Source organism: Muntiacus reevesi, chromosome 2, assembly GCF_963930625.1.
Source record: "Muntiacus reevesi chromosome 2, mMunRee1.1, whole genome shotgun sequence".
Lineage (NCBI taxonomy): Eukaryota > Metazoa > Chordata > Mammalia > Artiodactyla > Cervidae > Muntiacus > Muntiacus reevesi.
This window is the reverse complement of record NC_089250.1, coordinates 260,450,550-260,730,238: the sequence shown is the minus strand read 5'-3', so window position 1 is coordinate 260,730,238 and position 279,689 is coordinate 260,450,550. Positions and strand designations below refer to the sequence as shown.

General features: G+C 48.2%; 14 protein-coding genes and 3 non-coding genes across 29 annotated transcripts; 13 read left to right on the top strand and 4 right to left on the bottom strand.

Annotated features, from left to right (window-relative positions):
- Window positions 1-61,301: 61,301 nt before the first annotated feature.
- On the top strand, window positions 61,302-64,886 carry LOC136157490 (F-box only protein 27-like). Its single transcript, XM_065919357.1, has 5 exons — window positions 61,302-61,810; window positions 62,050-62,145; window positions 63,376-63,511; window positions 64,170-64,298; window positions 64,878-64,886. Exons 1-5 carry the CDS (start codon window positions 61,302-61,304, stop codon window positions 64,884-64,886), a joined length of 879 nt encoding a protein of 292 aa, XP_065775429.1.
- Window positions 64,887-74,365: 9,479 nt separating this feature from the next.
- LOC136157488 (F-box only protein 27-like) lies at window positions 74,366-78,137 on the top strand. Its single transcript, XM_065919356.1, has 4 exons — window positions 74,366-74,778; window positions 75,061-75,156; window positions 77,139-77,274; window positions 77,937-78,137. The coding sequence occupies exons 1-4, from the start codon at window positions 74,366-74,368 to the stop codon at window positions 78,135-78,137; spliced, it is 846 nt and encodes a 281-aa protein (XP_065775428.1).
- A 28,999-nt stretch (window positions 78,138-107,136) lies between these two features.
- Window positions 107,137-138,159, top strand: LOC136161315 (F-box only protein 17). 3 transcript variants are annotated; one of them, XM_065926059.1, is made up of 7 exons: window positions 107,137-107,276; window positions 126,919-127,011; window positions 128,144-128,512; window positions 131,743-131,854; window positions 133,579-133,674; window positions 134,125-134,260; window positions 136,337-138,159. In XM_065926059.1, the coding sequence occupies exons 3-7, from the start codon at window positions 128,161-128,163 to the stop codon at window positions 136,478-136,480; spliced, it is 840 nt and encodes a 279-aa protein (XP_065782131.1). In that variant the 5' UTR covers window positions 107,137-107,276; window positions 126,919-127,011; window positions 128,144-128,160; the 3' UTR covers window positions 136,481-138,159. The 3 variants fall into 3 exon arrangements, with proteins under 3 accessions (XP_065782131.1, XP_065782129.1, XP_065782130.1); XM_065926057.1 differs by having other exon boundaries at window positions 126,919-127,029; XM_065926058.1 differs by having other exon boundaries at window positions 107,272-107,292; window positions 126,919-127,029.
- On the top strand, window positions 120,812-120,921 carry LOC136162154 (U6 spliceosomal RNA). Its single transcript, XR_010661991.1, has one exon. It is a non-coding gene; the product is annotated as a U6 spliceosomal RNA (small nuclear RNA).
- Window positions 138,160-138,296: 137 nt separating the features above from the next.
- On the bottom strand, window positions 138,297-140,216 carry MRPS12 (mitochondrial ribosomal protein S12). 3 transcript variants are annotated; one of them, XM_065926060.1, is made up of 3 exons: window positions 140,141-140,216; window positions 139,582-139,649; window positions 138,297-138,948 (listed from the first exon to the last, which is right to left on the bottom strand). In XM_065926060.1, exons 2-3 carry the CDS (start codon window positions 139,628-139,630, stop codon window positions 138,578-138,580), a joined length of 420 nt encoding a protein of 139 aa, XP_065782132.1. In that variant the 5' UTR covers window positions 139,631-139,649; window positions 140,141-140,216; the 3' UTR covers window positions 138,297-138,577. The 3 variants fall into 3 exon arrangements, with proteins under 3 accessions (XP_065782132.1, XP_065782133.1, XP_065782134.1); XM_065926061.1 differs by having other exon boundaries at window positions 140,091-140,179; XM_065926062.1 differs by having other exon boundaries at window positions 140,145-140,166.
- A 213-nt stretch (window positions 140,217-140,429) lies between these two features.
- SARS2 (seryl-tRNA synthetase 2, mitochondrial) lies at window positions 140,430-152,849 on the top strand. Of its 3 annotated transcripts, none has more exons than XM_065926055.1 (17): window positions 140,430-140,712; window positions 142,790-142,885; window positions 143,651-143,680; window positions 144,218-144,358; window positions 144,438-144,492; window positions 144,863-144,926; window positions 145,169-145,274; window positions 146,015-146,062; window positions 146,526-146,634; window positions 146,932-146,977; window positions 147,062-147,149; window positions 147,230-147,339; window positions 148,425-148,518; window positions 148,622-148,714; window positions 148,827-148,892; window positions 148,992-149,155; window positions 152,643-152,849. In XM_065926055.1, exons 1-16 carry the CDS (start codon window positions 140,446-140,448, stop codon window positions 149,133-149,135), a joined length of 1,557 nt encoding a protein of 518 aa, XP_065782127.1. In that variant the 5' UTR covers window positions 140,430-140,445; the 3' UTR covers window positions 149,136-149,155; window positions 152,643-152,849. The 3 variants fall into 3 exon arrangements, with proteins under 3 accessions (XP_065782127.1, XP_065782126.1, XP_065782125.1); XM_065926054.1 differs by lacking the exon at window positions 152,643-152,849 and adding an exon at window positions 149,728-150,628; XM_065926053.1 differs by lacking the exon at window positions 152,643-152,849 and having other exon boundaries at window positions 148,992-150,293.
- Window positions 150,821-154,531, top strand: CCER2 (coiled-coil glutamate rich protein 2). Its single transcript, XM_065926056.1, has 5 exons — window positions 150,821-152,202; window positions 152,457-152,497; window positions 152,643-152,730; window positions 153,074-153,582; window positions 154,228-154,531. Exons 1-5 carry the CDS (start codon window positions 152,130-152,132, stop codon window positions 154,315-154,317), a joined length of 801 nt encoding a protein of 266 aa, XP_065782128.1. The 5' UTR covers window positions 150,821-152,129; the 3' UTR covers window positions 154,318-154,531.
- A 120-nt stretch (window positions 154,532-154,651) lies between these two features.
- On the bottom strand, window positions 154,652-162,530 carry NFKBIB (NFKB inhibitor beta). The gene is made up of 6 exons (XM_065926052.1): window positions 162,263-162,530; window positions 157,128-157,233; window positions 156,713-157,046; window positions 155,872-155,960; window positions 155,514-155,783; window positions 154,652-154,796 (listed from the first exon to the last, which is right to left on the bottom strand). Exons 1-6 carry the CDS (start codon window positions 162,439-162,441, stop codon window positions 154,701-154,703), a joined length of 1,074 nt encoding a protein of 357 aa, XP_065782124.1. The 5' UTR covers window positions 162,442-162,530; the 3' UTR covers window positions 154,652-154,700.
- Window positions 162,531-162,792: 262 nt separating this feature from the next.
- Window positions 162,793-182,519, top strand: SIRT2 (sirtuin 2). 2 transcript variants are annotated; one of them, XM_065926050.1, is made up of 16 exons: window positions 162,793-162,893; window positions 163,721-163,767; window positions 166,816-166,864; window positions 167,125-167,238; window positions 170,162-170,203; window positions 170,335-170,441; window positions 170,566-170,622; window positions 171,233-171,301; window positions 177,187-177,316; window positions 179,663-179,722; window positions 180,033-180,088; window positions 180,238-180,314; window positions 180,402-180,453; window positions 181,388-181,458; window positions 181,602-181,668; window positions 181,786-182,519. In XM_065926050.1, exons 1-16 carry the CDS (start codon window positions 162,878-162,880, stop codon window positions 181,942-181,944), a joined length of 1,173 nt encoding a protein of 390 aa, XP_065782122.1. In that variant the 5' UTR covers window positions 162,793-162,877; the 3' UTR covers window positions 181,945-182,519. The 2 variants fall into 2 exon arrangements, with proteins under 2 accessions (XP_065782122.1, XP_065782123.1); XM_065926051.1 differs by lacking the exon at window positions 163,721-163,767 and having other exon boundaries at window positions 162,797-162,893.
- TRNAE-UUC (transfer RNA glutamic acid (anticodon UUC)) lies at window positions 175,525-175,596 on the bottom strand. Its single transcript has one exon. It is a non-coding gene; the product is annotated as a tRNA-Glu (tRNA).
- A 2,739-nt stretch (window positions 182,520-185,258) lies between the features above and the next one.
- Window positions 185,259-193,186, top strand: RINL (Ras and Rab interactor like). 2 transcript variants are annotated; one of them, XM_065920579.1, is made up of 10 exons: window positions 185,259-185,345; window positions 186,958-187,060; window positions 188,430-188,502; window positions 188,589-188,653; window positions 189,144-189,293; window positions 189,379-189,786; window positions 190,189-190,506; window positions 190,739-190,870; window positions 191,042-191,205; window positions 191,288-193,186. In XM_065920579.1, the coding sequence occupies exons 3-10, from the start codon at window positions 188,459-188,461 to the stop codon at window positions 191,348-191,350; spliced, it is 1,344 nt and encodes a 447-aa protein (XP_065776651.1). In that variant the 5' UTR covers window positions 185,259-185,345; window positions 186,958-187,060; window positions 188,430-188,458; the 3' UTR covers window positions 191,351-193,186. The 2 variants fall into 2 exon arrangements, 1 of the variants encoding a protein (XP_065776651.1); XR_010661369.1 differs by having other exon boundaries at window positions 185,281-185,345; window positions 190,189-190,870.
- An 11,383-nt stretch (window positions 193,187-204,569) lies between these two features.
- On the top strand, window positions 204,570-218,478 carry HNRNPL (heterogeneous nuclear ribonucleoprotein L). Of its 3 annotated transcripts, XM_065926048.1 has the most exons (13): window positions 206,850-207,128; window positions 209,083-209,201; window positions 209,603-209,840; window positions 209,976-210,063; window positions 211,103-211,197; window positions 211,281-211,353; window positions 214,706-214,777; window positions 214,889-215,169; window positions 215,990-216,111; window positions 216,376-216,577; window positions 217,274-217,331; window positions 217,433-217,528; window positions 218,103-218,478. In XM_065926048.1, exons 1-13 carry the CDS (start codon window positions 206,865-206,867, stop codon window positions 218,159-218,161), a joined length of 1,767 nt encoding a protein of 588 aa, XP_065782120.1. In that variant the 5' UTR covers window positions 206,850-206,864; the 3' UTR covers window positions 218,162-218,478. The 3 variants fall into 3 exon arrangements, with proteins under 3 accessions (XP_065782121.1, XP_065782119.1, XP_065782120.1); XM_065926049.1 differs by lacking the exon at window positions 206,850-207,128 and adding an exon at window positions 204,570-204,641 and having other exon boundaries at window positions 214,706-215,169; XM_065926047.1 differs by having other exon boundaries at window positions 206,848-207,128; window positions 214,706-215,169.
- Window positions 218,479-220,714: 2,236 nt separating this feature from the next.
- ECH1 (enoyl-CoA hydratase 1) lies at window positions 220,715-229,947 on the top strand. The gene is made up of 10 exons (XM_065926045.1): window positions 220,715-220,856; window positions 221,718-221,919; window positions 222,030-222,118; window positions 227,812-227,936; window positions 228,021-228,069; window positions 228,200-228,264; window positions 228,847-228,917; window positions 229,003-229,074; window positions 229,327-229,477; window positions 229,659-229,947. The coding sequence occupies exons 1-10, from the start codon at window positions 220,805-220,807 to the stop codon at window positions 229,761-229,763; spliced, it is 981 nt and encodes a 326-aa protein (XP_065782117.1). The 5' UTR covers window positions 220,715-220,804; the 3' UTR covers window positions 229,764-229,947.
- Window positions 229,948-230,081: 134 nt separating this feature from the next.
- Window positions 230,082-239,225, top strand: LGALS4 (galectin 4). Its single transcript, XM_065926046.1, has 10 exons — window positions 230,082-231,282; window positions 231,605-231,693; window positions 233,379-233,583; window positions 235,771-235,905; window positions 237,643-237,669; window positions 237,783-237,821; window positions 238,219-238,248; window positions 238,538-238,626; window positions 238,822-238,987; window positions 239,069-239,225. Exons 1-10 carry the CDS (start codon window positions 231,238-231,240, stop codon window positions 239,213-239,215), a joined length of 972 nt encoding a protein of 323 aa, XP_065782118.1. The 5' UTR covers window positions 230,082-231,237; the 3' UTR covers window positions 239,216-239,225.
- Window positions 239,226-246,126: 6,901 nt separating this feature from the next.
- LOC136158761 (galectin-7-like) lies at window positions 246,127-249,392 on the bottom strand. 3 transcript variants are annotated; one of them, XM_065920577.1, is made up of 4 exons: window positions 249,042-249,392; window positions 248,556-248,644; window positions 247,687-247,888; window positions 246,128-247,051 (listed from the first exon to the last, which is right to left on the bottom strand). In XM_065920577.1, the coding sequence occupies exons 1-4, from the start codon at window positions 249,054-249,056 to the stop codon at window positions 246,938-246,940; spliced, it is 420 nt and encodes a 139-aa protein (XP_065776649.1). In that variant the 5' UTR covers window positions 249,057-249,392; the 3' UTR covers window positions 246,128-246,937. The 3 variants fall into 3 exon arrangements, with proteins under 3 accessions (XP_065776648.1, XP_065776650.1, XP_065776649.1); XM_065920576.1 differs by having other exon boundaries at window positions 246,127-247,051; window positions 248,556-249,392; XM_065920578.1 differs by lacking the exons at window positions 248,556-248,644; window positions 249,042-249,392 and adding an exon at window positions 248,174-248,540 and having other exon boundaries at window positions 246,127-247,051.
- A 9,837-nt stretch (window positions 249,393-259,229) lies between these two features.
- LOC136161926 (U1 spliceosomal RNA) lies at window positions 259,230-259,393 on the top strand. Its single transcript, XR_010661813.1, has one exon. It is a non-coding gene; the product is annotated as a U1 spliceosomal RNA (small nuclear RNA).
- Window positions 259,394-267,243: 7,850 nt separating this feature from the next.
- LGALS7 (galectin 7) lies at window positions 267,244-269,455 on the top strand. Its single transcript, XM_065920575.1, has 4 exons — window positions 267,244-267,258; window positions 267,657-267,745; window positions 268,428-268,629; window positions 269,265-269,455. Exons 1-4 carry the CDS (start codon window positions 267,244-267,246, stop codon window positions 269,376-269,378), a joined length of 420 nt encoding a protein of 139 aa, XP_065776647.1. The 3' UTR covers window positions 269,379-269,455.
- Window positions 269,456-279,689: the final 10,234 nt, after the last annotated feature.

Here is a 279,689-nt window from a genome sequence, read left to right as displayed (position 1 = left end):
AGGCACGGTCAAGGTTAAAAGACTCTAGGAATGCAGGGATTCTCGCCTAAAGAGGGTAAGAAAGAGCTGGTTAGAAGAGAAATCCTACACCAATGCTATTAATCCCAAATAGGACCTTTTACAAGACCAGAGAAATTCCTGCTCACAGTTTCCTGCATTCTCTGATTAAGCATCACATTTGCAGGAGTGCCCTGGTAGTCCAGTGGTTAAGACTTCCCCTTGCAATGCAAGGGACTTGAGTTCGATCCCTGGCCGGGGAACTAGGATCCCACATGCCTCAGGGCAACCAAGCCCTTGCACCACAACTAGAAAATCCATGCTCTACAATTAGAAAGCCTGTGTGCTGCAATGAAAGATCCTGCATGCTGCAACTAAGACCAGACACACCCAAATACATAACATAAACATTTTTTTTTTAATGTTAGGGCTCATTAAGAAGAAAAGAAAAGAATTGCATCTGTTGTTGTTTAGTCGCTAAGTTGTGTTGAACTCTTTGTGACCCCATGGACTGCAGCACACCACGCTCCTCTGTCCTTCACTATCTCCTGGAGTTTGTTCAAATTCATGTCCATTGGGTTGGTGTTGCTATCCAACCATCTTATCCTTTGACATCCCCTTCTCCTTTTGCTTTCAATCTTTTCTAGCTTCAGGGCCTTTTCAAATGAATCAGCACTTCACATCAGGTGGTCAAAATATTGGAATTTCAGTTTCAACATCAGTCCTTCCAACGAATATTCTGCGTGGATTTCCTTTAGGATTGACCGGCTGGATTTCCTTGCAGTCCAAGAGATCCTCAAGAGTCTTCTTCAGCACCATAATTCAAACGCATCGGTTCTTCAGTACTGAGTCATTTTCATGATCCAACTCTTTTGTCCATACATCCCTACTGGGAAAACCGTGGCTTTGACTGTTTGGACCTTTGTCGGCAAAGTGATGTCTCTGCTTTTTAATATGCTGTCTAGGTTTGTCATAGCTTTCCTTCCAAGGAGCAAGATTCTTTTAATTTCTTGGCTGCAGTCATCTCCCGCAGTGATTTTGGAGCCCAAGAAAATAAAATCTGTCACCGTTTCCAATTCTTCCCCTTCTATTTGCCAGAAAGTGATGTGACTGGATGCCGTGATCTTTTTTTTTTTATAATGTTAAGTTACAAGTCAGCTTTTTCACTCTCCTCTTTCATCCTGTTTACACTTACATGCAAACTCAGTTGGGTTCTAAGGCTCGGATTAACAGGCTTTCCTCCTGCAAGAAAACACCTGGGACACGAACTTAAAGCAGGAGGAATCCGGGATGGCTCTCCCCTAGGGGGCGCTGTCCTGAGCCTCGCTACCCAATGACACTCCTTACTGGGATACCAAAATACACCCACAACTTTCCCAAGAGGCCCGGGGGTTATTTTGTACAGCCTTGTCTCCTAGGAGCCATTACTCTCTAATCATTAGCTTCCAGGCAGTAGGCTCTTTTGGAACCCAATTATATTTGTTTTTCTTTCTAATCAGAGTACAGCATGGGGTGTAATTCCAGGAATTAATAGAGATTGTCTCTGGAGGAGGAAATTGAAGAATGAAAATAACTTGTCAGAGTCTGGCCTTTTATCCTACTTGAAGTATTTAAACATTTTTCTAAAACCCTATTTTTGGACTCATAATTGGATTACAATCAATTTTCATAATCTCATTACCAAATAAGATTCCCCCAGCTTTTACATTACATTAAAAAATGATGTATTGCTGAGACTTCACTGGTGGTCCAGTGATTAAGAGTCCACCTTCCACTGCAGGGGGTGCAAGTTTAAACTCTGGTCAGGGAATTAAGATCCCTTGTGCGTTGTACTGCACCACAAAAATTAATAAATAAATAAATTTTTAATACAGTATAAAAAAAGTTAATAAATAAATACAGTGTATTGCTATGGACTGTGGTTGCTAAGATTTGCTTCAAATTGCCTGGGGGAGCCAGTGGGTGGGAGTAGAGATGAAAACAAACTGGTCAGGAATTAACTGTTGGGGTTTACTGCTTCTTCCATTCTTCTTCCACTTTGGGACATGTTTGAAAACCTCAATAGCAAAAAATTTTTTGACAGTGTATATATTGAAAAGAAAATTTTGCCATATAATAGTCACCCCATCTCTTAGAATTCAGGGTCTCCCACCCAGATTGCTATGACCCCCTTTCCCCTTCCTTGCTCTATTTCGCATAGCGTTGATCTCTTTCCAACATGAGACGTAATTTACATGTCACATCTACTGCTCATCATGATCCAGTGAATCACAGTACATTTCATGCTTATTCCATAATAAAATGGAATCTTTTCAATAATTGTGAAGGCAATGTTGGGGCATTGGCAGATTCTTTTTCTAATGATTTTCCAAAAGTATCTAATTTGCTTACACTGTCTCCCGTTCACCATGTCTCTTCTCCTAGAAGGTAAGTTCCCTGTCCAGTTTTACCAGCTGATTTGAAAAGCATGTGTAGTTCGCATTTTATTTATTTATTTATTTATTTATTTTGGATGAAGTCTGTACAGAGGTTAAAAGCAAGAATTCTAGAGCCACCCTGGTTAGGTTCAAATACTGGCTCTGTCACCTACTATCTATGTGACCTTGGGCAGGTCACTTAGCCTGTTTTCTTATCTTTGAAGTAGAGACATAGCCACACCTACCCCAGGTTGCTATCCTGACTGGTAGTAAAAGGGTCCATGAACGCTGGCTGGATTATTACTGGTTACAGCACTCATTTAGGAAGTCAAATAGAAATGCATTTGATTTCTACTGGAGCCTGCTTTAACTCTCGTTAGTGGTGCTGGGGACTTCTCTGGTGGTCCAGTAGTTAAGACTGCGCTTCCACTGCAGGGGATGTGGGTTCAGTCCCTGGTCAGGGAACTAAGATCCCACACGCTGCCTGGTGTGGCCAAGGATTGGAAAAAAAGATAATGATGCCAGGCCCTTAAAAGTGATAGGAATTGTTCCATTAGCTAAGGGATATGAGGCCTCCAGCCCAGATGCCTGACTGAATAACAGCAGATGTTCAGCACCAAGGGTCTTACAGCCTGGTGAGGGATGCTCCAAAGGGCCAGTGGTGGGCATGACAGACAGACTCTGGATCCGGGCGTCTCCCGCTCCTCCCTCCACTGTGGCTTCTGCGATTTGGTCCCTTAATGACCCTGCGGGTTTGAACAGAGTGTGAAGGAAGGGAAGTTTGAAAAACAGGGCCTGGAGACAGGGCTGGGAGGGGATGGCAAGCAAACCTGGGAGGCAGAGACGGGGAGAAGGGAGAGGAAGGCAGAAATGGCTAGTCATTGGGAGAATGGAGCCAGGGCGGGATGGAGGGGAGGAGTGGGAGGGGAGGAGGGGTTGGGCGGGGATCTGATATTGGATTTTAAGGGAGGGGCGGGCGAATAAAAAGGGCTGAGATGGCGACGGGAACAAGGGAGGCAAGGTGAAGGCCCACTGGTGAGGAACACTGGCTGAGATGCAGGGTAAGACGCGGGGCGCAGAACCGGGTTGGCGGCGGGCGCTGGGACGTGCCGGGCGGAGAGCAGCTGCGGTGGTCGGCTGGCAAGGACCAGCTGGGAGTCTGGGGACTCGAGGGGGCGGCTGCTGGGGTGTGGGGGCGACAGCCCTTGGGTGCGGGAGGCAGGGGCGTGGCCTGCGGAGGCTCCAAGTCCCTGATGTCTGGACCCTGGCTCTCCAGCAGCCGCAGCCGCGGGGCCTGGCGAGGAGACCACGAGGGCCTCAGCCTCCCGGGGCCTGCCCGCCTGTATTCCCGCTTCCGACCCCGAGCCCGAGGAGGCGCCCAGCATAAGCCAATTGCCCATCGAGATGCTCCTGGAAGTGCTGAGCTACCTGCCCGCAAGCGTGCTGCTCGGGCAATGCCGCCACGTGTGCCGGTACTGGCGCTCCCTGGTGGACACCCGGGCCGTGTGGCTGAGCATCTTGCCCTACAGCCACGCCAAGCTGTGGCCCGTCTTCCGCACCTGCCTGCCCCCAGACGACGACGACGACCCCAGGCCCTGCCTCCTGGGCCGCTTCTGCGAGCGCAGACCTTTAGGACGCAATCTGTACCCGAACCCCCATGGCATAGGTGGGGAGCCCAGGAAAGGATGCCCATGGGATGGCTTGGAGCCTCTCTAGGAGAGGCTCAAGGAAACCCCTGGGACTTGTCCGTGGGCTGGCGGGCAGGCCAGGAACTTGGGCACAAACATTTTTTCATTTAACAGATGCCTTCCTGCCTTGGAGGACAGTCAACTGTAGAAGCTGGAGAGAGGAGGAAAGCTGGGAGGAAGACTGCAGGCTAGCTCCCGAGGAGTCTTTCTGGCCTTTCTACAGGTGGACGTCCCTCTTCCCCAAGGGCTGGGGTGGACAGTGGTGAGTTCTTGCCTGGTTCGCACTAATCCTTCCCCCTTTCTCCCAGGTGGTGTTACAAGAAGCAAGTGTTGGACCTGGAGAAGGAGGGTCTATGGCCGGAACTCCTGGATAGTGGAAAGATTGAGATTTGTGTCTCTGCCTGGTGAGTGTGATGGCAAAAACAGCTTTAAAAACAGGGCTGACCTTGGCATGGGTGACAAGGTGTGTAGGCCTCCCAACAACCCCTTAGATAAAGCAGGAAGGGAAATGCCTTCACCACCATCAGAGCTTTACTACTTAGCTGTATCCACTCCCTGAACCCTCTCCTGACCCCCCAGCAGACCTGGATGGGAAGATGCCAGGTTGGATCCTATGCAAAGGACTTGGTTTAGGAGGAGGCAAGATAGAATTGGCTAAGAGGTCAGATTCTGGAGTCAGACTTCCCACACTCAAACAGTGGCTTCCGGGCTTTGTGGCCTTGGGCAAGTCATGGTGTGCCTACATTTCCCTGTCTTCATAAGGCAGGGTTCTATGTGAGCCACAGAGCCAGTGCTTTGAAGTGTGACGTGTTTCAGCAGCCTTCATGATGCTTGATCCTGTGGGAAAGTGTGTTTTGAAACCTCAAATTGAGGAGTTCAGAGAGGTGAGGTCACTCACTCAGGTGGCACAGCTAAGGCTTGGTGGGACAGGCATTAGGCTCTTAGTTGTCTGACTCCAGAGCTTGTGCTCTGTTTGATGGTCTTGAAACCAGGATGGTCCATGAAGACCTTTCACGGGATACCTCATTCGGGTTATTTTAAGAGAGACAAGTTCCAAATCCTCTACTGTTTTTTGTACCCTCTTCTCAAATTACTCAGCTAGAGATTACATCTATGGTGGGGGCATTGTATGATTATGCTTTCCCAATTTCGTGTCTCTCAGCCCTTCAGTTTCACAGAAAAAGTCATTCACTAAGGTGTATGGTCCCTGGATGTAAAGGCCTCTGGGGAAACAGGCAAAGAGAGATTGAAATTTGAAATTTTGGCCTTAGCACATTCACTTTTGAGTTAAAACACCGTAAACTTCCCCTCTCTGAAAACCCATCTCTTTAGGAAATGTATTTACAATCAAATTCTTTATTTAACTTCATAATTTGTGCAAGTGATAAAGAATCCACCCGCCAATGCAGGACACACAAGAGACTTGGGTTCAATCCCTGGGTTGGAAAGATCCCTTGGAATAGGAAATTGCACCCCACTGCAGCATTCTTGCCTGAGAAATTCCAGGGGCAGAGGAGCCTGGTGGACTACTTTCCATGGAGTCACAATAAGTCAGATACAACTGAGTGACTGAGTACACACACTTAGCTGATTAACAATGTTCTGAGTTTCAGGTGAGCAGCAAAGGGACTCAGCTCTGTGTATACATATATCCATTCTCCCCCAGACTTCCCTCCCTTCCAGGCAGCCACATAACATTGAACAGAGTTCCATGTGCTGTAGTAGGTCCTTGTTGGGGTCCATTTCATTTTATTTATTTTTTTTTTTTTAAATTTTTTTTGGGGGGGTATAATTTTCTTTTTCCAGTGGGTATTGTCATACATTGATATGAATCAGCCATAGAGTTACACGTATTCCCCATCCCGATCCCCCCCTCTCACCTCCCTCTCCACCCGATTCCTCTGGGTCCTCCCAGCCCACCAGGCCCGAGCACTTGATTCATACATCCCACCTGGGCTGGTGATCTGTTTCACCACAGATAATATACATGCTGTTCTTTTGAAACATCCCACCCTCACCTTCTCCCACAGAGTTCAAAAGTCTGTTCTGTACTTCTGTGTCTCTTTTTCTGTTTTGCATATAGGGTTATCGTTACCATCTTTCTAAATTCCATATATATGTGTTAGTATGCTGTAATGTTCTTTATCTTTCTAGCTTACTTCACTCTGTAATGGGCTCCAATTTCATCCATCTCCTTAGCACTGATTCAAATGAATTCTTTTTAACGGCGGAGTAATATTCCATGGTGTATATGTACCACAGCTTCCTTATCCATTCATCTGCTGATGGGCATCTAGGTTGCTTCCATGTCCTGGCTATTATAAACAGTGCTGCAATGAACATTGGGGTGCACGTGTCTCTTTCAGATCTGGATTCTTCAGTGTGTATGCCCAGAAGTGGTATTGCTGGGTCATATGGCAGTTCTATTTCCAGTTTTTTAAGAAATCTCCACACTGTTTTCCATAGTGGCTGTACTAGTTTGCATTCCCACCAACAGTGTAAGAGGGTTCCCTTTTCTCCACACCCTCTCCAGCATTTATTGCTTGTAGACTTTTGGATAGCAGCCATCCTGACTGGCATGTAATGGTACCTCATTGTGGTTTTGATTTGCATTTCTCTGATAATGAGTGATGTTGAGCATCTTTTCATGTGTTTGTTAGCCATCTGTATGTCTTCTTTGGAGTAATGTCTGTTTAGTTCTTTGGCCCACTGTTTGATTGGGTCATTTATTTTTCTGGAATTGAGCTTCAGGAGTTGCTTGTATATTTTTGAGATTAATCCTTTGTCTGTTTCCTCATTTGCTATTATTTTCTCCCAATCTGAGGGCTGTCTTTTCACCTTACTTATAGTTTCCTTTGTTGTGCAAAAGCTTTTAATTTTCATTAGGTCCCATTTGTTTAGTTTTGCTTTTATTTCCAATATTCTGGGAGGTGGGTCATAGAAGATCTTGCTGTGATTTATGTCAGAGAGTGTTTTGCCTATGTTCTCCTCTAGGAGTTTTATAGTTTCTGGTCTTACATTTAGATCTTTAATCCATTTTGAGTTTATTTTTGTGCATGGTGTTAGAAAGTGTTCTAGTTTCATTCTTTTACAAGTGATTGACCAGTTTTCCCAGCACCACTTGTTAAAGAGATTGTCTTTTTTCCATTGTATATCCTTGCCTCCTTTGTCAAAGATAAGGTGTCCATAGGTTCGTGGATTTATCTCTGGGCTTTCTATTCTGTTCCATTGATCTATATTTCTGTCTTTGTGCCAGTATCATATCTTGATGACTGTGGCTTTGTAGTAGAGTCTGAAGTCAGGCAAGTTGATTCCTCCAGTTCCATTCTTCTTTCTTAAGATTACTTTGGCTATTCGAGGTTTTTTGTATTTCCATACAAATTGTGAAATTATTTGTTCTAGTTCTGTGAAAAATACCGTTGGTAGCTTGATAGGGATTGCATTGAATCTATAGATTGCTTTGGGTAGAATAGCCATTTTGACAATATTGATTCTTCCAATCCATGAACATGGTATGTTTCTCCATCTGTTTGTGTCCTCTTTGATTTCTTTCATCAGTGTTTTATAGTTTTCTATGTATAGGTCTTTCATTTCTTTAGGTAGATATACTCCTAAGTATTTTATTCTTTTTGTTGCAATGGTGAATGGTATTGTTTCCTTAATTTCTCTTTCTGTTTTTTCATTGTTAGTATATAGGAATGCAAGGGATTTCTGTGTGTTAATTTTATATCCTGCAACTTTACTATATTCATTGATTAGCTCTAGTAATTTTCTGGAAGAGTCTTTAGGGTTTTCTATGTAGAGGATCATGTCATCTGCAAACAGCGAGAGTTTCACTTCTTTTCCTATCTGGATTCCTTTTACGCCTTTTTCTGCTCTGATTGCTGTGGCCAAAACTTCCAACACTATGTTGAATAGTAGTGGTGAGAGTGGGCATCCTTGTCTTGTTCCTGATTTCAGAGGAAATGCTTTCAATTTTTCACCATTGAGGGTGATGCTTGCTGTGGGTTTGTCATATATAGCTTTTATTATGTTGAGGTATGTTCCTTCTATTCCTGCTTTCTGGAGAGTTTTAATCATAAATGAGTTTTGAATTTTGTCAAAGGCTTTCTCTGCATCTATTGAGATAATCATATGGTTTTTATCTTCCAATTTGTTAATGTGGTGTATTACGTTGATTGATTTGTGGATATTAAAGAATCCTTGCATTCCTGGGATAAAGCCCACTTGGTCATGGTGTATGATTTTTTTAATATGTTGTTGGATTCTGTTTGCTAGAATTTTGTTAAGGATTTTTGCATCTATGTTCATCAGTGATATTGGCCTGTAGTTTTCTTTTTTTGTGGCATCTTTGTCTGGTTTTGGAATTAGGGTGATGGTGGCCTCATAGAATGAGTTTGGAAGTTTACCTTCATCTGCAATTTTCTGGAAGAGTTTGAGTAAGATAGGTGTTAGCTCTTCTCTAAATTTTTGGTAGAATTCAGCTGTGAAGCCATCTGGTCCTGGGCTTTTGTTTGCTGGAAGATTTTTGATTACAGTTTCGATTTCCTTGCTTATGATGGGTCTGTTAAGATCTTCTATTTCTTCCTGGTTCAGTTTTGGAAAGTTATACTTTTCTAAGAATTTGTCCATTTCATCCAAGTTGTCCATTTTATTGGCATAGAGCTGCTGGTAGTAGTCTCTTATGATCCTTTGTATTTCAGTGTTGTCTGTTGTGATCTCTCCATTTTCATTTCTAATTTTGCTAATTTGGTTCTTCTTTCTTTGTTTCTTAATGAGTCTTGCTAATGGTTTGTCAATTTTGTTTATTTTTTCAAAAAACCAGCTTTTAGCTTTGTTGATTTTTGCTATGGTCTCTTTAGTTTCTTTTGCATTTATTTCTGCCCTAATTTTTAAGATTTCTTTCCTTCTGCTAACCCTGGGGTTCTTCATTTCTTCCTTCTCTAATTGCTTTAGGTGTAGAGTTAGGTTATTTATTTGGCTTTTTTCTTGTTTCTTGATGTAAGCCTGTAATGCTATGAACCTTCCCCTTAGCACTGCTTTTACAGTGTCCCATAGGTTTTGGGTTGTTGTGTTTTCATTTTCATTAATTTCTATACACATTTTGATTTCTTTTTTGATTTCTTCTATGATTTGTTGGTTATTCAGAAGCGTGTTATTTAGCCTCCATATGTTTGAATTTTTAACAATTTTTTTCCTGTAATTGAGATCTAATCTTACTGCACTGTGGTCAGAAAAGATGACTGGAATGATTTCAATTTTTTTGAATTTTCCAAGACCAGATTTATGGCCCAGGATGTGATCTATTCTGGAGAAGGTTCCGTGTGCACTTGAGAAAAAGGTGAAGTTGATTGTTTTGGGGTGAAATGTCCTATAGATATCAATTAGGTCTAGCTGGTCCATTGTGTCATTTAAGGTTTGTGTTTCCTTGTTAATTTTCTGTTTAGAAAAAAAAATAAAAAAATAAAAAAAAAATTTTTCTGTTTAGTTGATCTATCCATAGTTATGAGTGGGGTATTAAAGTCTCCCACTATTATTGTGTTACTATTAATTTCCTCTTTCATACTCGTTAGTGTTTGCCGTACATATTGCGGTGCTCCTATGTTGGGTGCATATATATTTATAATTGTTATATCTTCTTCTTGGATTGATCCTTTGATCATTATGTAGTGTCCTTCTTTGTCTCTTTTCACATCCTTTATTTGAAAGTCTATTTTATCTGATATGAGTATTGCGACTCCTGCTTTCTTTTGGTCTCCTTTTGCGTGAAATATTTTTTTCCAGCCCTTCACTTTTAGTCTGTATGTATCTCTTGTTTTGAGGTTGGTCTCTTGTAGACAGCATATATAGGGATCTTGTTTTTGTATCCATTCAGCCAATCTTTGTCTTTTGGTTGGGGCATTCAACCCATTTACATTTAAGGTGATTATTGATAGGTGCGGTCCCGTTGCCATTTACTTTGTTGTTTTGGGTTCACGTTTATACAACCTTTCTGCATTTCCTGTCTAGAGAAGATCCTTTAGCATTTGTTGAAGAACTGGTTTGGTGGTGCTGAGTTCTCTCAGCTTTTGCTTGTCTGTAAAGCTTTTGAATTCTCCTTCATAAGAATGAGATCCTTGCTGGGTACAGTAATCTAGGTTGTAGGTTATTCTCTTTCATTACTTTCAGTATGTCCTGCCATTCCCTTCTGGCCTGGAGGGTTTCTATTGATAGATCAGCTGTTATCCTTATAGGAATCCCTTTGTGTGTTATTTGTTGTTTCTCCCTTGCTGCTTTTAGTATTTGTTCTTTGTGTTTGATCTTTGTTAATTTGATTTTTTTGGCGTGTTTCGCCTTGGATTTATCCTGTTTGGGACTCTCTGGGTTTCTTGGACTTGGGTGGCTATTTCCTTCCCCATTTTAGGGAAGTTTTCAGCTATTATCTCCTCGAGTATTTTCTCATGGCCTTTCTTTTTGTCTTCTTCTTCTGGGACTCCTATGATTCGAATGTTGGGGCGTTTCACATTGTCCCAGAGGTCCCTGAGGTTGTCCTCATTTCTTTTGATCCTTTTTTCTTTTTTCCTCTCTGCTTCATTTATTTCCACCATTTTATCTTCTACCTCACTTATCCTATCTTCTGTCTCCGTTATTCTACTCTTGGTTCCCTCCAGAGTGTTTTTGATCTCATTCATTGCATTATTCATTTTTAATTGACTCTTTTTTATTTCTTCTAGGTCTTTATTAAACATTTCTTGCATCTTTTCAATCTTTGTCTCAAGGCTATTTATCTGTAACTCCATTTTGCTTTCATGATTTTGGATCATTTTTGTTATCATTTTTCTAAATTCTTTTTCAGGTAGATTCCCTATCTCCTCCTCTTTTGTTTGACTTGGTGGGCTTTTTTCATGTTCCTTTACCTGTTGGGTATTTCTTTGCCTTTTCATCTTGTTTAGATTGCTGTGTCTGGAGTGGGCTTTCTGTATTCTGGAGGTCTGTGGTTCCTTTTTATTGTGGAGGTTTTACCCAGTGGGTGGGGTTAGACGATTGGCTTGTCAAGATTTCCTGGTTAGCAAAGCTTGCGTCGGTGTTCTGGTGCGTGGAACTTGATTTCTTCTCTTTGGAGAGCAATGGAGTGCCCAGTAACAAGTTTTGAGATGGGTCTATGTGTTAGGTGTGACCTTAGGCAGTCTGTATGTTGACGTTCAGGGCTATGTTCCTGCGTTGCTGGAGAATTTGCGTGGTTTGTCGTGCTCTAAAACTTATTGGCTCTTGGGTGGTGGTTGGTTTCACTGTAGGTATGGAGGCTTTTGGACAGTCACTTATTACTTAAAGATGTTGGGATCCATTTTAAATATAGCTGTGTGTACATGTCCATCTCAAACTCCCTAACTATCCCTTCCCTCCATCCTTCCCCACCCCCCGCAGCCATCAGTTCGTTCTCAAAGTCTGTGAGTCTATTTCTGTTTTGTAAGCTTGTTTGTATCATTTTCTTTTTAGATTCCACATATAAGGGATGTCATACAATATTTCTCCTCCTCTGTCTGACTTACTTCACTCATGACAAACTCATCCATGACATCAGACATAAAATTGCAAGGATCCAGAGATTGCCTCTCAGTGTCAGACGGCAATGACCATAACTTTGAACAGGGCGAAATTCCTTTCTACACAATATCTTTTCTGGAATCCATATGATTCCAATTTGTAGTAACGTCTGGCAGTCACTAGTAGGTAACAGTTCAGCCAAAAAGAAACAAATTTAGCACTTAGAAAATTTTAAATTTCTACTTATATTCTTTGTGTGCATGTTGTTGGCACAGAGCAGTATGAAAGGTAAGTCAGAAGAACATAAACATATAAGGGTGAAATCTGGAAGAAGTAGCATGTACATTTACACCTAAGAAGTGATATGACACCTCTGTGAAGGAAGTTACTGCTTTGTGTATATACATTTCCTTCTCCAACGCATGAAAGTGAAAAGTGAAACTGAAGTCGCTCAGTTGTGTCCCACTCATAGCGACCCCATGGACTGCAGCCTACCAGGCTCCTCCATCCATGGGATTTTCCAGGGAAGAGTACTGGAGTGGAGTGCCATTGCCTTCTCTGGTATGTATATATATATATCAAATTAATCTTGTTTTTAAATTTTTATTTTTGACACCAAAAATGTACATATTTTATGTGTGCAAGTCAATGAATTATTACAGAGTAAACATATTCACTTAAATCAAGAACAGAATGTTAAAAGAAAAAAACAGAACGTTGCCAGCAAACACCACCCTCGGTATCCCTCATGCCTCATTCCCATCATTTCCAATCCAATGGTAGCACCATCTTGAATCCTGTTACCATAGGTCAGTTTTGTCCATTTTGGTGCTGTGTATATATATATATATATGGAGTTATACCATATATAGTGTGTATCTGGCTTCTTTCAACCACGTGTTTGTAAGTTCACCCATAACTGCATGTAGCTGCAGTCTGCTTTTGTGGCTTCATAATTCATTGTGTGAATACACCATGTGAGCATAGGTGCTCAATCGTCTGAGCTGTGTCTTTGCAACCCCGTGGACTGTGGCCCACCAGGCTCCCCTGGCCATAGGATTTCCCAGGCAAGAATAGTGGGGTGGGTTGCCATTTCCTACTTCGGGGGTTCTCCCCAACCCAGGGTTCTTTACCGCTACAGTCACCTGGGAAGTCCACTAATTAATCCTCTTCTCCAGTGGCTCCTAGAAGGAGAAGTTCCTAAATGGAGGTGCCGGGGTTTGAACCAGGGGCCTTGTGCAAGCCAGACATCTGCTCTACCACCGAGCTACACCCCCACTCAATCTGTCCATTTACCAGTGGCGGGCATTGGGTGTTGCGTCTTTGAATGTTACTTGATATACCATTACTAATTTACTTAGATTCCCTTGGGTTCTTTTATGTGACTAAGGAAATTGTATCTTAAACATCACCATTGTACACATTGGAGATGACATCTTTTGCCACCAGCAAAACACAGAAAGAGAAATAATATGGTTGGAGGTACCTTGAAGAGCATGGCTCTAGGTCTTTACTTCTGAAATGAATGCACATGCAGATCAGCTAGAGAGGGTGTTTAGGGCAGATGGATTCCTTGGGGAAGCAGACGGGCCAAGCTCCCACATGACCCTGATGCTGCTAGTCCTGGGGACCACAGCACCATTTTGGATTTTTAGACACGGGAAGGCCATTCAGGTAGAGGAGGCAGATGCCCAAAGAGGTGGGGTGGCAAGTTCAACCTTCAAGATTTTCCTTCTCCCACAGGTGGGCAGACCAAGAAGCCTTGGTCTGTCTGTATGAGCTAATTGTCCAACTTCTAGATGCCAAGCAGGCCAAGCTACATCATTTCTCTCCTAGTCCAATCCATCAAGGTAGAACCAGTATCCCTTTTAAGGTGAGTCTGACAGGGGCAAAGAGAAAGAATGGTGTATGGCTTATGATGATCTATTGGCTAAAAAATAAATTTCCCCCAAATTTAGTGTCTCAGTATCAGCAGCAGTCATTTTATCTCCTCTCATGGTTTCTATGAGGAGGGCCCTGCTGAGAGTTTCCGGCTCTGGTCTCATGTGGTTCCCTTCAGACATGGGCTGGAGCTGAAAGGCAGGGTGGGCTGTGAGTCTGTACACAGCAGCTGATAGCTGGCCAAGCAGCTCTTGGTTTAGTCTCAGAGCCTGGCCATGGGATCCCCCTGCATGGTCTAATTGGGGCTTCCTCACAGGAGGGCGGCTTCGGGGCAGGCAGCTGCTTCCTGGTGGCTCAGGCTCCACCATGCGGCTTCTGGAGAAACCAGCAGAAGCTGCATCGCCTTTTGTGACCCTGCCGTGAAAGTCACTTGGTGAAAGTCACTCAGCGTCACTCCCGCCACACTCTTGGTTACAGTGAAACCCACCCAGATTCAAGGGGGTGGGAATTAGACCCCACCCCTGGGTGAGGAGTGGCATGATTCTAGAAGGACATGTGGAAGTGGAAACATTATTGCAGCCATCTAGGGAAAATAGCACAGGCCAGAAGGCCCCCAACTCAGCTTTCGAGGGGAAGGCCATGGCAGAGTGGGACTTAACCTCTTTTTCTGCCTACAGACCAACCACGTGTTCTCCAACCTCAAGAAGGGCGTCCGCTTTGTGTCTCTGGAACACTGGATTTGGGACATGGGGTTCCTGCCTGAGGATTATGGGATCATCGTGCCCAAGGCCAGTGTGATCGTACGGGTCTGTCCACTCTAGTGGAGGACTGTCCTTGTTAAACCATCTACCGTGCCTTCCAGACTGTTGGCTGGGCCACCTCAATAATCAAGGGCTTGTAGTTCCTGGCATCCTGGGATCTCCTGGGTCCAATCAGGGGTTCTACCGGGCCCTGTCTTGAAATTCTACGAGAAGAACGCTTTTACATCAGGTCTACTGGCTGCTTCTGCTCTAACATAGCCCCTGTTCTACGGAGTGGAGACACACGGGTGAACACCGGGAAATGGTGAGAGGGCTTCGTTGGTCACTTCCAAGAAGCCCTCTCCTCACCTCTGAACTAGAAGCTCAATCCCTGTGGCTGAGTAATTCCAGCCCCTAAACTGTGATTTCAAACCTGGGACCAAGACTCAAGAGCTGAAAGTAAAACTAGCTCAAAAAATGTGTGGAGGCAGAGGGTTCTGCCTGCCCTGTGAGCAATGAATTGGTCCCCCCGAACCCAACCCTGCTCTGAGTTGTATAGTGTATAAAATTATTTTGTTACTTTGAAATTCTTTTTAAATATGGGGAGAGTAAATCAGGAATATATCTGTTGATCATAGGTAATAAAATTTTGCCAAAGATGAATAGAAATACAGTGTTAACAGCCTGATGACTACTCAGTTCAGAGTAAGAAGTTGTTTCAGTTGAGAGAAAACTGTACAGAAGAAAACAACTGTAGTCTGGCGTGCTGCAGTCCATTGGGTCGCAAAGAGTTGGACATGTGTATATATGCCACATTGAAATAGAATATGTATGCATCCTTATATTTATATTCTTGATTGCCTTTTGGATATATACAGGAGAACTAAAGTGTTGCAGGGTTACTGCAATGGTGATAGGTGCATAGGTGTGATTTTTGTAGTTACTGATTTTGCTTATCTAAATTTCTCATTTTCTACATGCTTATGTGTAGAAATACAATGTTATGCACTAATAAATCTTCTCCAATGCAATTTCCCTTTCCAGAAATAACCACATTTAGAAATCGTCTTTGCTGACAAAGTTGTTGTTGTTGTGTGTGTGTGTGACTCTAATTCTTTTTTTCCCCAAAAAACCTTAAACTTTTTATTTTGTTTTAGGGTGTAGCCAATTAACAATGCTGTGTTCATTTCAGGTGAACACCGAAGGGACTCAGCCATACATATACACATATCCATTCTCCAGATTCTAATTATTTGTATTAGTGATGACACTTAGTGTGTTGAAGAGGACTCTGAGGATCTCAGTGCTTCTCATCTATTTGCATACATGAAATATAGTCCATCATGGCTACACATTTTCCGTGGCCAATCTCACCTCAAGTATTCACTTGGGCCACGGTCATATTAAAAGTGGCACGCCCTTAACCAGGATGCAGTGGAATGGAGCCATAGCTTCTAAAATGCCATTTGGCCAGCTTAAAAGCTTTCATTTCTTAGTAGAGTTCTAACCATTTGTGAAACATGGTTCACCCTGGAATTTCCTTTGGAAAATTTTCACCACAGAAATAGTTGCCAGTTTTTTTTTAATTTTCTGCAGTTCCTGTCTGTCCCTCTTGTATGGTCGTTACCGTGTGTGACAAGGTATCTTTCCATTTAAGTGTGTTTAATTTTGCCCTTATATGTTGCTTACTTCTCTTGGGCTGGGACTTCTTTATCTTCCCAGGGACCAAGTAGCCCAAAGTCACTGCTGTTTTTATGACAATCATAATTAGCTGATGGGTTATTCTATAAAATTGAATTTTTCTACTAGAAGTCATAGGAATCTTATCTTGTATTATTCTTAAATATATGGTTAATATTTTGTATGTATTGTTTAGATTTATTTAAGACAAACTAACAATTTTAAAAACTATATATGTGTGTGTGTGTGTGTAGCTGACTCACTTTGCTCTACAGTAGACATTGATACAACAGGCTCCTCTGTCCATGGGGTATTTTCAGGCAAGAATACTGGAGTGGGTTGCCATTTCCTCCTCCAGGGCATCTTCCTGACCCAGAGTTTGAACCCATGTCTCCTGCATCTCCTACATCATCAGGTGGATTCTTTACCACTGCGCCACCAGGGAAGCCCCAAAATTAACTCTACTTCAATAAAAAAAGACTAATGATAACAATAAGCAATTTGAAATATATAAAATATATAAAGGGCAATAAAAGTAATGTAAAGCATCCATAGATGATCATTCTTAATATTTACATGTATATTCTTATATTTAAAATGGATAGTCAACAAGTTCCATATCGCACATGAAACTCTGCTCATGTGACAGCCTGGATGGAAGGGGAACTGGGGGGAGAATGGATGCAGTATATGTATGGCTGAGTCCCTTTGATGTTCACTTGAAATTATCACATTATTAATCAGCTATACCCCAGTGCAAAATAAAGTTTTTTTTAAAAGGGTTACTTATTTTACTTATTTTGTTATGGATTCCCTGGTGGCTCAGACGGTTAAGAGTCTGCCTGCAATGTGGGAGATCTGGGTTTGATCCCTGGGTCAGAAAGATTCCCTGGGGGGAGAAACAGCAACCCACTCCAATACTCTTGCCTGGAAAATCCCATGGCCAGAGGAGCCTGGCAAGCTACATTCCATGGATTGCAAAGAGTCAAACACAACTGGGCACCTTCCCTTCACTTAGTTTTTTAATAGGGAATTCTAAATACAAACATATGTAGAGAGAAGAGTATTTTTATTATTCTTTTTAAACATATACTTCCTTTTTGGAGGGGCAGGGAAGGGCACAGTATGCAGGATCTTCTCTCCTGACCAGGGATAGAACCCATACCCCCTGCAGTGGAAGCTCACAGTCTTAACCACTTGACAGCTAGGGAAGTTCCTCTCTCTTTTTTAAAGAACCCACAAAACCAATGTCACACTGAAGGAATTATTCATGTCTTTTTCAATATATGGGATCACCTATTACTTATAGTTTCTAAATAGGCAGTTGCCAGTGAGTGATGCTACTGGGTAGGGTACACCAGAGATGCAGGCAGCTCTGCCTGAACCCTTATGAGGAATGTTCACATGGTCTGCGATTTTGGATATTCCGGCTGGACAGTTCAGTGAGAAGCAAGTAGTGGATTTCTCTGGGAGGAGGCAGGCCCTCCACATCCCCCAGGCCCATCTGCCCCTCAGGCTGGATCCCTCCTCCCACCCCTCTGCAGACCTTCCATACCAGAGCTGTTACTCCAGGCCCTCCCTGGCTGCCCTACTCCTTGCCCCGCCCAGGACTCTCTTCTCAAATCTCCCTAGGTATGTTTCCTCTTCAAACAGATCTTGGATCTTTAAATCTTATTTTGTTGTGTTCTACCTAGGAAACTGGCTCCAGCCAAACTTTTCTTAAGGTCTTGGTTATTTTATTTCCAAGTGTAGCCTCAATAGGAGGAACTGCTTCTTCAGAGTGAAAAGATTTTGCAGCTCTTTTCTGCTCTTGACCCATGTCAATGAAATATCAGTCGATTGAAGATAGAACTGAAAAATTTTATTTGAGCCAAATTTGAGGATTATAACCTGGGAAGAGCATCTCAAAGAGTTCTGAGAACAGTCCTGTCCTTTAGTGATCAAGACACAGTTTATATAAGTTTTCTGAGACAGTAGACTGTACATTAAATGGTGTATTATTGACAGTTTACATAATCCAGTTTGAAGTGCCCACTGTTTGTACATGTGACCCTTGACAAGGTCAAGAAGGAATGTTATCCTTTAAGGAGTTGTTTTGTTGATGCTAGGAGAACCGCTGTTTATGGTTGAGCAGGTATTCCTGCTGGTGGGGAGGTTTGGTCAATGCATAATGCTGATGCACAATGCATGGTGCTGGGAGAGGTGAGGGAGGGCAGAGAAGAATTTTTATGTTAAATTTTTCTTGTCTTGCTGTAAATATGAATTTTATTTCACACCCAGTACAGGCTGTTGGGTGGGGAGTTGAGAGGGTTTTACCTGAAATCTTATCTCCAATCCCACATTCCCCAGCCCCACTCCAGGAGACATGGGCATATCAGGATTGAAACACCTTGAGGAAAGAGCTTGAACCCAACACCCAGGGCTGCCCCACTCAACCCTACCTCTAGGGAGTGAGGCTCTCTTCAGATCCCTCCCACCCTCCCGAGAGAGATTTTATTAACTGCTTATATCTTTCCTCCTAGGATCCTTCCGACGCTCTATCCACACGAAAGGCCCATTCCCAGTCAGGTTCCTTCCCTGGAATCAAAACACCTCCCAGCTCTACTCCTGTTAACGGGATAGGTGAACCAGGGCCAGGAAAACCAAGTTTGGGAACTTCTAACGACCTTGGGATATTCGTGCAGCCTGCCTCCCAGTGCTCGGAGATTCAGGAATTTTCTGCTTCTGCAAACCAGACTTGCAGGTTTCCGCCCGCTCCCCCCCACCCCCCACCATACTCCCCACTTCCCAACCACACCTTCATAGATGCATCTGCATGCCCACTCAACACTTCCCTATCCATTCTTGTGGCTTCACTGGATCATAGCCAACTGCAACCTTCCTGCTTTTATGGCAAATAATTTCTCATGCAGCCTTTAACACCTTGAAATGAAATACTTAGGGATTTCCCTGGTGGCAGAGTGGATAAGAATCTGTGTGCCAGTACAGGGGACATGGGTTTGATCCCTATGTGAAGAAGACCCCCTAGAGAGGAAATGGCAAACCCACTCCAGTGTTCTTGCTTGAGAAATTCCATGGACAGAGGAACCTGGCGGGCTACAGTCCATTGGGTCACAAAGAATCGGACATGACTGAGAGATTAACACACACGATGTATCAACCCAGCCTTTACCATCTTGGCATGAAATACTTAGATAATGAAACCTGTGTCCACACAGAATTCTTCTAATGTTAATAAAATGTCCCAAATATAATATATACAGGGTAAAAGTGAAATAACAGGAGAGAAATTCATAATTATTTAAAATTCTTCTTTTTTTCCTTTTTTTTGCCACATGGCTTGCCAGGGACAGTGTTGGACCTCCAAGAAATTCCTGAGAAATTCATAATTAAAAGAACATGTAGGGGGAGGAGAGGGTGGGACAAATTGAGAGAATAGCACTGATATATCCCTATATATATACTACCGTGTGTAAAATGGATAGCTAGTGGGAAGTTGCTGTATAACAAGCAGGAAGATCAGCTCCCTGCTCTATGATGACCTAGAGGGATGGAACTGGGGCCGGGGGGAGGCTCCAAAGGAATCGGATATAAGTGTTAGTCACTCAGTCTCGTCTGACTCTTTGCGACCCCATACATTATAGCCCATCCGGCTCCCCTGTCCATGGGATTCTCCAGGCAAGAATACTGGAGTGGACTTGCTGTTCAGTCTCCCGATTGTGTCCGACTCTTTGCGACCCATATCCATTGAGTCAATGATGCCATCCAACCATCTTGTCCTCTGTCATCCCCTTCTCCCCCTGCCTTCAATCTTTCCCAGCATCAGGGTCTAATAATGAGTCGGCTCTTCACATCAGGTGGCCAAATTATTGGAGCTGGGTAGCCATTCCCTTCCACAGGGCATTTTTCCAACCCAAGGATCTCCTGTATTACAGGTGGATTCTTCACCATCTGAGCCATCAGGGAAGCACCTATGTATGCATAAAGCTGATACATACAGCAAAAACTAACAACATTGTCCAATTAAAAATTAATAAATACAATAAAATAAAATAAATAAATACAATAAAACAAAAAAAGAATATGTATTTCAATATGCAAATGATACTTGGGCTTGCTCCCAGTAAGATTGTATGGTCAGGCCACTCAAGATGGCTGTTCCCTTGCTCTCTGTACACCCTCTGCCCTACCAGTGCCTGCTCTACTGCACCCTATGCACCGGGGCACACGGCTGACCTACCCACCTACTTGCCCCAGGCCCCATCTAGTGATTGTTCTTATCAAAGGGGCAGTGAGGAACTTGCCCTTCTGGTTTCCCTGGTACTACTGAGGCCGCCTGACATCAATTCCCCTGTAACTGGTAATCTTCCCCCAAGTCCGGATCCCCACCCTGGGAGTAAAGACAGCCACCACATCCTGCCCCCGTGTTCTGCCCACCAACCTCTGCACACAGTGGGGTGTCACTCCAGGACCTTGCTTCCGATGTGTAAGCGTCCCCATCCATTAAACTACTTATGTCTCTGTTGCTGACTCAGGGCTCTTTGGTCTTGAGGCTGGGCAAGCACAGACCTTGTAGACCTGTGAGGAGTGGCCCAACAAGATTTAGTTACTCAAAGTGTGGAGGGCAGTCAGCAGCATCCTTTGGGGATTTGTTACAGATGCAGATCTGATTCAGAGCTTAGATTTTAAAACCTTCCCAGGGCATGTGAAAAATCCCCAGGGTGATCAGACTTCTCTGTGGATGCCTAAGGCTCCATAAGACCCAGAGCTGGTGCTGCCTACATGAGGAGATTTTGTGGTTTTCTTAATAGGAGCATAATAAATAGCAAAGTACCAACAAAGTCAAGGACACTCTTCCAACCGACACAGTAATTGCATTCCTGGATTTCTCAGTGTCTATTTTTTTTTAATTATTGTTACTTTTTTTTATTATAGTTGTTTTACAACGGTAAAGAATCTGCCTGCAATGCAGGAGACCTGGGTTCGATCCCTGGGTTGGGAAGATCCCCTGGAGAAGGGAAAGGCTACCCACTCCAATCTTCTGGACTGGAGAATTCCATGGACTATACAATCCATGGGGCTGCAAAGAGTCGGACACGACTGGGTGACTTTCGCTTTCACTTCACTACAACAATAATATAGTTGGCTTAAATATAGTTGGGTTCGTTTCTGCTGTGCACAAAGTGAATCAGCTATACATACACATGTATCCCTTTTTGGGGGATTTTCTTCCCACTTAGGTCACCAAAGAGCACAGAGTGGAGTTCCCTGCGCTATACAATATGCAAGTGATACAAATGCAAATGAGACTTGGGCTTGCTCCCGGTAAGACTGTATGGTCGGGTCACTCAGGATGGCTGTTCTCTTGCTCTCTGTACACACTTTGCCCTACCAGTGCCTGCTCCACCTACACGTTGTTATGCACATGGGCACACGGCTGACCAAAAGATCTGCGTATCTTTTGGCCATCTGTATGTCTTCTTTGGAGAAATGTCTATTTAGTCTCACACCCATTTTTTTATTGCATTTTTTTCTTTTTTAATTAAGCTGCAGGAGCTATTTGTATATTTTGGAGATTAATCCCTTGTCAGTTACTTCATTTGCAAATATTTTATCCCATTTTGAGGGCTGTCTTTTGCTCTTGTTTATGGTTTCCTTTGCTATGCAAAAGCTTTTAAGAATAATTAAGCTCTATTTGTTTATTTCTGTTTTTATTTTCATTACTCTAGGAAAGTGAAGTCACTCACTTGTGTCCAACTCTTTGCGACCCCAAGGACTGTAGCCTGCCAGGGCTCCTCTGTCCTTGGGTTTTTTCAGGCAAGAATACTAGAGTGCTTTGCCATTTCCTTCTTCAGGCAATCTTCCCAACCCAGGGATCAAACCCAGGTCTCCTGCATTATGGGCAGACTCTTCATTGTCTGAGCTACCAGGGAAGCCCCAATTACTCTAGAAGGTGGGTCAAAAAATATCCTGCTGCAATTTATGTCAGAGTGTTCTGTCTATGTTTTCCTCTAAGAGTTTAGGCTTTACACTTATGGCTTTAATCTACGTTGAGTTTATTTTTTGTGTATGGTGTTAAGAAGTATTCTAATTTCATTCTTTTATACGTAGCTGTCCAGTTTTCCCAGTACCACTTATCGGAGAGACAGTCTTTTCTCCATCGTATATATATATTTTTTAGTGTATTTTATTTTTGGCTGCGCTGTCTTCCTTGCTGCCTGAGGCTTTCTAGCCGCAGTGAGCAGGGGCCACTCTCTAGTTGTAGGGTGCAGGCTTCTCATTGCAGTGACTTCTCCTGTTGCAGACCATGAGCTCTAGGCATGTGGGATCAGTTGTGGCCCACAGGCTTAGTTGCCCCATGGCATGTGGGATCTTCCTGGACCAAGGACGGAACCCATGTCCCCTGCATTGGCAATTGCTTCTTAACCACTGGGCCACAAGGGAAGTCCCCATTGTATATTCTTGCCTCCTGTGTCATAGTTTAAGTGATCATAGGAACATGGGTTTGTCTCTGGATTTTCTATCCTATTCCATCCTATTTTTTTGTTTGTCTGCTTTTGTGCCAGTACCATACTGTCTTTTTTTCTCTTTTTTAGCATTTATTTATTTGGCTGTATCAAGCCTTAGTTGTATATGTGGGATCTTTTATTTCAGCACACAGGCTTCTCTCTAGTTGTGACATGTTGGCTCAGTAGTTGTAGCTCAAGGGCTTAGTGGCCTGACCAGGGATTGAACCTGTGTCCCCTGAATTAAAAGGTGGAGTCTCAAACACTGAACCACCAGGGAAGTCCCAGCATACCGTTTTGATTACTATAGCTTTGTACTATAGTCTGACATCAGGGAGCCTGATTCCTCCAGCTCTAATTTACTTTTTCAAGACGGCCATTCAGCATCTGTTAACACACTTTACATTTACATGTAAACTGAACTGGGTTATAGGCTCATATTAACAGGTTTTCTTCCTGGGTGAAAATCCGCAGGACATTGACCAAGAGGAGGAGGAATCCAGGACGGCTCTCCCCTGGGGAGTGCTGCCCTGTGCACGGCTACCCACGGGCACCCCCACTGCTGAGACGCCAGAATGCAACCATGCCTGTGCTCAGTCGGTCAGTCCCGTCTGGTTCTTTGCAATCCCCTGGACTGGAGCCTGCCAGCCTCCTCTGTCCATGGAACTTCAGGCAAGAATACTGGAGTGGGTCACCATTTCCTCCTTCAGGGGATCTTCCCTACCCAGGGATGGAGCCCGTATCTCTTATGTCTCCTGCATCTCAGGCGGATTCTTTACCACTGAGTCACCTGGGAAGCCCAAATGCACCCATAGCTTTCCCAAAATACTCCTGTGGTCTTTGTACACCCTCGACTCCTGAAAGCCATTATGCTCCAATCATTATCTTTTGGGCAGTATGCCCTTGCAATCCAATCATATTTTTTCTTTTTAACTGGAGTAGAGCATGGAGTGTAATTCTAGGAATTAACAGAGATTGTGTCTGAGGAGGAAATTGAAGAATAGAATCTGGCTGGTCAGTTTCTGCCCTGTTATCCTACTTGAAGTTTCAAAACATTTTTTTTAGATTTATCTCTAGCTGTGGCTAGAGAAAAAAATGGCAACCCACTCCAGTATTCTTGTCTGGAAAATCCCATGGATGGAGGAGCCTGTTCAGCTACAGTCCATGGGGTCACAAAGAGTTGGACTCAACTGAGTGACTTCTCTTTCTTTCTTTCTTTTGCTAGTTGTGGTGAACAGGGGGTGCTCTTCTTTGAGGTTCTCAGGCCTCTTGTTGCAGAGCATGGGCTCTAGGCCGCCAGCTTCAGTAGCCCTTGGGCTCTGTAGTTGTGGCATACAGGTTTTGTTGCTCCACAGCACGTGGAATCTTCCTGGACCAGAGATCAAACCCATGTCCCTTGCATTGCAAGGCAGATTCTTAACCACTGGAGCACCAGGGACTTTAAACTTTTTTAAAAAACCACCTTTTGAGCTCATGATTGGGTGATAATCAATTTTCATAAACTCATTATCAAACAGGTTCCCACAGTTTAAACTTTACATTAAAAAGTAACGTATTTCACTGGATAGAAGGGTGTGGTTTCAAAGATTTGCTTCAAATTGTCTGGGGTAGCAAGTGGGTGGGAGTAGGGATGAAACCGGAATGGTCAGGAGTTAACTGTTGGAGCTGCTTGCTCCTTCCACTCTTCCACTTTGGGACGTGATGGAAAACCTCAGTAGGAAAAATTTTATTGACAGTGTACATATTGAAAATAAGTCTGTCCTGTATAATAGTCACCCCATTAAAAGAGTGTGTGTGTGTTAGGGGGTATTTGCATGTGGTTATAAAGCCACAAATGTCTCCCATTTCCCCAGTTCTACAGTAAAATTCTTTCTTCTCCAAAAAAAAAAAAAAAAAATAGTCACCCCATCTCTCAGAATTTAAGGTCTCCACACCCAGACTGCTATGGCTCCCTATTCCCTTCCTTGATCTATTTCCTATAGCATTGATCACCTTCCAACAAATGACATGCCATTCACATGTCACGTCTACTGCTTATCATGGCCCATGGGAATCATAGTTTCATTTCATGCTTATTCCATAATAAAACCATTTTCCTCCAGTTGTGAAGATGATGTTGAGGAGTAGACAGGAGATTGCCCAAAAGCATCTAATTTGCTTATTCTGTCTCCTGTTCACCCTCTCTCTCTCTCTCTCAGAAGGTAAGTTCTATGTGGGCAAAAATCTATGATGGTTTCACTTGCTGATATTTAAAATTACATGTGTAGCTCATATTTTATTTTCATTGCATAGAGTTGGTACAGAGGTTGAAAGCAAGAATCCAAGAGCCACCCAAAAATTAAAGCGTTAGTCATTCAGTCATGTCCAATTCTTTAGGATCCCATGGATTGCAGCCCGCCAGGTTCCTCTGTCCATGGAATTCTCCAGGCAAGAATATGGGAGTGGGTAGCCGTTCCCTTCTCCAGGGGATCTTCCCAACCCAGGGATCAAACCCAAGTCTCCTGCAATGCAGGTAGATTCTTTACTTTCTGAGCCACCCAGGCTAAGTTCAAAACCCAGCTCTGTCACCTACTAGCTGTGTGACCTTGCGCAGGTCACTTGACCTCAGTTTTCACAGCTGTGAAGTGGGGACATAGCCATACCTACCTCAGGGGGTTGCTAACCCGACTGGTAGTAAGAGGCTCCATGAAGTTCGGTTGGATTATTACTGGTTACAGCACTCATTTAGGTGTCAAATAGAAATGCATTTGGTTCCAGCTGGAGCCTGTTTTCTTCTGATAGTGATGCTGGATCCTTAGAGGTGATGGGAACTGTTCCATTAGCTAAGGGATATGAGGCCTCCCGCCCAGATGTCTGACTGAATAACAGCAGATGTTCAGCACCAAGGGTCTTACAGCCTGGTGAGGGATGCTCCAGAGGGCCAGTGGTGGGCATGACAGACAGCCTCTGGATCCGGGCGTCTCCCGCTCCTCCCTCCATTATTGCTTCAGTGATTTGGTCCCATAATTACTCTGCAGGTGTAACTAGAGTTCGAAGGAGGGGAAGTTTGGAGAATAGGCCGGGAGGCAGGGCAAGAGGGCCTGGCAAGTAGGCCTGGGAGGAAGACAGGGAGAAGGGAGGGGCAGGCAGATATGGCTAGTCATTGGGAGAAGGAGGCCAGGGCGGGGGTGGGGTAGGGGGTAGGGGAGTGGAGGGTGGGTGGTCTGCTTGCTGGGTATGAAGAAGGGAGGGGCGGGCGAATAAAAAGGGCTGAGGTGGTAGTGGGAACAGGTGAGGCAAGGTGAAGGCGCACTGGTGAGGAACACTGGCTGAGATGCAGGGTAAGACTCGGGGCACAGAGCCGGGTTGGCGGCGGGTGCTGGGATGCGCGGGGCGGAGAGCGGCTGCGGTGGTCGGCTGGCAAGGACCGGTTGGGAGTTTGGGGACTTGAGGGGGCGGCTGCTGGGGTGTGGAGGTGACAGCTTTTGGGTGCGGGAGGCAGGGGCGTGGCCTGCGGAGGCTCCAGGTCACTGATGTCTTACGCTGGCTCTCCAACAGGAGCAGCCGCGGGGCCTGGAGAGGAGGCCATGGGCGCCTCAACCTCCTGGGGCCTGCCCGCCCGCGTCCCAGCTCCGCACCACGAACCACAGGAGGTGCCGGGCCCGAACCATCTGCCCATCGAGCTGCTCCAGGAGATGCTGAGCTACCTGCCCCCAAGCACGCTGCTCCGGCACTGCCGCCTGGTGTGCCGGCGCTGGCGAGAGGTGGTGGACGGCAGGGACCTGTGGCTGAGCATCCTGCCCTGGAAACACCCCGACCTGTGGCCCGTCATCCTCACCTGCCTGCCCCCTGCTGGCGCCCCCGGGCCCTGCACCCTGGGCCGCTTCTGCGAGCTCAGACCCATAGGACGCAAGCTCACCGCGAACCCCCCGGAGAAAGGTGAGGACTCCAGGAAAGGGATCGATCCTCGTGCGGGTGGGTGGGAGGGAGTTTTTCCGCAGCTAAAACTTGGTGGCTGGGGCAAACATGGAGCCTTTTGGGAGGAGCTGAGGGGCAAGGCCACCCTGGAAACCCCTGGGACTTAACAACGTGGGTTGGAGGGCAGGCAAGAAGCTTGGTCACAAACCTTTTTCATGTAACAGAAGACCTCTGGAACTGTATGATGCTGAGCGGTAGCGATGACTCAGAGGAAGAGGAAGACTTGGGGGTCAGGCTGAAGACTTCTGGGGAGGCGAGCTGCAGTCCTGCCTACAGGTGAATGTCCCTAGTCCCCAGGGTCAGGGCGGTGGTGAGTTATTGCTGGGTCTCATTTATCTTGCTCTTTCATAGGTGTTGGTACAAGGGAGAAATTTTGGATCTGGAGGAGGAGGGCCTGTGGCGGGAACTCCTGGATAGTGGAAAGATTTGGATTTCTGTCTGTCGCCGGTGAGTGTGAGGCTAGAAACAGCCCTTTGTTCAGTGCTGACTTTGGCGCGGATGATGTCATTTAGGCCTCCTAGCAACACCTTGGGGCTTCCCACCACACTCAGTGGTGTGAGGAATCTGCCTGCCAATGCAGAAGATGTGGGTTCAATCCCTGGATGGGAAAGATCCCCTGGAGAAGGGGATGGCAACCCACTCCAGTATTTTTGCCTGGGAAATCCCATAGACAGAGGAGCCTGGTGGGCCGCAGTCTGTGGGATTGCAAAAGAGTGGGACATGACTTAGTAGCTAAACAACCCCTTAGAATAAAGTAGGAAGGGAAATGACTGGGCCACCTTCATAGAGCAAAAGTCCACTCCCTGAACCCTCTGCTAATTCCCCCCTAAAGGGACTTGGATTGTAAGATGCCTGACTGGGTTCAATATAGAGGGCCTGGGCCCAACTAAATCTCATCTGTGAATGAGATGCTCCTGGGTTTAGATGGAGGCAAGATAGAGTTGGCTAAGAGGTCAGATTCTGGAGCCAGACCCTCTCACGTTCAAACCCTGACTTCTTGGTTTTGTGGCCTTGGGCAAGTCACAGTGTGCCTCTTAAAAATTGGGTTATATGTCAGGCACCAAGCCAGTGCTGTGGAGTTTGAGCTTTTTCAGCATCCTTCATGGTCCTTGATCCTGCGGGAATGTGTATTTTGAAATCTCAAATTGGGTAGTTCAGAAAGTAGAGATGACTTCTCCTAGTGGCATAGCTAAAGGCTTGGCCGGATCTGGCATTAGGCTCAAACTTGTTTGCCTCTTAGAGCTTGTGCTCTGTATGATGGTCTTGAAATTGGGATCCATGAAAGAACTTCCAAGGGATACCTGACCTGGATGATTTTTAAGCAAGGTGCATCCCAAATCCTGTACAATTTTATGTTCTCTGTTGTAAAATTACTCAGCTACAGATCACACCTATGGTGGGAGCATCACTGTGTTTATGCTTCTCACTTCCTATCCCATAATGCTCCAGTTTTGTTTTGTTTTGTTTTCCTTAATTCATCTGTGCCAGATCTTAGTTGCAGCTCTCTAGTTGTGGCACTTGCTCCAAGGCATGTGGGATCTTAGTTCCCCAACCAGGGATCCAATCTGAGTCCCTTACATTGAAGGGTAGATTCTTAACCACTGACTCCCAATGCTCCAGTTTTATAAAAAAGGAAAACCCCTGAACTAAGTTCTTTTGGGGCCTTATTATGTGTTTCACCTCAGCCTCCAGGTCATCCTAAGTCATGTTGGTCTTACTGGAGTGGCTCACCCCCAGTTTACACTATGCGAATGTGGACAGCCTCCACCAAATTGCATTGTAGTCTGTCCATTATGACCCAAAGTTCCCAGGTGGACAAACACTTAGCGTTTCATGGTCACAGGAAAAATTTTGAATAGGTATTTATAACGGTGTATGTGGTTGCCACAGAACAGTTTGAAAGGTAAGTCAAAAGAACATATATTAGTACTATGTTAGGATACTTTGTGGGAGAAGGCAATGGCACCCCACTCCAGTCCTCTTGCCTGGAAAATCCCATGGACAGAAGAGCCTGGTAGGCTGCAGTCCATGGGCCGCTAAGAGTCGGACACGACTGAGCGACTTTCACTTTTCACTTTCATGCGTTGGAGAAGGAAATGGCAACCCACTCCATTCTTGTTCTTGCCTGGAGAATCCCAGGGATGACAGAGCCTGGTGGGCTGCCATCTATGGGGTCGCTCAGAGTCAGACACGACTGAAGCGACTTAGCAGCAGCAGCAGGATACTTCCGTGGAAGAAGTAGAATGTACATCTGAAAAGTGAAGTGATGCTAAGTCTCTGTAAAGGAAATTACCTGTTTGTGTATTTATATAGTCCCTTACTCTTTTTTTTTTTTTGAAAATGAAAATGAGATATTTTTATTAACTTAGTAATAACTAATATTAAGCAATGTTTACAATGTACTAAGCACTTAGTGATTTACATGCAATAGTTTATATAATCCTCTCAGTAATTCTGCTATTAATTTTCATTTCTTGAACTGCTAGTAGATTTAAACATTGTCACAGCAATGTCAAGACTGACAAGTATGTATTTTGGGAGTTATCAAGACCGTCTTGGGGAATGCTGTCCTTCAGTGGAAGGATTCCTAGGAGTTGTTGCACACATGCACCCATGCTAAATAAACATTAAGCTCCAGAGTACAGGAGTTCATGTCAATTTAGAGTCAAAACTTTTTATCAATAGTCCCAGGTTTATACTCAATTTATTGACTTTCACCAGTAGATAGAGGCAGGTTACATTTCCAGAGACTCAAATTCATGCTGGAATCTGGTTGCATACAGATCACCTTATCAAATAGGTGACAGGAATAGACGGCAGTACGAATGTTTCCACTACACGGTTTTGGCTCTTTTGTGTTTTGGCCTGTTTGTTTTTGGTGGTCAATTGCCTGTTCATCTCCATTCGCTTTGCTAATGGTGCTATTCCTTTTCTTAGAAACTTTAAATGATTCTTCCAAAGTGTTAGTCGCTCAGTCATGCCCAAATCTTTGCGACCCCATGGACTGCAGCCCACCAGACTCCTCTGTCCGTGAGTTTTCCCAGGCAAGAATGTTGGAGTGGGTTGCCATTTCCTTCTCCAGGTAGTCCCTTACTCTTAAGTGACATGAAAAACAGAATGTTGCCGGCAAACCTACCCTTAGAATCCCTTACGCCCCATTCCCCATCACTTCCAATCTAAAGATAGCACCATCCTGAATTCTACTAACATAGATCAGTTTTGCCATTTTGGTACTTAATATATATGGAGTCATGCAGAATATAGCTTGTATTTGGCCTCTTTCAATGAACATGTTTGTAAATTCATCCATAATTATAGATAGCTGCAGTTTCTTTTTATGACTGTGTAATATTGCATTATATGAATATACCATAATTTGTCCATTTAGCATTGACGGACATTGGATGTTTCTTTGAATGTTGCTGGGTATTCCATCACCAGTTTATTTAGATTTCCCCTGGATCCTTTTAAATGACTAAGAAAAACACATTGGAAATGACATCCTTTTCCACTAGTGAAACAGAATGAGAAGCAATATGGGGAAGAAAAAATAATATAGGAGGGGGTACCCTGAACAGCACAGCTCTTGGTCATAGCATACAGACCAGCCAGGGAGCTCATTTAGTCCAAATGCATTCCTTGGGTGTGCAGAGGTTCCAAGCTCCCATGTAACAAGCACTGGCAGGTAATGATTCTACTTGTTGGGGAGACCACCGTTTTGGATTTCCACACGGGAAGGCCATTGTGGTAAAGCGGGCAGACCCTCAGAGAAATGGGGTGGCAGGTCAGTCTTAAAGATCTTCTCCTCCGGCAGCTGGACAGAACAACAAGGCAGTGACCGGATGTATCAGCTAGTCGTCAAGCTTCTAGATGCCAACTATGCCACCTTGCATTATTTCTTCCATAAACGTTTTCCCGTCCGTCCGCGGACAGGCAGCTTCTCATTTCGGGTGAGTCTCTGACAGGGGTGAGGGGAAAGAATGGTGGGGTCTGTAATGAACTACTGTTGTCTAACAAATTGGCCCAAGTTTACTGGTTTAATATTAACAAGGCTCATCTTATCACCTCCTTTGCTTTCTATGACTAGGTCTCTGCTACGAGTTGATGACTTTGTTCTCTCATGTAGCTCATTTCAGACATTGGTTGGAGCTGAAGGGCAGGGTGGGCTGTGAGTGTGTCTACAGCTGGCCAAGCAGCTCTTGGTTTAATCTCAGAGCTTGGCCATGCGATCTCCCTGCTGGGAGAAGTTTGGGCTTCCTCACAACATGGCGGCTTCGAGGGAACCTGCTGTTTCCTGGTGGTTCAGGGTACTGCACTCTTGGTTACAATGAAACCCTCCCAGATTCAAGGGGGTGGAAATTAGACCCCACCCCTGGATGAGGAGTGGCATGATTCTAGAGGGACTGTGGAAGTGGAGACATTGTTGGCAGCCATCTATGGAAAATACCACAGGCCTGAAGGCCCAACTCAGGTTTTGAGGGGATGGCCATGGCTCAACGGGACTTCTTTTTCTGCCTACAGATCATGCATGCATTCACCAACATCAAGAAGGGCGTCCGCTTTGTGTTGTTTGACCACAACGTCGAGGGCTATGACTCGTGGCCTGAGCAGTGTGGCGTCTCCAGGCCCCAGTCCAGTGTCATCGTACGGATCCGTCCCTAGGCTGTCCCTGTAAGACAACCTGACCGTGCCTTCCAGGAGCTGCGACCGTTGGCCAGACCACCTCCATAATCAAGAGCTTGTAGCTCCTGGCATCCTGGGATCTCTCCTGGGTCCAATCAAGGGACCTACTGGGCCTTGTCTTTAAATTCTATGAGAAACTATGAGAACGTTCTTACATCAGGGTTACTGACTGAATGCAGCCCCTGTTCTACGGAGTGGAGACACACGGGTGAAAACAAGGAAATGGTGAGAGGGCTCCTCACCCTCCCCCCCAATGCCAGGCCCTTTGGTTCGGCCCCCGTGCCCTCTGCCCTCTGTCTTCTGTTTCTGCTGCAGAGGCTTCATTGATCACTTCCAAGAAACCCTCTCCTCATGTCTGAACCAGAAACCCATGCCTCTGGCTGAGTAATTACAGTCTCTAACCTTCCATGATTTCAAGACTGTGACCAGGACTCAAGAGCTGAAAGTTAAACTAGCTCAAAAAATTGTTTAGAGGCAGAGGGTTCTGCCCACCTTGTGCACAATGAATTTGATCCCCAGAGCCCAGCCCTGTTCTGGATTCTATGGTGGATAGAATTATTTTGTTACTTTGAAATTCTTTTTGAATTTGGAGATAATAAATCAGGAATGTATCTTCCAATCATAGTTAATAAATACAATATTTGCCTAAAGCAACTCAGCTTTTTCAATAGAAATACAATGTTACTTGACCACTTTGTTCTTCAGTCACTCAGTTGTGTCTGAATCTTTGCAACCCCATGGGCTGCAGCACGCCAGGTTTTCCTGTCCTTCACCATCTCCCAGAGAATGCTCAAACTCATGTCCATTGAGTTGGTCATGCCACCCAACCATCTTGTCCTCTGTCATCCCCTTCTCCTCCTGCCTTCAATCTTTTCCAGCATCAGGGTCTTTTCCAATGAGTCAGCTCTTCCCATCAGGTGGTCAAAGTATTGGAGCTTCAGCTTCAGCATCAGTCCTTCCAATTCAGGGTTGGGTTTCCTTTAGGATTGACTGGTTTGATCTCCTCGCAGTCCAAGTGACTCTCAAAAGATTCTCCAGCACCACAGGTTGAAAGCATCAGATGTTCAGTGCTCAGCCTTTTTTATGGCCCAACTCTCACATCCATACATGATTAGTGGAAAAACTATAGCTTTGACTAGACAGACTTTTGTCGGCAAAGTAATGTGTCTGCTTTTTAATACGCAGTCTAGGTTTGTCATAGCTCTCCTTCCAAGCTTTTAATTTAATCTTTTAATTTCATATCTGCAGTGATTTTTGCAGTGCGAGAAACGTTTGTCACTGCTTCCATTGTTTCCCCATCTATTGGCCATGAAATGATGGGACCGAATGCCATGATCTTAGTTTTTTGAAGGTTGAGTTAAAGTCAGCTTTTTCACTGACTTGGTTCAGAGTAAACAGTTGTTTCCTTTGAGGGAAAGCTGTACAGAGGAAAATACCAATAGAAGGTGTATTCTCCAGTCAAGAGAAAGGAAGAGTTAGAAAGGAAATCATGAGGTCAAAGATTATCAACCAAGGTTAAAAGTCTTAGGCAGGTGTGGATGTGGGCCCAGTGTCACAGTGACACCACATTTGTGACTTTCTGGTCACAAGCATGAGAGAACCTTGCAATGGCAGGGTCCGGCTGTCCCCACCCCAGTCCAGAGGTCATGGCTGCCCCCTCCCGGCTGCAGGACCCCTAAGGAGTTCCAGGTCTCCAGATGGAAAGCAGATGAAGCTGCTGCTGCCTTTGATGTGTCCACCCTGAAGTGTTCCCCCACCTGCAGTAGAAGATGGGACACGTGTGTGTGTGTGTGTGTGTGTGTGTGTGTGTGTGTGTATACATATGTACATATATATAAACACATACATTCATATGGGCTTCCCTGATGGCTCAGATGGTAAAGAATCCTCCTACAATGCCAATGCGGGAGGCCTGGGTTGGATCCCTGGGTTGGGAAGATCCCCTGGAGGAGGGAATGGCAACCCACTCAAGTATTCATGCCTGGAGAATTCCATGGACAGAGGAACCTGGCAGGCTACAGTCCATGGGGCTGCAAAAAGTCAAACACAACTGAACAACTTTCACTTTCACATATGTATACACACATATATTGTACATTATGAATATATGTAAGTGTTGGTATATATATATATATAAAATTAAAATGGAATATGTCCTACATTGGTATTCTGGATATGTATCTCCAGATGATAATATACACATACATATGCTTCCCTGGTGGCTCAGTGGTAAAGTCTGCCTGCCAGTGCAGGAGATGTGGTTTCGATCCCCGGGTCAGAAAATCCCTGGAGAAGGAAATGGCAGCCCACCCCTGTATTCTTGCCTGGGAAATACCATGCACAGAAGTGCCTGGCATGAAGTTGCAAAGAGTCAGACACAACTGAGCAACTGAGCACACACACACTCCTTCAGGACTCCAAGTCCCAAGAAAAAGAGCTGGAGTAAAATTCAGAACATCTTGTAAGCAGTGAGGTCCGGATGTCAGAACTTGCCGAAGCACCAAGGAATGCCAAGAAGCTAGGGGGGCTCAAAGTGTCAGGGGAATCTCCAGAAGTTCTCTGCTGGATGTCTCTGAGATCCTGCTGACTCTGCCAAGAAAAATGTCAGTGGAAATTCCTCACCTCTCAGGAAGAGGAAAGGGGAATTTTATTGAAGTCAAACAAGATTACAGCCTGGGAAGCGGATTCTCAGAAACCTCTGAGAACTGCACCACCTGTTAGAAGGTGTAGGTATAGTCATGTATCGATACATTTTCTAAACAAAGGATCGTACCACAAAATGACATATAATATTTTATGTAATGTTCACCAAAGATGCATAGTCCAGGTAAGAATGTACAAAGCAAGCAGCAACGTACAAAACAAGCAGGACCCTAAGTGAGCTGGGAAAGAACACGGCTCTTCAGAAAGTCACACTGCTAACATCAGAAGAAAGAGAAAGGAAATGATCTTTACAATAGAGTGAACGCTGCTGTTTTTTAGGAGTTCTGGTGTAATGAAGTTGTACGCTGCACATTAGACAGATACATAGGGAGAATTTTGTGTTTAATTTTCTCTTGTCCTGCCTAAAATGTACATTTTACTTCACCACTCCACAATCCCACTAACACTGATTTATTCTGTTATTGGTTTTTTGTTCTTGTTGTTTTTCTTTGTTACTGGTTTATTCTTGGGATTTTATTTTTTGCTTAGCCAGTTCTGATAGATGTGGGATGGTGTTCATTTGCATTTCCCTGTTGATTAAGGAGCTAGAGCACCTTTTCATGTGTCTATTGCAATTTGTGGTCAATTTTATTTTAATCATTTTATATATTTATTTCCTCTCTTGCAAATGGGAGGAGGCCTCCATGGAGGAGGTCACCCCTATATAATAGGTTAAGGCCATGACCTGGTTCCATGGTGAATCTTCTAACCAGTTGTAACCAGAAGTGTTCATTGAAGAAAGAAGTGAGACCTAAACTGTTTGCCATGGGGAAATTGACTTCTTGTCTTTTGGATGCGGTTTCTTCATCTGCTCGTGTTGGAGGGTCTCCTGCAGAAGTCTTGGTCAGCAGTGGCTCGCCGTGGGGATGGGGGTGCAGGTAGCAGCAGTTGAGGGAGGTGCCCCTTGGCCTGGGCGTGGTCAACCTTTTGTAACACTTATTTTATTGAAGTAGAATTGAGTTACAATACTGTTTCAATTTCTGCTGTACAGCAAAGTGATGGATTCTGTTTTACATATATATTGTACATTCATTTTCATAATCTTTCCCCTTATGGCTCATCACAGGATATTCAGTACAGTTCCCTGTGCGATACAGTAGGTTTTTATTGTTTATCCATTCTAGATACAATACTTTGTATCTCCTAATCCCAAAGCTGCAATCCATCCCTCCCCCCACACTGCCTCCTTGGCAACCACAAATCTGCTCTCAATGTCTTTGAGTCTGTTTCTACTTCATAGATAAGTTCTTTTGTCTCATGTTTTAGATTCCAAATAGAAGTGATATCATATAGTATTTTATCTTTTTCTTTCTGACTCACTTCACTTAGTATGATAATCTCTAGGTCCATCCTTGTTGCTTCAAATAGCATATCATTTTTTGTAGCTGAGTAGTATTCCCTTGTATTTATTTATGTACCATATCTTTATCCTTTCATCTGCCAATGGACATTTAGGTTGGTTCCATGTCTTGGCTATTGTAGACAGTGCTGCAGTGAACATTGTGGTGCATGTATGTTTTGGATTATATGTCCAGAAATGGTATTGCAGGATCATATGGCAACTCTATTTTTAGTTTTTGAGGAAACTCCATAGTGTTTTCCATATTGGCTGCACCAATTCATATTGGTGCAATTTAATTCCCACCAACAGTGAGGGAGGGTTCCCTTTTCTTCACATGGTCGGTCTTTTTTGGATCTATACTCCCATCCATCCTCCCACGGGACTTAATGCCTCCCAAACATCATACTGTTTCCTCCAGAAACATTTCAGTATAAATCTCTAAAAGATAAGATCTCTCTCCTTTAAAGAAGAACTGCAATATTGGCACTTCCCTGGCAGTGCGTTGAGGAAGACTCCATGCTTCCAATACAGGGGGCCGGGGTTCGAGCGCTGGTCATGGAACTAGATCTAACATGCCACAACTAAGACCCAGTGCAGCGAAATAAATTTTAAAAAAAATTTTTTTTAAAAGAAGAAACTGCAATACTCTAGCACACTTAAGGAATTATTAACGTCTTTCGGGGAATTCCGTGGTGGTCCGGTGGTTAGGACCCAGTGCTTTCACTGCCATGGGTCTGGGTTCAACCCCTGGTTGGGGAACTGAGATCCAAGTTGTGTGGCATGTCCAAAAACAAACAAACCAAAAAAAAACACCAAAATACAAGAAACCACTTTTGGGGACTTCCTGGAGGTCCAACGGTTAAGAATCTGCGTTTCCACTGCAAGGAGCATGGATTTGATCTCTGGCCTCTGGTAAGGGAACTGAGATCCCACATGCCTTGAGGCATGGCCCCCCCCCCAAAAAAAATGTCTTTTGAAATATATGAGATTACCTATTACTTATGTTTTCTAAATGGGCAGTTGCCTGCGAGCAGTAATGCTACCGGGTAGAGGCAGGCAGCTCTGGCTGAACCTTTATTAGGAATGTTCCCATGGTCTGTGATTAGGGAGGTTCTGGCTGGACAGTTCCAAGGACGTTAGACAGGATGGATTCTTCTGGAAGAAGGCAGCCCCTCCTCATGCCCCCGGCTCATCTCCCCCTAAGGCTGGAGCAATCCTCCTCCTCCCCCTCTGCCCCTTTGCAGACCTTCCATATCAGGGCTCTCCTTTCAGTCACCTGGCCTGTCCCACTCCTTGCCCCGCCCAGGATTCTCTTTTCAAATCCCCCTTCAAACAAGGATTTTCAAAAAATCCCCCATCTCCAATGTTTTGATTATTATTCTGTTGTAGAGATTAGAAAATTAGCTCTGGGCAGAATTTTTCCTAATGTTTTGATTATTTCATTTCCAGGCTGGCTTCAGTAGAAGGAATTACTTCTTTAGGGCAAAGATGATTTGTGAAATTTGTGGCTGTTTTCTACTGTTGACCCCTAGAGGCTGGGTTAGGTGGGAAGCTGAGAGGATTTTATCTAAAATCCTGTCTCCTCAACCATATCTAACCCCTCACTCCAGGTGATAAGAGCATATCAGGGCTGAATAGCCTTAGGGAAGGAGCTGGCTTATCCACACCCAGGGCTGCCCCACTTAATCTTACACTTAGGGAGCTGTGCTCTTTACTAATCCCTCCCACCCATCTGAGAGAGGAGATTTTGTTAACTATTTGCTCTTCAGCAGTTCAGTGGTGTTTAGCGACCCCATGGACTGCATGCCAGGCTTCCTCGTCCTTCACCATCTCCCGGAGCCTGCTCAAACTCATGTCCACTGAGTCGGTGCTGCCATCCAACCATCTCATCCTCTGTCATCCTCTGTAGTTAGCTGTTAGGTAGGTGCAAATGTAATGGCAGTTTCTGACCATTAATTTTCAGTCATTATAACTAAGCTCAAACACATCTTTATTAATCAAAATAGGAACCATTACAGTTTTGCCAACGAGAAATAAATTTGCTTATTCCTGTAGCTTAAAACTCCGTGCCTCAGGATTCGAGGAACTCTTGGAAAGCATCCTCTGCCTCCTGCTGGTTGTGGAAACATTTTCCCTACAAAAGGTCGTTGAGATGCTTGAAGAAGTGATAGTTGGTTGGCAAGAGTTCAGGTGAATGTGGAGAATGAGGCAAAACTTTATAGCCCAATTCTTTCAGCTTCTGAAACGTTGGTTGTGCGACATGTGGTTGGGCATTGTCATGGAGAACAATTGGATCCCTCCTGTTGACCAATGGCAACCCAATCCAGTATTCTTGCCTAGAGAATTCCATGGGCAGAGGGGAACTCTCCAAGGGGTCCCAAAGAGTCGGACATGACTGAGTGACAAACAGACATGTTGACCAATGCTGACTGCAGGCGTTGCAGTTTTGGGTGCATCTCATCGATTTGCTAAACATGCTTCTCAGATGTAGCGGTTGGGATTCAGAAAGCCGTAGTGGATGGCTCAGGCAGCAGACCACCAAACAGTGACCATGACCATGAACCTGGCTAGGTTCAGATCCCAGCTCTCTCACCTACTAGCTGTGTGACCTTGGGCAGGTCCCTCGGTCTCAGTGTTCTCAGCTGTGAAATGGGGATACAGTCATACCTGCTTCAGAGATTGCTAATCTGACCAGTAGTAAAAGTTTCCATGAAGTTTGGCTGGGTTATGGCTGGTTGCAGCACTCATTTAGGGAGTCAAACAGAAATGCATTTGGCTCCTTCTGGAACCTGTTTTCTCCTGTGCAAGGATCTCCAAGTTAGTGATGATGCTGGATCCTTAAATGTGACGGGAATTCTTCCTGGAACTAAAGAATATAAGACCTCCTGCCTGGATACCTGACTAACAGCAGGTGTTCATCACCAAGGTCCTTACTCAGAGCCTGGTTAGGGACTCTCCAAGGGACCAGTGGTGGGGACGAAGAGAGACAGACTCTGGATCTTGGTGACCCTACCCACTTCCTCCTCTGCGGATTCTGTTTGATGATTAATTCACAATCTGAATACAGCCGGAAGGAGAGGGTGTCTGTCTGGAGAATACCTGAGGCGTGGATGGGAGGAACTGGCTTGTCAGTTGGGGTCGAAGCAGCAGGGGGGAGGGGGCGGGACAGTGAGAAGGGAGAGGCAGGCAAGACCACAGAGTCACAAAGAGCAAATGAGGGCTGGTGGGTGGTTCTGGGTTTTAAGAAGGGAGGGCAGGGGTATGAAAAAGGCGAGGAGGCAATCAGGGCAAGTGATGGTCTGCTGGGGAGGAGCATCATGCCGAGATGCAGGGTAGGACTCAGCCGGGGCTCTGCGCGGCCTGGAGGGGGCTGGCTGCCTGGGGCTGTGGTGCAAGTAGGGGAGAGTGGAGGGGATGGGAGTCTGGCAGGATGACTTGCGAGTCTGGGGACTTGAGGATAGGGCTGGGAGGCGGCTGACGGGGTTAGAGGGGGTGTAACAGTCTTGGGGTGTGGCTGGCAGGGGCGGAACTGGTGGCGGCTGGAGGTCATGGATACTCTGACGTCTTGGCACTGGGTCTCCAGCAGCAGCAGCCTGGCCCGGTGAGGACGACATGTGGGCCTCCGGGGGCCTGCCTGCCAGTGTCGCCACTCCGGACCCAGAACCCGAGGAGGTGCTGGGCCTGAACCAACTACCAAACGAGCTGCTCCGGGAGATGCTGAGCTACCTGCCCCCAAGCACGCTGCTCGGGCACTGCCGCCCGGTGTGCCGGCGCTGGCAGACCTGGTGGACGGCAGGGACCTGTGGCAGAGCATCCTGCCCTGGAAACACCCCAACCTGTGGCCCATCATCCACACCCGCCTGCCCCCTGCTGACGACCCCGGGCCCTGCATCCTGGGCCGCTTCTGCGAGCGCAGACCCATAGGACGCAACCTTCTCCGGAACCCTCATGGCCTAGGTGGGGAGCCCAGGAAAGGGGTCCTCGTGGAAGTGGGAGGGTGGATGTGGCAGCCTTGTATTTGGTGGGGGCGCGGCAGGGGACCATAGGGGAGCCCCATGGGACTTTAACTGAACTCACAGGTGGACGACACACCTGGGCACAATTTACTTAACAAGTGGCTTCGGGCAGCCCACTCCAGTATTCTTGCCTGGAAACTCCCATGGACGGCAGAGCCTGGTAGGCTACCTTCCACGGGGTCGCAAAGAGTCGGACACGACTGAGCGACTTCACTTTCACTTTCCAAAAAACACAGCTTAGTGATGCACTGCATGATGGAAGGAACCTATAGAGGCATTGCTGAAGTCTTTTCTCTGTTCTGCCACAGTCCTGGTAACAAGTAAATGTCCCTCCCTATTCCCCAAGGACTAGGGCGGTGGCGAGAACTTGCCTGTTCTTGACTTTTCGCCTTCTTTCTTAGATGGTTTCTAAAGAAGGAAGTGTTGGACCTAGAGGAAGAGGGCCTGTGGCCAGAACTCCTGGATAGTGGAAAGACTGAAATTTCTGTCTTTGCCCAGTGAGCATGATTATAAAAACAGCCTTTAGCTAAGTGCTGACCTTGACATGGGTGATGTCATTTAGGCCTTCTAACAATCCCTTGGTTTTCCGAGGTGGCTCCGTGGTAAAGAATCTGCCTGCAATGCAGGAGACCTGGGTTGGATCCCTGAGTCAGGAAGATCCCCTGGAGAAGGAAAAGTAAAGTGTCAGTTGCTCAGTTGTGTCCGACTCTGTGTGACACCAGGGACTGTAGCCCACCAAGACTGTAGCCTGTCCATGCAGTTCTCCAGGCAAGAATGTGGGAGTGGGTTGCCATGCCTTTCTCCATGGGATCTTCCTGCCCCAGGGAACGAACCTGGGTCTCCTGCCTTGCCATCAGATTCTTTACCATCTGAGCCACCTGGGAAGCCCATGTGGAGAAGGAAATGACACCCCAATCCGGTATTCTTCCCTGGGAAATCCCGTGGACAGAAGACCCTGGGGGGCTACAGACCATAGGGTTGCAAAAGAATTGGACACAACTTCAGTGACTAAACAACAACCTCTTAAGATGAAGGAATGCTAATGACTTTACCACTCTCATAGCCTTAGTACTTAGCAGAGTTCACTCTCTGAACCCTCCCTTAACCCCAAAAGGAAACTGGATTGGAAAATGCCTGACTGGATTCAACACAGATTCAACACATTCACTTAAGTCAAGAACAGAATGTTAAAAAAAAAAGAACAGAAAGTTGCCAGCAAATATCACCCTCAGCACCCCTCAAGCCCCATTCCCAACACCTCCAACCCAAAGATAGCACCATCCTGAATTCTGTTACCATAGATCAGTTTTATCCATTGTGATACTATATATATACATATATATTAATAAATATATTAATACATTAATGTATATATGGTGTCATACATAGTGTGGATCTGTCTTCTTTCAATAACATATTTGTAAATTCATCCATAATTGTCTATAACTACAATTAGTTTACATTCATGACTGTACAATATCTCATTGAATATACCATAATGTATCAATTTACCACTGATGGACATTAGACATTGTTTTCTTTGAATGTTGCTGGGTATCTCTTCATCTGTTTATTTAGATTCTCCTGGATGCTTTTAAAACACTAAGAAAATTATACCTTAAATCATTGCCACTGTTTAGTTCAGTTCAGTCACTCAGTCGTGTCCGACTCTTTGCGACCCCATGCACCGCAGCACGCCAGGCCTCCCTGTCCATCACTAACTCCCAGAGTTTACCCAAACTCATGTCCATTGAGTCGGTGATGCCATCCAACCAGCTCAGCCTCTGTTATCCCCTTCTCCTCCCACCTTCAATCTTTCCAAGCATCAGGGCCTTTTCAAATGAGTCAGCTCCTCGAATCAGGTGGCCAAAGTATTGGAGTTTCAGCTTCAACATCAGTCCTTCCAATGAACACCCAGGACTGATCTCCTTTAGAATGGACTGGTTGGATCTCCTTGCAGTCCAAGGGACTCTCAAGTGTCTTCTCCAACACCACAGTTCCAAAGCATCAATTCTTCAGCACTCAGCTTTCTTTATAGTTCAACTCTCACATCCATACATGACTATTGGAAAAACCACAGCCTTGACTAGATGGACCTCTGTTGACAAAGTAATGTCTCTGCTTTGTAATATGCTGTCTAGATTGGCCATAACTTTCCTTCCAAGGAGTAAGAGTCTTTTAATTTCATGGCTGCAGTCACCATCTGCAGTGATTTTGGAGCCCAGAAAAATTAAGTCAGCCACTGTTTTCACTATTTCCCCATCTATTTGCCATGAAGTGATGGGACCAGATGCCATGATCTTAGTTTTCTGAATGTTGATCTTTAAGCCAACTTTTTCACTCTCCTCTTTCACTTTCATCAAGAGACTATTTAGTTCTTCATTTTCTGCCATAAGGGTGGTGTCATCTGCATATCTGAGGTTATTGATATTTCTCCTGGCAATCTTGATTCCAGCTTGTGCTTCCTCCAGCCCAGCGTTTCTCATGAGGTACTCTGCATATAAGTTAAATAAGCAGAGTGATAATATACCTCGTTGACGAACTCCTTTTCCTATTTGGAACCAGTCTGTTGTTCCATGTCCAGTTCTAACTATTGCTTCCTGACCTGCATATAGGTTTCTCAAGAGGCAGATAAGGTGGTCTGGTATTCCCATCTCTTTCAGAATTTTCCACAGTTTATTGTGATCCACACAGTCAAAGGCTTTGGCATAGTCAATAAAGCAGAAATAGATGTTTTTCTGGAACTCTCTTGCTTTTTCGATGATCCAGTGGATGTTGGCAATTTGATCTCTGATTCCTCTGCCTTTTCTAAAACCAGCTTGAACATCTGGAAGTTCATGGTTCACGTGTTGCTGAAGCCTGGTTTAGAGAATTTTGAGCATTACTTTACTAGCATGTGAGATGAGTGCAATTGTGCAGAAGCTTGAGCATTCTTTGGCATTGCCTATCTTTTGGATTGGAATGAAAACTGACCTTTTCCAGTCCTGTGGCCACTGCTGAGTTTTCCAAATTTGCTGGCATATAAGTGAATGGACAAGTGTGTGAATTGTTGGAGAGAAGAATAGCTGAATAAATAAGTGAGTAAAGAGATGGCTGACTGGTTGGGTGAATAAAAAGAAAGATGGCTTGAGGGATCTTTAAAGAGTAAACCGAGGCTCAGGCTTCCTTAGTGGCACTAGAGGTAAAGAATCCCCTACCAATGCAGGAGACCCAGGTTCCATCCCTGGGTTGGGAAGAGCCCCTAGAGGAGGCCATGGCAATCCAGGCCAGTGTTAGAGTCGGACACAACTGCAGTGACTCGTATAGCACAGCATATATACTCTTATATGTTATGTAGAACATATGTGCATATATGGACATATCCATATGTGCTAAGCTAAATTAATGTATATTTACATAGCCTTGTGTTTGTATTCTAGATTATCTTCTGGATATGTGTATATAGAATAAGAATATGAACTAAAGGGTTACAGGGTTTACTGCAGTGGTGAACAGTGAATAGAGGTGAGTTTTGTACTTACTGATTTTGCTTATCTGAATTTCTCACTTTCTACATGTGTGTCTAGAAACATAACGTTATAGACAAATATAAAGCATCCCCCAAATGCAATTTCTCTTCCTTTCCAGAAAAATACCTATGCTTCCTTACTTACTTATTGTTTTTTAAATTTGCCTGAGCTGCGCTGCTTGCCTGGATCTTAGTTCCTTGACCAGGTATTGAACCCATGCCCTCAGAAGTGAAAGTGCAGAATCTTAACCACTGAACTGCAACGGCATTCCCCAGATATAACCACATTTAGAAGACATCTTTTTTTTGTTTTTCCTAAGTGAGTTGGTTGCACTGGGTCTTGCTTGTTGCACTCAGGCTTTCTCTAGTTGGAGTGATCTGAGTCTACCCTTCACTGTGGTGTGCGGGCTTCTCACCGAGGTGGCTTCTCTTGTTGGGGACCACAAGATCTAGGTGAGCAGGCTTCAGTAGCTCTGTGTCGTGTGAAATCTTCCCAGACCAGGGATGGAACCCATGCATTGGTAGGCGGATTCTTACCCACTGTACCACCAGGGAAGTCCTAGAAGACATCTTTGCTGACTCAACTTTTTGCTTTGTTATAGAGAATTCTAAACTATAAGCAAATGTAGAGAGAAGAGTATTATAACTTCCATATATCTATTAGCCAGAAACATGTATCAGCTTATGGCCAGTCTTCAATCCACACCACTATCAGTTCTCTCCTCTTATATTTAAAATATATTTTTATTTTGATAGAATCTCAAACTTAAAGAGGTATTGTAGTTATGGCACATAAACATTTTTTCCCTAATGAAACATTTAGTAAATTTCCAACTTGATGTACCACCAACATCACTACAAAATCTTTTTGTGTGTATTTTCTGCAAATACGGACATACTTCTACATAACTACAATACAACCATTGGAATAATGAAACTCGTGTTGAATAAATAACAGAAAGGCATAACATAGCTTTTCTCTCTTCTTGGAAATATGTGTTTGCAAGGTGAGCGCTGGCTGGCAGCTGGAAACTTGAACTTTGGAAGTGTTTCCAATGTTTCCTAACTGATAAGACGGCTCATTATACTTACTGTGCAACCAAGATGGTTTCTGCTTGACCCCTGCTTTCATTTGGGGAGTCCATAATTCTGTTACATCCCAAAAAGAGGGTCTTCCATGTCCAGGTCCCAGTGACACCTCAGGGTGCTGGGCCTCTCATGAGCGATGAGGACATCGCTTATGTGTGACTGCATTTTTGTTGCTGTGGAAAGAGTTCACTCTGCATGACCCCCCCAAGGGAAGGGGGAGGACAGAGAAAAGAGGCACATGGATTCTCCCAGTCTCTGCTTGAGTGTTTTCCCCTGAGGATCCGGCTGTGCATCCTTTCCGCACTCCTGTAGTACATTTCAGGAGTGAGTCTGAGACAGACCTGGGACCCGGGACCCTTCGCTGCAGCGCTGCAGTGTTTGCACCTGGATGTACCTCTCCTGAACGTGCATGCGTGCTAAGTGGCTTCAGTCGTGTCCGACTCTTTACAACCCCATGGACTGTAGCCCGCCAGGCTCCTCTGTCCATGGGATTTCCCAGGCAAGAATACTGGCTTGGGATGCCATTTCTTCCAGGAGATCTTCCTGACCCAGGGATTGAACCTACGTCTCCTACATTGGCAGGTGGATTCTTTACCACTGAGCCACTAAGGAAGCCTGAGCCTCAGTTTACTCTTTTGTAAATGGGAGGAGCCATAGTACCCACAGCTTAAGATCCAGTAAGATGTTAAATGAGTTTTACATCTGATCACTTCATTATTGTTATTACTATTATTATTATTATTGTGTAGGTCAAGCAAAGGACAGTTGTGAGATTGACTTTGGGAGTGGTCCCTCCACTTCAGTCTTTTGGAAGAGCTTGAGAGGGATCAAAGTTCTACTTTGAATGTCTGCTAGAATTTCCCAGTGGTGCTGGATTTTTGTTTGTAGGGAGTTTTTCTTTTTTTTAAGATTTATTTATTTATGCTTGTGGACTCCATAGTTGTGGTGCATGGGCTTGGTTACTCCACAGCCTGTGGGATCTTCCCGGACCAGGGATTGAACCCAAGTCTCCTGCATTGACAGGCAGAATCTTAACCACTGGACTTCCAGGGAAGCCCCTGTAGGGAGCTTTTAAATTACAGAGTCTATTTCACTTCTGGACATAGGTTTGTTTAAAAAAAAAAAAAAAAACTATTTCTTCATGATACAATTTTTTTTTTAAGATTTATTTATGTATTTAATTTTGTCTGCACACAGACTCTCTAGTTGTGTCCTGCGGGCTCAGTAGCTGAGGCACATGGGCTTAGTTGTTCCCAGACATGTGGCGTCTTAGTTCCCAGACCAGGGATCGAACCCACATCCCCTGTATTGCACTGTACCAGCAGGGAAGTCCCCCACATAAGGAATTATTAATGTCTTTTAAAGTACATGAGATCACCCATTACTGATATTTTCTAAATGAGCAGTTGCCAGCATGGAGTAATACGACCCGGTAGGGTACACCAGAGATGCAGGCAACTTTGGCTGAACCCTTATTAGGAATGTTCACATAGTCTGTGATTTTGGATATTCCAGCTAGACAGTTTGATGAGAAGCAAGTAGTGGATTCTTCTGGAAGGAGGGAGCCCCTCCACACCCCGCAGGCCCATCTCCCCTCAGGCTGGAGCCCTCCTCCCCCTTCCCCTCTGCAGACCTTGCATACCAGAGATCTCCCTCCAGACCCTCCTGTCCCACTCCTTGCCCCACCAGCTCTTTCTTTCAAAAACCCCAAGGTGCATGCGTCCTGTCCAGATAGGTTGCTGCTTTGATTTTTTTTTTTTTTTCTTTTTTTTTTTGACTGCACAGTGAGGCTTGTGGGATCTTAGTTCCCCAACCAGGGATCCAGGTCCCCCGCACTGAGAGCTCAGAATCCTAACCCCTGGACCGCCAGGGAATTGCCGGTGCTTTGATCTTTAAAGCCTCTTATTTGATTGTAAAGCCTAGAAAATTGCCTCTAGCCTGAACTTTTCTTAAGACTTTGATTACTTCATTTCCAAGCGTGGCTTCAGTGGAAGGAATTACTTCTTGAGACAGAAAAAGTTATATGGATTTTGTGGCCCTTTTCTCCTCTTAACCACCCCTGCTCCCAATTCTGGGTTGGATGGGGAGCTGAGAAGCCTTTACCAGAAATTCCATCTCCAAACCCACATCCCCCAGACCACTACTCCAGGAGACATGGGCACATCAGGGCTGAACCACCTTGGGGAAAGGGCTTGAACCCAACACCCAGGGCTGCCCCACTCAACCCCACCTCTAGGGAGTGGGGCTCTTTTCGAATCCCTCCCACTCTCCGGAGAGAGGAGATTTTGTTAACCACTTACCCCCTTCCTCCTAGGATCCCTGGAACCCTTCATCCACACAAAGGGCCCATTCCCAGTCCAGTTTCTTCCCTGGGATCAACTCAGCTCCTTCTTCTCAAAACCCCCAAGGTGTCCTCTCCAAATAGGTTGGTGCTTTGATCTTTTTTTTTTTTTGGTTGCACAGTGAAGCTTGTGGGATCTTAGTTCCCCAACTAGAGATCTGGGCCCACCGCACTGAGAGCTCGGAATCCTAACCCCAGTTCACCACTCTATTCCTGTCAACAGGATAGGAGAACCAGGGCCAGGGAAGCCAAGTTGACGGAGGTTTTAACACCTTCATTATATTCATGTAGTACGCCTGCTGGTGCTCCTCCAAGGTTCAGGAATTTTCTACTTCTGCAAACCAGACTGGCAGGTCCCCACCTCCCGCTTCCCAAGCATACCTCCAGACATGCACCTCGGTCCCCACTCAACACTTCCCTGCCCATCCTTGTGGCTTCACTGGGTCAGAGCCCACCACAACCTCCCTGCATTTATGGCAAATAGTTTCTCATGCAGCCTTGACCACCTTGAGATGAAATACTTAGGGACTTCCCTGGTAGCACAGTGGATAAGAATCCCCCTGCCAGTGCAGGGGCCATGGGTTCGATCCCTGGCCTGAGAAGATTCCACGTGCCGGTGAGTAACTAAGCCCGTGGACCACTACGAGCCCACGTGCTGCAATTACTGAAGCCTGCGTGCCTAGAGCCCATGCTCCTCGACAAGAGAAGCCACGGCAATGAGAACCCCAAGCACCGCAGTGAAGAGTAGCCCCAGCTTGCCACAACTGGAGAAAGCCAGAGTACAATAATGAAGACCCAGAGCAATAGAAATAATTAATTATTTTTTTTAAAAAAAGAAATGAAATACCTAGATAATGAAACCTACCTCCAATGAGAATTCTTTAAATGTTAATGAAATGTCCCAAAGTATATATAGTAGAAAGCTGAAATAAAAGGTGAGAAATTCATGAGTAAAAGAATACATATTTCAATATGCAAATGATACATGAACTTGATTCCAGTAAGATTCAGCTACTCAAAGTGCAGTCCACAGAGGACAGCCATCAGCACTCCTTGGGAATTTGTTACAAATGCAGACCTCATTCAGAGTCAGATTTTAAAACCTCCCCAGGGTATGTGAAAAATCCCCAGGGTGTACAGAGTTCTTGTGTGGGTGTGCTCAGTTGCTCAGTCTAGTCCGACTCTTTGCGACCCCATGGACTGTAGCCCACCAGGCTCATCTGTCCATGGGATTCTCCAGGCAAGAATACTGGAGTGGGTTCCATAACCTGCACTTGCCAAGTGGCGCTAGTGGTAAAGAACCTGCCTGCCAATCCAGGAGATGTAAAAGACATGGGTTCGATCCCTGGGTGAGGAAGATCCCCTGGAGGAAGAAATGGCAACCTACTCCAGTGTTCTTGCCTGGAGAATCTGGCAAGAATCCCACGGACAGAGGAGCCTGGAGAGCTACAGTCCACAGGGTCCCAGAGAGTTGGACATGACTGAAGCCACTGAGCCCGCAGGGCAGGCAAGGCTTCATGACACCCACAGCTGGCACTGCCTAGATGAAGAGACTTTGCCCTTTTCTGAATTGGAGCATAATGACTAGTAAAGTGCCAGCAATGCCAAGAACATTCTTCCAATTGACCCAGTAGTTGAACTCCTGGACCTTTCAAGGTTTATTTACACTCTCTACATTTACAGACATGACTAAAGTGACTTAGCATGCATGCATCCCATTTTTCAGCCTGTTAAGCTGAGCCTGGAACCTAATTCCAGGACATTGACTAAAAGGAGGAAGAATCCAGGACAGTTCTCCCTTAAGGGGTACTGTCCTGTATTGTGACCCAAAATGCACCCATAATTTCTCCAAAGGTCCTTGGGGTGCTTTGTACACCCTCCTCTCCTGGGAGCAATTATGCTCAAATCATTACCTTCCAGGCAGCAGTCTCCTGGAATCCAATTAAGTTTTTTCTTTTTAACTGGAGTACATCATGGAGTGTAATTCCAGGAATTAGCAGAGATGGTGTCTGAAGAAGAAACTGAAAAATGGGAACAGAGTTGTCAGTTTCTGCCCTTTTATGCTACTTGAAGCTTTTAGACTGTTTTTTAAACCGCTTTTTGAACTCATGTGTGCATACATGCTAAGTCGCTTCAGTCATGTCCAATGCTTTTCGACCCTTTGGACAGTAGCCCACCAGGCTCCTCTGTCCATGGGATTCTCCAGGCAAGAATACTGGAGTGAGTTGCTGTGCCCTCCTCCGGGGGATCTTCCCGACCCAGGGATCGAACCCACAACTCTCCTACATTGGTAAGTGGTTTCTTTACCACTAGTGCCACCTGGGAAGCCCAAACTCATGATTGGGTCCTAATCGATTTTCATAATCTCATTATCAAACACAGTCCCACAGTTTAAACATTACATCAAAAAAAAAAATGTATTGCTATGGGCAGAAGGGTGTGATTTCTAAGATTTGCTTCAAATTGCCTGGGGGAGCAAGTGGGTGGGAGTAGAGATGAAACGGGATTAGTTAGGAGTAAACTGTTAGAGCCTGTTCCTTCCACTCTTATACTTTGGGAAAAACTTCAGTAGGAAAAACTGCATTGAAAAATGTACACGTTGAAAAGAAATGTGCCCTGTATTACAGTCGGTCCACCTCTTAAAATTCAAGGTCTCCCTGCGCAGACTGCTACGGCCCCCTTTCCTTTTCCTACTCTATTTCCCACGGCATTGATCACCTTCCAACACAGATGTCATTCACGTGTCACGTCTATTGTTCATCATGGCCCATGTGAATCACAGTCTGATTTAACGATTACTCCATAATGAAACAGTTTTTCTACAATTGTGAAGAAGATGTTGGGGAGCTGACAGGAGATTTCCCAAAAGTATCTGATTTGCTTACTCGGTCTGCTCATATCGCTCTCCCTTAGAAGGTAAGTTCCACGTGGGCAAAAATCCATGATGGTTTTACTTGCTGATATTTAAAATTAAATGTGTAGCTTGCATTCCATTTTTCTTGGATAGAGTTGGTACAGAGGTTAAAAGCAAGAATTCTAGAGCCCGCCAGGCTAGGTTCAAATCCCAGCTCTATCACCTACTAGCTATGTGACCTTGGTCAGGTCACTTGGCCTCAGTTTTCAACCTGTGAAGTGGAGACATAGCCCCTATCTTAGTGGGTTGCTCCTGTTGTTCAGTAGCTAACTCGTGTCCAACTCTTGGCGGCTCCATGAACTGCAGCACGACGGGCTTCCCTGTCCTTCACTGTCTCCTGAAATTTGCTCAGACTCATGTCCATTGAGTCAGTGATGCTCTTCTGACTGGTAGTAAAAGGCTCCATGAAGGTTGGCTGGGGTTATTATGGGTTACAGAACTCTTTTAGGGAGTCAAAGAGAGGTGCACTTGGGAGACTTCCCTGGTGGTCCAGCGGCTAGGATTCCACATTCCCGATGCAGGGGGCTCGGGTTTGATCCTTGGTCAGGGAACTAAATCCCACATGCCATGACTAAGGATTCCCCAACAAAGACGGAAGACTTGGAGTGCTGCAACTAAGACCCAGCACTGCTGCTAAGTCACGTCAGTCGTGTCTGACTCTGTGCAACCCCATAGACGGCAGCCCACCAGGCTCCCATCCCTGGGATTCTCTAGGCATGAATACTGGAGTGGGTTGCCATTTCCTTCTCCAGTGCATGAAAGTGAAAAGTAGACCCAGCACAGCCTAATACATAAATAAATGTGAAAAATTAAAAAGAAAAAAAGAGCATTTGTCTCCTGTTACAGCCTGTTTTCTCCTGTGCAATGATCTCTGGAATAGTGATGCTGGATCCTTCAAGGTGATGAGAATTGTTACAGGAGCTGAAGGATATGAGGCCTTCCACCCAGATGGCTGAATGAATAACAGCAAGTGTTCAGCACCAACTGAACTCAGAACCTGGTTAGGGACACTCCAAGAGGTCACTGATGAGGATGGCAGGTGACAAGACTCAATACTTCCACCAACCCCTCCCTCTTCTGAGGTTTTGGCTCAGTTGAGTAGTTACCTCCAAGGTCCCAACACAGCCCAAAATAGAGAGAGTTTCTGGAGATCACTGGAGGTGGAGATGGGCGGGAAGGGCTAGTAAGTCGAGGCAGAGGGAGGAGGGGCAGGCCAGTGAGAAGGGAAGGATGGGCAGAGAATGTGAAGAGAGTGGGGGTGTCACCGGGTGGTGCAGGGTATTAAGAAGAGAGGGGCTAGGGAATAAAAGGGGGGCGCCTGTAGCTAGACGAAAGCTTGCAGAACAATGGCTGAGATGCAAGGTAGGACTCAGGGGGCTGCAGAGTCCCAAGGGGTTGGCTGCGGGGGGCTGTGCTGGCGAGGACGGATGTAGAGTCTGGGGTCTTGAGGACAGGGCTGGAGGTGGCGAGGATGGAGAGACAGCTGACGGGATTTAAGGGCTGACAGTCTCGGGGTATGGCTGGCAGGGTTGGAGCTGGCAGAGGTTTCAGATCCCCGAAACCCTGAAGTATGACCCTGGTTTTCCCACAGTGGTAGCCCAGCCTGGTAAAACGAAAACGGGCAGCTCGGCCTCCAGTGGGGCCTGCCCTCCTGGGTCCCGCCTCCAGATCCCAAACCCGGGGAGGCAGTGGGTGTGGACCAACTGCCCATCGAGCTGCTCCGGGAGATGCTGAGCTACCTGCCCCCAAGCACGCTGCTCCGGCACTGCCGCCCGGTGTGCTGGCGCTGGTGAGACCTGGTGGACCGCTGGTAACTGTGGCGGAGCATCCTGCCCTGGAAACACCCGACCTGTGGCCCGTCATCCGCACCTGCCTGCCCCCTGCTGACGACCCCGGGCCTTGCATCCGGGGCCGCTTCAGCGAGCGCAGACCCCATAGGACGCAACCTCCTCTGGAACCCCAGGGTCGAAGGTGGGGAGCCCAGTAAAAGGGTCCTCAAGGATGCTGATGGGAGGGTCTTGAGAGGTGTAGCCTCATGGGAAGCCTATGGGACTTCTCCGTGGGCTGGAGGGCTGGTCGGGAACTTGGTCACAAATCTCTCTCTTTTTAAACTTTTTTATTTTGTATTGGGGTATAGCCGATTAACAACATTGTGATCGTTTCCGGGGAACAAGGACGGGACTAAGCCATACATATCCGTGTATCCATCCCCACCCCCAAACCCCCTCCCATCCAGGCTGCCGCATATTGAGCAGAGTTCCATACAATCAGTCCTCGTTGGTTATCCATTTTAAATATAGCCGTATATACATGCCCACCCCAAACTCCCTAACTATCCCTCCCCCCCATCACACACCTTTTTTATTTTACACAAGACCTCCAGAAATCCATGGTTCAACAAAGTTGGGACCCCCTGGCAATAGAGGGTCATGCCTAGGGTTCCTTCACAGATGAGCTTCCAAGGTGAAGCTCAGTGAATATCCTTCTTCCCCAAGGGCCAGGACAGTGGTGAGTTCTTGTTATGGGTTCTCATTGATTTATGTTCTGCTTTCTTAGGTGGAGTCATAAAATGAAGCAAGTGTTGGACCTGGAGGAGGACGGTCTGTGGCCGGAACTCCTGGATAGTGGGAAGACTGAGATTTATGTCTCTGACTGGGGAGTGTGACAAAAACAGCTTTAAAAACAAGGCTGACCTTGGCATGGGTGACAAAGCATGTAGGCCTCCCAACAACCCCTTAGATAAAGCAGGAAGGGAAATGCCTTCACCACCATCAGAGCTTTACTACTTAGCCGTGTCCACTCCCTGAACCCTCTCCTAGCCCCCAAAATGGACCTGGACAGGAAGATGCCCGCTTGGATCCTATACAGAGGACTTGGTTTAGGAGGAGGCAATATAGAGTTAGCTAAGAGATCAGATTCTGGAGCCAGACCTCCCACACTCAAACAGTGGCTTCCTGGTTTTGTGGCCTTGGGCAAGTCACAGGGTGTAAGGCAGGGTTCCACGTCCGTCACAGAGCCAGTGCTTTGAACTGTGACCTGTTTCAGCACCCTTCATGATCCTTGATCCTGTGGGTTAATGTTTGTTTTGAAATCTCAAATTGAGTAGTTCAGAAAGGGGAGGTGACTTCCCCTAGTGGCATAGCAGAGCCTGGCATTAGGCTCATGCTTGTCTGACTCCAGAGCTTGTGCTCTGTATGATGGTTTGGAAACCATGATGGTCCATGAGCACCTTCCATGGGATACCTGACTCAGACAATTTTAAGGGAGGTAAATTCCAAACCTCTACACCTCTGTTCCCTGTTTTAAAATAACTCAGCTACAGATCACATGTATGGTGGGAGCATTATATAGTTATTCTTCCCAATTGCTATCTCATAGTCCTCCAATTTTACAGAAAAAGAAAGCCCCTTACTGTGTTATATGGTCCCCAGATGAAAAGACTACTTGAGAGATAGGCAGAGTGACCAGCTGAAATTTTGACCTTACCAAATTTCTTTCTTTTTTTTTTTTTTTAAATGGTACATTCTGTGCACAGCGTGATGATGAAGGTTGGGGATTTCGGAAACTCAGAAGCTTTTTAAAAATTGTTTTTTAATTTATTTATTTGTCTGCACTGAGTCTTAGTTTCCAGCATGCGGGATCTTTGACCTTGCAGCATGTGACCCCTCAGGTATGGCACGTGGGATCTAGTTCCCCGATCAGGGATTGAACCCTAGCCCCCTACATTGGTAGTGCAGGGTCTTAGCCACTGGGCCACCAGGGAAGTCCTGTGCTTATTTTATTTTTTTATTTTTAAATTTTTTTGGCCGTGCTGCACCAAAATATAAACATCTTAGTTCCCTGAGCAGGGACAGAATTTGTGCCCCCTCCAGTGGAATCATGGAGCCCTAACCACTAGACCACCAGGCAAGTCCCCCAAACCTATTTTCAATCAAGTCACCATAAACTGCCCCTTCTGCAAATCCATCTCATTAGAAGATGTATTTACAGTCAACTTCTGTTTTTAATTCTTTATCAAACTATTATAGCATATTTGTAAGGCTTTGAGCAATGGTATACCAGTGGATTATAATAATCAGCAACTCCTCAGTTTCACCAAAAATCACCCAGAAACTCTGAAAACTCCCAATGCCTGGGTCACACTCCATACCAATTAAATAGGAGTGTCTAGGATGAGAGAGCCAGGTGTCAAGATCCTTGAAGTTTAGAGCCAACTACAAGGTTAGAGGTCACAACATCAAGAGCACCTTTCAATTTCCAGGTAGGGGGATTCTCAAAGCCACCCTCAGCCTCAGTAATTGACTAGAAAAACAGACTTGAATGAAAACTCTATAGCATTAGTTTATTAGAGGGAAAAAAATACAGATAAAATCAGCCAAGGGGACGATCACAGGACAGCATCCAGAAGAAGTATCCAACCCCAGACTTCCATTGCCCTCTCCTCCCTGTGGAGTCAGGATGCATCACTGTCCTGGCCTCCGTGGGTGACAGTATGCAGGGAGTGATGCCAACCAGGGAAGCTCACCTGGTTTATAGGGGGTTTATCATGTGTTTAATCTTAACCTCCAGGTCAACTAACACTGCCTGAAGCACCTAAGTCATATTGCTGGTCTTCATGAAGTGACTAGCCCCCATTATAGACTATCCATGTGGACATGACCAGCACTCGACAATCACATTGGCAGGCTGTTATGGTCTAAGGTCCCCAGGCAAACAAGGTTGCCCCTGTCAGACATAACATCCTAAGGACCCAGAGATTACATACCAGAAGCAGGGAGCAAAGACCATACATTGGGACCTGCCTATGGGAGGAGGTGCTTCCCAGGTGGTTCAGTGGTAGAGAATTCACCTGCCAATGTCAGAGACTCGGGTTCGATCCCTGGGTCAGGAAGATCCCCTGGAAAAGGGAATGACAACCCACTCCAGTATTCTTGCCTGAGAAATCCCATGGATAGAAGAGCCTGGCGGGCTACAGTCCATGAGGTTGCAAAAAAAAAAAAGAAAAGAAAAGAAGAGTCAAGACAGGACTTATTAACTAAACAACAACAGTGGGTGGGGGTACCTTGAAGCCCATGAATCCAGTTAATTACCTCCGAAATGAATGTGCATGCAGACCAGCTGGGGGCTTTCTTTTTTTTTTTTTTAATGGGCTCATTGTGGGATCTTAGTTCCCCCTTCAGGGATCAAACCCATTCCTGTTGAATTGGGAGCATGGGGTCTGGACTGCCAGGGAAGTCCCTGGGGAGCTTATTTAATGCAATTCATTGGGATTTGTTGGGTATAGGCAGGGTCCAAGCTGCCAAAGGACCCTGATGGTGCTTGTCATTGGAATCACATTTTGGATTTGCATACATGCAAAGGCCATACACGTGAAGCGGGCAGACATCCAAAAAGGTGAAGCAGCAAGTCCAGCCTTCAAGGTCTCCCTTCTGCCATAGGTGAACCAGCCGACATGACTCTGACAGTTTGTATCATCTCATTGTCCAGCTTCTAAATGCCAGCCAGTCCATCCTGGGTCATTTCTCTTTTATGCCTGTTCCTTTCGGCAGTGGACAGTGTCTCCTGGGGCGTGAGTCTGACAGGGGTGAGGGGAAAGGATGGTGGAGTTTCTGATGAACTAATGTTGCATAACAAATTGCCCGCAAATTTAGTGGCTCAGTATCAACAGCAGTCATTTTATCTCCTCTCATGGTTTCCATGAGGAGGGTTCTGCTGAGAGTTTCCGGCTCTGGTCTCTTGTGTTGTTCCCTTCACACACTGGCTGGAGCTAAAGGGCAGAGTGGGCTGTGAGTGCGTACACAGCAGCTGGTGGCTGGCCAAGCAGCTCTTGGTTTAGTCTCAGAGCCTGGCCGTGGGATCCCCCTGCTTGCTGTAGTTGGTGCTTCCTCACAGCATGGCAGCTTTGGAGCAGGCAGCTGCTTCCTGATGGCTCAGGCTCCACCATGAGCCTTCTGGAGAAACCAGCAGAAACTGCATTGCCTTTGTGACCCCACCATGGAAGTCACTTGGTGAAAGTCACTCAGCATCACTCCCACCACTCTCTTGATTACAATGAAACCCGCCCAGATTGAAGGGGGTGGGAATTAGACTCCATCCCTAGGTGAGGAGTGGCATGATTCTAGAAGGATGTAGAACTGGAGACATTATGGCAGCCATATGGAAATATGGCTGGAAATTATGGAAAATATCACCTGCCAGAAGGCCTGCAACTCAGCTTCTGAAGGCTCAAGGAGAATTACTTCTTCCTTTCTATAGATCAGCCATGTGTTTTCCAACTTCAACGTGTGCCTTGAGTGAAGGGGGACTTCCCCGGTGGTCCAGCGATTGGAACTCCATGATTTCACTCCAGTGTGATCATGCAGGTTCGTCTGCCCTAGTCCAGGGCTGACCCTGAAGACTACCCTACCTGATCGTACCTTCCAGGAGCTGGGACCATTGGCCGGGCCATCTCAGTCATCAGTGACTTGTAGCTCCCTGGCCTCCCAGGATCTCCTGGGTCCATTCGAGGGTTTCTTATGCATGTGCTGCTGAATGTTGACCGTTATGGGCGGAACATCTGATCCAGCAGTGACTGGGGTGGGGGTGGAGGCAGGTGTCTAAGCCCCTGACCCTTCTGCACCAGCTATCCATGAACTTGGCATAGAGCCTAGAGGAATCATTAGCATCACTTCTGAAGACAAGACTGTGCTTAGTCACTCAGTCGTGTCCGACTCTTTGCAACCCCAGGGACTGTAGCCCGCCAGGCTCCTCTGTCCATGGGGATTCTCCAAGCAAGAATACTGGAGTGGGTTGCCATGCCCTCCTCCAGGGGATCTTCCCAACCTGGGGATCAAACCCAGGTCTCCTGCATTGCAAGTGGATTCTTTACCATCTGAGCTGCCAGGGAAGCCAAGACTGCCAGGTTTCAAATTCCAGCTGTGACAAACCAGATACTCCATATCTGCCCCATCCCTCCAGTCCCACTTCCCACTTCCAACCACTATCCTGGGAAGGCACACACTTTGGGTTCCTTTCTCCTTTTTCTACCTATGTTTGTCCCACAATTATCATACGGCATTGTTCTGTTTTTAAGTCATGTGGAAATATTGTACTCACCAACCCACAACTTCACGTTTACCCTGAGGACCTGCTTTTGAATTAGTCCATATTATTACCTAGAAATCTTGCCCTTTTGTGTGTCAGTATTTAACTCTTTTTTTAGTGCCTTTCAATAGCGTTTCATAAATTTTTTATAGAATACTGCATATCTTTTGTTATATTTGTTCTGAGCTACCTTAGGCTTTTGTAAATGGAATTTAAATTTTTTAATTTTATATATGTATCTTTGGTTGTGCTGGATCTTCATTGCCGCGCACGGGTTTTCTCTACTTGTGGCAAGCAGAGACACCTCAGTGATCAGTCTTCTCATTGTGGTGACTTCTCTTGTTGCAGATCACGAGCTCTGGAGGCTTGGGCTTCAGTAGTTGTGGAACTTGGGCTTTGTTGCTCCGAGGCATGTGGGATCTTCCTAGACAACGGATAGAACCTGTGTCCCCTGCATTGGTAGGAGGATTCTTAACCACTGGACCACCAGGGAAGTCCCTAAAATTTGTTTAACAAAATAATTCTTAATTATCAAAACTTCCATCTTTACCTTTTTTACATTCAGTAATATTAAGTATGGGCTTCCCACAGGGTCGCACAGAGTTGGACACAACTGAAGCAACTTAGCATGGGCGAAATATTAAGTATATTCACATTGTGGTGGGGCCAATTTCCAGAACACTTTTCATCTTGTAAAACTGAAACGTTTTACCCATTAATCAACAATTCTCCATTCTTTCCCCCTCACCCCCCAGCAAACACCATTCCACTTGTTCTCTATGAATTTCCCTACTCTAGGAATCTTGTATAAGTGGCATCATACAGTTTTTGTCTTTTTGTGTCTGGCTTATTTCTCTAGAGTAATGTCCACAAAGTTCATATTGTAGAATATATCAGAATTTCTTTTTTAAGGTTGAATAACATTCAGCCTTAAAAGCACCACATTCTGCTTATCCAGGCATCTGTCAAGGGACACGTGGGTTACTTCCACCTATGGCTGTTGTGAATATTTCTATAAACATGGGTGTACAAATATCTCTTCAAGATTCTGCTTTCAATTCTTTTACGTATTTATCCAGAAGTGGAATTTCTGGATCATTTATGGAATTAATTTTTTTTTAACTTTGAGCTTTCACACACACACACAAAAGGAAAGAAAATAGCATAATAAAACCTCATATCCCCGTCACCCAGATTCAACAGCTATCAAGCTCACTTCTTGTTTTATGTTTCAAATTTGTATTGAAATTATAAGGTACGCACAGAGAAGTGTAATCTAAGCCCATCTGTAACCAGCTAATGACTAAGAAATCAGACACAGTCTCTTGTGCCTCCAGAGTTGTGCCACATCTTAGTTGCAGCTTGTGGGATCCTTGCTGGGCCATGCAGGATCTTTCTTTGCACCTCTCAAGCTGTGGTGTGCAGGCTCCAGAGCTTGTGGGCTCTGGAGTTGTGATGCAGGCATAGTTGCTCCACAGCATGTGGGATCTTAGTTCCCTAACCAGGGATCAAATCCAGGTCCCCTGGATTGCAAGGCACATTCTTAACCAGTGGATCACCAGAGAAGTCCCTTATGTTTAATTTTTTCTCTTCCTGTTTCAAATATAAATTTTACGTCATCGTTTCCCCCTTTTGAATATTATTATTTCAATAGGTGATCAAATATCTGGCCTCTGATGCCAGGGTGGTTGCTCACCTGCCCTGAATTCATCATGTTCTTTGATGCCAGTCTTAAGAGCCCAGTTTTTCCTTTCCTTTTAGGGGGTTACGCTAGAGAATATTTCACAAGGACTGATAGTCGATTCTAGGATGTCCAGTAGGACTTATGCCAATTTCACCCTGTATGTGCCTTATGCATGGCCTTTATAGAGAACAGTAGATAAAATCAATAGTTTCAGGTCACTTAGACATCCTTATTTTAGCTGGAGTTTTGAATATATACTGCCATGTGCAAGACTTTATTACTCTATAAATGATATAGAAAAAAATCAACAGAGCCAACAACGATAACAAAGTCAGAAGCAGATATTTAAGCCAACCAGAACTGAACCATTTACCAAAGATTTCATTTAGACTAAAAAGTGCGTCCTTTGAAGGACTTTTTACTTTGTATGTGAGTCATTAGATGGTTCTATTAGAGGACTCATCTGAAGTGAAAATATAACATTGTCTGAATTATCACACAAGTTTCTCCCTGCAAAGTAGTTTTAAAAATCAAGAGCCATTTGGCTTTGCAGCATCAGCTTTTCATCATAGAAACTTCAGAATCATATAAATTAATTGAATGTAGTAAACAAACATGGGGTTATATGCTAATGGGAATACTTTAATAGTTTATAGGAACATCTGAAAAGTCAGTGATGAGAATTTCAAGGGGCTTCTATTAGCCCTTCATTCATCCGATGAATTTGACGACAAAATCCAGTGACTGGTTAAATTGCCCCCAGTAGTTATTGCCCTCACTAGTGATAGTGTTATGAAAGAGTTTAATAACTTTTAATTTTGATTGCAGACATTTGGCAACAGTACGTTTGAACTGGTACAATGTGTCTTTCAGGTGTGGCCCGGACTCTTCAGTCAGCTATCTGCTACTCTTGTCATTTTCTTCTCTTCTGAGCTTGGTGATGCTTGTCTTAGTTTAAATCAAGTGCTAGAAATAGCCATCAGAATCCATTCAGGTGGAGGATGAGAGATGTGAATCCATGAATTAATGCCTCTCGGTTTGTCAGTGCATGGATTAGGTAGTAATATCTGATAATTTTCTTTCTATGGTGGCTGCAAAGAATCATTTTTTAATGTCCTTTCCAATAAGCAAAATTTCTGGACTGCAATCCGTGATCCTTCCCATCTCCTGGGAGCTCTTTGTAAAAGCAGTTCCCAATTTTTTTAAAGTGTCTCAATAATGTAATGTGTTTCCTTTGAGCCATCTTGGGTGAAAATTTTCAAAATACTGTTTTCCCCGTAAAACTACTTTCTCAGATGTCCAATGTTCGTGATGAAGTATCAGCAATTGGGTTTCAGTAGACACTAATGTTTGGTTTGGTTTGGTTTTATTAGAGCTAAACCATATTTGTGTGCTGGGGTCAAAATTCCTCCTTTTTATTGTTGTATCTGTTTCTCTTCATTAGTAGCGATTTCTTGAACCCGTAGGAAAAAAAACCTTTTATTGGGTTAGCAGGGTTAATGGAGGAAAGTGGACATTTTCACAGCTGGAAAGAATAAATATTTAAAGCTGCCTGTTTGGCTGCAGCATCAGCAAGTGATTCCTTTTAGCTTCCATAGTGTCAGATTTGGAATGCCCTGGTGTCTTAATAATTGATAACTGCTTTGGCAGTTGTATAGTAGCTATATAGTAATTAATAACTTGTCAATAAGTTTTCTTTTTTTTTTTTTTTTTTTTTGTAGGTTGCCCCGAAGCTGTTAAAAACTTTATTGTTGGGATATCTCTGGTGACCAAATGACTAGACTCCACATGCCCAATGCAGGCAGCTGGGTTCGATCCCTGGTCAGGGAACTAGATCCCACATACCGGGCAATGAAGATTGAAAATCCCAATTGCCAAAACCTAGATTGGGCACAATCAAATAAATAATTTTTTTAAAGTACTCAATGTTTTTATGGCATTCAAAAGTTGTGTACCACTCCAAAAACATAATGACTGTCAGTATAAATATTTGTTACCTGGTCTTTAACTGACAAGGTAAAAAATTAAGGCAATTAATTTGGCATGTTGTGCTACCTTTGTTTCTGGTAAATAAGAGCTTTCAAATTATGCTCACTGTGGGTGTCATTGCATATCCTGCTCAATAATGTCCCTGCTCATCCTTTATGTAGGACCCATCCATAAAACTAGTTATATCAGTGTTATCAATAGGGGTTTCTTGTGTTAACAGGTCCTTCCTGGGAGCAAGAAGTTAATCCAATCTGTTAACAAAATGCAATCATTTTTTTTTCTTGTTGTGATGCTGGAAGTTGCAAGACTAGAGTAGATCAAGCCAGAATAATGTTGGGAATTCCCTGGCCGCCCAGTGGTTAGGACTGGGTGCTTTCACTGGGGGCCATCCAGGTCTGATCCCTGGTCAGAGAACTAAGATCCTGTAAGCTATACCACTTGGCCAAAAAACCAAAACAAAACAAACCCACAAAAACCAGGGTACTAAAGCAACAATACTTCATAAGAAGTCTGTTGGCTTGCAGAATTGTGTGGCGTGTTTTGAAAACATAGAAGAGACTCGACTGACTGTGAGACATAGTTAAAGGAGACCCCATTACTATGTCTTCAGTAGCCTTCCATAAGAGAGTCATTTCTGAAACAACCATCACACAAAGTCCCTTTGCTACCAAGTCTAATGTAGTTTTGTAGCATAAAAGCAAGTCATCGACAAGCATTTTTGTAAAAGCATTGGAGTAAGACAATAACTGTCTACGAGGGCAAAAGACTTAGGCATGGTTAAAGATCTGATAACAATGCAGTCGTCAAAGAAATCTGGCTATTTCTGAGACATACAAATTTTAAGACATTAATAATAGCTAGAAGCATGACTGCATCATGGAATACTTAAAATTTGGGGAACTTCATATAATTTCTAGAACATTTGTATCAATAAATGTCCGACAACATTGTCCGTGTCACATTTGGCTCCATATTCACCCCCCTAGTCAACCTGATGAAGGGGTTCTGGAGAATATGAGGGGCGGGGCCAGAGGGGCTGGCTAGTAAATTGGTTCAAGGCCGGGGAGGAGGGGGCCAGACAGTGAGAAGCGAGCTGAGGGGTAGAGATTGGATGGTTGGTGGGAAAGTGGGGCAGGGGGCGGGGCCTGGTGGGCGGTGCTAGTCTTAGGGAGGGGCAGGCCTATAAAAGGGCAGACTTGGCGATGGAGGCACAGGACGCAAGGTGACAGGCTAGCCCACCAGGAGCGCTGGCTGAGATGCAGGGTATGACTCTGGGGTCTGCGAGGCCACGGGGGTGGGCTGGGTGGGGGTCGGCTGCGCTGCGCTGTGCTGCCTGTGGAGGAGAGGGTCTGCAGTAGTCGGCTGGCAAAGCATGGGTGGAGAGTTTGGGGACTTGAGGATGGGGCTGGTGGGGATGATGAGGATGGAGAGGCAGTTGACAGGGTTTGGAAATGGCACTCTTGGAGTGCAGCTGGCGGAGGCTGGCCGTCGAAGCTGCAGGTCCCTGATGTTTGGACACTGACTCTCCCGCAGCGGCAACCAAGCCTGGAGAGGAGACCATGTGTACCTCAGCTTCCAGAAACTGGCCAGTCGGTGTTTGTGCTCTGAAGCCCGAGCCCAGGGAGGCGCCGGGCCCGAACCAACTGCCCACCGAGATGCTCCGGGAGGTGCTGAGCTACCTGCCCCCAAGCACGCTGCTCCGGCACTGCCGCCCGGTGTGCCGGCGCTGGCGAGACCTGGTGGACGCCTGGTACCTGTGGCGGAGCATCCTGCCCTGGAAACACCCCGACCTGTGGCCCGTCATCCGCAACTGCCTGCCCCCTGCTGACGACCCCGGGCCCTGCATCCTGGGCCGCTTCTGCGAGCGCAGACCCATAGGACGCAACCTCCTCCGGAACCCTCGAGGCCTAGGTGGGGAGCCCAGGAAAGAGGTCTTACTCCAGGGAGAAGGTGGGAGGGGCCAGACGCATGGGGCGCTTGGACTCCGTGAACTGGGTGGAAATGGATCCCAAGAGAAGAGCGGGAGTTCCCCCAAGGGAAACCCCCGGGAAAACTTATCCCTGGGCGGGTGGGTTGGCAAGGAACTTGGGCACTAAATGTTTTCATTTAACAGGAGGCTTCCAGAAATGGACCGTGCTGAGACGTGAAGATGACTGGGCGGAGAAGGAAAACTTGGAGGTCATGCCGAGGGCCTATATGCAAACCAGCTTCCTGTCTTCCTACAGGTGAACGTCCCTCTTCCCCAAGGGCCAGGGCGGTTGTTGAGTACTTGCGCGGTTCTCATTGACCTTTCCCCCTCTTTCCTAGGAGGTATCGCAAGAAGCAGGTGTTGGACCTGGAGAAGGAGGGTCTGTGGCGCGAACTCCTGGATAGTGGAAACATTGAGATCTGTGTCTCTGACTGGTGAGTGTCATGACAAAAACGGCCCTTCAGCTGAGCACTGATCTTGGCTTGAAATTTTTTAAATTTCTAATTATATTCTTTGTATGTACCTGTGTGGGGTTGGCACAGAACAGTATGAATGGCAAATGAGAAGAACATAAAAATACATGAATATGAAATTAGGACAAAATTCTCTGGGAGAAGTAGAATGGACTTCTACGTCTAAGAAGTTGGGTGATGGGAAGTCTCTGTAAAAAGACATAACTGTATTTACACCAGTTACTACTCTTATTTTTAAATGTTTAATTTCTATCACCAAAAAAGCACATATCTTGGTTGTACAATGCAGTGAATTATTACAAAGTGAACACATTCATTTCAATCAAGAACAGAACATTGCTAGAAAATCCCACCCTCATCATCCCTCATGCTCTGTTCCCCATCACTTTCAACTCATGGGTAGTACCATCCTGAATTCTGTTGCCATAGATCAGTTTTGTTCGTTTGGACATTTACTATATACGGAGTCATACAGCATATAGTATGTATCTTCTTTTAATCAATAACATGTTTGTAAATTCATCCATAATTGTATGGAGCTGCTGTTACTTTACTTTCACTGGTTTAGAATATTCCATTACGGGAATATACCATAATTTATCTATTTACCACTGAAGGACATTGGATGTTCTGTCTTTGAATCTTGTTGGATATCCCATCACTGATTTATGTAGATTTCTTTATGCTGTGGTATTCTCAGTCGCTTCAGTTGTGACCCCATGGACTGTAGCCCACCAGACTCCCCTGTCCATGGGATTCTCCAGACAAGAATACTGGAGTGAATTGCCATGCTCTTCTCCAGTAGATTTCCCTGGATCTTTTTAAATGATTGAAAAGAAAATTGTATCTTAAAAACATCACCATTGTACACATTGGAAGTCACATCTTTTGCCACCAGTGGAACACAGAATGAGAAATAATATGTGAGGAAGTACCTTGAAGAGCATGGTTCTAGTTCATTACTTCTGAAATGAATGTGCATGCAGACTGGCTGGGGAGCTTCTTTAGTGTAGACTGATTCATTGGGGATGCAGAGGTGCCAAGCTCCAACGTGACACTGATGGTAGAAGTCCTGGGGACCACAGAACTATTTTGCACTTGCATGCAAGAGAAGGTCATTCAGATGAGCAGGTAGACCCACAGCGAGATGGGGAGGCAAGTTTAACCTTCAGGTTTTCCCTTCTCCCACAGGCGGAACGACCGACAAGGAATTGACTGTATATATCAGCTAACTGTCCATCTTCTAGATGCCAACCAGGCCATCCTGGACCATTTCTCTCCGCTACCTTTTCCCATCAGGCGTGGTAGAAACAGTGTCTCTTCTCGGGTGAGTCTCTGCAGGGGTGTGGGAAAGGACAGTGGGGCTTATGATGATCTATGGCTGTATAACAAACTGCCCTCAAATACAGTGACTTGATAACAACAGCACTCATTTTATCATGTTTCATGGTTTCTATGAAGAGGGCTCTGCTGGGAGTTTCTGGCTCCAGTCTCTCGGGTAGTTGCCTTCACACACTGGCTGGAGCTAAAGGGCAGGGTGGGCTGTGAGTGTGTACACAGCAGCTGGTGGCTGGCCAGGCAGCTCTTGGTTTAGTTTCAGAGCTTGGCCGTGGGATCTTCCTGTTTGCTCTAGTTGGGGCTTCCTCACAGCATGGCAGCTTTGGAGCAGGCAGCTGCTTCCTGGTGGCTCAGGCTCCACCATGAGCCTTCTGGAGAAACCAGCAGAAGCTGCATTGCCTTTGTGATCCCACCATGGAAGTCACTCTGTGAAAGTCACTCAGCATCACTCCCACCACACTCTTGGTTACAAGCAAACCCACCCAGATTCAAGGTGATGGAAATTAGACTCCACTCCTGGGTGAGGAGCAGAATCATGTGGAAGTAGAGACATTGTTGCAGCCATCTAGGGAAAATACCACCTGCCAGAAGCTCTCAACTCAGCTTTTGAAGCCACGCTGAGAAATAACCTCTGTTTCTGTCTACAGTCGAGCCACGTGTTCTCCAACATCAAGAAGGGCGTCCGCTTTGTGTCTTTTGAACGCCACATCTGGGACTTGGAGTGCAGAAATGAGCAGTATGGAGTCTCTCTGATGAACTCTAGTGTCATCGTGCGGGTCTGTCTACCCTAATCAAGGGCTGTCCTTGAAGACTACCTGACCTTCCTTCCAGGAGCTGGGACCGTTGGCTGAGCCATCTCAGTATTTGTATTGTATTGATTGTATTCCATGTAAAATTACTTTGTAATTTTGAAATTCTTTTCAAATATGGAGAGAATAATTAAGGAACATCTTTCCAGTCATAGGTGATACATATAATACAATTTTGCTAAAAGTGTCTCACCTCTTTTTTAATAGAAATACATTGTTATTGCCTTGGTGACTACTCGGCTCAGAGTAAGGAGTTGTTTCAGTTGAGGAAAAACTGTGCAGAAGAAAACATCAAGAGAAGGTGTTCTCCAGGGGAGAGAATGGAAGAGTCAGAACCCTATGTCCCAAGTCCTAAGGAAATCATGGGATCAAAAGTTATCAATCAAGGTTAAAAGCCTCGGGCAGGCAGTGGATGTGGGCACAATGTCACAGTGACACCACATTTGTGACATTCTGGTCATGAGGGTGAAACAGAACTGTGCAACACCAGGATCCGGCTGTCCCCACCCCAGTCCAGGGGTCATGGCTGTCCTCTCCCTTCTGCAGGATCCCTAAGGAGCTCCAGGTCTCCAGACGGAAAGCAGATGAAGCTGCTGCTGCCTTTGATGTGTCCACCCTAAAGTGTTCCCACACCTGCAGTAGAAGATGGGACACACCCTGAGGGGAGGGTGTTTTGTCAGTTTCATCCAAAGGGGAGTTGACAGGTTGAAACAGACCTAAGAGTTGTGACCACATGTAATGTGGGTCCTGAAGGAACCTGTGTGGTCCTTCCTCCTGACCTAATGAGCTCTATTGCTCTGGCGTGGGTTGTAGTTAGGACAGTTTAGCTCTGGAGGATATTTTGGGGTCAACTGGAGGAATTTGGATATGAGGAATGAGTCAGGCATTTACAGAAAGTTAACGGTGGAGACAACTGCCCTAAAGAAAAAGCAATCACTGGTCCAGTGGTTTAGAGTCTGCCTACCAATGCAGGGGACATGGATTCGATCCCTGGTCCAGGAAGATTCCACATGCAGAGGAGCAACTAAGCCCGTGGGCCACGACTACTGAGCACAGGCTCCAGAACCTGTGCTCCACGAGAGAAGCCCCCGTAATGAGAAGCCCACGAGCCACAACTAGAGAAAACCTGCACATAGCATCAAAGACCCAGTACAGACAAAAACCGATGAATAAGAAAAAGTAAAGGCAGTCATATAATTTAATTTGGACATATATATGCACTTCTATTTTTATTGTACATATATGCATATGTGTAAGTATGTATGGGCTTCCCAAGCGGCATAGTGGGAAAGAACCCACCTGCCGATGCATGAGTTGTAAGACTCGGGTTCAGTCCCTGGGTCTGGAGTATCACCTGCAGGATGGCATGGCAACTTATTCCAGTATTCTCGCCTGGAGAATCCCATGGACAGAGGAGCCATTTGGGCTACAGTCCATTGACTACTCACAGAGTCAGACGCAACTGAAGTGACTTAGCACACATCCATGTATGTAGGTATGTGTGCTATATATACATATATATATATATGTATGTGTGTGTGTATATATATGTATGTGTATATATATATGTATGTGTGTGTGTGTGTGTGTATATATATATATACACCTTTTTAGGCCACAACAACATGAAACTAGAAATCAACTACAGGAAAAATAATTATTCCATGGAAGCTAAACAACATGCTAGTAAAAAAAAAAAAATGGGTCAATGATGAAATCAAAGGGAAAATGAAAAAATATCTTGAGACAAATGACATTGAAAACATAACCATGCAAAATCTATGGGAGGCAGCAAAAGCAGTTCTAAGAGGAGCGTTCATAGTGACACAGGCTTTCCCAAAAAACAACCAACAAGCTCTGACATAAACAACCTAACCCACCACCTAAAGAACTAAGAAAAAAGAAGAATAAAGAAAGCCTAAAGTCAGCAGATGGAAAGAAATAATAAAGCTCAGAGAGGAAATAAATAAAATACACTCTTTCAAAGAATAAAAAAAATAAAATCAAGAGTTAGTTTTTTGAAAGGGTAAACAAAATAGACAAAGCTCTGGCCTGCTCTCCAAGGAGAAAAGAGAGAGGACCCAAATAAATGATATAAGAATTCAACAAGAAGAAATGGGAAAAAAAGGGGGGGGGATTCCCTCATGGTCCAGTGGTTAGAACTCTGTGCTTCCATTTCAGGGGCACCAGTTTGATTCCTGGTCCAGGTACTAAGATCCCACATGCTGGACTTCCCTGGTGATCCAGTGGTTAAGAATCCATTTGCTAATGCAGAGAACATAGATTCAATCCCTGGTCCAGGAAGATCCCACATGCCACAGAGCAACCAAGCCCAAGAACCACAATTACTAAGTGCATGTGCTGCAACTACTAAAGCCTCCTCTCCTAGAGCCCGCGCTCCGCAACAAGACAAGCCGCCACTGTGAGAAGCCCACACATTGCAAAGAGTAGCTCCTGCTCTCCCCAACTAGACAAAGCCGAGGCACAGCAAATAGGACTCAGCACAGCCAAAAAATAAAGTGAATACATTTTAAAAGAAAGAGAAGAAATAGCAACAGATATTACAGAAATTTTTTAAAAATTAAAGGAGTACTATGAACAATTATATGCCAACAGATTAGACAACCTAGAAGAAATAGACAAGTTTCTAGAAACATACAACCCATAAAACAAAACTGCATCAGGAAGAAATAGATTATTTGAATAAACCTATCACTAGAAGTGAAATAGATTTTGCAATATTAAAACTCCCTGCAAACGAAGGTCCAGGACTGATGGCTTCACTGGGGAACGCTACCAAACATAAGGAGAACTTTTACTGATTGCTCTCACACTCTTCCAAAAAACTGAAGGGGAGAGAACACTCCCAAAGTCATTCTATGAGCCACCATCGCCCTGATACCAAAACCAGACAAAACCACTCCAAAAAGGAAAACTACAGACCAGTATCTTTGAATATAGATGCAAAACTTCTCAACAAAATACTAGTAGGCCAAATCCAACAAAGAGCATACACCATTATCAAGCTGGATTCATCCCAGCATCACGATGATTCAACATAAGCAAGTCAATCAATGTGATACACCACATCAACAAAGGACAAAAACCACATGATCATCTCAATAGATGCAGAAAAAGCATTTGATAAAATTCAACATCCACCCACAATAAAAACTCTTGTCATAGTGAGTATAGAGGGATCACATCTCAACATAATTATAGCTATTTATGACAAATCTACAGTCAACATAATGCACAACAGTGAAAAACTGAAAGCCTTCCCACTAACCTGAAACAAGACATAGAGGCCCACTCCCACCACTTCTATACTACATTATATTGGGAGTCCTAGCAACCAGGATGAGACAAGAAAGGAAATAAAAGACATCCAAGTTGGAAGAGAAGAGGTGAAGTTGCCATAAATGCAGATGACGTGGTACTATATAGAGGAAGCATTAAAGACTTTTCACAAAAATACTGGAACTGACAAATGACTTCAGTGAGGTAGCAGAATACAAGATTAACATAAAGAAATCTGTTGCATTTCTTTACCCTGACAATGAAATATCTGAAAGTGGGGGGGGGGGGAAAGCCCTTTTAAAATTTCATCACACACATCCCTTGTGATCCAGTGGTTAAGAATTCACCTTGCAATGCAGGGGACAAGGGTCTGATCCCTGGTCAGGGAACTAAGATCCCATATGCCTCAGAGCAACTAAGCCCACACACCACAAGTACTGAGCCCTTGCACTCTGGAGCCTGACAGCCACAACTAGAAAGCCGCAGCAGAGATTCTGCATGCCACAACTAAGAATCAACACAGCCAAATACATAAATATTTAAACAAACAAAACATTCCTTCAAAAGATAAATACCTTAGAAATAAATTTGCAAAGGAGGTGAAAAACTTATATGCTGAGAACTATAAAATATTGATAAAGAAAATTGAAGGTGATTTAAAGAAATGGAAAGATATCCCATACTTTTAGATGGGAAAAATGAATATTGTTAACAATATTAATGTTGTAATATTTTGATAGCACTATCCAGAGGTAAGGACATGTATTTTTAATGTACACACAGACATTGGGCGTCCCTGGTGGCTCAGATGGTAAAAAATCTGCCTGACAATACAGGAGACCTGGGTTTGATCCCCGGCTTAGGAAGATCCCCTGGAGAAAGGAATGGCAACCTTTCTTGCCTGGAGAATCCCATGGACAGAGGAGCCTGGTGGGCTAAATCCAGGAGGTCGCAAAGAGTCAGATACGACTGAGTGACTAATACTTTCGCTTTTCACACAGTTATTCAGACATCTAGATAGACACAGACAGAGATGTCATTTATACCTTCCCTGCTTATGTTTCAGAAAGCCTCTGTCCCTCCCCCACTTTTTTCTCTCCCTTTCTGTTTTAAGCTCTGCTGATTGAGCTAAGGCTGTAGTCTCAGATGATGTTGGCTGTTTTACCTTTCAAGGACATACCAAGAGTTATAACTTTAAGGTTTCTCCTAGGAAATCGTTTACTCTCTCAGGGTCAGAATTTTGAAAAGCTGTTTGTTATCAAGCTGAATTTCTCTAAATGTCAAAAGAGCTCCCTCCTGGCCATTTAAGAGTTAAGATAAGTGTTCACGAGCACTGGCTCTGTTCCAAATGTACATGAAGCCAGATGGAGTTGGAGGGAGTGACTGCCCATCTGGGAGCTTTCCTCCTACAGGAATGCACGCGCAACAATGACCAGAAGGAGGAATCCAGGACGGCTCTCCCCTAGAAGGCACTGTCCCGGGCCCGGCTTCCGAAAAGCACTCCCATTACTGTGACACCAAAGGCGGAGCCCTAACTTTCTCAAAAGGTCCCTGGGGTGCCTTATACACCTTCCCCTCCTGGAAGCCATTACTCTCAAATCATTATCTTCTAGGTGGAAAGCCCTTTTGGAACTCAATTTTATTTGTTTTTCTTCTTAATCAGCATACTCCATGGGATATGATTCCAAAAATTAACAGTGATTGTTTCTCAGGAGGAAATTGAAGAATGGAGACACAAACTTGCTTGTCAGTATTTTCCCTTTGAGCTTTACTTGAAGACTTTTACCTATTTTTTTACACCACTCTTTAAACCCTTGATTGGATCCAATCAATTTTCATAATCTCATTAGCAAACAGATTACATTACATCAAAAAAAATAATGTATTGCTATGGACAGAAGGGTGTGGTTTCTAAGAGTGAGTTGCTCGGCCATGTCCAACTCTTTGCGACCCCGGGACTGAAGTGGTTTCTAAGATTTGCTTCAAATTGCCCCGGGGGAGCAAGTGAGAAGGTGTATAGATGAAAACAGATTGGCCTGGAGTGAACTGTTGGAGCAGGGTGCTCCTTCCAATCTTCCAATTTGGGACATGTTAGAAAACCTCGACAGTGAAAATCACATTGAAAATGTACACATTGAAAAGAAATTTGTCCTGTATAAGAGTCAATCCATGTCTCAGAATTCAGGGTCTCCCACCCAGACTGCTGACCGCCTCCTTTCCCCTTTCCTGCTCGATTTCCCATAGCACTGATCACCTTCTAACACACAAGGTTGTTTCCATGTTAAGTCTATGTTAATGATGGCCTATGTGAATCACAGTCTGATTTCATGCTTATTTCATTTTTAAAAAATGTTTTATTCTCTTCTACATTTGTGGAGAGGATTAGAGGGGAAGGGTGGCAGGGGAATTTTTTTTTTTTCTTGGCCACAATCCTTGGCATGCAGGGATCTTAGCTCCCTGTTCAGTTCAGTTCAGTTGCTCAGTCGTGTCTGACTCTTTGTGTCCCCATGAATCGCAGCATGCCAGGCCTCCCTGTCCATCACCAGCTCCCGGAATTTACTCAAACTCAAGCCCATCGAGTCAGTGACGCCATCCAGCCATCTCATCCTCGGTCGTCCCCTTCACCTCCTGCCCCCATCCCTCCAAGCATCAGGGTCTTTTCCAATGAGTCAAGTCTTTACATGAGGTGACCAAAGTATTGGAGTTTCAGCTTCAGCATCAGTCCTTCCAATGAACACCCAGGACTGATCTCCTTTAGGATGGACTGGTTGGATCTCCTTGCAGTCCAAGGGACTCTCAAGAGTCTTCTCCAACACCATAGTTCAAAAGCATCAATTTTTCGGCGCTCAGCTTTCTTCACAGTCCAACTCTCACATCCATATATGACCACTGGAAAAACCATAGCCTTGAAGACGGACCTTTGTTGGCAAAGTAATGTCTCTGCTTTTTAATATGCCATCTAGGTTCGTCATAACTTTCCTTCCAATGAGTAAGCATCTTTTAATTTCATGGCTGCAGTCACCATCTGCAGTGATTTTGGAGCCCCAAAAAATAACTGACACTGTTTCCACTGTCTCCCCATCTATTTCCCATGAGGTGATGGGACCAGATGCCATGATCTTAGTTTTCTAACTTTTTCACTCTCCTCTTTCACTTTCATCAAGAGGCTTTTTAGTTCCTCTTCACTTTCTGCCATAAGGGTGGTGTCATCTGCATATCTGAGGTTATTGATTTTTCTCCTGGCAATCTTGATTCCAGCTTATGCTTCTTCCAGCCCAGCGTTTCTCATGATGTACTCTACATATAAGTTATATAAGCAGGGTGACAATACACAGCCTTGACGTACTGCTTTTCCTATTTTGAACCAGTTTGTTGTTCCATGTCCAGTTCTAACTGTTGCTTCCTGACCTGCATACAGGTTTCTCAAGAGGCAGATAAGGTGGTCTGGTATTCCCATCTCTTTCAGAATTTTCCACAGTTTATTGTGATCCACACAGTTGAAGGCTTTGGCGTAGTCAATAAAGCAGAAATAGATGTTTTTCTGGAACTCTCTTGTTTTTTTGATGACCCAGCGGATATTGGCAATTTGATCTCTGGTTCCTCTGCCTTTTCTAAATCCAGCTTGAACATCTGGAAGTTCTCGGTTCACGTATTGCTGAAGCCTGGCTTGGAGAATTTTGAGCATTGCTTTACTAGCGTGTGAAATGGGTGCAATTGATCGGTAGTTTGAGCATTCTTTGGGATTGCCTTTCTTAGGGACTGGAATGAAAACTGAACTTTTCCAGTCCTGTGGCCACTGCTGAGTTTTCCAAATTTGCTGGCATATTGAGTGCAGCACTTTCACAGCATCATGTTTCAGGATTTGAAATAGCTCAACTGGAATTCCATCACATCCACTAGCTTAGTTCCCTGACCAGGGGATCAGTCTCACCTCCGCTATAGCGGAAGCTCAGAGTCTTACCCCCTGGACTGCCAGGGAAATCACAGGGGATTTTACTTTTTACTGATTTCCCAAAAGTATCTAATTTGCTTGTCATGCCTCCTATTCACCATGTCTCTCCCCCTAGAAGGTAAGTTCCATGTGGGCAAGAATCCAAGTCTAGTTTTTTTTTTTTTTTCAAGTCTAGTTTTACTTGCTGATATTGAAAATTATATGTGTAACTCCCCTTTTATTTTTATTGGCTAGAGTCAGTATACAGATTAAAACCAAGGATTCTTGAGCCAGCCTGAGTGAAAGTCGCTCAGTCATGCCTGACTCCTTGTGACTCCATGGACTACACAGTCCGTGGAATTCTCCAGGCTAGAATACTGGAGCCGTTCCCTTCTCCAGGGGATCTTCCCAACCCAGGGATTGAACCCAGGTGTCCTGCATTGCGGGTGGATTCTTTTACCAGCTGAGCCACCATGGAAACCCAAAAATACTGGAGTGGGTAGCCTATCCCTTCTCCAGCAGATCTTCCTGACCCAGGAATCGAACCAAAGTCTCCCGCATTGCGGGCGGATTCTTTACCAGCTGAGCTACCAGGGAAGTCCTCTGAGGCAGCCTGCTGCTGCTAAGTCTGGTTAGGTTCAAATCCCAGCTCTGCCACCTGCAAGCCGTGTGACCTTGGGCAAGTCACTTGACCGGAGTTTTCTGAGCTGTGAAGTGGGGACATAGCCATTTCTACTATTACCCTGATTGGGAATAAAAGACTCCATGAAGGTTGACTGGGGCTTCCCCCGTGTCTCGGTGGTAAAGAATCCACGTGCTAACCAGGAGATACAGGTTCCATTCCTGGGTAGAGAAGATTCCCCTGGAGAAGGGAATGGCGGCTCACTTCAGTAGTTTTGCCTGGGAAATCCCGTGGACAGAGGAACCTGGCAGGCTGTAGTCCACGAGGTCACAGAAGAGTTGGATACAACTTACAACAACAACAGCACTTATTTAGGGAGTCAGATAGAAGTGCATTTGCTTCCTGCTGAAACCTGTTTTCTCCTGTGCAATGAGATCTCTGAGTTAGTGATGCTGGATTCTTGAAGGTGATAAGAATTTTACGCGACCTAATGAATAGGAAGCCTCCGACTCAGATGTCTGACCCAAATAACAGCAATTGCTCAGCACCAAAGGTCTTTTTTTTTCTTTTTAATAGCAAAGACCTAGCAGAAGCAGAAGAGATTAAGAAGAGATGGCAAGAATACACAGAAGAATGATACAAAAAAGCTCTTGATGACCCAGATAACCATGATGATGTGGTCCCTCACCTAGAGCCAGACATCCTGAAGTGTGAAGTAAAGTGGACCTTAGAAAGCATTACTATGAACAAAGCTAGTGGAGGTGATGGAATTCCAGCTGAGCTATTTCAAATCCTAAAAGATGATGCTGTTAAAGTGCTGCACTCATTATGTCAGCAAATTTGGAAAACTCAGCTGTGGCCACGGGACTGGAAAAGGTCAGTTTTCATTCCAATCCCAAAGAAAGGCAATGCCAAAGAATGCTCAAATTACCATACAGTTGCACTCATTTCACATGCCAGCAAGATTATGCTCAAGTCCTTCAAACTAAGCTTCAGCAGTACATGAACCGAGAACTTCCAGATGTACAAACTGGATTTAGAAAAGGCAGAGGAACCAGAGATCAAATTGCCAACATACACTGGATAGAGTTGATATACAGATTAAAGCAAGGATTCAAACTCAGGGAGATAGTGAAGGACAGGGAAGCCTGGCAGCTCATGGGGTCACAAAGAGTTGGACGCAACTGAACGACAACAACAATGTATTTATTTATTTTTGGCGGTGCTGGTTCTTCATTGCTGCGTATGGGCTTTCTCTAGTTTCAGTCTGCCAGCTTCCTCATGGCAGTGGTCTCTCTTGTTAGGGTGTATGGGCTCTAGGGCACACGCAGACCTCAGTAGTTACTACACGTGGGCTCAGGAGTAGTGGCGCTCAGGCTTAGCTGCACTTCTGCACGTGGGATCTTTCTAGACCAGGGATCAAACCGGTGTCCCCTGCATTGGTAGGTGTATTCATAACCACCGGACCACCGGGGAAGCCCAGCACCAAGGGTCTTGCAACCTGGTTAGGGACACTCCAAGGGGTCACTGGTGGGGATGACAATGACAAGACTGAATACTTCAGCCAACTCCTCCCTCCTCCAAGGCTTTTCTTCAGTTGAGTAGCTACCCCGAGGTCCCAATGCAGCCCAATGGAGGGATTTTCTGGAGATCACCCAGGGAGGAAAGGGAGGGGCAGGCTTGTAAGTCGAGGCAGAGGGAGGAGGGACAGGACAGTGAGAAGGGAAGGGCGGGAAAAGAATGTAGAATCAGAAAGGGAGTGGCAGTATGCTGGTGGAGGGTGGTGCTGGGCAGGAAGAAGGGAGGGGCCAGAGCCTAAAAAGGGCAGATGTCGCAATGGGGGCATCAGAAGCCTGGTTGCCTGCAAGGAGCAATGAGTGAGATGCAGGGTAGGGCTCGGCGGCTGCACGGCCCCAGAGGGGACTGGTTGGGGGGCGGCTCTGGGGCACACAGTGGAGGGTGGAGGGGATGGGAGCCTGGCAAGGACAGCCTGGGAGTCTGGGGACTTGAGGACGGGGTTGGGGGTGATGAAGATAGGGAGGCAGCTGATGGGGTTTGGGGGAGTGACAGCCTTGGGGTGTGGCTGGCAGGGGCGGAACTGGTGGAGGCTGGAGGTCATGGATACTCTGACGTCTTGGCACTGGGTCTCCAGCAGTGGCAGCCTGGCCTGGCGAGGACGACATGTGGGCCTCCGGGGGCCTGCCCATCAGTGTCGCCACTCCGGACACGGACCCCGAGGAGGTGCTGGGCCTGAACCGACTGCCCACCGAGATGCTCCAGGAGGTGCTGAGCTACCTGCCCCCAAGCACGCTGCTCGGGAACTGCCGCCTGGTGTGCCGGCGCTGGCGAGACCTGGTGGACGCCTGGTACCTGTGGCGGAGCATCCTGCCCTGGAAACACCCCGACCTGTGGCCCGTCATCCGCACCTGCCTGCCCCCTGCTGACGACCCCGGGCCCTGCATCCTGGGCCGCTTCTGCGAGCGCAGACCCATAGGACGCAACCTCCTCCGGAACCCTCAGAACTCTCGTGGCCTAGGTGGGGAGCCCAGGAAAGGGTCCTTGTGGGAGCTCGTGGGAGGACGCGAAAGGGGCAGGTGCGGGAAAGACGAGAGGCCTGTACCTGGGCAAGTAGGCTGTCTGGGAACTCGGTCACCAAGTTTTTGTTTTTTTTTTTTAATGGAAGGATTCTTGAACCGGATTGTGCTGAGCGCAGGGGCTGCCCGGGGTGCAGAGGAAAACGCGAGGGTGGGCCCGCTGATGGCCTATAGACAGAGATGGTTCCTGTCTACCTACAGGTGATGTCCGTGGTTCCCAAGGGTCAGGGCGGTTGTTGAGTACTTGTTTGGTTCTCACTGACCTTGCTCCCTCTTTCCTAGGTGGTGTCAACAGAAGCAGGTGTTGGACCTGGAGAAGGAGGGACTGTGGCGGGAACTCCTAGATAGTGGAAACATTGAGATCTGTGTCTCCGACTGGTGAGTGTGATGACAAAAACAGCCCTTTAGCTGAGCGTTGGCCTTAGTTTGAGTGACTTCATGTAGGTCTCCTAACAACTTCTTAGATAAGCAGGAAAGGAAATGACTTCATCACCATCAGAGCTTTAATACTCAGCAACATCCTCTCCCTGAACCCTCTCTCAGCCCCCAAAGGGACCTGGATTGGAAGATGCCTGGTTGGATCCTAGCAGAGGACTTGGGTCCAACTAAGTCTTGTCTGTGAATCAGAGGCTCCTTGGTTCAGGAGGGGACAAGATAGAAGAGTTGTCTAAGAGATCAGATTCTGGAACCAGACCTCTCACTCTCAAATCCCAGCTTCCTGGCTTTGTGGCCTTGGGCAAGTCACAGTGTGCCTCCATCTCCCTGTCTTCATAAGACAGGCTTATACATCAGCCGCAAAGCCGGTTGTTTCAGTGGAGAAAAAGCTATACAGAAGAGTGGGGATTTTTTAAATATCTATTTGCTTTACTGCGCTGGGTCTTAATTCCAGCATGAGGGGCTGGCATGTAGGATCCAGTTCCCTGACCAGGGATCAAACCCGCTCCCCGCCCCTGCCTTAAGAACCCAGAGTCTTAGTCAATGGACCACCAGGGAAGCCCCTGAGTCTTTATTTGATTGTATTATCTACTTATTTATAGGGTGTGCTGGGTCCTTGCTGCTATACGAGATTTATCTAGCTGTGGCCAGCAGGGGCTACTCTCTAGTTGCAGCGCACAGGCTGCCCATTGTGGTGGCTTTCTCGTGGTGCAGAGCAGGGGGTCTAGAGCAGAGGCTCTGCAGTGGTGCCCGGGCTTAGCTCCTCTGTGGCATGTGGGCTCTTCCTGGATCAGGGAGCAAGCTCCTGTCTCCTGCATTGGCAGGCTGGTTCCTTACACACAGCCACCAGGGAAGCCCTCACCCAAGTTTTCACTAGGGCTTCATCATGTGTTAACCTCCAGGTCAGTTCACATCCCATGCTTCATCCTAAGTCACATTGTTGATCTTCTGGAGTGGCTAGCCTCCATTATGTGACTATAATGGAGGATGTGGTCAGCCCCAACCATTTCATATTGACAGGCCATTTGTGTGTGTGTGTGTGTGTGTGTGTGTGGACTGACACAGAACAGTATAAAAGATAAGTCTGAAGAACACAAAAATATATTAATACAAAATTAGGACAAAATACTGTGGGAAGAAGTAGAATGGACATCTGTTTTAAGAAGTGCAGTGATATGAAGTCTCGGTGAAAGTTTGTGTGTTTGTGCAGCCCATGACTTAATTCTTTACATCTTAATTTCTCACATCAAAACGTAGCTATTTGGAGGCTGTTTCTTTGAATGTTGCTGGATAGCCCATCACCAATTGATTTAGGAGCCCCTGGATCCTGTTACATGACTGATAAAAAAAACTGTACCTTAAAACATCACCATTGTATATATTGGAAATGACATATTGGCCACCACTGAAATATATTATAGAATGAGAAATAAGACAATGGAAGGAGGTACCCTCAGGCTTCCCAGGTGTTGCCAGTGGTAAAGAACCTGTCTGCCAATGCAGGAGATATGAGACATGGGTTTGATCCCTGGGTCGGGATGATCCCCTGGAGGAGGGCATGGCAACCCACTCCTGTGTTCTTGTGGCGAATCCCATGGGCAGAGGAGCCTGGAGGGCTACAGTCCACAAGGTGACAAAGAATCAGACACAGCTGAGCGACTTAGCACACACATGCACCTTTAAGCCTGGGATTCTAGGTCATTCCTTCTGAAGTGAATGTGCAGACCAGCTGGGGAGTATGTTTAGTGCAGATGGATTCAGTTAGATACGCAATGGGGTCAAGCTCCCCCGTGACACTGACAGTGCTAGTTCCCATGACAACATTGGTGTTTGTACGCATGGCAAAGCCTTTCAGGTGAAGGCAGGCAGACCCCCAAAGAGATGGGGTGGCCAATTCAGGCTTCACAGTCTCCCTTCTGCCATAGGTGGTTCGATGACCAAGACGCTGACTGTTTATATCGGCTAATTGTCCAGCTTTTAGATGCCAACCAGGCCGTCCTGCATCACTTCTCTCCTTTGCCTTTTCCCAACGATCAGTTGGGCGATGGTTTCTTCTTTGAGGTGAGTCTCTGAGAGGGCTGTGGGGAAGGACAGTGGAACCTATGAGACCTATGGCTGTATTAACAAATTGCCCCGGAATTTAGTTGCTTAATATCAATAGCAGTCATCTCATCTCCTCTCATAGTTTCTATGAGGACGATTTTGCTGGGAGTTTCTGGCTCTGGCCTCATGTCATTCCCTGCAGACACAGGCTGGAGCTGAAGGGCAGGCTGGGCTGTGAGTGTGTGCACAGCAGTTGGTGGCTGGCCAAGCAGCTCTTGGTCAGCCTCAGCCTGGCCATGGATCCCCCTGCTTGCTCTAGCTGGGGCTTCCTCACAGGAGGGCGGCTTCGGGGCAGGCAGCTGCTTCCTGGTGGCTCAGGCTCCACCATGCGGCTTCTGGAGAAACCAGCAGAAGCTGCATCGCCTTTGTGACCCCGCCGTGGAAGTCACTTGGTGAAAGTCACTCAGCGTCACTCCCGCCACACTCTCGGTTACAATGAAACCCGCCCAGATTCAAGGGGGTGGGAATTAGACCCCAGCCCTGGGTGAGGAGTGGCATGATTCTAGAAGGACGTGTGGAAGTGGAGACATTGTTGCAGCCACCTGCCAGAAGGCCCCCAGCTCAGCTTTTGAGGGGAGGACCATGGCACAGTGGGACTCAATCTCTTTTTCTGTCTACAGGTCAACCATGTGTTCTCCAGCCTCAAGAAAGGTGTTCGCTTTGTGTCTGTTGAACACTGGGTGCGCGACTCTGAGATCTCGTGTGAGCGGCACGGAGACTCTCCATTGCACCCCAGCGTGACCGTGCGGGTCCGTCAGGCGCACCCGACCATGCCTTTCACTCAGGCTCTGGGACCGTTGACTGAACCATCTCAGTATTAAGGACTTGTAGCTCCTGGCCTCTGGGAACCTCATGAATCCAGTTGAAGTTCCTAATGGGCCCTGTCTTCAGGTTCTGGAAGCTACAGGAAGAACGCTCTTACATCAGAATTACTGGTTGCCGCTGCTCTAAGGCAGGCACTGTTCTAGTAAGTGGAGACGCACAGGTGAAGAAGAGAAATGGTGAGCGGGCTCCTCACCCTCCCCGCACGCCAGGCCCTCTGGTTCAGCCCCTGTGCCCTCTGCCCCAGTTTCCTTCTGGTTCTGCTGCTGCAGAGGCTTCATTGGTCTTGTGCAGAAGGCCCTCTCCTCGTGTCTGAACTAGAAGCTCATCCCTATGGCTAAGAAAATCCCAGCCCCCGTTGGTGGTGAACTTAACCTCAGGGGGTTTGAAGACTGGGACCAGGACTCAGAACAGGAAGTCAAACTGCCTCAAAAACTGTTTGGAGACAGAGGGTTCTGCTCACCCTGTGACTGATGTTGTGGTCCCCTGAGCCCAACCTTACCCTGGATCCTACAGTGAATAAAATTATTTTGTAACATTTTGAAACTCTTTTCAAATATGGAGATAATAAATCAGGAACATATCTGCCAATCATAGGAAATAAATGTAATATAATCTTGCCAAAGTGTCTCAGCAGTTTTTAATAGCAATACAATGTTACAGCCTTGGTGACTACTGGATTCAGAGTTAAGAGCTGTATCAGTTGAGGAAAACCTGTACAGAAGGAAACATCTAGTGAAGGTGTTCTCCAGTGGAGAGAATGGAGGAGTCAGAACCCTATTTCCCAAGTCCTAAGGAAATCATGGGGTTATCATGATTTCAAATATCATCATTTCAAATCAAAGGTTATCAACCAGGGTTAGAAGCCTTAGGCAGGCCGTGGACGTGGGCAGAGTGTTACAGTAACACCACATTTGTGACATTCCGGTCACAAGGGTGAGAGAGAACCTTGCAATGGCAGGATCCGGCTGTCCCCACCCCAGTCCAGGGGTCATGGCTGCCCCCTCCCGGCTGCAGGATCCCTAAGGAGCTCCAGGTCTCTGGATGGAAAGCAGATGAAGCTGCTGCTGCCTTTGATGTGTTCACCCTGACGTCTCCCCCCACCTGCAGTAGAAGATGGGATACACCTGAGGGGAGAGTGTTTTGTCAGTTTCATCCAAAGGGGAGTTGACAGGTTGAAACGGACCCGAGAGTCGTGACCACATGCAGTGTGTGGTCCTGGAGTAGATACTGGTTCAGATTCAACTCTGGAGGATGTTAACCGGAGGACTTTGGGTAGAAGGAATATGAGACAGGCATTTCCAGGAAGGGAAAGATGGAGACCATTGGCAGAAAAACAAACATATCATTTAACTTTCACATATATACACCTATGTGTTGTATTATACCTGTATGCATATTTGTAGGTGTGTATACATATATGCCAAATTTAATATATGTGTATGTGCATGCTAAGTCATTTCAGTCATGTCTGATTCTGTGTGACCCCATGAACTGTAGCCCACCAGGCTCCTCTCTTCATGAGATTCTCCAGGCAAGAATACTGGAGAGGGTTGCCATGCCCTCCTCCAGGGGATCGTCCCAAACCAGACACTGAACTAGCATCTCTTAGGTCTCCTGCATTGGCAGGCGGGTTCCTTACCACTAGTGCCACCTGAGAAGCCTCAGTTAGACTTATACACATGCTTATTTAAATATATATATATTTCCTTGTATTTGTATTATATTTCTATTTGGATTACCTTCTGGATATCCTGAAGAAGGAAATGGCAACCGACTCCAGTACTCTTGCCTGGAAAATTCCATGGACAGAGGAGCCTGACAGGCTACAGTCCAAGGGGTTGAAAAGAGTCAGATACGACTGAGCAACTTCACTTCACTTCACTTCTGGATGTATCTATTCATAATAAGAATATGAACCAAAGCATTACAGTCTTACCATAGTGGTAAACAGTGGATAGAAGTTACTTCTGAACTTACTCATTTTGCATATCTGAATTTCACATTTTCTGTATGCGTGTGTAGGAATACTATGTTACAGACAAATATGAAGCATCCTCCAATGCAATTTCTCTTCACTTTCAGATATAACCACTTTTACAAGACATCTTTGCTGACAGGGTTTTAAACTTTTGTTTGGAGAATTCTGTATACAAGCAAATGTAGAGAGAAGAGTATTGTTACTTCCATGTCGCTTTCTATTACCCAGAAACAGTTTCAACTTAAGGCCAGTCCTCAAGTCCCCTTCTCTTTTTATTTTTAATGTATATTTTAAAATTTTATTTTATTTGTTTTTAATAGGAGGAAAATTGCTTTACAATGTTGTGTTGGTTTCCGCCATAAACAATACAAATCAGCCATAATTATACATATATCTCCTCCCTCATCCCACCCCTCTAGGTCATCACAAAGCAGCAGACTGGGCCCCCTGTGTTAGACAGCAACTTCTCACTGGCCATCTACATTACGCATGGTTGTGTACATGTGTCAGGCTATTTTTTCCATTCGTCCCACTCTTTCCTTCCCCTGCTGTGTGCACAATTCCGTTCTATCTGCATCTCCACTCCTTCTCTGCAAATAGGTTCATTAATACCATTTTTCTAGATACCATTAATATATATGTATATGCATCACTATATAATACTTGCTTTTCTCTTTCTAATGTACTTCACTCCATATAACAGGTTCTAGGTTCATCCACTTCACCAAAACTGCCTCAATTTTGTGTGTGTGTATATATATATATATATATATATATATACACACACACACACACACAGACCATTTTTTAAGTCTTTATTGAATTTGTTATAATATTGTTTTTATTCTGTGTTTTGGGTTTTTGGCCAAGAGGCATATGGGATCTTAGTTCCCTGACCAGGGATCAACCCTGCACCCTCTGTGTTGGAAAGTGAAGTGTTGACCACTGGACCATCAGGGACGTCCAAATTCATTTTTTTTAAATTTTAGCACAATCTCAAAGAGAAGTCGTAGTTACAGAAGAGGATTTTTCCACCCAAAATATTTAGCACGTTTCCAACTGAATGCCCTATCACCACCTTCAAGTGTGTATTTTCTACAACCATTAGACTCACGATGTCACATTTATTAAACAACTGCTCGATGAAATAACAGAAAAGGGTTAACATAGCTTGGCCTCTCTTTCTAAAGGAGTGTGTCTCAGGAGTGAGTCCAGCTGTATGCTGAGACCCCCAAGTCCTTCTGGCAAATATGCAGCCATGGGGGTAGTCTTGGGGACACACAAACACACGCACAGTGGTGGCAGGGGCGGCATTGCTAGAAAGATCCTGGCTACCTAAACTATGGCCTTTCTATCTGTCAGAGGCAGGGGGGCGGGTGGAATGGGGAAACCCCGTGCCTGGAGGCCGTGGAGTTGCTCATGGTTTGAAACAGCTGAGCTGCTCTGTTTGATCTGAGTCCCGGTAAAACCGAGTTCCCCTAACAAGTCTATGATTGACCTCTCTATCCAAAACTTGATTTCTTTTCTTGTCCCATAGCTATTCCCCCCAAGATTGAGGGGTGTCAAAGAAAAGGGGGAATTGAAACAGAGTAGGATCCTCTTGGGTACAAAAGCCTTTCCAAGACCCCCATCTCTTGTTTTTAGGAAACAGGTTTCAGTCTCTTAGACTGTCCCTGAGTTCCAATGAAAGAAATTTAATATATTTCCATCTAGGGAAGACATTATGGTTTATATATGATGCAAGTGAGACTTGAAACCAGCCAAAACCCAGATTGAATCCATGGTCTTTTAACAGATCATACCTGGTCTCAGGAGTTAATGAAGCTCAGGTCCTTGATATCTCATTGCAGAAAGAATTCAGTCAGAAACTAATAGGTAAGAAGTAGATTTATTTAGTGAGAAACACATTCCACAGACAGAACATCGGTCATCTTAGAAGGGGAGAGACCCCAAAATATGGTGTGGTTAGGTTTTATGGGCTGGGTAATTTCACAGACTGATGTGTGGGAGACTTTTTGGGGGAAGTGGTGGAGATTTCCAGGAACTAGACTACCACTCACTTTTTGACCTTTTATGGTTGGCCTCAGAATTGTCGGGGCTTCCCTGGTGGCTCAGAGAGTAAAGAATCCGCTTGCAATGCAGGAGACCCGCGTTCGATCCCTAGGTCAGGAAGATCCCCTGAAGGAGGGCATGGCAACCCACTCCAGTATTGTTGCCTGGAGAATCCCATGGACAGAGGACCCTGGCAGATTACAGACCACGGGGTCGCAAAGACATGACTGAGCAGCTAAGCTCAACAGACACAGAAGAGAATAGCTCTATCGCTTTGCTGGGCAAGGGGGGCCACAGCAGGCTGTGGTCACGTGTCGGTCCACTTCCCAGAATCCCTCTCGCCAGCATCCTTCTTGGCTGAGCGATGCGTGCGCCACCAGGAAAGACTCCGAATTAAAATGATTGGCCAAAACCACCCGGAAACTAATCCCATCACCATAAAACCCGAGACTACGAGCCACGTGGCAGAGCTGTTCTCCTGGGTTCCCTTCCCCTGCGACTCTCCACCCGGGTGCCCTTTCCCAAGAAAATCTCCCGCTTTGTCAGCACGTGTCTCCTCGGACAATTCTTTTCCGAGTGTTAGACAAGAGCCCGCTCCTGAGGCCCTGAAGGGGGATCTCCCCCTTCCTACCACAGTATGGGTTGCCATTTCCTCCTCCAGGGTATCTTCCTAACCCAGGGATCAAACTCGGGTTTCTTGTGTCTCCTGCATTGCAGGCAGATTCTTTACCTGCTGAGCCATCAGGGAAGCCCATCTTTCCCGAGGAAACTCCAGTAAAGGCCATGATCTAAGCCTTTCCCTCTCCCTCCCTCCCTCTCTCCCTCCCTCTCTCCCTCTCTCCCTCTCTCCCTCCCTCTCCCTCTCTCCCTCTCTCTCTCTCTCCTTCTCTCCCTCTCTCCCTCTCTCCCTCTCTCCCTCCCTCTCTCTCCCTGTCTCCCTCTCCCCCTCTCTCCCTCCCTCTCTCCCTCTCTCTCTCTCTCTCTCTCCCTCCCTCTCTCCCTCTCTCTCTCCCTCCCTCTCTCCCTCTCTCTCTCTCTCTCCCTCCCTCTCTCCCTCTCTCACTCCCTCTCTCCCTCCCTCCCTCTCTCTCCCTCCCTCTCTCCCTCTCTCTCTCCCTCCCTCTCTCCCTCCCTCACTCCCTCTCTCCCTCCCTCCCTCCCTCTCTCCCTCTCCCTCTCTCCCTCTCCCTCTCTCTCTCCTTCTCTCTCTCTCTCCCTCCCTCTCTCCCTCTCTCTCTCTCTCCCTCTCCGCCCCCCAACCCGAGCTGTCACACCCCCCCCACTCTCTTCTCTTCAGGTCTTTGGGTCCGCATGCCCTCACGCCCCGAGGATGGATTCTCCTGCTGTTTTCTAAATAAAATAGAGCTGTAACACGGAGCTGTAACACTGAATTGGTTAAGAGCTATAACACAGCCTGTTCAAGACCTGAGAGCTATAACACGGTCTGTCTGAGACCAGAGAGCCGTGACATGCCAAGGGTTTTAATGTCCGTCACTCCAAATCTTTGTTGTGATGAGACAGAACTGAGGAGCATACACGCACCTGACAATAACATAGGCTTGTAATGTACACTAAAGAACCCTTCTAGATCAAGGAAAACAGCAAAAACAAGTGTGTGTGGTGGGGGTGGTGTGGGGGGGAGCAGCAGAGGGGAGGAGGGGGACTTCCTCATGGTCCAGTGGTTAAGAATTCACCTTCCAATGCAGAGGACATGGATTCAATCCCTGGTAGCAAAACTAAGATCCCACATGCCACCCCGTGGGCCACAAAAGCTAGAGACGCCCACACACCACAGTTAAGACCACTGCAGCCAAATCAAAAAGTGTGCGACACTCCCTTGTTTTTGTCACTAACAGGAGGATTGAAATTTAAACTGTTTGAGTATCTCCATAAATTATTTTTGCTATGCGTGTAGGCTGACTCACTTCAGTTGTGCCCGACTCTTTTGAACCCCATGGACTATAGCCCGCCAGGCTCCTTTGCCCATGGGATTCTCCAGGCAACAACACTGGAGTGGGTTGCCATGACCTCTTCCAGGGGATCTTCCTGCCCTGGGATCCAACCCACTTCTCTCATGTCTCCTGCATTGGCAGGTAGGTTCTTTACCACTAGGCCACCTGGGAAGCCCGAAAGTGTCTTCAAATACTGCCAAATGTCTCCTGGGAGGGCAAAGTCACTCCAGTTGAGAACCACTGTCCTGGGTGAACCGCTTAACTTCTAAGAACTTCCTCCTCTACATAATATTGCCAATAACAGTATTTACCCGGTATGTCTTCACTATGTACCATATCTACCCATATAGCAGCATGCACCTGCATGTTAAAGTGTGTGCTAACATGTGTGTTATGCTTGGAATAAGGCCTGGTATAGAGGGACAGCTGTCAGATGATTGTAATTAGTATCGTTATGTTGTTATTATACGTAATTAGAGGCACACCCTTAGTGCTTAGAAGCTACTTTAATGCCTCTCAGCCATCTTGAATTAGTTCCTGTTTTCGAGCCTGTTTCCTTATGTACAAGACTCTGTTCTGTTTTCTTGAGCATTCCCAGGGATTTCCCTCATAGTTCAGTGGATAAAGAATCCATCTGCAATGCAGGAGACCCGGGTTCCATCCCTGGGTCGGAGAGATCCCCTGGAGAAGAGACTGGCCACCCATTCTCTTCAGTATTCTTGCCTGGGGAATCCCAAGGACGGAGGAGCCTGGTGGGCTACAGTTCATGGGGTCACATACAGCCAGACACGACCTACCTCTGTTAGTCAGACGGATTGTTTAAATATTAAAATATTCCACCCAGGTTGGTGAATATCAACCTGCCAAGCCCCCTCCTCTCTTCTGCTCTTCTCAACACTTCCTCACCACCTCCCATAATCAAAGGGACACACAGGGAGATTCTGAGGCCACGCCCCAGTGCTCAACAATGACTGGGGTGCTATTAAAAAAGGCAGATGTCATCTTAGTCCTGCTGTGGCAGCCCTGTTACTTGCCAGCCATCCCCTTTCCTCGCTAGCAGAACCACACTATATATATATATATATATATAATTTTTATTATTTATTTATTTTTGGCTGCACTGGACCTTCGTTGCTGTGCTCTGGCTTTCTCTAGTCACGGCAAGTAGGGTCTACTCTCTAGCCACGGTGCATGGGTTTCTCACTGCAGTGACTTCTTCTGTTGTGGTGTGCAGGTTTCACTAGATGTTGCTTGTTGGCTTACTGGGATTTTTCTGCACATGGGATTTTCCTAGATCAGGGATCGAACCGGTGTCCCCTGCATTGCAAGGCAGATTCTTTTAACCAGTGGACCACCAGGGAAACCCAGAACTGCTATTTTTAAAAATACTTATTTTTATTTCTTTGGCTGTGCTTGGCCTCATTTGTGGCACGTAGGATCTTTGATCATAGTCGCAGTATGCAGGATCTTTAGTTGGGGCATGAGAAGTCTTAGTTGCACCCTGTGGGATCTAGTTCCCCAACCACGGATGGAACCCGAGCCACCTGCATTGGAAGGGCAAGATCTTAGCCCACTGGACCACCAGGAAAGTCCCCACGATATTTTTTTAGATGCAACCATGGGCCAGGCTCAGGAGGCAGACGTATTTCCCTTTGTTGGATGCTGGCTTCTGCAGGCAGGTGGCCATGTGGCCCCGTTCTCTGCAGGGGAGGCCCTCCGTTCCCATTCCTTCCTGCCTCCGTGTGTAGTTATAGCGCCTGCAACTGAGGCCACCACCTTGATGGATAAAAGCCAATGTACTGAGGATGGTGAAGGGGATGGAGAGACAGCTAGGCTCCTTGAGGACATAATTAAATTACTGGACCCACCCTGGGGCTGGTGAGGGCAGGGGGCAGGCACTCACTGGCAGCAAGAAGCAGAGTGGGTCCCAGAAGCTGGATCGGAGGTGCTGTTCTCCACCAGGTGTCATTTCCACGGTGCCTCAGATCCTGGCCATGCTCTGCAGGAGTAGGGGTGGGGAGGTGCCTGCCCGCAGCCACCCAGCAGCCCATTCACCCCTGCTCCATGCTCGCAGACCCTTGCTGCCCTCATTGCCTGTCCGTGCCAGTCTTCCATGCTGGGTCAGCAGACTTGAACTTTTCCCTAGCCCAGCATAGCCATCCCTGGGGGGTCCGCAGGAGTCCCACCTGCCCCTGGTCTCCCCCATTCGTCAGCATCTCCCCCCTCCAGTCACCTGAGCCATTTTTGACTGCCCCGTGGTTAGCCCAGCCTGAGCTCCTCGACTTCTCCAGGGCAGTAATAAGCCCAAAACAAGTTTCAAAGAGGTAGAACCCAGAATAGTGGTTTACAAATTTCTGGCCAAGACTTATTGACAAGTCATAATTAGCACTTTGTTTTTAAATGGAATACAATAAAAAATTGATTTTTCCAGAGTACATGACATATTTGTTGTTTGTTTAGTCACCAAGTCATGTCTGACTTGGCATATAGTAAGGGTAAATAGCTGCAAGAAATTCTGTGTACTGATTGCTATGGAAAATGTATTTCATACTCAGATTGTGGTTACAACATTTGGAAGGATATTGTGCCTTGAGGTCCGCAGCACATGCCTGGAAAGAATTAATATCAGGCCCCTCTAAACCTTTTGCTCAGGCCATCCTCAGGAAAAGTTCCTTTTGTTTAACCAGATGCTCAAATCAGAGACCCTGGCCTCGTTCTGGATTCCTCTCTCTCTTGTCTCTCCACCCAGCCCAAAAGAAAATCCTGTTTCTTCCCTTCAAAATACATGTAGAGTACAGTAAAAACTAATATTTTTTGCAAAGCAATTATATTCCAATGAAATTTTTAATAATAGTAATATATACATTTAATTGCTTATTACCATTTAAATTGATGTTTTCGAACTGTGGTGCTGGAGAAGACTCTTGAGAGTTCTTTGGCCAGCAAGGAGATCAAACCAGTCAACTCTAAAGGAAACCAACCCTGAATATTCCCTGGAAGAACTAATGCTGAAACTGAAGCTCCAATACTTTGGCCACCTGATGTGATGAGCCGACTCATTAGAAAAGATCCTGATGCTGGAAAAGATTGAGGGTAGGAGGAGAAGGGGATGGCAGAGGATCAGATGGTTGGATAGCATCACCAACTCAATGGACATGAGTCTGAGCAAACTCTGAGGGATAGTGAAGGACAGAGAAGCCTGGCTGGCATGCTACAGTCCATTGGGTCATAAAGGGTCAGACACGACTTAGCAACTGAACAACAACCATTTAAACACACTTGAAATGAATAACTTTAAGAAATACATATGCAGAATCAGTCCCACCTCTGCTATCTCCTGACTCTAGTCCTGGGCAGGATTGCCTCTTACCTTGGTTATGATTCATCTAACTCGGAGACAGCAGGATCCAGGAAGGCACTCCGCACGTAGGTGCTGCATGCTGCAGATGCTCATGTCTGGGCTGACTGAACCACCTCCTCACCCCTACTCAGTGAGGGTGGAAGGAGCAGGGCTGGACTGTGAGGTTGTTTGGCCAGCATCCTTCCACTGTCCCTCTCCACCATCACCTCCTGCAAGAGCCTGTTCTCTGATCTTCCTCCCTGTTGGCCCTTTGCATCCCCCTCCAATTTGAGCCCAGAGAATTCCTTGGCAGTCCGGTGGTTAGGACTCAGCACTTTCACTGACCACAGCCCAGACTCAGTCCCTGGTCCCAGAGTTAAGATTCTGCAAGCCACGTGGCATGGCCAGAAAAAAAAGAAAAAAAAAAAAAAAACATAGAAAAAAGAATTTGAGCCCAGCTGCTCCCTCCACACCCAGGCTGGTTAATTCCAGGCCGGTTGCACCCTCCCCACATTCCCATCCTATAGACAGGAGAGTTGATCTATCCCAGGGATAGTCTCCAAATTCCTGATCCCCGATCCCTGGGAGACCTTAAGACATCCTTGTTCATCTCTGCGTCACAACCCTGACTTCAGCCTGGCCAAGAGCAGAGCCAGGCAAAGGGATGCTGAGTGATACCATTAACACACTGGACAGCATTTAGCTCCCTGCAGGGGCTGAGGCCAGGCCTGACAGCAAGACTCAGGAAAGAATGCAGAATAGACAGCTGGGCAGTAGACAGACCAGCTGACGCCAATCCAGCTGTGAGCAACCCCAGGTAGCCTTGCAGACTTCCTCTGACTTCACTGGCTGTGAACTGGTACTCATGTGAGGGAATGGTACACCCTGACCTGGGACACAAGCCGGGAATCAGAACTTGGCAGCCTGTGAAGCCACTTTGTTTTGGTAACTATTTAAAAAGAACCCTGTGGATTTTTTCATAGCCAATAAGTCAGAGCTCTTGTTCTTGTTCCAGCCTCAAATTTCTGGCTACGAATCAATCTCACCACGCTAATAAAATTTTCCTTAAGAATGTTTTTTAATGCCCAGTTGTAAGAAGGTTTACAATTACATAGAGAAAGCCAATGGCACCCACAGAATTAATACTTTCATGTTATGTTTAAGAATCATCTGGGATATTCAGTATTTAATATATTTGAAATGTTTAAGAGAATTTGACATAAAAATGGGACAAACGTGTCCTGTAAATGTCAGTCTTCCTACGTAACGTGTATAATTGAGTAATTCATTATTTTAGACTTGTAATTTTTCACTGAAACGTGAAAGGGAATTTTTCAAAGTGAGTAAATGGTACTAGAATATTTAAAAGATCTTGATATGCTTGTAATTTATTATACGAGTTAAGAACCTGGGGAGGGTGTGCTTTTTAGAAGCTTCTATTGAGTGGTCAAAGAAAATTGAGATGTGTTAAAATGTGTGAAAGCAGAGCACTTAAAAGAAATTTAATTAGCTAAAATTCTAAATAGGATGTGAAGCTATTTTAACTGGACTTGATTGAACATTAATCAAAGACCTCCCTGAAAGTGCCTGTTAAAATGATTGGATTTAAATAAGGACCTACTCTGGAGCACAGGGACCTCTATTCAATACTATGTAAATACCTATGTGGGAAAAGAATCCTAAACAAGAGTGGGTATATGTATATGTATAACTAATTCACTTTGCCGTATACCTGAAACTAATGCAACATTGTAAATCAACTATACTCCCAAAAAAAGTTTAAATAAATAAAAATTAAAATTTACTGCATTTTTAAATAGCATAATATTTGGAAGTAAATTTTGAAGCTAAAAAGGAGTATATTTTTAATTGGTAGTGTTAATGTATTGAAGATTAACATAAAACATGAAGTCATTCATCTTTTCCATCCACAGACATCTTCCCAGTGACACCAGAACACTTCTGGACCCTCTGTCCTCTGTTGGTAAGAAGCCTCCCCACCCCACTAGCTGTTATTGTTGTTTTAGTTGCTCAGTTGTGTCAGACTCCGTGACCCCATAGACTGTAGCCCACCAGGCTCCTCTGTCCGTGGGATTTCTCAGGCAAGAATACTGGGAGTGAGTTGCCATTTCTTTCTACAGGGCCCCTCACTGGTGTAAGTTACTAATTTTCACTTAAGAGAAATGGTGCAAGACACAGCTTTACTTTGTCCCCCTGCCCACCTCCCTTTGGTCCAGAGGAAGCCTCTGAGATGACCTCCAGTGATCACAGGAAGCCTCTGAGATGACCTCCAGTGATCACAGGAAGCCTCTGAGATGACCTCCAGTGAGCCCCAACTCCACGTGTTTATCCTCGGCACTGTCCCCTCCTCTGGGCGTGTGCACTGGATTTAAGTGGCTCACCTTGAACAAACAGAAAATGGCCAAAGTAGTGAGATGTCACTTCTGAGGTCTGAGGCTGTGACTTCTCTCTTGCTTGCCCTCTCTGCCTCTCTCACTTGCTTGCTCGATTTTTTTTAATTAATTAATTTTTATTTGGGGCTTCACTGGGTCTTCCCTGCTGCGCCTGCAGGCTCTCTCTCTTGCAGAGAGCAGAGGCTACTCTCTAGTTGCAGTGTGCAAGTTTCTCGTGGCAGTTTCTCTTGTTGCAGAGCATGGGTTCTAGGTTTCCAGGCCTCAGTAGTTGTGTGAGCTCAGTAATTGCGGCACAGGGGCTTAGTTGTTTCATAGCACGAGTGATCGTCCCAGACTAAGGATCGAATCCGTGTCTTCTGCATTGGCAGGGAGATTTTTAGTCACCAGACCACCAGTAAAGTCTCTCTCACTTGCTCTCTTGCTCAGAGGGAAGCCACACTCTGAGCCACCCTGCAGGGAGGCCCGGATGGCAAGGAATTGATGTCACTGACCGATAACCAGTGAGGACCTGGGACCTGCCAACAAGCATGCCAGAAATCTTGGAAATGTGTCTTCCCCCTGTTGCTTTGAAATGACTCCAACTTTGGCCAACACCTTACTTGTAGTTTTGGAAGAGACTCTGACCCAGAGGGACTGATTCCTGACCTTAGAAAACATAAGATAAAAAGCGTTCATTGTTTCAAATCACTAAGTGTTTAGGGGTCTTCACAGATGGCACTAGTGGTAAAGAACCCGTCTGCCAGTGCAGGAGACAAAAGAGACTCAGCTTCAATTCCTGGGTCGGGGAGATCCCCTGGAGGAGGGCATGGCAACTCACTCCAGTATTCTTGCCTGGAGAATCCCATGGACAAAGGAGCCTGGTGGGCTACTCTCCATAGGGTTGCAAAGAGTCAGACACAACTGAAGTGACTTAGCATGCACGCATAAGTGTTGTAGGGGAGTGATTTGTTATACAGCAGTAACTAACTAATACAATAGTAACAGTACCTCATTGGGCATAAGATCCTGCAGATAGAAAACCTACATTTCCCATCCTCCCATGCAGCCAGGCATGGTCTTGTGTGGTATGCTAGTCGTGATGAGCCATCTGACCACAAAGACAAGACCAGCACCTAGGAGGAACCAAGATCCCTGAATAACTTCATGGGGCAGAGTTGTTTTATCAACCTGGAGAGAAAGAGGAAGAGAAAAATTAACTTCTAACTTGGATCTCTATTTGACAGATAAATCTCAGCTTTTCCCAAACCCCCACCTCAGCTTTTAATCAACATCCTCTCTCTTATTAGCCTCATTTTCATCAATGATAATGAAGATCTTATAGCTTGGCATGCTTTGTATGAGTTTTCAGTGTTTTCCCCAAAACATTATGATTGTTAATAAAAACATATTTTTTTCACATAAGTCATAAGGCAACCCACTACCAGCACATGTGCCATCAATCATGTAAGCGCTGCTCTTCTGTTTCTTTGCCCCAGGGAAGTATTGTTTGTGAAGGCTATATTCATACATTTCTCTTCAAAATCTCTTCTCCTGTACCAGCAATCCCCGGGCAACGCATGGTCTCCTGGTGGCTCAGCTGGCCAGCTTGACAAAAACTCCGGGCTGTCTTTCTTCCTAAGCGTGGATCTTCAAAGGTGATCCCGATTACAGACACTGGATACTTGGCAAACACTGCCTTAGAGAAAATCACATGCACTGATTCCCAGCAAGTCTGACTTGTGCAGGCGTACATGAGCCTGAGGCTTTCAGAGATTCCCCATCGTGCACCTGCCACCCACAGGTAACCCCGCAGTCCTTAGATCTCTGATTCAGCAGAGCTTCTCCTGCTGAGTGGGCCAGCTTCATAAAATAATGGCAGGAGGAGTTTGTGAAGGGGCCAACACATGAAGAACAAGGTACAAAATTCAGTGTACGAAGCCTTAGGAAACCTCTGTCCAGGGAAAGGGGCATCTGGGGTAGCCGTGGTTCTCATGCTCTCGGGGGGCTCAGCCCAGGATGACAGTGGTGGGCTCTGGGGTCAGAGCTCTTCTCATCCCTTCCCTGTGTTCTCTTTGCCTGCATCTTCAGGACAGCAGGGTACCTGCCTCCGAGGGTTGCTGGAAGGATTAGATGAGATAGCATACCTAAAGCTCTTAGCCCAGCACCTGGCACGTAAGAGCTATTACTATAGAACATTATTGTGTAAATATCTATTAGGATGATGACTTCTTGTTTAGTCGCTAAGTCGCATCTGACTTTTTGTGACCCCATGGACTGTAGCCCACCAGGCCTCTCTGTCCAGGGGATTTTCCTAGGCAAGAATACTGGAGAGGGTTGCTATTTCCTTCTCTAGGAGATCTCCCCAACCCAGGGATCAAACCCATGTCTCCTACCTCGGCAGGTGGAGTCCTCACTGCTAAGCCATCAGGGAAGTCCAGATGATGACGACTCTTGAAATAAAAAGAAGCATGGTCGAGGGACTTCCCTGGCAGCCCAGTGGTTGGTACTCTGCACTTCCACTGCAGGGCGCATGGGTTTGATCCCTGGTCGGGGAACTAAGATCCCGCCTGCACTGAGGCACAGTCAAAAAAGAAGAAACTAGAACCACGGGTGGAGCCGAGCCACAGTGTTTTGCATCAAGAGCCTGAATCCAAAGCTAGACCCTGCAGAGAAGATGCGCAAGGATGTGATCTCTTCCACACAGAACTTCCTCATCCACGTGGCCCTGCCGAGAGTCACTCCTTTTATCCTGGAGAAATCAGACAGCCTAAGAAGAGCAGGCATCACCTGTCAATGCATGATGTGAAAAATGTGGTCATAGTATCTATTCCTGTCTGCAAATGAATAGGCCCAGAAAGATGTAAGAGACTCTTTGAATGGACATAAAAATTCTACTTATTAAGAACAAGTTTGGCTCAGGTAACTGACCTCTATAGCTGAGAGAAAAGACTATTTGGAAAGTATGAAAAGATTTTTTGTGATCTGAGTACACTGTCATGGATGTGATATTCAACCTCTGAATGGTGGTGTAATTGTAGATGATGTTCAAGTCCTTTTTGTAGCAAGTATTAATTGTAAGAGAATTATGCCTGTGAAAAAAAATTATTTAATAAAATTAAATAAATAAAAGAACCATGGTTTCTGGTAGGTTGAATTTGGCCCCCAAATGACCTAGGTCCTCACCCCTGGAACATGTAAATACTCCCTTATATTGCAAAAGAGACTTTAGAAGGTTTTAAAATTTTTTTATTCATTTGGCTGCACTGGATCTTAGTTGTGGCAGGTGAACGCTTAATCGCAGCATATGGGACCTAGTTCCCTGACTAGGGATCAAACTTGGGCCCCCGGCAATGGGAGCTTAGAGTCTTAGCCTCTGAAACATCAGGGAAGTCCCTACAGGGTCCTGAGATGGGGAGATTCTCCGAGATTATGCAAGTGAGACTGAGCAATTAAAACTCACAGCAGGTCTGTTAGGACTCTTCTTTTTCTCCCTTTGTCTTCACAAATGCCACGATCTTTTCCACCAGGTCAGGTTGAGGGGTTGGAGATAGGGGTAGGGGAATGGGGGGTGGGGTGGGAACACCTCTCACATGATGATTTTATGACCTACTTCAGGGAAGAAGGGCAAAGAAAGGAGGAGGTCAGAGTGATCTTCCTACTTCTGCCATTTTCAAATTCCCTCAGCTTAAAATAATCAGAATGCCAGTGTGAGGGCTGCATGTCCTGAACCCCATCGTTTGCAACTTGCCTTTTCATTCAGAAGCTTTTCCTCGATCTGAATGTGTTTTCATTGGAACTCTCTGCCCTCCAACTCTGCCCTTTATCACTGAGCAGATGTGCTTCTAGTTTATTAACTGGTGCCTTAACCACCATCAATCACTAAGATGAGACTGGCCAGCTCTGTTTTTGAAATTTCTTTCCTCTCTAACTGTTTTGAATTTTCTGCAGGTCCAGGCTCTGGACTGAGTGCTTTGAAAGGATTATCCCAGGAGCTGCCACCACAAATGTCCACAGGGCCAGGCAGGTAATGTGACAGGTGATGGGCCCAGGCATGCCAGAATGCGGGTGGGGGACGGTGTAGCCTACAGAGCAGCCTCTCTTCCAGTCACTTCCTGCCATCTGAGTGTGCGGACCAGGGCACTTCCAAAAGAAGCTGGAAAATTAGATTTTTATGTGATGTCACCCCTGGAGCTTTCAGTGTTTGCAGCCGATGCTTCATTTTTAAAACACAGCATATGACCAGTAACCGCAGGAAAGTCGGCAAAGGTTGATGAACAGAAAAATCATGGAAAAGAAACACAAGCAATTCTTAAACAGAAGAAAAGAAGATCCACTTCCTCACCAGAAGAGAAATGCAAGGTAAGACTGGGCGAGTTACCATTTGTCATTTCTTAGGAAAAGACTGAAAACGTTTGATAAGACACCAAACTAGAAAACATGTAGCAGCTTGTGTTTCAGATCTTGATGGTTGACGAGGATAAAAGCTGGGGTTCGGGACTTCCCTGGAAGTCCAGTGGTTAAGATTCCCCGCTTCTAATGCAGGGGGAATGGGTTTGATCCCTGGTTGGGGAACTGAGATCCCACATGCCTGCCACGCAGTGTGGCAGAAAAAATAAAATCTGAGGTTGCATAACACTGTATGACTACTAGGATGGCCATAATAATGGTAAAAACGGAGAATAAGTGCTGGCGAGGATGTGGTGAAATTGGAACCCTCATACGTTGCTAGTGGGAATGTAAAATAGTGCAGATGCTGTGGGAAAACTGTCCAGTTGGTTACCAAAAACTGAGACATAGAACTACCATAATCACATGCGCAATTCCTCTCCTAGGTATATACCCATAAAGAATTGGAAGCAGGAACTCAAGCAGAGACCTGTAGGTGAATGTTCATAGCAGCTTTATCTACAGTAGCCAAAGGGCTACAAACCAAACATCTCTGACGAAGGGATAAGCAAAATACAGCAGATCCACACAGAGGAAGACTATTCAGCCATCAAAAGGAATGAGGCTCAGAGGTGTGCTACCATACATGGATGAACCTTGGAAGCATTATGCAAAGTGAAGTAAGCCAGACACAAAAGAAAAAATACCATATGATTCCACTAATATGAAATATCTAGAATTGGCAATTCATAGAAAGTAAATTAGATGTTAGCAGGGGCTGAAGGGAGGAAGGAATAGGAATTGCTGTGTAATGGATACAGAGTTTCTGTTGGAAGTGATGAAATATTTGGGAAATAGAGAATGGTGATGTTTGCAAGATATTAGGAAGGCAACCAGCGCTGCAGCAGCATACACTTAAAAAGGACTAAATTGGCAAATTTCCTGTTATATATTTTTTACCTCAGTTAAAAAAAATAGCTGGAGTTTTATTAAACCATACTGACTTTGGATTTAACTGGGTAGAAACAAATCCTGCTCAAGGACTTCCCTAGTGGTCCAGTGGCTGAGACTCCACATTCCCAGAGGGGTTTGATCCCTGATCAGGAAACTAGATCCTACATACAGCAACTAGGAGTTTGCATGCCAAAACTAAAGATCCCCCATGCTGCAAGAAGATCGAAGATCCCGCATGCCACCACCAACACCCGATGCAGTCAAATAAATATTTTAAAAAGAAACAGGTCCTGCTCAGAACAAAAAGTGCCTGCCTGTATGATATGAGAATGTGCTCAGAACATATGTGAAGGGAGGGGGTAGGGGTCATGCCCACTGGGGTCATAAATAAAGCCTTTCTACATGTTCAGAGCTGATCCCGTGGACAGTTCCTGAGGAACGACCGCATTAGTGGGCTGCCGTGATGGGTGCTCCCCCATCTTATCACTGATCCTGAATCATTGGCTAGCTCCAAACTGACTCCACCTCCACCCAAAAGCTTGGCAACTCTGAACCAGTAATGCTGACTCTTCCCAGTAGGCAAATAAAGTCATACTTCCAACAGGAAAGAAGAATACACGTTGGAACAGCCATCGTAAAGAAATAACAAATTCAAACCCGCGGTGTCAGCACATTGGTGACATGAGTCAGTACAAGTCATCAGTTTCATAATCATTATACTATCACATGATTGCCTCGTCTATCCATTAAAGTACTTACAACATTTACAAGGATCTGATATTAGATTCATGAAGGGTTTAAGTGATAGCATTTGGAAGGACTGTTTAATGGGTTAGGGAAATCTGATATAGAAGAATAACTGCTTAATGATTTTATCCAAGAACAAAGATTAGTTAGTATTCCTATTCACACACAAGCCCCATGGTTGTTGGCAAATCCAGCAGTGTGGAAAAATGGTTGCTTGCATACATTGCTGAGCAATGGGTAATTCTGCAATAACTAAGAAAAATTTATGCACGTACCATTGTATAAAGTATTGTATTTTTTATTGAGATAGAATTCACATAACAAAACAATTTATCATATTAAATTGTGTGACTGTGGTTTCTAGTATGTACACGATACTATTCAACCATCACCCATTATCTGATTTGAGAACCTTAACATCTCTCCTTTCTCTGCAGTTTCCTTGGGGGGGGGGGGGTGTTGCTTCAGTCATGTCCGACTCTTTGCAACCCCATGGACTGTAGCCCACCAGGCTCCTCTTTCCACAGGATTCTCTAGGCAAGAATACTGGAGAGGGTTGCCACTTCCTACTCCAAGGAATCTTCCCAACCCAGGGATCGAACTCACGTCTCTTACGTCTCCTGCATTGGCAGGCAGATTCTTTACCATTAGCACCACCTGGGAAGCCCCCTTTGGCAAACACTAGTCTACTTTGCCTGTTCTGGTCATTCCTAAATAAATGGGATCAGTACGGCATGTGGCTTTCTGTCCTGGGTCCTTTAACTTATAATGATTTCAAGTTTCATCCTGGTGATAACATGTATTTATACTTCATTTCTTTTTCTGGCTCAATAATCCTGCTTCAAGAATTTCTTTGCAGGACTTCCCTGGTGGTCCAGTGGTTAAGGCTCAGCATTCCCAATGCAGGAGGCTCAGGTTCAATCCCTGGTCAGGGAACTAAGATCCTGCATGCTGCACAGAGAGGCCAATAAAAATAATAATAATAATATAATTTCATTGCATCGAAATATCACATTATGCTTATCTATTCATTCATTAATGGTCACTTGGGTTGTTTCTATCTTTTGGCTGTTATGAATAATCCTGCTATGAACACTGTGTACAGGTATTTGTGTGGACATATGTTTTCCTTTCTCCATGGTGTATACCTCAGAGTAGAACTGAGGGTTATATGAGAACTCTGTGTTCAACTTTTTGAGGACCTTTTCCAGACTGGTGGAGTTCAAAGCAGCCACACCATTTTACATTTTCACCAGCAGCAATGTGTGAGGGTTCCAATTTGCCCACACACTCAGCAACACTTACCATTGTTCCTTTTTAAAATTACAAGCAAGGGACTTCCCCGGCAGTCCAGAGGTTAAGACTTGGAGCTTCCACTACAGAGGTTGCCTCAGGTTCCATCCCAGGTGGTGGAACTCAGATCCCATCACATGGCACAGACAAAAAATAAAAATAAATTTTAAAAAATGTTAAGTAAAATCACAACCATGCACATATCTTGTGACTGAGTCACTTTTAGAAACACCAGCCCAGGTGGGATGCATGAGTCAAGTGCTCGGGCCTGGTGCACTGGGAAGACCCAGAGGAATCGGGTGGAGAGGGAGGTGGGAGGGGGGATCGGGATGGGGAATACGTGTAACTCTATGGCTGATTCATATCAATGTATGACAAAACCCACTGAAATGTTGTGAAGTAATTAGCCTCCAACTAATAAATAAATAAATAAATAAATATTTGACAGTTGGAAAAAAAAAAAGAAATACATACTATGAAGACACATTGTATATGGTAGCACTATTAGAAATACTCTTTTTTTTTTTTCCTATCAGTAGAGGACAAGAGAAAAGCATCAGGTACTTTCACACAAAAATAAATAAGTAAATAAGGATGGGAATCCCCCAGTGGTCCAGTACTTAGGACTCTGACTTTCACTGCCAAGGGCGCAGGCCCCACCTTTGACTGGGGAATTAAGCTCCCACAAGCCAAATGACCAATTAAAAAAAAAAATTAAAAAGGAAATTTTCTATGTAATGATATGGGAAGATAAATTTTAAAAATATACTAAATGAGAGGAGGTGGGGAGAACGGATATATTGGGAGTTTGGGACTAGCAGATGCAAACTAATATATAGAATGGATGGACAACAAGGTCCTATTGTGATAGCACAGGGAACTATATTCAAAATCCTGTAATAAACCATATTAGAAAAGAATTGTTAAATGTTAAAATATACATTATATGATAAAAGCAAAGTGTCAAACAGGGAGCATATGGTATGTTATTATTCATTTGATGAGAGAGTGTGTGAGTGTGTGCATATGCAATTGCTTGTCCATGTATAGAAAAATCTCTGCAAGAACATATCTGAATCAAGTAGATAAATGGGATAGCTGAAGGCAATGGTAGAAGAGAGATTAGCACTGGAAACATTTTTATACTTCTAAATTCTTATACCATGTAAACATATTATCCTATTCAAAATAAATTACCCTATAGGATAATTATCCTATTCAATGAAAACACTTTAAAACACTGAAAACTAAACAAAACATATGCAGGCCTGATAGAAAATGGAGGCAATCTAGAGAGGTAGGTTAGGGGGAGGGGAGGGAGGCTCAAGAGGAAGGGGATTTATGTACAATTATGGCTGATTTGCATTATATTACGGCAGAAACCATCACAACATTGTAAAGCAATTTTCTTCCAATTAAAAAATAAATTTTTTAAAAAGTAAAGAAAATGGAGGCAAGACTTCCCTGATGGTCCAGTGGTTAAGACGCCACACTTTCATTACAAAAGGCACAGGTTCAATCCCTGGTTGGGGACCTAAGACTCTGCTGCGTGACACAGTCCAAAAAACAAAAAAAAAGAAAGAAACTGGAATTTGACCCTCACACCACAAGGACAGCACAGTGAGACAACAGAGTGAGCTGCCTTGGGTCACTCAGTAATCACTGTTGTCACCAGGAAATAAGTCTGACCCAAAGCCCACCCTCTTAGCACCTTAGAGGGTATAATACAGTCCCATGTGCACAAAGTAATAGAACAAAAAATGAGATCAGCTGACAATGCACAGGGATGGGGAAGGAGACTGGATTTGTTTCCTTTTGCTGCTGTAACAAATTACCATAAACTCAATGACTTAACACAGCAAAAGTTATCCTTTTATTGTTCTAGAGGTTAGAAGTCCAAAATCAGTTAGGTCAATAGTCACGGGGGCACAGGGCTGTTTGCTTTAGAAGATTCTGGGTGGGAAACTATGTCCTTGCCTTTTTCAGCTTCCAGTTGGCTTGTGGCCCCTTCCTCCACCTTCAAAGCCCATCACTAGAATCTCTGCTTCTGTTATCACATTGCCCTCCCTCTGACTGGCTCCTCCTGTCTCCCTTCTATCAAGAATACTGAGATTGTATTCAGGCTGGCCTCAGCATCCCAAGATCCTTAACTCAATCACGTCCACATAATATTTTTTGCTGTGTTAGGCAACATTCATTTTGCCAACAAAAGTCAGTCTAGTCAAAGCTATGGTTTTTCCAGTGGTCATGTATGGATGTTGACAGTTGGACCATAAAGGAGGCTGAGCGCTGAAAAATTGATGATTTTGAACTATGGTGCTGGAGAAGACTCTTGAGATTTCCTTGGATAGCAAGGAGATCAAGCCAGTAAGTCCTAAAGGAAATCAACCCTGAATATTGATTGGAAGTTTTACTGAAAGGTATGCTTGGGCCAGTACTCTGGCCAACTGATGCAAAGAGCCAACTCATTGGAAAGCTTGAAGGCAAAAGGAGAAAGGGGTGACAGAGGATGAGATGGTTAGAGAGCATTACCGACTCAACAAGCATGAATCTGAGTAAACGCTAGGAGATAGTGAAGGACAGGGAAGCCTGGCAGTTCGTGGGATCACAGAGTTGGACACGACTTAGCAACTGAACAACAGCAATACAATATTCACAGGTTCCAAGAATTAGGATATCTTGTGGGGGGAGGGGCTTTCTTCAGTCTAGTGTAACTGTGTAACTCAGATTGCAACTTGACTCCATGACCTTTTAACCAAGATCACACATCTGGTCTCAGGACTTAATGAAGCTCAGGTTTTTGATGTCTCTTGCAGAAAGATTCCGTGAGAGACATGTGATAGGTAAGAATTTAAAGAGACACACTCTACAAACAGAGTGTGGGTCATCTCAGAAGGGGAGAGCAGCCTTGAAATATGGTGTGGATAGATTTTATGGGCTGGGTAACTTTATAGGCTAATGAGTGGGAGGATCATTCCAATATTTGGGGGAGTTCAGCTCAGTTGCTCAGTCATGTCCAACTCTGTGACCCCCTGGTGCAGCACACCAGGCTTTCCTGCCCATCACCAACTCCCGGAGTGTGCTCAAACTCATGTCCATCGAGTTGGTGATGCCATCCAACCATCTCATCCTCTGTCATCCCCTTCTCCTGCCTTCAGTCTTCCCCAGCATCAGGGTCTTTTCTAATAAGTCAGTTCTTCCCATCGGGTGGCCAAAGTATTAGAGTTTCAGATTCAGCATCAATCCTTCCAATGAATATTCAGGACTGATTTCTTTTAGGACTGACTTGACAGGTCTGATCTCCTTGCAGTCCAAGGGACTCTCAAGAGTCCTTTCCAACACCACAGTTGAAAAGCATCAATTCTTTGGCACTCAGCTTTCTTTATAGTCCAACTCTCACAGTGAACTAAAATGAACTGGAGTGGGCGAATTTAATTCAGACAACCATTATATCTACTACTGTGGGCAAGAATCCTATCGAAGAAAATCTCAAAAACGACAGGATGATCTCTGTTCATTTCCAAGGCAAATCATTCAGTGTCACAGTAATCCAAGTCTATGCCCCAATCAGCAATGCTGGAGAAGCTGAAATTGAACGGTTCTATGAAGACCTACAAGACCTTCTAGAACTAACACGCAAAAAAGATGTCCTTTTCATAATAGGGGACTGGAATACAAAAGTAGGAAGTCAAGAAATTTGGGGGAAGGGGTGGAGACTTCCAGGGATTACGCCACTGCCCACTTTTTGGTCTTGGATGGTCAGCCTTGGAACTGTCAAGGCACTGGTGGGTATGTCACTTAGCATATGCAAATGTGTTACATATGAGTGTATATTGAGGCTCAAGGTCTAGTGGAAATCAACCTGCCCACCATCTTGGACCTATTTGTTTCTAATCAGCTTATGTCGTGTCCTCGGGCTCTGTCATTCTTTTAAAGGTTGCGCCCTGTCCCCTTCCCTCAGGTTTCACTACCACAGATACCACCACTTCTGAGAAATTCCAAATTCCACACATTTCTGGTAAGACAAACAAGCTAGAGGCCTGGGGACATGAATCAGAGTAAAGAGTTCAGGGCATTCAAGACAGGACTGCAGGAAAGAGCGAGCCCGACAGGACCTGGGCTGTAGTGAATGGGCAGGAATGAGAAAATACAGCCAAGGCAGGCTCAGATGATGGTTTTTCCAAGCTTCCTGCACCCCATCCTCCCGCCTTCCCCAGGGCACAAGCCACCCAGCATTCATGGGCAGGAAGACAAGAATTGAGGGGTGGTTCCCTAAAGAGATCCAGCTCTCTGCCAGCCCTGAGGCAGTCACTAAGCTAGGTGGTGGCTTCTGGAAAAAGCCCGTCCTGTTCTGGCACTTGCGGGGGAGGGGAGGGCAGCTGGAAGTAGGACTCCTGGTCTCTTACCACCCACGAGGGAGGCCAGCCCAGCAGCAAGTCCCACACCCAGACACAAAGCCCGCATTCATGCCGTGGCCTGGCAGGAAAACAGTCAACATTTATAACAGAACGCACAGGCCATCACCTATAGACAGCAGCCTTGTGCCTCTGTCGAGAATGGCAAGAAACAAGCTACATCATCAGACAGGAAAAGAAAACCAGCCCCGAGCAAGACAGAACCCAGAGGAAATCACCAATTCGGGCCCCAACCAAGGTGCACAAACTGACTCTGCTTCTTGTCCCTTTAGTCCCTTTTTTAGTTTTTCATGTTGACTTTTTTGAAAAGTTCTGGACAGTTATTTCTTGGCAGGGGCCAGTTATATTATATTCAATACTGATTGCTTTCATATTATTAAATGTAGATTTAGGACTTCCCTGGTGACTCAGCGGTAAAGAATCTGGCTGCTGCTACAGGAGACACGAGTTCGATCACCAGTCCAGAAAGATCCCACAGGCCACAGAGCAACTAAGCCTGTGCGCCGCAACTACTGAGCCTGAGCTCTAGAACCCACGAGCCACGGCTAGTGAAGTCTGTGCGCCCTCGAGCTCGCTGCTCTGCAACAAGAGAAGCCACGGCAGTGAGAAGCCCATGCACCACAGCTAGGAGTAGCCGCCACTCACCGCGACTAGAGATAAACCCACCCAGCAAGGAAGACCCTGCATAGCCATAAATAAATAAATAAAATTATTTTTAAAAATAAACAAGAGATTTAAATTTTTTTAACTAGAATTCTGCTTAGGCAATGTTGTATACTTCCTATAGTATCACATCAAGAGGCCCTTGAGGTCATGCTGTCCCACTACTGAGGATATCATTTGATCATTTGGTTAAGAGTCTGTCTGCCAACACCCACCATCCCTCACTTGATAGGTATATTTTTCCCCCTCTCTAATGAATAAGTCATCTGATGGGTAATAATTCTGGACTATTCTCCAACAGCCTTTTACCAATTGTTTTAACACCCTCTGATAATCCAATTATTTTGGGGGGGGATACCGTGTGTTTTTGCTCCATTTTATCTGTAATAAACCAGCATTATCTGTTGAAATAAATTGTTTAGTGCCTGCAAACCTACATAATCTGAAGTCTGCAAAGCAGCTGCTTAATAACGGTATCAATTTAAAAAAAAAAAGTTAAAAACCATTGCTACAGTCTCTTACCTGCAAACTTTCTTCATAAATCAGGCCCCAAAGTCTTCAAGCAATAAGACCTGACAGAATTGACATCACATATTGATAAATATTCCACTGAGAGTGTACTTCTATCTACGCACGCTTTGAAGTAGAATTACCACCTGATCACGTACGGCTGCCCTGATCCTTCTGGGAAACTGCAGAACACTGTATATGCCTTACATACATTCTGAAAGTGAAAGTCACTCCAGTCGTGTCCGACTCTTTGGGACTCCATGGACTATACAGTCCAAGGACTTCTCCAGGCCAGAATACTGGAGTGGGTAGCCTTTCCCTTCTCCAGGGGATCTTCCCAACCCACTGACTTTAAAAAAAAAAATTTCTGGAATCCATACTATCTAGTCCTAGACCTTTCAGATAAGGGACTGTGTGTGGATCTATACTAAAAACATCATTAATAATACAACACTTTTACAACCTGTGTCAGAAAATGCTTTGAAAGGTGGATGGTACAAATAATGAGAGGTAGCATTTACTGGGCATTGCTGTTGTTCAGTCGCTAAGTCGAGTCCAATTCTTTGCAACCCCATGGACTGCAGCATGCCAGGCTTCCCTGAGTTTGCTCAACCTCATGTCCATTGAGTTGGTGATGCCATCCAACCATCTCATCCTCTGTCATCCCTTTCTCCTCCTACCTTCAATCTTTCCCAGCATCAGGGTCTTTTCCAGTGAGTCGACTCTTCACTTCAGGTGGCCAAATATTGGAGCTTCAGCTTCAGCGTCAGTCCTTCCAATGAATAGTCTTGGTTGATTTCCTTTAGGATTGACTGGTTTGATCTCCTTGCTGTCCAAGGGACTCTCAAGTCTTCTCCAGCACCACAGTTCAAAAGCATCAGTTCTTTGGCACTCAGCCTTCTTTACCATCCAAATCTCACATCTGTACATGACTACTGAAAAAAACCATAGTTTTGACTCTATGGATTTTTGTTGGCAAAGCGATGTCTGCTTTTTAATATGTTCTCTAGATTTGTCATAGCTTTCCTTTCAAGGAGCAAGTGTCTTTTAATTTCATGGCTGTTGCAGGCGCAGATCTCACACTGTCCTCATGGCAGAGCTGTGATGCCTTTCCCAGGCTTCCAGTGGACGGGATCTGGGGAGAGGAGGCTTAAACCCCCTCTTGTGTGACCCCCCAAGAAAATGACTTACACCTCATGCAAAGCCTACCCATCTCTGGGCCTCAGTTTCTCAAGAGAGGAGGCAACTGTAGAGAATTGCATATAAAGCATTTAGCCTAGTTGGTAGAGACTGAGTAAAAGGACAAAGTAGGTAATTAAATACTTCATCCCACTGAGTGTATGTGTGTGCTTAGACGCTCAGTCATGTCTGACTCTTTGTGACCCCATGAACTGTAACCTGTCAGGCTTCTTTGTCCATGTGGATTCTCCAAGCAAGAACATTGGAGTGGATTGCCATGCCCTCCTCCAGGGGATCTTCCCAACCCAGGTCTCCGGCATTGCAGGCAGATTCTTTACTGAGTCACCGGGGGAAACCTTCATCCCACTGGGGGATTGTGAGTAGAGAAAAAAGTATGGAAGACCCCTATAAGTCAATGATCACTTGAGAAAGCAGGTTTGAGACTTCCCTAGTGGTCAGGAGGCCCATCAGACTGCAAGGACTGCACAGGGAACCTTATGCAGGGGTACAGGTTCCATCTCTGATGGGGGAACTAAGATCTCACATGCCAAAACTAAGACCCACTGGGGTCAAATAAATGTTTTAAAAAAAAGAAGAAAGCAGATTTGCTTAAGCACAAAGCCAAGCAGACTTGCTTAGCAACAAAACCATGCCACGGAAGCCTGAGACATGCCCCCAAACAGTAAAAATGATGGTGATATGAGACCCACATCCTGTCCAGTGAGCTCAGTAAGTTAATAATACCTAGGAAATGCTCCTCTGGGCACACCAAAAATAAGAATAAAAGGAAAGGGTGACATTATACTGAAACCTGAGATGATTTACTATTCTTAGCATATGTTACCGCCTCTTTGCTCATTTCCATTGTGCCAGAACAGAGCTGGCTTGACCAGGTAGGGACATGAAAACTCCACCTGACATGAAGCAGGAGCTGCTGCTGGAAGCTTGACATCTACTCAAGAATGAGGGAAAAGGTGGTTTTCTCCCCCTCCCCACTTTTCCTTTGATTATAAAACTGGAGCCCACTAAATTCTCAGGGTGCAGCACTCAAGCCTCCTACACTAATAAACTCTTTCCTTACCTGTCACTCTGCCTCTCATTGAATTCTTTCTGCCCCGAGACAGAAGCACCTACACTGTGCTAAGTATAGAGACGCATTCTATCAGTTCCATAGTGCCGGTGATGACTGAGCCCTGGGATAACTGGGATTGCTGATGATTTCCTAGTAGCTTCCCAGGTGGCGCTAGTGGTAAAGAACCCGCCTGCCAATGCAGCAGACGTGAGAGACACAAGTTCAATTCCTGGGTCAGAAAGATCCTCTGGAGGAGGGCATGGCAACCCACTGCAGTATTCCTGCCTGGAGAATCCTATGGAGAGAGGAGCCTGGTGGGCTACAGTCCATGGTGTTGCAAAGAGTCGGACACGACTGAAGTCACTTAACACGCATGTACGGGAGGCCTGGAATTCAGAAGGCTGCCTCTAGGATGTGTAAGGTCAGTCCTTGAGTGTGTGCACACCATCCAAGGCAATCAGAAAAAGAAAAAAAAAAATCACTGTGGAGGTCAATGGCAGAGGTCAAGAGAGAAATGGGTCTTGGTCCCATCCTTACTGTGAACCTCGGATTAATTCCCTTGCCTGCAATTTAGGGGAGGGGCAGGTTTCTAATGTAGCATCACCCAGGTTGTTGCCCCAGGAGGTTGCGTGGCAGAGATGTTCAACTTAAGAACAAGCCTGGGCTTCTGAGGCACCACCCTGGGGACACAACATAAATTCCAGAGAATTCCTGCAGACAGGAGCTTCAGTTCAAGTGTTTTTCACCAGGCCCAGGGTTGGAGTCACAGCTCAGCCATTTACTAGGAGTAAACAGATGGTGAGAGAGATGTGAATGCTGGAGGCAGCGGCTTGAGGCAGGAGATAGATGGACCCAGTCTGAACAGCCAGTCTTTGTCCCCTGTGGGCAGGTCCTCCAAGATGAGAAGCCAGAGAAGAGCTGGGCCCTGCCCAGATAAGAAATAAAAGACCCCATGTTCCTCATTCTTGAAGTCAAGGAGACATTCTCAGCTACACATGCGCAGAAAGGCTCCTTGGAGGTCAAAAGGCAGGTAAGTGATGTCAACTTACCCTAGGCCTCTTTGATGGAACCCATCTTGGCTAAGAGAAGCGGAGGCACAGATGGGAGTGTTAGTTGCTCAGCCGTGTCTGACTCTTTGTGGTCCCATGGACTGTAGGCCGCCAGGCTCCTCTGTCCATGGAATTCTCCAAGCAAGAATACTGGAGTGGGTTGCCATATCCTTCTCCAGGGGATCTTCCCCACTCAGGGATCGAACCCAGGTCTCCTGAATTGCAGGCAGATTCTTTACCGCCTGAGCCACCAGGCAAGCCCCTGCAGACGGGAGGACCCTGAAATAAACCAAATACAGACTCAGAACCAGGCAAAGCAAGATGATTGGCCAAAGGAAACCGGGAAGAAATGCCCCATCTGGGCCCTCCCGTGGGTCTATCCCTTTTTCTTCCAAAAAAAATACTTTCCGTCTCTATGCGGAAACTCATTTCTACACAGTTGATGTGCCAAGGCCTTGTCACTGGCCACTGCTCCTGGTGGTCTAGTGATCAGGATTCTGCGCTTTCACTGCCACCGCTAGACCTCAGTCTCTAGTCGGAACCTGCTTCAAGCCATTCAAGATCAGCTGGAATGAGAAGGAAAGAGGGGAATTTGGGGAGTGGGGGCAGACGGGACAATTCCCACCGCGGGAGACTTCGGGGTGGGGGGGGGGGAAGCAGAACTCTCCCACTGGAGACGCCTGCGGTGAATGTCCTCCCCCCACCACGCCACCCCGCCTCCACCGACCCACCCCAGTCTTCGATCGCGAGGCGCCTGGGCAGCAGGTAACCACGTGGAGAAAGTATACACTTTCCAAAGGAGCGACGAGCAGGCCCCCAAATCCGGGAGCGCAGGGATTGGGTCTCCTCCCAGCCAGCCTCTCGGCCCCTGAGCCCTCCCCCGCCGCCCGCAGCCTCCCAGACCCCGCCCCTCCCTCGCTCCCGCTCCGCGCAGCCGCCCGCCTGCCCGCCGGACTTCAGTCTCCAGCCCCCGGCTCCAGACTTCAACCGCCGCCACTACCCCCCGACCCTCCCAGAGGACCGACTGCCCAGAGCGCAGGTCCCGGGACTCCCCGGGCGGGGCTGATCCCGAGGAGCACCCCCCGGACTGCCTCTCAGAGCAGAGTGGGGAAGGGGATCGTAGTCCGCCGCCACCTCCGAGCAGGCCGCCAGGTGAGCGCCGGGACAGGTAGGGACCGAGGTCGGGACCGGTGTCCGTCACACTCGCAGCTGGGGCGCCCCGGGGAGGATTTCCATCCCAGGCCCGGCCCGGAGTGGCGTGTCCCTGGAGTCCTGCGCCCCAACACCTCTTCCCCGGCTTCTGCCCCTTTAAGTCCAGAGTTACACGAATGCACATTTGAAAGCCCCAGATCGCAGGGAAAGGGCTTGGCTACAAAACCGGTCCTCTAAAGCCCTCGCCTCTCCGCCAGCCTGCCTGGTCAGAGGAGGCCACTATTAAACACCACCCCCACCCCCACGTACTCGACCAACACGTGTTCACAGCAGCTGGTGAAAGGCCGGACCACTTTTTACCAATTCTGTTTTTTGTGTCCTCTGGTTGGCAGGAAAATCTACGAATCGGAAGATCTTAGAGCACCGTTTCTTGCTTTAGCAACTTGGGCACAGTTTGTTTTTAGCTGCGGCCGCTCTACCCAACTTAAACTTTGTTCTAAGTTAACATTTGCAGTGACCGGTCATATTTGTTAACGTTCCATGTCTTGATCCTTCAACTTTAGATGGCAGCTGTTTACCGCTATTTCGAAAGACTATAGTATTACCAATCTACTTTTAAAATAGACAATAACATTATTTTTTAGTGTCCCAGTAACACAAGTACAAAAGAGAAAGGTTTCCATGCAATATCAATCCTTTAAACAAGCGCAGTCTCCCCTGCAGCCAGTTTTTAAATTTTGTAATCAAATTACTTTTCAGAAATGGCAGAAGTAACTTGTGTGTCCTTTTAAACCATTTTTGCTCTTTATTCCTCTGGTATTTCCTTCCAAATCTTCAAAGCAAATTCTTCCATTGTTATTTGTTAGTTTATCAACTTTTACACAGTGTCTGTAATCTTTTGCTAAAAATAGATAGGGACAGAAGCTTATCATCTCCAGGGTTTCTCTCCTCCCTGTATAATCACAACATTCCCTTTAGCTTCTCTAAAGAAATAATTTTTTGTAAACTTTTGTTTCTTTTTCTTTAAGCATATCTAAATCTATTTGTGTATTCTATATACATATATAGAATCTGTTGACTCTCCTTTTAATACAGTTTTCATATTTATTTAAATGCTAATTTTTCAATCCAATCAAGATATACATACGGTTCACAAATCAAATATAAATGAGACTGCCTTATTTTTTCCCTATGATAAAAGTAATATAATCTGTTTAAGAAAAACGAAAAAGGCCGGGGCAGTGTTTTTTGTTTTTGTTTTGTTTTGGCAATACTAACTCCCAGACCAGGTATCCGAAAACACCCAGCCCTTGGCAGTGAGATTTTGGAGTCCTAACCACTGGACTGCTGGGTAATTCCCAGGGGCAGTCTTTTAGATTAAAAGAGATTACAGAGAAATGAGCACCCCCAGCAGTGTGTGAGTCCCATCTTTGTTTGGAAGACACAATTCCAGAAGACCTTGGAACAATGAGAAAAAATGTTCATAGACTGAATATTAGATAGTAGATTGAATTTCTCTTAGTGGGTTGAGAGATAATAGACCTATAGAGGGTCCTTATTCTTTCTTAGGAGATGCATATTCAGGTATTTAATAGTTCATCAAGAGAGAGAGAGAAAGCAAATATGGCAAAATATGGAACAGAGATATCCATTTTAACTATATTCTCAACTTTTCTGTATGGTGACATTTTTATGGTGAAATCTAGGGAAGATAAAGACAGACGATTTATTGGCAGAAACTAACACAACATTGTAAACCATCTATACTCCAATAAAAATAAATAAATAAAATGCATTGAGACAGAAAAATAAACAAATATAAAAAATAAAGAAAGTAAGATAAAAGTTTAGAAACTCAGAGATAAAAACATGCACAGTGGCACAACCCTGGAGTCCTCCAAACCAATCTGCCCCTTGCTTATTGGGTGACCTCAGGTTGATTGCTTCCCTCCTCCAAGCCTCAGTTTCCCCAGCTGAAAAATAGCACCAGCTCCATGGGGTTGTTGGCGAGACTTCTGTGAGATCTTGGAAAGCACTTTCCACATGCCTGGAGGATTTAGTGTTCAGTTAACAGTAGTTGTTAGTATTTTGTGAAGGGTTTTTCTTAATGACCATGGCCAGCTCACCTGTGAATAATTATGCATAACATCATAACTGCTCTTGGGGCTCAATAATTGTAGGACACAGGCTTAGCTGCCCCTGAAGCATATGGGATCTTAGTTTTCTGACCAGAGATGAACCTGCGTCCCCTGCACCGGAAGGCAGATTCTTAACCACTGAACCACTAGGAAAGTCCATCTTTTGCCTTTTTTTAAATTCACCAGATGGCTCTGATCTTGCCATTGGTGCAGTTTTGTGTCCTGCTGTATTTTGTTCCTTCCTAGGTGCGAATCCCCTTAACCCACATTCCTCCAGTCATGGTTTCAGTGACTGCATGATTCTGACATAAGGAGGTGCAGCCCCAGACTCCAGTCCATAGCTGGCCTTGACTGCTAATCGTTATCACAGCAGTCACAATGGCAGCTAACACTTGTTGAAGACCAGCCTTGATCTTGTTTAATTTCCCCATCACCATGGGAAGTGAGAGTTACTACAAGTCCACAGCGTGTTAGCCACAACTTTTGCTACTCAGTGCATTTGGGAATTCAATATGAGGCAAGTCACGAAGAACCATCCTGTGTATTACATATGATCCTTATTGGGGTAGACTTCCCTGATCGTCCAGTGGTTGGGAATCTGCTTGCTAATGCAAGGGACACAGGTTAGATCCTGGTCTGGGAGGATTCCACATGCGAAGGGGCAACTAAGCCTGTGCATCACAGCTACTGAACCCACACTCCAGAGCCCACAAGCCATACCTACTGGAGCCCCACGCCTAGACAAGGCGAGGCACAGGGCTCTTCCACGACAAGAGAAACTACCACAACAAAAAGTCCGCCCACTGAAACCAGAGTGTGGCCCCTGCTTTCCGCAAACAGAGAAAGCCTGCGTGTAGCAACAAAGACATAGGGCAGCCAAAAGTAAATACATAATTACTTTAAAATGTTTCCCAAAAAAATCCCTAGCAGGACTGGGAAGTAATCAAACACACTGATAATTCTTCAGTGAAATGCATGTTCATATCATAAACAAAACCTTCCATCAGTTCCAGGCAGGTCTGCCATCAAGTGGGTCTGTTGAAAGACTTGGTTTTCAGAGCTTTTGGATTTAGGGATTGTGGAGTGTGGTGATGGTTTAGTCACTCAGTCGTGTCCAACTCTTGCAACCCACCAGGCTCTAACCCACCAGGCTCCTCTGTCCATGGGATTTCCCAGGCAAGAATACAGGAGTGGGTTGCCATTTCCTTCTCCAGGGGATCTTCCCAATCCAGGGATCAAACCCAGGTCTCCTGCATTGCAGGCAGATTCGTTACTGACTGAGCCACCAGGGAAACCTGGAGAGGACATGAGGACCTTCGCATCCCATTTTCCAGAGGAGAAATCTACGCTAAGAGAGGGAAACCCATTTGCCCAAGTTCATGAAAAAGTTTGAGTTTGGGCTAAGGCTAACCCAGGGCTGGCTGAATCTGCAACTGACAAAGTTTCACCTCTCCCCAGTGCCACCTCCTCTGCAGACTGTCATCAGCAGTTCCCAAAACCACTGTCCCTGGCTGGTCCTGTGATGCCCCAGAAATGTCAGTGCTGCCTCCAGGGAGTGAGACGATGCACATAAAGAATTTCCCAGGGTGCCTCACACCAAGAAAGCATCGACAAATGTGAACTGTTAATCTGTACTAAGATGCAATTCAACCGTTCCCTTCTTTGACTTAAATAATCATGGTGTTCATTGATAGCATTAATAATTTTTTTAAATTGTGAAGTATAACACTCATACAGAAAAGTACATGAAATATATACCAAAGTATATAACCAGCACCCAGGCCAAGGAGAACATTGCCAGCCCCCTAGATGTTTCTCTGGTTAGTAGCCTTCTCCTTCCCCACAGAGGGAACCAGCATCCTGACTTTTATAATGCTTGTTTCCCTGCTTCGTTATTTTGTTTTGTGGGTTTTTTTTTTTTTTTTAATATTTAGTATTTGTTTATTTGGCTGCACTGGGTCTTAGTTGTGGTACACAGGATCTTCAATCTTTGTTGTGGCTTGTGGGATCTAGTTCCCCAACCAGGAATTGAACCCAACCCCCCTGGTGGCTCAGATGGTAAAGAATCTGCCTGCTATGCAGGAGATCTGGGTTTGATCTCTGGGTCAGGAAGATCCTACCCATTCCGGTATTCTTGTCTGGAGAATCCCATGGACCGGGAACCTGGCAGGCTATGGTCCATGGGGGTCGCAGAGAGTCGGACACGACTGAGCAACTAACACTTTCCCCTGCATTAGGAGCACGGAGTCTTAGCCACTAGAATGCTGGGGAAGTTTCTGCTTGTTTTTTATATATGTATATACAGGCGGGAGGAGAAGGGGACAACAGAGGATGAGATGGTTGGATGGCATCACTGACGAAATGGACATTAGTTTGGGCAAGCGCCAGTGATGGTGATGGACAGGGAAGCTTGGCGTGCTGCAGTCCATGGGGTTGCAAAGAGTCAGACACAACTGAGCGACTGAACATATATATATATGATTTTATAGATATATATATATATGATCTTAGTGTATATATATATGATTATATATATATGATTTATGTTTATCATAATATGATATGATATAAACATAATCATGTAAACATATGATTATGTTTATCATATATATGATTTATGTTTATATGATTACATTTATCATATGTAAATCATATGATTTACATATGATATGTATGTACATTCATAAATAGCACCTATTAATTTAGCCTGTCTGTAAACTTTCTAAAAATCACTGGTGTAAGTATATAATCTATCATCCAGTTTTCAAACCAGGTAATTTTGGAAGTGATAGGGGTCACTGATAATATTTACCCTAATTACCCTGGGACACTAGGTGTAAATCAGGACTGCCCCAGGCCACCCCACCTGTCTGATTGTCCTGGGACTCACACTCTGGGTGACTTGTGTCTCTGGTAAATTTCACCCCAAATTATGCTTTTGAGGTCCATTTGTGCTGTTGTGTTTACTTATTGTTAACGCTTTATTATTGCCACTTAGTCTCCCATTCTATGACTGCCTTAATTCATTTATACACCCTATGTGGGCACCTGGATCATTTCCAAGTTGGAGCTATGAGGGGCAATGCTGTCGTGAATATTCTAGTATATGTTTCCTGGTTTTAGGGTCAAATTGATGGCTTGTTGGAAAGGCACTTTTCTAATTTCAGTAAAAAAAAAAATCCCCAACTAGTTTCCAAATCGGTTGCACCAATTTTTACTCTCATCAGGTGTGTATGGGAGTTCTCACTGTAAGTAAATTATGGTAACGTTGTATTATTGGTTAGTTGGTTGGTTGTGGGTTTTTTTTTTTTAATAAAAGCATATTCTTTAACACACATGATGTCCATGACGTTTAAACTAGAATATACCAAAATCCAAAGTAACTTTGCCTCTCATCTCACCCACGCTGTGGTTCAGAAGGCAGTTGGATAACTGAGAAGGTGATGACAGTGAAAATGACAGAGAAATAGAGGAATTAAAAGTTGTCTATTACTGTCAGCTATGAAAGATGGTATTTAGCTCAATGCGTATTCACTCCACTAATTTTTAATACTTGTACTTCTTTAAGATCATTTCTTATTTACCTTTGAGACTTTAAATTTTTTGCTTCACTTGTATTTTTTTATTCTGGCAACTTGTGATTCCCGTGATGCTCAGTGAGTGAGAGGAGTGTCTTGGCTTCCGCTCCCCCACCTTTCCTTTCCCATCCTGTCGGTAATGCATTTGCCTTCACACCATCAAGGCTGATTACATCTATAGTCTGTTCCATTACCCTAGTTAGGTCTTACACGCTGTAACTGTAAAGTGTGCAGGGTTTGGGGTTTTTTTTCTTGACAGCTTTATTGAAGTAATTTACATACCATAAAATTCAGCCCTGTCGAGTGTACGGTTCAGTGATCTAGTGAGTTTTCAGAGTCTGGCAGCCAGCCCTACAGTGTTAGAGCATTTCTATCACCTCCAAAATATCCATTGTGCCTATTTGTGGTCACTCCTTGTTCCCATGCCAGTCACAGCAACTCCTCATCTTTCCCTATATTTAGATAGTCTTTTCTGGACATTTCATTTAGACACATCATACAATATGTAGCCTTTCGTATCCAGCACTTTCACTTAGCATGCTGTCTTAGGGTTCATTCTCATTGTATCTTGTACCATTGCTCCATTCCTTTTATTGTTTTGTTTTGTTTTGATTTTTGGCTGCACTGGGTCTTCCTTGCTCTGCGTGGTCTTTCTCTAGTTGCCGTTAAGCAGAGGCTCTAGGGTCCTGGGGCTTCAGTGGTTGCAGCAGGAGGTCTCAGTAGTTGACCCACGGCTTGTGGAATCTTCCCCCACTAGGGATCAAACTAGTGTCCCCTGCAGGCAGGTTCTTTTTTTTTTTTTTTTTGCAGGCAGATTCTTTTTTTTTTTTTTTTTTTTAGAGGCAGATTCTTAAACACTGCACCACCAGGGGAGCCCTCATTTCTTTTAGTGTTAACAGCATTCCATTGTATGGATAGACCACATATTGTTTATCTGTTTATCCATTCACCAGTTGATAGACACCTGGATTGTTTTCAAATATATAATGCTGCTGTGCACTTTGGCAGTCAAGCCAGTCTTTGTGTGACTTACCTTTTCATTTCTCTTGGGTAGATAGCCTAGTAGTAGAATTGCTGTGCTTCAAACTCCCAGTGGTTAAGACTCCAAGCTTCCAATGCAGGGGGCACAAGTTTGATCCCTGGTTGAGGAACTAGGATCCCATATTCCTTGAAGCCAAAATAAATAAATACATATTTTTTTTAAAAAAAAAGAATTGTTGGATTTCATGGTAAATTTATATTTCACTTTTTTTTTTTAAATGTTCAACTTTTATAGAAACTGTTTTCCAAAGAGGCTTTACCATTTTACATTCCCATCAGCAGTGTATATGGGTCCCAGGTTCTCCCTGTCTTCAGCAATCTTTTGGACAGCAGCCATTCTAGAGGGCATGAAGTGGCATCTCACTGTGGTTTTAATTTGCATTTCCTTCACGACTAATGAATTTGAGCATCTTTTCATGTGCTTATTACTATGCTAAGTCGCTTCAGTTATGCTGACTCTTTGCGATCCCCTGGACTGTAGCCAGCCAGGCTCCTCTGTCCACGAGATACTCCAGACAAGAGTACTAGAGTGACTTGCCATGGCCTCCTTCAGGGGATTTTCCCGAGGGATCGAACCCATGTCTCTTGCATTAGCAGGTGGGTTCTTTACGACTAGTGCCAGCTGGGAAGCCCGCATTTGCTTATTAGTCCTTTGTCTTTCTTCTTTGGTGAAATGTCTATTCAAATCTTTTGTCAGTTTTTAAATTGATTTGTCACATTATTGAATTTTAAGTGTTCTGTATATATTCTAGATTCAAGTCTTTTATCAAGCATGTGATATACAAATATTTTCTGCCAATCTGTAGCTTGTCTTTTATTTTCTTAATAATGTCTTTTGAAGTACAAAGGTTTAAAATTTTGATAATGTTTAATTAATCCATTTTTTCTTTTATAAATCATACTTTTGGTATTATATCCAAGAAATCTTTTCTTTTTAATCTTTATTTATTTGGCTGCATCAGGTCTTAGTTGCAACATGTGGGATCTCTAGTTGTGGCCCACAGGCTTAGTTGCTCTGAGGCATGTGCAATCTTAGGGATTGAACTCATGTACTCTGTATTGCAAGGTGGATTCTTAACTTCTGGGCCACCAGGAAAGTCCATGCCACTCCACTTTTGACTGCTGTGTACATCATTTCACATCTCTGGGCCTCAGTTTCCTCATGTGACAATCAATGGGAATAATACAGAAGCCACAAAAGATCATCCCCTATCAGTTCCTGGGTTTGAAGTTCTGTCTCTTCTGGCCTACACTGTGCTATAATATTTTTTTTTCCTTTAAATGCACTGCTAACATTTAAAATTCAGGTGATTTCACATAAAGACATGGATTTCTAGTCTCTTGACAAACTGGAAGATGTGGCCAAACTAGGCCCACCTTCCTACTGGGCAGTAAGTCAGCCAGAATGAGCGCTGGCACAGCCTCCACGCTGGGCTCTTCTCTCCGGACTGACAGAGGCTCCACCACTCCCTGCTGGCTTGCACCCTGTCCACCTCACTTAGAGGCAGAACCCCAGGCGGCGCTAGTGGTAAAGAACCTGCTTGCTAACACAGGAGGCAGAGGAGACGTGGGTTCCATGCTTGGGTCGGGAAGATCCCCTGGAGGAAAGCATGGCAGCCCACACTGTATTCTTGCCTGGAAAATCCCATGGATGGAGGAACCTGGCGGGTTACAGTCCATAAGGTCACAAAGTGTTTTGGACGTGACTTAGCAAGCACGCAGCACAGGACCAGCTGTTGTCATTGTGAGGCCAGCCAGGGGCGGTGGTGTGAGTGGGGACTCAGATCCATGCCTTGCTCCAGTCACCAGCTCATGCTACCCCAGGCTTGCCTTCACCCAGAAGAGGTGCCTTTAAAAAAAAATCTACCTAAAGACTCTTACAGGCCAGTACAGGCCCTGATTATCTATATCTCAGTCTTCCTTCTTGAAGGAGAAGGCATGCCAAATCTTTGTACATGCAAATAATTCTAAAGAGCGAGAAATTTTCAATCTTGTTTTTTGGGGTTTTTTTGTTTGTTTGTTTGGCTATAATTCCCTGTGCTGTACAGTATACCCTTGTTGCTTATATATTTCATTTGTTTTTAATTTTTTATTTATTTGGCTGCATGCATGCATGCTGAGTCGCTTCAGTTGTGTCCAACTCTTGGCAAACCTATGGACTCCAGCCCGCCAGTTTCCTTTATCCGTGGGATTCTCCAAGCAAGAATATTGGAGTGGGTTGCCATGCCCTCTTCCAGGGGATCTTCCCAACCCAGGGATCAAATCTGCCTCTCTACATTGGCAGGTGGGCTCTTTACCACTAACACCACCTGGAAAGCCTTTATTTGCCTTCACTGGGTCCCAGTTGCAGCAGCATATGAACTCTTAGTTGGGGCATATGGGGTCTAGTTCCCTGAGCAGGAATTTAACCCAGGCCCCCTGCATTGGGAGCTCAGGGTCTTAGCCACCGAACCACCAGAGAAGTCTCAATCTTGTTTCTTGATGATATTTCTGTAACCATTTGTGGTAGGTTAGGAACAACACTGGCAGGACTTCCCTCCCTGACAGTCCAATGATTAGGACTGGGCGCTTTCACTGCTGAGGGCTCAGGTTCAACCCCAGGTTGGGGAACTAAGATCCTACAAGTAGCACAGTGTGGCCAAAAATAAAATAAAATAGAGACAACACCGGCACCACCGTTCAAGAGTAAAGTGTTAAAATTGATAAGGGAGAATGTCAGGAAGAGGAAAATCTCTCCAAGGCATGAAATGGAAGCCATTCTGCCTAAAATTGAAAAGATTGACCATATAAGGTTCTAGCAAGTGCAGCTGTCATACACTGTTGATGGGAGTGCACAGTCATGCTGAAAAAAATGATTGGGCGTGTTCTCATAAAGAACATGTGATCCAAGAATTCCAGTCCTACATATTTACTCGTGAGAAATGAAAACATATGTCCAGACAACCACTTGAATGTGAATGTTTGTAGAAGCTTTATTCATAACAGCCTCAAGCTGGAAACAATCCAAATGTCCGTCATGCTGAGTGAGTAAACAGATTGTGGTTTATCTGTTCAATGGAATACTACTCAGTGATAAACAGGCGTGAACTGGCGATTAATACAGCAATGATGTGGCTGAATCACACAATGTTCTGCTGAAGGAAAGAAGACACAGGGGTGCATCCTAGGGTTATCACTCAGGGTCCATTCCAGAGACTGAAACCACACAGTAATTTGAAAGGAGGATGTTTAATATACAGATTTATTCATCATAGCAGGGGATTAGAGTTAGAAGGAGTAGCTCCTGAGAAATAAAGAGTATGGTAAAGAATATAAAATGGCAAATACAGGGAGCAGCCTCTACCCCTAACAGCTAAGATAGAGAGCTTGAGAACGGTGTCACCTCCAGACTGTCCTTGGCAGTCCCAGAAACCCTCATGCTTCGGGGGGTTTGGGGTTTTTTTTAACATCTATTTGTATTTATTTGGCCATGCCAGGTCTTAGCTGTGGCATGCAGGATCTAGTTCCCTGACCAGGGATTGAACCCTGGATCCCTGCATTGGGAGCATGGAGCCTTAAGCCACAGGACCACCAGGGAAGCCCCCAGACCCTGATGCTTTGGGAGACCACTTGGACATTGTTCCCTAAAGGGCAAAGGAGTCCCTCTGGTGCTCCGGCTGTGGAACTTGCTGGAAATCCATCCTCTGGAACTTGCCGGAAGTCGGTCCTTTAAGGATGCTAGGGAAAACAGTTCACAAGGAAGTGTCTCACCAGAGGCACTCAGCCAAGAAACTAGCTGAGGTGGGTACCAGGGCAAGGTGCTGGCTGAGGGGTGCTCCTCACTGCCAGGCACTGGAGAAGCCTACACCCTTGTGACTGCCTTTGGGGAACCGCGTCTGGAAGTTAGAAGCAAAAGTCTTGCCTCCTGCAACACCTCTCTGGCTCCCTCTACTGGAAAACTTTAGCATGGCAGCCGGCGAAGGAAGAAGATATAAATGCCTGAACTCCAGTTTCTCAACTTGGAGCTGTGAGGCAGTAAATTGGTAACGGGCACACCATATGATTCCACTTATATGAAACTCTAGAAAAGAAAACTTCTAGTGACAAAAAGCAAATTAGTGGTTGGGGTGGAGGTGGGAAAGAGTAAACATTCTAGAGTAACAGAAATGTCTCCCCTCTTGTTTATGAGGATGGTTGTACAGTTACATACAGTTGTTAAAACACAGACTGTACACTTGAAATGTATGCATTTTATTGGATGTAAATTAGACATCTGTGAATGTGTTCTTTTTAATTTTTAAAAATTTCTGGGAAATAGGACTCTTGGGCAAATATAAATGGAATATATGCACGCGTGCACACACCGCAGAAAGTGAAAGTCGCTCAGTCATGTCCGACTGTTTGCAACCCCATAGACTATACAGTCCATGGAATTCTCCAGGCCAGAATACTGGAGTGGGTAGCCATTCCCTTCTCCAGGGGATCTTCCCAAACCAGGGATCGAACCCAGGTCTACCCTCATTTCGGGTGGATCCTTTACCAGCTGAGCTACCAGGGAAGAACGGCAGAAACGTGCCCCAAATCCCACCGCTGAGATTCCCTCACTTATCCCAGTACATACACTGTATCTCCATGAAGTGCTGCTGGAGGTAATTCCTGCCTTTGGCTTGGTGGCTTGTTCATGCATTCTCCCTGAGGAGTTCAAGTTCAATATGGGTGCCCTAGGTAGTTGGCAAGAGTTTTGAAAGGGAGATGAGTTGGACATGTGCCCACCCACCTCTCCCATTTCCCTTCTCCCCAAGGGAGATCCACAAAGGGCATCTCACTAGGTTCAGATTACCAAATCTTCATCCAAAGAGTGAAATCCTATTAGTTCTTGTATGACATTGGGTCTTATTTATTCCTTGAGTCCCAGACATGATTAAGGATATTTCTCCTTCACTGCTCACATCCAGCCCTTGAGATAGAATAATTATTCATATGGGCATATGTTTACAGACAAGAAAACTGAGGCTCAGAGGCCAGCAACAAGCCAAAGTGATGGCCTGCCCAAGCAAAGGCAGAACCAGATTTATTTTTTTCAGCTGTGCTGAGTCTTTGTTGCTGGTCTGGCTTTTCTCTAATTGCAACGAGCAGGGACTACTCTCTAGTTGAGACATTCGGGCTTCTCCTTGCAGTGGTTTCTCGTTGCAGAGCATGGGCTTAGTTGTTCCAAGGCATCTGGGATGTTCCCTGCTCAGGGACTGAACCCATGTCTCCTGCCTTGGCAGGTGGCTTCTTTACCTTTGAGCCACCAGGGAAGCCCAGAACCCAGATTTGAACCTGAATTATCTGCCTCCATAGTGGGAGCTCCTGACCACCAGCTGTCCTGCTGGGAGCAGCAGCCTAGAGTCCTGGAAACCCTCAGCCACTCCCTGCCCCCAGCACAGGGTCCTAATAGGCTTTACTGATATTGAGTCTTTGCAGTCGAGTCTTTTCTATCCCCATGATTGTATTCTGAAAAAATTCAGGCATACAGAAATGCTCAAATAATTATACCGTGATTCCTAAGATAGGGAGACAAAGACAAAGACCTATGTATTTTTTTAGAATGATACTGAAACATTACCATTCATAGCAACTGTCTGTCCAGTATTCCAAATTCATAAAACAAAAGTTAGTGACATGACACTTCAAGTACAAAAATGTATAAATACCACAGCAAGTACAGTCATCCATTTATAAATATACAAAGGTTGGGACTTCCCTGGTGGTTCAGCAGTTAAAACCCTGCAATCCTACTACAGGGGACAAAGGTTTGATCCCTAGTGGGGGAACTAAAGATCTTGTATGCTGCATGGCCCAGCCAAAAAAAATTGATAAATAATAAATAAGCAATGGTTGCACCTAAGTTATCCCAATATATTATTAGCTGATTATATTATTATCAAATTATCAATATATTAACAAATCATAAAAGTAATTTCGAAATCGATGGAAGTATACTTGCTAAATTAATAAAGATAAAATTAACAAAGTTAAGGAAGAAAATTAGCCAAGTAAAAATGACGCTATAGGGCTTCCCAGTGGCGTGGTGGTAAAGAATCCGTCTGCCAATGTAGGAGACACAGATTCGATTTCTGATCCAGGAAGATTCCACATGCCTCCAGACAACTAAGCCCGAATGTCACAACTATGGAGCCTGTGCTGTAGAGCCTGGGAGCTGCGACTACTGAAACCCCCGAGCCCTAGAGCACTCTGCAACTAGAGGAAAGCCCGAGCAGCAGTGGAGACCCAGCACAGCCAGAAATAAGAATAATAAATAAAATTATTTTCAGAAACGCTATATAAAATGAAGATAGTTTAATGAATCATGAGCTGTGAAAATGAAATAATACGATTTGACCTTCATCAAGAGTGACTACTCGGAAAAGTGTGCAGCTAGCCGGAGATACCACGTGGAGATGAGGAACTGCTTGGGGAATTCCCAGCCAGAGTCCCCTGGTCCAGCACTCAGCAGAGGCGTGACGAACTTTCAGAAGATGACCGAGTGTCATGCTCTGCCTGAGGACCACGGCACAAGAGCCCCTGAGAACTACATGACTGAGCCCAGTTAGTCCCCAGGACCATCAAAAATAATCATAAAATAATGCTTATTATACCATGGCAATGGTTTTACCACTGAGTCATAGGGGTATTTTTGTGCAAAATTTTCCAGTCACTCTAAAAAGGCCCTACACGATTCAAGGAACCGCCGAGGGAAGAGAGAAGCTACCTCTTAATAGTTTCAGGGGTTCTTGAATTTAAAAATAATCCTTTCGTGGTCACTTTCGGCAGCACATATATACTAAAATTGGAAGGATACAGAGAAGACTAGCATGCCCCCTGGGCAAGGATGACTCATGTATTTGTGAAGCAGCCTGCCTGGTGGCTGATGGTAAAGAATCTGCCTGCAATGCAGGAGACCCAGGTTCCGTCCCTGAATGGGGACTATCACCTAGAGAAGGGAATGGCAACCCAGTCCAATATTCTTGCCTGGAGAATTCCATGGACAGAGGAGCCTGGCGGGCTACACAGTTCATGGGGTAGCAAAAAGTCGGACGTGACGGAGCAACTGACACTTTCACTTTTTAAAATCATCATCATCGTCCTCATCCTATTTTTTGTTTGATAACTTTGCAGAGAGCCTTTTGGACATCTTTTGGTTCCTTTCCATGGACTACCATCTCTGCTTTTATTGTTATTATTGTTTCCAGTAAACCTGTTCTAGAAAGTGTACAAACTATACAGCCTGATGAATTTTCACAAATGAACACACATGTAACCCGACTTTAGATCAAGAAACAGGAAGGAAAAAAACACAACTTTCAAATGAGTACCTCTGCCCAGATGGGACTTTTTTTAAAACTTATTTTATTGAAATATAATTGATTTAAGAAAAAAATGAAAGCAAAAAAAAGAGAGAATATAGTTGATTTTATGATGTTGGGTTAATTTCTGCTGTATAGCAAAGTGGTTCAGTTATACATACATACACCGTCTTTTTCATATTCCTTTCCATTATGGCTTATCCCAGGATATTGAACATAGTTTTCTGTGCTACACATTATAACCTTGGTTTTTTTTTTAATATTTTTAAAAAATTTATGTATTATTTATTTGGCTGCACTGGGTCTTAGTTGCAGCATGTGGGATCTAGTTCCCTGACCAGGAATCAAACTCAGGTCCCCTGCATTGGGAGCACAAAGACAGTCCATGGACCGCCAGGGAAATCCCAGGATCTTGTTTATCCATTCTATTTATAAGAGTTTGCATCTGCTAATCCCAAACTCTCAGTCCCGCCTTCCCTCATTCCCCTCCCCTTTGGCAACCACGGTCTGTTCTCTATGTCTGTTTCTGTTTTATAGATAAGTTCACTTGTGTTATATTTTAGATTCCACATATAAGTGATATTACATGGTAAATGTCTCTTACTTCACTTAGTATAATAATCTCTAGGTCTACCTATGTTGCTGCAAATGACATTATTTCATTCTTTTTTTATGACTGAGTAGTATTCAATTGTATATATGGACCACATCTTTATCCATTCCAAATGGAGCTTTTAATCCTGCCTGGGATTCTCTTGGCCATCATCTGTGAGTAGTACCTGTCCCCTGAAATACAAGTCACTGACCGTCATTACATTTAGCAAGTGCTGCATAAAAGACCACTCAAAATGCAGAGACTTAAAACAATACCCATCCCTTTATTATTCTGATGGCTCTGGGACTGACTGGGCTCAGCTAAGCAATTCTCGGGGGCTCTTGTGCAAGTCCCATCAGGCAGTGATTGGGGCTGGGTCATCTGAGGGCTCATTAATTTCCCTGTCTAGCACCTGGATTGTCGTTGTTGTTGTTCAGTTGCTAAGTCGTGTCCAACTCTTTTTCGACCCCAGTAGCCCACCAGGCTTCTCTGTCCATGGAATTCTCCAGGCAAGAAAACTGGAGTGGGTTGCCATTCCCTCCTCCAGGGGAACTTCCTCACCCAGGGATCGAACCTGGGTCTCTTGCATTGGCAGGTGGATTCTTTACCACTGAGCCACCAGCACCTAGGATGGGAAGACCCAAACAGCTGAGGCTCCCCAAGCATATATATATCTCTTCCTGTGGTCTCTCCACTGTGACGGCTTCAGGACAGCCAGACTCACAGGGTGACTCAGGCGGTGGTGTGCTGGAACTGGTTCACACCAGATCCTGGGAGCGCGTTGTGCACAGCGGTTTCCAACTCCAAAGTTCAGAGACATCATGTTGGTAGCTTGCCATCAGCCATGGACAGTATATTCACACCACAGAAATCAGCAAATGCTACAATCCCTAAATCCAAAAGCTCTGAAAACCATGTCCCCCAACCGGGGATCAAACCTGCCTACCCTGATTGGAAGGCAAAGTCTCAACCACAGGACGCCCAGGGAAGTCCAAGAGCCTGTTGTTAAACATTTGGGAGCATGCCACTGGACTCATGGCTCCCCAGGCATGCACCCCCAGACAACACAACCTCCACAACCCCTTAACGACGTCACTTCTGTGATGCTCTGAAAAGGTGAAGCAGTCCCAAAGACCTGCCCATGTCAAAGGGAGGGATGTGAATGGAGAATGGTCAAGTCCTGAAAAAGAGCACATCAGATTGGATACGTTGTTATAGCCACTTGGGGAAGATGTCTGCTGTGCGTCACAGGTCCCTGGAAACTGAATACCAGTATCATCCCCCAGTCACTGTGACAACCAATATGATTATCCTCCCCGCCAAACACACACAGACACACACACACACATCCAAACACCCTGGCAGCAGGCAGTGACCTGCCATTCTGACCCAGCCAGTAGCTGGCATTCAGCTGGGTTGGACATGGTGGCTACAAGGCACCTGATGGTCCTCAGGAGAGCATCACAGATAAGCATTTTGAATACCCAGGGCTCAGACAGTACATCACTTGAAAGTCCTTGCTCCCCAGTGAAGTCTGGCTGCCCTTGTGGTGTGAGGGGACCACTCTCAGTTCCAGAAATCCCCCACTCACCAGCAATCGGCACATTCCTAAGGAGAACTGACCCAGGGAACTAGGTTCTGGTGAGTTTCATGTCCATGCTGGGCAAGCTGGTAGACCCACTTGTAAACTGCAGCTAATTATTAATGCAACTAATAACCACCTGGGGGCAAAATACACCCTGGTCTCTAAAGCCAGTCTCCACAACTTCGGTTCTCTGTTGTGGGGGCAAAGCGGAGTTAAGTTTTGTGCCATGTCCACAGGCCGCTTGCCTGATACAGGCTTAATTCTTACCAAGACCTTAATCAATTTATTTCAAAATAGTAACAGCTGACATGAATCGAGCACTTACTGGCACTAGATGATATAACAAGCATTAGATCATTGAAGGCTCTTAACCCAGGGCAACCTCCGAGAATCATTTTGGCCATTAAAACACAATGATGGAATTCAGTGCAATGATGCAGCTTAAATGCTCAGCACAGTGGTTTAGGAAGGGCCCAATAAATGTCACCAGATGGAAATATCATAGCTAAATGGTTGCTCGTCATCTTTTTATGGTGTGTAATAATAATAGCAACTAACATAATTTAGTGTCAAATATATTAATATCACTTTTATTTACGAGATACCGGAGGTTATTTCTTGAGTGCTTTACCAATATTAATTCATTTCATTCTCACAACAACCCTATGGAGGAAGTATGGTTAACACCCTCATTTTCAGAAGAAGAAAGTGAGGCACACAAAAAGATGAAGAGATTTGCCCTTGAGCCAAGAGGCTTAGCTGGGACTCAACCCAGGCTGGCTGGACTCAGGAATCAGCATTTCATCACTCAGCTCTTTTGCCAAGGTGTTTTGTTTTGTTTTAAATAAAGGTGTTTCATTTTGTTATGCCTCAGTTTCCTCATCTGTGAAGTGGGTTTCTGATGTGACAGTCTGTTCATTCAGTCACTTAATATCTCTTTATTGAACACTTATTATGTGTCACACACTGGTGTGGACACTGGTGTGCAGTGTGCAAACTCAGCAGCAATTCTGCCCTCGTAGTGATTGTTACAATGTGGCTAGGGGAACAGACAATACAGAAGAGTGACTTGATTAAGTAAATTATATCAATATATGGGCTTCCCTGGTGGCTCAGGTGGTAAAGAATCCACCTATACTTATGTGTGTGGTGTGATAAGAGTGTTAGAAAAGAATAAAGTAAGGAAAGGGGAAGGAGAAGTAGGTGATGGTCTTGAGGCCCTGAAATTGTAAATATGGTGGCCAGAGACAGTCTCGTGGAGAAGTTGAGCCAAGGTTTGAAGGAAGTGTGGAGATGAGCAAAGAAGTACTCTGGATCTAGGTGATGAAAACAGCCTGTGCAAAGACTCTGAGGTATGGAGGCTGGTTTGGCTGGGGCAGAGTGAGTAAGGGGAAATGAGGGCAGGGAGATGACGAGCGCTGATCACGTGGGGCTTGTGGGCCACAGAGAGCCCCTTTCTCTGACCCTGATTAGGTGGAGCCCAGCAGGGCTCTGAGCAGGCAGGGACTGGACCCAAACTCAGGTGTTCACACCTGTCCTGGCTGCTTGCGGGAAACAGGCTGTTGGGGAAAGGAGCAGGGAGACAGCGATGGTCCAGGTGACAGGTGATGAGAGTGGATGAGATCCCCAAGGGAGTGAGTACTGATGGAGAAGAGAAGAGGTTCAAAGACTAATCCCTGACCCTGAGATCAGAGGAAGGAGGAAGAAACAGCCAAGGAGACTGACTGGGAGGCACCAGGCAGCCAGAAGGGGTCCAGAGGGATGTGGTGGCTCAGAGAAGTGAAGAGTGAAGAGAGAGCGACTCCTGCGTCAGGCGCTGTTAAGAGGTCAAGCAAAGTGAAGACTGAGTGAACAGTGACTATTGGTTCAGCACCAAGGGAGGTCACTGGTGGGTGGCCTTGACATTTCAGGGTAGAGAAGGAGGGGCTTCCCTGGTGGCTCAGGGAATCTGCCTGCAATGCTGCAGACCCAGGTTCTTTTTTTTTTTTTTTTTTTTTCAGTGGGTTTTGTCATACATTGATGTGAATCAGCCATAAAGTTACACGAATTCCCCATCCCACACGAATTCCCCATTCCCCATCCCACCTCCCTCTCCACCCGATTCCTCTGGATCTTCCCAGCCCAACAGGCCCGAGCACTTGACTCATGCCTCCCACCTGGGCTGGTGGTCTGTTTCACCACAGATAATATACATGCTGTTCTTTCGAAACATCCCACCCTCCCCTTCTCCCACAGAGTTCAAAAGTCTGTTCTGTACTTCTGCGTCTCTTCTTCTGCCCTGCATATAGGGCCATCGTTACCATCTTTCTAAATTCCGTATATATGTGTTAGTATACTGTAATGGTCTTTATCTTTCTGGCTCACCTCACTCTGTATAATGGGCTCCAGTTTCATCCATCTCATTAGAACTGATTCAAATGAATTCTTTTTAACGGCTGAGTAATATTCCATGGTGTATATGTACCACAGCTTCCTTATCCATTCATCTGCTGATGGGCATCTAGGTTGCTTCCATGTCCTGGCTATTATAAACAGTGCTGCAATGAACATTGGGGTGCACGTGTCTCTTTCAGATCTGGTTTCCTCAGTGTGTATGCCCAGAAGTGGTATTGCTGGCAGACCCAGGTTCAATCCCTGGGTCAGGTAGATCCCCTGGAGAAGGGAATGGCTACCCACTCTAGTATTCTTGCCTGGAGAATTCCATGGACAGAGGAGCCTGGTAGGCTACAGTTCATGAGGTTGCAAAGAGTCGGACACAACTGAGCGATTATCATTTTAAGGAGGGCAAAGCCTGATTAGAGAAGGTATGGGTGAGAACATCAGTAGACCATATGGAGGCAGTGTGACAACTTTTTGGAGAAGTTTTACTATAAACAGGACCAAAGAAATGGGGTCATAGCTGGAAAGGGAGATGGAATCAAGAGTATTTTCATTCGTTTTCATATGAGATGACTCTGTGTGGGCTGATGAGAATGACTCAGTTCAGAGAGGGAAGCTGAAGGTGCAGCAGAGAGAGAGGAGAACTACGAGACAGTGGCCCGGAATGGGCACAGTTATGGGGGAAAAGCAGAGGGCAGGGAGGGTCTATGGGGTAGTGGGGGTCTGTGGACATTCACTTTCTATCGATTTTCCTGCAAAACAGGAGGGAGTTTCATGGTGGTCCAGAGGTTAGGACTCTGTGCTTCCACCCCTTCAGGGGGAACTAACTAAGAACCTGCATGTCGCATCACGAAGCCAAAAATAAATAAGAAGAAGCAAGGAAAGAGTGAAAAGGTGGAAGGAAGTGTGATGTGTTGGAGGTTAGGGGGGGAGGTGTGAAATAGCTATCTATAGAGAGGAAGAGCTAGTGGATAAGAGAAATGTAATCTGATTGCCAGACAGCACTGCAGACACGCTTGAGCGTCAAGTTCACAAGCTTGAAGTGGAGCCGGCCAGTGGAGTTGAGCCTTGTTCTTCAGCTGCTTTAAACCGTGTGAGTACAGGCACAGGTAAGTGGAGGGCTTGGATTCAACCAGGTCACGCGTGGGAGGAAGCCAGAGGAGGCCAGGGTGTATGCAAAGAAATGTTTTCAATGATTAACCGAGGAAGTTAAGCTGGATAAAGAAGAATTGAGAATTGATGGGGTGCGGGGGCAGTGAAAAAGAGGTAGGGATAAAGGATGGGCGATCACAGTGGGTTGGCAGGACTGTGGAGGGTCTAGGGAGCTGGAGGGAGAGAGCTGGAAGGAGAGGAGGTGATGACTGGAGAGTGAGAAGCCTGAGATGGAGGCTCTGAAGAGGCCATTGTTACTGAGACAAGCGTAGGTGCAACCAGAGGAAAGAGGGGCTAGGAGGACAGCTGGTCAGGGAATGAGAGGCCCAGATGGTAGAAGGAAGGATCATCAACCTGGATGTGGAAATCACCCAGAATGTTGATAAGAGCAACCTGAGTGGCAATGAGCCTAGAGCTAAAATCATGGAGAAGTGATGAGTAGTCATCTGGGTCACCAGATGATGCTGACAAGGTGACAAACGATAAACCCTGATGAGCTGGGGCGTGTGGGGAGGACGGAGGGAAATGATCTGAAAACAGCTCCAAGGAGCAAGATGCACCCACTTGGAAGGGTCACAGGACAGGTGGGTTCTGGTTAGAACAAGAAGGTGACAAGAATGTTCAGCGAAAAGATTGAGGAAATGGATTTTGCTGAAGGATAGGTCATGGATTCCAAAGGCCAGAGAGTTGGGACACCTGGGGGATGGAGCGGAAATGGTTTCCCTCTCGGTGGGTTTTTCTCATAGGTCTTCAGTGAGCGTACGGTCATAGGTAAGGTGCTCAGCCTGACCCAAGTGCACCGGCCAGAGCAGGAAGCCGTGGTTAGCAGCCCTCGTGGGGTCATGATCAGGCTTTGGGGTTTGTTGCTCAAGGGGGAAAGATGGGGAGAAACCGGTCGCCGTCTAGAGCCAAGTGGCAGGAACTAGATGCCGAGTTTCTTGGAGCTGGCAGCCTCCCGGTCACCCGTGTACCTGGTGAGGTCACGGTCAAGCCGCGGAGGACTTGCATCCTGGAAGGAGAGCTGGAGGGAGGCCAGGCTGCCCTAACCCGCCGACTCCTCTCTATCTGCAGGACTCTGGCGGCCGGCGATGGGCGCCCGGCCCTCGCGGCGGCGGCGGCCGCCCGCGGAGCCGCCCATAGCCTTGGACGCGCTGCCCCCGGAGCTGCTCGTGCAGGTGCTGAGCCACGTGCCCCCGCGCGCGTTGGTGATGCGCTGCCGCCCGGTGTGCCGCGCCTGGCGCGACGTGGTGGACGGGCCCACCGTCTGGCTGCTACGGCTGGCCCGCGACCGCAGCGCGGAGGGCCGCGCGCTCTATGCGGTGGCCCAGCGCTGCCCGCCCAACAGCGAGGATGAGGAGGAGTTCCCGCTCTGCGCCCTGGCGCGCTACTGCCTGAGAGCGCCCCTAGGCCGCAACCTCATCTTCAACTCCTGCGGAGAGCGTGGGTGCCGGGGGTGGGGCCGGGGGCGGGGCGGGATGGGCGGGCGGGGCCAGGAGCCAGGGGACGTGGTCCTTGAGAAACTGGGTGGGCGAGGCCAGGGGGGAGCTGGGGAAGGGAGGAGTGGGAGGAGCCAGGGACCGTGGGTAGTGGTGTTCAGTCGCTCACTCCTGTCCAACTGTTTGCGGTCCCATGGACCGCAGAACGCCAGGCCTCCCTGTCCTTCATCATCTCCGGAGCTTGCTCAAACTCATGTCCATTGAGTCGGTGATGCCATCCAAACATCTCGTCTTACGACGTCCCCTTCTCCTCCTACCTTCAACCTTTCCCAGCATCAGGGTCTCTTCCAATGAGTCGGCTTTTCGCATCAGGTGGCCAAAGTATTGAAATGTCAGTGGAGAGAGTACAGATTGGTCGGCAAGACAGAGGAGAAGGCACCAAGGGGCGGAGCCGTGGCAGAGGCGACGCTCTGCTGGAATTGTAGACTCAGGTGTTGTTCAGTCACAAAGTCGTGTCCAACTCATTGCGACCCCAGGGACTGCAGCACACCAGGCTTCCCTGTCCTTCACCATCTCCTGGAATTTGCTCAAACCTGAGTCGGTGTCGCTATCCAACCATCTCATCCACTGTCGTCCCCTTCTCCTCCTGCCCTCAAGCTTTCCAAGCATCAGGGTTTTCCCGGTGAGTTGACTCGTCCCATTAGGTGGCCAAAGTATTGCAGCTTCAACATCAGTCCTTCCAGTGAATATTCAGGGTTGATTTCCTTTAGGATTGACTGATTTGATCTTCTTGCAGCCCAAGGGATTCTCAAGAGTCTTCCCCAGCACCACAATTCGAAAACATGAAATCTTCAGCACTCAGCCTTCTTTATGGTCCAACTCTCACATCCATACGTGATTACTGGAAAAACCATAGCTTTGACTATATGACCTTTGTCAGAAAAGTGATGTCTCTGCTTTTTAATACACATAGCTTTTCTTCCAAGGAGCAAGCGTCTTTTAATTTCCTGGCTATAATCACCATCCATGGTGATTTTGGAGCCCAAGAAAACAAAATCTGCCACTGTTTCCACTTTTCCCCATTTATTTGCTAGGAAATGATGGGACTGGATGCCATGATCTTCGTTTTTTTTTAATGTTGAGTTTTAAGCCAGCTTATTCACTCTCCTCTTTCACTCGCATCAAAAGGCTCTTTAGTTCCTCTTCGCTTTTTGCCATTAGAGTGGTATCATCTGCATATCAGAGGTTGTTGATATTTCTCCCAGAAATCTTGATTCCAGCTTGTGATTCATCCAACCCAGCATTTCACATGATGTGCTCTGTATAGAAGTTAAGTAAGCAGGGTGACAATATACAGCCTTGATGTACTCTTTTCCCAGTTTTGAACCAGTCTGTTGTTTCATGTCTGGTTCTAACTGTTGCTTCTTAACCTGCATACACGTTTCTAAGGAGGCAGGTAAAGTGGTCTGGTATTCCCATCTTTTTATAATTTTCACTGTTTGTTGTGATCCACACAGTCAAAGGCTTTAGTGTAGTCAATGAAGCAGAAGTAGATGTTTTTCTGGAATTCCCTTGCTTTTTCTATGATCCACTGGGTGTTGGCAATTTGATCTCTGGTTCCTCTGCCTTTTCTATCCAGCTTGTATATCTGAAAGTTTTTGGTTCACATACTGTTGAGGCCTCACTTGAGGGATTTTGAGCATTACCTTGATAGCTTGTGAGTAGAGTGGATTGTGCAGTACAATTGTGTGGGACGATTGTGCGGTAGTTTGAACATTAACTTTGGCAATGCTCTTCTTTGGGATTGGAATGAAAACTGACCTTTTCCAGTCCTGTGGCCACTGCTGAGTTTTCCAAATTTGCTCACATAATGAGTGCAGCACTTTAACGGCATCATCTTTTAGGATTTGAATTAGCTCAGCTAGAATTCCGTCACCTCCACTAGCTTTGTTCATAGTGATGCTTCCTAAGGGCCATTTGACTTCACACTCCAGATGTCTGGCTCTGAGTGACCACACCATTGTGGTTGTCCCAGTCATTAAGACCCTTTTTTGTATATTTCTTCTGTGTATTCTTGCCACCTCCTCTTAATCACTTTTGCTTCTATTAGGTCTTTATGGTTTCTGTCCCATCCTTGAATGAAATGTGCCCTTGGTATCCAAATTTCTTGAAGAGACCTCTAGTCTTTTCTATTCTATTGTTTTCCTCTATTTCTTTGCATTGGTCACTTAAAAAAGGCTTTCTTACCTCACCTTGCTGTTCTTTGGTACTCTGCATTCAAATAGGTATCTTTCCCTTTCTCCTGTGCGTTTCACTTCTCTTCTCCTCTAAGCTCAGACAACCACTTTGCCTTCTTTCATTTCTTTTTGTTTGGGATGGTTATGGTCACTACTTCCTGTACAATATTACAAACCTCCATCCATAGTTCTCTGTCTACCAGATCTAATCCTTTGAATCTATTCATCACCTCCACTATAATCATAAGGGATTTGATTTAGGTCGTGCCTACATGGTCTAGTGGTTTTCCCTACTTTCTTCAATTTTGCAATAAGGAGCTGATGATCTGAGTTACAGTCAGCTCCAGGTCTTGTTTTTGCTGATTGCCAAAAGCTTCTTCATCTTCCGCTGCAAAGAATATAATCAGTCTGATTTCGGCATTGACCATCTTGTGATGTCCATGTGTAGAGTCTTCTCTTGTGTTGTTGGAAGAGGGTGTTTGCCACTGGACCACTGGGGACGTCCCCTCAGCTCAGTGGGCGGTGGTTAAAGAGGGCAGGGCCGGGGAGGGCTGGGGAGAAACCGATTGGGCGCTGACAGGGGGCGGAGCTTGCATAGAAACATCAGGCGCTGACAGGGGGCGGAGCTTGCATAGAAACATCAGGCCGTTTTGAGAGGCTGTGGGAAGGGGAACTGAGTAAATGGGCGGGGTCAAGGCTGGAGGATCCCAGAGGTAGCATCCCCGGGAGGGGCCAGAATTAAAGCCCAGTGGTTCAAGAGATTTAAGAGAGGCAGGGCAGGGTACTGAGCCGAGGGAGGCTGAGAAGCTGAGTGGATGCACCCAGCTGAGTGAGGCGGTCGGGGCGGGGGGGGGGGGGGGGGGGGGAGGGGTGTGTGGGGGGGGTCCACAAATGCTGCCTGCTGGGAGGGAGGGGCCGGTGGACAGAGCACAGTAGGTAGTGGCCGGGGCAAGCTGGAGCGCGAATCCCTCGTGTTTAACCCTATTATATCCCACAGAGGGCTTCAGAGGCTGGGAGGTGGAGCACGGCGGGAATGGCTGGGCCGTGGAAAAGAACCTCATAATGATGCCGGGCGCTCCTTCCCAGACCTGCTTCGTGACTTCGTTCGAGTGAGTGGCCTTTGATCACTGGGGCGAGGGAGGGGGAACCCTACCCTACGGTCCTCATCCTCACCCTCACCCACTTTCACACTCTCCTTCCCATATGCATGTATTCAGTCATTCGACTAATAATTGTTAGGCTTTTGAATTCCCTCTTTTGTCAGTTACCTGTTCCTATTTTTAATACTTTATTTATTTAGTTGGCTGCATCAGGGCTTAGTTGCGGCATACAAACTCTCAGTTGCAGCATGTGGATCTAGTTCCCTGACCAGGGAACGAACCCAGGTCCCCTGCACTGGGAGCATGGAGCCTTAGCCACTGGACTATCAGGGAAGTCCCTGCCTGTTCCTATTTTTATTAAGGTTGATGTCTTATTCTCGTTGATATACAAGAATTCCTTGTATATTCTAGATGTCAGTTCCTTCTCCATTCTGGATGTTACATAAAATCTCCCACTCTACTATGTGAATTAAGTGTGTCCTTGGCATTCTTTGTTATTTTCATATGATCAAATTCATCTTTTTGCTTTAGAATTTGTTTTTTAAATTTTGTTTAAAAAAATCCTTCCCTCCCCTTAGATCCTAACAGTGTTCTCTTCTACTTTTTTCTAGTAACCTCATAGTTTTATCTTTTACATTTAGATCTTTAATCCACCTTTGAATGTGATGTTCGGTAAGGATCCAGTTTTTTGTTTTTCCCTCTATACACTGAGCCAGTTTTCCCAACACCATGTACTAAAGAATCCTTCCTTTCCCCATGGAATGTCAGCACCATCTCTATCGTTTATGAAGTTCCCATACATAGCTTGCAGAAGGAAATGGCAACCCACTCCCGTATTCTTGCCTGGAGAATCCCAAGGACAGAGGAGCCTAGTGGGCTGCCGTCTGTGGGGTCGCACAGAGTCGGACACGACTGAAGTGACTTAGCAGCAGCAGCAGCATACATAGCTAAATCTGTCCTTGAGCATTCTGTTCTGGTCAGTTTATCAGTTCTCATGATAAATCACTATTTCTGTTATTATGGCACATTGAAATTCAAGAAGGACTGTTTACAAAGGTACAGACAACACAAGAGATACTGCAGGACCCTAGGCTAGGGGGAAGGGACATTATCACCCCTAGGCCTGGCAGGGGTAAGGGAGGAAACAGTTATCGAAACATGATGACAGAGAAAGCTGGGAGGAGAGAGCACTGTGGAGAGGGTCCTTTCTTGGAGAGACACAAAGTCCCACTATGATCCCTTGGGAGGGAGCCAGGAGAATAAATACTCTGATTCCACTCTCTGCTCCCTTCTATCTCCTGCTAAAGCTTCCCATTGACTGACCCAACAGGAAGTAGAGGGGAAGGGAGACCCTTCCATACAGGCAACACAATCTTAGACGGGGGGGTGGGGGGGGGCTCTTGGATCATGAGAAGACCTCAGAACTCTCTCTCAGCTGTCCACTATGGTGTGCCTCTGCTTGCATTCATGTTCTAGTCCCCACAAATATAAGGGGCAAGCCTGCATACGGCCCAGCCTCCTAGCGGCCACAGCAGAGTGAATGATGGAGCGGAATCTGAGAGGCCAACGGGGATGCCCACCGCCCATCATACGTCTTGTCTGGTAGAGCAGCCCTAAGGGGCTGCTTCAGACAGAGTAGTCAGGGGAGGCTTCCAGGAGGAGGTGTTTTCTGGGCTGTGATTTGAATGATGGAACTCTTGGCCCTCCACCGCGCATTATCCCCCTCTTCCTAGATGGTGCTTTAAGAGGCAGCTCGTGGACTTGGTGATGGAAGGGGTGTGGCAGGAGTTGCTCGACAGCGCCCAGATCGAGATCTGTGTGGCCGACTGGTGAGTGAAGAGTGGCAACCTGCCCGCACCCCCACCCCGGTGGAGGCGGCAGTTCTACAGAAGGGGCTCATCTCACACCCTGTCACCCCCACGGGCTGGCACTGCTCCTGAGTCCCCTTCACAGCGAGGCTGAAAGAAGGGAAGCTACGCTCTCAAAGTAGCAGAGCCAGGGAGGGACGGACTTTTGGCGAGCCCAGGCTCTGGCTCCACCCCAGGAATACCCAGGCTCCTCCCCCAGGCTCTGGCTCCACCCCAGGAACACCCAGGCTCCTCCCCCAAATTCTGGCTCCACCCCCAGGAACACCCAGGCTCCTCCTCCAGGCTCTGGCTCCACTTCAGGGGCACCTAGGCTCCTCCCCCTAGGTTCCCAGGCCTGGCATCATCAAAGTTCCTGGAGGTCAGAGATCTAAGTGGGTAGCAGTGACGTGAAGGCTCACCACCACCTGGCAGGTGGGGTGCCCGGGAGAACTGCGGCTGCATCTACCGGCTTCGGGTCCGCCTCCTGGACGTGTATGAAAATGAAGTGGTCAAGTTCTCGGCCTCACCCAACCCGGTCCTTCAGTGGACTGAGAGAGGCTGCCGACAGGTGGGTCCAGACCGCCTTCCACACCACCCTTGACCTGTCCAGAGGCAGACGCACTTTTCACCCTGCTCAAATTCGGTTCTCAGTTCTCAGCACCACTATCTGTATCTATAATAACAACAGCTAACAATTATTGAGCCCTTATTACAGGCCTGTCCAAAAGTTTTACCCATTAATTCTTTAGCACAATGGCCTAGTTATTCAATAGACATTTATTGAGCACCTACTGTGTACTGGGAACTGCTGTAGTTGCTTGGAATGCAGTGGTGAACCAAAATCCTTGCTCCATCACCATTCTACAGTTGGGGAAACTGAGGGGTGGAAGTGACACCCAAACTCACCCTAAAGCATGCAGGGCTTGATTCAAAGCCACAATGACTCCTGAGCCTAAGCTGTCACGGTCATCATACCTCATTTATCAAAGTAACCGTTTAGGTGGTCTTCTGGTTAAATTCCTGATCTCCTCCCTCCAACACCAACCCAACACACAGACTCAGCATCTAGAAAGCTATTAAAAAGTGAATCCAAAAAAAAAAAAAAAGTGAGTCAGACCACGGATTTCACCTGCCTATAACCATCCCACGGATACATCTCAGAACAAAAGCCAATATCCTATTATGCAGTTATGAAAAGGAGTGAAGTACACATTCACACTTCAACATAGGTGAGCCATGGAAACATTGTGCTAAATGAAAGAGGTCAGACACAAAGGCCACATATTGTATATAGCATTTATAGGAAATTTCCAGAATAAGCAAAGCCATAGAGACACATGCAAAGAGCCGACTCACTGGAAAAGGCTGATGCTGGGAAAGACTGAGGGCAGGAGGAGAAAGGGGCGACAAAGGATGAGAGGGTTGGATGGCATCACCAAGTCAATGGACATGAGTTCAGCAAACTCCAGGAGATAGTTAAAGACAGGGAAGCCTGACAAGCTGCAGTCCATGGGGTTGCAGAGTCAGACACGACTTAGTGACTGAACAACATAGAGACAAAAAGCAGGTAGATTAGTGGTTGCCAGAGGACAGAGGGAGGGAAGAATTGGAAATGACAGCTAGTGGATTTGAGGTTTTTTCCTGGGCTGATGAGATGTTCCAGATTTAGATAGTGGTGATGGTTACATAACATTACAAATATGCCAAAAAAAAAAAAAAAATACAGAATTGCAGTCTTAAATGGTACATGTTAGGTGAATTTGATTTCAGCTCAATTTTAAAAATTACAAAAGATAAAAAGCCAGAAGCAAGGGACTTCCCTGTGGTTAAGACTCTGTGCTTCCACTACAGGAGGCATAAGTTCCATCCCAGGTGGGGAACTAAGATCCTAACAAGCCAAGTGGCATGGCCCCAAAAAATTAAAAGCCAGAAGCCAAAGTCCTTCTGGGGCCCATCTCAAATGCCCCACACAATCTGCCCACTGCCTCCTTGACCCCATTTCCTACTTCTCTCACTCTGCTCGAGGCACGCCACCTCAGGGCTTTTGCACCATTCCTCCGTCTGGACCACTCTTCCTCCAGATCCCCACCTCCACCAGGTCTCTGCTCAAATGTCATCTCAGTGCAGCCCTTGCTTACTCATTTTACAACCCCACCCACTTGCAGAATTTCCTCCGCCCTATCCCCCTTCTGTCTTCAGCGTCAGAGTCTAGACTCAGCTTCACCAGATTTTTTTTTTGCAGCAATGGGTCTTCATTGCTGCACGAAGGCTTTTCTCTAGTTGCAGCGAGCGGGGGTTACTCTCCAGTTACAGTGCACAGACCTCTCACAGCAGTGGCTTCTTTTGCTGCAGAGGACAGACTCTAGGGTGTGTGGGTTCAGCAGCAGCAGCACACGGGCTTAGTTGCTCCAGGGCATGTGGGATCTTCCCAGACCTGGGGCCGAACCCGTGTCCCCTGCCTTGGCAGGCAGATTCTTAACCACTGGACTAGAAGGAAGTCCCAGGATGAGCTCTTTGGGCTGCTTTCTTCGTTGCTATATCCCCAGCGCCTGGAGCAGGGTCAGATGATGGTGACGATCTGTCAAGGAGGCAGAGGAAGAGGAGCCCCTGGAGTCTCACTCCCTCCCTCTCCTTCCTCACGCAGGTCTCCCACGTCTTTACCAACTTTGGCAAGGGTATCCGCTACGTGTCTTTTGAGCAGTATGGAAGAGACACGCGTTCCTGGGTGGGGCACTACGGCACCCTTGTGACCCACTCCAGTGTGAGGATCAGGATCCGCCTGTCCTAGCTAACCAGCCTGACCCGGCCTTCCAAGACAGACTGCCGTCTGCCGGACACTAACATCAATCAAGGGAGGCTTCTGCAGCCAGGAGCCAGAGGATGCCTGGGGAAAGCGGCGGGGAGGTCCCGTGTGGCCTGTTCCCGGCACTCTTCCAGTGAACCCCATTTGCTGCTGCTTCAGCCAAGTAACCAGGGATCCAACCAGGCTGGTCACTTGCTTCCCCAGGGCAGTGTCGAAGAGTAACTCAGAGACCTGTACTATCCTTGTAAATTTCTTTCTCACGTGTGTGGTTATCAGTTGATGGTGGTTTAGTCACCAAGTCGTGTCCAACTCTTGTGACCCCATGGACTGTAGCCCACCAGGTTCCTCTGTCCATGGGATTTCCCAGGCAAGAATACTGGAGTGGATTGCCATTTCCTTCTCCAGGGGATCTTCCTGACCCAGGGATCAAACCCACATCTCCTGCATTGCAGGTGGACTCTTTAGTGACTGAGCCATCAGAGAAATCCTATCAGTTGATGTATTAGTTGCTCAGTCGTGTCCGAGTCTTTGTGACCCCATGGACTGTAGCCCACCAGGCTTCTCCGTCCATGGGATTCTCCAGGTAAGAATACTGGAGTGGATCGCCATCCCCTTCTCCAGAGGATCTTCCCAACCCAGGGATCAAACCCACTGAGTCAAAAAAAAAAAAAAAGACCAAACCCTGGTTAAAAACAGAGGAATGCTGCTGACAATCCAGGACAAGGACTCTCGTCAGCATGTTTTGGGGGTAAGGCAATTGCTGGCAGGGAGCAGGGGTTGTCCTCGGGGGGACCAACAGGGGCCTCAAAGGGAACCCATTCTCTTGTTTGGGGGAATCTCTGGGACTCAGGAGTGGGGCCCATGCAAGCTCCTCCAGCACCGCACCCAACAGCATCTCTCCTCTGAGCCATACAGGTGCCATTTCTTTCAGAATTCCTAAGGCCCAGTCTGCACTGACCCCCAAACTGTATCCTCTACCCCCACCTCCTGCCCCTTCGTCGGGGCAGCCCGCCTTCTGCCAAGGCAACAGCCTCCTTTTCTCCACACTTGAGCGCACTTGGAGATGGACTGCGGAAGCAAGGCTCCGCTGGTGTCTCCCACTGTTTCCCTAGCTGAATGCAGCTGACAAGCTAGCTTAATAAAAAATTAGTGCAGAGTGTGAGGTGATGGGGGATTTTATCTGTAATTGATGTGCTTATCTGCCCCCAGCTCTGAAACTAAAAAGTTTTGTGGGATATTTCCAATAGTGAGAACCTCAGGTGTGCTAAATGCCATGCAAGAAGTGGGTGAGCTTCGAGAACACAGATATCTGGGCCACAAGGACTCAGCCAACAGCTGATCAGGTGATTAGGTGAGGTCCGCATCACTCTTGGTGCCATTTTCCAAGGAAGGAAATGGAGCCAGAGTGGGGAACAAATGTACCCGGAGTCACAGAACAAGGAAGAGGCAGAGGCAGGATTTGAATCCAGGTGTGTGTGTCTGAGCAGAGCTGTGCACACCATTCAATCCCACCAACACCCCTTTGTCGCCAACATTACAATTACTGCCACTTTTCAGATGAGGAAGCTTGACAGGAGGGCTTTCATGTCCAGGCTCTTGGCCTGAAGGAAGGGGAACTGAACCTCAGCGCAGCCCACCTGCACATAAAGCATATACACATAAAGCATCTGGTTTAATCTTCACCAAATCCAACAGAGGGGATACTGCCAGCGGAGCTATTTTTTTCTGGTGAAGGAAACTGAGGCCAGAGGGGATGTCCAGGTGCGAAGACCGCAAAGAGGGTGAATACCACGTAAGAAGGTTCAGGTCACAACCTTGAGGGCGGGGGTCTTTATTGCAACACCTCCCCAGTAGATGGCAGTACAGAGTCTCGTCCCAGCAGAAGCAGTTGCTGGTGCCAGCATGGAAGCCAAGGGTGTTGGGAGAGGGGTGCCCAGGACCCCAAGGGTCAGGGGTCCACTAGGCTGGGCTTTGAACGCAGACCAGTTACTTCTAGAGCTGGACTTGCTTCCTGAGGGCGCTGCAGGTGCACCGAAGGAAAGAAAGTTCTGCGTGATCACCCGCCCACCGGGTCCCCCAGAGTTACTTCTTCTTCTGTACGTGGCCACAGTCGTACTTCCCGCGCACGACCTTGAGCTTGACACCCGGCAGGTCCTGCGTGCGGCCACCCTGTACGAGGACCACGTGGTGCTCCTGCAGGCTGTGGCCCTCTCCAGGGATGAAGCAGACGGCCTCCCGGCCGGTGCTGAGCCTCACGCGGCAACACTTGCGGTTGGCTGAGTTGGGCTTCTTGGGCTTGCGGATAAAGGTGCGCAGGACCACGCCCTTCAGCTGTGGCCGGCCCTCCGTCGGGCCTGGTTTCGGAGGCGGAAACTTCGGGGGGCCCCGACGGTGTAGCTGGTTCAGGGTGGCCATGGGACGCGTGGTCCAAGGCCGGGGGACCAGAGCTAGGCCTGGAGAGACAACCAGGAGGGCGGAAGAGGGATTATTATCCCAGCGAACAGATAATAGCATCAGCCACTCGCTCTTTTGTTCGAGGAGCCGTTCCAAGCACTTCACGGGGCTCTATTTGTTTATGGCTGGGGGTACTCATGGCTGAGAGTAATAATACATTTATGGAGCAATCACCTGGTGTCAGGTTCTTTTTTAAGCATTTCGTAAGAGTTAACTCACAGGTTCACACTGTATTCTGTACTGTTCTATGCATCGTATCTACATTAACACACACCGCCCCACAGCAACCCTATGGGGGGGGGGCAGTCTCTGAGCATGTCACTCCTCCTCCTGTCACCCCACTCTCATCGCCATGAGCAGATTCTGTCAACTGAACCTTCACAGCTGATCGGAATCCCTTTCCTCCTCCACAGCATCCACCCTGGTCCTGTCTACCCTTGATTCCCACTGGACTCTCCTGTCCTCCCCCTCCTCCCAGGTCTCCCTGTTACTACTGTCTGCTCCCCACACGCAGCCAACGTTATCCAGTGGACACCTGGGTCAGATCACACTCCTCCCCTGCTCAGAGCCTCCATCTCAGTCAGGTGAAGAGCCAAATTCCCACCCAGGGGCGGCCCAAGCCCCCCACTTACCATAATTTAGGGACGTGCTAAGGCCACGGAGAAGGCCGGACCAAGACATCCCACCGCCTGCAGACTCCCTGTATTAGGGGGTAAGAGAAAGTGGCCTTCGTTGGGGTAGGGTCCAAATTCTCCCCAGCTCTCACTATTTGGTGAAGTGAAAATCACTCAGTGTCCGACTCTTTGTGACCCCATGGACTATACAAGCCATGGAATTCTCCAAGCCAGAATACAAGAGTGGGCAGCCTTTCCCTTCTCCAGGGGATCTTCCCAACCTAAGGATCGAACCTAGATGTTCCACACTGCAGGTGGTTTCTTTACCAGCTGAGCCACAATGGAAGCCCAAATTCTCCCCAACCCTCCCTATTTAGCTTTCCGGTTAAATCTAAACAATTTCCTCTACCGTATAACCGCAACCCCTAACGCTGCTAACAGAAAGTCCCTCCGTAAATTTAGGCTTGCACTGAATAGGCTCTCGGGGAGCCAACTGTCCCTGCTCACATACAGAAGAAAACGGGAACCTGAGGGGAGACTCCGGAGGTTTGGAGAACCCGAGCTCTGTAGACCTTACCGACCCTAGCCCGGTCCGCCGACACGCAGAAACCGCTCTAGCGCGATCTGGGGATTACCCTGGCAGTGATTGGCTGGTTCTGCCTCTCGTGTACACTGAAACAGCGGGAAACAGAGGACCATTGGACAATGATAGTGTCAATCTCGGGCAACTGTTCTTATTGAACTGTGTTTTTTTTGAGGCGTGGAAGGGGTGCCCTTCCAGTGTCTGATTGGCTAGTCTCAAGCAAATCAGCAGCTTTGTAATTGGTCTAAGTGCGTAGTGGGCGGGACGAAGGGTGCGTGACTCCTTGTCCGCCTTCCAAGATGGCTGCGTCCATAGTGCGACGCTTGGCGCCTCTAGTGGCTGGTCGGGGCCTGCGGCTTCGAGGAGGCTGTGTCTGTAACCAGAGCTTCAAGAGAAGTTTCGCTACGGAGAGACGGGACCGGAACCTCCTGTACGAACACGCGCGTGAGGGCTACAGCGCGCTCCCTCAGCTGGATATGGAACCACTGTGCGCATACCCGGAAGATGCCGCGCGCGCGCTGGAGCTCCGCAAGGGGGAGTTGCGGTCGAAGGATCTGCCCGGCATCGTGAGTGCGCTTGCGCGGTCCAACCACCGCGGGGTCGGTCCGCTTTGCCTATTGGCTGTTCGCTTTACGAACGAAATGGGCTTACAAGATACTATCCAGCAGGGGGCGTTCTGATCGCAAGAATTTTCATTCCTTCCCAGTTTAGCCAATGTGTTGTGTCTGGCACCTAAGTACGTGTCAGATACCACGGAGTGCTAAGGCCCTACTGTCCATATAGCCATGATGCTCCTAGCCCATAAAACGTGCTGGGTACCCACTCTGCCCTAGGAACTTACTGTCTTCCCGCGTCCTCTGTGCTCAGACCTCTTGCCAGGCTTATGGTAAAGCCACAAAGGAAAACGGGGAACAGGGATATGAATCAGTGGGTAAGGGGAGACTCTTGCCTTTGGGGAGTGAGAGGAAGAGTTATGCACTTACCCCACAGGTATCAGGCAGTTAAGTGGTGTTGTTTTATGAACGAATGTGTTTTTGAACATATTTAGGGCGTGTGTATGTTCTGTACCTGGTGTTGAGAATAAGGCAGTGAATATTAATATTCATACTACTGGGCTTCCCTGGTGGTTCAGACGGTAAAGAATCTGCCTGTAATGGAGGAGACCCGGGTTCAATCCCTAGGTCGGGAAGATTCCCTGGAGAAGGGCAAGGCTACCCACTCCAGTATTCCTGCCTGGAGAATTCCATGGACAGAAGAGCCTGGCGGGCTACAGTCCATAGCATCGCAAAGAGTTGGACACAACTAAGCGACTAACACACACACATATTCATACTGCTACTACTAATGATAAAGCCAGCACTTACATAATACTACATGCTGGTGAACTAGGACTGGAATTACCATATTTCTAGACCCTGCTGAAGTGCTGAAGGTGATAGGGACCCCAAATCCTCCCAGCCCTCTCTTGGACCACCCCCCACCCCATACATCCAATCTAGTATAAGTGCTTTATACAGATGAGTCTCCTTTAAGTTCCACAGCACCCCTGTGAGATGGGTGCCATTGTTTCCACAATTTTTCCAGAGGGGAAACTAAGGCTCAGAGAAGTTAATTTTAAAAAGAAATACGCATATGGCAGTTCCTAAAAAAATTAGAATTACCATGTAATCCAGAAATCCCACTTCTGAGTATATACCCCCCCCCCCCATAAAAAAAGAAAAGAAAAGCAGGGACTCAAGCAGATACCTGAATGTCCATGTTTATAGCAGCATTATTCACAGTGACCAAAAGGTGGAAGCAACCCAAGTGTCCACTGATCAATGAATGGATAAAGAAAATGTGGTAGGGACTTCCCTGGTAATCCAGTGGTTAAGACTTCATGTTCCAAAGCAGGGGATGCAGGTTCGATCCTTGGCCAGGAAGCTAAGACCCCACAAGCACTGAGGCCAAAAAACCAAAATGTGAAACAGAAGCAATACTGTAACCAATAAAATAAAGACTTTAAAAATGGTCCACATCAAAAAGAATCTTGTAAAAGAAAATATGGTAAATACTTGCAATGGAATAATATTCAGCCTTAAAAAGGAAGGAAATTCTGACACATGCTACAGTGTGAGTGCTCAGTTGGTCAATCATGTCTGCCTCTTTGCAACTCCATGGACTGTAGCCTGCCAGCTTCCTCCGTCCATGAGATTTTCCAGCAAGAACACCAGAGGGGGTTGCCATTTCCTCCTCCAGGGGATCTTCCTCACCCTTGTGTCTCCTCTGTTTCCTGCATTGGCAGGTGGATTCTTTAGCACTGAGCCACCTGGGAAGCCCATACTCCAAATGGATTTACCTTAAAGAGCTTATGCTAGGTGAAGTAAGCCATTCGCAAAAGGGCAAACACTGTGTGATTCCAGTTCTGTGAGGCTTCTGGATTTGTCTCAGTCAAATCCACAGAGACAGAATGTAGAATGGTAGTTGCCAGGGGCAGGGGGAGGGAGGAATGTCTAATGGGCACAGAGTTTCAGTTTGGGAAGGTTCAGTAGTTCCAGAGGTGGGTAGTTGTGATGATAGCACAATATAAACGTATTTAATGCCACTGAAATGTACACTTAAAAAACAGTTAATGTGGTAAGTTCTATGTATATTTTATCCCAGATCTCGACATGGCAGGAGCTGAGGCAGCTGCGGGAACAGATCCAGAGTCTGGAGGAGGAGAAGGGGGCTGTGACTGAGTCAGTGCGGGCCCTGGTGGTGAGTGCAGGGGTTCTGGGCAGGTGCGGGGCTGGCAGCAGGATACCTCTGGCTACAGGTAACAGGAAACCCAATTTCAGGAGTTTGAAGGATATGGACATTCATCGTCTCGCACCACAACTGTCCAGGGCCAGGCATCCCTGGGGCTGCTTCTTAACCACTGGACCACCAGGGAAGTCCCTAGCTCATCATCCTGGGTACACCATGCAACAACCCGACCAGGGAGCTCCTGCTCTCAGCCCATTTCACAGACCAGGACCAGAGCTTGGAGAGGGGAAGAGATTTGCCCAACAGCACAGTCTGGTTGGCACCCAACTTTCAGACCCAGTTCTGCTGCATTCCCTGGTGCTCAGGACCACAGAAGGTTCAGAGTATCAAAGACCGTTGGTGTCAGGTCTCCATATGCATGCTCACAGACTTCACCTTTCCGAGTCTCAGTTTTCTCGTCAACAAAATGGGAATCACATTGATAAGACCCTCATGGTGGGGTTTATGAAGAAAAAGGATCATCTGAGAGTCGTCTGCACATGGCTAGACATGAGGCCGCACTAAACTGAGCTACAGGGTGTGATCGCTATTATGTTATCTTGCCTCCTCCCAGTTTTACTGATAGAGAAACTGAGGTACAGAGTGGAGGAGGGTCCAGCCAGGCGTTGGCAGGGCAAGGAATTCAGATCCCCTAGCCCTGAACTTTCACCTCTCTTTCCCCACCCCCTCATCCCCAGCATCATCACTCTAATCACCTCCTCATCTCTTTTCTACCAGGTAAACCGGGACAACAATCAAGTGCAGCAGGTACTACAGGGAGTTGATATCCTGTCCCTGTTCCGGGGTGGGCAGCACAGATAACCGTTATTGCTCATCAAGTCTCCATTGTATGTAATGGAAAACATAACTCAAGTAGGAATAAGAAAAATAGCAACAGGCACTCTGTTGATTCATAAAACTAAAAATATTGGCTTCAGGTATGGCTGGATCCAGCTCCTGGCTGCTCCATGTTTGGTTCGGCTTTCTCCCCTAGGGGAAAGGAAAACAAGGTCTTGCAAAGAGGACCATTTTCTTGATAGCTCCAGACAAAGCCCTGGGGCTGATTATCATGAGTTTGTCTTGGGTCATGTGCCTGTCTTTAAGCCAATCACTCTGGCCAAGCAATGGAATGTTCTAGTAGGCCAAGCCAGAGTCATGTCCTTGTGGACGTGGTGCTGAGGGGAGGTTCCTGAGAGGAAATTGAGGATGTTGAGCCCAAAGAAGAAGCAACAAAGTCCACCACAGAGGTTATCCTAGCCAGGACCCTACCCTCTCCTGGGCTGACCCCATGTGTCCCGCTCCCAGGACCCCCAATATCAGAGTCTGCGGGCACGTGGCCGGGAGATCCGGAAGCAGCTCACACTCCTCTACCCCAAGGAGGCCCAGCTCGAAGAGCAGTTCTACCTGCGGGCACTAAGGCTGCCCAACCAGACCCACCCAGACGTGGTGAGCACTCACAGGCAGCAGGGGCGGCCAGGGCCCTGCCCAGTGCCACCTTCCCTTTGACACCCACTGTTTCCTGCAGCCTGTCGGGGACGAAAGCCAGGCCCGCGTGCTCCATGTGGTTGGAGACAAGCCAGGTAGGCCACAGCCCAGGCTGGGGGACCCCAGGCTGGGGGCGGGGGCTCCTGGGGTCTGGGACTGTGGCTGGAGCCTGTAGAGCCCTGGGCTTTCTCGCACCGTCGTGTGTGTGTGTGTGTGTGTGTGTGTGTGTGTGTGTGTGTGTGTGTGGGCTTTCTCGCACCGTCGTGTGTGCGCACCGTCGTGTGTGTGTGTGTGTGTGTATGTATCTGGCTCTTTCTCTTCCCCTCTCTCTCCTTTTCTCTCGCTCCCTCTGTCTTAACCTGTCCTCCCTTCCTCTCCCCCCACTGTCTCGCTAATCCTCTTTCTCTCTATCCCCTGTTTCCTGTCTTTTCTCCTCTTACCCCATTGCTTTTCATCCACATACAGCTTTCTCCTTCCAACCCCGGGGCCACCTGGAAATAGCCGAGAAACTCGACATCATCCGACAAAAGTGAGCCGCCCCTCCCAGACCCTGCTGTTCAGCAACCCCCCACCCCGGCAGCTGGCTGCCAGCTCCACTTCATTGGGCTCAGCATGGGATGTGGAACCACTAGGGCCTCGCCCAGCATGAATATTTGATGACCAGCCTCCCGCCTGGCAGCTGGGCCTCTGCCCTGGGGTGCTTGAGTCCCCCTTCTTCCCCCACCAGCCCTGGCTCACAGGCCCCCACCTGTCTGCCCATCTGTCTCCCAGGCGCCTGTCCCACGTGTCTGGCCACCGCTCCTATTACCTGCGTGGGGCTGGGGCCCTCCTGCAGTACGGCCTGGTCAACTTCACACTCAACAAGCTCATCCACCGGGTATGGGCCAGGATGGGAGGGCTGCCTGGAGGGGGTGGCATGGAAGCTGAGCTCCAAAAGCTCAACATGGAGAGGAGGGGGTGACCTCTGCTCCAGTCACTGTTTTCAGAACTTTATGTGTATTATTGGCATAGTTCATTCTTAGGGCAGTGTTAAGAGGAGAGTGCTATTACTGTCCCCTTTAGAGATGGAGAAATTAAGGCCTGGAGAGGGAGGAACTGTCCAGGATCTCTGGCTCATGTGTGGGGCTGGCCCGAGAGCCTGCACCTGGCACCACTGGCCCTCACTGCTTGCCTGCAGTGGACAGTGAGTGCTGGGGAAAGAACAGTGTCTGTTGAAACCGGGGGGGTCGGCAAGGGCTGAGGGCTGGTTGTGCAGCGACCAATGGGACGCTGGTCACAGTGAGGGATTCGGACATATCCTGAGGGCACTGGGAGTCACAGAGGGTGTTCACTTGGGGGGGGGCACAGTCAGATCTATATGTGGAACTATACCTCCACTGCCCTGTATGGTATGCCTGAGTGGGGATGCCAGGAGGCCCCAGTAACAGGGCCCCAGCACCCCAGGGCCAGCCCCGTGCCCCCTGCTCGGGCCTGCCTCAGTGTCCTCTCCAGTGGAATGGACTTCGGGTGACATGGGGGAGCTGTTGGTCCCCTCTGCAGTGTCCTTTCTTCAGGCCCGAGCTTGGGGTCTGGTGGGGTCCTGGCTCTGCTCCTCACCCCTTCCCTCCCCCTTCCCAGGGCTTCACCCCCATGACGGTGCCAGATCTTCTCCGAGGAGTCGTGTTTGTGAGTGAGGACACTCCGTTCCCCATGCCCAGACGTGTGTCAGCCCCTGTTATGGGGGCCCCAGGCAGCAAGACCAGCCTGTCTCCCCCGAAGAAACTGCACTGGGGCTGGGTTGAGGGGGTCACGTCATAACAGGGAACTCAGCATGAATCTGGGGCTTCCCAGGTGGCTGAGTGGTAAAGAATCCGCCTGCAGATGCAGGAGCTGTGGGCTTGATCCCTGGGTCAGGATAATCCCCTGGAGGAGGAAATGGCAATCCACTTCAGTATTCTTGCCTGGAAAGTTCCGTGGACAGAGGAGACTGGTAGCTGCAGTCCATGGGGTCACAAGGAGTCAGACACAACTGAATCACTGAGCTTGCACACGCATGCAGGGTGATCCCCTTCCTTCCAGGGGAGGAGCAGGGGACATGACGACAGAACAGGGGCCACCGAGGTTACCTGTCCTCTGGTCTCCTCCCCAGGAAGGCTGTGGGATGACACCAAATGCCAAACCATCCCAAATTTACAACATCGACCCCTCCCGCTTTGAAGACCTCAACCTGGCCGGGACGGCAGAGGTAGGACTTGCAGGTGAGAGCATACCTGGGGGCCAGAGCAGAGTGAGAGCAGCCCAGGGGTCCTCAGAGCAGGAGGGATCCAAAGGCGACAGCTGGGAGCATCCTGGGGGGTGACGGCTGCACTCCCAGGGTCTGCGTGTACAGTTGTGTAGGTGTTTACTGCACAGTAGAGCGATGAGGATCCAGCCGCGTGTCCTGACATGAGGTTGTGTCTGCCAGAAGGGACACCTTTTCTGATTCCTACAAAAGTTTCCTGTGGATGGATGGATGGTGGCCCTGGCTGACCCCTTCTGTCCCCTTCTCCTCCCAGGCTACTTCATGGACCACTCCGTGGCCTTCAGGGACCTGCCAATCAGGTGATGCCTGTTCCTTTAGGCCTTGTCCTCACTGTGACATCCCCCGTCCTCTCCCTGACCCCGCCTACCCACCCCACTCCCCAGGATGGTTTGTTCCAGTACCTGCTACCGGGCGGAAACAGACACGGGGAAGGAGCCCTGGGGCCTGTATCGAGTACACCACTTCACCAAGGTTGGCATAGCCAGGACTGTGGGGGGGACACCCCGATAGCCTAGTGCCTCCTGACTCCTGTGCCCCTCACCCTGCCCCAGGTGGAGATGTTTGGGGTGACAGGCCCCGGGCTGGAGCAGAGCTCAGAGCTGCTGGAGGAGTACCTGTCCCTTCAGATGGAGATCTTGACAGAGCTGGGCTTGCACTTCCGGTGCGGGCAGGGGCCAGGGGCGGAGGTGGATGGTGGATGGTGGGGTCTGGGGTTGGGGACAGAGGGTGAGGGGTGGGGGAGGAGGGAAAGGCTGGCTGGGGGCTCCCCCATCTCGAAAACCCTCACCACCTCTTCTCCCCCTGCCCCCTTTTGCCCGTGTTAGGATTGTATATAGGATGTGTATCTATCAACCCATAAGAGCCTGTGTACGATTCAGTGTCAAGACCAGGTCCCTTCCCTCCTGTGACTCCCCGTCCCTAGCGTGCTATCTCATCTGCCTAGTCCAAGATGGCTTTTTAAAATACTGTTTTATTTACTTATTATTATTACTGGCTGTGCTGGGTCTTCATTGCTGTGCGGGCTTTCTCCAGTTGCAGCGAGCGGGGGCTACTCTCTAGTTGCCGTGTGCAGGCTTCTCATTGTAGTGACTTCTCTCGTTGAGCGTGGGCTCTAGAGTGCTCAGGCTTCCATAGTTGCGACACGTGGGTTCAGTAGTTGCGGCTCCCGGGCTCCAGAGCGCAGGCTCAGTAGTTGCGGCTCCCGGGCTCCAGCGCGCAGGCTCAGTAGTTGCGGCTCCGAGGCTCCAGAGCGCAGGCTCAGTAGTTGTGGCGCATGTGCATGTGGGATCTTCCCGGATCAGGGATCGAACCCATGTCCCCTGCATTGGCAGGTGGATTCTTAACCACTGAGCCACCAGGGAAGCCCCAAGACGGCCTTTTACCATCTAGTGGGAAGGGGAGGTTGGGGAGAGGGCACACCCCTTCCCTCTAAGGGGTGACCGGACATCGCGAGCCCCACCGCCTCTGCCCCTGTCAGTCACATGTAGTTTTCAGGAGAAGCTGAGAAGTGTGGACTTTTTTCTGGGTGACCTTTGACAGCAATCTGGGGGAAGGAAGAATAGCCATGGTGCACAGACAGCCCGGTGACTTGGCTATTTGTTCCCTTTGCTACCGTCATATCTTTATCACCTCCGTTTCCCTCTTTGGGGGCTTCCTCCTCTTCATCACCTCCCACTGCGCCCCGCACCCCCCCCCCCCCCAATCTCTCACCACTGCTGTTCGCTCTGTCTTTCTCCGGGGCTGCAGAGTCCTGGACATGCCCACGCAGGAGCTGGGCCTGCCGGCCTACCGCAAGTTCGACATCGAGGCCTGGATGCCAGGCCGAGGCCGCTTCGGCGAGGTGAGCCCCCTGCCCAGCGGGGCCCTCAGGATGGGAAAGAGGACCCCCCCCCCCACTGTCCCCCACGGCCCATCGTCTCAGCCCACCCTGCCCCCACGCCCAGGTCACCAGCGCTTCCAACTGCACGGACTTCCAGAGCCGCCGTCTGCACATCATGTTCCAGACTGAGGCCGGGGAGCTGCAGTTTGCACACACGGTGAGCCCACATCCTCGCCCGCCCTGCCCTTCATCCCCACGCCGGAGACCCGCCACCGCAGCCCCTACCCTGGGCCCGCTGGAGCCTGGATCTGAGCATCCCCTCCTCTCAGGTGAACGCCACGGCCTGCGCTGTCCCTCGTCTCCTCATCGCCCTTCTGGAGAGCTATCAGCAGAAGGTGAGGGGCGGGGACGGCGGGAGGATCCCACGGTGGGAGGCGGAGGCCGGAGGCCGGAAGGCCGGCTGGGCAGCCGCCTGAGGCCTGCTCTCTCCCCAGGACGGCTCGGTGCTTGTGCCCCCTGCCCTCCAGCCCTACCTCGGCACCGATCGGATCACCACCCCCACACACGTGCCTCTCCAGTACATCGGCCCCAACCAGCCCCAGAAGCCCAGGCTCCCGGGCCAGCCTGCCTCGAGCTGAGGACTCATCCTCATTGGCCAGTAGGGTTGTCACCACTTCCCGGAGCCCGGGGCCCCTGGGACCTGGTGTCCTGAGTCTGTCCCGACATCCACGTTTTTCATGTCCACTCAGCACCTGGGCCTCTGGACTCCAGGGTCCACCTCTCCTATGCCTCTTCTTCCTGGGGATCACTGAGAGACCCTGTTGTCATTGGGGGTCCCAGCCTGCAGTGTTAAGCAGTGGTTGCTGAAGGGGACTTGGAGGTCTGTGGGAGGGTGGAGGAGAGGGAGAGGAGGCCTCCATGCCTCCTTCCTTCTTCCCACCCTCAGTGGTTAAGAGAAGGTTCCCTAATAAATGGTCAGAACAAAGGCCTGTGTGGGTCTGAGTGAGGGAGGTGGCTGGCCGACTTGCCAGCGATGCTGGCCAGTTGCTCAGAGGTGCTAACCATCCAGGGATCCGTGGCTGCAGAGACCATGCCAGAAGTGTCCAGCACCCCCGGAGCACATAGGGGGTAGCTTGGGGGTCACTGAGGGAACCACGAGGATGCTGAGGCCTCTCCCCTGACCCTGGGATAAGTGGCACCTCACAGCCAACCTTCTGCCTTGGTCCCCAGCCCAAGGCCGGGCGGGAAGCAGCCTGAACTCAGTGAAGCAAGAACCCACTCCTCCCCTTGGAACCCCCATCTCCGTACCTGGAACTGCTCTCGCAGCTCCTCCAACTGCAGCACTTCAGGTCATCCTCGACTATTCTCACATCCACATCCCATCCTTCAGCAAACCCTGGCAGCTCCTCCTTCAAGATATTTCCAGGGGGTCTCTGGTTGCCCAATGCAGAGGACACAAGTTCGATCCCTGGTCCGGGAAGATCCCACATGCCACGGAGCAACTAAGCCTGTACTCCACAGCTACTGAGCCCAAGCTCTGGAGCCCAAGAACTGCAACCAGTGAGCCTGTGTGCCTAGAACCTGTACTCTGCAACCAGAGAAAGCCTGTACGCAGCAACGAAGACCCAGGGCAGCCAAAAATAAATAAATCTTAAAAAAAAAAAATTCCCAGATCCTGCCTTTGCTGTCTCGTCCCCTGTCCTGTCCATCCTTATCTCCCATTTGGAGAATCGGAGCAGCCTCTTGCTTCCTGTCCCCACCACGCAAAGCCAGAGGGACCCTATGGGCAGCTGCGTCAGGTCACGTGCCTCCCTGCTCAGAGCCCTCCTGTGGCTCCATATCCCTGGGGGGGAAAGACAAGTCACCGTGGTCCCCAGGACCCCTAAGAACTGCCCCCACCTTCCCCTTCTGCCAGCCTCTTTCCTGTTGTGCTCTGGCCAGCCCCCAACCTGCCTGCCTGTTCTCTCAGACTCAGTCCCAACTCAGGCCTCTGCACTTGCTCGACTCTTTCCTATCCTAGCTTTTCTTCCCGTAAATCTTGTGCAACTGCCTGCATTTTATCCCTCAGGCCTTAGCCCAAATGTCACCTCCTCAGAGAGGGCTCCCCTGACCAGCCTGGCCAAAGTAAAACCCAGCCTCTAGCTGCCGTGCTCCTGTGATGGCGCCACAGCCGTTTCCTCCTTGCCTTTTTTTTTTTTTTAATATTTTTTAACTGTATTGGGTCTTGGTTGCAGTGTGGAGGCTTCTGCCTAGGTGTGGTAAGCAGGCTCCAGAGCACAAGGGCTCAGGTGCCTCATAGCATGTGGGATCTTAGTTCCCTGATCAGTAATCAAACCCATGTCCCTTGCATTGGAACATTAGAAGGCACTTTTTTTTTTTTTTTTTAATTTGGCAGCCTCTGGTCTTAGTTGCAGCGTTAATCTTACTTCAGCATGCAGGATCTTTCATTGTGGTGCGTGGATTCCCTAATTGTGGCGCAGGTGGGCTTCAGAAGTTGCCTCGAAGGCTTGGTTGGCCCCAGGGCATGTGGGACCTTAATTCTCCGACCAGGGATCGAACCTGTGTCCCCTGCATTGCAAGGCGGATTCTTAACCACTGGACCACTAGGGAAGTCCCTTCTCCTTCCTTGAGTGTTGTCCGTCTTCCCTCTCTCAAAGGTCCACTCCAAGAGGCCAGGGAGGTTTGCCTGTAGCCTCATTCTCTGTTGTAGCCCCAGGGTCTAGAAGAGGGCTGGACGTAACAGTGTGTGTCCAATAAAAATTACTGGGATGAAGGAGCTCAGGCCTCTGTAGTTCTCCATGCCAGGCATCACCCAAGCTAATATGTATGTGCATTACTTTATTTAATCTTTCCCATCAAGCTGTGGAATAGGTTGTCACCAGCCCCATTTCACAAGTAACAGGTCTTGCATCCAAGCAGTTGTCCCAGGGCTGCACTGCTGGTAGTGGAGGAGCTGGGACTCAGGTGAGGTCCAGTTACAAATCCAAGGAAGTAGATTTATGAGACCTGTTTTCCAGAGGAGAATACAGGCCAGGGAAGGCAAGGTGTTGCCTGAGGTCTGTAAGTGGTTGCCTCTGGATTCAGAGCAGGTCCCACCTCCCAGCGGGGCCTTAAATTCATCATGCTATCGTGCTAAGTCACCTCAGTCATGTCCACTTCTTTGCGACCCCGTGGACTGTAGCCTGTCTCTGTCCATGGAATTCTCCAGGCAAGAATACTGAAGTAAGTAGCCATTCCCTTCTCCAGGGGATCTTCTGACCCAGGGATTGAACCCGGGTCTCCTGCATTGCAGGCAGATTCTTTACTGTCTGGGCCACCAGGGAAGTCCCAGTCAGACCCTGTTTATCTAGGAAGAGAAGCCCCCACCCTCCAAGCAGGCATTCAGGGGCCGGAAGCTGGAGAGGAGGGTGCAGGGCAGTGGGCCCCCATGAATAATTGAGAGTCTCAGACAGGTCTCTCTCCGCCCCACAGCTGTTGCCCTGCCTCGGGCGGGGAAGGGGAGGTGGTGACATCACTTTCTTCTCTGTGGGGGCCAGAGTTCCTCCCTCTGCCCCGGGGAGGGCGGGCGCGGATTATAAGGAGCTGCCACCCTGGCCGCACAGCACCAAGGACCTTGGTCTGGAGGCCCCACCATGCAGCGCCGAGGGTCCACCTTGCTGCTCTTGCTGTTGCTGCCGGCTCTGCTGGTGCTGCTGATGAGGGCTGGTGAGTTCCAGAGATCAGAGCAACCTTAGCAGCCAGCCGGGGGAGCAGGGATTCAGGTGACCGGGGATGGGGACAGGGCACCCAGTGGGGCCAGACTAGAGCTTTCCTGGGCTGAGCTTCCAAGCAGAGCCAGCGCACCTGGCAGGTGGGCAGGGGGAGTGGGCTTGTGGGTACCGGGGTGACCTCAGAGCTGGAGTCAGCACCAGGGCCAGCGCCCGGGGTCTGAGGCCGGCACCCACCTCCTTCCCCCACAGCCACCGCGGCTCCCCTGGCACCCAGACCCTCCAAGGAGGAGGTAAGGACTGTGGCCCTTTCACCCCACCTCATCTCCCTGGGACCCCAGCCCCCTCCACCATCTCCGCCTCCCTTCCAATCCTCCTACGCTCTCATTCCCCCCATCTCCCCTGCCCTCAACCTCCCCTCTCACCCTTCACCCCCAGCTGACGCGCTGTCTGGCAGAGGTGGTCACAGAAGTGCTGATGCTGGGCCAGGCCAGGCAAGGCCCCTGCCTGGCTCTCCTCCACAGAGGTAAGGGGGGCTCAGGCCCCATTTCCTCGTAGGAGCCCCCGCCCCACCAGGGGTCTGCCCTGGGCTGCCTGGAGGCAGTGGCATCCTCTTCTCATCCCAGAGCCACTGTCTGGACTGGCACGGCACCATTGTGTCCAGACTGAAGGAACCCGGCCCACAGCCCCACTCTTGGGGCTCCCCGCAAGGGTACAGGATGGGGGCAGAGTGTCTCCCGGTACTGACCCTCCTCTCCCAGGTCTGGGCTGTCAACTGGGGGAGCTTGGGCACCCCCACCACCACCCCAGAACTCCTCTAGGTCTGTCTCCTGATTAGCTGCACAGAGAACATCCCCTCTTCCCATCAGAAATGTGTGAGACAGAGTCCTCTGGCTGTCGGCTCACTGCAGAGAACAGCCTCCTGGTTGGGGATTTTAAAAAGCCAGAGGCTGGGAAGACGCGGTCCAGCCAGGAGGTGAGGGATGAGGAAGAGGAGGAGGCGGCAGAAAGGATGCACAAGTCCGAGGTGCGGGAACAGGCCGTCCGTGAGCAGCTTCACAGCCGGCTCCACCAGGAGGACCACGAAGAGGAGGAAGAGGAAGAAAAGAAGAGGGGGCCCGTGGAGACCTGGGAGGGCCTGTGGAAGCAGCGTCTGGAGGGCGGCAGGGGCCCGCAGAAGCGGGTGGCAGAGCAGGCCAGCGATGAGGAGACGGCCCGGTTCGAGGCAGAGGAGAAGGGAGTGCGGGTGCTGGGCGGGGGCCGCAGCCAGTGGCAGGGGGTGGAGGCGGGTGGAGAGAGACACGAGGACCGCCACCACTTCCGCCAGCCAGAAGCCGAGCCCCGGCGGGAGCAGAAGGAAGAGGCTTCGGACAGGGAGGTGAGTGGCAGCGGCAATGGGGAGCAGGGTAGACCAGATGTCAGTGGACATCCTACCAACTAGCCACAGAAACATCCGCCATGAATGGGCTGTAGGACTGACACAGGGCTAGGTAGCAACGTCTAAGCGGGGCCTCCACCCGACTAGGAGGGCTTCCATACCTACTTCCATGACAGCCACCAAGAAGCCACCCTTAGTGCCCAGAAGCGCCAGAGTTAGCTACCATTGCTAGTCTGTGACCAGTGTGTTGGCCACCATGAAAAGTAGTGGCCGTGCCCAGTTCACTGGGCCACAGGTAGACACCACTGGTGGGTCGAGGAAAGCAGGGCTGTCACCATGATCAATGGCAGTGACAGAAATGGCCGTCACCTCACACATGGGTCATGGCACCCAACTGAGCGCCTCGGCTAGTCCTCTCTCCGCCGCACTGGCTATGGCAGACACCGTGGGCCTCATCGCTGGCCACGGTAGCCAATGTGCCTCTTCCAGGGTCAACCAGCGGGGCCTCCATCGTAGTCCACGGTGACCAGGGAGACCGCTGCTGGCTGCCACCGTGTGAACTGAGCTGGCCCACACTTGTGGACAACCACTGAGGTGGCCTGCCTTCGAAGGTGGGTGCTGAGACCCCGCTTCTGTTGCCGCCAGGGGCACCATGTGGAGCGGCTGGAGCACATGAGCGATGAGCTGAAGGCGGCGACGGAGATGCTGCGAGAGGAGCTCAGGAGGGGCGGCTGACCTCACGTCCTCCTCCTTCCCCACACACCCGATACGGCTTAGTACTGTTGACCCCCAACCTGTCACCCCAGCCTGCTCCCCAAACGGCAGGAGTGGGGAGAAGGGTGTGCCTTGAAACCAGGCCTGAGGGGCCAAGTCTGAGCTGAGTGGAGGGGCTGGGCTCCGCCTGACTCAGGACACAGCCCGGATGCCCTGACCCGCTCCCACCCCCCACCCCGAGTGAATAAAGCACAGAGAAAACCACCAAGGCTGACGGCGTCACACTTGGTTTTAGAGGGACAGGGGCTCAGGAATGACCTGGGGGCCTGGGGAGGCAACCGCTGATCTCGTCACTGGTTGTCCGAACTGGCATTTTATTAAATTGGAAACTATTAACAGTTAAGTCAGATGGGGTCATCAGGGGGCGGTTTTGACGCTGGGGTGGGAGGTAGCTGGTTGGGGCTCCGGCCACTGTGGACTATGATGTCGTCGTATTCATCCTGGGGGCAGAGGGGCCAGGCAGAGGGGCTCAGGCAGCTGCCACCTTGCCCGCTGCCCAAGTTCTCCCACCCACCGTGGGAACCGGGTGCTGCGTCGAAGCCCGAGGTCCCCGCTCCTGAGTCTGAATCCCAGCTCCTAGTTCTCTCACCACCACTTTCAAGGTCACCTGTGTTCTCCCGGCCCTGCGGCCTCTCCAGTCCTTCAGCCGCCACAGGGAGTCTCCCCCTCTGCCCCACTTCCCTCTGCCTTTACCCAAATCAACCCCCCCCAGTCAGCAACAACCCCTGCCCACAGTCATGTCTCGCTGCCTGGGTTCTCCAATGAAGCCCCTTCACTGCTGGCTGAGGTCGTTCCCCACCGCTGCCAGTGTTCAAATCACTGCTGCCCAAGGTCACCTTCCTGCAGCCTGCGTTCTCCTGGTCCTGCTCCCCCCAAAAAACTCCTCCCACGGCCATCCTCTGCTGCCTGTTTACCAACCACTATGGCCGAGGTCTTCTCTCTCTCTCTGCCTGAGTCCTGCCTCTGCCACTGCCTTCACTTCTCCCCCGCCGGTGCCCGCGTTCTCCCCACCACCCCCGTGCAGGTCTCCCCTGATACCGCCTGCACGGCTGCCTGAGCTCTCTAATCAGAGCAGCCCCAACGTCTCTTCTCCCCCTTCCGCCTGTCCGCTTTTACCCTGACCCCCCAGCTGGGCCGCCCGCTCTCTCCTGACTCACGCCCTCATCCCCGCTCTCGCTGTCGCTACTGCTGCTGCTGCTGCTGCTGCTAGGGCCAGGCTTGTCCTCGTCCTCAGGCTCGGGGGCTCCGTGGGCACGGAGGAGGCGGGCGAGGATGGCGTTGGGCCGGAGCGTGGCACTGCCGAGTGGGGTGCGGCCGCCGTACATGCGGACGGCGGGGTCAGCACCGGCCTTCAGGAGAAGCTCCAGTACATCGGCTGCTTGGGCCTCCACGGCCAAGTGCAGGGGGCTCCGGCCGCAGGTGGGCTCCTGAGGGGTGCAGCAAAGAGGTCACTGGGGCCCTGCCCCGCTCGGGGAGACCCCCACCCCACCATACCTTCTCCCTAGGGCGGCTCACGGGTTTGTTGAGGTCAGCTCCTGCCTCCTGGAGCAGTCGGACCATCTCTGCATCTTTGTGGATGACAGCCACGTGGAGTGGGGTGTGGCCTAGGGACAGAGTGACTGCTGTCAGATGATGGAGGGGAGGGGACTGGGCCCCCAATGCCACCATCTTGGGGGAGGATTTTGTGACCTGAGGTTGATGGAGTTTGGGGTCTGACTTCTGCATTCCTGGGTATATCAAAGAGGCCCTGTATCCCAAATCCCTTAAGTCTCAGGTGATCTGGAACTTGCTGGCAGTGCCAATGCCTGGGTTGTGGGGTTGTCTGGGACCTAGGGGTGAAGAGCCCAGGGGCTCTGGACAGGGGACCTGAGTGTCTGGTCTTACTTCACAAAGAACCAGGTCCCCAAATTCCTGGGTCCATGTCCTTGGGGGGTGAGGTGGGCCCTGAACACTGGGTTCTGACCTTCCACCTGTGGTGGCGGTCTGGTCCCAAGTACTGAATAGCTGGGCTTAGAGACGGGGGAGCTAAGACTCCGATGTGAGGGCCCTGGGTAGACAGAATCTATTTTCCCATGAGGTCTGGCTGAGGACGGCTATCCATGAATCCCGATATCAGCCTCTGGGAACCTGAGTCGCCAGAGTTTCAGAGGGCCTGGCCTTTGAGTTCCCTTTTCCCAGGTGGGCTGGGGCCTGTGGTTCTCAATAACCTGGGGCTGAGCAGGCGTCCTTGGTCCTGATGCCTGGGTCCCTTGAGTATTATTATTAACGCTGGGATTACTTCCCAAGGAGCCAAGCTGTGCAGCAGGGGAGCGGAGCCCAGAGCCAGGTGCCCTCCGCGGTGACTGGGGACCCTCACCGTCATAGTTCTCAGCCTCCAGCTGCGGTTTCCAGTCCTCTTCACTCTCATCCTCCTCTTTCTCCACGTCAGGATCAGAGTACAGGGCAACAGGGGTGTGGTCGGTGTCAGGGGTATGGTCAGAGCCCTGAGCGAGGTAGGTTTTGGGGGCTCCCCTGGGGCGCTGGGGGCGAGGCTGGAGCAGCATGCGAGCGCAGGCGTGGGCTCCCACGCGGCAGGCCAGGTGCAGCGCCGTGTGGCCTCCACGCTCCGCCACCAGCAAACTGGCGCCTGCTGCGTACAACTTCTCTACCGCGGACGCCTCCTCCAGGATGGCGGCCAGGTGCAGGGCTGTCTGCAGGAGCAGAAGGCAGGGGTGAGGGGTCATACTGAGAATCCTGGCCCCCAAGCCCTGCGCTGTCCACGGGCGGCTCACCTGGCCCAAGTCATTCTGCAGGTCCAGGTACTCGGTACCCGCCGCAAAGCCCAGGAGGAAGTCCAGGAAGGGCTCGTGCTGGTGAATCACGGCCAGGTGCAGTGCCCTGAGAACGGGGACGGGGTCAGAAGGCAGAGGTCAAGGATTCTCTCTGTGGTTTGCTTGGGGTTTTTTTTTTCTGGTGGGGGGAGGGGTTGTTGGTTTGTTTTCCTTCTTATGAGGACAGGCACTCTTGCATTCATTCCTTCAACAAACATGGAGCACCCACTGTGCGAAGCATGATGACCCACAGCTCTAGAAGCAGCTGTCAGGAATCTGGGAGGGTCAGGTCAGAGTTAATGCAGCAAATTTATTTAATCATTGGTTTTTTTTTTTTTGTCTTGCTTTGGTTTGGTATTTTTTGTTTCTTTGGTGTTTTATTTCATTTTTTGTTTTTGGCCACACTGTGCGGCATATGGGATCTTAGGTCCCGAACCAGGGACGGAATCCTCGCCCCTTGCAGTGGAAGCACGGCGTCTCAACCACTGGACCACCACGGAAGTCTCCCATGTTTACTAAGTAGGACTTCTACTTCCTCCCAAGAAGAAGTAACATGGACCAGATTTCACGCACATCTCCAGTCGACCAAAAAAATGAGACACAGGGACTTCCCTGGTGGTCCAGCGGCTAAGACTCTGCTCCCAATGCAGGGGGCTCGGGTTCAATCGCTGATCAGGGAGCTAGATCCCACACGCTGCAACTAAGACCTGGTGCAGGCAAATAAATAAATATTAAAAAAAAAAAAAACTACAGCACCTAAAATGAAAAATATGCTGGATGGCATTAACAACAGATTACATATTGCAGAAAATAGATTAGCAAACTTCAGGACTTCACAATAGCAACTCTCCAGAATGAAACACAGAGAGATACTTAAAAATGGAAAGAACATCAGTGAGCCATGGGATATATCTGCATATAAGCAGCCCAATATATATGTAACTGAAGTAAGCATGGGGCCTCCCCAGTGGCTCAGCAGTAAAGAACTTGCCTGCCAATGCAGGAGTTGCAGGAGACACAAATTTGATCCCTGGGTCAGAAGATCCCCTGGAGGAGGGCATGGCAACCCACTCCAGTGTTCTTACGGTCCACAGGGTCACAAAGAGGCGGACATGGTGGAAGCGACTGAGCGCACACACACACACACACACACACACACACACACACGGAATCCCATGGACAGAGAAGCCTGGTGGGCTACGGTCCACAGGGTCACAAAGAGGCGGACACGGTGGAAGCGACTGAGCACACACACACACACACACACACACACACACACACACACACGGAATCCCATGGACAGAGAAGCCTGGTGGGCTACGGTCCACAGGGTCACAAAGAGGCGGACACGGTGGAAGCGACTGAGCACACACACACACACACACACACACACAGACACACACACAGACACACACACACAGCCTGGTGGGCTACGGTCCACAGGGTCACAAAGAGGCGGACATGGTGGAAGCGACTGAGCGCGCACGCACGCGCACGCACACACACACACACACACACACCCCAACCAGGGCCCAACATGGAAACTCTGGGCTACGGTCCACAGGGTCACAAAGAGGCGGACACGGTGGAAGTGACTGAGCACACACACACACACCAGGGCCCAACATGGAAACTCTGTTCAAAACCAACAATAGAGATAAATACCTTCAAAGCAGCCAGAGGAAAAGATACCTTAAGTACAGAGGAATAAAAATAAGCATGACAGCAGATTTCACAAAGGAAATAATGCAAGAGAACAGAGCGAAGCCACTTCTTTAAAGTACTCAAAGGCAGGCTGACAACCTAGAATTCTTTAACCCAGCCAAAATATTTTTCAAAGACAGAGGCAAAAATATATGCTTTCAACTACACAAAAGTCGAAGGAACTCATCACCAGCAGACCCACATTACAAGAAACATCCAAGGAAACTTGTGAGCAAAAAGGAAAATGACATCAAACGAAAATATGGATCTATACAAAAGAATAAAGAACACTGAAAACAGTCACTATAGAAGTACATAAGATTTTTTCTTCCTCAATATGTAAATCTCCTATCTTCCGATAGGATTTTAAAAAGAAATGACTGTTTAAGCAAAAATAACAACAACGTCTGGTGAAGTTTAGAATACATGGATAAAGGAAATCTATGACAGCAACACACTAAAGGCCAGGAAGAGACAAATGGAAATACACAATTCTAAGGTTCTCTTATGTTATGAGAAGGAGCATGATAGCACTTGAAGGTGGCACATAATAAAGTTAAAGTGGGGACTTTCCTGGTGGTCCAGTGGTTAAGAATCTGCCACACAATGCAGGGGACACAGGTTCGATCCCTGGTTGGGGAGTGTGTACTAAGCCCATGGGCCACTGTAAGCCCTAAAGCAGCAGTCAGCAAACGTTTTCTGTAAAGGGCCAGATAAATAATTCAGGCTTAGTGGATGCTACGATCTGTCTATTACTATTCAGCTCTGCTGCTAGGATACAAAAGCAGCCATTGGTGATATGTATTGATAAATGAATGGGCGGTGTGGCTGGATTCTAACAGAACTTACTTTATGGAGTCTAAAATTTGGATTTCATGTAATTTTCACTTGCCATGAAATGTTCTTTCGATTTTGTTCCAACCAGTTAAAAATGTAAAAAACCATTCTTAGCTCACAGCCATACAAAAGCTGGCAGCTGGCTGTATTTTGCCTGGAGACCAGTTTCCCAACCTATCTTTCACAGCAACCACTAAAATAAAAAATAATGAATAAAAGGTAACAAGCCGACAAAAGAAATACAGTGGAACAAAATTTGCTCATTCCAAAAGGCAGGGGGAAAAAGTAAACAAAGGAGCAACAAGTAGAAAACTAATAACAAGATGACAGACAGAACCAAATAAATTAAAAACAAACCTTAAAAAAAAAAAGCAAAACCTAACTATATGATGTCTACAAGTAACAGCTTTTCAAATAAATTTAAAACTAGGTTAAGAATAAAAAGATGGAAAAAGATATACCATGCTAACACCTGTCAGTCAAAAGAAAGTAGGAGTTTTTTAAAATAAGAGTAGATTTCAAAGCAAGGACTATTACCCGGGATAGTGAAGATTATTTCACAATGATAAAGAGGTCAGTTCAGGAAGAGGACACAATAAACCTAAACATTTGGACCCCTTATAAAGAGCATCCAATCACATGAAGGAAAACCTGATAAAACAACAAGGAAATCCACAATTATTATTGAAGGTTTCAAGACCCCACTCTCAATAATTGATAGATCAAGTAGACAGAAATTACCAGCAAGGATATAGTAGACTTGAAAAAGAGAAGAACCAAAGAAACCAACACAGGACTTAACTGGTGGTCTAGTGCTAAAGAATCCACCTGCCAAGGAAGGGAACACAGGCTCAATCCTTGATCCGGGAAGATCCCACATGCCTCAGGGAAACGAAGCCAATGCGCAGCAACAACCCAGCCTGTGCCCTAGAGACACCGCTCCACAACAAGAGAAGCCACCACTTGAGAAGCCCTCACACTGCGCCTAGCGGAGACCCCGCTCACCGGAACCAGAGAAAGTCCGTGGGCAGCAAGAAAGACGCAGCACAGCCAAAAAGAACTAAATAAAAGTTCTAGAAAAGAAACCCATACAACCTCTAACTGACATCTGGAGAACTACACTCAACAACAAGATAATGGACATTCTTCTCAACTGCACACACAATAGAATTTAACTAAAAACCAATAAAAGGAAGGTATTTGGAATATCTGGAAACTAAATGACATATTCCTAAATAATCCACCGGCCAAAGAAGAAATCAAAGGAGAAATTAGAAACTATACTGAATTAAGTGGAAATGAAAGCACAGTACATTAGAATTGATGAGATAAGAGCTAAAGCACTACACCGGGAAATTTACATGAAACCTATATTAGAAAAATAGGAAGGCCTCAAATCAATGACCTCAGCTTTCACCTTAAGACACTAGAAAAAGAACAAAAATAAACTCAAAGTAAGCAGAAGAAAGTAAATAACGAAAGTCAAAACAGAGATAAATACAACAGAAAGCAAAAAAAGAGACAGAGAGAAAATAAATGAAACCACAGCTGGTTCTCTGAGAAGATGGGTGTTTCTTGAGTGCCTCCTATGGGTCAGGCACTGTTCTGTCACTGGGGCTACAGCAGTAAACACAACACACAAAAACCCCAGGTACATTCCCTCAATTAGGTCTTTATGACGTTGTTCCTTCTACCTGGAATGCTCTCCCCAGATAATCTACTTGTCTCACTCTTTCCTGCTTTATTTTTCACCAAGGAAATTACTGTCTTCTGACATACCATTTTCTTCTTTTTCTTTTTTTCATTTTTCTGTTTCTTCTCTCTCTTTCTTACTTTGTGTCTATAGGGCTTTCTGTTTCTTTCTTTCCTTCTCGTTTTCTTTCTATTTTGTTCCTCCCACCGTTCCTTTCTTCCCTTCTGTCAGTCTGTCTGCCCTTCCATTTATAGACCCCCACACTAGAATGTAAGCTCCACAAGGCATAAGTTGTTGTGCTTTCTTCACTGCCTTATCACCAGCATCTACAACTGGGCCTGAATGTAGGTGCTAGATAAATACTTGTTTAACAGATGAATCCTTGCTGTCATAGAGTTTACATTTTCTCTTTCAATGTAGGATTTGAAGATCAGTGTTCAGAAAGCGGGATCTTAAGAGTCAAAAGCCAAATGTTAATTTTGGAAATCAAAATTTAAAGCTCCTAAATTAGGAGCTAAGGATCAAAGATCATATTTGGAGGTGAGATGTCAGAAGGAGCCTGTGAGCTACTGTTTTAAGATAGGTCTCAGGACTGGGGTCAGGAAGCTCAAATTGAGTTTTGAATGTGGAATCAATCAATGGATGTGAAACTCTGAGGACCAGAATTTCAGAGAGAATGGGGTTATGATAAAAACTAGCTTGGGAACTGATTTTATCAAGGGTTAGACTTGGGGGTTAGAGGTCAGAGTAAGCATTAGAAGACAGATTTAGGATTAAGAGGTTGGAAAATCAGTATCAGAGACTAACAGGAAATCAGATGTGGGATCCTAAGGCCCGGTGAGGCAGGCTAAGGTTCACTCACGTGTCGCCATCCTCAGTGACGTAGCCGAAAACGAGGGGCGCCCACGACAGCCCCGGGCCCAGCTCCGCGCCTAACCCAGGTCCGCCAGGGGCCGCCGCGTCCGGACCCAGAGAGCCCAGGCCGCTGTCGCACCATTCATCGGCGTCCGCAGCTTTCCCCAAACACGCGACCCCGGCCATAGCCCCCAAAGCCTCAGGGGACCCCAGCGGCTGCCCGCCAGTCGCTGGGCTCTGCCTGGAATTCTGGCGCTTCCGCCCTGCTGGGAATTCCCCAACACGCCCCCCGGACTCATCCAATCAGAGTCGGCTAAATAGTAAGCGCCCCGCCCTCATACTACACCGTGACCAATCAGAGTATTCAGATGGACTGCGACTCTCTACCCTTTCCCACTCATTCCGCGCGCCCTTTACCAACATGGCTGCGGACGCGAGGCGCTCTGGGATTCGTAGTCCGGCCCTCGCGTGACTCCTCTTACCGCAGAGGGGCACGCTCCGGACGTTTTTTATGGCTCCTGGGAGTTGTAGTTCTTTGACCTATCTCGGCCCCCTCCTGTTTCCGGTGCCGTCACGGGATAGAGCAGTCGGTGACAGTCCCGAGGGCCCCCGCCCCGCGCCCATGGCCGATCCGGATCGTGAGTCGGGGGCCCTGGTGGGAGGGTCGGGCCGTGCCGGGGCCTGGCTGAGGGCTGCAGGCCCCGGGGCCCGAGGGCGGGAGTGGTGGGGCAGGAGATGCGGGCTGCATGGAGGGGAATGCGGTTCAGGGAGCCGTTGTGATACATATTGCTAGATTGGTGGGTTTCTGGGTCGCTAGGTTTTAAGGGTCCGTTTGCCACGTCCCCGAAGTTACAAATGATAGCGTGTGTCTCGCACCTTAGTTGCTAAGGACCCTTGTTACTAGAATACCGCTGTCCGGGTTGCTAAGGGTACCTGGTTGTTAGTGGGAACTGTAGGGTGCTCGGGGACCCCTGGTGTCCCCTCCTATCTCTTCCTTCCTCTTCTAAACCTACCATCTCGCCCTTGCGTTCCGCCCCCACCACCTCTTCTTGCAAACCCGCCTTCAGGCCCAGTATCCCTTATCCGCTCTTTCTTTCTACATTTTCTTCTGCTTGAAAACCTAACCCTCCCAGCACACACTCCCGCACTACTGTGTCCTTCCTAACTCTTCCTAAGTCTTCCTTCATGTCCTTATCTGCTTTACTTTCTTTTCACTTTCCTAAACCTCCCTATCCCAGCCTCTTTGTCCTTCACCAACCATCTCTCCTCCCAGCACTCTCCACTCTAATAAGATCTGCTTTTCTTCATTTCCCTCCCTCCATCCACTCCCTTTTTATACCCCCACCCCCGTATAACTAGGTTGGAGGGTCTTGTTGCCCCTCTCTGCACCCCCACTTGGAAGCCCTTCATTCCCCCTTAACCACTCCCTTCACCGTAACCACGTCTGCTCCCCCTCCTCCCCCAGCCTCTGACCCCGAGGAGACCCAGGCAGGGAAGGTGCAGGAGGCTCAGGTGAGATGGGGACAAGGGTGGAGGGAAGGAGAGAGATGGACTTCCCACACCCCACACGGGGGGAGGTGGCAGAGGGAAGTCAGAGACCCAGGGCCCTCAGCTCACTGCCCCAGCCCCTCACCCCGCCTCCCCTTGTGGTTCAGCTCCTGGGGGAATGGTGGATTCTGGGGCCTGTCAGAGAAGGGTGTGCAGCCTAAAGCCTAGGCCTGCCCTTGCCAACTTTCCTTTCTCCTTGCACACCTCTCCCACCGCTTTCCCTTCTGAACCTCGTTCACAATGGGAATGGAAGAGATTTGGTTCCTGAATTCACAGATCTCACAGACGTGTGACTCGACAGTGACTCTACTGGTGATCATGAAAGTAGCGCAGGGCACTTTGGGAGCGCAAAGTAAACAGTGTGAGATCACAGATTCCAGCCAGTCCCTTCCCGGGAAGAATCCACAGGCTGTTCTCGGAGTCAGACTGAGATACAGCACATGGTAATCAGTGTAGAGTAATTTAGGATTTTCTTAGGCAAGGTGAGAAGTGGTGTCCCAGACAGAGGGTATACTAGGGGGCATGAAAGAGTGTCATGTGTTCAGGATTCAGGTGGCTGATTACCTTGATGGTTAGCATTTACTGAGTTTTTAAGCCAACTGGGTACTCTGTTTCGTGTTTGATGGGCATCCTAGCATCCCGGGGGCAGTGGTGGAGGGGAGGGGTGCGGGTCTACTGTGGTCATTTTATAGCCAAGGAATTGGAAACTGAGTTCTTTAACAACTTGTCCTCTGTCCATTGGCTAGAAGAGCAGGGACAGGTTTGCAACCCTCGGCGCCTTGACACATTGCCTCCCAGATGCTTCACTGGAAGCAGGGGTCACAGAGGCTCCACCATCACCTTCAGCTCCCCCCGAGACCACGTTGCTCCCACGTGCTGGGCAGGGCCCTCGCCTCCTTCCACAGAGCTTCACTGTCTGCAGCCTGAAAGCGTGCCAGCCCACCCACAGACACGAGGTCGCGGTTCACATGTAGGGCAGAGCAGAAGCTGTGACGAGAGCACCCCACAGATGCACGGCTGAGCCACACCAAGGGGACAAGAGCTCCCTGTCAGGCCAGGCCTCTCCCTCGCCTGGCTCCCAAAGCCGGCCACTGTCAGAGAAAAAGGTTTCATGTGGAAAAGGGACCCTCAGTCCCAAAGAGAGCGATCCAAGGGTGTAAATTGCAGCATTGTGCGATACAGCCAAACTGGAAACAGCCCAAACGACTGTCAGTTGATGGGTTAAATGAACTATGAACCGTACAATGCAACACTCTGTAGCTGGCGGGTCTGTGATATATTGTTTGGTGGAAAATGCGAGGCGCGGCATTGTACTGTGGGGCGACCCATTTCTGGGGAAATAATGAGTTTTCAGTTCAGTTCAGTCGCTCAGTCGTGTCCAACTCTTTGCGACCCCATGGACTGCAGCACGCCAGGCTTCCCTGTCCATCACCAACTCAGAGAAAAAAATCTGGAGTAATTACCATTGTACTGTTAATAGTGGCTATCTTGAAGGGGAGGATGGGGTGGGAGGGCTGGGCTGTGGGTGAGGGACTCATGAGGCAAGCACCTTCAAGTTATACATTGTCTAATGGTCAGAGTTTTGTACAGCTTATAGATACAATCTTAGATCAAGGAAACCTGGCTTTCCTAGTGGCTCAGACAGTAAAGAATCTGCCTGCAATGCGGGAGACCTGGGTTGGGAAGATCCCCTGGAGAAGGGCATGGCAACCCACTCCAGTATTCTTGCCTGGAGAATCCTATGGACAGAGGAGCCTTGCGGGCTACAGTCCATGGGGTTGCAAAGAGTCGGACACAACTGAGGGACTTAACACATTTTTACCCAGTGGTGACCGTGAAAAATCCCAGACTTGGAGCTGGCTGGCATCATGGTAAACACCATAGATGTTTGTAATCAGATGATTAAACTGGGGAAGCCAGAGAAAGGCCTTTGATGTGGAGGGCAAAGGGTGGACCCAGACAGGTCAACACACAGAGAGCAGGAGAGTAGATCAGAGATGGAGACGGAGACTAGGAACTTGGCGGAGGCCGGGGCAGGGCCCCTGGAGGGACAGACTGGCCAATGTGGAGCCCCGGGGAGGGGACATGCTATGGCAGGAGGGCAGGCGAGGGAGGCAGGAGACATCTGGCAAACACAGGGACAGAAGCCACACCAAGTTAGGGCCCCAGGGGGAGGAGCAGGTTTGGAAGAGATGCTGAGGCCGGTTTGGGACACCGTGAAAGTGAGAGGTCTGGGGTCACACTTAGGGGGAGGCATCCGGGGGCTGCGGAAACCCTGGATCTGGAGACAGAAAGGTGGCATCGTCAGAGGCCAGGCTGAGACCACTGGTGTGACTGGGCGAGCTGGCCCAGGGAAAGCGGACAGAGACGGGAGGGAGGGCCCAGGACAGAGTCCCAGACCCGCAATTTGGGCGCCTGGCGGAGGAGAGGAGTTGATAAAGGAGACGGAAGGGTTGGAAAGGTGGAGTGGGGGGGCTTTAAGCCAAAGGGCTGACGGCCACAGGGTGAGGACCGAGGCGTTTCTACCAGCATCATTGACGTAGCTGAGGCGGGCTGCGGAGCTGCTGGGCAGGGCAGGGGCCTGGAGGGGATATAAGGTGACGACGTGGACAGTGGGAGGTGATGAGAGCAGTAACCAGCACTTCCTGAGCACTCGCCACCACCACCGCCCCTGACCAGGGCTGTGGTGAGCGCCTCACATGGCTCACAGCCCTCCAGGTGGCCTTCCTCTATCCTCCAAGCTCCACTTATTAGAGGAGGAGCTCGGAGACTCAGTAAAAAAATGCAGTCACCCACAGGAGGCCACACTCCTCTCGAGTTGCAGAATTGGGTTTCCAACACAGGCAGCCTGTCCCAGAGCCCACACGTGCCCCCAGCACGGTCCCCTCTGCCCCTCACTCCCTCAGGCCCACCTCCCAGCCACAGCCTTTCCCCAGAACCCTGGTGTCATCCCCTCTTCCCCTCCCTAACCCCACTTCTGGGACCTCATCACCCCACCTCCACCCCTTCCAGGACTCAGATTCAGACACTGAGGCAGGAGCCACTGGCGGAGAAGCAGAGAGTGAGTATCTGCCTTGGGAGCACGGTTCTGGGGGGTTCTGGAGGGCGGTTTAGGGCAGGGATCTGGGTGTTCACCTGCGCTGGGGGTGACATGCAAAGTGTGTAAGAACAGATGAAGTGCTTTGGGATCCCTGGCCGGGCCAGGCATCCAGCCTTTAGTCGTGGGAAGACAGGAGACCCCAGGGCTGGGCAGGGGCACTTAGGGCCTCTGTGTCCCCTTGAACAAACACCCGCCCAACCGCTGTGTCTCTTTTTGGCCAGTGGATTTCCTGCGGAATTTTTTCTCCCAGACTCTGGGCCTGGGCACCCAGAAGGAGCGACTCCTGGACGAACTAACCCTGGAAGGAGTGAGCCGCTACATGCAGAGCGAGCGCTGTGAGTTCCCGCCCCCCTGGGCCCCTTCCTGCATGACTCCACCACCGCCCCCACCCCCCATGGCTGGTGCCAAAAAGGGAGTGTGTTGATCCTGTAACTGATGATCCTGAAGTGTGGCTGGATTCAGCAACTTCTGTGCTGAGCCATTTCTTGGCTCTTCTCTGTATTGGGAACTCCTGGCAGCTGTAAATACAAGTTCTACCAGCTTAGCAGCTCCCACTGAAAAACAGCCTCTTTCTCCCAGTGGTTCAAGCACAAGAGCCAGAGATTGGCTCCAATTAGCCCAGCTTGGGTCACAGTCCTACACCCTGAACCAATCACCGTGTCTCTATTGGTCAGGCTTGTTTATTAGAGTGAAGATGCTAATAATAGTAATTACCTTATAAGATTATGGAATAGACTTTTCTCCCAGGTATCCCCATGGCTTCCTTCCTTCTCTTTGGGACCACATGGACTGTAGCCCACCAGGCTCCTCTGCCCACGGGATTCTCCAGGCAAGAATACTGGAGTGGGTTGCCATGCCCTCCTCCAGGGGATCTTCCTGACCCAGGGATCAGACCCTCTTCTCCTGCATTGCAGGCAGACTCTTTACTGTCTGAGCCACCAGGGAAGCCCCAGGATTATGAAGAGGGATTACATAAATTCATAGATGTGAACGCCTGAAACAGAGCAAGCATTGCCTAAGTGTTCCCCGTGACGATTCTTACAGGAGGCTTGTCCCGGGTGTGGTGTAGAGATTTTTTACCAGGTCACCGGCTAATTTATATTTCTTGCCTCAAGTTGAGGTCACCAGACTCTGAGAAACCGAGCCCTTGGCAGTCCTTGACTAGAACAATCGACCCTTTGAGGGTCCTGAACAGCCTTTTGTTAAGGACGTCTCCTCCAGTTTCCCTGTCCTCCAGCTGCTGCCATCTCTCCTCAGGCAGCCAGGCCGGACGCCCTGAGCCCCCCTCTCCTGGAGCTGCGGCCTTCAGCCATCTCCCGCCTTTGTTGTTGTTGTTTAGTCAAATCATGTCCAACTCTTGCGATGCTACGGACTGTAGCCCGCCAGGCTCCTCTGTCCATAGGATTTCCCAGGCAAGAATATTGGAGTCTGTTGCCCTTTCCTTCTCCAGGGGATCTTCCTGACCCAGGGATCGAACCCGCATCTCCCGCATTGGCAGGCGTATTCTTTACCACGGAGCCACTCAGGAAACCCATTCTTCTGGCTTGGGTGGGCCCCAAAGAGAATACAGGCAGTGGCTACAAAGCATTCGTTCCGTCCATCCTCCTGCACCTGGGTTTTAGAATAATTGATGGTGCCTGTGAGGGGATAATAATAAATGATAACAATGAATCGGGCTCTCACCTTTTGCCAGGCACTGGGTTATGCACTTGACAGGCATCCCCTCATAGGATCTGCACAGGAGACCTGTGAGGAGTCGGCTGGGCAGAGGAGGAAACTGAGACACAGAGAGGTTGTGACCTGGTACGGGGTTACACAGCTGGCAAGAGGCAGAATCAGGGCTCCTGAATCTAGAGTTCACACTCACTCCCTTCTACTGGGTCCGCTGGGTCTGCCAGGCCTGGGCCGATGGCATCCTGACACCCAAGGCCCTCACACTCGTGTGTGTCCATCAGCCGACTGGCGGATGCCAAGGGTGCTGCGTGGCAGGGCTGCCAGCCAGCCACCAAAAAGGCAGTCAGGCTATTTCTGCACAGCCCTGCATGCTTGTGAAATGACTCCACCTCTCCCCGCCCACATCTTCCATCTTTTCCAAAAACTGGTGACATTGGGGGAACAAAGTGCTTATAGGGATATGAATCACAGGTCTGAAGAAGTTGAGTACTAGTGTCTCGAAGAATCATTAGTGTTAGGCATTGATCTCAGCTTCACAGGAGAGAATTCCTTGTCTCAACAGCCCCCACGAGGCCAGTACAGTGATTGTGTCCATTTTACAGAGCAGGAAGCTAAAGCCCAGCGTGGTGATCTGATCTAAGACCCACCCCCGCCCCACTCCCCCACAGCCCTGCTGGTGCACGGGAAAGCCAGGATTGGAAGCGTTTATCCACTCTGCTGCCCACCGTGTGTGAGCTGAGAATGGCCCAGCTTGGACCCTCACTTGAGAATTATTGACTTCTGGTGGCTAACATGCATTTGATTATGGAGGGAAGGAATAGGATGGAGGAATGTGTATCTTAAGCTGGAAATAGATGGCTGTCCAGTATTGTGTCCAGAAGATAAAGAGGTGGCCAGAGATTTTGTTTTTCACAATAACCTGCAGCACTTCCAGGGGAACACATCCTCCCGGCCTTCTCCCTAAGATCTACCTCTCACTAAGATCTCCTGTGTTTGTCTAGATTTAGCTAGGAGGAGAAACTTCTCTCCAAGTGGCCTTTTCATGAATCTTGCTACATGGTGTAATCTTAACCAATGGATTCTTTGACCCCATGCTGGCTCTTCCATCAGTCAACTGTATGACCCCTTCCCCTGTCTAAGCCTCAGTTTCCTCATCTGTAAAATGGGAATGTTAATACCACCCACCTTGAGATGCCTTGGAGAGCCATTCAGGGATCTGAAGTGCTCGCTGCAGGGCCTGGCACAGAGTAAATGGCTTCAGGGACTGTGATAGGTGCAATTACTTAAGAGGTAAGAATGGGAAGGGAACACGTTGCTCTTTTTTAAAAAAACTTTACGTTTTTAATCATTACATTCAGTCCATGATGATATATCTGATTATTAGACAGCAGTGCCACTTAGAAGTTTTTTAAGTTGTAAAAAATCAATTGTAAACATCAGTTCAGTGCTTAATTTATGGCAAAGACAACTCTCTTAAGATAAACAGTTCATATTTTGGAGCAATGTTTGATGTTCAAAACAACAATAAACAAATGTAAGTTGAAAAAGAGAAAAACACATGCTGCCTAAACTCTCCTCCTCCAGGTCGCAGGGTCATCTGTTTGGTGGGAGCTGGAATCTCCACTTGTAAGTGCTCCCCTCCCCCAAAAGCCACTCACTGGTTGGGGTGCCCCTCCGAGGGCCTGGGGAGGAGCTGTGTTGGGGGGTGTGAAAGGAAAGGGGCCAGAGTCCCTTATTGATTACCCCGCCTCCCCCAGCTGCAGGCATCCCTGACTTTCGCTCCCCAAACACGGGCCTCTACGCCAACCTGGAGAAATACCGTCTTCCCTACCCGGAGGCCATCTTTGAAATCAGCTACTTCAAGGTGGGTGTCGCACAGGGAGGAGGATCTGTCGTCACGGGGGGGTGGACGGGGCCTCCTGGCTCCTGCTCACATCTCACCAGGGGCATCTGGGTGCCCACCTGCCCTCTGGCTCTCTCTCCCACAGAAACATCCAGAGCCCTTCTTTGCTCTCGCCAAGGAACTCTATCCTGGGCAGTTCAAGGTGAGCTCTTTCTTGTGGAAGTGGGGACAGGAAAAATTGGGGGCCAGCAGGCATGAGAAGGACCCCTTCAGGGCCCTTTAGACAAATAGCCTACAACTATTAAATACATGGGACCTGGTGGCCTACTCGTTAGGATTCTGGGTTTTCACTGCCGTGGCCCAGGTTCAATCCCTGGTCAGGAAACTGAGATCCTGCAAGCCTTGAAGCATAGTAAAAAACAAAACAGCATGGGCTTTGGGCCCAGACTACCTGAGTCCAGGTCCTGTTCTCTCATTTCCTGCTCTTGTGTCCTTGGACCTCAGTTTTCCCATCTGTAAAATGGAGCCGATAATAGTGAAAAGAAATGCTGTGAGGCTTAAATGAGCTAATGATACATGTAAGAGCCCAGACTCTGGAGCCAGGCTGCTTCTGTGCCAACGCCAACTCCACAGCTTGTGTGACTTTGGTCAGACAGTCACCCTCCCTGAGCCGCAGTTCCCCCACCTGTGAAATGGGGATAATGAAGGTCTTTGCCTCATGGTGTGGAGAGTCCATGAGGAGAAACAGGTCTGGAACAGCTCCTGGCACAGGGCAGTACACAGTCAGCATTGCAGCGCTTGCTTCCCTCCAGCCCACCATCTGCCACTACTTCATCCGCCTGCTGAAGGAGAAAGGACTGCTCCTGCGCTGCTACACACAGGTAGGCAGGACCTCGGGCGTCCTGGGAGGAAGAGGGCGGGCGGGAGGGGTCCAGAGCTCAGGCCGCAGCCTCTCCGTTGGTGACTTGCAGTGAGTCACATCCCCTCTCTCAGCCTTCGTTTCCCTTTCTGTGAAACAGGTCAGGGGTTTCCCTGGCAATCCAGTGGTTACGACTCCATGCTGCTTCCAGTGCAGGGGCACAGGTTTGGTCCCTGTTCAGGGAATGAGGATTCCACATGCCACACAGGATGGGTGGGAAAGAAAAGCAGAGGCCAGAACCACCTCACCCTCTCAGGCCTGTGGTAGCATGGCAGTGACCTCCCTCGGGGCCACCCCGTGCGTACTGAGAAAGGATCCCGTCTCTGAGCAGACTCCTTTGGCACCATGTTTTTTTGGGTTTTCCATCAGATGATCTGAAGTGACTTGGTCTAGCATGACCGCTGAAGTGTAAAAGTGTTAGTTGCTCAGTCGTGTCTGACTCTTTGTGACCCCGTGGACTGTAGCCCACCAGGCTCCTCTGTCCATGGGATTTCTCAGGCAAGAATACTGGAGTGGGTTGCCATTTCCTTCTCCAGGGGATCTTCCCCGTTCGGGGATTGAACCCAGATCTCCCACGATTCAGGCAGATTCTTTACCTTCTGAGCCATCAGGGAAGCCCAACATGATTGCTGCACCCTGACAGTTTTCCAGTTGGTGGCTATAGAATCTTAAGAAAGGGGCACCTTCTTATAATTTGCACAAAGGCCTTGTGTGGGCCATGGGGCCACAGCTCATGTATGTCAGGCACTTAGCTGAGGGCCTCACCCAGAGGTCCTCAGGTAAGGACAGCGCACATTCTTGGCTTCCTAGTTGGTGAGACTTTTGGGGTCTCACACACCCAATAGTGAAAAATATGCCCCTACTTTTGTTTTATAAATATGTGTTGAATTACATGACCTACTAGAGCAGTGATACCATGCCTGCTCTAATTTATATCTCAGAACCCAAAATTATAAAATAGAGAGAGAACCCACAGGTAGAAATAGGTGTTCTATTATTTTCTTCCTGGCCCGGCAATCTGGAGCCTGCAGCCTCAGAATCTGCCACCAGGGGGAGGATGAAGTCTTTTTTTCAGGTCCAGAATTCTCAGAAGGGAGCAGGTACTCCCACCTAGGGCCGGTGGGGGTTGGGGGGGAGCCCCAGGTCAGGGTACACTTGACCTTTTATCCATGGAATGCGTTCAGACATGATACAAACAGCTCACCTGAAGCCAAGCACCTTCTGTGTGTGATTTCATGAAATCTTCACCACGGCCCTGCTGTCAATCCTGTTCATCAACTTCTGCCCCGGTGTTTACTGAGTGCCAACCAGTGCCAGGCCCTGCAAGCAGGGAGGGAGCAGACATCCCTGCCCTCCTGGAGCTGACACTCTAGGGTGGGGAGGGACAGTGGACGAGAAGGATGAGTCGAGTATCTTGTCTGTCTCATGCTGAGACGTCTGTGGAGCACGGCTGAGCAGGAAAGGGGAATCAGAAGTTCTGTTTGTGCGTGGGGAGAAGGGTGCTCTTGTGAACAATAAGTCAGGGAAGGCCTTACGGAAAAAAGGAACATTTAAACAAAGACCTGTAGGAGGGGAGGGAGGGAGCCATGGGATCATCTCAGGGAGAGAAGCAAAGGGAACAGCCAGTGCAAAGGCCCTGAGGTGAGACTGCACTTGGCGTGTTCAAATAGCTGGATCTGAGTGAGCGCGGAGGACAGTAGTAGAAAAGGACAGAGGAGATGAGGTCAGGAGGTGACAGGTGGGCCATGTGGGCGTTTGGGGGCCACCGGGAGGGCTTTGTCCTTTTCCTGGTGGGAGATGGAACCACAGGAGGGCTCTGGGCAGGGCCAAGGCATGATCTGCCCTGGGTGCCCACAGGGTCCCTCTAACTGCATGTGGAGGGCAGACTGTGGGGGGAGCACTGGGGTAGGGGTGGGTACAGAGACCAGGGAAGGGGCGGCAGTGATGGTCCAAGCAGGAGAGGATGGAGGCTGGGCCAGGGAGGGGGCTGTCCAAGGGGAGAAGTGGGTGACTTGTGAACCCGTTTTGAAGGTGGAGCCACCAGGACTTCCTGTTGGATTGAATGTGAAACGGTTCTTGAGAGAAGGAGAGGAGTCAGGGATGGTCAGACATCTCTCAGCCTGAGCACCTGCTGTCTTTTACTGAGATGGTGGGATGTACAGGCGTTGGGGGCAGAGGAAGAGTTTGGCTGAAGGCATGTCGTGCTTAAGATGCCTGTTAGACAGCCACATGGAGCTATAGGCAGACAATCAGCCAGACACTAAGGCGTCTGGACTCGAGCTGGAGAGCAGGAGAGACCAGGAGATCACAGGGGTCCCAGCACGAGAAACGCAAACCCAGGACCACGTGGTTCATCAGAGGGCTGACTCCCCAGCTCCATATGAGGCACCCCCTTCTCCTGCCCCAAACCACGAAAGCACAACAGCTGCAGGGTATTTTTTACATGAAAGCCAACATGAATATGTTCTGGGGTCAGTGTGAAATGTGGTGGCGTTTCCCCTTACTTATGATACTTCACACACAGATTTAAGTCTACATGTATATTCACACTGGCGCATTGCATTAGACACAGGTGGAAACATTTTTCCACCCTCATGTTTCATGAAACCATTCTTTTTTTCAACTCCTGCTCACCCTGTTCTTCAACCTTAGCCACTTTTTGAGTCACTGACCCAGTTTTCTGGAACACACTGTCTTCACGTCTTCCTGAATTGTGACGATGTAGCACTTTTGAAGCGATGCTATTTTTATCTCAAGACACAAGTATCCATTCAAACAGAAGAACAGTTGTTTCCTTCAGTCATGTCACTGTGATCTCTACTCTTTTAAATCTGTATCTGTGACGTTTACATTATACATCAGGTTTATACTCAGCTTTCTTTCCCTTAAGCCCTTACTTGGAAGACTCTTCCTTATACTCACCCACATAGCAGCTTCATGGTTTTTATTAATTAAAAAAAAATTTTTTTTTCCCATTTATAGGGGAGAAGTCTTTTTTTTTTTTTTTTGGCTGTGCTAGGTCTTCGTTTCTGCACAGACTTTACTCTCATTGCAGCAAGCAGGGGCTGCTCTCTAGTTGGAGTGCATAGGCTTCTCACTGCAGTGACTTCTCTTGTGGAGCACAGACTCTAGGGGCTTTGTGTGGGCTTCAGTAGTTGCTCAATTGCCCCTAGTTGTCCCTCAGCATGTGGGATCTTCCTGGACCAGGAATCAAACTCATGTCTACTGCATCAGCACACGAATTTTTTTAACACTGAGCCACCGAAGAAGCCCGCTTCATGCATTTTAAAAGCATGTCAGTCAGAGACATGATGTCTTGAAACCGAAAGTGAGCTAATGTTTGACAATCAAGAAATTGCAGATGAAAACTCAGACTTCAGGCTCCTCTTGCAGATCTGGAAGAGCTGGCTACACCTAGATGGCTTTCTGGGGGTGGTGGAGGGGGGAGCAGTTGACTAGAGCTGAGCAGCCACCTCGTCCCCACACCCTGTTCCCTGCCTGGCACCGAGGCCAGACATCAGCTGCTCTGTGTCTCCATGTGGTCATTGCTGCTTGTCCATTATACTGAGCCTCTTGGGCCGTATTCCCCAGCCCCAGCTTCCCTCCTCGGGGGCCACTACTGTTGCCTGCTTCTTGGGTTTCCTTTGAAAATAGTCCACACTTAGGCAAGCAAACACACAAATCCATATGTTGATTTTTTTCTACATCTTGTACACAGGGCCTTCTAACATCTTGAAGAGATTGCTTCATACCAGTCCATACGGGTCAGCCACATCATTTTTTTTTTTTTTAAGATAGATTTTTTCCCCCCAAGATTTGTTTGTTTTTTGGCTGCGCCGAGTCTTTGTTGCTACGTGCGGGCTTTCTCTAGTTGCCGTGAGCAGGGGCTACTCTTCATTGGTTGTGCTCTCGTTGAAGAGTGCATTGTAGTTGCACTCCTCGCTATGGTGCCAAGGCTTCTCGATGTGGTGGCTTCAGTCGTTGTGGTGCATGGGCCCTAGAGCACAGGCTCAGCAGTTGTGACACATGGGCTTAGTTGCCCCAAGGCATGTGGAATCTGCCCGGCCCAGGGATCGAACTCATGTCCCCTGCATTGTCAGCAGATGCTTAACCACTAGAACACTCAGGAAGTCTGGGCACATTCTTTTTGCTTTTTGGCTGTGCTCATAGCTTGCAAGGTCTTAGTTCCCCAACCAGGGATTGAACCCAGGCCATGGCCATGAAAGGACCAAGTCCTAACCGCTGGACTACCAGGGAACTCCCCAGCCACATTCGTTTTTGTTTATTTGTGGGTGCCCCATCAAAAGTAGCATCAAGGGACTTCCCTGGTGGTCCAGTGGCTGACTCCAAGCTCCCAATGCAGGGAGCCAAGGTTCTCTCCCTGGTCAGGGAACAAAATCCTGCATGCCACAACCAAAGATCCTGCATGCAGCAGCAAAGATCAAAGATCCCTCATGCCACAACCTGGTGCAGCCAAAATTTTTTTTAAGTGGCATCAAAAGGTAACACAGAGGCATGTAGGTAGTCCTTTGACATGCCATTTAGTTATTTGCATGAGTAGTAGTGAGTAGTGTTAGTTGCTCAGTCGTCCAACTCTCTGCGACCCCATGCATGGACTGTAGCCCACCAGGCTCCTCTGTCCATGGGATTCTCCAAGCAAGAATATTGGAGTGGGTTGCCTTTCCTTTCTCCAGGGGAATCTTCCCCACCCAGCCATCGAACCCAGGTCTCCTGCCTTCTTTACCATCCAAGCACCAGGGAAGCCCAGTTATTTGTATACACACTGCTTACTTGCATGTGAGGAAGTCCAGGAACAAAGGCAAAACTAGCATTTCTAGTAGGCTGGGGCAAGGGAAAGCCACAGAAAGTCTGGAAACAGAGACTCTCGTCTGCATGTTTTGGGGATAAACTGAGGGCTGACTGGAAGCAGAGAGGGCAGTTGGAAATGGAATGGTGGTTCACAGTCTCCAGGAAACTTTATTGGGTCAGCTGTGGGCTGCGTGTGCCTGGCCATCTCTGTAACATCCGCTAGGTCCTCCAGAAGCACCTGCCTCGGTGGCATTTCCTTGTGGGCAAACAAAAGCTGCTCCCAAATTGCTGGAGAAAGCACAAATGTGAAAGAGACAAATATCCTTGTGTATTGACTAAGGAAAGTAATCCTGTCTGAAAAGAATACAAGTTAATATATTATCTATAAACACAAATGTGAAAGAGAGAAATATCCTTGTGTGTTGACTAAGGAAAGTAATTCTGTCTGAAAAGAATACAAGTTAATATACTATCTATGCAGCAGATCACAGTAAGAAACCCGACTGTTAAATAGAACTGTAATTAAAACTCAAAAAAACTTCCTGATTCATTGATTTGTGTTAATGTCTGGCCAAGCCTGCCACAGACAGATGTGCAGGTTGGGTACTGCACAAGGATGCCATATCTGAGAGGGCTGTGTTTACAGCAGAGACACTGAAGATTGGTATATTTATTTCACCAAATTTCTAGCTGGTGCCACTAGAGTGTCTGGTTCTAACAGAACAAATGTTCCACAAAAGGGAAGCAAAATGGCCTGATTTTGCAGAAAAACACCAGGGCTGGTTGATGGCAGTGGCCTGGGTTCATAGGCATTTGAGTTTGGGCCCCTGCCTTGAAGTGTCCAAGGCTTACTTTTCAGAGGCACAATCAGCGGGAACCAAATAGTTTTAGACACACGCCTGCCCCTTGCCTCTCGCCTCTTTTCTTCTCACCCGTCCCACTTGCCTCTCTCAGCTGCAGTCCCCGGCTCTGTCTTCTGACTCCTGGGAGGGGAAGGTGGTTGACTCCTGACCGTCTCCCCTCTGTGTCTCCTTCCAGAACATAGACACCCTGGAGCGAGTGGCTGGGCTGGAACCTGAAGACCTGGTGGAGGCCCACGGAACCTTCTACACATCTCACTGTGTCAGCTCAGGCTGCCGGCAGGAGTACTCGCTAAGCTGGATGAAAGGTGAGGGGCTGGAGGTACCCCCGAGGGCAGGCTTCCCGTCCCGTCTGCTCCTCAGCGCCAGGGACAGGGTCTCCATACACAGACACCAGTTCTGTCCTACGCAGCTCTGCAGCTCTTCCTTTCTCTCTCTCTCTCTTTTTTTTTTTCTCATTTATTTATTTATTTGGCTGTGCCAGGTTTCAATTGGGGCATGCAGGATCTTTGATCTTTATTATAGCATGCAGGATCTTTAGTTGGGGCATGTGGGATCTAGTTCCCTGACCAGGGATCGAACCCAGGCCCCCTGCATTGGGAGTGTGGAGTCTCAGCCACTGGACCGCCAGGGAAGTCCCTGCGGCTCTTTTCAGCAGGTAATGGCAGCCCCTAAAGATGTGAGGTGGCAGTGGGAGTTCTCTGCTCCCAACCCCACCTCATAGCCGGGGTATAATGGATGCAGGCTCCAGACACGGTGACGTGTGTTAGCATACCAGCCTCCACGTGGTCATCCAGCCTGTTGCGTGAGGTCATGAAACCCTAGCCCTGTGTCCTTTGGATGCTTTGACCCCTTCTTACATGAGGGCCTCATCCAGGCCAATACAACTACATTCTAAGAAGAGCAGAAGTATCTAAGAGAACTTTCTGTGGTGAGGGGCATATTCTATATATATCTTCACTGTCTAGCATAGCAGCCATCTGCTCCATGGGGCAATTGAGCTCTTATAATGTGGCTAAAATGACCAAGGAACCGAATCTCTTAACTTTCTTCAGCTTGTATTAATTAAAATGTAAAAGCCACACGTGGCTCTAACCACCATATTGGACAGCACTGCCCCGGAGACACAGGATTCAACCAGCCCATTAGCCGGATTCAGGTGAGCGGAGTCCATGACACGTGAGGCGGGGCACAGCCCTGGTATGAAGGCCGGGTGGGGGCTGTCCCTAAGGGAAGAGACTCCAGGGCTTGCTAAAGTCATTGTCCCTGTTCATGTGAGGGCAGAGTGTCCAAAAAGAGAAGAAGAAGAAGAAAAAAAGAAAAACACCCAGTCAATCCACATTTCTAAAATTCCAGTGAGAGTTGATTTCTGATATCCATTGTGCTAATTAAGAAGCCACTTATTTCATCCATGCAAACCCATTTCTGACCTTCTTTATGCTGATTTCACAAAGCCTCTGGTGTCCATGTGGGACAAGGACAGCTGCAGTGCTGATAGTAGGGCTTTTGGAGTGTAGCCCTTCTGACAAAATGCCAGCTGACCGCCCCTGGGGCAAGGGTTCCTGAATGGCCCAAGTGCAAGCAGCTGGGGGTCATGTACAATTAACATTACCCCATTATGCTTGCAGCAGTAACACAAGCATCACCCACAAAATATCATGAGCTGTCAATGCAGAAATACTTTAAAGTAAATGGCAGACCTTAACTCAGTGCTCTGTAAATATTTGTTGAAGGAGCAAGTGAATATTTGAATGAACAAGCTAGGATTCTGTGGGTTGCAAGTGACAGAGGCCTTTACAGCTCTAATTAATAAGCAGTGAGGAGGAGGATTGTCATAGCATGGTGTGTGGTGGGGGAAGGGGGTCTGTCACTGAGCCTGAGTGGGAAGCACCTGGACCTAAGTTTTTGTCTCCATCCCAGGATTATCTGCATAATTCTTCCCTCTCTGCCACTGACCTGGCACCCACCAGGTCTCTCTGACCTGACCCGTGATGGAAGCAGGGCTGCCCCCAAGGACCCACGGGAAGGGCTTCCCCGGTGGCTCAGTGGTAAAGAATCCACCTGCCAGCGCAGGAGACACAGGTTTGATCTCTGATCCGGGAAGATCCCACATGCTGTGGAGCAACTAAGCCCATGTGTAAGCCACAGCTATTGAGCCTGTGCTCCAGAGTCCGGCAGCCTCGACTACTGAAGCCCATGCGCCCTAGAACCCATGCTCCAAAACAAGAAGAGCCACCTCAGTGAGAAGCTCGTGCACCACAACTAGAGAGTAGCCCCCGCTTGCCGAAAACTAGAGAAAAGCCCATGTAGCAATGAAGACCCAGCACAGCCAAAAATAAATAAATAAAATTTAAAAAGAAAAAAAGAAAGACCCATGGGAAGAACTTCACTCCCAAGTCCAGATTCCCCAAGTTGGGGGTTGGTGGAACCCAGTTGCCCCTTTTGGGACGTGTCTGCTTATTTGTTTGTTCTTTCATGTAATAGCTGTAGGCTGGTGCTGGGAGGAGGTCTTTCCTGGGCAGGGCAAAAGCCCCAGGAGGCTCCCCCATGACTGAGATGTGTTTGTATTGACAATGAAGAGGGTGGCATGGGCAGGCTGCAGCCCCACCCAGTGCCTCTTACCTCTTCCTCTTCCTCCCCTTCCCCACGCCCAGAGAAGATCTTCTCCGAGGTGACTCCCAAGTGTGAGAAATGTCAGAGCGTGGTGAAGCCTGGTGAGGCTTGGGGCCTGGGACCAACCGAGGTAGATCCGGGCTAGGACCCTGCACACCCGCTAACCCCTTCCCAAGAAGGCCATGCTCCCTATCCATCCACCCCACCCTGGTCACCCTCTCTTCCTGACTAGGGGAGGGGGTGCCATAGCCCCCTGGCCTATTTCCCACTGCCCCATCCACACTCCCGCCCCAGCCCTGGGGTCGCCTTCTGCTCCTGCCCGTTCTCTCTCCCCCTCCCTATCTCTGTCCCCTGTTTTTTCACCATCTCTTTCTGTCCCCGTGTCTGTCTGTCCATCTGTCTCCCCCTCAGATATCGTGTTCTTCGGCGAGAACCTCCCAGCGCGTTTCTTCTCCTGCATGCAGTCAGTAAGTGTCCTGACCGCCCCATCTCAGCCCACGCAGGAGCAGCCTAAGTCCTGCCCTGCAGCAGGTGGCTTCCCCAAGTAGCTGCGGGTGGGCTTGCAGTGGGGGCTGGGGGCTGGCAGCTGACCTCACTGGCCGCTCCCGCTTCGCAGGACTTCCTGAAGGTGGACCTCCTTATCATCATGGGCACCTCCCTGCAGGTGCAGCCCTTTGCATCCCTCATCGGCAAGTAGGTTGGGGGCTGGGGCTGTGGGGGGCTGCTGGGGGGCCGGGGGAGCCGTGACAGGCCCTCACCACTCAGCTCACCATCCCCCAGGGCGCCCCTGTCCACCCCGCGCCTGCTCATCAACAAGGAGAAGACTGGCCAGGTGAGTCCTCTTCGTCCTACCCCGCCACCCACACACACGAGCTCCACATCACCTCCCCCAGAACCCCCAGGAACCAGGCCACAGGTCTCTGGGGAAGCCCAATACTCTGGGCCCCTCATCTCAGACCTGGGGATCTTGGAATCCTCAGGGATCAGGTTCCAGGCTACCCCGACTCCAGGGTTCCACAGGCCTCTGGGTCAGTCACCCTGTTTTATCTGATTTTTTGTCTGTAGTAGGCCTTCGTTGCTGTACCTGGGCTCTCTCTAGCTGTGGCTAGCAGGGGCTACTCTAACTGCAGTGCATGGCGGGCTTCTCACTGCAGTGGCTTCTCTTGTTGCAGAGCACAGCCTCTAGGGTCCGGGCTCAGTAGTTGGGGTACATGGGCTTAGTCGCCCCGCAGCATGTGGGATCTTCCCAGACCAGGAATGGAACCCATGTCCCCTACATTGGCAGGCGGATTCTTAACCACTGGACCGCCAGGGAAGTCCCATTCACCCTTTTAAGAGGGGATGATAGAACCCCAGCTCAAAGCAACTTAAGCCAAAACAGGAACCTTGAGCTTCCTGTGACTGAAGAGTCTGGGCTCGCTGGCCCCGGGGCCGGCAGCAGTGCCATCAGGAGTCACCGTGCCGTCTCTCAGCTCTCTTTTCAAACTGAGGTGACCTCTGTCCCAGGCAGGGGCTCCCTCCCCGGGACAGCTGTTTCCTCCAGCAGGCGAAAAACATGCTGTGTGGCACACACTGCTCAGCATTTTCTCTGTATTAACCCACCGACAGTATCATCCTAGGAGCGGGTGTGGTGATTACCCCCACTCCACAGAGAAGGAAACTGAGGTTCAGAGAGGCCAGGCCACTTGAGCAAAGTCACAGAGCTGGGATTCAAACCCAGGCCCCCCAGGCTCCAGTCTGTGCTCTTAGCTTCCCCTCCCCCACAGACTGACCCTTTCCTCGGGATGATGATGGCCCTCGGAGGAGGCATGGACTTCGACTCCAAGAAGGCCTACAGGTGAGGCCCGGGCCTGCAGCGGGGTGAGGTGGGGCCTGGGAGGGACAGGGCCCAGGTGGGAGGGAAGGCATGGAGGCAAAGGACAGGCAGAGCCACCGGTGCTGGGACAAGCCTGGGAGCTTTGACTCTTCCCTCGCCCTCAGGGACGTGGCCTGGCTGGGCGACTGCGACCAGGGCTGCCTGGCCCTTGCTGACCTCCTCGGATGGAAGGTGAGGAGCTATCACCCCAGCTCACCCCGAGCCCAGTCCTTGGATCCCCCTCCCACAGGTCCTCCGACCCAAGGATGCATGATGACCTCTGACTTCTGTGAACTTTGCCCCCTGCAGAAGGAGCTGGAGGACCTTGTTCGGAAGGAGCATGCCAGCATAGATGCCCAGTCGGGGTCGGGGGCCCCCAACCCCACTACTTCAGCTTCCCCCAGGAATTCTCCACCACCTCCCACCAAGGACGAGGCCAGGACCACTGAGGGAGAGAAACCCCAGTGACCACTGCATCTCCCAGGCAGGACGCCCAGCCTTGGGACAGCTGGCCCCAACCAGCCCTGGCCCTCCTCTAACTTACTGCTCTTTTCTGGGGAGCTCAGAACATTTCCTCAGTGTATTAACGATTCCCTCCCAAAACTGGTGTCCCAGCACCCCTGACCTCAGCAAATCTCTAACATTCTTGGGGGCAGAGGCTTGGGCAGCCTGTCTCTAACAGCCCACAGCCTCTAACCACCCCTATGGCCGAGGATCAGCCCCCCTAATCTCTAACTGCTCAGGGGGCCAGGGGTACCTCCAAACTGCTAACTGTCCCAGGACAAGAAACCCAGGGCCCACACGCTCTCTACTGCTCCCAAGGGTCCGTGGCCAAGTAGCTGAAACCTAACCTATCCTGGGTGGGGGGTTGTGCCCTCCACACACCCAGTGGGGAGATCCGAGCCTCAAGGCCTCCCAGGCCTCTGCCTCCAACTCTGAAAAGTGGGTGCTAGGCCTCCTCTCTTGGGTCCCACTTCCCATGCAGGGGTGGGCAGATGGTGTTGCTTATTAGAGACGAATTAAAAACAAAAAACAACTACCGATTAGCTGTCTGGCCTCGCTGTTCTTTTCTGGGGCCCAGAGGGAAGCTGCCGGAGGAAGGGGGTTTGATCTCTGGCCGCTAAGGAAACCATCATGAGAAACAGGGTGAAGAGTGCTGAAAGGTGCCGAGAGCGGACTCCTGGGGCCGTGGGAACCTAATGTCATGGCTGTTCCCCCTGGACTCCCAGACACCTGCCAGAGTCCCTTCTTCCAAAGCCGGGTCACCTAAGGCCTGAGCCCCCACAAAGAAGGAGGAGGGTCCATTTCAGATCCCCCCAGCCCCGCCTCTTCCCCTGCCAGCTCAGCTTCCTCTCTCTCTGAGGAACTTTCACTTCCTGCTACTTCAGGCCTCCCCTCGGAGAACAGGTAGGGGTCCCCAGGGGACTGAGCAGCTGGCATCATCACCCCCCTCCGCTAGACTGACCCACAGCCTCCCTGTGGTATCAGGCAGCTGCCCCAATCACACCCTGCCCAGCAGCCCTCATCTCCTGCCTTTCTCATGGGGCCCAGGCAAGCCTCTGCCTCCCTCTCCCCACTCCTCCTGCCTGTTGTCCCCTAGGCAGGGCACCTGCTCTCTGTCCCCCACTTCCTAACACCCTGGACTTCTGGACAGTGGGCTGATGGATTGGTTTAGCTATTGATTATCCATCCCTTATACCCACCCCAAGAAGAAGGGAAGCCCCTGGGAGCAGGGGCCTATTCTGCCCATCACCCTTTCCCCAGGCACCTAATTGTGGTCCTGTATTTCAGTAAATATTTGTTGGATGTATGGGCACATGGATAGATGGATGGAAGGACCTAGAATCCCTGCTCTGGGACTGCTGCAAGGAAAATATTTTAGAATGCCCTCCTTAATTGATAGCCCACCATAGGAAGCTATACCTGGTTAAGAGTTGGGATCCAGTGGCTAGAGGGACAGATGTGTGACAAAGCAAAAAGAATAAATGTCGATAGTAGAATCTAGGTAGTGTGTATATAGATGTTCCCTGTAAAATCATTTCAGTTTTTTTTTAATTTGCTTATTTTGGCTGCACTGGGTCTTGTTTGGGCATGAAGGCTTCTCTTGTTGTGGAGTGTGGTCTACAACTCTGGGGCTCAATATTTGCAGCAGACATGGGCTTACTTGCTCTGCAGCATGATATCTTGGGCTTCCCTGGTGGCCCAGAAGGTAAAGAGTCTACCTGCAATGTGGGAGACCCACATTTGATCCCTGAGTGGGGAAGATCCCCTGGAGAAGGGAATGGCAACTCACTCCAGTATTCTTGCCTGGGAAATTCCATGGACAGAGGAGGCTTTGGCGGGCGACAGTCTATGGGGTCGCAGAGTCCCACACAACTGAGCGACTATCACTTTCACTTTCATGTGGGGTCTTAGTTCCCAGACCAGGGATGAAGGCTGAATCCCCTGCATTTGAAGGCAGATTCTTAACCACTGGACCACCAGGGAAGTTCCTATTTTAATTTTTCTGTTTGAGATCTCTCATGATAAAACCTTGGGAGAAAATATTTGAAGGCCCCTTTGTGATCAGGGAAGGGAGGAAGAAGAGACATCGTATAAGATTTATCACATTTACAGAGTGTCTACAATGGGCAGAGCCCTTTTCCAGGCCCTGAGTTTTGACAATGGTTGTTATTCATCTGGTCCACTTTCATAAGGCTTCACTGGATGTTAAAATATAAAATATTACCCTGTTATTGTTGTTTAGTCACTAAGTCCTGTCCAACTCTTTTGTGATCCTATGGACTGTAGGCTCCTCTGTCCATGGGATTTCCCAGGGAGGAATACTGGAATGGGGGACTTCCCTGGTGGTCCAGTAGCTAAGACTGCATGCTCCCAACACAGGCAGCCCATGTTTGATCCCTGGTCAGGGAGCTAGATCCTACATGCCACAACTGAAGAACCTGCAGGCTGCAGCAAACATTGAAGATCCCACATACCACAAACAAGACCTGGTGCAGCCAAGTAAATATTTTTTTTAATTAAAAAAAAAAAAGAATACTGAAGTGGGTTGCCATTTCATTCTCCAGGGGATCAGCCTGACCCAGGTCCATCAAATCCGCTTCTCCTGCATTTGCAGGCAGATTCTTCACAGCTGAGTACCTGGGCTTCCCTAAAAAAATACCTACCACTTGGTAAATACCTGCCATTTTGAGTCCTCTTCATTTCCCCCTACATCCCCCTCCCTCTCCCCCTACCGACCTCCCTGCTAGGATCTCCAGATCTCCCCACCACCCAGGAACTGAAGAATTAACACCTGGCACAGTGAGGGGTCTCAAGTCCATCCTGGTCAGTCAAGGTCTCTGCCATGTAGGTTGTAAATATTTAGAATATTACCCCTGGGCTGGAACAGCCTTGAGACATACGTTCCTCCCTGCCAGAGGCCAGACCATGGCTCCCTGGCCTCCTGCATCCTGAGGATGACGGCCCAGCCAGAGGACAAGGCCTCAGCAGGCCCCATGGACCAGGAGAGGTGAGGGTTGCTGAGGCTGTCTCCACCTCCCTGGATTCAGAAGCCTCTTCCATCCAAGTCCCACCCACCCCCAGACAGGACCCAGAACCCCGTCTCTGACCCTTTGCACCCGGGCTTCCCCTTCCTGTACCTCTGACCCCATCTCAGTGTCCAACTGCCTTCTCTGTCCCCTGGTCTCCTGGCCCCTACCTGTCCCAGACTAACCCCATCACAGGGGAATGGAGCTGGTGAGACCCCCTTAAGGGTCCTTGGGACCCCAGAGCCACTCCTTCGCCTTCAGAGGACGTGGGGGGTGTGGCAGATCCCAGAGCTGGATGCCCACAGTGCGAAAGCCCTTCTGGACCTGTGGCCATCAGGGGTAAGTACTCTCCCTAGGCACCCTCTCTGACCCTCCCCGTTAGGAGGAGGACCAGTTAGGACCAGTTAGGACCCTGCTGGTTGCCAGTGGCAAGCACAACACAAAACTAGGCAAACCGAAACCCTGCTTATCGACTCGCATGACTGAAAAGACCAGAAACGACCAGTGAAAGTGAAAGTGTTAGTCGCTCAGTCATGTCCGACTCTCTGTGACCCCGTGGACTGTAACCTGCCAAGCTCCTCTGTCTTTGGGATTTTCCAGGCAAGCATACTGGAGTGCGTAGTCATTCTCTTCTCCAAGAGATCTTCCCAGGGATCGAACTCGGGTCTCCTGCATTATAAGGAGATTCTTTACCATCTGAGCCACCAGGCAAGCGCAAAAAGTCCAGAAGTAAAAGTAAATTTAGGGATGTCTGGATCTTAAACATCAGACTATATATATATATATATATATATATACATATATATATATCTTCATCCCATTTCTTGGCTTTTTTTTTTTTTTTTTTTTTAACCACATGCACAGCTTCTGAGATCTTAATTTTCTGACCAAGACTTGAACCAATGCCCCCTGCAATGGAAGTGCAGAGTCCTAACACTGGACCTCCAGGGAATTCCTTGGCTTTGCTTTAAACTTTGGGGAATTCTAAACATTTTGCAATGCAAATAAACACTTGTTGCTCAATACGTTGATAAGTAGGCATTTATTGTTCTAACGTAACCAGAAAGACAGCTGCAGGCTTTAGTTCTGCTCCTCAAATGACATCAGACACATCTCAGCAGTTCTCCTAGATCTCCGTTATGGTCGCCCAGTGGCTGCCCCAGACCCAAACACATTCCAAGCAGGAGGAGGGAAGAAAGAAGGCACCAGTAGCATTTTTTCCTTTTACCAGCAAAAACAAGAGCCTTCACAATTGATTCTGAATATACCGACAAGGCCCAGGTAGCAATAGTTTTTAAAAGTTCACCTCCCTGGCAGTCCAGTGGTTAGGACTCCGAGCTTTCACTGCTGAGGGCTCGGGTTTGATCCCTGGTGGAGGAACTAACATCCTACAAGCTATGCTGTGCAGGCAAAAAGCAAACAAACAAAAAATAAAAGTCCTCCTGGGAGTTATGCAGCCAGAGGTGAGCACCAGTGCCTACACTGATCACTACCTATCGTTATGGCTGGGCCTGTTAATGCCCTGAACAAAGCTAGAGTTCTGCAAGGAATAGGGAATAGATTTGGATAAAGCAATTCTAGATAGCTGGCCCAAACACAGGGTCACATCTCACCAGGTTAGCAACCCCAGTGTAAAAAGAGGCCTCTTTCCAAAGAGCTCCTGTGGGAGATTTCCATTGGCTGGGTTTGGTTCACATGCCCATCTCTGAACCAACCACAGTGGTCAGAGAACACTCAATCCTATTGGTTAGGTCAGGTCATGGACCCACCCTTACGGCTCTTGGGAGAGTTAGTCCCACCTGCAGGACCTAGAGTAGAGAGTGGAATAGAGTTTTCTAAAGGAAATTTGGGGTGTGGGACCCAAAATAAAGGAAATGGATACTAGGCAGGCAATAGTAATAGACTTCTGCAGAATTCCTCTTCAACCATACTTTTGTCTCCCTTCCCCCAGAGTTTCCTGGTCATAGGACATGATCCCAGACAGGTCCTGGTGTTGAAGTCAGGACCTTCACCAGGGGAAGTCAACACCTACCAGATCCAGAAGCTTCCTGGAGGTAAGGAGCCTACCCTCAAGTTTCCAGTCCACAACAAATTTATCACCAAGATCAGTCATTTTTCATTGTAAAATATCTACTGAATCTTCCCAATCCTCTCTTCCTCTATCACCCTAATCCTAACCACCATCACCTCTTGCCAAGACAATTGCAGTGGCCACCTCTCTGGTCTCTGTGCTCCCACCCTTTTCTTCCTGCAGTCCATTGTAGACACGGCAGCCAGAGTGGTATTTTCAAACATCAACTAGATGTTATATATTCCTGCCTCAAACCCTGCAAAGGACACGCAACATCTTGAAAAAAAAAAGAAAGTGAAGTCACTCAGTCGTGTCCAACTCTTTGCGACTCTGTGGACTGTAGCCTACTAGGCTCCTCCATTCATGGGATTCTCCAGGCAAGAATACTGGAGTGAGTTGCCATTTTCTTCTCCAGGAGATCTTCTCAACCCAGAGATCGAACCCAGGTCTCCCGCATTGCAGGCAGACGCTTTACCCCCTGAGCCACCAGGGAAGCCCTGCAACATTTTAGATAAACATTAAACTCCTCATGGGACTTCCCTGGTGGTCCAGTGGTTGAGACTCCATGCTCCCAATGCAGGGGGCCCAGGTTCAATCCCTGGTTGAGGAACTAGATCCTGCATGCTACAACTGTTTTCATGCCAAAATGAAGATCCCACAGGCTGCACCTAAGACCCAGTATGGCCAAATAAATAAATATTTAAAAAATAAACTCCTTATCATGGCCTATAAGATTATGATTAGCATTTGCTCACTACTGCCCGTCATTCTCTCTGCTCTAGAGACTGTTTTTTCTGTTCCTTGAGCATGCTAAATGTGTCCCAACTTCAGGGCCTTTGTATTTGTTTTTCCTGTATGAGTGCCCTTCCTTGAATGGCTAGTTTAGTCTCCATCCTTTCGACCTCTATAGAAATGTAATCTTCTTTGACCACCACAGCTAACAATAGCCCTAGTCACTTTCAATCACTCTGTTTCATTCCTGGCACTCAATACACTATACACTTATCATTATTTGTTTGCTCATTCATTTTCATCTCCCTCCACTAAAAGGTAAGCTACAGGCAGGCAGCGAATGTATCTGCCTTTTGACAAATGTATCTCCAATGCCTGAAAATAAATAGCTATCTTAATAAATATTGCCTAATGAATGAATCATATTTGGTGGCATAAGTGGGATGCTAGCATAAGAACACAGGAAAAGAGGGGAACTGCAAGGGCTAGAAATTTTTCTGTTCTGTAGGTTCTTGGGGGAACTGCAGAATTGGGGAAGAGAGAATCCCAAAAAAAAGAATGCTGCTACCCAAGTTTTCTAACTTATTCCTTCTTGCCCTCTTCCCCCTCCACTACCCCAGGTGTGTGTCTGGAATCCTCTAAGCTCTGCATGTCAGATCTGCCGCATCTCCTGGCCTTCCTATCAGCCAGCAGGTACAGGTCATCCATCAAAGGTGCTAAGGAGGATCCTTCCCTATGACATCCCACCCACACTGTGGCTCCTGCTTATCTTTTCTCAGGGATGTTTTGCCCAGAACATTGCTCTTGCCCCCTCCTACCCTGGGGCCTGGAGACCAAAACACAGGTGAGACATGATTCTCTAAGGGAGAAAGAGTCCACCTATCCACCTCCTCAGTCCAGGAGGATGGTACCTGGGGGACCAAACTACAGGGTTTGAGGGAGGATAAAGGGGACCGCAGGGGCTTCCCTGGTGGCTCAGATGGTAAAGAATCCACCCACAATGCGGGAGACCTGGGTTCGTTCCCTAGGTTGAGAAGATCCCCTGGAGGAGAACATGACAACCCACTCCAGTATTCTTGCCAGGAGAATCCCCATAGACAGAGGAACTAGGCAGGCTATAGTTCATGGGGTTCCAGGGTTGGACACGACTAAGCAACTAAGCCCACAGTACAAGGGGACCTGAAAAAGTTGAGGGGGGTGGTACTCAACTCCTGGGTCTGAGTGAGGCGGTACCAGGAACTGAATCTCAGTTCCTCCAGTAATGAGGCTGAACACTAAGACTCCACGGCTGGCCCCTTGGATACCTGGGACACCTCACTTCTGCTGTCCCCCAGATCCTCTGCAGATTGGCAGCATCCAACTCAACACCTCAAGGAGGGTGCTCTTCCTGGTGAACAAGCTCTACGTGGAGACCCACGGAGGATGGGGGATGGAGCAGACCCCGCCAGAGACAACTCCAGGGACTGCGGAGACACATCGTCCAGGTTAGATAAGCAGGACCCAGGGCCCCTGAGGGATGAAGGAGCTGCTGCTGCTGTTCTGTGGAACTCAACCCTCTCCTCACATCAGCCCCCAGGAACCCAACCCCTCACCGTGTCTCCTGGGTGGAAGGCCCGCTCAGCCCAGAGGAACACCATCTTAGGCCAGCTGTGGCCAGCCTAGTGGAGGAGAAGGAGGAAGAGGAGGAGGGGGATGACAAAGATGAAGAAGAAGGACCTGAGGATGTGCTCACTCAGCACGTCCGGGCTCTAGCCAGGGCCCGGAGCAGCTACGTGGCCAAGCAGTTCCGAGGCTTCCGGGCGCGCCTCACCTCAGATGCTGGGGGCCCCCACAGGCCTGGGGACCCGGCCACAGAGCTGCTTCAGGACGTCCGGCACCTCCTTACTGACCTCCAGGATCACTTAGCAAAGGATCCTGATGTCAGGGCTGTCTTTGCAAGCAAGGGGCCTGGGGCCCCCCAGAAGGAGGAGGATCTAGGTAAGGGGGAGGACTGAGAGGGAACTGAGGAACACTCTCCAAACCCCCACAGGTTCACATTTGCCATCTCCTGGCCCTACATCGGTGTCCACATCCAACTGCGTTCTCTCCATCTCTGGGCATACCTGTTTCCTTTTCTACTAACACTCCCTGACCTACATGTAGCAACACCTACTCTGTCCACCACTGCTCCGTTTCACGCATGTGTGACAACGCATATTCTCTCTCCCAAGCGGTTGTTCACACCCAGGATCCTTCTTCCACAGGCGCTCACACCTACGTGTACACAAGTGGGCGGGCAGAGGCTAGGGAGGGGTGGTGATTGGTGATGGTAGGTCAGTGGAGAGAAAGTGGCATGGGTCAACCTGGCGGCCCTGCCTAACCCCATCTCAACCCCTGCAGGCCCCGCAGTGGAGGCGGCCTTGTACCGCGCGGTGCTGGCGCCGCTGAAGCCCGCCTTGTGGATGCGACTCCGCACGCTCCGCGCCCCAGAGCTGCGGCAACTACGGCGGCGACAGGTAGCCCTGCGGGCGGAGGCGGGGCCTCCGGGAGCCCAGGGGGCGGGGCGTGAGAGGCGAAGCCCCGCCCCCACCCTGCGGAGCCGCATTCATGCGCGCCTGGCTCATCTCCACGCGGCCTGCGCCCCGCGCCGCAAGGTGTCGCTCCTGCTGGCGGTGTGCAGTGACGTCTACAAGGGTCTGGCTCGTGGGGAGAACCAAGGTAAAGTATGGATGTGGAGTGACTTGAGGGTTGCGGGAGCCAGGCAGCAGGCGGCTGTGCACACGTCGAGCGGGAGAAGATGGCAAGCTCTACGCGGACCTGGGGAATCGAGTGAGGGTCGTTTGCATATCCCGCCAAGTGGAAGAGTAGCCAGCACTCGCGGTCTTGGGGATGGGATGGAAGTTGCCAGCACGTCCCCTCCAACCCCAGAGCCTGTCCTCCCCTCCCTCAGAGCCCTTGGGGGCCGACGCCTTCCTGCCAGCGCTGACAGAGGAACTGATCTGGAGTCCAGACATCGGGGAGACGCAGCTGGACGTAGAGTTTCTCATGGAGCTCCTGGACCCGGACGAACTACGGGGAGAAGGTGAGCCCCCAGCTTCAGAATCCCGGGACCCGACAAGGGGCGCCCTAGGCCCCCTGCCTGCAGTGGGAGGGAAGGCGGGCGACCTGCGCTGGGGCGGGGGTGGGGAAGGGTGGGGGCGCGAGCTTCCGGGGAGTTGAGATGGCTGAGCTGACCTCCTCTTCTTGCTCCTAGCCGGGTACTACCTGACCACGTGGTTTGGGGCGCTGTACCACATTGCCCACTACGAACCTGACACGGCCCGCGCGCCCAAGGGGCTCAGCTCTGAGGTCCGGGCCTCCCTGCGCCAGTGGCACCGCAGGCGGACGCTGCACAAACAGAACCCTGCCGGGGACCAGGTGATCACCCCTCCGGACGGCGGGTGGCGGAGAGGGCTGTATCTGTTTCCTTTCTGACCCAGGCTCCTGCTTCTCCCCGCAGGCCAAGCTGCCCTTTGAGGAACCGTGGGCGATAGAGATTATGCAAGAGACCAAAGATGGTTAGAGATCTCAGACCCTTCTGCCCCACACGCAAGATTCAGGAGGCATCCGGGACAGCACCAACTTCTGACCCCTGTTGTTTAGAGGCAGGGGTTTCCAGTAAAAGGAAGCAGGTCTGAGGAAAGACCTCTGAACCTTTACAGTGGCTGTTCCTGTTTCCTGAAATGCCATTCCCCAATATCCACTTTGCTCCTTCATTCCCTTCTTTCAGACCCTTAGGTAGACGTCACCTTCTTAGTAAGGCTCTCTCAGGCACTGCTGTCTAAAACTACAGCTTCTCTGACTGGATTCTCCCTGGGGTAAACAGAATAATGCCCCTCCCAAGATATCCACCTGCTAATACCCATAATCTGTGAATATTTTACCTTAAGTGGTAAAAGGGACTTTGAAAAGTGATAGTGTTAGTCTCTCAGTCTTGTCCAACACTTTGCGACCCCATGGACTGTAGCCCACCAGGCTCCTCTGTCCATTGCATTTCCCAGGCAAGAATACTGGAGTGGATTGCCATTCCCTTCTCCCAGAGATCTTCCTGACCCAGGGATTGAAACTGGGTGTCCTACATTGCAGGTGAATTCTTTACCATCAGAGCCGCCAGAGGAGCCCCAAAGGGACTTTTACCAATGTGATTAAATTAAGGATCTTGCAATAGGGAGATTATCCTGGATTCAGGTGGGCCCATTGTAATCCCCTTATAAGAGGGAGGCAGGGAGATCAGAGTCAGAGGAAGAGACATGATGATGCACACAGACGTTGGAGTGATGTGGCTAGGAGCCAAAGAGTGTAGGCATCCTCTAGAAGCTGAAAAAGACAAGGAATGGATTTTCCCATGGAATCTCAGAGGGGACTCAGCCTTTGACTTTGTTTTTTAAAACTGAAGTATAGTTAATTTAGAATGTTGTGTTAGTTTTAAAAATATTTAAAGAATATATATAGGTGTATATATATATATATATATATATATATATTCTTCAGATTCTTTTCCATTACAGGTTATCATGAGATGCTAAGTACAGTTCTCTGTGCTATGCACTTGGTCCTTGTTTACCTATTTTATATACAGTACTCTTACTCAGTTGCTTCAGTTGTGTCCAACTCTTTGTGACCCCATGGACCATAGCCTGCCAAGCACCAAGCTCCTCTGTCCATGGGATTCTCCAGGCAAGAATACTGGAGTGGGTATTTTTAAAAATATTTATTTTATTTATTTGGCTGTGCCAGGTCTTAGTTGCGGCATGTGGGGATTTTTAGTTGCAGCATGTTAACTCTTAGTTGCAACATGTGGGATCTAGTTCCCTGACCAGGGATCAAACCCAGGGCCCCTGCATTGGGAGTGCAGTGTTAGCCTCTGGACCACCAGGGAAGTCCCAGCATGGTCTTTTTTTGCGTGTTTGTCTGCGTTTAATCTCCTCTTCATATAATGACACCACTCATGTTGCGTCAGAGCCCATCTATATGACTTCACTTTCACTTAATCACCTCTTAAAAGCCCTTTCTCCAAATATAGTCACACTCTGAGTTCCGGGGGTTAGGACTTCAACACAAAAATTTGGGGAGGGGACACAATTCAGCTTTTTGATGCTCTGTGGGTGTACCTTGAGGCCCTAAATAACTTGTCCACCAACAACTTTTTACCCCATACTCTCAGCACCTCTCATTGATCCTTGCTGAATCATTGGATTTATTTGTACTATTCTATTCTGCTTATGGCAGCTTTCCACTTCCTGGAGTGAAATGATGTTTCCTGTATAAATAAATGTGTTTAATCTTTTTAAAAGTGAATCAATTTAAAGAAAATGATTAAGTAGCTAAGTGTATAGGTGACACATGGATACGAGGCAAATATGGGAAAGTGAAGCTGAATGACTGATGTTCGGAGTATCACTGGTTAATTACGGCTCTGGCTTCACTCTGAAGCTCTGGGCTCCCTACTGGATACCTCCTCTTGGACTCCCATTCCCATGATATCCCAAACTGGCCACAGCATCTCCCAGAAACCCACTCCTCCTTCTAGTCCGCATCTCAGGGTGCCCCGTGATCCCCAGGTCCTTAGACCAGAGCCCAGGCCTCACCCTGGACCCTTCTTCTCCTACCTCTTTCCCCCACTTCCTCCCCTTCCACAGCTCCATCCTGGTCCAGCCCCAGCCTCCTCCTGCCTCCTGGCTCCCAGTCCTGGGAATCCTGTCCCATGCCCTCCAAGTGGCACCCAGAGGAAATTTTTAAAAAATAGGTCAAAGGTCTACCTCTCAGACCAAAAATTAGGTTTGCAAGAAACACAATTTTATTTTTTTATTCTTTGATATCTAAGTCAAGCCCGCCTCCCACCATGTTGGGGAGAAATTTTAACCTGAGAGGAAATTGTAATTTGTTTGTTTAATACCATAAGCCACCCACTTCCCCCTGGTTCATCCTAGGGCCTAGTCACAGAGGTCAGCTGGAGACAACCCACCCTCTTGACCTTGAGGCCTCTTCTCATCCTGCAGTTCCACCATTTGCCCAGGTCACATGGCCCAGCTCACTCCAGGTGAAGGCCTGAATACTGCCCAGGGCCCTCGAAGCCCACAAATTCCCCTAGGACCTGCCAGACTCTCATCTCCTCCCACTTGCCCCCTTATTCACCTGGTCCAGCCTCACTCACCTCTTCATTGCTCCCCACACCTGCCAAGTGTCCACCCAGCCCAGGGCCTTTGCTGGACTTTCCTCTGCCTGTGTTGCAAGAGAAGGGGGAGCAAGAGAATGGTCACATCCCAGGTCTTGATGGGGTAGGCTGCCAAGGATTCAGGATGGGCTGCCAAGTTATGATCCATGGCTTTGGGCAGAAAATAATTTAAGAGCAAGCTGTGGTAAAGTGAAAGCAACTTTATTTAGAGAGAAACACATTCCACAAGCAGAATGAGGGTCATCTCAGAAAGTGAGAGCAATCCTGGGAAATACACATTCCATAGACAGAATGTGTGTCATCTCAGGTGAGAGAGGCTCTGGGGTATGGGGGGGGGGGGGGTTTAGTTTTTATAGGCTGGGTAATTTCATATGCTAATGAACAAACAATATTCTAGCTATTTTGGGGAAGGGGCAGGGATTTCCAGGAATTGGGCCACCACTGCCCACTTTTTGGCCTTTTATGGTCAGCCTTGGAACTGTCATGGTGCCTGTTGGTGTGTCATTTCACATATGCTAATGTATTACAATGAGCATATAATAAGGCTCAAAGTTTGTTGTTGTGGTGGTGGTTGTTTAGTCATTCAACTTGTCCAACTCTTGCAGTCCCATGGATGGGACTGCCAGGCTCCTCAGTCCATGGGATTTCTCAGGCAAGAATACTGGAGCTGGTTGCCATTTCCTTCTCCAGGGGATCTTCCCCATCCAGAGATGGAACTCTCATCTCTGCATCATCTTCTCTATGACTTCTCAAAAAGTGCAGCCTCCCTTCCTGTTTTATTTTTAATCTTGTTAGGGAACCATTGACCACCTGCCTTGGCCAGGCATGATGATAACCACTTGCCTGAGTTGTCTCACAGACAGGAGGTCCTGATAAAAAAAAAACAGGGTGCTGTCACGGAAAAGTAACCAGGAGAATTCAGGAGGAGCCAAAAGGAGGGAGGACACACCAGCCCATTGTATGTCTTGTAAAAAAGCTAACTCAGAAGAATTTGGGAGGGGCCAAAAGGAGGAGGGAGGAGATGCTGTGTCCTGCCAACCTCCCAGAATCTTCCTAGCTGGAAGCCATCTTGGTTGAAAGATGCACACACCACCAGGAAGGACCCGGAGTCAGAATGATTGGCCAGAGACAATCTGGAAACTAATCCCATCACCATAAAACCTGGGAGTGCAAGCCATGTGGCAGAGCAGCTCTGCTGGGTTCCCTTAACCTGCTGCTCTCCACCTGGGCACCCCTCCCCAGTAAAGTCTCTTGCTTTGTCAGCAAGGGTGTCTGACAGCAAGGCTCCTCAAACAATTCATTTCTGAGTGTTAGAAAAGAGTCCACACTCAGACCCTGGAAGTGTTGCATGGAGAAGTCAATTCTGATTCCAAGTTGAAACTGTTTCTCTGACTTGCTTTCCATTGGTTTTACTATTATGATCATACATAATGGCCTGCCTCAGAGAATCCTGCCCCTCTGCCTGACTATTAAAGTGCCTTTGTTCAGAACCCTGTTCCCCTGTAGATGGCAGGAAGGAAGAAATTAACATATCTCCCTGAGGTTTGCCATTCTAGGAGATATTTGCAAGACTAATGGCCATGTTACTTTGTTTCCTTTTCTCCTCCTCATCTCTGATTTTAAAAGAAACTGGTATCCAGATCCAGATAAGATGGTTATTTTGGGACACTAGTCTGTCATCTTCTTGGTCAGTCAGCTCTCTAAATAAAGTCGAATTCCTTGCCTCAACACTTTGTCTTCATGGCCTAGGACCAGTAGAAAGAGCTTGGACTTGGTAACAGAAGCAGTCCCTCTTCCTGCAACAATCTGATACTATGTATCAATGATTCTCAGCAGCAATTTGTTAAAAATGCAAGTTCTGGAAATAAATGCTCACAAGTATGGTCAAATGATTTTTGACAAAGATTTCACATCATTTGACTGGGGAAGAACAGTCTTTTCAGTGAATGGAATTGGGAAAACTGGATGGATGCCCACCTAGAAAAGAATTAAGTTGGGGGACTTCTCTTCAGTCCAGTGGTTAATACTTCATGCTTCCAATGCAGGGGAGCTGGGTTCGACCCCTGGTCAGGGAACTAAGATCCCTCATGCTGTGCAGCACAGCCAAGAAAATTTAAAAAAATTTTTTTTGAGAATAAAGTTGGACCCTTTTCTAAACATGTATACAAAAATTAACCTAAAATGGATGAAAGACCTAAATGTAAAAACTATAAATCTATTAGAGGAAAACATAGGGGGAAAGTTTTGTGACATTAGATTTGGCAATGATTTCTTGGATATGACACCAAAAGGACAGGCAACAAATATTAATTGGAATACACCAAAAATTTTAAAGTGTGGGGAATTCCCTGGCATTCCAGTGGTTAAGACTTGTTGCTTTCACTGTTGTGGGCCTGGTTTCAATCCCTTCTAGGGGAACTAAGATCCTGCAAGCCACACAGCATGGCCAGGAAAAAAAAAAGTATGCATGAAAGGAAACAATCAACAGAATGTAAAATCAACCTATGGAATGGGGGAAAGTATCTGCAAATCATAAGGGGTTAATATCCAGAATATATATTTTATATATATACATAATATATATATATGATTTCTAAAACTCAGCAACAAAAACAATAACAACAAAATCCAATCAATCAAATTTTTAAACATGCAAAGGAATTAAATGGAGATTTCTCCAAAAAGATATGCATGTGGCTAAAAGGCACGTGAAAAGATAATGTGCTCAGTCATGTCCAACTCTTTTGAGACCCCCATGGACTATAACCCACTAGGCTCCTCTGTTCATGGGAGTTCCCAGGCAAGAATATTAGAGCAAATTGCCATGTCTTCCTCCAGGAGATCTTCCCAACCCAGAGATCGAACCCACATCTCCTGCATTGCAGGCAGATTCTTTACCGCCAAGCCATCAGGGAAGCCTTGAAAAGATAAGTATCACTTATCATTCAAGAAGTGCAAATCAAAATCACTACAAGCCACCATTTCATGACCCTTAAAGAGGCATGGTACATTTTGCTTATTTATTCTCTGGCTCCCCAGCAACCCAAGGGTAGATAATAGCTAATGCTTAGTGGCTTGCCTGCCTGCTGGAGGAGGTCATCAAGAGAACACACATGACTGCCAGTTGACCTGAGAGCTGGACCCAGGCCATCAGAGGCTCCTCACCCCCTGCCCTGTCCTTGGAATGTACACTGCCCACTGTTCCCACAACAGGAGTTGTTCCAAGGGCACACAAGCTTGGGAAAGCAGGGTGTTGTTGAGATCATCTAGATGGTATACTTGACGGCCTAGCCAAGGCCTCTGTACATAGAGTTTGAAGACTCTTGCAGGTGGGTGAAGAGATCTACTCATCTTGGCTGCCCAAGATAAGCCTCCGATGAACTTTCCCTTGCTATTACACCTGCCATCTACTATCAGGTTTTCTCTGGTGACTCAGACAGTAAAGGATCTGCCTGCAATGCAAGAATCCGGGTTCGATCCCTGAGTCACAAAGAGTCCCCTGGAGAAGTAAATGGCAACCCACTCCAATATTCTTGCCTGGAGAATTTCATGGACAGAGAAGACTGGTAAGCTACGGTCCACGGGGTCACAGAGTCAGATGGGACTGAGCAACTAACATTTTCACTTTTCTATCTGGACATGCCTCTTTCTTGGCATCTTCTGACCCTCTATGTCCAGGGGCCAGTTTGTGAATCAACAATGCCACAACCTTAGGAGGTAAAGATGGTATTATCAGCATCCCCTTTTCACAGTGTAAGACTCATAGATAAGGGGTCTTGTCCAGGCCACATAGTTAGGGAATGGCAGAGCCAGGATTTGGACCAGGTCATCTGTCTCCTTAGTGAGTGTGTGGTCCCACCCTAGAAAACCAAATCACTTGGGCTGAGAGAGGCTCTAAGTCAAACACTAGCTGCCCAAGAGTGGGAATTTTGTGTGTCTTGTTCACTACTGAATCCCCAATGCCTAGAACAGGGTCTGGCAGTAGCCAGTAAATATTGTCTGATCAAGGAATAAATGAATTAAAATAAATACTAAATTTTCAACCCGTTTATTATTGTTATTGTTAAAAGTAATAGAAGTTCAGGGCTTCCCTAGTAGCTCAGTAGTGAAGAATCCACATGCCAATGCAGGAGATATGGGTTCCATCCCTCATTGGGGAAGAGCTACTGAGCCTGTGCTCTGGAACTGAGAGGCTGCAACTACTGAGCCCCCACACCCCAACTGCTGAATCGTGTATGCCCTAGAGCCTGTGCTCTGAAGCAAGAGAAGCCACTGCAATGAGAAGATCACAATTAGAGAGTAGCCCCCTCTCTCCACAACTAGAGAAAAGCCTGAGCAGCAGCAAAGACCTCACATAACCATAAATAAATAAATAATAATTTTTTTTTAAGTAATAGAAGTTGGACACTGTGGTACACTACTTTGGAAAATAACCTGTCTTAAAAAGTTAAATATATACCCACTATATGATCCAGGCAGTCCACTCCTGGGTATATACGCTAAAAAAATGAAAAATATCTATACAAAGACTTGTACATCCAGACTTCCCTGGTGGTCCAGTGGTTAAGACTCCGAGCTTCCAGTGCACTGGGTCCAGGTTTGATCCCTGGTCAGGGAACTAGATCTCACATGCCACAAACAAGACCCAGTACAGTCAAATAAATAAGATTAAAAAAAAAAGACATGCACATTGATGGTCATAGAACCCTTATTTGTAATTGCCAAAAATTACAAATAACCCAAATGTCCACCAGTGGGTGACTCGTAAACAAATTGTGGTGACTGGATAAACTATTGCATGCAATGGAACAGTACTCAGAAATAAACAGAATGAATTATTGCTAAACATGTACGAATCTCAAAAGAATTATATTGAAGGAAAAAAGTCAGACATGAGAGTACATACTATATAATATCATTCTAAAAAATGCAAACTAACCAATAGTGATTGAAAGTAGGTTGGTGCTTGTCTGGGGATGTGTGTGTGTGGAAGGGTGAGGGATGAAGGGTTTATCAAGAAGCAGGAGGAAATTTGGACGTGATGGATATGTTCATTACATTTTCATCACTATCTTTTTTTTTTTTGATGTTTTTCAGAATATACATTTAACTTATTTATTTTTAATTTTTGTTGTTTTCATGGTTAAGCCATCGCTGCTGCTGCTGCTGCTTTTTTTGTTGCTATTTATTTGGCTGCATTGGGTCTTAGCTGTGGCACATGGGAACTTCCATCCTCTTTGTAGCATGTGGGAATCTTTTAGTTGTGGCATGGGGGAATCTTTTACTTGTGGCATGAGGGATTCAGCTCCCTAATCAGGGATGGAAACCAGGCCTCTGCATTGGGAGCATGGGGTCTTAGCTATTGGCCCACAGAGAAGTCACCCTTTTTTTTTTAATTGAAGGATTTACAATATTGTGTTAGCTTCAGGTATACAGCACAGTGTTTCAGTTATACACATATATATTCCTTTTCAGATTCCCTTTAAAAATTATTTTTAATTGATTTATTTTTTATTGAAGTATAGTTGATTTACAATGTCAATGTGTTAGTTTCGGATGTACAGCTAAGTGATTCATATATTATATATATACATATATATGCATGTGCGCATGCTAAATTGCTTCAGTCATGTCTGACTCTTTGCAACAATATGGATTGTAGCCCACGAGGCTCCTCTGTCCATGGGATTCTCCACGCAAAAATACTGGACTGAGTTGCCATTTCCTTCTCCAGGGGATCTTCCTGACCCAGAGTTCGAACTCCTGCATTGGCAGGTGGGTTCTTTACTGCTAGTGTCACCTGGGAAGTCTGTGTGTGTGTGTGTGTGTGTGTGTGTGTGTGTGTGTGTGTGTGTGTGTGTGTGTGTGTGTGTGTGTGTGTACACACATATATATATACTCTTTTTCATATTCTTTTCCCATATAGGTTATCATGAAATATTGAGTATAGTTCCCTGTGCTGTACAAGAGGAGGTCTTTTGTTTCTTTTGGTCATTATCTTGACTGTGGTGGTATTTTCACAGGTTTATATGAAAGTCAAAACTCATCAACTGTATACTTTATAGTTTTAATTTTATTTTTTTTTAATTATTTTTGTCCGCACCATGTGGCATGTGGGATCTTAATTCCTTGACCAGGTATCGAACTTGTACCCCCTGCACTGGACGTTAGGAGTCTCAACTACTGGACTGCCAGGGAAGTCCCCATCAACTGTATACTTTGAATATGTATAGTTTCTTGAAAGTCAGGCATATCTCAATAAAGCTTGAGGAAAATTAAGTCGCAACTGTGTAATGCAACTGAGACTTTTTCCCCTACCAGGCCAGCTTTACCCATTAACCCCTAAAGGCATCTGAGTTTTCAATTTGAGGCCCAATAGACCATGAAGCTATTTCCATTCAAAGCCCTGAAGAGGCTTTAAAAAAAGAAAAGAAAGCTGACCTATTCCTGCTTTGGGGCTTGTCACATTTCTCTCCTGAGACCCTGAGCCCACAGGAGACCAATTTCTTGAATAGGTAAAGAAAAAAAAAAAAGAATATGCATAGGGGGAAAAAAAAAGAAGCTCAGCAGATGGGAACATGGCTAGTTACCCACTTAGAAGTGGGAAGGTGGAGTGGGCGGTGAAGATGCAGGAGAGGGGATGTGGGGGGAGGGTGGCTGTGGTTCTCTCAGGAAGCAAGAAGAAAGACACTGTTCAGAGGAAGATGCTGTTAGAGGGCTTGGTTATTTTATTTTATTTCTTTGGCTGTTCTGGGTCTTAGTTGTAGCATGTGGGATCTTCAGCCTTCCTTGTGGCATGTGGGATCTAGTTCCTGATCAGGATGGAACCCGGACCCCATGCATTGGGAGCATGGAGTCTTAGCCTCTGGACAGCCAGGGAAGACCCGCTGGTAGAGATTTGAGGAGAAGATCTGATATATCCTCTGGGAGAGTCAAGGGACGTGTGTATGTGTGCATGCGTGCGTGCGTGCGTGCATGCTCACGCGCATGCATGCTTAGTTGCTCAGTCATGTCCGACTCTTTGCCACACCGGGGACTGTAGCATGCCAGGCACCTCTGTCCAAGGGGATTCTCTAGGCAAGAATACTGGAGTGGGTTGCCGTGCCCTCCTCCAGGGGGTCTTCCCAACCCAGGAATCGAACCCAGGTCTCCCACATGGCAGGCGAATTCTTTACCATCTGAGGCACCAGGGAAGCCCAAGGGACTGGGGACAGAGAAAAATTTGTTATACACCATTGTGCATCCATTCCAAGTCCATGGGAATGAATTTAAGGTGAGACCGGTTAACATGATTGTGTATTTTTCTCTACCCACATTCATCTGCACAGATGCAGGCATGTGATAGATGGAGGCTTAGATTTAACAAGGATTGTGGTTTTGCGAGATGAGTACAGTGGAGTGTATAGAGAATGTGCATAAGGTCAGGTGCGGTGATTATAGTGGTTGGTCAAGGAATTTAGTCTGTGAAGGTACGAGGGAGCTGAGCGGTCACGGAAACATGGTGGGGCTAATGAATTATTGGAGTTGAGCTTCTGAAAGGAATGAAATAGATGGGCAATAGCTACAGAGTAACACACATGAAATTGAGGTTCTAAAGAGGTTGGGGTTAGTGAGACAAGGTCTAAGTATGGCCATGGGAGGGACACACAATATCATAAATCCACTATACTTCAATTAAAAAAATTATTGGGACTTCCCTGGTGGTCCAGTGGTTAAGAATCGGTGATTCTACTACAGGGGGCATGGGTTTGATCCCTAGTCTGGGAACTCAGATCCCATAAGCCATGCAGCGGTCAAAAACTAAATACATAAATAAAATTTTAAAATAAAAAAGAATTGTTTTTTTTTTTTTTTAAGGCTACAAGCCAGAGGAACCCCCACCTCCCTCTGGATTGGGTTTTGCTGTAAGTGTTCTAGAGTGGTTATGCACACCCCCAACACTGACATGGACACACTCCCAGGAGAGCTGGTCCTGGGAGGCCATGGAACAGGTCTTTGTCAAACGGAGAGAGAGGAGATTCTCCTTAAAAATGCAGTATCTCTTAGTGGATAGAGGACCAAAAATAGCTGGGGATGTTGGCCACCGCTATGAGCCCTGCAGGCATTATTTGTGCCTCAGTGGTAAAGAATCAACCTGCAATGCTGGAGATGCGGGTTCGATCCCTGGGTCAGGAAGATTCCCCTGGAGAAGGAAATAGCAACCCATTCCAGAATTTGTGCCTGGAAAATCCCATGGACAGAGAAGCCTGGCCAGGTACAGTTCATGGGGTTGCAAGAGTTGGACACGACTTAGTGACCAAACCACCACGAGCCCTGCAGTTGGGGTAGTTTTCAGTCATGAATTTTGACCCTTCAGCCCATCCTGTGAGCTCAGCGTTCAAAACACATCCATAACCTGCTCACTTCAATCCCTCCATGGCTCCCATCCTGATCTCTTCCACCTTCTCCAGCCGTTCCCATTGACTCAGCCTCCTCACTGTCTTCCTGCTCCCGTCTCACCTCCCACAGTCAGTTTCCCACACCCACAGCCCACAGCCGCAGGGCTCCCATGAACACCCGACCTGGATCAGGGCCCTCCCCTGCTCATAACCATTCTGAGAACTCAACTCAAAGTCCTCCCCTCCCTGTGGCTCAGGAGGACACTCACAAGCTGCCCTCTCCCTGTTCCCTGATGTCATCACTTACCATTTACCACTTCCTCCCTTTTCTCCTGCCACAAAGTGTCAGTCGCTCAGCAGTGTGATTCTTTGTGACTCCCGGGACTGTAGCCTGGAGCCTCCTCTATCCATGGGATTCTCCAGGTAAGAATGTTGTAGAATACTGGTAACCATTCCCTTCTCCAGGGTATCTTTCTGACCCAGAGATCGAATCTTGATCTCCTGCATCGTGGACAGATTCTTTTACCACCTGAGCCAACAAGGAAGCCCCAATTCCTGGAACACATCAGGCACACTGTCACCTCAGGGCCTTTGCACTGGATGTTCCCTTGGAATGCTCTTCCCCCAGCATCCACATGACCTCCTCTCTCTCCACTTTGCTAAAATGTCATCTTGTAAATAATAATAATAATAAAATAGAGACTTCCCTGGTGTCCACTGGTTAAGGCTTTGTGCGACCAACGCAGGGGGCTCAGGTTCAATCCCTGGTTGGGGAACTAAGTGTGGCATAGCTAAAATTTTTTTAAATACAATAATAAAATAAATATCACCTTCTCAGCGAGGCTTCCCCTGAACACCCTTCTGATCAAACTGCCCTCATGCATGTCTCATCCTCCTTCCCTATTTTACTATCTTCATAGCAGTTATCATCATCTGATACGTTTTACTTGAGAATTGTGCATCTTTTACACTAGATTGTAAACTCCAGGAAGGAGGGAGTTTTTCCCTATCTTGTTCATCATTTTATCCCAGATGCCCCAAATAGTGAGAGCTCAATAAACATCTGTTACATGAATGAATGGTCCTTGGAAGAATTAAAACATACCTACTTCCAGCTCCCAAAGAGCCCAGATGCTAGTGAGGTGACAAAAATTAAATAATTAGATATTTTCACATGGCAGTAAGAGCAAAGATGGGAAACCATGATTATGTATCAGGGCTAACTAGGCAGGGTGCTCAGCAAGTGACATTTGAGCCAAGGCCTGTCAAATGAGGAGCAAAGATTTGGGAGAAAAGTGTTCTCTAGACAGACTAGCCAGTGCAGCATCAGGAATGAGCTTTGGGTATTTGATGAACAGAAGGAAAACCAGTGTTCATGCCATGTGGAGGAAAGGCGAAAGCGTTAGGCATGGATCTAGATGGGCCCACAAAGGTTAGATAATGCCCTGGGGGTGCTAAGGAGGGGAGGACTTGTTTTTTCACAGGCTAGTGAATCTTCAGCTGGTCTTTCCCTTCTCCTGGCCTCAATCTCCGAACTGGAGGTAGATCTGAGGTCCCCTGTTTCGACATTCTCAGCACCTCTCAAGACCACCCAACGATGCAGGTTGGGTGCATTTGCACCCAAACTCAATAGAGGCTCCAGAATGAGAAATCACTTTTCCAACGCCACAGAGCTAGCAAGTTCATCGTCCACATCTGAAAGCTGACAGTCTGACCCCGGGACCCATGCTCTTAATCTCCAGGGTATATTGCAGCCCCACCTCACCCCCACGCCATAACCGTAACAGGCACTGCAGTAGTTACGCGTCTTTGCGGCAAATTCTTCTATATATGCCACTTACAAGCGGTGGGATCCTGGGTTAGTTACTAGCGTCCCCTGAGTTCATTTCCCCGTCTGCATAAAAAGCACCCCAACATTCACCTCACCCAACACAACACTTGGCTGATCAGGAGCAATGAGGCATTGACTTCCAAACAACAGTGCCACTTTCTGTGAGGGATGTGGGGCGGGTGTTGAGAGGTTGGGGTTGTTTGGGGAAAAGGGACGCGGAGTCTTCCCATCCTCTTTTTGCGCTGTTTCCTCCATTCAATTTCAGGGCAACTCTCGGTCTCCGCCCGTAACAACCCCCCCCCCCGTTTTTTTCCCCCCGGCTGGAAAAAGGTCGTGGTCCCTTTAAGGCCCGCCCCTCCCTCCCCCAAAACTTCCCAGTGTCTGCTCTCTTTTCGATCTCGGACGGCCGGCCGGGCTCGCCGCCGAACTGGTAGGGGCTGGGGGCGAGGGGTCTGGGAGGGGTGCGGGGGGATCCGAGGGAGGCGCCGCCCCGGGCCCGCGGCCGCGGTCCGCGTGCAACGGGTGGGGGAGGGGCGGAGGCTGGGAGCTCCGGGGTGCAGATAACGCGGCCGCTCGGTCGCCCGCCGTGGACGCGCTCGAGGGGGCGAGCGGCCTGGAACGTGTCGCGCGGGGGACGGTTCTGCCGCGTCCCGTCGGCGCGCGCCGGCGCGAGGGGCGTCCGGGCCAGGCGCGGGGGCGGGGAGGGGAGGGGCCCCTTCTCTCCCCCTCCCCCCACCGCATTCCTCTGACGTGCGGACCTCGGCGACCCCGCCCTTCAGTCAGACCCGCCTTGCCTTAATTCCGTCTCTCGGATCACGTGTTGGAGGCGCTGCGCAGTCCCTTGTCTCCGGATCTTTCCGGGGTAACTGAGAGCTGACTTAAATCCCGATCAGCCTACCCCAACTTTCACCTCCCCAAACTCACAGAGCTACCAAGCCGATCCCACTCTCTTAGTGCCACTGACCCCATTTCAAACTTAAGTTTCCACGAGGATACCCTATTTCGGGAAGCCCCTTTCTCCCGAGTGGAAAGGTTCCGTATCTTTGGGGGAAGTCTCCCGCATTTCCCACGACTGTCCCCTCCTCCACTCTCCTTCCTTTCTCCCCTTGGCTCCCCACCCCACCCCCCGCCCCCAGCAGACAGCTCCCTAAGGTTAACGAGTTCTTTGGGCGGATCAACCCCTGGGTGTTCTCTGTGGGGGTAGTCCCAGAGGAAATGAGGCCCGTCGGACACTTAGGACACTATAACTGCTCGCCTTTGCCAAGTAGCTAGCTAGCACTGTGCCGGGTGCTGTGCCTGGCGCTTGTGGCGGGCGGGGGTGGGGGGCAGCTTCCCTAAGACCAACACACAGACCACACAAGCACTTTCATGCTACGAAAAAGGGCATTCCCAAAACGGACAACCCAGAATAGTAAGGACTGTCGAGTGAAAACCGTTGGCCTGAGCGATCAGGGGTTATCATGAGGGAAACCGAGGGTCTGGGATGGTAGGGCCAAGAACGCTTTTCAGAGAGAACAGAGCACGAAGAGGAGAAATTTTAGAATTTTAACCCCTAATTCTGGCAGGAAGCATAGTGGATGAAAGTGTTCTAGTTCGAAGAGCCGGCTCGGGCATAGATAGAGAGGTGCGAGAAAGATTCTTCCCTTTCTGCAAACTAAAAGGAGTTATTTGTGGTTGAATTTAGAAGTGAAGTGGTGAAAGGACGCGGGCGAATTGGACAGGGTCATAAGACAGACGGCAGCAGCAAATGGTTTAATACTGAGGGAAAGGGCCAGATTGAGTTTAAAAAAATTTTTCCCTCTGGCATTTTGAAGGTTAGCAATGGAGAGGAATAGGAGATAGGGATCAGTACAGAACTTCACTGGCAATTGCCCTTCTAAGAGTCTACCCTGCCGGTGCTGCTCAAAGGACTCAACACACATTCTTGGTTCTCCAGGCCTTCCCTCCTCTGGAGGGTCGTCCCTCTTCTGGAGGGTCGCCCCACCTCCGGAGGTGCCTGAGCGCGATTCGCGCATGCGTCCTCGGCCCCGAGCCTTTCGTAGACTGCGCCAAAGTGGGTTCCCCTTTTTCACCCAATCAGGGGTCACCAGTGGGCCTAACATTTAGTGAGAGGACTCTTTCCGCTCTCAATTGACTAATCGGGCGTCTAGCAGAAGATCGGCGTCTGCAGTAGCCATTGGAGAGAGGCCAAGGGAGGGGCCGTCTTGTCTCCTTGCGGAGAGGCGCGGGGAGGTAGTAACCGTGACTGGAAGACTGAGGGGGCTTTTGGTTTGATGGATTAGCGAGAAAAGCCAATGAAAGTGGGAAGGAGGCGGGGCTTTTGACAGTGAGGGTGTGCTGCTCCTATCAGGTACTCCAAAGGAGGCAATGCCGTGCCAGAAATCCAACCAATCAAGTTAGAGTTTATTTTAAGGCGGCGGGCCCAGAGAAATGACTGGCAGAAAGCTCTCGCCTATAAGGAGTGTCCTAGACAAACGAGGGCGGGCACTTCTGCAGAAGGGCGTGCGCTTTATCCAGTAGGCGCGCAAGGCGTATAGAGGCTTCCCCTCCCCCCGCGGCGGGACCAGTGGCTCCCCCTATCGGGTGGGGGCGGCGGGTGACGGGCGTGTCCCTCCCCCAATGAGAGGCGGGGGGAGGCGGGTTCTGCGCCGCCATGTCGCGGAGGCTGCTGCCCCGGGCGGAGAAGCGGCGTCGGCGGCTGGAGCAGAGGCAGCAGCCGGACGAGCAGAGGAGGCGGTCCGGAGCGATGGTGAAGATGGCGGCGGCGGGCGGCGGAGGCGGCGGTGGCCGTTACTACGGCGGCGGCAGTGAGGGCGGCCGGGCCCCCAAACGGCTCAAGACTGACAACGCCGGCGACCAGCATGGAGGCGGCGGCGGCGGCGGAGGAGGAGCCGGGGCGGCGGGCGGTGGCGGCGGGGTGAGGCCAGGGTCCTGGACGCCGGAGACGGCCGGGAAGGGAGGGAAATTTTCTCACTTTGAGGGCATTTATCTGTTGAGGGGCTGTGCGCACGCGCCCAGGCCCTCGCTCTATAGAAGGGGTGGGGGAGGGGCAGGCGTTGGGCAAACGGCGGGGTTTGCGCGAGGACAAGCGCTTGCGCGTGCGCGCTCTACAGAGCGAGGTGGTGGTGGGGCGGAGGAAACTGCTCGCGCTGCAGGTGGCGCAGTGCGCAGGCGTCGCGGGTTGGCATGTGGGGGCCGGGCACGCGGCCGGGCCGTTTTTTTTCTTTTATCAATCTTGTCTCTGGCCCTATGCGCAGGCGCACTTCTCCTGTCCGGGCCTCGTGGGCGGTTGTGCGGGGGGGGGGGGGCGGGGGATGGGGGTTGACCGCCTGAGCGGGAACTGGTGGGTGGTGGCCTTTTACGCGCCTGAGTTGGGTATTATCCCTGAACACTGTTTAGTTTTTGTATCGTTATGGTTTGTCTCAATACAGAAATTGATTTATTTGAGAGTATTTACCCAGACCAAAGTATGCCTCATTTTGTGGACATTGAAAACCGGAAGAAAAAAGTTGTGAAAGATCTTTTTTAGATATTTGGAAGTTGAACCATGCTTTGGAGTCATCACAAGTTTGCTTACAGTTTCTGGGGTTAAATGGGTGCGGTAGGTTTGATGAACGAAAATGTTCCCTGAGGGTTGGACACTTTGGAAGGGATTCAGCCTCTTCAGTCTCCTACGTCGAAAAAACAACCAGTTGTTACTCCTGGCTTGATGCCCATTTTTTCTTTCCTGGAAGTTCATGAGATCCTGTCCGGTTCAGCCATTTGCAGGGTTTTCCAGAGTTTAGTGGTGTTCTGTAACTGTGATTTACAGGCATTTAAACCGTGCGAGAAGTTTCATTGCATGCGTATTAAAGGTATCTCAATACTTAACACTCTCCTATGAGATGAAGAATGGTATTACTGTTACACATTTGATCTTGTAGCTAAACTAGGGAGCAGCTGGGATTAGAACTGATGAGGGCTGTGGAACTCCAAATCGCTGAGCCGGTAACCTCAGGCGGGTGTGGTTGGTGCCTGTGGTTTGTGTGGTTCATTCCTGAAATAGAATCCAATTCTGCCCCTGTTACATGGGCTTCTGCCTAGTGGTTCTCAGAAGGGAGGCTGGGCCCAGAGCCCAGGAGAGGTGGAGATGGTTAACTTTCCTCTTGATTCTCAGAGACTTTTGTCTGTGGGTGGAAAAATACTTCCCCTGGGAGGGGAAGTGTCCTGGTTTTTAGTGATACAGGTTGGCGTTTTGTTGTTGTTTGTTTTTTTAAAACTTTCCTCACCCTGTTTTTCCTTAGTTTGGTCTAAGTAGTATTTTTCAATACAGATTTTGGTGGGAGGGTAAAGACTAGAGGCAGTCAAGACTGGCCTGGATGCCACAGCGTCTGAAGCACCTGCTGGACCTGGGGATGAGTGATGGGGATCAGCAGTGTTTGGCTGTGTGGTGATGGCAGCTTCCTCCTATAGAGGGTGGGCAAAGAAGCTGGGGTGAATGGAAAGGGAATGTCCTGGTTCAGGCTGCAGCAGAAGAGTCCCCTTTCCAAGCCACTCTTCGCACATTTCTTTGGTCAGTTGAAGGAGATTGGTTCTGGGAAGAATGTATTAATAAGATGGGGCTTGAGATTTGCTTCATCTTCCATTTTGTCGTCTTCAGAAGTTATAGTGAGAGCCATTAGGCAAGTGGCCATCCACTTAGGCCTACTCTGCTGACCCAGAATCCTTTTGGGATGATTGGTTGAGTTGTTGTTCCTTATTGTCTGCCATGTATGTCCTTCCTGGGTGACACGCAAATGTTTTATCCATCTGAGTCCCCAGCAGTGCAGAAGCCAGTAGGCCACCATCTTGTACAGCAGAAAGTAAAGTCTTGGCTTTGCTTTCTTTCTCAGGAGAACTACGATGACCCGCATAAAACCCCTGCCTCCCCAGTTGTTCACATCAGGGGCCTGATTGACGGCGTGGTGGAAGCTGACCTTGTGGAGGCCTTGCAGGAGTTTGGACCCATCAGGTACTCAGTCAGAGGCCAGGGGTTGGGGTTGGGTATTCAGATGAGTTAATTCCTTGGTGTCCTATGTGTCACCGGGTTTCTGGATGGAAGTAACCTGACTATTTCAATTTCAGTCCAGGTTCTTTTAGCTAGGTCCTGGGGCTCCACTACTCCTGGGGTTAGCCATTGTACTTTGGATAAGTTACAGCAAGTTCTGTGCCAAAGAATGCCAAAGCTGCAGACACCTTTTGCTTGTCATGCCATTTATGGCAAGGGGTGTAAGGTACAGGTCAGGATGCCATGACAGGACACAGCACTCAAGAGGCCAGGGAGCAACCAGCTGACAGAAGGTTGAGGCTGTCCTCTGACTCTCATCGTCTCCATCCCCTTAAGAAGATTGCAACCTGTGTTCTCTCTGCCAGCTATGTGGTGGTGATGCCTAAAAAGAGACAAGCGTTGGTGGAGTTTGAAGATGTGTTGGGGGCTTGCAACGCCGTGAACTACGCAGCCGACAACCAGATCTACATTGCAGGCCACCCAGCTTTTGTCAATTACTCTACCAGCCAGAAAATCTCCCGTCCTGGGGACTCAGATGATTCCCGGAGCGTCAACAGTGTGCTTCTCTTTACCATCCTGAACCCCATCTATTCCATTACCACGGTGCGTGCCAGCAGTTACTTGTTGAGGTTCTCCTTCTATACAGTCTCTCTCCTGCAGTTTCTCCCTGTTCCCTCTCCCGTGAGTCAGACTGATTGCCTGGTGCCTTTTCATCTTGCCCATCTTTGGTTTTTACAGGATGTTCTTTATACTATCTGTAATCCTTGTGGTCCTGTCCAGAGAATTGTGATTTTCCGGAAGAATGGCGTCCAGGCCATGGTGGAATATCCTTTGCTGGGAAATGGGTGCTCCTTGAGATGGGAGCTCTCAGGAGTCCGTGTTTTCAAGCAGCATGTGTCTCCTGAATACCTGCCTTGTGCCAGATGCCTTCATAGAGCCCATGGTCTCCTGGGAGGGTTAGTTAATAAACAACCACATGTAAACAGATGACCCTTGAACAGCACAGGCTTGAACTCTGTGGATCCTCTTAAGGTGAATTTCACTTACTAAGTGCATACTCCAGTAGTAGGTTATCTGTAGTTGGTTAAATATGTTGGTTTTCAACTGCACAGAGATAGAGGTCTCTAAAACATACCCACATTTAAGGGTTAATTGTGTAGTGTGAAAGTGCAGTGCAGAGTTTAAAGTGTGAAGGGAAAGAAGAACATGGTATGAGCTATAAGGGGAAGGGATTTACAGAGGTTCTGGGAAGGTCTGTGAGGAAGTGACATCCTGTTTTCATGTGGAGGTGGGAACTGACACGTGCACCACTGAGGACAGCACCTCTGCAGAGGTCTGCAGGTGGGCAGGCGCTTAGTGTTGGAGAAAGCAGACAACCTGACCACTGAGGAGTAGCTAACAGGGTTCCTTAACGACATCGGAAGTTAGGGTGGCCAGGCCGTGGGGTAAAGCTTGGATCAGGGTGCAGAGGGAGCTCACTGATGGATTTTTCAGGACAGGAACATAATCTCATTGACATTTCAGATGTTCAGGCTTAGTCAAGACATGTAGCATGAGAGGGGAGGTTTGGAGTGAAGAAGAAGGTGATTTGACCTTTGATGGTAACAGAAGGTTGATGCTGATATCTTGAGTTGCCAGTGGCAGGGTGGGGTGGAGTATAAGTCATAGAAGAACTCTAGCCAGTGTCTGGGCATCAGTGCAGCACTCTACCTGTCTCTGTAGGAGTGGCTCTGGGCAGTGAGCTCACCCCAGAGCCCACTTGGAGCTGTCTTTGAGTGCTGCCTTGCCCTCATTCCTCTTTGGCCCAACTTGAGCTCTTTCTGAAAAGCTCTAGGGATGGGACTTTGCCTTAACTTGATTCACATTTGACTCTGTGCAGAGTGCCCAGCGAGCTAAGGCCTCCCTCAATGGGGCTGACATCTACTCAGGCTGTTGCACTCTGAAGATAGAGTATGCAAAGGTAGGTCTGGGGACGGCTGCCCTGGCCCGCTCTCAGGGGAGCCTAGGGCCCGGCTGACCTCAGGCTTTGTTTTGTCCCTGCAGCCTACACGCTTAAACGTGTTCAAGAATGATCAGGATACCTGGGACTACACAAACCCCAATCTCAGTGGACAAGGTAATCCTGATGGCCGCTTTATTCTAAACACACCCGCCCTGCCTTCACTTGACTAGCGCACTTCATAGACCTGGGCTCAGGGTTATGTAATGCCATTGGGCTCCCTGTGGACATGGGAGGGCCTTAAGGATCAGCTCTTGGGAGAATGCACTCCTGTGGAAGAGGGTGAATAAGGGGCCTCTAAGTCCTAGCTGCTGCTTGTGGCCCTTTGATGCAACTGAGGATGCAGGGTCAAGGCAGAGGCCTGGGTGGGGTGGGGAACAGAGCACAGGCCCTGGCAATGGCTTACAAACCAGTAGCAGCTCCCAGACGGGTTCTGCTGCTTGCTGCTTACCTTCTCGGAGCCTGCTTAGGGTCACTGACTCCGTTCTCACTGGGCCAGGAATGGCCCTCTTGCTGTCCACGATTGACAGGGTCTGCTTGTGGGGAAAGAGATGGGGAAGGTGATGAGGGCTCCCAGGCCTTTGCAGCAGAGCCTTTGAGCAAATTGACCTTGTGGAGTTCAGACGCCCAGGATTGGAGAGGGGCAGACATGCCTTGCCTCACTTGTAGAGGGGATGCAACATCTCTGCGGGGGGCCCAAATGGACAACCCTCTTCCTAGAATCTCTCAAGAATGATTTGCCTTGGATAGGAGAGAGAGGTGGAGCATTGCCTTTGAAAAACAGCAGCACCCCCTCAGCCAAACCACCCGTCTGTTTTGTTCTGATTGTTTGGACTAGACCATGGGCTGAGGGAGGTGGCTGGTCGCTGACATCTCACCGGCCCTGGGAAGCCAGAGGCTCCTGTTCCCAGGCAGGCCTGTCCTGCTTGCCCTTGCTGCTGGGAAGCCGTGGGCCGGGTGGGCTAGACTCTTCCCCAGGACCCTCACAATGGGCGCTGTGGGGCAGGCTGCCCCTCCAGAGATCAGAGGCAAATTGGTGACCAAGTGAATGTACCAGAGCGGGCAATGGCATTACATGACTGCTAACAGAAACACGGCAACCAACCATTTCTTCTCCAAGGAACATAAATAGAAGATGTGCAGACCGGCAGGGGCTAGTGGCAGGGGCTGGCTGTGCATTGGTTTTGATGCCTCTCAGCTTTGGCTGCCCCCAGGCCTGGGGTCAAAAAAAAAAACTGATGAGAGCTGATGAGGTGACCTGGAGTGAGGGCGGTGCTTCGCCACCCCCTTGGGAACCAGACTTCAGCGGCTCTGCCTCTGCACATTGCTCACCAACACACAGGGTAGAAACCACTAGCTCTTCCTGGAGAGAACAGAACACGCAGCCTCCACCACGTCCCCAGAAACAGCCGCAGACTTGAGCTCACTACATCAAGAACACCACCACACCGCGCTCCAAGGAACAGCTACAAGCACAGAGACAGAGGCAGACAGAGACAAAGAAAGAGACGCAACATGGCAGCAGACACTGCTTTTTTACTAAACATTAAAAAAAAAAAAAGTCAAATCCAAGCAAACTTGAACCCGAAAATGTACACAGAAGTAGGAAACACAGAGAACAGAGCTCTCCCAGCCAGCCAGCGGCGCTCTTTTCGGAGAACGATTCATAGACTGAAGTAGATTCCATGGGCCTCCAAGACAATAGGATCCTCTCCATTCCTCGCCATGTGGGTTTGGTTTTTTTTGTTTGTTTGTTTTTTAAGTCCTTTGGTTTGGGGAGGGCCTTCTTTTTTTTTCTTTTGTGTTTTGATATTTTTTTTTCTGCAGTCATCGGCTGCCAACATAATCTGCACCAGCTGGAGATCAGAAACCAAAAAAAAAAAACCACAACAACAGCAAAAAAAAAAAAATCAAAAAGCCAAAACAGACCTAAAACCAAACAGCTCAGAGGTACACAGTTACCTGCTGGCGGGTAACCAGGCGTGCTCCCAAGGCCAACAGTGCGGGCATAGTGGGGCCACTGGCACACCTTACAACCAGGAGACACGCACACGGAGCGCTACACAGCCAGAAGCACCGCACTGCAGCACACAATGTGAGGAGGTGACAACACGGAGGGACACTACCCACTGCATACACCTTTATTTTCCACTTTTCTGGTATCTTCTGAGGACAGAACATCTGTGAGCCATTTTTTGACTTAATCGAGACATTGACTTTTAAAACAATTCTTTAAAAAAAAAAAATTGTAGCGGATGTGTACCGTAACTTGTATTTATGACTGTAAAACCATGTGATGCAGGGTCGCAGTGTATGTTTGGTGGGACGCCATCTTTCAGAACTGTGCTAACTCACTGTTGAAGCGTCCAATGGTAAGAGAAAATACAGATTTGTTTTTTGTGACAAATGGACATTGTACTCTGTACTTCTGCTGTAAGTAGCCTTTTTCCATCTTTGTAATGACTGTTGGAAAACAAAACCCAGGCTGGGTGGCAGGAAAGGGCAGTGGCCCCAAGCCCTGGGTTTTTGGAGTCAGCCAGGCCTGGGTTCAAATCCCAGCTCAGCCACTAACTTGCTTTGTGACCTTGGGCCAAAATGTCTTAACTGCTCAGTTAAAAATTAAGTGCTTATTATCCTTATCTGTGAAATGGGGCAAAAATATTAGTACCTACCTCATAGGGTTGTTGTGAGGAATTTAAGAAACAATGATGTCTGTCTGTAAAGTGCTTAGCACCATGTCTGCCATTTCAAGTGCTAAGTTAAGGTAGCGATTATCAACTGTAGCTGGGGGTGGGGCAGGGTGGATCTGCGCCATTGTCTTGAGAATGTTAATGCCTTGTACATGATGCTCATTTGAACTGGTTCTGATGACGCCCTGTTTGTCCTTGCCTACAGTCCCTCTCCTTGGGGTGAACATGATGGGGGAGGGCGCGCGGTGACTGGGACCAGAATTGAGAAAATCGTCTCTAGAGAGTGGACCCTAGTCTAGTGCTCCTAGAACCTTGAGGCTTCAAGGGCCTGATTTTACCTTTCTGCTCTTCCCTGAATTATTTTGTAGCGCTTAACTCCTTTCCCTTCTTTGGGAGTTACTTTAGAAAGCTGTTCCTGGCCCCCAATCAGCTTCCATAGTGGCTGCAAGTTCCCTAGAGGGCCCAAGAGCTGACCTTCCTGTCAGAGCTCTGGGAAGTGAGAGGTCCAGAATCTAGCTTCATCCTTCACTGAGAAAGGAAAGCAACCTGCTTGCAGTGGGCAGGGGTGGGGGAGGGACGGTGGGCTCCAGCCTTGAGACCTGGGCTTCATGCCAACCCTGGATCCGGCCCTGGGAAGGACGCCCCAGTAACCCTATTGAGGAAGGAAAGGCCGGTACCCAGGCCCTCAGGAGCCAAGGGACACAGACTATCCCCTGCAGTCAGGAGGGAGGGAGATGCCCATTTCCGAGTCAGCCTCTAACTGTTTTCTCTGTCTACAGGTGACCCTGGCAGCAACCCTAACAAACGCCAGAGGCAGCCCCCTCTACTGGGAGATCACCCCGCAGAATATGGTGAGGGCAGGGGGTTCCCCTCCGTGGACTCCCGTGGCTCCTGTGCCCCTGCCCGCCGCCCGACACGCAAATTCTCACCCGTCCTCCCTCTCTTTCCTTCCCACCCCCCAGGAGGGCCCCACGGTGGGTACCACAGCCATTACCATGATGAGGGCTACGGGCCCCCCCCACCTCACTACGAAGGGAGAAGGATGGGCCCACCAGTGGGGGGTCACCGCCGGGGCCCAAGTCGCTACGGCCCCCAGTATGGGCACCCCCCACCCCCTCCCCCACCACCCGAGTATGGCCCCCACGCCGACAGCCCTGTGCTCATGGTCTATGGCTTGGATCAATCTAAGATGAACTGTGACCGGGTCTTCAATGTCTTCTGCTTGTATGGCAATGTGGAGAAGGTGAGCTTCTGCTAGGTCCACTGCTTTCCTAATAGACCTGACAGGCCCAAGGGAGGCCCTGATCTTCTGACCCCTCAGTGAGCAAAGAGCGGACAGGAGCCTCTTTAGAAGCAAACAGGTCCAAAGAGGGTAATAAGGCTTTTCTCTAGAATGCTTCAGGTGATAACAGCAACACTGAGCGCTCTGCCTTACCAGGGGTAACAGTTGACTGGGGCTGCCTGGTGACTGCCGGCCTGAGACCAGGTTGTTCCCGCTGTCAAACCCATCTGGGTCCTGAAAGCCTTTTACTTTGCACCCCCTGACCTAGCCTGTTGATGATAATAGCAGCTAGCACGTGTCAGGTGTTCTTGCTGTATCAGGACGCTGTAAAAAGTGCTGTAAGTTGCTTAAATTTGTTATAAGAATCCTTAATGAGACAAGCAGGGGCATGGGGGGGGGCGGGCAAATAACTTGTCCAGTTTCACATGCCTTTATGTGGAAGCAAGGCTCCTAGCTGTCACTACTGTTTTCAGTGTTTGTGTAACAACCACAACTCAGTATTTGTACATACTCTGTGTTGATGGGAGTAGGTGCTTTCTTCCCCCTGTGACCGCTTTTCTATTGTGCTTCATTAAATGACCCATCCGTGGGTTGGGTCCTGCCATTAGGGAAACACTGCCAAGTGAGTCTGCTGCCCAGCCTGTGCTCAGCACTTGCTGTGGGCCAGGCCAGCGTCTCTGTCTCAACAAGTGAGGAGATAAAAGCCTAGAATCAGAGCAGGGTCAGGAGAAGGGTCTCTGGCGCCTGGCCAGTGGTGCTGACTGTGACTGCTCTTCTCAAGGTGAAATTCATGAAAAGCAAGCCGGGGGCTGCCATGGTGGAGATGGCAGATGGCTATGCTGTGGACCGGGCCATCACTCACCTCAACAACAACTTCATGTTTGGGCAGAAGCTGAACGTCTGGTAGGTGCCCAGTCTCCGTGGGCTTGGGCAGTGTGGAGAGGGGCTGAGAAGGGGGAGGTCGGTGGAGCCCACTCTGGACAGGGGTCAGGCGCGCAGAGCCCCTAGTGCTTAGCCGGGTTGGCGCTGGATGTGGTGGACGTGTTGGCCTCTCTTAGCTGTGGAGCAGGGCCCTGCGAGGCACGCAGTGCTGTCAGATGGGAAAGCCACAGTAGAAGGAGGGGGACAGCTTGAGGTCTGACAGGGGGCTCCCCTTCCCTCTGACAGTGTCTCCAAGCAACCAGCCATCATGCCCGGTCAGTCATATGGGCTAGAAGACGGGTCCTGCAGTTACAAAGACTTCAGTGAATCAAGGAACAATCGGTTCTCCACTCCAGAGCAGGCAGCCAAGAACCGCATCCAGCACCCTAGCAATGTGCTGCACTTCTTCAATGCCCCTCTGGAGGTGACTGAAGAGAACTTCTTTGAGGTGGGTGCTGTGGAGTTGGTCCCTCAGCACAGCCATCTGAGGAGGTCGTCCGTTTTCTTTTTTTCTTTTTTAACAAATATCTATTGAGCTGCCACTCTCCTGGGCTCCGGGTTGGGTGCTGGGAACATGGCAGGGACCAAGAAAGGCTCAGAATGGCACGAAACATCCAGCAGCAGTGGAGTTTGCTGTGCTCTTCGCACCTTTGGCAAGCTAGAGTGGCTGCTCATTTGCTATGAAAGATTCCTTCTTGTCTAGATGGTAGGTTGGTGATTGGAGCCCAGTCTTGGCCCCCTCTGGGGCCTGGATGACGTTAGAAGGGAGGGTCCCATTACAGTGCCCTCAGAGGGGACCAGGCAGCTTGAGGGAAGGGTGGGAGTCTGACTGCCGAGTTGGACTTTGGGCCTTATTCTGGCCTGAGGTGTTGCTATTCAGTTCAGCAAACATTTACCCAGTACCTGCAACACACCCAAATTACAGCTGAAGATGGGAATTTAAAAAGCAGTTTTCCAGTTTCTGGCAACATAATAGAGGGATGTACTTCAGCCTCTTTGGGGAGGGGAATCATAGGGACACCTTAAGAGTGTGTGAGAAAAGCTAACTCCTTGTCCAGAAAAATTCAGGTATTTAGTTGTGTGCTTGCATTCCACCATGTGGCACTTCTTGTATTCCTGAGTCTGTTTTCCCTCTCTGTTGCAGATCTGCGATGAGTTGGGAGTGAAGCGGCCATCTTCTGTGAAAGTATTCTCAGGCAAAAGTGAGTGAACTGCCTCGCCTACCTCCACCGTTCCCTGGTAGTACACAGGCAGCTCCCTGGCTCCTGCTCAGGTCAGCCTAAAACCTTCATTTTCCCATCAGGTGAACGCAGCTCCTCTGGACTGCTGGAGTGGGAATCCAAGAGTGATGCCCTGGAGACTCTGGGCTTCCTGAACCATTACCAGATGAAAAACCCAAGTGAGTATCTGTGTGTCCTGCAGTCATCCCCCTTGTGGCCTAGTGGGTTGGCTGGCTTCCGGCCAGAGCCGTCCTTCTTGCCATCAAGACAGGGCTCCAGAGATTTCTCCTTGTCCCTGACACGGGCAGGCGGGACCTGGTCGCCAGGAGAGCAGCCTGCTGTTCCACATGGGAGGGCCAGCCTAGCTGCTTGCTGCCACCCACTCTGCCAGCTTGGGAGTTGCTTAGGCTTGTCCTCCAGGGAGCTGGCATTCTGTGTGCGTCAGAGGCTGGCTCACATAATACCCAGGGAAAAGGGAGCTGTACTAGCTAGCAGGTAAAATTCCCCTACCCAGTTCCTGGGCAGGCCTATCCTCGTGCACCAGCTAAAGAGCTGGGAATGGGATCCTTCTTGCAATTACGGAAGAGAAGGAGGAATGCCTTGTGTATTTGGCTTGTTTTTGAATCTCAAAACTGGCAAGGATGAGTTAGACCCCTGAATTGCAGAAAAAGGTGTGTGCAAAACCAGGGAAACATGGGGGGGTGTGGAGCCTCCGGAAAGGGGGCCCAGTCACATCTCTCTCCTCTCTTACAGATGGGCCATACCCGTACACTCTGAAATTGTGTTTCTCCACCGCTCAGCACGCCTCCTAATTAGGTGCCTAAGAAGAGTCCCATCTGAGCAGGAAAACATTTCTTTCTTTTATGCTGTTTTTTTTTTTTTTTCCTGCAAATGTTCCTGTATTCCTTTTTTTAAATGCTAGTTTAGTAGAGGCTTTAACCATAATGGAATGGCTGGAAGTCTAAAGGGGGAGGGAAAGGGGAACTGATATCTCCCAAGATTAACCTTCACTTTTTAAAAATTACTGTACATGTGATTTTTTTTTTTCCTGTTCATACATTTGTGCTGCCCATGTACTCTTGGCACATTTCAATAAAATTGTTTGGAAAATAAAAGTCACTTTCTGGGATTCTGGGGTGTGTCTGTTTCCCTCCCACTCAGTTTTCTGAAGGCGGGCAGGGTGGCTAGGAACAGCTGCAGCCTCTCCAGAGGGACGAACCCAGCACTGAGGAGCAGTGTGGGCCAGAACTGTGGGTTGGGGGTGATGCTGGGAATTCTAAGTCTTTTGAGGAAAATCTGGGCGACCTGGTGGCATCCCTCGTGGACTGTACCTACCCAAGCCAGCTGAATATAGGTGAAAGAAGAAAGCCTTAATCTTAAAAAGTAAATACCTGCCTTTCTATAAGGTTGGAAAATAAAACCTCAGATAAAAGTGAAAGTCTTCTTCCCATTCCCTTTAAAACAGTTTATGATTTTTTTTTTTTTTGTCTACAAGGGAAGTTTTCCAATTTGTGTGTCTTTTAACAAAATGCATTGTACTGTACAGTGATCTCATATCACATGCAGAGCAACCTCCTTATCTGTACTCCTAATGTATGGATGAGTCATAGTTTGTCCTGAAGGTAATTTCTGATGATTTGGTACTGCAGACAGGACTGTGATGCATATCTTTACACAAACTTCTTAGCCAGCTTCCTTGATACTGATCTAGAAGCAAATTCCTAGCAGTGGAATTGCTGGATTAAAGGGTATGTTCAATTACTACTTGATATTCCCTGATAGTGGTGAGCAGGAACAAAGTCCAGTGCCTTGGGTATGTGTGTCCCCCACTTGTATGTGTTTGTATCCCCACTTTGGGGATTTCCTGTAGAGTTTTTAAACAGTATAGAAGTCAAGTGACATCAGATAAACTGCTTCATCAGGGTTGAAACTTCAGACAGAACCTTTAAACAAGGAGACACGACCATCACTTTGCAGCTGTAACTTACAAAATCTAGGTTTTAGGCTAATTGGGTAAAAAGTAAATACCCACTCTGACTCCCAGCACTCAGCTTTCATCCCATGTTAGCAGTTATGTTTCCTAGGTAGCCTGTGCATAAGTTTACTCAAACTTATGTCCATTGAGTCAGTGATGCCATCCAATCATATCCTGTCAACCCCCTTCTGCCTTCAATCGTTTCACAACCATCTTTTTATACCAACCTAACTAAATGTACTACCTCTTTAAATTTCTCTCAAGTCTTGGTACCTGCTTAGTGGTTCCAGATAACCAAACAGTTCTCTGCCTTCCAAAAGAGCTTTACCATCTGATATGTGAAGAAGACAAAGTAGGACTTGCCTAGCAAGTCAAGGGTGCAGCCAAAAGGAGAAAAAAAGCAAAAGACTCATTTCAATCCCGTGTGTCAGGGACACCTGTTCACCTCCTACAAGAGCATACTTAAGCATTTTAATAGCACTTAAAAAAGAAAAAAACACAGGCTCTAGCGTGCTGACTCAGAAATAGTGGCCAGGGGCTTGATTGCTCCATGGCATGTGGAATCTAACCCGACCACGGATCCAACCTGTCCTTTGCATAGCAGGGCGGATTCTTTACCACTGGACCACCAGGGAAGCCTCAGGGGTTTTTTTTTGTGTTTCTTTTTTTTTTTAATACTCTAGGGTTAACTAGTTTTTTCCAAAGTCATTTTATTTTTGAAAGAAACTTTGACATGTACTTACTGTACATATAAATACCCTCTTTAGCACTCCTGAAGGCCAGAGACCTTAAACTAGTGACTTCTCCGCAGCGGTTTCCTCTGCATACAAATGTAAAATAGTAAGACCCTGAGCAAGTGAGGAGGTAGATGTAACAGTAAGACCCCCACCCCCAACCCGACAGGCCTACTAGGGGTTTAGGGAGATACAGACTTGAAGATGGGCTTCCGTGGTAGCTCAGTCGGTAAAGAATCCTCCGGCAATGCAGGAGAACCGGGTTCTTTAGGTGGTGTGTGGCAATTCAGATTACACAGAGTTTAACGCTGGCCCGTCTGTATTCCCATTCCCTTATGTGGATAATTTCGGTGGAAACTTTTTTCCTTTTTAGTTAATATGATACAAATGCATGATTGCAAACTTGGAGGTCGGCAGTTATTACGCCATTATGCCCGTGGACATTGAGTTGTCTCCAGGTTCTCCTTTATGAAACAGCTGTGGTGAACTTTGTACAGAATATTCAAAAGCAGTGTGAACTATTTTCTTAGGCCAGGTTCCTACTGGGTTAAATGTTTCAGCTGAATCACTCTAACGGCCGGCGAATTTAGAAGACTGTTTCCGGTTGCCCTTGATAAAGATGGCGGGAAGGGGGATCATCTCCGCGGTCAGCCTGCGGCTTCGATGCCCTCACCAAACATGGCGGCCTTTGGTGCCCGCCCCCATAACTTACTCGCGTCGCCTTAAACACCCACCAGGCAGTAGCGATGAAGGCAGCGTTTGCGGCTTTTCGGCAATTCGGCGACTTGCTTACCCGGCGTGAGTTACCTCTTGATCTTTGGGCTTCAGTTGAGCTGTCGTGCTGTCATCGCGACAATCGGACGGGGAGACCTGTCAGGGTCATGCAGTGTTCGAACCCCTTATTAAACTTAAGGGTCTATGTGCCCCTATCCAAAGGGCTTATGTCTTACAGTTGGCTCGCTGACAGCTCAGTGTACTCAGTCGGGGGTGAGTACCACGATCACAGGGCTTTCTGGTGGCGCTAGTGGTAAAGAACCTGCCTGCCAATGCAGGAGATTAAGAGAAACATGTTTGATTTCCAGGTCGGGCAGATCCCCTGAAGAAGGGCAGGATAACCCACTCCAGTATTCTTGCCTGGAGAATCCCATGGACAGAGGAGCCTAACGGGCTATGGCCCAGAGGGTTGCAAAGAGTCAGACACGACTGAAGCAACTTAGCATGCACCACAATCATGGGTCTGAAGTGATCCTCAGGCTGAGGCCACTGATAAGTGCACCTGAATCTCAAAGTCTGGTGGTGGTGGTGCTTTAGTCACTCCGTGGCGTCTGACTCTTGTGACACCATGGACTGTAGGCCTCCAGGCTCCTCTGTCCATGGGATTTCCCAGGCAAGAATACAGGAGTGGGTTGCCATTTTCTTTTCCAAGGGATCTTCCTAATCAGGGCAGTCGAACCCGGTCCTCCTGCATTGCAGGCAGATTCTTTACTGATTGAGCCACCAGGGAAGCCCATCTTAAAGTCTGTATCCCCTAAACCGAGGCCTCTCATAGGCTTGTGTCCCCCAACCTAGTGTCAGCTGAGACGTGTACCCTCTACTCTTGAAGGTGCTGTGCCCCCTATTCGGGGTCATCAAAGGCTCTTCCTACCTCTGTCTCCCCAGGATTGACAGCCTCCACCAACCTGGGTCTCAACCTTCGCCCAGTGAGTGCCTTTGCACAAGAGGAAGCCTCCAAAGCAGCCCCAGAGGAAGCCCCAGGCCACAGCTATGAGTCCCTTCAGGTGACAGCTGCCCAGAAACACATTCTGCATGTGCAACTAAACCGGCCTGAGAAGAGAAACGCCATGAACAAGGCCTTTTGGAGGTCTGGCCTGCACGAGGAGGCAGGGGCTGAGGGACTGGGCAGGGGAGGGCCTGAGGGCAGGGGATTCCCACCCAGACAGAGCCCTCCCTCCTCTCCCCGCCCCCCCACAGAGAGATGGTGGTATGCTTCAACAAGATTGCAGAAGATGCTGACTGTCGTGCGGTGGTGATCTCTGCTGCAGGAAAAATGTTCACTTCAGGTACCAGGTGCTCTCCACACCCACCCCTGCCAGTCTCCCCTGCTCCTGGGAATAGAATAATGCTTCGTAATTAGGGTTTTAAGCAGCTTCTAAATTCTGTTTTATATGCATGCTAAGTCGCTTCAGTTGTCCGACTCTGCGACCCCATGAACTGTAGCCCACCAGCTTCCTCTGTCCATAGCGATTCTCCAGGAAAGAACACTGGAGTGGGTGGCTGTGCCCTTCTCCAGGGGATCTTCCTGACCCAGGGATCGAACCCATGTCTCATATGTCTCCTGCATTGGCAGGCGGGTTCTTTACCACTAGCGCCACCTTTTACTCGGGGAAGTTCTACTTAAATCATTTTCAATTGTAGAAATTAGTCCAACAAAAGACAGGATCACAGGCTCTAAAGTCTGGGTTTTCTCGCTGAATCTATGGCCTTGACCTCTTAACCTCTCAGTCTTTTTTTGTGTGTCAATAAAACGTGTTGTGATAATTACATGCTTTCTGGGAATTCCCTAGCAGTCCAATGGTTAGGATTTGCTGCTCTCACTGCAGGGGCCCAGGTTCAGTCCCTGGCTGGGGAACTAAAATCCTGCCAGCTGCACATGAAGTGGCCAAAACCTTTTTTTAAAAAAAATACATGCTTTTGTGCAATTAATTTTGAACCTACATGAACTGATTTTCTGTTAATGTCTATTGGATCTTTTGCTTGTCCCACAAGTCTATTCTTCAGGTTGGATAATTTCCATTGATCAGGTTCCTTGTTTCATTTGTCATCTCTCCTTCTGTTAAGCCCATCTAGTGATTTTTTAAACAATTTTTCAAGTGTAAAAAAACCAAGAGTTGCAGAGCACAGTAACATGAGATATGCCTGTATTATAGTTTCCAGTTCTCAAATTTCCATTTTTTTTTTATAGTTTTGCATTTTTCTGCTGAAGTTTCATATCGTTTTATTCATCACAATCATATTTTTCTTTGCATCACTGAGCATGGTTCCAATGGCTGTTTTTAAAATCTTGTCTTCTGATCCCAACATCAGGGCCGCCTTGGGGTCAATTTCTGTTTATTACCTTTTCTCTTGAAAAAAATGAGTCTCATTTTTCTGTTTCTTTGTTTTCGGGGTAAGGTTGGGTTGCATGTATCCTGGAAGTTGGACTATGGGAGAAAATGATGTGGAAATTCTAGATCCTATTACGTAATTCCAGAGTGCTGAATTTCCTGTTTTAGCAGCTAAGTTGATGTCAGTTTTTAAATCTCTTTGCTGGGCTGTAGGTCTTGTTCATGGGTCTCTTGTTATAGAGACTTAGGCAGAGCTCATACACAGAATCTGGGGCTCCCTTCTCTGGCTGTCTACTTTCTGGAATTTCCCCCCTCATTTTCCATCAATTGAGGTCCCCCCTGGGCTCTTGTCCTATGGTTCTTCAGGCACAACTTCACCCTGTACTCAGGTTAAATTTAAAAAAAAACAGGTAAGTCACTTGGCTGGTTCCTTCTTCTAGAATCTGCTTGGTGCCTTCAGGTAATTGGACCTTGTTCACCTAGGGCACATAGCTGGCATCTATGGGAGGCTCCATGCCAGAAGTGAAGGGTCACCTACACTGATTTCTGCACAAGGCCCAGCCCAGTGCTGGGAACCCAGTGGTGACTGAGATGGCCCCAGGCCCTGCCCCTAACTCGGTGGGGAAGACTGGACATTAAACAATGTATTTCTAAAAACAAAAAAAAAAACAACAATGTATTTCTTTGTGTTTCCTCTCTTTCCTTCTGTTTCCTCTGGTCTTTCTATTCCTCTGTAACATCTTCGCATGTCTCTTGTTTTCTTTTTCTGTTCTCTTTCACTTCTTTGCTCATCCATTCAGCATTCAGCGACCCCTTCCTGGGTGACACTGACCTTGAAATAGGAAGCAGCCTGTTTTCTGACCCCTCATCCTAATGAAGTGCAGGATGAGGGTTCACCTCTAGCTGTGCCAGGCCTGAGGTCCTCATCTTTCAGCTCTCCATTGACTCTGCCCATTTCGTCCCATTTTCAACCTGAAGGCCAGAAAGAAGACATGCAGTTTAATTAGCAGTTTTAAAGATTGAATGAAACTACTAATTAAAAAAAAAAAAAAAAAACAGTCCAGACTTATTTACATTTGTGGAATGTCTCCAAGCACTTTACACATGTTAATTAATTCTCCCCACAGCCCTGTGAAACAAGCTCAGTCATCATCCCCATTTGATAGATGAGGAAACTGAGACCCACAGAGAGGAAGAAGTGTGCCCAGTCTTCACTGTTGGGATTTTTGACCGTGGGCTACCTGGCTGCAGAATCCTTGCCCTTCACCACTAAGTGACTATGGCCCAGGTGTGTGGCAAGCTGATTCAGAGTACTCCCAGCCCAGTAGCCAGCCAGCTCCCACCCCTGCCACCTCTACACACCATCACCTCTCTGTGAGCTTCTGATCTGAAGACAAGGGAGATGCTATGAGCACCCATGGGCGCAGTGGTAAAGAATCCACCTGCCAGGCAAGAGACAGGTTCGATCCCTGTGTCGGGAAGGTCCCCTGGAGAAGGACATGGCAACCCACTCCAGTGTTCTTGCCTGAGAAATCCCATAAACAGAGGAGCCTGGCAGGCTACAGTCCATGGGGTTGCAGAGTCAGACATAACTTAGCAACTCATCACCCCCCTCATCAGTGCATCGAGGGTTAAACGAGTTAACAGGCACCAAATGTTAATTCATGTGAAACTTTTATTGATGTAGCTGTTATTCTTGATGATGATGAATAACTTAATTGTGATGGTGAATGAGATCTGAAACATTTAGAGGTTCCCAGGGAACAAGATGGAAGACTCTTCAAGAATGAGTTCTGGCTCTGGAGGGGAAAGGCCTTGTACCATGATCTGGGGCCCTTTATTCCAAGGGGTTGCAGACAACCACCCATGTCTGCAGATCCAGGTAGGGCAGATAAGCCAGCAAAGCCAGTGGGAGGAGGTGTTGCAAGTCACCGAGCTGAGCTTGTTCTGGGAGTAAACGTGGCTCCCACTGAGTCATACAAGCTTCTCAGACCTGGTGTGGAAGCCAGCAGATGCCTGCAGACTGATGCAGGCGGTTCTGGCCTTGGCAGAGATGGAGTGTATAATAATAGGAACTATTGTGATGCCATTACATGCCAGGCACTGCTCAAAGTGCCATGAGTTCTGCCTCTTGAATCCTTGCAGCCCCGTGAGCTCTCGGGAGGATTTTAGCCTCAATTTTCAGAGCAGAAACCCAAGACCCAGAGGATGGAGTGACCTGACTGAGGTCACACAGAGGAGTTCTTTTTTTTTCTTTTTTAAAAATAATTTTATTGTATTTATTTATTTTTGGCTGTTCTGGGTCTTCATTGCTGCAAAGGCTTTTCTCTTGTTGTGGCGAGCATGGGCCACTCTCTAGCTGTTGTATGAGGGCCTGTCATCGTGATGGCTTCTCTTGTTGCGGAGCACGGGCTCTAGGGTGCAAGGGCTTCAGTAATTTCGGCTCCTGAGTTCTAGAGTGCAGGTTCAGTAGTTGGGGTGCCTGGGCTTAGTCGCTCCACAGCATGTGGGATCTTCCTGGCCCAGGGATTGAACCTGTGTCACCTGCATTGGCGGACGGATTCTTTACCACTGAGCCACCAGGGAAGCCCTACTTTATTTTTAATTGAAGGATAATTGGGGTTATGTGCTACTCATATTTAACTTGCACAAACTCAGCTCTATCTACCCTGAGTCAACACTCCTCTGTTCTCGCTCATTTAAACAAGCTGTAGAGGCCACAAAGCTATAGAGGGTCAGGGGTGTGGCCGAATGTGGGACTGATTTTTCCAGCTTTGCCAAATTGCGCTGTTCAAACAAGCAAAAGGATGAGAATGATTAACCTCAGGAAGAAGAAAATTCTGCTCAGAACCAGCCTGTAGCTCCGCCTCACTCAGAGTCAAAGCCAAGTCCTCCTTTTGGCCCACAGGGCCTCAGAGTCTGCCTCTGCCACCTCTCTGACCTTGGCTGCTCCTGCCCTCCCCCTTGCTCACTCTGCTCCGCTTCGCTGGCCTCCTCCATGGTCCTCACGCAGACACCAGGGGCATTCCTACCATAGGGCCTCTGCACCGGCTGTCCCTAACGTTTAGAACTCTCTTATCCCAGATGTCTGTACGGTTCCCTCCCTCTGGTCCTTCAGATCTTTACTCCTATGCCACCGTTTCAGTGAGAGGGCCCCTGACCACCCCAGTTAATGTGAGAGGGTCCCTGACCACCCCAGTTAATACTGCAACAGCCCTCACTGCACACGGTGTGTGCATGTGCACACGCGCATGTGCGCACGCACACACACTCACACTCCATTCCATTTCCCTCATTTCATTTTTTTAGTACTTTTCTCCACTGGACAAAATGAATTTTCTTATTTGTTTGTTTCCCCCATAGAAGAGCAGACCCCTGGGGGCAGAGGTTGTTGTCTATGTTGTTCACTTATTGAGCACCTGCTGTGTACTAAGCTTGTGTTAGGCACGGGGATAGAGTGGTAGGGAAAAAGCCAAACTCCTTGCGTGTACGCAAGTGCCCATGCATGTGTGTGTGTGTGTGTGTGTGTAGCAGACAAGCTCCTCTGCTCGTGGATCTCACATCCTAGAGAGGGAGACAGGTACGCAATTTTGTGATAACAAGTGGGCAGTGTGGGAGGCACGGCAGAGAAAGGAGGTGAAGGGCGACAGGCTGCTATTGAGCCACGGTGGGGGGTCCTCCCTGAGGAGGTCGACTTTGCCCTGTGGCTTGAACAGTGTGATGGAGTCAGTCTTGAGACCACTGCTGGGGAAAGGCTGCTCTAGGCAGAGGGAGGAATAGGCATGAAGGCCCCAGGAGGGGAATGTGTCGCATTGTTGCAACAGCTGGTGGAGGCCTGCGTGCCCAGTGGAATAGGTTAGAAACGGTGCTTGTGCAGAAGTCCTGGTGTAAGACTTCGCATTTTATTCTATATGAGAGGGATGGATGGGAAGAAGAGAGGGCCCTGAGATGATCACAAGGGCCCTGCGGCTGCGTGCGGGGAACAGACTGTGGGAGCAGGTCACTGGAGGAAAAGGTCGGACTTGGGATAGTCTTAAGGTTGGAGTGACAAAGATTGCTCCATTTCTCACCTCCCCATCTCAGGAAACATTTCCACCTTTGACAAAATTAGTGTTAGTTGCTCTAGTCATGTCCGACTCTTTGAGACCACATGGACTGTAGCCCAGTCCACAGAGGAGCCAGCCCCTCTGTCCATGGGATTTTCCATCAAGAATACTGAAGTGGGTTGCCATTTCCTTCTCCAGGGGATCTTCCTGACCCAGGGATCGAACCTGGGTCTCCTGCATTGCAGGCAGATTCTTTACCGCCCAGAGCCGGCTGCATTGTTCTGGGTTTGAAACCTCAGTTCCACTGCTCACAAGCCAGGGTGACCTTGGGCAAGCAACTTAAGCTCCCTGTGCCTCAGTTTCTTCCCTGATAAAATGGAGGTAGTAATAGAACCTACCTCAAAGAATCACTGTGAGGCTAAAGTGAGCAGGGTCTCAATACGTGTTAACTTGTATTGCCTTCACACCCCAAATGCGACCCCTCCAGAAGCCCCGTGTGAGTTGCTTTCTCCACTGTGGTGGTTTGCTTGGCCTGTGACCTCTAGTCGGGGCAGTGGGTAGGGCCTGGGAGGCTAGGTGAGCCTCCCCACATCTCCCCACCAGGGATCGACCTCGCGGACATGGCTTCAGACCTCCTTCAGCCCCCAAGTGACGACACGGCTCGCATCAGCTGGTACCTCCATAGCCTCCTCACCAGATACCAAGAGACCTTCAGTGTCATCGAGAAGGTGACTCTGGGAGTCTAGCAGGGCGTCCCCCCCACATGCTGCTCCCGGACCAGCCTTGACCCTGCCCCTTCTGTCCCTTTCCAGTGCCCTAAGCCGGTGATCGCCGCCATCCATGGAGGCTGCATTGGTGGAGGTGAGTCTGAACCCACCCACCCCAGATCTGTTGCTAGTTAGACTTTGCCCCAGGGTGCAAGCCCATGGTCTGGGAGTGGGGGGTGGGTCAGTCCTGTGGTGGTTTAGTGTCTCTGGCCTCTACTTCCCAGGAGTGGATCTCATCACTGCCTGTGACATCCGATACGGTACCCGGGATTCTTTCTTCCAAGTGAAGGCGAGCCATTCTCCCAAGCTTCTGCTCCCTTGGGTCCTACTGAGGGCTGGGTAATGAGTGGCAGAGCCAGGTCAGAGCTGGGATGGAGAAAGCTATGGGGGTGGGAGTGAGCCTAGATGGCTTCATGGAAGAGTTAGAATTGAATCTTGAAAAGTAAAACTTGGCCGTGGAGGACATCACGGGGAGGTCACGCAGTCAGTGTGAGAGGTCAAGAGTGAGTCAAGGTGTAGGGGAGGGGAAGAGGGTGAGGGCTTTGCCCGAGTCAACTCTGGAGGGGGTGGGAGGCAGGATGGAGCTCATGGATGGAGGGGGTTAGGGCAAGGCTTTTCCTGGAGATAGATGCAGCTGACTTCAAAGAGTTGGGAGGACAGAGGCATTGGAAGGTGAGCTATATTCTAGAGCAAAGGAACCTATATGGGCAGAAGTATGTGGATGGGAATGAAAAGGGGTGTTTGGGAGGGGCGTCTCCGAGGTGAGAGTGTGGTGGGACTCTGAGGTAAATGCAGAGCTTCGCTGGCATTGAGGCTGCAGTGGGGACGATACTGGGCAGAAACCAAGCACTGACACTATCGCTTCCCCCAGGAGGTGGACATAGGTTTGGCGGCAGATGTGGGAACCCTGCAGCGACTGCCCAAAGTCATCGGGAATCAGAGGTGGGTGAGAGGAGCCTGGGGAAGGGGACAGCAGAGCATCTCCTAAACCAGCTACCATCCTCTCACATGCCCTGCCCTCTTGCAGCCTCGTCAACGAGCTGGCCTACACTGCCCGCAAGATGATGGCTGACGAGGCCCTGGAGAGTGGACTGGTCAGGTAGGGGCTGAGGCCTGTGCTGGATAAGGATTCAGGGCAGCCAGACTTTGGTGGGGCTCCCTGGATTCCCATGCACCCTAACTCATGGATTTCAAGTGGCCTCCTCTCTGTGGGTGGTCTGGAGTCTACTGCCCTGCTCCGATTGTTCCATTTCACCAGCGCTGTCTACTTCGATTGGCCACTTCTTCATCCATGGGAGGGAGAGGAGAGCTCTTCTCAGATTGCCTGATTTCCAATTCCTTTCATCCTTAGCCGTCTTTTCCCAGACAAGGAGAGCATGCTTGATGCAGCTTTCACCTTGGCAGCTGAGATTTCCAGCAAGAGCCCCGTGGCGGTGCAGGGCACAAAAATCAACCTGATCTACTCCCGCGACCATTCGGTGAGGGAGAGCCTCAACTACATGGTGAGACTCTCCATCCAACCAGTCACACCCATCTCTGATTCCCTGAGTGACCAATCAGGGGACAGCAGCCCTTTACAGGCCTCGTCCTCTGATTGACTGCTGCTCTCTCCCTCCCATTTTTCATTGGTCCAACAAAAATCTTCCTGTATCCTTTCTATTACCGGCTGCCATCTTTACCCAGAAATCCTGGAACATGAGCATGCTACAAACAAAGGACATCATGAAGTCTGTCCAGGCCGCAATAGAGAAGAAGGATCTGAAGACCGTCACCTTCTCCAAGCTCTGAGAGGCCTGTCGTCCCAGGGTCTGGCTTTGCCTGGCCTCCTGCCTGCGTGTTCTCGTTCACAGAAAGGGAGGATTCATAAAGATGGTCCAGCTTGCTGTCTTCTCAAGTCTCCCAGTTTATACCTTTATGACACATTTCTCCCTGCCTTATCTTTGCACCACGAGCAATAAAGCAATGTAAAGAACCCGGTGTCCTTGTTGAAAAGAGAGGCGAGGCAGAAAGAGTAGGTAGCACAATGACCCTGGGGGTCTAAGGACCACGGTTGTGTTGAATGTTGGGAATAGAGATTTGACCAGTGGGAATGGGAGCTGTGCAGGTGATGACCATTCAGAGCGTTGGTCGGCAGGACAGGCCTGGTAGAAAGTCATGTGACTCCCTTTAGGTTGACAAGGCTACAGATGTTCTCCCTGTCTGCTTCATGCTTAAGGGCAGAGTCTACCCTGCCTGGTACCCACTCACCGCAGAACATGGTGTGATCCGGTGCTGGAGTGTGGCCAGGAGTCAACTGCTACCCACTCTTGCCCTCCCAACCTCCTGGGGAATTAGGACTAGGCGCTTTCACTGCGGTAGCTCAGGGTTCAATCCCTGGTGGGGGAGCTAAGATCACACAAGCCTGGTGGCACCACCAAAAAAATTAATTAAAAAAAAAAAACCTCCTGGATTTATGTTTGGAATGAGAGCAAAGTATTATTTTCCCTCTGTCTTTTTAGTTTTTAGCATTAATTTGGTGTCTTGTATATGCCACATCCTATTCTGAATATTTATTAATTTAGTGATTCCTTTCAAAGACCCTATGAGGTTGATACTATTAACATTCTCCTATTTAACAAATGGGCAAATTGAAGTGAAGGCACTGACCCAAGATCAAACAGCCAAGAAATGTCAGAGGAAGGAATTCAACCCAGAGCTTCTGGCCCCGGAAGTCAGTGATCTAAAGCACTACATATACAATACAATGTACATAGTAGAGCCATGCAGTGGGCAAGCAATAAATTTAGGTCTTTTCACAGCTCCTGGGAGTACCAGGAGTACCCAATTAGCTCCTCTCTGCTTTCACTTTTTTCATTGCCCATCTGTTCTGGGCCACTCCTTTTAGCCTTGTCCTGCCCAACCCTCCTGGCCTCACCCTCCTGGCCTCACCCTCCCTCTGCTAATAACAAAGGTCCAGTCAGGTTTTATGGACTCTGATAAGGGCCAAAGTTCACCAGCACTTCCTCTTTGCAAAAGAGGCTAGAGGGGCTCTGAGCTGAGTCGCGTCAGGTGTGGCCCCAATGATCTGGATGCTGGTTGGTCACTAGTGAGGCTGATAAGAGAAGGGAGCCTGGGATGCGCAGAAGAGGGGCCCCACGGACCCTGCCACGCCAACCACACCCTTATCCTCAGGTATAAGAGCCACCCACCACCTGCTAGCTGCCACCATTCACAACTCCTGCAGCTTTTCTCACAGGAGAAGTCACCAGCCCAGCCACTCAAGATGGCCTTTATCCCTGCACCAGGCTACCAGCCCACTTACAATCCGGTGAGATACCCTAACCCCGGGCTTAGCTCTACCCGGACCTCCATGCACCAATTTATCCTCATCCTGAGCCTCAGAGGCACCCATCTGTGACCCTCAGGTCTGATTTACCCAACACTGACCCTGGAGCCTGACTTACTCCCACTCTGACTCTCAGGCTATTTGCTTCCATCTCTAACTCAGCTCTCTTCATCTCACTGATCCCTCCCACTTTGGTTTCCTCTCTCTTGCTTAATGGAGTGGGGCTGGAGGGGCTTCTGAATAAGTGGTAAGGGCTGCAATAGGCAGATGGCCTTTGAGGCCCCTCATCCAACCCTATCTGCAGACGCTGCCCTACCACAACCCCATCCCAGGAGGTCTCAGAGTTGGAATGTCCATTTACATCCAAGGAGTGGCTAGCGAGCACATGAAGAGGTAAGACCCTCCCCTGTGCCAGGCAAGCAAAGGAGGAAGGGGGGAGGGGAGGGTGTGACTCCAAAAGGGGGCTTTCAGCCCAAATGCAGCAGGCCCATTTCCCTTCCTCCACCCTGGCTGAGAAGAGTACTCTATGTCACTGCATCGGATGGCCAAAGACCAGCCCTGGTCTGGAGAGTCCAGGGCATGGTGATCAGATCAGGAGGGGGACCCTGGGGGCTGGGAGGTGTCAGGGAGACTCACCATGACAGGTGGCCCCAAACTTGGGACACTGGATTGGAGTTGCTGGGTATGACAGCATGAATTAAGATCACGGGCTCAGAACGGGTCCACCTGAGTTCACATCCCAGATCTGTCACTTACCAACAGTGTGACTGGGAAAGCTCTGTGTGCTTTACTTTCTCATCTGTAAAATGGGTTTTGAGGATTTAATGTGTAAAACGTGTAAGGTAGTATAGTCAGTGCTACAATAACTTAGCTTTTTAAAAAATGTTATTTTATTCATTTATTTCCTTTTGACTGCGCTGGGTCTTCATTGCTGCACGCAGGCTCTTCTCTAGTTGCAGCGAGTGGGGACTACTCTCTAGTGGCAGTGTGAAGGCTTCTTGTTGTGGTGGCTTAGCTTGATGTGAAGCACAGGCTCTGGAGCTTGGGCTTCAATACTTGTGACGCATGGGCTCAGTAGTTGCTGCTCACGAGCTCAGTTACCCTGGCACATGTGGAATCTTCCCAGACCAGGGGTTGACCCTGTGTCCCCTTCACTGGCAGGCAGAGTCCCAACCACTGGGCTCTCCGAGAAGTCCTTAGATTTTTTTATGGCTTTAAAATAGGATCGTTGTTTCTTTGTTCATTTTTTATACATCCACTGAGCGCCCACTCTGTGCCTAGGCGCTGGGAACAGAGCAGTCAACAGGACAAAGATCCCTGGAGCTGATATCCTAGTAGAGGAGATGGATAAAAAATAAACTTAAATCAAATGTACAATTTGGCAAATGGTGATAAATGCTATGGAGACAAATAAGGAGAGAAGAGAGATGGGAAACAGATGTGGGGGAGAGGATGCGGCATTGTCCCATTAAATAAGATGGCCAGGGAAGGGAACTTTTCAGCGAAGACCTGAAGGAGATGAGGGAGGGAGTCTGGGGTGTATCGGAGGGAAGAGCATTCCAGGCAGAGAGAACAGCCAATGCAAAGGTCCTGAGGCAGGTGTGTGCCTGCCCCCTTGCAGTAATTTGTGGGCTGCTCCTGTGAAGGGAGCTGTGGAAAGTGCTCGGATTTGGGTCTTTCGGACGACAGAGAATGAGATGGTTGGATGGCATCACTGACTCCATGGACATGAGTTTGAGCAAGCTCCAGGAGTTGGTGATGGACAGGGAAGCCTGGCATGCAGCAGTCCATGGAGTCGCAAAGAGTCAAAGACAGGAATGAGCGACTGAACTGAACTGAAGAGTCCCTCTGGCTGCACGTGGGGAATGGGCTTCAGGAACTAGGGAAAGGGATAGGGACTTATAGGGAACTTATAGATTCAAGTTTGCTGGGGCAAACGCAGGAGTCCCAGGGGCGGTCCTATTTGAAACTGGGTGGGGGAAGGGTTTCTCATAAGGACAGGGAGTGAGCGAAGGGGTAGCAGTGGGAAACTGCCCCTTGGAGTGCGGCCAGGGGTAGAGCCCTCCGTGTCCCGCCAGGTTCTTCGTGAACTTCGAGGTGGGGCAGAGCCAAGGGGCAGACGTCGCCTTCCACTTCAATCCCCGCTTTGATGGCTGGGATAAGGTGGTCTTGAACTCGAAGCAGAACGGCTCGTGGGGCAACGAGGAGAGGAAAATGAGCATGCCCTTCCGCAAGGGCGCGGCCTTCGAGCTGGTGTTCATGGTCATGACAGAGCACTTCAAGGTCAGAGCCGTGGGGGGCGGGGCCTCCCGCCCACCTGCCCCTCCCTCCCTCCCTGGGGGCGGGGCCTCCCCTCCCCGCTCCTCCCTCCCTCTCTTTCTTCCTTCCTTCTTGTCTGCCTGCCTGCCTTTCTTCCACTACTCCTTCCACTCTCCGTTTCTTTCTTCTTTTTCCCTCTCTCCCTTGTCCCTTCCTCCTCCCTTTTTCTTTTCTTTTCCTCCTTTCCTGCCTATTAAACAATTCTCTCTTTTTCTTTTAATTTTTTTTCATTAAAATTTTTTTAAATAAAAATTCTCTCATCTCTTTTTCTTATTCCCATTCCTCCATCTCGGAGAACCTTCTGACAAGTTTCGCGTTTATCATCTTGCCCCTCTGTGTTCTTGCGAGATTCAGATTTGTGTTAGTCTCTTCAGTCGTATCCAACTCTTTGCCACCGCATGGACTGCAGCTGGCCAGGCTCCTCTGTCCTTGAAATTCTCCAGGCAAGAATACTGGAGTGGGTTGTCCCCCTCAGGGGATCTTCCTGACCCAGGCGTCAAACCCAGGTTTCCCACATTGCAGGCAGACTCTTCACCTTCTGAGCCACTAGGGAAGCCCAAACACACACAAAAGGAAGCACCAAATTCTGAGAAACACTCCTCTCCTGGGCCAGGGCTGAAAGCTGTCAACTCCAGGTCTGTCTGCTCCCATCTCTACCTGCCACCTCCCCTCCCCTATTATTTAACAGCAAATCCTAGATATCCTATAATTTCATTCATAATATTTTTGTTTTTAAAAACACAGGCAGGCTGCCACTATCAGACCTAAAAAAATGTTCAGTTCTTCCTTAGAGTCATCACACACCCAGTGATCCCGTCATCTCATGAATGCCGTAATGTTTGATGTCGTCTACATTTCATTTGAATCAGCGTCCAAAAAAGGCCCACATATTGTGATTGATTGCTATTATGGGAATTTTTAAAAATATTTATTTAAGTGTGACCCAGGTACAGAAAACTGCGTAGACAGCTGACTGGTTGTTCACAAAGAGAACACACGTGTAACCAGCTCCTAGATGGAGAAACAGAACCCTCCTGGTCCCCGCAGCCACAGGGGTGGCCTTTATCCTGATTCTGTGATCTGATCTGTTTCTGCGACTTTGTTTTTTTAAGTGTGTGTGTACCCATGCTATGTATTCCCTTCTACTTTCCTCCCTGGTTGTGTGTGTGTGTGTGTGATAGAGAGACAGAGGCTCCCCGTGTTGCTCTGTCTCACTTCGTCTGGCCCTTTTGATGGCTGTCTAGTACTCCCTGTGTCTACCTCTTGAGTTCTCTCCATTCCCTGCCTCTGGCTCCCCATAAATGACATGTGGTGGAGCTGGTGAACATCTGTCCCTGCCTGGCCTGGGAGGGGAGTCTCCTCAGGGGGAAACCTACCTGGACCTTATCTGCCCTCTTATAGGCACCAGATTTCTAACCTCATCACCAGAGGTTAACATCACTGCTTGAGTTCAGACACTGACACCAGTTCAAGTCTGAGCTTTGCCATTCCCCAGCGTGTGACTTTGAGCTGGTCTCCCTACCACCTGGAGCCTCTGCTTTACTGAACAGCAGAGACAGTGCCTGGTCCTGCCTCCAGGAGCTGTCAGGCCAGTCACCGTATTGATGTCAGCGGGTCAAGCATTTGGCATGTAGGAGGCTCTCCATCCTGGGGAGCTTAGCTCTATAAATAGAACCTTGATGGCTCAAAGTACTCCGAGATGTGCTAACCGTGCAAGTCTCTGGATGAGATTTTCCACAGTGCCTTTGACATGCCGTCCCAACAATCCCAGAGCGAGATCTCATTTTACAGATGGGAAAAACAAAGGCTCAGAGAAGCTAGTGACTTACCTGAGGTCACACAGCCAAGACACGTTAGGGCTAGACCTCAAACCCAATCATTTGGTGCCAAAACTAGGACTCTGATTCAATTCTTTCCCAATCTCCATCCTCAGTCTGAATTCTCCATGCTTATCTACCCACCAATCTGTGAACTGACTTTTGACCTCAGTTTGACCTTTGACCAGTGGACTTAAGATTCCTGACTCTGAGACTGTGTCAGCTCACCCTCAAGACTTTTGACCCCATGTCAAAAAGCTCCCTATTGCCTGCTTCCTGTTTCTACCTTCCCAAGGTCATGGGTACCTACTCTGACCTTACCCCTGCTCTCCAGGTGGTGGTGAATGGGACTCCTTTCTATGAGTTTAAGCACCGGATCCCACTGCAGATGGTCACCCACCTGCATGTGGATGGCGACTTGACGCTTCAATCAATTAACTTCATTGGAGGCCAGCCCCCCTCACACCAGGTGTGTGGAGTCTCTCCTGTCTGCTTGTTTCCTTCCTTAATCAATGCCCACGTTTACTTATTTCCTGGGCACTTTCTCTGTGCCAGACCCATGGCTGGGTGATTCCATGGACCCAGCGGCAACCAAGACAATCTACTAGGAAGAGGTCTGTGTTACCAGATGGTGGTGGCCAGAGGTGGTCAGTGCCGGGGTGGGGGGTATAAAGGAGGTTTGGAGAGTCTTTATTTCTTTTTCTAAGGTATTTGCACCATTTTCTCCACCATCATTTTGTTTTATTTATTTTTATTTATTGTTTGGCTGTGCCACTTGGCTTACAAGATCCTTGTTCCCTGACCAGAGATTGAACCTTGGCCCTTGGTAGTCAAAGTGCAGAGTCCCAACCTCTGGACCATCAGGGAATTCCCTGCAGGGTCCTAAGGAAGGACTTTCTGGAGGAGAAATAGGTGAGCTGAGTAGGAAAGCACAGACCCAGTGACCATGAAACCCACTCCCAGGTCCACAGTGAACGATCGGCCACCAAAACACAGGCACTAGAACCGCCAGAGCAGCACAGCTTGGAGCAGCTCAGACTCCACACCCCTGGCATGTCCTTCAGCTGAGGGCTCTCCCCTTCTCAACCTGTGAGTCCCCCAGCCCCTCCCAGGGGAAAGTATTCTCTGACAGTCAGCAGCCCCATTCTACAGATGTGGAAACTGAGGCACGGAGCGCTTAAATAACTTGCCCAAGGTCATGGAGCTTATAATCGGCAGAGACACAGATCAAACCACTCGCTCCTCTGCCTCCCCAGTGAGGAATGTCTTCATCCTTAAGGTAACCTCGGGCCTATGGTAACCTCATTTTACTCTTGTGCTCCATCAATGTATTTTATTATTGATTTATTTTGGGCCTCACTGCCAAAAATGAGGGAATTCCCTCATCAGTGTATCTTAAAAATAAAAAACAGTATGGGAATTCGCTGGTGGTCTAGGGATTACGACTCTATTCTTTCACTGCTGAGCACTTGGGTTCAATCCCTGGTCGGAGAACTAAGATCCCACCAAATGCACAATACAGGCAGGAGAAAAAAAAAACAATGAAGTTATTTTTAAAAGGACCTTCACAATAGCTGGCTTAACACAGAAGTCAAGACAGAAAGGATTCGTTAGAAACAGAAAGAAAGGGTAAAGAAAAATTGTCTAGATGGGGGAAAAGGTTTTCCGGGCACAAGGAGCCACAGATGAGAAGGTGAGGGTGAGTGAGAGAGAATCAGAGACAGGGAGAGCCAGAGTCCCACACAGACTGAAAAAAGGCTGAGACAGACAGGGGAGAGAAGGAACTTGGCTGGTAAAAGCACCCCTGGTTGCCCCAGGGTGGTCACATAGAGTGAGGGGCAAATCGTGGTTGGCGATGAAGTGAGCACTGTGTGGGCTTGGGAGGTGTTCTGAGGGTGCTCGCTTTATCGAGGGGCTCCTGGATTGAGGAGGGAGGAGAGGAGTGGATGAGGGTCCTGGGACAGCAGGAAGCCAGGACGGGGCAGGTGCAAGAATAGACTTTATCAGCCTTGTCCTAAAGGGGTGGGGTGAGGTGCACTGAAGATCCCTAAACTTGATGAGTTCCTCGCCATGAGTGAGCCATCTGGGTACACCCAGAGTTCCCTTGGACGGTGGTGGTGGACTGCCCTGGGGCAGGCATCCTTGGCACCTTCCAGGCCCTAGTTTGGGGTCCCCCTCATTGCCTCCTTCTCCTCTGTGCCCACAGATGCCCATGCCTGCTCAGGCGTACTCAGTAAGTACCTGCTGGTGGGTGATGGACTTCCCCTCGAGGTGGGGGTTCAGTGGCTGAGGAGGCACTGGGGCCCCCGGACTCTCGCCATTCATGTCTTCCTTCTCTCCATGTAGAGTCCCGGACAGTACTATCAACAACAAAGTAGACTGCCTGTAAGTGGGACGGTGTGTGGTCATTTGGGTGTTGGGTGGTAAGAGTTGGGGGGTGGTCAGATTGGATCCCCAGTTGTATTAATCCAGCACCTAGAGATATGCCTGCATCTAGTAGTAGTTGTTTAATCGCTCAGTCTTGTCTGACTGTTTGTGACCCCATAGACTGTAGCCCGCCAGGCTCCTCTGTCCATGGAATTCTCCAGGCAAGAATACCAGAGTGGGTTGCCATTTCCTTCTCTGGGTGAACTTCCCAACTCAGGGACTGAACCCACATCTCCTGCATTGGCAGGTGGATTCTTTACCTCTGAGCCATCAGGGACGGCCCCTGTATGCCATAGGTGTGCCCTAATTTTTGTCGAATATTACAGAATAGTATCTCCTCTTCCTCACTTCACAGACCATGGAGGGACCCCCAGCCTTCAACCCGGTAAGGTCTCCGGCGGGAGTTTAGGGTTCTGTGGTGGGCAGTTTGTGGGAAAACAGGAGTGGGAGGTCCTGATCATAGGGAGCCCTGAGAAGTTTGGAAATAGAATAGGCGAGCACATTTGGGACCAGAGGTGGGTGGGTAGAGGGTAGAATTGGTGGTTGGAGTTGGTGGGGGTTGGAGGTTTGGAGCATTTCCCAGGGTAAGTGAACGCTCCTCTCTGAAAATTCATCCCTGCCTCTGGCTTCTGGGGACCTGAGAGATGTTGGGGTGTCATGTTTTCTTTCCACAGCCTGTGCCATTTAATGGGAGACTGCAAGGGGGGCTCATAGCTCGAAGAACCATCATTATCAAGGGCTATATACCCCCCACAGCCAAGAGGTACAGAATCTAGATTGAGGTGCAAAATCTCTGCCCCCTCATCGCTCAGACCTAGGAGTCTGAGCCCTCAACACCCTCCTCCTTTGGAGACCTGGGAGTCCAGGCCCCAGTTCCCTCCTTCCTTGGGGATCAAGGTGCTCCCCCAACCCCCCTCCCATACCCCCATCTCACTCCTGCCTTCCTCTCTGCCTCTAGCTTTGTCATCAACTTCAAGGTGGGATCCTCGGGGGACGTGGCTCTGCACATTAACCCCCGCATGAACGAGGGTGCAGTGGTTCGGAACAGCTTTCTGAATGGCTCCTGGGGATCTGAGGAGAGGAAGGTCCCCTACAACCCGTTTGGTCCTGGACAGTTCTTTGATGTGAGTCTGGGGTCTGTTTCCCTGCTCCCCTCCGAGGCATCTGTCCTGGTCCTGGCCTCATGCCTGCCCTTCTCCCTGCAGCTCTCCATTCGTTGTGGCGCAGATCGCTTCAAGGTGTATGCCAATGGCCAGCACCTCTTCGACTTCTCCCATCGCCTCTCAGCCTTCCAGAGGGTGGACTTGGTGGAGATCCATGGTGATGTCACCTTGTCCTACGTCCAGATCTGATCTATTCCTGGGGCCATAACACTTGGGAACACAGGGGAAGATCCTGTAGGACCCTTTCTAAGCCCCTAATAAAATGTCTGAGGGTGTCTCATGAGTATATGTGACTCCACTCACTACCCTCATTGTCTCTTTCTTTTTGATTCAGTCATGGCCTGTCCATTCAGCCGTCCAGTCATCTGGTCATCCATCTTCTCATCATAATGAATCTAGGCCTTTGAGTGTATCAACCCATTCACTCCTCACAATGCCAGTAGGTAGGAACTATTACTGTCTTCCACGTGTAAATGATGAGGAAACAGGCAAAGAAAAATGAAGTTTACTGCCTGAGGTCACAGAGTCCACAAATGGCAGAACCAGGATGCAAATCAAGGTGGTCTGGCTCCCAAGGCTACGTGCTCAACCACTGTGCAGTCTTGTAGTCGGAATTCCTAATAATGTACTTTTACAGCCTTGAGAAATTTCACAGAAATAGCACCTGGAAAAGCAGCGTATATTAAGAAATTATGTTAATGATTATCTTTCATGTTTTTCTTAAGAATAATCACCTTGTTACAAACCCCAAGGCCAGACCCAGAAGGGAGTATGACTGGGATCATGAAAGAATGGACCTTAGAGCCCTGGGTTGGCACCAGAAATGAACGCTGCCTACGCACTTGCTAATTGTTCCCAAGACGAGCCCAGAAGGGAACGGCCTGGGGTAAACACAAGGAGATCTGGACTATGTCAGTGTAGTCCATGACATTTAGGAGTATATTAACACAGCATGTGTCTTGAGAAAGATAAGATCTGAGAAAGTCTTGTAGTCTGCAATTAGGACTAAAAGCTGGACTCAGAGTGGACTCTGTACCTCAGTCCAGTAAAGGCTGCAGGTCCCCTAACCCATTGCACCAGATTTCTCGTTCTGTCTTCATTCTCGTTGCTTGCTCCTGGACCATTAGGGCAACATAACCTGTTGTCCCATCCAGCCCTATATCCATCTAACCAAAAGTCCATATACCTATTCAACATCCAAATATCTAGCCACTCGCTAATCTATTTATCCATCTGTTCAGTCATCTTTTCATCCAACCCCTCATTCATCCACCCATCCATTCATCTCTCCACCTATCTCTCTCATCATCCAGCAATATTTCTAAACAGTCATGCAAATATATGTTCATCCATACACCTAAATATCCAATCATTCATTCACTCATTAGTCGATCTTCCTCTCCATTTATCCATTCAGCTATCATCCAATCTTTCACCTATCCATCTATTCAAGCATCTATTTACTCATTTATTAGTCCATATGTCTATCCATTCAGCCATCCTTACATCCAAATTTCATTCATCCATTCATCTCTTCACTCCTTCATTTGTCCATGCAGTTCTCTGCCTTACAGCACATCCATCCATCCATCCATCTGTCCATTCACCTCTCCATCCAGTCATCCATTCATTTCTCCATTTTTATCTATCCAGTCATCCATTCATCTCTTCATGATCCATTCCCAACTATTTATGCACCCATTTATCTCATCATAAGTTCATTAACCATCTGTCATTTATTCAGACATCCCTTTACCATCACCTTTGTGTTGATTTAGTAATTCATTTATTTATACTTTCATGCATCCATTTATTCCCTCTTATTCTTTCACACACTCACCTGTTCACATATCCAGTTATTTGTTAGTGCTCACTCAGTTGCTCATTCAGTTTATTGTCTCATTCATTCACCTAGTCTAGTTCTCAAACAGTTGTACATTGCAATCTCCTGGGGAGCTTTTAAAAAATATTGATATCTGATCCCAACTCTGACCATGATTAGATTAAACTATATAAAAATACCATTTTTGTAGGTTTAAAAGTGCTTACATATTAATCATTCCATATGTTCCAACCTAGTATATCAGTAGCAGGTCCCAGGCATCAATATGTTCATTTAGTTCTCCAGATGATTCTATGGATTTGTCAAACTCTGATAAAAGATGTTCTGGGAGCCCTCAGACCCTGAATGGATGCTAGGAGGGGTCAGGAAGGGAGAAGGGATGACCTGGGCAACCTCCAGTCTGAGGCTCCTCCTTCTGGACTCTCTCTTGTCTCACTGAACAGTTACTGCCCAGGAATGGCTATGGAGATAACACATCAGACATGAGCCTAGAAGGGCTTAGGGAGAGGGGCCCCCAAAGAGCTGGGGAGGTCATGTCTGATTTTGTATCACTGCTACAAAACGTCTGAAGAAATAAGGGCTGCAAACTTGCCCAATTTTATGGAAGACATTAGCTTCTAGATCCAAGAAGCTCAATGTACTGCAAGTAGGATATATACAAAGAGATCCATACCTAGACCCAACATAGTCAGACTGCTGGAAGAAGGAAAAACGACAAAGACAATTTTGAAAGCTGCAAGTGAAAAACAGCTCAACACATACAGGGAAACAGCATGTGTTAACAGAAATAACTAACTGTTCACAGAAACAATGGAGGCCAGAATGCAGTTGAATGATTTATTCAGAGTGCTAAAGAAAAGAAAACTGTCAATAATTCTATATTCAACAAAACTACATTTTAAAACTGAAGGCAAGGGACTTCACTGGTGGTGCAGTGGTTAAGAATCCTCCTGCCAATGCAGAGGCTGAGAGTTCGATCCCTGGTTGGGGAACTAAGTTCCCACATGCCCCAGGGCAGCTAAGCCCACGGGTCACACTATAGAGCACTCTAACCCATTTGCCACAACTAGAGAGACGCCAGCAGGCTGCAACTAAGGGTCTTGCAGGCCACAGGAAGATCCCGCATGTCACAGCTAAGACCCAACACAGCCAAAAATAATAAAATAGCTAAATAAATATTTAAAGAACAAAACTGAAGGCAAAAGAAAGACCTTCTCAAGCAGACAAAAATCAAGAATTCATTGTGAGCTGATCTACCCTGTTGGAAATGCTAAAGAAAGTCCTCACTTTGAAAGAAAATGACATCAAATCCACAGGAAGAAAGAAGTGAGGACTCCTAGAAATTATAAATATGAGGATAAACATTTTAAAAAATCAATGTTTTTCTTTTTTGTTTTTTTCCTTTAAAAATGTGGCTGTAAAAGTGGAAATTATAACACTGTGCTGTAGAGTGTATAACATATATGGATGTGATGTAACAACAGTAGCACAAAATAAGGTGGGAAATGGAGATATGTTGGAACAAGGCTGCTATATTTTACTGGAATTCAATATGTGTTAACCTAAAGTTGACTGTGATAATTTACAGTGTAAATATTGTCATCCTTAGAGTGACCATTTAAAAGCCAGCTTTCAAAATATACAGTTTAAAAAAAAACCAACAGAGGAATTTAAATAGTATACTAAAAGTTGTTTAACACCGGAGAAGGTAGTGAAGGAGTCACAGAGAGTGAAAACAGACAACAAAACGGCAGCCATAAAGCTAGCTGTATCAATCATGACATCAAGTGTGAATGAAATAAACTTTTCAATCAAAAGTCAGAGATCATCTGTGGTAGTCAGCTTCCAAAGTGGCCTCCGATGATGCTCACACCCTGTGTGAACACCTCCCAAACTGCACCAGTGTTGCTATGTAGGACTAAGAGAATATGGCAGAAGTAGTGATACCAGCTGGGTTATGAGACACTGCAGCTTCTGTCTTGGCTTGCCCTATTGCTGCCACTCTTTTCCATCACTGCTCTCGGAGGAGTCAGTAACTTCTTGAACAGTACTAGGTAAGTGTTCATGTGACAAGAGACTGAAACTCCTGCCAACAGCCACATGTGTGAGCCCTCTTTGGAGAACTCCTCCAATCCCAGTCAAGCCTTTAGGATAGGGGTTGCAAACTTTTCCTATAATGTTCTTGCTGTGTTATTTAGTTACTAAGTCATGTCCAGCTCTTTGCCACCCCATGGACTGCAGCTGGCCGAGCTCCTCTGGCCATGGGATTTTCCAGGCAAGAACACTGGAGTGGGTTGCCATTTCCCTCTCTAAGAGATCCCAGCCCAGATTCAAACTGAAATCTCCTGCACTGCAGGCAGATTCTTTACTGTTAAGCTGCCAAGCCACATCGTAAACCCATTAGGCGTTGTGAGTGACCTGAAAAATTCCTGAAATCCGCTGGTGAAGCACAAAAGCAGCCAATAGGCAATACATAAATGAAAGAGCATGACTATGTCCCAATAAAACTATTTATGGACACTGAAATGTGTATTTCACATCATTTTCAGTGTTATGAAATATTATTCTTTTTTTCCCCAGCTATTTTAAAGTGCGGAAATTATTCTTAGATTGTGAGTCTTACAAAAACAGGCATTGGGTGGATTTAGCCCACTGCCATAGTTTGCCAAAACTTCTTTCAGATGATAGCAACGTCATTGATAGTTTGACTGTAGCTTCATGAAAACTCAACACCACAACCACCTAGTTAAGCCACTCCTGGACTCCAAACTTCAGAAACTGTAAGACAATAAGTATGAATTATTTTATGATGTTAATGGGATAATTTGTCATGAAGCAATAGATAATAATACTCTGTCAGCCTCAATAAGAAAGTCAGACCCAAGCATATGCAATGTACTTTAGATCTAACTTTCTAGACATAAAAAGGATAAGAAAAATACCATGCAAAGAATAACCATAAGAGAGTGAGAAGGACAAAATTGGTATCAATGCAACAGATGTTAAAAACATTTTGCTAGAGACAAAGAAGAATATTTCATAATGATAAAAGGGTCAATACATCAAAGATACACATGTAGGGAATTCCCTAGTGCTCCAGTGATTAGGGCTTGGCGATTTCACTGCAGTGGGGCATGGATTCTATCCATGGTCGGGGAACTAAGATCCTGAATGCCCAGAGGCATGGCAAAAGACAAACAAACAAAAAACAGAACCAAAAAACCCCAAACACATGTATATTGCTAAGTGACAAAAGCAAGGTGAATAGGTGGAGAATGCTCAATTTTATGCAGGGAGGGGCAGAAAAACTGCACATGCCCGCATTTAGGAGTATAGAAAGGCCATCCTTGGTGCTCCGGTGGCTAAGAAACTGCCTTGTAATGCAGGGGACACTGGTTCCACCCCTGGTCTGGGAAGATTCCAGGTGCCGAGGGACAACCGGGCTGGTGTGCCACAACTACTGAAACCCACGCGCCCCAGAGCCCACCGTCCACAACAAGAGAAGCCGCCGCAACTAGAGTAGCCCGAAGCCCGCAACTAGAGAACAGCCCCACTCACCACAACTAGAGAGCAGCCATGAAGACCCAGCACAGCCAAAAAAGTAAACAAATAATAAAATATTTGTATATATTAAAAAAGTAAATAAATAATAAGATATTTTTTTAAAAAAAGAAGTACACAGTTTTAGAAAGAAACACAAGAACTGAAGACATTGGTAACAGAAGTTTCTTCTTATAAAGGAGGACTTTCATATGCATGCTTTATATATTTATATTTTTCTGTTTTGAAATGACAAACACAGAAAGTTGTAAGCACAGTACAAACATTTTTTCCCTATAGGCATTTTTTGCGTATAGTTAGTTGCCAAATGTTGCGTATAGTTAGTTGGGTATAGTTAGAGCGTTAGCTGCCAATATGCTGCCTGATCGCCTTCAAATACTTTACTGAGTATGTTCACACAAACAAGAACATTCTCTTGCATGTCCACTGTAAGCCCACAGTGAAAATCAGGAAATCTACATGGATGGAAAACTACCATCTATTCTGAAGACCCCAACCGCATTTACCATGGTGCCAATGACTCCTTTTCACTGCAGACTTGGAAATTTGTACCGTAACTGTATGTGTGTACATATGCACTTAGTTGCTCAGTGGTGTCAGACTCATTGCGACCCCATGGGCTGTAGCCCGCCAGGCTCCTCTGTCCCTGGGGATTCTCCAGGCAAGAATACTGGAGTGGATTGCCATTTCCTCCTCCAGGGGATCTTCCTGACCCAGGGATCAATTCCAGGTATTCTGTGTTGCAGGCAGATACTTTACCATCTGAGCCAGCAGATCTCCTGTGTGTGTGTGTGTGTGTGTGTGTGTCTGTGTGTGTGTCTGTGTGTGTGTCTGTGTGTGTGTGTGTATGTGTGTGTACATGTCTCTGGCAGCTCAGATGGTAAAGAATTCGCCTTGGTCTTCCCACCACCCCAGATGTTTCAGGTTCAGTCGGGAACCAGTCCCAGCTTGCTGAGCCTCTGTTCTTAAGCCAAGGCTCAGCAAGTTTTAAACTTCTGCAGAGGACATGGAATTTTCCAGGCAAGAACACTGGAGTGGGTTGCCATTTCCTACGCCAGGGGAATTTCCCAACCCAAGGATCAGAACCCACGTCTCTTACATCTTCCATGGACACCTAAGCTGGGTGCATCCCGCCAGAGGCGCGGCCCCAGACTTTCCCAGGACCCGGCCCAACTCTCCATGCACGGCTGGCACGCTGCACCCTCCCGGCTCCATCCGCAGTTGAAAACCCCGGTAGCTGGTAGCTGCGAATGCCTCGCTGAGAGGGTTTGGGGTGATCGTGTGGTCCTGGCTACCCCCGCCCCCCACCAGAGCCCTTCAGTGGCGGCCCAGAGAACCCCTCAATCCAGATAATCCCAACCTGGAGGTCGCGGGGTGGAAGCAGTGGGGGGAGAGTGGGCGTCTGCAGGTAGCCAGCTCTCCCTTTCCCATAGAATCTCGGGTAAGACCCGGTTGGGGGGAGATGGGGGCGCTCGCGGCCTTCGGGTGTGTGGACCCACTCGACATGGGAGACCCGCCCTTCGCGTCCCGCGTCTCCTCCGCGGGGAGGCTGGCGCGCCAGTGTGCTTCTGCCCCGGGGCACAAAGGGCGGAAGCCTGTCCCGACCCGACTGCCAGAAGTCTGGGAGGCTGGCGAAGACCGATTTGCTTCCGAACCCCTCCCCGCACGAGCCACCTGCAGCCGCCTGGAGGTGGGGGAAGCTGGGGACAGACACGAAGCTGGGGATCGGCGCAGGAGCCTGAGATTCACTCACCTGAGGTCCCCAAGGGACCTGATTGCAGACCAACCGATTGGGGGGTCGGGGGGGGGGGGGACTCTGTTACACCCCCGTAAGGGGGCGCCAAGGGAAGGCTTGTGTATGGGTGTGTGTATGTGCTCAATCGCTCGGTCGTGTCCGAGCTGTCCATGGGATATCCCAGGCAAGAATACTGGAGTGGGTAGCATTTCCCTCCTCCAGGGGATCTTCCCAACCCAGGGGTCGAGTCCAGGTCTCCCGCATTGCAGGCGGATTCTTTACCAGCTGAGCCGCAAGGGAAGCCCAAGGACACTGCAGTGGGTAGCCTATCCCTTCTCCAGTGGATCTTCCAGACCCAGAAATCGAACCGGGGTTTCCTGCATTGGAGGCGGATTCTTTACCGAGTTATCAGGGAAACCCATAAGGGAGGGTCCCTCCAAACTCTATCAGCTCACCCCCATCGCACTCCCACCTGGCTGCTCCGCAAAGTGCAGCAGGAAGGTGAGGCAAGGCCCCACCCCCACCAGTTCGCGACCCTCCCTAGGCTCTAGGGACAGCACCTGCCTTATTCTGGGAGATCTAGGCCCAGAGCCGCCCCCGCCAGGGCATTGCTGTGTGACCTTTAATCAGTGTCTTCCCCTCTCTGAACCTGCTACTCTCGTCTATACGAAGGAGACACTGACACAAGGGAGGCGCACAGACGACCGACTGAAGACTTTATTTGCCATCCAAGACCCCTGCGCCGGGTCTTCGCCCGCGCTCCTGGGAAGGCTCAGAAGATCTTCACCAACTCCAGCTGCAGGTCCCCGCCCACCTCCAACGCGCGCACGTGCCCTGGCGGGATCCGGTACCGGAAGTGGTGGTATTCAGAGTCTGCGATCACCGCCTGCAGGGGCAAGGGGACAGAGCTTACGGTTCCCCAGGCAACTGCTGGGTCATTCCCGCCTCTACCCACGTGGCGTGACCTTGACACTCACGGAACCGCGTCAGGCCCCAGGGTCCCTTTGGGGAAATGGCTACTGTTCACTGTAACCCCTTGTTCTGAGGATTAATGAATTTATTGTTGACACCTGAGTGCTTTTAAGGTTTAGCTGTGGATGTGGTCGCCACATTTCACGGGTTCATTGCCTCCCTCGACATGTGGATTGCAAGTGAAGACTTCCTGGGCGGTAGAGGATCTGCAGCGGCCACACCCTACACTTTCCCTGTCTCCCAATCCATTCATTCTCTTGCCCCAGAGCCGCTACCTCGGTCGCCAGTGGACAGGGAATAGGATCCAGGATGTCTACACCTCCCAGCTGGACACCCACCTTTTGGACACTTGGTTCTCCCTCTCTGGTCCTTGGCACTGCTACGCGCCTGCTCTCTGACTAGTGCGCTCGCGCCGGGAGAGGTGAGGAACTGGGGAGGCCCTGCCCACCTTGGCCACACCTTTGCTCCCAACCTCTGCCAAGGGCCTTCCTGGCCTTGCCAAGGGAGGAGATGTGGGTGTCGCAGCCTGCCGCTGTGGAAGAGACGCACCTTGAAGCCGTCTTCAGTGGCGATGAGGAGCACGTCGAAGGGCTGCCCGCGCTGGAAGGGGATGCCTGAGCCCCGCTCCTCTGCGCCCCAGGTGCCACGCTCCAGGGAGTTGAAGACCACCGTGGACTCGTCGAGGCGGGGGTTGAAATGCAGGGCAGCATCACTGCCCGGTTCCTCACTGCACAGCAGGTTCACGTAGAACCTGGCAGGTGGTGGAAGAGAGGGGCGTCAGATAGAGAATTAACCCTTTGCCAGAGCATATTTAGAGGGACCTGAGAGGCACAACCAGGGAAAATGGGGTGGTGGGCTGGAGGCCATGGGGCCAGATTGCAGGGCATCCGAAAACCAACTGGGGACCTGGACACACATCCACCTAGACCAGGGCCTGGGTCCCACTCATTTCCAGAGTCTGAGAGGACCAAGGAGTCATGGTCCTGAAGACAAGGGTGCTCCCAGTTCCCAGAGGGCTGAGAACAAGACCAGGCACCCCGGCTGTCCCAGGCACCGTAGATTCTCAGAAATCCTGAAGATTCGACCCAGGTAGTCGTAGGATTGATTGCTTAGGCCTCCCATATGCCCAGGGCACCTCTGATTCACAAGTCATATTTCCAGAGTGGCTGTGGACTCAAGTTGGAAGTCATATGATTGCCCTGGAATGCCCAGATTCTTAGAATGATGTAGGGACCCCAGCTACACAGTCATGGGACAGATAAGTGAAGACATCAGATTCCAGAAGGCCACGAATAGCCTGGGGATTCAGATCCTGGTGGGAAAAGCTGGCCTGGGGTTTTGTTCTCTGGGCTGTAAAAGTGGGGTTCACTGAGCCTAGAAACCTCCCACCCGTTAGCGCTGAGGCTTGGGGGTCTCACCTGCTAGCCTTGTCGGGGACTAAACCACGAATTCTCAACACAGTGCCCACTCGGATACCCCCGGGCAGCGAGGTCTTGTGGGGGACGTTCTGCAGCAGCCAGAGTGGATCGGGGAGGCAGAGGAGAGAGACAAGTGGGTCAGCTGTGGGGAGAACATGACCAGGACCCAGAGCAGCAGAATCAGAGAGAAGAAAGGGCTCAGAGACATGGGAAAGAGAGCCAGGGGCAGAGAGGAACACAGAGAACCCACAGGAAGACATTCAGAGGGATAAAAAGATAGAAAGGAAGGAGAAACCAATACGGGAGGGATGAGAGCATGGGGATGGGTTGGATGAACCCAGAAACCACAGCCCAGAACATCCCAGCACCCCGGAACACCCACTTTCTCCTTGAAACAGGAGCCCTCAGCCAAGCCCCAGCCCCTCCCCTCTGCCAGCTCAGCCTTGGGTCCAAACACCCCCAGCCTGCACACCCCTGAGCACTCACGAAGCTCCCGGCCATGGCTGGAACAGCGGGACGGCAGTGGCGGTGGTGGGTATGGCTGCTGGGACCTTAAGTAAAAGCAGGGTGTGCCTGGCCCTGGTGACTCACCCTTTCCACACCCACCACCCACAGCTGGCACAGACCCTGGCCCCGGGGCCATGCTGGCCCAGCGCCCTCTCTCTAGGGCCTCTGATGCCCCTGCCATCCCGAGGATTCCCAGGTGTGCGGTCCGTCCCCTTTGAGCTAATAGTGATAGGAACAGTTAACAATAATCATCATAACAGCACAGCACACAGCGCAGAAGGCTCGTTGAGACACCATCCCTCCAGCCCTGCCTTCCTGCTGCCTGGTGGAGACAGAAGACTCTCCCATCCATTTCATCATGGAAAATCTGAGTCCTGAGAGGTGAAGGTGTGAGCTGAAACTCCGCAGCCTCTCTTCCAGGTTAGGACCTGCTGCCTTGGGCTAAGGATGGGTCTCCCCTGAAATTCCAGTTGATGCTTCTGTAATGTAATAATAACCATGGCAACAAGGATAATGATAGGAAAGGCAGCTACGAGGGACAGGATATTCTGCCCAATGGTCAAAGCTGTATCCTTGGTGCCTAGTGCAGTGCCTGGCACAGAGTGAGTGCTCAGTAAATGTGGAGAAAGAAAGAAGAAAAGATAACGAGAAGGGCCACTGACAAAGCCTCGGGCTTGTCTGCATGTGGGAGCGACCACTGATCTCTGACAGGTCACTGAGCGTAGGGCTACTGATCACCCTTATCTGACAGATAAGGAAACTGAGGCTCAGAAAGGAGAAGCAGTTTGCCCAAGAAACACAGCTGAGCAGAACCATGTAGACTGTGCGTCTGGCTTTCTTCATCTCTGGAAGTTCCTCCCTGGTTTATTCTGTCTCCAGGATGCCCTAGTCCCCCTGTCTCTCTGGCTGTCCTGTGTCTCTGTGTCCCTCTGTCTCTGACTCTCTCTCTCTCTCTGTCTCACATGTTCCTGTCTGTTTCTCTTCTTTGAGCCTCTCTCCTTCCAGAATTGCTTCTTCTCTCCCACCTGGTGTTCAGGACCAGGGACGGGGGCGGGGGAAGAGGACCACCCAGACTCAGATCAAAGGAGATAAAAACGTGGGAACCCCAGATCCATTTCCAGTTCCCACAGCCCCAGGCTCCAGGAGGGGAATGCAGGTATGAAGGGTGGGGTGAGAAAGAGAATTCTGAGAAGGGTTTGAGGCTAGAAGCAGGTGGGTCCCTCCAGGGTAAAGCAATTGGAGAGTAGTCATTCTCTATTGACCGAAACTCCAAGACTAGAATAGCAGGACAATAAAGGGAGGAAGCTGGGCTCTGCTCAGACCAGATACTTCTCCTTCCTGAAGTCAGGAGACCGCCCCAACCATGTGTGCACTGAAAAGGGTCCTTGCAGGCCAATGGGGGAGCAATGTCAAGGGATGCTCTACCCAGACGCCTTTGTGGTAGGATCCATCTTGACCAAGAGATGTGTGCGCACACATCGAAGGATCCTGAGATTATCAAATATGGACTGTGAACCAGGTAAATCAAAATGATTGGCCAAAGGAAAACCAGCAGAAATACCCCACATAAGTGAGTCAAAATGCAATGTGGGCGCCAATCAGGGACTTTCCCTCTGAGTCTGCCCTTGTGTCCTTCCACACAAGTAGTACTCTTCCTCTTAATAAACACTTTACTTGCTTCACTACTTTCCATCTTTGTGGAAATTCTTTTCTGCAAAGTCGAAGGGCCAGGGCCCTTGTCACTGACCACTGATCTCGTGGCTAGGATCTGGTGTGCTCAATTCAGCTTCAGTCTCTGGCTGGAAACCCAAGCCCCGCTCCAAGCCATTGCCGCCCGAGATCAGGTTCTGGAAGGCAGGGAACAGGGGAGGTGGAGAGCTGAGCAGAAACCCCTCCTAGCAGCTTAGCAGCCCACAACTCCATGTCCCTCTCCCCACCCCACCTACCCTCCCAGTTGGTACCCCACCCAGCAGAGGGAGAAGAGGCCTGGGGCAGATCCAAGAACGGAGACTTAGGGTGGAGAAAAGACAGCTCAGAAGCTGGCCCACCACCCTCAGCCTCTCAGGCCTGCCAGCCTCCCTCCAGCCCATCACCGCACAGTTGGTACAGCTGGGGGTGGGGGGGTGGCAAGCGTCTCAGATAGGGAGGGTGGGCAGCTGCATTTAGGTGGGGGCTGCAGGCACCCCCATTTGGCAGAGAGCAAAGTGGGCTTCGAGAGAGCCAGCCTGTCTCCAAGGCCTCATGGCAAGGGTAGGGCCAGTGCCTGGTCTGTGTGCCAAGGACACCCCACATCGTGATTTTAATTAGAGAGAATAGTAGGGTTTGAGGTGGTAACACCAGCATCTATTCAGGTGGAGAGTTTCCTAGAATGGTGCTATTACTCTGGTATGTAATCGTGTCCCCTTTGTAGGCCTCCTTCCACACATTGCTGTGAATCCTGGTAGCTCATGAAGGAGTCTTTTGGGCCCAGAAAAGAGAACTACAGTCTCAAAGGCCTCTTGCTGAATCATCTAACTTCGGAGAAAACAAAGCATAACTTTAGTTCCATCCTGATGCTCCAGGCCAGTTGCATCTATCTGGGACTTATCACCCCCTGTCCGGAAACCTACCACCCCCTACACCCGCCCAGAAGACTTATCACCCCCTGCCCAGCTACAAGTGTCATCTCAACAAAAGAATACTCAAAATATCCCGCCTGATTGATGTTTCCCTTATCGCTTCCAGAAACCTCCCTATAAGTATGAAGCCTCCCCGATCCCTTTCGGTGCTCAGCCTGGTCGTTAGGCCGACTGTCGCCCCTCCTTGCCTGAATAAAGGTAACCTACTTCTGTTGAGGTCGTCTTTCCTTTTCTGCCTCGCCGGAACTATGCCTTACAGCTCATCTTCGTCCTGATTTCTTCATTGTCTCTGGCTGTTTCTTCACATGCTGCCGACCTGTACGTCCAGACTTGTTTTTTGATGTTTGGTCAGATATTTGCATTCAATCTGTTATCAGTTTGATTGCTGGTTCATTTCTCATAACTCAGATATGGGCACCCTGGATGCATTCTTAATCATTTATGTTATCTTCTATCAGTTCTGGAATAATATACTTGGTAGCACTTTTTTTTTTTCCACTTCTAAATAAGCTGGGCTTCCCTTGTGGCACAGATGGTAAAGCGTTTGCCTACAATATGGGTGGGCCGGGTTTGATCCCTGAGTTGGGAAGATCCCCTGGAGAAGGAAATGGCAATCCGCTTCAGTGCTCTTGCCTGGAAAATCCCATGGACAGAGGAGCCTGGTAGGCTACAGTTCTACCAGGGGTGCAAAGAGTCAGACACAACTGAGCAACTTCACTTCATTTCAAATAAGTGGTGAACGTGCTTATTTCCCAAGGCTTGTTTTTGTTTTCCAAGCTGTATGTCACATTCATAAATTATCCAGATTTTAGTAGAATACTTCCCTGAGTCTTGACAATATACAGACCTGGGCAACCACCACCCCAATGAAGGTTTAATCAAGGCAGCTTGACCCCCTCACCTGCCCCGTGATACAGTGTCATTCCTCAGCAGTTAGGAGCCAACGTGTTCATTTGCCATGAAAATAAAAGAAGGATGCCCAGTGGGCGGAGCTGCTGACTTTCCTCTCCTTCAGAAATAACTGGGGCACAAAATAAATATTAATTGCACCCATGGTGGTCTTAGCAATTGACAATCCCAGGCTCTGTCCATGTCAGCTTCTTGATGACTTTAGGTCAGTTTTCATATTCACTGAAGATAATTCAGGGGCTGCTTTGGTTTTGTAAATTAGTTTACCAATGAGGGAAGTGACATGTTTTCAAAATCTGACTTTTTTTTTTTTAAAGCCCTGCCACGCTTGGCTTGCAGGATCTTATTCCACCACCAGAAACTGACCTCGGACCCTCGGCAGTGAAAGGAAATGGCAAGTCTTAAAGAACCAAGTCTTAACCACTGGAACTCCAGGGAATGTAGGGAACGCTCCCAAATCTGACCCTTAAGCAATTAAGTCCATTGGATACCTTTTAGTTTTATTTATAAAGATAGTGAGTTGTACCAATCCAGTCACTTGCAAAGGAGGAAAATTTTTGGTCATGGTTGGAGGGGGAGGGAACTGAGGGGCGCTGCTCCCCTAGGGCTGGATCAACTGGGATATCAAAAGGAACCCGTGAGAAAGGTGCTCAGTAGAGGCTGACCCTCAGGATAGGAGTAAAGGGAGGAACTCCTCCTCCACCTGGGAGGAGGTGTCTGTGCCAGACGAGGGGGTGTCTGGATGAGGGTGGGGGGAGGAAATGCCCTGTGGGTGTCATGGATGGAGGCAGGTACAGATTTGGACCAAAGAAATGCACCATGATGCTGAACTGGAATTGGAGGTGTCCTTTTGAACTAATGATTTCATGAGTTGGGGGTTTTTTTGAAGGGGGTTCTTTCAATTTTTTAAAAAATTTCTGTTAAAATAGAAAACCATGGAAAGTACCTTTTTTTTTTTTTTTTTTTCTGGCTGCTAGGCTTGCAGAATCTTAGTTCCCCAACTAGGAATTGAACCAGCAGCCCCGGCATTGGAAGGTAAAGTCTTAACCAGGGAAGTCCCTTTCAATCATTTTTTAAAAATATATTTATTTTTAACTGAAGGATAAATTTTTTTTTAATTTTTTTTTTATTTTTCAGTGGGTTTTGTCATCCATTGATATGAATCAGCCATAGAATTACACGTATTCCCCATCCCGATCCCCCCTCCCTAACTGAAGGATAATTGCTTTACAGTATTGTGTTGGCCTCTACCAAACATCAACATGAATCAGTCATAGGCTTACCCATGTCCCCTCCCACCTGAACATCCCTCCCACCTCTCTCTGCATCCCACCACTCTAGGTTGTTACGAAGCCTCGGTTTGAGTTCCCTGAGTCATTAACGGTTTTTTAAATGTACAGTTTGGACTTCCCTGGTGGTCTCGAAAATAAGACTCCACACTCCCAATGCCTGGGATGCAGGTTCCATCCCTGGTTGGGGGAACTAAGATCCCACATGCCAGACGTGCAGGGGTGGAAGAATGAAAATTAAAAAAATAAATGTACAGTTCAGCAGCACTAGTGGTAGAGAATCCTCCTGCCAATGCAGGAGATACAAGAGACACAGGTTCCATCCCTGGGTAGGGAAGACCTCCTGGAGTAGGAAGTAGTAAACCACTCCTGTATTCTTGCCTGGAAAATCCCATGGACAGAGGAACCTGGTGGGCTATAGTCCATGAGGCTGCAAAGATTCGGACACGACTGAACACACACACACACACACGTATATTCACTTTGAATATCCCCAGATGAGGACTTGGAGAGCAAAGGAGACAAGAAGAACCTCCCTGGAGGAGGAACCAGAGCCAGCCTTTGGTCTTCATGTCCAGTGGGCTTGATCTATGCCTTGGGCCAGTGTCTGCTGCAAGTATCCATGCTCCCCTGTTTCTGAATAAGAAGCCTCCCCAACCTTAGTGTATTGGGTGTCTGGGCCCAGACTCAGCTGGGCTTGACAAAGAGGAATATGTCCTCCACCAAAATCCTGGACTCTGTGCTGGACACGGAGTTTAAACTTGTCTGCCCTGGACAGGGAGGAGAAAGGCCTGGGTAGGGGAAGAACAGTACATGTGAATCTCATTGTAGCCAAAGGGGTCGACTGTAGCAGAGAGCACCTGTTGACCATCCACTATTTATTATCTTTCGTTTGTTCTTTCTTCCTTACTTCCTCCCTCCCTTCCTTATTTATTTATCTCTATTTTTGGCTTCACTGCACCATCTCCACAGTCAAAACTCCGAGTCTTAATCACTGGACCGCCAGGGAATTCCTATCACTTTCTTAGTCAAAGACTCTTGACTCAATCCAGGATGGCAATGTGGCTGTTGCATTTTGCAGGGTTCCAGTTACTTTGGTTGTGAAGCTAATTACCCCAAAGCTTTGCAGCTTAAGATGACCACTGTGTATGTGTGGGGGGTGGTGCTCACGACTGCTGTAGGTCAAGAGTTTGGATGGGGCACATGGAAATGGCTTGTCTTAGTCCGTGATGTCAGGGCAGCGTCTAGTGCTAGAGGCTGGTATCATCTGGTCCAGCTGCACTTAGCCTCCCTAGGAAGCCTGGGCATCCTCAGAGAAGCCAGACTACCTCCATGGCAGCCCAGGGCTCCAAAAGATAGGGCCCTTTCAGCTAACCTGGTGAAACCTGCCTCTTCATTTCTTTTTAAAGATTTTTAATTTTTTTAAATGTTTACATGATTTGAATGGATATTGATATGATGTGTGCCAATTGCTACTTTATTTACTTATTTATTTTTATCGGAAATTAGTTGCTTTAAAATGTGTTAGTTTCTGCTGTGCAGCATAGTGAATCAGCTCTGTTTACATACATCCCCTCTTTTTCGGATTTCCTTTCCATTTAGGTCACCGCAGAGTGCTGAGTAGGGTTCCCTGTGCTATCCAGTATGTTCTTGTTGGTTATGTTTTATACATAGCATCAGTAGTGTATACATGTCAGTCCCAATCTCTCAAATCTCTCAATTTCTCTCCCAATCTCTCCCTTTGCCCACTTGGTGTCCACACATTTGTCCTCTACATCTGTGTCTCTATTTCTGCTTTGCAAATAGGTTCACCTGTACCGTTTTCCTAGATTCCTCGTATATGTGCTAATGTATGATGTTTGTTTTTCTCTTTCTTACTTCGTTTTGTGTATCACTCCTTAGGTCCATCCGTTATTTACAATAGATTATAAATAAATAATCTATTTATTGCTACTTCTGGATTTTCTGTAGGGGCATTATATATTGACTCCCACTCAGGGGCCACAGGTGACACTGGTTTAGTTCCTGGGTTGAGAAGATCCCCTGGAGGAGGAGATGGCAGCCCACTCCAGTATTCTTGCCTGGGAAATCCCACGAACAGAGAAGCCTGGTGGGCTATAGTCCATGGGCTCGATAAGAGTCGGACACAACTGAAGCGACTGAACAGGCACACACAGAGAGGAGGAGGGTGTAGCCCTCTTTCCTCTCCTCGCCTCCCCCCTACTGCCGTGTTCGTGTCCCTCTTCCCATTTACCAGCAGGCGTACAAAGTCACTGTGGCTGGAGCAGTGTGCAGTGTTCACGTTCATGTGACTCTGTTGGCACCATTCTCCAGCCAGCCCTGCGGTGTACCTGTGAAGGTTCTCCTTTGTGTATAACGTTATGTTCTCCCTGGAATTAATGATCACCTTGTTTTGTATTCGTTTAGCTTTCTCTGTGCGTGTGTGTGTGCTCAGTCGTGTCCGACTCTGCGATCCCATGGACTGTAGCCCACCAGGCTTCTCTGTCCGTGGAGTTTTCCAGGCAAGAATACAGGAGTGGGTTGCCATTTCCTCCTCCAGGGGATCTTCCTGACTGGGGGATCGAACCCATGTCTCCTGCGTCTCCTTCACTGCAGGAGGATTCTTTACTTCTGAGTCACAGGGGAAGCCCTCAATACTTTCAGATGCACCTCATTTTCCACCAGTTTCACTTTCTTGGAGATTTTGCCCGAAACTTTCCTTTACTCCAGTCCTCTGTTTCCTCCTCGGTGGAAAGGTCGATGAAGCCCCCAAGTAGATCTCCTTCTGCCCAACTCTTACTTCTCAGCCTCCTATTTTTAGTCCTGGAGAAGCACCTGGTGCCGTGGATTCCTGGGCTGGGCTGTTTGGCAGTTCTGAATTCAATGAGTTTCTTCTTTACTTTTTCAACTCTGGCCTAGGATTCAATTTCTGGGGTCTAAGTTATCATATATTCAGTACCTAAATTTGTCTTCTCTCTCCTTTTCTTTGTCCCTGAGGGTTTACACCTTTAAAAAATCCTTTAGGGACTTCCATGGTGGTCCAGTGGCTAAGACCCTGTGCTCCCAATGCAGGGGTTCCTGGTTCAACCCTTGGTCAGGGAACTAGATTCTGTGTACCGCAATTAAGACCCAGCTCAGCCAAACTAATTAATTAAAATATTTTTAAAAAATCCTTTAAAACATAATAGTTAAGAGCCAGAAGTCCGAGATCATTTTTTTTGGCTCGGCATCTCCTGAAGACAGTTGCTTTTCTCTTTATGTTGGTAAATCAGGGGTAACAGTGGTCCCTGCTGTATAGATTAGACAAGATTAGAGTGAGAAACTAAAAGGTGAATGTCGATGAAGCGCCTAGAGCTGTGTGACACACACCAGGATATGCCTTTTGCCCTGGAGTGGCTGCTACTAGTGGGTTTCAGGAAGGGAGTCACATTACACACTACTGTTGTTTAGCACATCACTCCCAACCTAGAAGCTTAAAATAACCATTTCCTTTTGCTCAAGGATCCTGTGAGTGAGGAATTCAGCTAGGGTATAGTAGGGCTGGCTTGTTTCTGCTTCTCAATGTCAGGGGCCTTAGCTGGGAGGACTCAGTGGTTGGGGTTGATATGAAAGCCTGGGGCTCGATCATCTGGAGGCTTATGCACTCAAAAGTCCATCTGTAAGTCAATGCTGGCAGTTGACTGGGATCCAACTTCCTTGGTGGCTCAGACAGTAAAGCGTCTGTCCACAATGCGGGAGACCTGGGTTCGATCCCTGGGTTGGGAAGATCCCCTGGAGAAGGAAATGGCAACCCACTCCAGTACTCTTGCCTGGAAAATCCCATGGACAGAGGAGCCTGGTAGACCATGCAGTCCATGGGGTCCCGAAGAGTCGGACACGACTGAACGACTTCACTTTCACTTTCAGCTGCAAGGACCAGTGGACATGAACACTTTCTGGATGGCTTGCTCTTCCTCATAATATGGCTGCTCACTTAGCAGCTCAGAGCTCCAAAAGGACCAGCCCAGGTCACAGGAGGGCAACCTTTCCTGACAGTCTCACTTCTGCTGTACTCATTACAAATGAGTCAGAAGCCCACCCTGACCCAAGCAGAGGTGCTGTAGGATACCCATCCTCCCTCCGTGGGAAAATTGGCAAAGTCATATATCATAGAAAAAAGCCTGTGGGACATGAGATAGTCTTGTGGCCATCTTTGGAAGCCACAGTTCATCACATTTCTCAAACTTTTATACATATATATATGTATATATATATATGTAAAATTTTGTTTATGTATTTTTGGCTGTGTTATTTATCTTTGTTGCTGCCAGGGCTTGCTCTAGTTGCAGAGCGTGGACTTCTCATTGCAGTGGCTTCTCTTGTTGCAGAGCATGGGCTCTAGGGTGTATGGGCTCAGGAGTTTCAGCTCCAAGGCTCTAGAGCACAGGCTCAATAGTTGAGGCCCACGGGCTTAGTTGCTCTGTGGCATGTGCCATCTCCCCAGACCAGGGATAGAACCCATGTCTCCTGCATTGGCAGGTGGATTCTTTACCACTGAGCCACCAGGGAAGTTCTCCTTTTAAAAAAAACAAAAACAAAAACAAAGAAAGAAAGAAAAAGAAAAGATTTATTTATTTGGTCTTAGTTGCTCTGTGGCATGTGGGATCTTAGTTACCCAATCAGGGATCAGACCTGGGTTCTCTGCGTTGGGAGCATGGAGTCTTAGCCACTGGGACACCAGGAAAAGGGAAGTCCCCCTTCCCTAGTTTTCTTGCCTACCAGGGCCACAATGCTTGCAGATATTCAAATGACAGCAGATCATGGTCTGCACATCTCTTGTCTTGCCTGACTGCATGATCAGACATTTGTAATGCATTTTGTTATTGTCAGGACTTCCCTGGTGGCTCAGATGATAAAGAATTTGCCTACAGTGTGGGAGATCCAGGTTCAATCCTGGGTTAGGAAGGAAGATCTCCTGGAGAAGGGAATGGCTACCCCTTCCAGTACTCTTGCCTGAAGAATTCCATGGACAGAGGAGCTGGGCAGGCTACAGTCCATGGGGTCACAAAGAGTCAGAGTGTGACTCTGACACAAAGAGACTGAGTGACTAACCCTTGTTATTATCATTGGGAACATTTTTTTCTCTCAGTTAATTGTGTATATCTGTAAATTGTTTTACTATAGAGATTATCAACATGCAAAAGTCAACAAAACAGAGGAAAATGAATCTCTCACCCTGCACAACTCCTGCCAAAGCATAGCCAATCTTGCCTGACCTGCATGTGAACCCATCTTCTACCTATTAAAGATAACATTCTTTATTTTTATTTCTGATATACTATTAAACTCAACCTCTTAAAGTGCATAGTATTATACTTACCTGGCAGGGGAGATACCATGATCACGAAGGTGGTTTTCCCAGGGCGAGGCTTATCCATTGCACTCCGGATGTGCTGACCCCTGCGATTTCCCCAAATGTGGGAAACTCGACTGCATAATTTGTGGTAGTGGGGGACTGCGTTCGCACTTTCCCCTGAAAAAAAATAAATAAATAAATAAAGTGCATAGTATTGCACAGGGAGCTCTGTAACAACCTAAATGGGAAAAGAATTTGAAAAGGAATAGATACATGTATACTATAACTGAATCACTTTGCTGCATACCTGAAACTAACGCAACATTGTTAATCAACTCTACTCCAATATAAAATAAGAAAATTTAAAAAGCGCACAATTCCGTGGTTTTTGCTGTCTTCACAGGTTGTACAAGCATCACCACTCTCTAATTCCAAATATCCTATCACCCTTCAAAAGACTCTGCACATAATAGCAGTCACTCTTCATTCTCCCGTCCTCCCTGCTTCTGTCTCCATGGATTTGTCTTTTCTGGATATTTCCTGTGGAATCATGCAATATATGGCCTTTTAGGTCTGACTTCTTTCACTTAGCAGTGTTTTCAATGGTCATCCACGTTTCAGCATGGATTTATACTTCATCTATTTCTACTGCTGATAATTTTCCATTATGTAGATATACCATATTTATACCATTATTTATACCATATCTATCATTAGTTGATGGATAATTGGGATGTTTTCACATTTTGATAAAGAATACTTTGTTTCAACTATTATAAGTAATACTGCCATGAGCATTTTTATTTATTATTATTATTTGCCAGGCTGTGCAACTTGTGGGATATTGGTTCCCTGACTTAGAACTGAACCAAGGCTCCGGAAGTGAAAGCACTGAGTCTGAACCACTGGACTGTCAGGGAATTCCAAATATATAAGTTTTTGTGTGGACATATGTTACCATTTTTCCTTGGGTATATACCAAGGAGCGGGGTTGTTGGTCATTGGGTAAGTTCACGTTTAATCTTTGGGGAACTGCTAGAGTGTTTTCTACAGCCGCACTACTTTACATTCCCGCCAGCAGATTAAGAGGGTTCCAGTTTCTCCATGTCATTCTTTTTTTTTTTTAATTCATATTTCTTTTTTTTTATTTGGTCTTAGTTGCAGCATGCGAAATTTCAGTTGCAGCACGTGGGATCTAGTTCCCCGACCAGGGATTGAACCCGGGACCCTTGCGTTGGGAGCATGAAGGCTTAGCTCCTGGACCACCAGGGAAGTCCCCACATCATTCTTTACAAAATATTTATTTATTTATTCAGCTGTGTAAGGTCTTATTTGCAGCATGCAGAATCCAGTTCCCTGACCAAGCATTGAACGGCATTGAACTCGGGCCCCCTGCATTGGGAGCTTGGAGTCTTAGCCACTGGACCACCAGGGAAATCCCTTTCTCCATGTTCTTACCTGTACTTTTTACTATCTATCTTTTTTGTTGGTGCCATCCTAGTGGGCTAAAATGATTCTTTTGTAAGATGTTAACTTTGATGTATTAAGTATGTGTAAAGTTTTAAAGAACTTTGGCATATTAAAATACCTAACTGAATAGCCTTGTGATTCCAACTTAGAGTATATAATGGAGTTATGGTTTATGCTTGTGAATTTTACTTAACAATATGATTGCTAAAACCAGTGCTGGGACATTTAAAAGGACTACAGACTACTTAAGATTCATTATATTTTTTCTTCTTTTTTTAAAATTTGAAGGATAGCTGATTTATAATGTTTTGTATTAGTTTCAGGTCTGCAGCAAAGTGATTCAGTGATAAATATAGGTGTGTATATATATATATGAATATATAGGTCTTACCTGGTGCCTGAGATGGTCATGAATCCACCTGCAATGCAGGAGACCTGAGTTCGATCCCTGGTTCAAGAAGATCCCCTGGAGAAGGGAATGGCTACCCACTCCAGTATTCTTGCCTGGAGAATTCCAGGGACCCAGGAGCCTGGCAGGCTACAGTCCATGCGGTCGCAAAGAATCAGACACGATAGCGACTAACATTTTCACTTCACTTTCATGAATATATGTGTGTGTGTGTGTATACATATATATACACATATATATATATATGAATTCTTTCTCAGGTTATTTTTCATTATAGTTCATTACAAGGTATTGAACATAGTTCCCTGTGCTATACAGTAGGTCTCTGTTGTTCACCTATTTTTAAAAATAATTTTATTTATCTGTTTGGCTGTGCTGAGTCTTCATTGCCGCAAGAGGGTTTTTCTCTAGTTGTGGTGAGCGGGGGCTACTCTGTAGTTGAGATGCTCAGACATTTCACTGCAGTGGCCTCTCTTGTTGCAGAACATGGGCTGTAGGACACATAGGCTTAGTAGTTGCAGCACGCAGGCTCCAGAGCTCGGGCTCAGTAGTTGTGGCAAATGGGCTTAGTTGCCCCCTTGGCATGTGGATTTTTCCCAAACCAGGGATGGAACCTGTGCTCCCTGCATTGGCAGGCAGATTCCTTCCCACTGGGCCATCAAGGAAGCCTTGTTTACCTATTTTATATGTAGTAGAGTGTATCTGTTAACCCCAAACTCCTAATTCACCCCTCTCTCTCCCTTTCCCCTCTGGTAACTATAAATTGGCTTTCTACGTCTGTGAAGACTCCTTATATTTTGATATCACTCAAACATTTGGAAACAATTGCAAACTTACAGATTAGTTGCAAATACAGGACCATGTAAGTCAGTTGCCAACAGACAGCCCCACCACCCTCAAATACGCTAATGAGCGTGTGTGAGGGGTAAACAACCCCTCACCCACCAACACATCCAACACCAAACAACACACCCACCAACATCAGGGATTCACCCTGGAGCCCCTACTGCCACCTGACCTCGGACCCCTGTCCAGTTCTGCCTGTGGGGCCACTGTGGAGCTGGTAGCAGAAGACCCAGTTCAGAACCTGGCATTGATTTGTCTTCTTAGTTTCTGTCCCCTTCAGTCTGGAATATTCCTCAATCTTTGTCTTTCAAGACCTTTACAGGTTAGAAGGTTACAGGTTGATGTTTCCTTGTCCTTAGATTTTTGGGGCAGAAGCGTCCCTGTGTGCACCCATGAAGCTGCTCACAACCTCCAGGTATCCTGTTGCTGGTGGTGCGGACTCTGAACTTGTGATTAGCACTGCCTGCCAGGTCTCTGCACCATCAAGTTACCCTTTGGTCTTTGGTCATTAGTAAACACTTCGTGGGGAAGCACTTAGAACTTATTGCAAACATTCTTCATCCCATTTTTTATCGTTTCTGTCCTTTCCTTATGCACATCTGCTACAGACCGAATATTTGTTCCTCCCCCTAAATCCCCATGTTGAAACCTAATCCCCAGTGCCATGGTATTTGGAAGTGGAGCCTTTAGGAGGAGATAAAGGGCTTCCCTGCTAGCTCAGACAGTAAAAAATCTGCCTGCAAGGCAGAGATCCAGGTTCAATACCTGGATCCTGAAGATCCCCTAGAAGAGGGTATGACAACCCACCCCAGTATTCTTGCCAGGAGAATCCCATGGACAGGGGAGCCTGGCAGGCTGCAGTCCATGGGGTCACAAAGAGTCAGACACGACTGAGCGACTGATACACATAAAGTCATGAGACACAGGCCTTATGAGTGGAGTCTCTTATAAAGGGACGCAGAGGGTCATCCCTGATGGTCCAGTGGTTAAGATTCCACTCTCCCAATGCAGAGGGCCCAGGTTTGATCCCTGGTTAGGGAACTAGATCCCACATGCCACAACTAAAGATCTTGCATGCCATGATGAAGATCAAAGATCCCGTGTGCAGAAACTAAGACCCGGCAAAGCCAAATAAACATAAAAAAAAAAAAAAAAAATCTACCTGCCAATGCATGGGACCCAGGGTCAATCCCTGGTCTGGGAAGATCCCAGATGCCGAGGAGTGACTAAGTTCTCGAGCTGCAGTGACTGAAGCCTGGGCACGTAGAGCCTGTGCGCCACAAAAAAGAAGCTACGGCCACGAGAAGCCCGCACACCACAACTAGAGAGCAGCCCCCGCCCAACGCAAGTAGAGAAAATCCGCATGTAGCAACGAAGACCCACACAGCCAAAAGTAAATAAAGGGACCTAGAGAGTGCCTTGACCCTCTAGTCACGGGGGGCCGGTGAGAACCAGGAATCAGACTCTCAGTAATGATAATGGCACCTTGGTCTTGGACTTCTCAACCACCAGAATCACGAGGGATAAATTTCTGTTGTTTGTAAGCCACCTGGGTGATGGTATTCTTTGTCATAGCAGCCCTAACAGAATAAGACATCAGTATGGGCTCATGGCTTCCTAGTCTAGTCACAGGGTTATCACTCAGGAATCTCATGGTCCCAGATTCAGTCTGTGGGAGTCCTTCAAGTGATTCAAGTGAGTTCATACACCTGCCCCAGATGCCCCATCCTTTTGTAAGCGCTCCCTTCTTCTCTGACACAATCAGTTGTTCTCAGCACACCTTGCATGCTCCCTGTCTGAGCCTTGGAAACAGTCATTTCTATAGTAGTTCCTTCAGTAGAGAAAGATATGGTCCTTAGGAACCAAGATCTGGGTGCCAGTGTGTGAAAAGTGAAAGTGTTCGTTGCTCAGTCATGTCTGACTCTTTGTGACCCCATGGACTGTAGCCTGTCAGGCTCCTCTGTCCATGGGATGCTCCAGCAAGAATACCGGGGTGGGTAGCCACTCCCTTCTCCAGGGAATCTTCCCGGCCCGGCGATCAAACTCAGATCTCCTGCATTGCAGGCAGATTCTTTACCGTTGGAGCCACCACGGAAGCCTGAGGGCAAGTGTGCTCACCGCCATCCGGATGTCTCTGCTCCCAGGCCCTCTGCGGGGACCAGGTGGGAATACAGGAAGACAAGTGTGTGTCTACATATGGGAGGGTAGGCAAATTTCTACCTTTATCTTCCTTTTCTTTTTTTTTTCTCTTAGCAAGGCCTGAGAATTAAACTGACATACCAAATCAACACAGAAGAAATGAATACACATTCAAATGTTTTACATGATCCTGGAGCCCTCATAAGGAAACAAACACAAAGAAGCAGCTACTCCTACAAGTTAAGAACAATGAAAGGAATTGTGGAAAAGTAACTAAACTAATATGTGGAGAGGCTAAAGGAAGATATGAATCTTTTTTTCTTTTTTATGGCTGCAATGACCCTGTATGATCTTAGTTCCCCTGAAGTGAGAGTGCAGAGTCTTAACCACTGGATTGCCAGGGAAGTCCCAGGCAAGAATTATTTTAACAAGGCCTCCCTAGGTCTCACCTTGCTGATAAAGTTGTTCCTTTCTTAGGGTACAAGTAGAGCATCTTTCACTTGGCAGTTTTTATCTCCTGTTTTCAGGAGAAAAGTGGAGATTAGAATGACCTTCCTGTATTTGCTGTTTTTCAAGTGCTGAAAGTTCAAAATAATCCTTATAACCAAAAGGCATATTTTGGGTGATGTATTTGTCACCTTTCAACACACACAGGTATTTACAACTGATTTTAGGAGAGACACACAACCTGCTGGGCATTCTTTTTTTTATTTTCACGGCAAATGAACGTGTTAGCTCAATACTAAGGAATGGCAGTGTGTCCTGGGGCAGGTGGTAGGGGGCAGACTTTTTCAGGAGATAAACCTTGATTGGGGTGGTGGTTGCCCAGGTCTGTATATTGTCAAGACTCATGTTGAAACCTGGGTGATCTGATTTATGAGTATTGCATATAGCTTGAGAAAACAAAAAGAGTATTGGGAAATAACTACATTCACCACTTATTTAGAAGTTAAAAAAATAAAAGATACCAAGTATATTATTTCCAAACTGACAGAAGATAATCAACACAGATGAATAAGAATGCATCCCACATCTGAATTATGAGAAGTGAACCAGCAATCAAACTGATAACAGATTGAATGCCTCATTTGACCAAACATCAAAAACAAGCCTGGACGTGCAGGTCGGCAGCATGTGGAGAAATATCCAGAGACAATGAAGAAATTAGGAAAAGATAAACTACCAGGATACACAGCAATATACAGAATGACATATACAAAAGGTACACGATTACTGATCAGAGTAACGGAACCCATCATTCTGGGAAACTTTCCATCTGAATGGACATCGATGTCATCACCTCAAACCCCACAGTCCTCTCCAGATTTAAAAATACTTTTATTTATTTTATTTTGGGTGTGCTGGGTCTTTGTTGCAGTGTGTAGGCTTCTCTAACTTCAGTGTCACTGCTGCAACATCTGGGATATTAGTTCACTGACCAGGGGTCGAACTCAGGCCCTCTGCATTGGAAGTGCTGAGTCTTAGCCAATGGACCAACCAGGGAAGTCCTTGTCCTCTCTGTTTAAAATCTCCATGAGGTGGGTGTCCTTGGCACACAGATCAGCTCCAGCCCCTGGCCCCGTCCTCCCCATGAGGCCTTGGGGAGAGGCTGGCCCTCTCTAAGCCCACTTTCTCTTCTGCCAAATGCAGGTGACTGTAGCCCCCACCCAAATGCAGTTTCCCACCCTTGCTCTCTGAGACGCTTGCCCGCACCCGCTGTACCAACTGTGTGCAGTGATGGGGCTGGAGGCTGGGAGGCTGAGGGCGGTGGATCAGGTTCTGACTCTGCACGTCTCCACCCAAAGTCTCCATTCCTGACTCAGCCCCAGGCCTTTTCTCCCTCTGCTGGGTAGGGCACCAACAGGGGTGGGCGGGGTGGGGAGATGGAAATGGAGTGGTAGGCTGCCAGGGCTTCTAGGAGGAGTTTCTGCTCAGCTCCCCACTGCCCTGTTCCCTGCCTTCCAGAACCCTCTATCAACATTCTCCTTCTCACACCACCCTTCATACCTGCATGCCCCTTCAGGAGCCTTGGGCTGTGCGGACTTGGCCTGGGCAGAGGGGCCCACATTTTTCTCTTCCTTGGACTGGGTTGGGGGTAGGTCCTAAGACACCCTTCCCCTCCACTGGCCAACTCCCTTCCCTTATCCTGAACACCAGGTGGGAGAGAGGAGGCGATTCTGGGAGGTGGAAGGAGAGAGACTCAAAGAAGAGAAACAGACAGGAACATGTGAGGACAGGAACAGGGGAGGACAGAGACACAGGACAGCCAGAGAGACTAGAGCATCCTGGAGACAGACTAAACCAGGGAGGAACTTCCAGAGATGAAGAAAGCCAGACACATGGTCCACGTGGTTCTGCTCAGCTGTGTTTCTTGGGCAAACTGCTTCTCCTTTCTGAGCCTCAGTTTCCTTATCTGTCAGATAAGGGTGATCAGTGGCCCTATGCTCAGTGGCCTGTCAGAGATCAGTGGTCGCTCCCATGCAGACAAGCCCGAGGCTTTGTCAGTGGCCCTTCTCGTTATCTTTTCTTCTTTCTTTCTCCACATTTACTGAGCACTCACTCTGTGCCAGGCACTGCACTAGGCACCAAGGATACAGCTTTGACCATTGGGCAGAATATCCTGTCCCTCGTAGCTGCCTTTCCTATCATTATCCTTGTTGCCATGGTTATTATTACATTACAGAAGCATCAACTGGAATTTCAGGGGAGACCCATCCTTAGCCCAAGGCAGCAGGTCCTAACCTGGAAGAGAGGCTGCAGTTTCAGCTCACACCTTCACCTCTCAGGACTCAGATTTTCTAAGATGAAATGGATGGGAGAGTCTTCTGTCTCCACCAGGCAGCAGGAAGGCAGGGCTGGAGGGATGGTGTCTCAACGAGCCTTCTGCGCTGTGTGCTGTGCTGTTATGATGATTATTGTTAACTGTTCCTATCACTATTAGCTCAAAGGGGACGGACCGCACACCTGGGAATCTTCGGGATGGCAGGGGCATCAGAGGCCCTAGAGAGAGGGCGCTGGGCCAGCATGGCCCCGGGGCCAGGGTCTGTGCCAGCTGTGGGTGGTGGGTGTGGAAAGGGTGAGTCACCAGGGCCAGGCACACCCTGCTTTTACTTAAGGTCCCAGCAGTCATACCCACCACCGCCACTGCCGTCCCGCTGTTCCAGCCATGGCCGGGAGCTTTGTGAGTGCTCAGGGGTGTGCAGGCTGGGGGGGTTTGGACCCAAGGCTGCGCTGGCAGAGGGGAGGGGCTGGGGCTTGGCTGAGGGCTCCTGTTTCAAGGAGAAAGTGGGTGTTCCGGGGTGCTGGGATGTTCTGGGCTGTGGTTTCTGGGTTCATCCAACCCACCCCCATGCTCTCATCCCTCCCCCATTGGTTTCCCCTTCCTTTCTATCTTTCTATCCCTCTGAATGTCTTCCTGTTGGTTCTCTGTGTTCCTCTCTGCCCCTGGCTGTCTTTCCCGTGTCTCTGGGCCCTTTTCTCCTCTCTGATTCTGCTGCTCTGGGTCCTGGTCATGTTCTCCCCACAGCTGACCCACTTGTCTCTCTCCTCTGCCTCCCTGATCCACTCTGGCTGCTGCAGAACGTCCCCCACAAGACCTCGCTGCCCGAGGGCATCCGAGTGGGCACTGTGTTGAGAATTCGTGGTTTAGTCCCCGACAAGGCTAGCAGGTGAGACCCCCGAGCCTCAGCGCTAATGGGTGGGAGGTTTCCAGACTCAGTGAACCCTACTTTTACAGCCCAGAGAACAAAGCCCCAGGCCAGCTTTTCCCACCAGGATCTTGGAATCCCCAGGCTATTTCTGCCCTTCTGGAATCTGACGTTTTCACTTATCTGTCCCATGACTGTGCGGGTGGGGTCCCTACATCAAAGAATCTGGGGGTTCCAGGGCAATCATATGACTTCCAGTCCAAGTCCACAGCCACTCTGCAAATATAACCTGTGATTCAGAGGTGCCCTGGGCATGTAGGAGGCCTAGGCAATCAATCCTAGGGCTTCCTGGGTAGGGATCTTCAGGATTTCTGAGAATCTACAGTGCCTGGGAATTTTGGGGTCCCTGGTATTGCCCCAGCCCTCTGGGAACTGGGAGCACCCTGGTCTTCAGGACCATAAGTCCTTGGCATCTCCCAGACTCTGCAAATGAGGGGGACCCAGGCCACAGCACAGTGACCATGGTCTAGGTGGATGTGTGTCCAGGTCTCCGGTTGGTTTTCGGGTGCCCTGCAATCTGGGCCCCATGGCCTCCAGTCCACCACCCCTCTTTCCCTGGTGTGTGGCTCTCAGGTTCCTGTAAATATGGATGTGCCCTGGCAAAGGGTAACTCCTCTATCAAATGCTCTTCACCACCTGCCAGGTTCTACGTGAACCTGCTGTGCAGTGAGGAACCGGGCAGTGATGCTGCCCTGCATTTCAACCCCCGCCTCGACGAGTCCACGGTGGTCTTCAACTCCCTGGAGCGTGGCACCTGGGGCGCAGAGGAGCGGGGCTCAGGCATCCCCTTCCAGCGCGGGCAGCCCTTCGACGTGCTCCTCATCGCCACTGAAGACGGCTTCAAGGTGCGTCTCTTCCACAGGGGCGGGCTGCGACACCCACATCTCTTCCCTTGGCAAGGCCAGGAAGGCCCTTGGCAGAGGTTGGGAGCAAAGGCGTGGCCAAGTGGGCAGGGCCTCCCCAGCTCCTCACCTCCCCTGGCGCAAGCGCACTACTGTCAGAGGGCAGGCGTGTGTGGGTAGCCAGGACGAGACCATGAGAGCCAAGTGCTCAAAGGGTGGGTGTCCAGCCGGAAGATATGAACATCCTCTATCTTGTTCCCTGTCCACTGGCATCGGAGGTAGCAGTTCTGGGACAGGGGAATGGACAACTTGGAAGATAGGACCCAGAATAAGTCCCAGTCGGGGGTGGTCACTGAAGACCCTCCACTACCCGCGCTGTTCTTCACTTTCTGTGCTTCCGAGGAAGGCGATGGATCCAGGAATCCTGGCAACTGTATCCACTGCCAAAGCTTAAAAAGCACCCAGGTGTCAACAATGAACTCATTTAATCCTCATGACAAGGGGTTTCAATGAACTTCAATGACTTCTTCCTCAATGCGGGCTTGCGTGCGTGCCCAGGTCACGCCGCGTGGGTACGAGTCGGGAATAACCCCGCAGTTGCCTGGGGAACCTTAAGCCCTGTCTTTCCGACCCTGCAGGCGGTGATCGCAGACTCTGAATACCACCACTTCCGGTACCGGATCCCTCCGGGGCGCGTGCGCGCGTTGGAGGTGGGCGGGGACCTGCAGCTGGAGTTGGTGAAGATCTTCTGAGCCTTCCCAGGAGGGCGGGCGGAGATCCGGCGCAGGGGTCTTGGATGGCAAATAAAGTCTTCAGTCGCTCATCTGTGTGCCTCCCTTGTGTCCCTTCATAAAGAAGAGAGTAGCAGGTTCAGAGAGGGGAAGTGAAAGTTGCTCAGTCGTGTCCGACTCTTTGCGACACCATGCACTCTCTATACAATCCATGGAATTCTCCAGGCCAGAATACTAGTGGGGAGCATTTCCCTTCTTCAGGGGATCTTCCCAACCCAGGGATCGAACCCAGGTATCCCGCATTGCGGGCGATTCTTTACCAGCTGAGCCACAAGGGAAGCCCAAGAATACTGGAGTGGGTAGCCTATCCCTTCTCCAGCGGATCTTTCCGACCCAGGAATCGAACCGGGGTCTCCTGGATTGCAAGGGGATTCTTTAACTGAGCCACCAGGGAAGAGAGGTAAAGACACTGGCTAATGGTCACAGCGTGGCCCAGGTGGGTCCGACCCTGAATCTCCGAGGGCAATTTCTGTTCCTGGAGGCTTGGAGAGGGTGGGGGTGGGGCTTTGACTCACCTTCCTGCTGCACGTTAGGGAGGAGCCAGGTGATAATGCGGTGGAGTTGATCGAGGGAGTTTGGAGGAGCCCAAGCCCTCACCAAAGCGATGGACATGAGTCTGAGTAGGCTCCAGGAGTTGGTGATGGACAGAGAAGCCTGGCGTGCTGAAGTCCACGGGGTCGCAAAGTGTCGGACACGACTGAGCGGCTGAACTGAACCGAAGCCCTCCCTTGGGCTTCCCAGGTGGCTCAGTGGTAAAGAACCCACCTGCCAGTGCAGGAGATGCGGGACACGGGTTCGATCCCTGGGTCTGGAAGATCTGGAGAAGGAAATGGCAACCCACTCCAGTAATCTTGCCTGGGAAATCTCATGGACTGAGGAGGCTGGCGGGCTATAAGGTCCATGGGGTTGCCAAGAGTCTGAGCAGGCGCTACTACTAAGCCCACCCTTGGCGCCCCCTCTGCGGGTACAACAGCCCCCCCCCACCCCTCCAGTTGGTTCGCCTGCAAACTGGTCCCTTGGAGACCCCGGTCTCGCGGAGATGATGTGTGAATCTCGGCCTCTCTGTGCAGTTGTTCCCGCTTCCTGGCTCCCCAGGCTTTCCAGCCCTCCGCTGGGGCGGGTTCAGGCTTGGAAGGGATCCGGGCACTGCCGGCCTACTTCTCTGCCCCCAAGATGGGACAATCTCCGCCAGTTCGCGCCCGGAGGCAGAAGCGCACTGGCGGGGCCTGGAACGGGAAGTGCCGGCTCACGTGTCCCTGCTGCCGTCTAGGGCGCTGTTCTCACACTTCCTCCTCGGCTCGCCTGATGGCCCTGCAACTGCCCCTTCCCCCAGGGATCTTGGAGGGGGAACGGGGGGTGGGGTACACTCAGAAGCCAAGTCAGCCCCGAGTGCCAGGTGGGGATTTTCTGGCCACTGTGGGGAGAGAAGCCCATACCACGGGAGCGCCCCCCGACCCCCGCCAACTCCCGCACCCTCTCTGAGGTGCTCGCAGCGGCGGAGGGTCTCAAGCAGTTGATGGAGAGGTTGGAGGGAGCGTGCCCAGCACACCGAAAACTGGAAAGTCCAGAGCTGCTCCCCTGGCTGGATGTTTCGCAGCCCAGAACCTTGCGAAGCCAGTGACATGCTGCCCCCTCCAGGCCGCTGCCTATATCGCAATCTTGGGTCGGGGAAGATCCCCTGGAGAAGCGAATGGCCACCCACTCCAGTATTCTTACCTGGAGAATCTCGTGGACAGAGGAGCCTGGAGGGCTACAGCCCATACGGTCGCAAAGAGTCGGACACGACTGAAGCGACTTCGCACGCACGCACCTTGAAGAAGGGTGCAAAATCCTGTGGGACCACCAAGCCCGGGCGCCCGTTCGAGCCCTTTCATGACCCAAACTTTTCCTATACTTTGCAAACCAACTGCAGCTACCGACCGCCATGCCCCGCCCTTCTGAGTGTGTTTCTGGGCGACAGTGGAATAAGGGGGCCTCTGCGGAGACCAGTCTGGCATCCACTGGGGCTACAGAGCTCATTGTTAACTCAATTAATTTTTATTTTATGTATATGTTTTCATGTCGTTATTGAACATTTAAAAATGTTTGTAGATAATATACCAATACAGTAAAATTTCAAAAAATAGGGTGAAAAGTAAGGCATTTTATTGGCACAACCACAAAAGTGGTTCGGTTCTGAATCAGTAGATGGTAATGATTCATCTGTGTTAATTTCCTGGCTTCATCTCTGTCTTACCATGTATATAGTGGAGAATGTTCTTATTTGCACAAAATACAGAATAAAGTATTTGGAGGTAAAGAGGCAATATACTGGCAGCTTATTCATAAATCGCTCAGGAAACAAACTGAAGTTTATATTGTCTTTAAAACTTTTTTGGTCATTTCAAGAAATACATATATATATGAAATATATCATATATGTATGAAATGATCTTATATGTAGGATTCCCTAAAATTTTCCCCGTGCATGTGTGCTAAGTCGCTTCAGTCGTGTCCAACTCTTTGTGACCCCAATGGACCATAGCCCACCAGGCTTCTCTGCCCATGGGATTCTCCAGCAAGAATACTGGAGTGGTTTGTCACTCCAGGGTATCTTCCCGACCCAGGGTATCTTCCCGACCCAGGGATCGAGCCTGCACCTCCTGTGTCTCCCACATTGCAGGCAGATTCTTTAAGGCTGAACCACCAGGGGAGCCCAAAGTTCCCCTCACCCTATTGTTAGAAGTTTAATGAATGAATGCAGCAAAGTAGCAGGACACACAGTCAACACACAAAAATCAGCTGCACTTCCCCACACTGAGACTTTTCGTCTTTGTTCTCTTTGCTGGCTTCCGAGGGCTCCATTGCAAGGAGTAGTACAACTTATGCCACTTGAAGCCCCCTGGATGTCTACTGGTGTCAAAGCATCCCTTGCATACAATCTGTATCTTTTCAGTTTCCTTGGACCTACATCAGCCCAAAGCTTTTATCTTTTTTTACAACCTCCATTGTGATTAGAAAATAGATGCATATTTACTGTACAATCTTTAACAAGAATTTTTGAATCACCCACAATTTCACCACTCTGAAATAACCACTTGATATATTAGTGTATTTCTTCTAGGAATTTTTCTGTAATAATTTATCTACATTGTACATTCTGGGGAAGTTGGAATATATATATATTTACATACAAATTTAGCTAATATTTCCTGAGTCCCTACTATGTGTTAGTCACTACGCTAACTGTTCGTTCAGTCCTTAAAATGACACTCGGAAATAGGTACTTTTTTTTTCATTTATAGAAAGACAATAACTTTTTATTTTTTTAATTTTAAAAATTATTTATTTTTCAAAATGAAGTATAGTTTATTTACAGTGTTGTGGTAATCACTGCTGTACAACAAAGTGATTCAGCTTTATAGACAGACAGACAGACAGACAGACATACAGACAGACAGACACACAAACATACACACATGCATACACACATACATACACACACATACATACATACGTACGTACACACATACATATGTACATACATACATATATAGAGATTCCTTTTTAAAATATTCTTTTCCATTTATGGTTTCTCACAGGATATTGAATATAGTTCTCTGTACTACACAGTAAGACCTTGTTATCCTGTATATATCCTGTATTAGCCATCCTATATATAATAGTTTACATCTGCTAATCCCAACCTCCCACACCATCCCTCCCCCAAACCCCTCCCCCTTGGCAACCACCAATCTATTCTCTATGTCTGTGACTCTGTGTTTGCTTCATAGATAGGTTCATTTACGTTGTATTTTAGATTCCACATATAAGTGATATCATTTGGTATTCTTTCTAAGTTAGTTCATTTGGTATGATAATCTCTAGTTGCAATCCAAGTTGCAATCTAGTTGCATTCAAGTTGCTGCAAATGGCGTTATTTCATTCTTTTTTATGACTGAGTAGTATAGTATAGTCTTATTATTCCTATTTTGCAAAGGAAACATCTGATGCACAAGAAAGTAAAGTGACCTGCTCAAGGTCACATATCATGTAGATGGCGGAGCAGGGACCAGAGCCAGGTGAAGGGGTTCCACAGCTTGGGGTCTAAACCACTGGGAAATCATGTTTTTTTTCTTTTTTTTTCTTGTTTAAATTTTTAAAATCAAGTTTATTGAGATGTATTTTTTTTTACAATACATACATATTAATGATTTTTATAGGTCTGATCTTTTCTTTTCTAAACTTTTTATTTTGCATTGGAGTATAGCTGTGAGGTGTATTGCTCATACAATAAAATTCACCCTGTGTGTACAGCGCCATGAGTTTTGAGAAATCCATATGGTTTGGGGGATAGCATCACAGTCAGGGCACAGAATGTTTCCGTCACCTCTTCTCAAGCACCCTTAGCAACTGGTAGCCACTGATCTGTTTACTATCATCATAAACTGATTTTTCTTGCTCTAAACTTGGTATAACAGTGTAGGATGTGTTCTTTTCTGCCTAGCTACTTCTGTTCAGGATGTTTTTGAAGTTCATTCATGTATTTGAATGTAGCAGTCATTCATTCTTTTTGTCTGAATGGTAATCCATTGAATGACCACACTGTGGTTTATCTATTCACCTGTTGATGGATTTTTGAGTTGTTTCCAGTGTTAGTGGATGATGAACTAGAGTGGTATGGACAAATCTTTGTGTGGACATGTTTTTTTTAAGACTTTTTTTAATGTTCACAGATTTTAAAGTCTTTATTCAACCTGTTACAATATTACATCTATGTTTTGGATTTTGTCCACGAGGCATGAGGGATTTTAGGTCCTTGACCAAGGATCCAACTCGCATCCCCTACATTGGAAAGCAAAGTCTTAATCACTGGACCATCAGGGAAGTACCTGTCCATATGTTTTGTTTAAATACCTAGGAGTTGAGTTGCTGGGTCAAATGATGAGTGTATGCTTGACTTCTAAGAAACTGTCAAACTATTTTCCAGTACTTGAACCATGCTACATGACTACCTGCCATGAACGAAAGCTCTGGTACCTCACATCCTCATCAGCGTGTAGTATGGCCAGGTTTGTTGGTTTGTTTAACTGTAGCCATTCAAGTGGATCTGTATTTGTGTCTCACTGTGGTTTTAACTTGCATCTTTGCATTTTCCTGTCACTACTCATGCTGAGCATCCTATGTGCTTGATGGCCATTTGTATATTTGGAGACTTGTTTATTCAAATCTTTTGCCAATTTTAATTGGACTGTTTGCTTTCTTATTATTAATATATGAGTTTTTTTATACTTTCTGGATATAGTCCTTTGCCAAATATATGTATTTTGAATATGTAACATGTTTTCTCCTCTGTGTAAACAGACTAAAAACGAAAACCTAAAGTCTTTTCATCGTTCATGCTTTTCTCAGAGCAGAGGTATTTAATTGATGAGTTCTGCAATATCAGGTTTTTCGGGTTTTTTTCTGTTATGGTGTGTGCCTTTGTGTCCTATTTAAGAAATCTTTGGGAATTCCCTGGTGGTCCAGTGGTGAGGACTCAGCACTCTCACAGCCGAGGCCCAGGTTCAATCCCCGGTCAGGGAGCTAAAATCCCACAAGCCACGCAGCAACAGCCAGGGGAAAAAAGGGGGGGGGGGGTGGCATAGAACTAAGCATAATGAAAAACTGTAAATCTTCCAAATGAAAGAAAAAAATTTTAACTAAAATTAAAAAAAAAAAGAGAGAGAAGAAGAGGAAGAGACCCCAGAGCTCTCTTCTGTCTGGGAAGATACATCAAGAAGGTGGCCATGTGCAAGCCTGGCAGAGAGCCCTCAGCGGAACCTGACCACACTGACACTCTGATCTGGGATGCTCAGGGCCCAGAACTGAGAAATAATCATCTGTTGTGTGAGTCCGTAGTCTGTGGTGTTCGCTATAACTGCCAGAGGTGATGGAGATATCTCTGAAGGTTGGTGTGAGGATTAAATGAGATCGTATTTATGAAGAGCTTAGGATAGTGCCTAGTGTACACAGTCACAGCAAGTGCTCAGCAAATAGTAAGCACTTGTTATCATATTTATAACAAATATCTGCTCTTGGTGGGATGTCTTCATTTTCATGATAACATTACAGGCAAAACCTTTTTATTTTTTTCAATTTGGCTCGAGTGAATCCTTAACTTGGTGAAACAGGACAACATTCTACTTTGCTGGTTAGGTCAAGAAGCAGGAGTAGAAATTGGGTAATTGGCACCGGACCCCTGACTCCCTGTCTGTGTCAGATTCCTTACTCCATAGGGAAATGAGTTAATCGACATTCCGGCTGGTGCACCGCTACAGAAATCATGCCAACTGAATTAGGAAAGTTTTATTTGGTTGCTATTTATTTGGTTGACAAAAAATAAATAAAATAAAAATGGGAAAGAAAGAATTATTGACTCTGCGAATGTAAAAATCTGGTTTTGAGCACACCCAGATGGAGGGGTTCTATACTCCAGGGACTCTTTTTTTTTTTTCTTTCTAATTTTTATTTATTTATTTATTTTCCAGGGACTCTTATTTCTGGCTCTGCTTCTCTCAGCGGCGTCCTCATTCTCAGGCAGGGTCTCCTGACCACATGGCCAAGGTAGAGCTGAGCCACTCGGGGCTTTCATCTCCCCAGCTTACGGGCCTCAGGGAAAGAGAAGCCCTGTCCTCACTTCCAGGCCCTGAAACAAGGAGCGTAGGCGGGTGGGCGTAGGAGGGCGAGGAGCTCTGAATGGCTGGCTTGAGTCACATGCGCTTCCCTGGAGCAGGTGGGAGGGGCCAACCCAACCAGAGCCATGTGGCTTGAGAATAGGGGCAAACATAATGGGGTGACTGATTCCAGAAAGAGGTAAGGAGTGCTGGGTTCACAAACAGCCACTACAGTAACATCAGTCCGTTTTTCTTTGCTTGGCTGGGGAAAGCATACTCGACGCTGAGTTCCAGGAGAGGTTTGGGGAGTGGTAATCACAAGAACTCTTGGGGGTGGAATGGCACCTGCAGCATGGCAGCCAGCGGAGAGCTAAGAAGAGCGGCAACCTGGAGGGGCCTTTCAGGAGGGGCCAGGGAAGGAGCGGGAAGGAGCCCAGGGCATCTAACAGTTAACAAGATGGCAGTCAAGTTTTACTAAAAGCTTTCCCTGAGGACTGACGCTAAAGCTGAAGCTCTAGTACTTTGGCTGGAAAGAGCTGACTCATTGGAAAAGACTCTGATGCTGGAAAAGCTTAAGGGCGGGAGGAAAAGGGGACGACAGAAGATGAGATGGTTGGATGGCATCACCGACTCAATGGATATGAGTTTGAGCAAGCTCCGGGAGATGGTGATGGACAGGAAAGCCTGGTGTGCTGCAGTCCATGGGGTCAAAAAGGGTTAGACACGACTGAGCAACTACAGCAGCAACTGTTAGTGATACTTTGGGGCAAATAAAGGGGAGAGCGCTGAGACCTCGTGGATGAGAACATAGAGAGTAGATGGAGGGACAGTGGAAGTGACCTTGAAAATGGCAGAGATGACCTCCATAGCCAGTGGTGATAGGTGAACATGGTTGGGATTGCAGGATGTAGTCATGACGTCGAAGGTTCATTGGTCACCAACTATATGTCAGGCACTGTTCTGAACATGTCCCACACATCAACTTGTTTGTTTCTCAACATTCAGAGGTTAAGTCTTATTATCACCCCAGGATGAGAAGACTAGTCCTGCTGGGGTAACCTAGAGTGGGCTTCCTATCACCCCGGATCAGGGAAAATATGTCCTCTTAGGGAAGTGGCAAATGGTGAAGGCACAGTCAAAGTACATGTGCCCTTCTAATAGACTTTTAAAAATATTGATTTGGCTACACTGGGTCTTAGTTGCAGCACATGATATCTTTGATCTTTGTCGAGACGCACAGGATCTTTAGTTGAGCATGTGGGATCTAGTTCCCTAACCAGGGATCAAACCCAAGTGCCCTGCACTGGGAGCACAGAGTCTCAGCCACTGGACCACTTAGGAGGGAAACCCCCTCCTAGGCAATTTTGTTGTTGTTCAGTTGCTCAGTTGTGTCTGACTCTTTGCAACCCCATGGATTGCAGCATGCCAGCCTCCCCCCCACCCCCATCTCTCATCATCTCCCGGATTTCACCCAAGTTCATGTCCATTGAATTGGTGGTGCTATCCAACCATCTCATCTGTCATCTCCTTTTCCTCCTGCCTTCAGTCTTTCCCAGCATCAAGGTCTTCTTCAATGAGTTCACATCTGGTGGCCATAGTATTGAAGCTTCGGCCTCAGCATCAGTCCGTCCAATGAGTATTCAGGGTTGATTTCCCTTAGAGTTGACTGGTTTGATCTCCTTGCAGTCCAAGGGACTTTCAAGAGTCTTCTCCAGCACCACAATTTGAAAGCATCAATTCTTCGGTGCTCAACCTTCTTTACGGCCTTGGAGTACTTAATGATCAAGATCAAACTGAGGAAGAGGAGGAAAGAGCTCAGTTTGAGAAAAGGCAGGCCAGGGTTCAAGCTCAACTGATAGCAGTTGTTGTCAGCCACCCCCCAAAGGGTTCAGGAAGATTTACCCATCCATTTGGAGGTAAAACCAACAAGGGGAAATGCTTCAAATGTAAGTCAACTCACCACCAGTCCTGTGGATGCCAGGAGCCCCTGAGCCATGCTCAGCCTGCAAAGAGACCAGGCTCTGGAGAAGGGAGTGACCTCAGTTTCAAATGGGAAAAGGGGGGCTTCTGCTCCTGAGATGGCCATGCTGGACAGCTGAGGTGCCCCCAGGGATTCCAGCGGCTCCCCTCTTTCCCCAAGGAGATGTCTATCTCCATCGAGGAATCCTGTGTGGTCCTGTTTTTTGTTTTTTTTTTTTTTTTTTTTTGCACAGAATACAGGAAATTATTTCCCTGAACAGGGATGGAACCTGAGTTCCCTGCATTGGAAGTGGAAAGTCTGAAACAATGGATCACCAGGGAATTCCCCCTGGGTGGTCCTTAACAAAGCAGATAAGATTAGTTTTAAAAATTGTTCTAAAGGACTTTGGGTTTTTTGTTTATTTATTTATTTTTAGCTGTGCTGCGTCTTTGTTGCTGCTCGTGGGCTTTCTTTAGTTGTGGTACGAGGGCTTCTCATTGCAGTGGCTTCTCTTGTTGCAGAGCACAGGCTCTAGGGTGCCCATGCTTCAGTAGTTGTGACCCATGGGCTTAGCTGCCCCCTGGCATATGGAACCTTCCCAGACCAGGGATCAAACCTGTGTCCCAAGCATTGGCAGGCAGATTCTTAACCACTGGACCAGCAGAGAAGTCCAGAAGATCAATTTTTTAATCAATACAGGAGCCATTTATTCTGTCCTGATTTCTCAAAATGGGCCTCTTTCCTCTAAATTTGCACAGTAACTGGTGTCAGTGGGAAACCTTGAACCCATAACTTCACTGTGCCTCTCACTTGCCAATTAGAACAGCATTTGATCTCACATGCCTTTCTAGCTCTTCCTGAGCATCCTACACCACTCTGGGGGAGAGACCTTCTGGATTCCCTCTGCCCCATTTTAGGGTTAAGAGGGGCCTTGGACAGCCCCTTATCTGAGGGGTAGAGCAAGGGCCTGTTCACAGACTGACCTTCAACACTTGTCTTTTTAATCTGCTTGTTAAGTTTGCTTTTTCCAGGTTACAGCAATTCAAGATGATGGTGATAGAGGGATTCCAGTGACTCTCTGAAACCAATCCTGCTGGAATAACAGCAGAAGCTGCCTTGGGACCCCTTGACAAGAGTGTTCCATGGCCCCAGTTAGGTAGGGTGTATAAACCCAATGTCAGCCTGAAGAAGCTACAGAAGATGGACCATTGCCCGTCATCCTCCCAATAAGATTTTGGGGTGTTCCACGTCTCTCAGGAGGAATTTGAGACAGAAGATCAGGCCCCAGGATGAGCAGCTGCAGCTGGTCTCCTGCTGATCCTCCAAGATAGGATACCAGCAGGGGCACTGGGCCCTGATTCAGTGCATTCTTGTGGGTTTCCCAGCTCAGTGCATGCACAGAGAAGGCCCTCGGTCTAGAGGAAGGACGAAAGGAGGGAGAAGACACCAGCTGGAATCATCTTGGTTGAGAGATGCGTGCCCATACTAGGACCATATATGGAGATAACTGGCCAGAAAAAAAAAAAACCCAACCCTAAAAACTGTCACTATTCAAGCAACCTAATCCGTCCCTATTGTGCACAATCCCTGTTGCTCTGCTACAGGTGCTTTGCTCCTAATAAACACTTTTATCTTTTTCATTGTTCTTTGTCTCTTCACTGAATTCTTTCTTCAAAG

Coding starts and splice junctions, on each gene's coding strand:
- LOC136157490 (XM_065919357.1), top strand. CDS start 61,302: ATGTGTACCTCAGCTTCCAGAAACTGGCCAGTCGGTGTTTGTGCTCTG. Junction 61,811..62,049: donor GAAAACTTATCCCTGGGCGG/GTGGGTTGGCAA, acceptor CCTCTTTCCTAG/GAGGTATCGCAAGAAGCAGG. Junction 63,512..64,169: donor GAAACAGTGTCTCTTCTCGG/GTGAGTCTCTGC, acceptor TTCTGTCTACAG/TCGAGCCACGTGTTCTCCAA.
- LOC136157488 (XM_065919356.1), top strand. CDS start 74,366: ATGTGGGCCTCCGGGGGCCTGCCCATCAGTGTCGCCACTCCGGACACG. Junction 74,779..75,060: donor GGAGGACGCGAAAGGGGCAG/GTGCGGGAAAGA, acceptor CCTCTTTCCTAG/GTGGTGTCAACAGAAGCAGG. Junction 75,157..77,138: donor GAGATCTGTGTCTCCGACTG/GTGAGTGTGATG, acceptor CTTCTGCCATAG/GTGGTTCGATGACCAAGACG.
- LOC136161315 (XM_065926059.1), top strand. CDS start 128,161: ATGGGCGCCCGGCCCTCGCGGCGGCGGCGGCCGCCCGCGGAGCCGCCC. Junction 131,855..133,578: donor TGCTTCGTGACTTCGTTCGA/GTGAGTGGCCTT, acceptor CCCTCTTCCTAG/ATGGTGCTTTAAGAGGCAGC. Junction 134,261..136,336: donor CTGAGAGAGGCTGCCGACAG/GTGGGTCCAGAC, acceptor TTCCTCACGCAG/GTCTCCCACGTCTTTACCAA.
- MRPS12 (XM_065926060.1), bottom strand. CDS start 139,630: ATGTCTTGGTCCGGCCTTCTCCGTGGCCTTAGCACGTCCCTAAATTAT. Junction 138,949..139,581: donor TAGCACGTCCCTAAATTATG/GTAAGTGGGGGG, acceptor TTGTCTCTCCAG/GCCTAGCTCTGGTCCCCCGG.
- SARS2 (XM_065926055.1), top strand. CDS start 140,446: ATGGCTGCGTCCATAGTGCGACGCTTGGCGCCTCTAGTGGCTGGTCGG. Junction 140,713..142,789: donor CGAAGGATCTGCCCGGCATC/GTGAGTGCGCTT, acceptor ATTTTATCCCAG/ATCTCGACATGGCAGGAGCT. Junction 148,715..148,826: donor AGCTGCAGTTTGCACACACG/GTGAGCCCACAT, acceptor CCCTCCTCTCAG/GTGAACGCCACGGCCTGCGC.
- CCER2 (XM_065926056.1), top strand. CDS start 152,130: ATGCAGCGCCGAGGGTCCACCTTGCTGCTCTTGCTGTTGCTGCCGGCT. Junction 152,731..153,073: donor CCTGGCTCTCCTCCACAGAG/GTAAGGGGGGCT, acceptor TCTTCCCATCAG/AAATGTGTGAGACAGAGTCC. Junction 153,583..154,227: donor AAGAGGCTTCGGACAGGGAG/GTGAGTGGCAGC, acceptor TGTTGCCGCCAG/GGGCACCATGTGGAGCGGCT.
- NFKBIB (XM_065926052.1), bottom strand. CDS start 162,441: ATGGCCGGGGTCGCGTGTTTGGGGAAAGCTGCGGACGCCGATGAATGG. Junction 155,961..156,712: donor GGAGGCTGAGAACTATGACG/GTGAGGGTCCCC, acceptor CTCTGTCCCTAG/GCCACACCCCACTCCACGTG. Junction 155,784..155,871: donor GAGCTGACCTCAACAAACCC/GTGAGCCGCCCT, acceptor TGCACCCCTCAG/GAGCCCACCTGCGGCCGGAG.
- SIRT2 (XM_065926050.1), top strand. Junction 163,768..166,815: donor GGAAGGTGCAGGAGGCTCAG/GTGAGATGGGGA, acceptor CACCCCTTCCAG/GACTCAGATTCAGACACTGA. Junction 179,723..180,032: donor TCAGAGCGTGGTGAAGCCTG/GTGAGGCTTGGG, acceptor TCTCCCCCTCAG/ATATCGTGTTCTTCGGCGAG.
- RINL (XM_065920579.1), top strand. CDS start 188,459: ATGTCAGATCTGCCGCATCTCCTGGCCTTCCTATCAGCCAGCAG. Junction 188,654..189,143: donor GCCTGGAGACCAAAACACAG/GTGAGACATGAT, acceptor GCTGTCCCCCAG/ATCCTCTGCAGATTGGCAGC. Junction 190,507..190,738: donor GGCTCGTGGGGAGAACCAAG/GTAAAGTATGGA, acceptor CCCCTCCCTCAG/AGCCCTTGGGGGCCGACGCC.
- HNRNPL (XM_065926047.1), top strand. CDS start 206,865: ATGTCGCGGAGGCTGCTGCCCCGGGCGGAGAAGCGGCGTCGGCGGCTG. Junction 209,841..209,975: donor CCATCTATTCCATTACCACG/GTGCGTGCCAGC, acceptor TGGTTTTTACAG/GATGTTCTTTATACTATCTG. Junction 215,170..215,989: donor TGTATGGCAATGTGGAGAAG/GTGAGCTTCTGC, acceptor GCTCTTCTCAAG/GTGAAATTCATGAAAAGCAA.
- ECH1 (XM_065926045.1), top strand. CDS start 220,805: ATGAAGGCAGCGTTTGCGGCTTTTCGGCAATTCGGCGACTTGCTTACC. Junction 222,119..227,811: donor AGGAAAAATGTTCACTTCAG/GTACCAGGTGCT, acceptor TCTCCCCACCAG/GGATCGACCTCGCGGACATG. Junction 228,265..228,846: donor ATTCTTTCTTCCAAGTGAAG/GCGAGCCATTCT, acceptor CGCTTCCCCCAG/GAGGTGGACATAGGTTTGGC.
- LGALS4 (XM_065926046.1), top strand. CDS start 231,238: ATGGCCTTTATCCCTGCACCAGGCTACCAGCCCACTTACAATCCG. Junction 237,670..237,782: donor TGCCTGCTCAGGCGTACTCA/GTAAGTACCTGC, acceptor CTCTCCATGTAG/AGTCCCGGACAGTACTATCA. Junction 237,822..238,218: donor AACAACAAAGTAGACTGCCT/GTAAGTGGGACG, acceptor CTCACTTCACAG/ACCATGGAGGGACCCCCAGC.
- LOC136158761 (XM_065920576.1), bottom strand. CDS start 248,815: ATGTCTTCCTGTGGGTTCTCTGTGTTCCTCTCTGCCCCTGGCTCTCTT. Junction 247,889..248,555: donor GTCCCCGACAAGGCTAGCAG/GTGAGACCCCCA, acceptor ACCACCTGCCAG/GTTCTACGTGAACCTGCTGT. Junction 247,052..247,686: donor CCACTGAAGACGGCTTCAAG/GTGCGTCTCTTC, acceptor TTGCCCCTGCAG/GCGGTGATCGCAGACTCTGA.
- LGALS7 (XM_065920575.1), top strand. Junction 267,746..268,427: donor GTCCCCGACAAGGCTAGCAG/GTGAGACCCCCG, acceptor ACCACCTGCCAG/GTTCTACGTGAACCTGCTGT. Junction 268,630..269,264: donor CCACTGAAGACGGCTTCAAG/GTGCGTCTCTTC, acceptor CCGACCCTGCAG/GCGGTGATCGCAGACTCTGA.